Below are 244,625 nucleotides of genomic sequence, written 5' to 3'. Positions count from 1 at the left end.
ACGTAAATTTCTCTACAGAATTATTGAAGGTGACCAGACTCAGTTTCTCCATCTGTAAAATGGAAGGGAGGTTGGGATGAGGCCATCTTAAAAGGGCCCTACCTTTGAAAGGGAGCCACTTCATGGGCCTGCCAAGACAAGCAAGAACTTGGTTGGTAAAACATGTCTTGGTGGGGAAAGGGGGCACCTGGGTGACTCAGTCGGTTAAGGGTCAGACTCTTGATTTCGGCTCAGGTCCTAATCTCAGGGTTGGAGATTGAGCCTTATGGCTGAGTCTATGTTGAGCATGGGGCTGCTTAAAATTCTCTCTCTCCCTCTACTCCTCCCTGCTCCCTGCATATACATGCTCTCTCGCTCTCTCTAAAACAAACAAACACTTCTTAGAGGGAGGAGGAAGTAAGCCAAGACCAAGCAGCATCATGGTTCTCAAAGCCCTGCTTGTTCATCCCCCGAACCTGTAGAATGCAGGAAGCTAAGAATGCAAGAGAAGCGAAGAGGAGCCAGGGGAGACCAGAAGGTGAAGTTTCACTGTCCTCCACCCACAATCATGTGCATCCCTAGACATACAGGGAGGGGCTCTGAATATCGCACTCTCCAGGCTCTTGGAGCTCAAGCCAATTTTATGTAACTTCCCAAGAAAGACTGTTTTCCCCATCTCAGCAGATCCTGGGTTTTTTTTTTTTTTTTGTCTGCATTGAATTTATCATTTACATTATTTTGCCTTTGTCTTCTTTGGCATTTTTATTGGTTAATGTCAGTCTCCCGTACTAGAATATAAACTCCATGAAAGCAAGCCCTACATTTGTCTCATTCTCTGATATATCTCTGGTTTCTGGAAGATGTTGGGTGTTTAAGAAATATAAATGGAGGAAAAGGTGACCCCAGTGGGTTGGAGATGTGGGGGTCATGCAGGTTAACAACCTCATGTTACATGTATTCATTTCCTTTATAAAAATAGTCCGGAACCATATGTAATTGGTAGAGGTGGGATTTGAACCAGGCAGTCTGACTCCAGAGTCCATGTGCTTAACCATGATGCTTTGCAGCTTTGCAAAGGAAGACTGCAGTCATTAAATCCACGTGAATATTTATTGACATGGGAAAGAATATTTTCTGCGGGAAAATATTTACAACATGTCGGTGATGGAAAGAGACAGGCTTCAGTATACAGCACTTACCACTCAAGGTCCTCGGGAGGATTAAATGGGTTAACACATGTAAAGCACCTAGAACAGTATCTGGGACTTGAAGTGTTTGTAGGAGTTGTCAAAGTAGCTCGTGAGCCCTCTCTCGTCTTCAGGATGGATTAGGGAGAAGTTGGCTTCCCGGGCCACAGTGTGGAGAGGCACCCGGATCATTGGAGAACAGCCTCCCTAGGCTGGAAATAGTGTGTATAATGCCTCTCTCTCTCTCTCCCTTGCCGTTCTGTGGGCGGGGGCATAAGATGGTGGGAACAGGACAGACAAAGCTCTCTCCATCAAATTCTCCTCTTTCTACACTCTACCCACCTCTTAATATCACAGATCTGGCCCCGAGGTCCAAAAGTGGTTAAAATAGGTTCTACCCTTTGCTTTTATAACCTCTACCTAGGCAGTGACTTCACATTCGCTTTGGGCCATGGTATCTATATTCCAGCATCTATGAGGCAGAGACAGGCCCCATTTCCACATCCTACTACATGGCTTGTAATTATTGCCTTGGGTTTTCTAGGACCCCTGGGTTCTCATCGTGAATTCTTCCCTCTTACTGGTTCGGGTGGTTTTCTTCTATTAGCACAGGTCCTAATGATCTCAGCCGGGATGGGGGCTCCTTCTGAAATAGGCAGGAGTAAGAGGAATCAGAGCAGAGAGTTTGTGTCCAAATTACCCCCAAGTTCAAAGGGCTGAAATGGGGTGTAAAAATGAAGACAGATTTACGGGGCCGCCAGAGCCGAACTGCAACTGGAGAACAGGAGGCTGAATTCCAAGTGGGGCAGTATCCTGGGTGGTGACCCACTCCTGCTTTTCATGAGTTTACCTCTTAAATTCTGCACCTGCTAAGTGCAAGGTCTGGGAGGGCAGCTATCATTATCTCTCAGGCTTTCGGCCTTTGGCTTTTGCTGAATTATTTTCAGAGTGAAATTACAGAGTCACAGATTTGATTTGGTATCTGCTACCAATGGCTTTGCCCAGAGTGGGGCCAATGAGCCCTGCCATTAGCCATGTGTGGGCATATCTTGGGGTATAAAAAGGCAGAGTTACAGACAAAGATGTGCCCAGGATGCACACCCCCCCCCCGGCAATGTAATACCTTTTGGGGAAGGAACAGCTGTAGGAGAAGGAGATGGAGAACAAGCAAGCTGGGGAAGATGGGACACCTAGCCAGCAGGTGAGTGATCTGGATGTTTCTTTGGCTTCATTCTGCTGTGGATTCCTGACCCCTACTTCTTGATGATCCCCAGTTCCTGGCCTATGGGCTTTGTAGGTTCAACTTTTTCTAATCGTATCTCCCTCCCCCTTTACCAGCTGGTTAGTCCTGCATGAAGAAAAGGTCATTGGCTCCTGCCAGTCTTTGCCTTTCCAGCCTGGAGTCACTCCTTTGAGCTCTTGAGCTCACTCTGAAAGGACTCTACTTAAAGGTGCAATCTGATCTGGGCACTCCATGCCTTCATCTAGTCTCCTAACTCTTAGCGAGGCAGAGTGATGGAAGGGTTAAAAGCAAGAGCTGAAGCCAGACTGCCTAGGTTTAAACACTAGTGGCTCCCCCTGCCGCCCCCCACCCCATGTTATGAACCGGATAAGTAGGGCAAGCCATTTAATCTCCCTGGGTCTCTTCTTCCTCTTCTGTAAAATGGGGATGAAAATAATAACACCTAACTCATAGCACTGTAGGAAGGATTAAACCGAGTGAATGTCTGTAGAGCCAGGGACACTAAATGAACCACAGTGAGTTAGGTGGACAGTTCCCCACCCAAAATGCCATCAGAACTAGTTGAGAAACGCTGGCTGAGACCATGAAGCACAAATGCCTAGGCTGAGTCACTGACTTACCACTTAGTTTCATGATCTTAGACACTTACTGAACCTTTTTGTGCCTCAGTTTACTCATCTGTAAAATAGGGCAATGAAATGAGCTGTGAAATAAGAAAATGATAGCTTCCCTCATAGGGGGTTGCCTTGAACCTTACATGAGTTAAAATATACAAAGCTTTGGGGCACTTGGGTGGCTCAGTTGGTTAAGCCTCTGACTCTTGATTTCTGTTCAGGTCATGATCTCAGGGTCGTGAGATGGAGCCCTGTATCTGGACCTGCGTTCAGTAGGGAGTTTGCTCTCCCTCTCCCCCTCCTTCCCCCCCTGTGCATGTATGCCTTTGCTTGTGTATGTGTTCTCTCTCCAATAAATAAATAGAACTTTTTAAAAAAATGTATACAAAGCTTTTAGGACAAGGCCTGGCACGCAATAGCCAAACATTTTGGCAAGTGTTACTATTTTCTGTTCCCCTTATCTGATGTTGTAGGCATAACAGGAGGCAGGATACCATATATCATGAGAATTTTTTGCATATCAGGAAATAAATCTTCTTTGACTGTTTCCTTTGAAATTTCTCCAGAAGGCAAGTTTTCCTTGGAAGGCTGTTAGTTCTTATATGTGTGACTCATAAGAGAAAACACTTTCCTTAAGGCAGGGAAACTAAAGCTGGTTGTGTCCTAGCTAGTGGTGAATTAAACCAGCTTGAAGAGCCAAGGTGACTTAGGGATTGATACGCTGCAAAACAAAACAAAACAAAACAAAACAAAAAACACCCCAAAACATCGCGCACACGAGCCTAAGCAAGAAAAACACGTTGGAGAAGGGAAAGGGGGGGAAGTCTGGATGAGCTCACAGACAGGAAGTAGACAGGTCTCATGAGGAACTAGAACCAGGAACTAGAAACTTCAAAATGGGCCCAGACTCCACACACTCGCTCACCACTCCCTCTGCACTGCCCTCCTCTGAGCCATCACCATCTCTTGGCTGGATCGTTGCGACATTTTCTCAGATTTTCCCCTGGTTCCCCACCAATCTGTTCTTCACACAGTAGCCAGTGTGATTTTTTTTTGAAGACTTATTTTTTGGGGTGCCTGGGTGGGTCAGGGGGTTGGACATCCAACTCGTGATTTTGGCTGAGGTCATGATCTCAGGGTCGTAAGATCCACCCCCGCATGGGGCCATGTTCAGTGTGGAGTCAGCTTAAGAGTCTCTCTCCATCTTCCTCCCTGTCCCCCTTCCCATGCTGGCACACTCTTGTATGCATGCACGCTCTCTTTCTAAAATAAATAATCTTTTTAAAGAAGATTTATTTATTTATTTGAGAGAGAGCATGAGTGAGCATGGGGGAGGGGCAGGAGGAGAGGGAGAGAATTTTCAAGCAGACTCCCCACCTAGCTTGGAGCCAGATGTGGGGCCTGATCCCATGACCCATGAGATCGCGAGCTGAGCCGACACCAAAAGTTGGATGCCCAACTGACAGAGCCACGTAGGCACCCCAGTCTTTTAAAGATGTGGTGATATTGTGTTTCTCTGCCCAAAACTTTTCAGTGGTTCTCCATCATACCCAAGGGGAGGAACATGTCCCTCTTGTTCACTGCTGTATCCATGGGCATGGAACATAGTAGATGCTCAATAAATTTGTTAAATGACAGAATGGAAATGCACCAGGGTTCAAGGCAGAACCACTCTTTCCTCCCTCTGAGGCTAACGATTTCTTTTTTTTTTTTTTAAGATTTTATTTATTTATTTGACAGAGAGAGAGATCACAAGTAGGCAGAGAGAGGTGGGGGGGAAGCAGGCTCCCTGCTGAGCAGAGAGCCTGATGCGGGGCTTGATCCCAGGACTCTGAGATCATGACCTGAGCCAAAGGCAGCGGCTTAATCCACTGAGCCACCCAGGTGCCCCGAGGCTAACGATTTCTTATCATTCTTTGTGGCTCTATCCCGTGGCTCCTTCCTGTCTTCTTGGCACACCCATTCATGTGGCACAAAATGGCTGTCCTAGCCTGAAACTATGTCACCTCTCAGCTCCAGCACCACCTGCTAACACATACCAGGGTCCTAATTCCAAATGTCCAGGAAAAAGAAGATGTTTTGGTTCAGGTGAAGGACCTGCCCCTGTCCATTTGGTCTTGGGTGGGAAGCCCACATGTATGGAAAAGGCATTTTCAGAGAAGAGGAGCCTGGACTGGCTGACCAGCCCAAAAATTGTTGAGCAGGACTCAGGTGTGGGGAATCCTCAGTTCTCAGGGAGTCCAGTACTAGGTTTGGGTTGGCAGTTTAACCTCATAGAGAAGATCCCAAATAGAATCCAAGATATGAAATGGATATAATCAATGAACTACTATTTTTATTGAGCTATTGAACAATGTGCCAGGCACAGTTCCAAGAACTGGGTAGGTATCCATCCAATCTTCCCAACAATGTTATGAACTAGGTCCTCTTATACCCATTGAACAGATGGGGAAGCAGAGGCACAGAAAGACTGTGGTGACAGAGCCAGAATTCTAACCAAACACTCCAACACCATGCTGCACCTGCTCCTTAATTACCTAAACAAGATAAGGATATAAGTCCCTTCATACACTAAGGAAAATGAGGCTCAGAGAGATAAAGCAGAACAAAGTACCAGGGTTACCTGGCTACAAACTAGCAAAGGCTTGATGGCAGTCATTCAGCAACTTGCTCCATAACCTAGCCCACTACAGGTTTTTTAAAAAAATAGCTTTGTTGAGATCTAATTCACATACCATCCATTTCACCTGCTTCAAGTGTACAGTTCGTGGTTTCTAGTATAGTCACGGATACATACATCCAACACCACAGTCAACTTGCCAACTATAATTTTACAGATTCCCCCCCCATCCCAAAGAAGGAAGTGAATAACCAATAGGCATATAGAGAGTAGTTGCAGAATGCAGGCTACTGCCTCAACCACTGTGAGAATGTTTCTGGAAACCCCCATGGGAATAACTGTGTTTCAGAAAGATGATGGTTTGTCGTGGTGCAATGGCACGGGGCAGAGCTGGGAGGAGGCAGGAAGAGGAAGCCCCCACCTCATGGAGACAGTGATGGTCCAAAGCTGAAACTCTGGCCTTTGGGACCTCCCATGCCTATCCAGACAACCTCTTTTCTTGTCTCTCTCCTTTACTCTTTGGACAAACACCGGTAGTCCTTCAAGATTCAGTACAGTTATCTCCTCCTCCAGAAAGGTTTCCCTGATTCATGCTCCCTAGTTGGGCTAAGTGTTCTGCCATGGTGCCTGCCGGGCATCTTTTCTTCACAATAGTTTAGCTCCTCTCTGTCTTGACTCCTCTGCCTCTGAGCAGTCCCCTCAGTGCTAAGTGCCTGAACTTTGTTGTTGTTTCTGGTTTTTTTTTTTTTTTAAAGATTTTATTTATTTATTTGACAGAGAGACAGAAAGCACAAGCAGGGGGAGTGGCAGGTAGAGGGAGAGGGAGAAGCAAGCTCCCCACGGAGCAGGGAGCCTGACGCGGGGCTCAATCTCAGGACCCTGGGATCACCACCAAGCCAAAGGCAGATGCCCAATTGACCGAGTCACCCAGGTGTCCCATAAGTCCATGGACCTTTAGAACTAAAAAGACATAGATTTAAATCCAGGGTCTGTCATGTCCTAGCTCTGTGACTTTTTTAAAAAAGCAAACTCTCGCCCACAACGTGGGGCTTGAATATATGACCCAAGATCAACTGCCATGCTCCTGGGGCACCTGAGTGACTCAACCAGTTATGTGTCTGACTTCGGCTCAGGTCACAGTCTCAGGGTCCTGGGATCAAGCCTTGCATTGGGCTCCCGGCTCAGCAGAGAGTCTGCTTGTTGTACTCCTTCTGTCCCTCCCCCTGCTTATGTGCTCTCTCTTTCTCTCTGTCTCTCAAATAAATAAGTAAAACCTTAAAAAAAAAAACGAAACCCAAAGAGTGACATGCTCCACTGATTGAGCCACCTTCAGTTGGTCTCCAGCCGTCTCCCCCAAATTCCTGTGACATTGGCAAGGGATAGCGTGGCTGTGGGGTGACAACCTCTGGGTGGCCCAAGGAACGGTGTTTCTCACGGTTACTCTTGGTCCTCTGATGCTGTGTTTTTCTCGCAGCCCTTCTCAGACACTTCTGGACACATTCCTGAGTCTCCCGTGCATCTGAGTGTCAGTAGCACTCCGCGGATTCCACTGAGGTTTGGGCGAAACAGGACAAGTCCACCATCGTATGGGCACCAACTTGAAATGATCTAGAAGACATCTCTGTTCTAAAATTTCATGGGCCTTTACTGCCAACAGGGATTTCTTTTTGGCTGTATCCCTCTATGAGAATCAGCTCCCTCCTGTCTCCCCCAGCCTCTCCCTGGCACCATTCCAGTTCCCAGCAGTCTACTCCGAAACCTCTCACTCTCCATAACACAAAGGATTTTCTTCTCTGGACCAGACCCCAAGCTAAAGGTTAGACTGAAGCTGGCCCACTGAACACTCATTAAGATGCCCTTCATAACAAAGGACCAAGTACACTTGAAAATTACAGTGTTTCGGCGTGCCTGGGTGGCTTAGTCAGCTAAGCCACTGACTCTGCCTCAGGTCATGATCCCAAGGTCCTGGGATCGAGTCCCACATTGGGCTCCTTGCTCAGTGGAGAGCCTGCTTCCCCCCTCCCTCTGCTGTTCCCCCTGCTTGTGCACATACACACATACACTCTCTCTCTCCCCACCTCTCTCTGTCTAATAAATAAATAAAACCTTTTTAAAAATATTCGGGGGGTGGGGGGTTGGGGGAACCAGGTGGTGGGTATTAGAGAGGGCACGGATTGCATGGAGCACTGGGTGTGGTGCAAAAATAATGAATACTGTTATGCTGAAAATAAAAAAAATAAAAATAAATTAAAAAATAAAATATTACAGGGTTTTTCTCCCTAACAAAATTAAATTCTTACATTGGGGTCCCTTTCCCACCTGTTTTGGGGAAGCTCAAGAGAATATTGTAAGACGTAATTCTCCTGTCTCTAACAAACTTCCAGGAACTGTGGGAAATCCCCCCGGCCCCGCTGCCGCCAACTTCTAGCTACTGTAACTAGTTGCCCCTGTGTAAATACACATTGCTAATAACAATTTTATTTGAAAAATAATTCACATATCACAAAACTTACCATTTTAAAGCACACAACTCAGTGGTTTTTAGGATATTCACTCACAAGCTTGTGCAACCATTGCTGCTGTCTAATTTCGGAACATTTTCATCATCCCCAAAAGAAAGTCGGTACCCTTAGTAGTCACTTCCTATTTCTTCTCCCCCTGCTCCTAGCAGCCACTTTACAACTGATCTTAAGGGCAAACACTTAGTCGTTGACTATTAAGTATGATGTTAGCTGTGGGTTTTCTGTAGATGCCCCTTCTAGAGGATTCCCTTCTACTCTTACTTTGTTGAGGGCTTTTATTATGAAAGGGGGTTGGAGTCTGTCAAAAACTTTTTATGCACCTACAGGCATACCTTGGAGATACTGTGGCTTTGGTTCCAGACCATTGCAATAAAGCAAATATCACAATAAAGTGAGTCAAATGAATTTTGGGTTTTCCCGGGGCATGTTACAGTTATGTTCATGCTATACTGTAACCTATTATGTGTGCAATAGCGTTAGGTCTAAAAAAAGTACAGACCTCAATCAAAAAATATTTTGTTGTTAAAAGACACTAACCATCATCTGAGTTTTCAGTAAGCCATAATTTATTTATGTTACAAATATAATAAAAAAGGACAAAGTTTGAACTATTGAGAGAATTACCAGAATGTGACACAGAGACACGAATGAGCAAATGTTGTTGTAAAAAAATGGTGTCGACAGACTTGCTTGACATGGGATTGCCACAAACCTGCAATTTATTCAAGAAATGCAATAAAGCAAAGAGTAGTAAAACAGAATAAGCCTGATTTGAGACAATCATATTTTTGACCTTTATCCTATTAATATGGCATATTCTATTGAGTGCTCTGTAAATATTATTGTGATGTTTTTAACACATTTTAGGTTGCTCTGTGAAATCATCATCTTGGTTTAGGAGGTCAGGTGGGCCTCATTTTAAAGGAAATTTGATAGATGACAATCCAGACTATACAACTGTAGGCTTGGTTACTTAAGTTAACAGATTTTTTTTCCTTTTATGAAGTTTTCCTGAAGGAGAAAATTCATTATAAAAATATAAAATATGGTGCAAAAATGAGATGCTCAGGATTTTTAGGAACTATCTTTAGTGTCAGTCCCTCTGGGCCTGAGAAAAACTACAGCATACATGATGATTGCTAATTGCTCAAAATAGGCCTCACTGTAAAGTCTTAGGCCTCCTCAGGGATCCAAGAAGTCACCAAGGCAGGGGGAAATTGATCACTGGCCTCTCGGAGGCGGGAGTCTCCTCTTTTTATTTTATTTTATTTTATTTTATTTTTTAGGAGTCTCCTCTGTTGGCAGGAAAATAGAATGAGGTTTGAATAAAAATAATGGTCCACAGGAGTCCACCTTCTCCCTCCTATTATTATTATTATTATTATCATTATTATTATTTAATTCTCTCTTCTGGAACTTTCTGCCTCAAGAGGAGAAGTGGCTGCAGCAAATCTCACTCCAGATGGAGTTGTGCATTCAGCTTGGTCAATTACCACTTTGAGGACATCTGTTTTTGTGTGTCCACCATTCTTTCCTTTGGGGAACTTCCATCCACCCCACGTGATGCTCACAGGGCTGCCCAATCACAGGCCTCTACCTCCCTGACCACAGATGTGACTCAATTCTAAGTCAACTAGAGTTTCTCAGGGTTTTGGAAGCTTGAGTGGAGGGAGACATATGGGGATGAAAGGTAGTTGGAGGTGAGTCATTTGATGTGTTTGCTCTAAAGCGCTGGTTCTCATATGTGGTCCCTGGACCAACAGCATCAGCTTCTGGGAACTTGTCAGAAATACAAATTTCCAGGCTCTATACCACACCTACTGAATTAGAAATTCTCTGGTAGGCCCCGGCGATCATCTGTATTGTTTTGTTTTGGTTTGCTCTAAGTGTATTGATTTTTTTTTTTTTTTTGTAATCTCTATACCTAATGTGGGGCTCAGGCTTATGACCCCAAAATCCAGAGCAGCACACTCTTCCAACTGAGTCAACCAGATGCCCCAGTAATCTGTGTTTTAACAAGCCCTCCGGATGATTTTGTCCTAGAGAATCTGGAAGCTTCTGCTAGTGGGATTCCCAGAGCTTAGCTGGATTTTCTCCGGCAACATCTTGGGGTGAGGGTTACTTTGTTACTACAAGAAGGAAATCATGGATAATTGTAGACCACTAGCAATTTTTTTTTTCACATTTTCCAACCCGGAGTCTTATATTCCAGTGTTGAAAGCTCCAGTGCCTTCAGGGAAGAGCAGGTGATGAACTGAACAAAGCCATCTGGGTGGGAGACTAGGAGTAAGGTGACTAGGACTAGGACAAAGGTGGGCAAGACCATGTCTTATCTAAAGGGGGCTGTTACCTACCCAATATGCTTTCTCTCTCTTTTGCTAACAGACCTACCTCCAAGTTTGTTTGGGTGATTGTGTAACTTGGGGATCATGATTTTCTAAGCTAATCATGAAGTTGCTGTTTCTAGTGTCCCCAGCCTCCCAAGCTGGGAGTGTCCATGTGACTCAACCAATGAGAGGGTTACAGAAATCTAGTGGGGGACTTCTGGGAAAGCTCTTGGTTTCCTAGTAAAGAGTTAGCCACGACTGGAGCCTCCCCTTACTTGTTCTTCCTGCTTTGAATGTAGGTGTGCCGCCTGGAGCTGGGCAACCATCTTATGACTGCCAGGGCAGGGCAAGCATGAAGGGAAATGTCAGAACTATAGTGAGCCTGAGAGAAAAATGCCAGAGGCTGCCTGCTTCCAGACCTTCTGTTACATGGGAAAAACCAAAACCAAAAACACCTGTTTGTTGAAGCAGTTTATTTATTTGACAGAATGAGATCACAAGTAGGCAGAGAGGCAGGCAGAGAGAGAGGAGGAAGCAGACTCCCCACTGAGCAGAAAGCCTGATGCAGGGCTCAATCCCAGGACCCTGGAATCATGACCTGAGCTGAAGGCAGAGGCTTTAACCCACTGAGCCACCCAGGCACCGTAATGTTGAAGCAGTTTAAAACTGGTTTATCTTCATAAGTTCATGGTCATTTAAACTGAGTAAATCCTTCCAGACTTTTCTATGTGCATATTTACCTTGTAAAGGTGTAAAATACATATACTTCTTTGCAACAACCTGCTTTCCAGATGTACAATAAATGATGTGCAGTATTGTACAACATTAAAATAATGTGTAATTGTAAGCATCCTTCCCTGACATGTACTATTACTTAACACTTTTCATTTTAATGACTGAAGAATGTCCCTTGTATGACTGTAGCATAATGCCTTTACACAGTTTTTTTTTTAAATAATTGGACAGTCAGGTAGTTTATGGATTTTTGTTTTGCTTTTTTTTTTTGAGGGGGAGATTTGCTCTTATAAACAATTCCAGAGAACATCCTTGAAACTAACTTGTAAACTTCTGAACTTATCCTTGTAATTACATTCCTGATTATTTCCTTAACGTCTTAGAAATGAAATGACTAGATCAAAAGGTAATAAATAGCATGCTCTCTTAAGTAAAAGAGCCTTTGGTTCTATTTCTGCTACTGTGAATAACCAGCCACTCCTTTATTCATTATCCATTCATGTAAGAAGCCAAAGAGACGGTGTTAGGTGCCAAGTGGCACTAAATGGTGAGTCAAATAAGGTCCCTGTCTTCAAGGAGCTCATGATGGAATGGCAGAGACAGACAGGACAACAGGCATGACTAGATGGAGTGGAAGGAGTAACAATTGTGGTAGGCAGCTTCTCACAGGGTTCCAAATGTCCCCCACCTCCTGGTGTTTGTGTTCGTATAATTTCCTGCCTGTGGTTATGGGCTGGACCCAGTGAGTTTCTACTAGTGGATGAAATGTGACAAAAGTAATGAATGTCACTTTTGTGATTAGGTTAAGAAAGACTGTGATGTCCACAGAGAGTGCCAGCACGCTCTCTTAGCCTTCTCATGAGCTCGCTCTGATGAAGCCAGCTGCCGGACTTGCTTGATGGAGAGGCAAGGAACCAAGGGAGGCCACTGGCCAGCAGCTCTTGAGGAACTGAGGCCTCAGTCCAGCAGCCTGTGAGGAACCAAATCCTGCCAACAGTACTGTGGGCTAGGAAACAGATCTTTTCTAGTTGCACCTCAAGATGACCGAGGACTCAGCTAAACTGTGCCTGACTGCTTGATCCACAGAAACTGTGAGATGAGGAATGCATGTGGTTTTAAACCACATTTGGGGGAAATGTGTTATGCAGCAACGGATAACTCATACATGAGGGGAGTGGCACAAACAAGCACAGCGTGTGACAGGTGTACCATGAGTGTGGGGCACCAACGGCCTGTCACAGGAAGGGCTGTGTCTAGGAGGATGTTGAAAAGAGAGCAGGCTTGCGTTGCAATCAGCAAGCTAAGAAAGCATCAGTTTGGGGAAGAAGGGAGGGAGGGCATTTCCAGGCCAAGTCTGCAGAACAGTGGAGCTTTGTGTCCATTTCTCACACCTGTTACCAGCTCACTTGCCACAACCTTGAGGAGAGGCAGTTTTAAAAAATTTAATTCCAGTATAGTTCATACAGTGTTGTTACACATGTACAACGTAATGATTCAACAGCTCTATACATTACTCAGTGGACACTAAGTGTCCTCTTAGTCCCTGTCACCTATTTCATCCATCCCTCCACCCACCTCCCCTCTGGTAGCCATCTGTTTGCTTGATTAGTGGCGAATATACTGTGGAATCACCAGATCTTAAGTTTCAAGGGCACCTCACCTGCTCAGAACCCTTCCAAAGCTGGGGCACATGGTGGCTCAGTGGGTTAAAGCCTCTGCCTTTGGCTCAGGCCCTAATCCCAGGGTCCTGGGATAGAGCCCCGCCTTGGGCTCTCTGCTCAGCAGGGAGCCTGATTCCTCCTCTCCCTCTCTCTGTCTGCCTCTCTGCCTACAGGGATCTGCCTACAGATCTCTGTCTGTCAAATAAATAAATAAAATCTTAAAAAAAACCAAAACAAAAACAAAAAAACCTTCCAAAGTCCAGGAAGGGCCCAGGTAGTTTTATATTAATAGTTTTGTTTCTTTTTCTTAAAGAGGTCTCATGACTTCTCGCCTCTGTCTCAATGGATCTGCCAAGACTTTTTCACTGTCCCTCACTTGGCTCTCTATCTACAGCATAGACTCACTAGCATTTTTTTAAAAATTTTATTTGGCTCCGTTTCTTTGAAAATTGTTTCTTAGCAGCCTAACCTTCCCATCCTGCCTTCACTTCCTTAATCCAAGGGCCCTGTTCTTGAACTCTTTTAATCATCTTGACTACTGCTTTTGACATTTCTAAGAGTTTTCCTTTTCGGTAGTGGTGTCCAGAACGGATGTGTTTTTCTAAGTAGCAAATCTGGCCCCTGACCAAAAGGCATCTGAGCAGGGCCACTTCAGTGGAGCTGATTAAACTCCAGGGAGAGACTCTCTGCCTTGTTTGCTCCCTGCCCCTCCTAACTTCAGAATGGAAAAAGTTTGGAGAGCTAAAAGAGGGAATAACTAAAAAGAAGGTAGAAGGAAAACAGGACAGGGAGAGCTTTGCTCTTTCCCCAGGGGTAGAAACTCCCTGTTGGGAAGCTGAAGGCCATATTTCAAGATGGTGATGGTTTCCCAGAGGGAAGGAAACTGACACCACCCATGCCCACTCTGTGTCGGGAACCCAGGCTTTCCCGCCATTATCTCATGGAATTCCCACTACATTTCTTCAGGTTAAAAGCAAGACTCCCATTGTGTAGCTAAAGAAACTGAAGATCAGAGGTGAGAGGCACTGAGCATGCAGGTCCAGGCCCAGCTGACTTGAGAGCCCATGACCTTGTCCCATCTCAGGATGCCCCATCCTTTACTGGTTCTCTGAGGCGGCACATCACCTACCTAAAGTTCTAGATGAAAATTGGTGAGCATTGCAGCAAACTTCCACCTGGAAATAACTTTTATAAATGAAAACTTCAGGTAGGCTAAAGTCTGGTTTCTGGAAACATGTCTAAAGGAAGAAGACCCACCAGTGCACTGAGAGTCGTCCTAGATTGGGATTCGTTTCTAGAGAGAGGAAAAAAAAATGATGAGAGAAGGCAGGGGATCTAAGCCCCAATCTAGGAAATTGGGATTGAGAGGCATGATGAAAGTCGTGAAAATAACAAGCACTATTTAGCAAGTTCTTACAAAGGACCAGAACGCTTTCTATAGTTAGTGCAACTTAATCTCACAAGTCTACTAAAAAGGTAGGGTTAGCATTCCTACTTTAAGTTGGGAGCCTGAAGATGAAGAAATTTATACACAGGGAGTCAGTAGTGATGCAGGACTTGACTCTAGATGTGTCTGGCTCCAAAGCCATTGCTTTTAAACATTGGGCTTTACTACTTCCAGGAGAATTGGGGTGGTAGAAATCTAGTTCTTGTGAATGAAGTTAACATGGCAGAGTGGGGGTTAGCAAGTGCCATAACTTGAGAGGGTGTGGCATCGGGGTGGCTAGGGTGCCCCCAGATCTGGTGCTCTGGGGCAGCCGAGGGGACTCAGGAGACTCTTGGCAGCCAGCAACTAAGCACTGTGGAAGAAGCTCTTGGAACCAGAGTGAGTGGAGAGAAGCAAGAGTCTGTCAGTATCCGTTGACTTCTCTCCAGATTGGCTCAGGAATTTGATGGGTAGGGACTTGGGCCTCAAGGATGCTGCTATGAAGCTGGACCAGGAAGCTGGAGCTCGCTGGCCCTCCAGGTGCTTCTGCCCCAGAGCGCTGGAGCCTCACACCTGTGTTGGGACCCTGCCCCTCTTCGTTCAGGGACTTTAGCTTAGTGATTTAACAATCTTAAACATCAGTTTTCTGTGAAGTGGGGATAATCAGAGTATATATAGTCAAACAGTAAATGATAATTGGGTAACTGGGAGAATTCAGTGAGGTAATGGGTATTAAGGACTAACCCAGTGCCTGGGATCCTGGTAAATGGCAGCCATATTACTGTGAGATCCCATCCTCCATGGAGCAGGTGAGACTTTTTCTACTTTCCACTTATTTTCACTCTCAATCCTACTTTGGTAGGTGAGACTGCAGTTCGATGAGGGAATAAATTTAATGCCTTTTTCCTTTGTTCACACTCTAAAAGCTTTTCATTGGTTTTATGGTGCACAGCTCATTTCACAATTGTGATTTGTCTCTTGCCTGGAAATTTTTGTTTTGTTTTGTTTTGTTTTGAGACACACAGAGAGAGAGAACACAAGCAGGGAGGAGGGTCAGAGAGAGAGGGAGAAGCAGACTCTCTGCTGAGTAGGGAGCCCAATGTGGGGCTCAAACCCAGGACCCTGAGATCACGACCTGAGCTGAAGGCAGATGCCCAACCTACTGAGCCACCCAGGCACCCCTTGCCTGGAAGATTTTTTAACTGTCATATAAAAGCAAGAGATTTTTTATGTTAGGAATTTTCTCTATACCATTTTTCTTTTTTAAAAAAATTAATTTTAAGTGATCTTTACACCCAACATGAGTCTCAAACTCACAACCCTGAGATCAAGAATCACATGTTCTTCCAACTGAATGCTCTAGGCACCCCATATATCTCTCGTAGACAAAACATTGGATCAGCTGTTGTTCATTGGTTAAAAACATCAGTGACTAATTCTGGTCTTAATGACAACAACAACAACAATATGTTATTGGGAAGCTATGGAATAGCTCAATGAAGAGAAGGTTGACAATCAAGCCTTGGTGAAAAGACGCAAGGTAGCTCCAGGGATCTAGGTAGTAGGAAGTGATGAGCAGTTTCTCCAGGAACTATCTGATGTGCCTTATGTTGATCTACCCAAGGTTAAATTCTTTCATGAGACTGTTTGATTGACCAGAGTTGTGTTGTGTACCTAGCCCCCCTGTTCAGGGAAGGAAAGGGCACCTTAATTGAAATTCATAGTAAGGGAGCATTCCCTGGGGGAGAGTAATACTCAGAAGGTAGGTGGATGTGCTGTTACTGGGAAAGCAGTGTGTACACTGGAAGAACATGTGTGGTCTACCTATACTGTTCTCTCTGTCTTGAAATAACGAGTTTAGGAATTTTTCAAGCGTTCTCAAATACGCAGAGTTGTTGAAAGTATAAAACAATGTACACTCTCATGTCCATCTAAATTCGACAATCCTAACATCTGCTACATTTGCTTTAATTTTGCTCTGAATTTTTAAATTTGGGGAACTATTTGACAAGTGCAAACACTATGGCCCTTTACCCTTTAAATACTTCCTGTATCTCCTGAGGATAACACTGATTTCCTACGTAAACGTGATACCATTATCACAACTTAAAAAGTTAATAAATATTCTATAATATCTTACAGAAAGTTCATGTTCAAATTTCCTTAACTGAGAGAAGAAGGCATTTTATAGTTTTTTTTTCAAGTTAAAGATCAAATCAAAGTTCACCCATTGCACCTGGTTTTGGGTCTCTTTATTATTATTTTTTCTTTCTTTAAAGATTTATTTATTATTTGAGAGAGAAATAGAGAGAGCAGGGGCAGGGGGAACAGGCAGAGGGAGAGGGAGAGAGGGACGCCCAAGCAGACTTCCCTCTGAGCCCGAGCCCAATTTGGGTTTAATCTCAGGACCTTGAGGTCATGACCTGAGCTGAAACCAAGAATAGGATGCTTAACTGAGCCACCAAGGTGTCCCTCTTTATTCTCTCTCTCTCTCTTTCTTTTTCAATATCTTGTTTATTTATTTGTTAGAAAGAGAGAGAGAGAGCACCAAAGAGAGAGCAAGTGAGTACAGGCAGGGAGAGCAGTGGACAAAGGGAGAAGCAGGCTCCCTGCTGAGCAACGAGCCTGGTGCAGGACTCAATCCCAGAACCCTGGGATCATGACCTGAGCCAAAGGCAGACGCTTAACTGACTGAGCCACCCAGGTGGCCCTCCTCTTTTTTCTCTTTTAATCTAGAGCATTTCCTCTACAATTTCAGATTTTTCATGACATCAACATTTTGAAGAGTCCAGACTATTTGTCTTGTGAAAAATTTTACATTGTTTTGTTTCCTTCGCATTTCTTTTGGGGGAGACTTTTTTTATAGTGGTAAAATATACATAACATAAAATTTACAGTCTTAGCCTTTTTCCTTTTTAAATTTTACCTTTTTAATGTTCTTTAAGATTTTATTTTTATTTGAGAGGGAGGGAGAGAGAGAGAGAGCCCACAGTGGGAGAGGGAGAAGCAGACTCCCTGCTCAACGGGGAGCCCAAGGTGGGGCTCCATCCCACGACTCTGGGATCACAACCTGAGCTGAAGACAGATGCTTAACGGACTCAGCCAGCCAGCCAGATTCCCCTTTTAAAACTTTATTTTATTTATTTATTTTAATGCAAGCTCCACACTGGGTGTGAAGATCAAGACCTGAGCTGAATGAGACCTTGAGTTGGATGCCTAACTGACTGAGCCACCCAGGCCCCTCCGTTTTAGTCATTTTTAAGTGTACAAGTCAGTGGTGCTACATAGGCTGGTGGTGTCATACAACCATCAGACCTATCTATTTTCAGAAGTTTTTCATCATCCCAAACAGAAACTCTGTATTAATATACAGTAACTCCCTATTTCCCCTTCCCCCAACTTCTAATAACCTCTATTCTACTTTCTGTCTATGTGAATTTGCCTATTCTAGGTAATTCATCAAGTGGGATCATACAATATTTGTCCTTTCATGTTTGGGTTATTTCAGTTTTCCAGGTTCACCCTTGTTGTAGCATGTAACAGAGTTTTATTCTCTATGCTGCTTTTTATTTTGTATTTATGTTTAAAGATTTATTTATTTATTTTAGAGGGAGAGAGAGTCAGGGGGTGGAGGGAATGACAGAGGGAGAGGGAGAGTGAATCTGAAGCCGACTCTACTTCCCGGGGAAGGCCTCACTCTCATGACCCCAGGAACATGACCTGAGTGGAAACTAAGAGTTCGATGCCTAACTGACTGTCCCACCCAGGCATCCCTCTGCATTGCTTTTTAAAATTAATCTGTCACTATGTTTGCCTTGACAGCACATAAACTAATTTTAATCTATTAGAGTCTTATATTTATTTTCTTAGAACTTTTTTCACAAAAAGGCATGTAGTTGGATGTATTACTAAATTTAAGAGAAACTGCCCAGACATTTAAAAAAAGAATTTATTTATTTATTTATTTATTTTAGAAAGACAGAGAGCACATGTGGAAGCAGCAGCGGGGGTCGGGATGGCAGAGAGGGAACGAGAGAATCTCAAGCAGACTCCGTGCTGAATAAGTAGCCCAATGCAGGACTTGATCTCTTGATCCTGAGATCATGACCTGAGCTGAAACGAAGAATGGGATGCTTAACCAACTAAGTCACCCAGATACCTCTGCCCAGACTTCTCTACTGGTCAAGTTAATTAGATCTATCAGCAAGGTCATAATTAGTGGCTTAATTTATCACTAAACTAGGGGGAGCTTGGGTGGCTTAGTTGGGGGAACATCCGACTCTTGGTTTCAGCTCAGGTCATGGTGGCAAGGTTGTGGGATAGAGCTCTCTGCTCAGTCTGGAGTCTGCTTGGGATTCTTTTGCCCTTCCTCTCCCTCCCCCTCTAATCCTTCCTGCAAGCACTCTCTCTCTCAAATAAATAAATAAATAAAAATTTCTTAAAGATTTTTTTTTTATTCGTTTATTTGACAGAGAGGGAGATCACAAGTAGACAGAGAGGCAGGCAGAGAGAGGGGGAAGCAGGCTCCCTGATGAGAAGAAAGCCAGATGTGGGGCTCGATCTCAGAACCCTGAGATCATGACCTGAGCCAAAGGCAGAGGCTTAACCCACTGAGCCACCCAGGCACCCCAAATATTTTTTTTTTAAAAGAAAAATTTTCACTAAGCTGGAATAAAATTCACCTTCTATAACAAACATAGCTCACAGCTTTAAGTGAGTAACCACTGTTTTTTTCTTTTCTTTCTTTTTTTTTTTTTTTTTTAAGAGAGAGAGCAAGAGAGCGCGTGAGCAAGGCATGAGGGGCAAGGAAGAGAGAGACTCCCAAGCAGGCTCCATGCTCAGGAACAAGCCCAATGCTCGTCTTGATCCCACCATGGCTCGGAGATCAGGACTTGAGCACAAACCTGTGATACCCAGGTACCACCCCTTCTTATCTTTCTGAACAAAGGAGAATGGATAACCCAGGGCCTAGCATTCTCCAAAGCACTTGGATTAATGGCTTCTTACCTTCTCGAGTTTCCTTATAAAGATCAGTATTTTAGGGTATATTACAATTGTTTCTTGCATTTCTAAACTCATGAAAGCTTCATAGCATAGCTTCCATGTCTCCATTCTTTTCTGATTTTTAATCATTTATATAAGTATATATCTGAATAATTAAAAGCACTTTACATATTTTTAATTCTCATACAGCTCTGTGAGATAAGGACTTTTTCCCCTCCTCTTCCTCCTTCTTCTTCAATAAGTGTTTTTTAAAATCTCCATTTCATAGGTGAGAAATAAGAGGTACTGAGAGGTTATTTGACCTGTGTGGTGTCATCATATAACTATCAGTGGGAGAGCCAGAAAATTCTAGGAGAAGAGACACAATCTCTCTAAAGAGGCCTTGTTCTTAATCTCTACACATTCTCACTTTAGGAAGAAAGAAACAAACAGAAACAAAACAACCCCAGCAAACTTGCCTGACATGTATAACATAGAAATGAATAATCTCCTTCATCCTTATCAGCAAGAATTAACTGTTTATGTTTTACTTTTAAATCTAATGGAATACAAATGCACAGATAACAGCATTCTTTTTTTTTTTAAGATTTTATTTATTTGACAGAAATCACAAGTAGGCGGAGAGGCAGGCAGAGAGAGAGAGAGAGAGAGAGAGAGAGCAGGAAGCAGGCTCCCCGCTGAGCAGAGAGCCCGATGCGGGGCTCGATCCCAGAACTCTGGGATCACGACCTGAGCCGAAGGCAGAGGCTTTAACCCGCTGAGCCACCCAGGCGCCCCAGATAACAGCATTCTTAGGGGAGGACACAGTCATAATTAAAAGCAAATATTAATCTATTCTCTGGTTGGCAGGAAACTTCCAAGAGGCTTCAGTTAGACCGATCTTTAGCCTAGAATAAGGGAAGGGGAAGGCTGGAATTGGACAGAGATAAGGGTTGGGGATGACTCAGCTTGGTTATGGGCAACTGGCCAGGATTCCCATAGCAAGGGGTCACCTGAACAAGAGGGGAACCCAGAGTGGGAATAGGAGGTCAAAGTGGGTCACACTGATGTTAAATACAGTGAAAGCAGGGCAGAAACCAGGTACTCTAGATGAATCCAGCCAGAAAGTATGATCCAGTACCAGTAATGGAAGGAGCTGGTCTCTGGGTCTCTTGTTGCCCACTCACAATTATGTGGAGTTTCAAGGCTGTGCCAAGACAGCTGCTATTGGACATCTGTGCGAGAAGATACTATCTCAAGTGTGTTAATTAAAATAGAAAGGCATCCTGGTAAAAGAGTGTTGGACATGGCAGGGATAGGACCATGAGTGGGAGACAGGCACCCAGAAGTGGTTAAAGTGGGGGCTGTTGTAGATAGTACAAGAATGGGTATCACAATGGCCTAAGTCAGCAGTTCTTAAATGTTTTGATCTTAGGATCCCTTAACACTCTTAAAAATTATTGTGAACCCCAAAAGCTTTTGTTTAAATGGGTTATAACTATGAATATTTGCTCTTGTACAAATTAAAACAGAAATTTTTAAAGTAAAGCACATATTTGAATACATATTCCTTAGCCATCAGAGCAATAACATGGGAAACTGCACCATACTTTTGGGAGGACAAGAGCAGAAAAGTGAAATACTGAATTAGTATTATTTTAAGATAATTCTTATTTTACTCATTAGGGAATGAGTGAAATAAAAATTATCTTAAAATAATACTAATTCAGTATTTCACTTTTCTACTCTTGTCTAATGTCTTGGAGACTTCCATACTTGAAGAAACACTGGTCCAGATAATATGTAGCATCTTATATCTAGGTAGTCCTGTATAGTCTACAAAGCTCCTTGAATCAGGAAAAGTATTCTTATTCCCATTTTATTGTTATTTTTTTAAAGATTTTATTTATTTATTTTGACAGACAGAGATCACAAGCAGGCAGAGAGGCAGGCAGAGAGAGAGGAAGGGAAGCAGGCTCCCCGTCGAGTAGAGAGCCTGACGCAGGGCTTGATCCCAGGACCCTGGAATCCTGAAAGGCAGAGGCTTTAACCCATTGAGCCACCCAGGCACCCCTCTTATTCCCATTCTATAGCTGGAAAGCACACTGCTGTGTGAGAGCAGGGGAGGCAACCAGCAGAGGAGGGACCCTGCCTCTGAAGAGTTCCTGCTGAGATGGTGCCCTGGGACCCTTTGCTGCAGCAACTGAGTCTTCTAAGCTTCCAATGATTCCCAGGACTGGTCACGTTCACTCAGATCCTGGAAAGCTGTAGTAGAACTGTCTGGAACTCCAGGCTCTCTGGGATGTGGGATGTTAAAGGCAAGGACATCAGGTGCTCAGATATCCATGTGAGGGACTCTAATATAGTCATCAGGCAAATATGGAAGGATTTACCTAGAAGGCAAAGATAGTGGGTACTGAGAATTTTCAATTTTAATGTTATCCCTTCTCAGTGTTCCCCACAGGAAAGAAATCATTCTAGGTGTCTAAAGCAGAAAGAATCACTTTAGGAAAATAGATGTTTAGGAAACTATTGGAAAATCTGAAGAAGAGAGCCTGGAGGCCAACTGGGGGGTTACTGATCTCAAGAACATACCTCTGTAACTAAGGTTCAGGAGTTGGAAAGCTAAGAATGGGGAACTGCCTTCCTGGTCTCTGTTGTTAACAGCTACCTTTCTGACTCATGGAGCTGGAGATAGAAACTGAGATACTGCCACAGAAAACCCCCACATCTCTAGTGATGATCCTACTGACCAGTAGAAATAGCTAAGTGCAGGAAAATGGCCTCTTTCTCATTTCTCTTGTAAATCGGACCCAAGTGCCTCTAATCGGCAATACCTAGTTTTCATCCAGAGACCTCGTGATCAGGGAGCCTGAGAGGTGCCATCTTTAACCCTCCCACCTCCGCAGTATAGGAAGGCTCACTAGAGAGAAGTGGGAATGGATATTGAGCCCCAGCTGAACATGTGAAACACACAACATTTCTGACCACAGATTGGTTGGAATGTGAGTTCCACAAGGGCAGGAGTTCGGTCTGATTTGTTTTCCGCTGTGTTCTCAGAGCCTAGTATATTACAAAGTAGCTGCTAAATAAATAGGTAGCTGCACATCAAAATGAAGGTTTCCCCAGGAGCTCTTCTGGTGAATATCAGGTGGCCTACAGAAAAGGCAATAGGTCTAAGTTACTCTGACAATGTTCGGGTCTATCAGCATGTCCTCTATGTCCGCTTTGACCAATGGGCTATGATGGACATGTTCCTGTGTCAGCAGAATACTCTCTAGCTCCATCCGTGTTACTGTAAATGGCAAAATTTCATTCTTTATCATGGATGAATAATATTCATGCACACGCGCGTGCACGTGTGTGTGTGTAACATCTTACTTACACATCCATCAATTTATGGACACATGGTCTATTTCCATAATTTGGTTATCATAGCTACTGCTGCTGTAAACATTGGGGTGTTTGTATCCCCTTGCATTAGTATTTTTGTATTTTTTGGATAAATACCTAGTAGTGTGATTGCCGGATCATATGGTAGTTCTATATTATATTGCTCTTTAGAAAATATAGTATTGTGGCAAGAAACACATATCATAAAATTTACCATCTTAACCATTTTAAGTGTACAGTTTAGCGTATACTGAACAATTCCCCCATCTCCTCCCTCTAGTCCCTGGTTACCACTAGTCTACTTTCCATATTAATGAATTTAACAACTTTAGATACATCACGTAGATGGAATCATATAGCATTTGTCCTTTTGTGAATGGCTTATTTCACTTAGCGTAATGTCCTTAAGTTCCATCCCTATTGTTTTTTGTTTTGTTTTGTTTTTAAAATATTTTTATCTATTTTTGTGAGAGAAAGAGAGAGCGAACTTGCCCATGCATGTGGCACATGACATGAGGGGAGGGACAGAGAGAGAAGCTGGCTTCCCGCTGAGTAAGGATTCCGATGCAGACCCAATCCCAGGACCCTGGGATCATGATCTGAGCTGAAGGCACACATTTGACCTCCTGAGCCACGCACCCACCCAAGATTCATCCCTATTGTAACATATGACAGGATTTCCTTTTTAAGCCTCCGTAGTGTTGTTATACATATATATCACATCTTGTTTATCCATTCGTCTGCTGATGAACACTTGGGGTACTTCCACTTGTTTGCTATTGTGACTAATGCTGCTATGAAAATGGCCATGCAAATATCCCTTTGAGACTCTGTTTTCAATTCTTTTGGATATACACTCAGAAATGGGAATGCTGGGTCATACAGTAATCCTTTCTTATCCCACCAACTATAGATTGCTTTTAGAGGTTCAACTGTCATGTGTATAATAAGATATTGTCTTAAACACAACAGAGAAGCAAACAGAAACAAAACCCAGACCATTGTGCTTCAGATATATCAGTGAGGAGAGTTTTAATTGAAAACTGTTAACAAAACACTGATCATACATTCATTGTTTTTTAAAAATGGAGATGTAGAACTTACAGATCTTATTTTTAGACACTTTCAGTGTGATTAGGCTTGTGTTTTGATTTGCATCTGTATTTGTTTAGAAAGAACTGGCTATAGGGGCACCTGGCTGGCTTAGTTGGAAGAGCATGCAACTCCCATGTGTTTGAACCCCACACTGGGTGTAGAGATTACTTAAAAATAAATAAATAAGCTTTAAAAAAAAAAGACCTGGCTATAATATTTTTAGCTATTTCATAGTTTTTAAAAAAGATTTTATTTATTTACTTGAGAGAGAGTGAGTGAGCACGAGCAGGGGGAGGGGCACAGGGAGAAGCAGACTCCCTGCCTGGGGGACCCCAATGTGGGGCTCAATCCCAGAACTCTGGGATCATGACCGGAGCCAAAGGCAGACCCTTTACTGACTGAGCCACCTAGATGTCCCAATTTTAGGCTATTTTAATAGCCTTTCTTCTTTAATTAATTCTTTAATAGCATTTCTTAAATTTTGAATGAAGTATTTGAAATATTTCAAATCTACAGAAAACAATGTAACAAACATCTACTTACACCCAACTCAAATAAAACCATATTTTTTTGCATATTTCTTTAGCTCTGTCCCCAAGATTAGTGCAGTAGGTCAGGAAAACAAACAAACAAACAAACAAAAAACATTTCCACTTCTATTGACTGTGACAGCAAGTAAAGATTCATGAAATCAGAGAACAGAAACTAGTAATATTGACTGTGACAGCAAGTAAAGATTCATGAAATCAGAGAACAGAAACTAGTAAGTAAAATGAATTCATACATGGCTACATAAACTCTTCCTGTAGTTTGAGAGCAATCATGGTCTCTGAAGTCACACTGACCTGGGTTCAAGTCCTAAGTTTGCTTTTTGCCAGTTGTGTGGTCTTGAGCAAGTTCCTTAACCTATCTTTTTTTTTTTAAATTTTTGTTTATTTATTTAAAAGAGAGAGAGCATACAAGAGCGAGGGGGTGGGAGGGGCAGAAGGAGAGGGAGTAGCAGACTCCCCACTGAGCAGGGAGCCTGACCGAAGCCTGATCCCAGGACCCGGGGATCATGACCCAAGCCAAAGGCAGACTCCCCAAACAACTGAGCCAACCTAGGTGCCCCTCCTTAACCTATCTTTGCTTAGTTTTCTCATCTGTAAGATGGAGATAATCATAACACTTCCCAAGTTTGTTGGGATGATTGAAAGAGAAATATGAACACATACATTTACTATGTACAATAAGTGACAGAGCAAAGCTTCAATAAATATTAGTAATTATTTATTTTACTTATTGAGCATCTACTATATGCCATTCACTCTTCTAGTACTGAAAATTCAGCAGTGAACAAGGGAGTTAAAGACCCCTAAGGGTGCCTGTGTGGCTTAGTTGTTGGGGGGTCTGACTTAAGCTTGATTCATGATCCCAGAGTCGTGGGATCAAGTCCCACATAAGGCTGTCTGCTCTGTGGGAAACCTGTTTTCCTCCCCTCTGCCTGCCGCTCCCCCTGCTTGTGCGCACTCTCTGTCCAATGAATAAGTAAAATCTTTAAAAAAGAAAAGACCCTTGTGGCGCTTTCTTTCTAGTGATAGACATTAAACAAGGTAATTTCAGATACTAGTAGGGACTCTGAGGAAAAGGTATGGGAAGGGGATGCAGGAACTACTTTAGACAGCAGACAGGAGGTCAGGGAAGGCCTGTGGGAAGTCTTCAGGGGTGAATTTAATTGAGAGTAGCAGAAAGAATTAGTCATTGGAAGGTTTGGAGAAGAGCAGGAACAGTATGTGCTTAGGCTCTGAGGTAAGAAAGCTTGGTTTGTACAGGAAGAAAGGACAGGATGGCTGGAACTGTATGTAAGGGGAAGGGAGGCTAGGCATGACATCTGAGAGTTAGGGAGAACAGGTCAAGAAGTGCCTTGTTGGGGCGCCTGGGTGGCTCAGTGGGTTAAGCCTCTGACTTCGGCTCAGGTCATGATCTCAGGGTCCTGGGATCAAGGCCCACGTCGGGCTCTCTGCTCAGCGGGGAGCCTGCTTTCCCCCTTCTCTGCCTGCATCTCTGCCTACTTGTGATCCCTCTCTGTGAAATAAATTAAAAAAAAAAAAAAAAAAAAAAGAAGTGCCTTGTTGACCATAGACTAGAGCTTAGATTTTATTCTTAAGGGACTGTGAAGATATTGGAGGGTTTTTACTGTTAGTAGGTACAACATTCTTTGCTCTCGGGAGGAATTTGTATGCTTTTCTCTGGCCCTGTTCTAGAATTCTGTACGTGCATTCGGTTTAGGAAAAACTGTTCTGGGAAATAGCACATTGGTTACTCATGGGCTCCCCCCAGTGGAACTGGTGGCTCAGCTTGCATGGTTTCACACGAGCAAAAGCAAAGTAAATGGGCAATTTATGTTTTCAGTCAACAAACATTTATTGGGCACCTACAAAGTGCTTGGCTCTGTTTCGGTGCCGAAATACATCTGTGAACAAAACACAGACACCAGTGCCCTCCTGAAGCTTACATTTTGGGTGTGTATATGTGGGAGAAAGACATTTAACCAAAACTGACCAGCAAATTGTTGGATAAGATAATGTTATTTGAGAAAAAATAAATGAGGAATTGGGCTAGGAGGTGCAGGGAGGGTGGTGGTGCCTCAGTTTTAAACACAGTGGCAGGGAAGTTCTCATGAAGAGGGTAACATGTGAACAAAAATGTAAGGAGGTGACAGGGTGAATGATCAGCTATCTGGGGGAAGAGCATTCCAGGCAGAGAGATCAACAAGCACGAAAGGCCTGAGTTTATGTGCAGGTTTGAGGAGTAGCAGGGAGGCCAATATGCCTTGAGGTGGGGGAGGGGCAATGCGGAGTAGAAGATGAGGTTAGTAGTACTTTGGGGGAGTAGGAAGGTGTCACATGTTGAGGTGTTTCTAGACCAGTTTAAAGACTTTTTTTTTTCTTTCCCCACTTGAAAATAGTAGTCCAGGGGCGTCTGAGTGGTTCAGTCCATTAAGTATCTGCCTTCGGCTTGTGTCATGATCTCAGGGTCCTGGGATCAAGTCCTGCACTGGGCTCTTTGCTCCGTGGGGAGTCAGCTTCTTCTCCTTCTGCCCCCTGCTCGTTTTCTCTCCATTGCTCTTTCTATCTCAAAATAATAATAATAATAATTAAGATCTTAAAAAAAGAAAAGAAAAGAGGAGTCCACTGGAGAAGGGACATGGTCTGCTTAAAGTTTTGTGTTTTTTTTTAAAAAGATTTTTATTTATTTATTTGACAGAGATCACAACTGGACAGAGAGGCAGGCAGAGAGAGAGAGGAAGAGAAGCAGGCTCCCTGCTGAGCAAAGAGTCTGATGTGGAGCTCGATTCCAGGACCCTGGGATCGTGACCTGCGCCTAAGGCAGAGGCTTTAGCCCACTAAATCACCCAGGCACCCCTCTGCTTAAAGTTTTAACAGAAGCTTGCTGCAGGGTTAATAGATCATGGAAAAGTAGGGTATAAAAAAAGAGCAGTCACACACTGTGTCTTTTACCAAGAGAGGCAGTGCATGGTCAGATTCTGAACAAATTTTGATGGTAGATTCTGAAGATCTCTCTGATGAATTCGATGTGGGGGTGCAAGAGAGGAGTCAAGGATCCTAGTAAATGACATTACTTAATAAATTGTTGTCATAGGAGGAGGTGATCAAAGAATATACAGCCAAAAACTTAGAAAAAAAAGTAATTTAGAGGTGCCTGGCTGGCTCAGTCAGTTGAGCATCCAACTCCTGATCTTAGCTCAGGTCTTGATTTCAATGTGGAGAGTTCAAGCCGCACACTGGGCCCTACATCGGGCGTGGAGCCTAATTAAAAAGAAAAAAAGAAAAAGAAAAAAAGTATTTTAGAGGTGTATCAAGCAGTTTAAAAATAGTGGGTAATTTTTCTGAATTTTGTGGTATTTGTTAAGTTTTTAAAATTTATAATTTGTGATTTCTTTTCTCACCCCAAAGATTCATTTTTATACCTCATATTGTATTTGTAATTTTGGATTTTTTTTTTTTTTAAACAGGGCCCTCAAATTGAATAAATCTCAAGCCCCTGCAATACCTGAATTCATTCTGGCTCCTTGCCCATATTTGGGCAGTAAAGTTAGTGAAGCATTAGTACTGTTTCTGACATAAAATAATGGGCACGAAATAGAAGTCATTGTAAAAGTAATACAATTTTAGAAATAAGCTAATATTGGGGATTGAAACACCACCCTGGACTCGCCCCCTACCAGTGTCTTCCAGAATTTCTCATCCATTCTTCCTCCCACAGTTTTTCTAAATCTGTCACATACATCGGCATTTCTTCTCACGATCGCTTTGGGGAGGCAGGCATTACACGAGTCTAAAAAAAAAAAAAAAAAAAAAAGTCTAAAAATATGAATGCTAAAATATTCTTTATCCGGGCTGCTTGCGCTTCAGCTGCGCCACAACACCACTGCCCGCTGGCAACCAAGCACCACCTCTCCGCGCTACCCACTTCCAGGCTCCCCTCCAGCCGTAACCAGGGGCGGGGCTCTCGGGAGGGTGGAGTGGGAGGGGTCTAGATCCTTCCTCGCCCCGCCCCGTGAGGCCTGACACATGCGCCCAGAGGCTGTTGGTGGAACGAGGTGTAGATTGTGCGGTGACCCTGGCCCCTGACTTCCGGTTCCTAGGGATGCGCATCCGGGTCACGCTAACGCCGCGGTTTCCTCCATCCGCTTGGTTCTGCTGTGAGTCTGGACCAGTACCCATGTCCTGCTTTGGGGCCTCTGCAGCCTTAGAGTGAGTCTCCGCCGAGACAGGGTCTGAATGCGGCCGGTCGAATGCAGCCTGTAGGGACACGGGTCAAAAGTTCTGTCTTGGTCCCTGTGGGTGGGCGTTCGCTTTGCCTGTCCCTTGTCCCTGCAGGGCTTCCCTCACTTCAGCCCTTTCCCTCGCTGGCCTCGCCTCATTCACCTCGCCTTAGCCTTGCCGGTCCCCGCGCACCTCTCGCCTGGCTGCCTCCCCATCTTCATCCGCCGGTTACAAGCCCGGGTTTCTTGCCTTTTGCCTCAGCGCTTCCCTCACCACTGCCTCTCGCTTTCGCCTGGCTCTCCTGTTAGCACCTCCCTGGTATCTCGCCGTTCTTTCCCGAAGCAGGACGGCCCACCTGCTCATTGTGCTTCCCCTCCTCCACTGCGAAACTGAGCCTGTCTTTCTGGGGTCCTAGGTCCCGTCCCCCTACTTCCATCAATTTCGACCCCTATATCTTCCTGGGACTAGTAGGTGACATTTGTGCTTCGCCTGGGGTTCTCCCGCCTTTTCTTACCTAGAGGAGGGCTTAGCGAAAGTCCCAGTCTGGGCCGATTTATCCATCCTGGGGGAAGTTTTGCCTTGAGCCGTTGTGTTAGAGTCAACTCTGGTAGCTTCCGTAGTTAGGGAACAACAAAGGCTTTCCCAGTTCTTTGCTGGAGCACAGTTCGGGGGACTCTCCCTGGAGAGGACTAACAGGTGGCAGGCACACGAAACTGCTAGAGATGGGGCGTGTGTGGTCTTGTTAACTGACAGGCCATGAGGACGTCCTGTCATTTTTGTGTTCTCTCTCCCTTGAGAATGGATGTGCACGGCTGAGGTAAAAGTGCAGATATTCTTGGCACGATCACCTTTGTTTTCTGCATAGGCTTTACTTACAGGACAGTTGCTATGACAGAGGACAGAGTTTCTTGGGAGATTTTTAGCCCCAGATTTGTAAGCTTTTTGCCAAAAATTTTATTATTACTGAAATTTTGTTTCCTGCTAAAGAATGCACTGTTAGTAATTTCAAAAGTACATTTTCTTTGCTTGAACTCAGTGTGCATATGTATCTTTATCCTTAAGTCTCATCAATTGTTTCTTTGTTTTTCCTCTATTGACAAGTTTTCTATTTTTCTTCCCATTTCTTCATAAGCCAGACATTATACTACATTATGTCTTCGACTATTAGTCTTTTACTTTTCTTTATTGTTTTCACTTTACTCTTTTTTTTTTTTTTTAAGATTTATTTATTTGAGTGGTGGGGGGAGAAGAAGTAGGAAGGGCAGGGGGAAGGAGAGAATCTCAGGCAGACTCCCTGCTGAGATTGGAGTCTTGCTTAATGGATTTCATGACTGAGATCAGACCTGAGCCAAACCAGGAGACACTTAACTGACGAGTCTTAAAACCATCTTTTTCGGGGTGCCTGGGTGGCTCAGTGGGTTAAAACGCTGCCTTCGGCTCAGGTCATGATCTCAGGGTCCTGGGATCGAGTCCCACATAGGGCTTTCTGCTCAGCAGGGAGCCTGCTTCCCTCTCTCTCTCTCTCTGCCAGCCTCTCTGCTTACCTGTGATCTCTCTCTCTGTCAAATAAATAAATAAAATATTAAAAAAAAAAACATCTTTTTCTCATTTAAGACTTAGGTTTCTCTTAAATTTCTTAAATTTCTGTGATGGCTCTTAGTCACCTCTAAGATGAAGAGATTGGATTTCATAGTGATTTGTGTCCCATTTCTCAAATTTTGTGATCTGAGGTGTATTTTGAGACACAGGTTTGGATAATTTTTATTTTTTTTTCTGATGTTTTTAGTGGTGTCCAGCATTTGATTGCAAATGTTTTTCTGTAAGCAGCTTCTGGAATATAAATTGTGCTCTGAAATTTAGTACTTAAGTGAACAGAATAAATATAACTTTTAGTGTCTGCTTCACTTTTGACTGGTGAGTTATAGAAAAATTTCTCTCATTATATGATACATATACATATGCAAGCATAGCATAGACCTTGACTCATTCCAGAATTGAGCTGCTCCCTTCAGCTATTTTTAGCATAGGACTTTGGAGTGTGGCCATATTCGTCCTACAGGCCACAGAGAAGGACCCTTCTGTTTGGCTTTCAGGCCTTATCTAACTGCTGAGGGAAGATCTTTTGAAAGCTCCTTACCCATACCTCTTCCCCAGCACCTATACTGGAAACTCTAGCTTCTGTTCATCGTGGCCTCATCATTTGGCATCCTTAAAAACTAATCCCAGTGAGAGTGAGTATGGGCTGGCTCTCTATGTTTCCTCACCTCCAGGTTTGTAGACTTTTTTTTTTAGCCAGGGGAATTCCATAGATAGACTTATATTTGGATTGATGCAAGGCCCTTTTTCAACCTTTTTTCATTTCTGAACTTTTTATTTCTTGGGCATGTCTAAGTCTAAACTTAGATGGATTTCTCAGTTTACAGCTGGAGGGAACCATAGAGCTCAAACTTACTCCTTCATTTTACAAATAAGGAAATCAAGATTTTAGGAATTGGTGATTTTTCCAAGGTCAGGTTTTACAAATAAAGAAGTTTTGTGCATGCACTCAGAAGTCGGTTTTAGTTCCCTTAAAGTTGTAGGTCAGAGAGCACAATATAGTATTTAATGGTTCATTTCAATACATTTGTGTCACAGGAATGAGTTTTAGGATAAGAAGTTTATGACAGATTTTAAAATTGAAGGCTCAGGAGTACCTGGGTGGCTCAGTGGGTTAAGCCTCTGCCTTCGGCTCAGGTCATGATCTCAGGTTCCTGGGATCGAGCCCCACATCAAGCTCTCTGCACAGCAGCTTCCCCCTCTCTCTCTGCCTTCTTCTCTGCCTACTTGTGAGCTCTCTCTTTAAAAAAAAAAAAAAAAAAATTGAAGGCTGAAGTTATTTTGCCTTCAAAGATGGTCTTTTTTTTTTTTTTTTTAAAGATTTTATTTATTTATTTGACAGAGAGAAATCACAAATAGACGGAGAGGCAGGCAGAGAGAGAAGGAAGCAGGCTCCCCGCCGAGCAGAGAGCCCGATGCGGGACTCGATCCCAGGACCCTGAGATCATGACCTGAGCTGAAGGCAGCGGCTTAACCCATTGAGCCACCCAGGCACCCCCAAAGATGGTCTTGAAAAAAGTTGTGTTGAGCAGACGTAGAAGTTGAGAAGTCTTAGGGAGTCTCTCTCTTTCTTCCAAAATCACTTTAGCTTATTATGATATAAATGCTGCATAAAAGCCTTTACATGGAATGTACATCCTATGGTCTTATTGGAGCAATTGTGTTTGCGTTCCTGGTCTTCCTACCCAATACTAACAGACCTTCTAGTTACTGAAAAGCCTGCATGTCTTATCTAACATCCAAACAAACAAATAAACGAAAATATCACTAAAGAGAGCTTGGAGTATGTTTGTAATGCTCAGGAGAGGAATCGTTGTCAGTTTTCTATAAAAATTTCTCTTTTAGTTTAGCAGTCTTAGCTTGTACGCCTGAGAGCTCAATTTAAAATAACTTTCTGCATATTAGCTTATGCCTACAAGGTTGAGAGAGGGAAGCAGGCTCTTCGCTGAGCAGAGAGCCTGATGTGGGACTCGATCCCAGGACCCTGAGATCATGACCTGAGCTGAAGGCAGCGGCTTAACCCACTGAGCCACCCAGGCGCCCAGGTTTTCTGTTTTTATTTGGCTTACTTATTTTTGAATGTTCTTCTTCTTCTTCTTCTTTTTTTTTTTTCATTTTACTTGCTACTGTGCTTTTCTTACATGGTTAATTTTTATTCTTGAACCCTGGGATATATTTTAAGGAAATGTAGCTTTAAAAATTTGAGAAACAAAAATATATGTTTATAAAAAATAAAAAATTAAAAAAAAATTTGAGAAACAAAGTACCCCTCTTCCATGTTCTTACCAGTTGTACCTTGCAGCGTGATGGTTTCTGTGATCTGCCTGAGCCACTTCATAACTTCATTCTTTTTGTTTTGCTTTCAGATAAAAGGCTGGTAGAACTTTTTTGATAGTTTGTCTAAAAGACTTTGTGTTCTGCATATAGCGGCAGGGTATTTTAACTGAAAATTATTTTAAATGGAGGAAGAATAGTTCAAAATAGTTAACATAGACTAGTTTAATAATAGAAATAATTCAAAGTATATTTAAGAATATTAGGAATAATTTATTTTTCTTATACATTCATTTGCATCAAGGAGTTAATTTGGAATAAAGTTGAAAATAGGTGGAATTTCCTTCGCTAATTAACGTAGAAATGCAGGTGCATTTTCTTATACAGAATATATGGCTTAAGCTGTGAATATGTTTTATTGACAGAGAACATAGTGAATAATGGATTGGCAACCACATCATCATCTCAATATTTTTATTTGGTCCCATCAACCTAAATTTTAGGGTATCTAATTATTAAATGTAAAAATAATGAGAGTATTTTATTTGTTATTTCTAGTATATTCAAAAACAGTTATTAGAAATATGGGCTTCATAAAATTTATCTTTACTATTTTCTCCTTTTAAATAATGCAGTAGTGTTTTTCTTTTTCTTTTTCTTTTTTTTTAAAGTAATCTCTACACCCAACATGGGCCTGGAACTTACGACCCCGAGATCAAGAGTCATATACTCTACCAACTAAGCCAGCCTGGCATCCCTGTATTAGTATTTTAAATTAGAAAATGAAAAGTGTAAATAGTGCTAGCCTTTCAACATCCATTGAAATCATAAAATTAGATTAAAAACTCTTAACAGGGGGCGCCTGGGTGGTTCAGTGGGTTAAGCCTCTGCTTTCAGCACGGGTCGTGATCTCAGGGTCCTGGGATTGAGCCCCACGTCGGGCTCTCTGTTCGGCGGGGAGCTTGCTTCTCCCTCTCTTTCTGCCTACTTGTGATCTCTCTCTCTGTCAAGTAAATAAAATCTTAAAAAAAAAAAAAAACAAAAAAAACTCTTAACAGAGTAGGAATAGAGGGAACATACCTCAACATAATAAAGACCATATATGACAAACGCATCACATAATCAACAGTGAAATAGTGAAAGCCTTTTTTTCTAAAATCAGGAACAACGCAAGTATGCCCACTCTCGCTGTATTTATTCAACATAGTATTGGAAGTCCTAGCCACAGCAGTTAGGCAGAAAAAGAAAAAAGAAATGTATCCAAATTGCTAAGAATAAGTTAAACTGTTACTATTTGCAGGTGACCTAATTCTGCATGTAGAAAACTTCAGAGTTTCCATAGACAACTATTAGAATTAATGAATTAAGTAAATTTGCAAAATAAAATAACAGTATACAAAAATCTGCTGCATTTCTACACAATAATGACGAACTATTAGAAAGAGAAAACAGGGGCACCTGGGTGGCTCAGTTGTTAAGCGCCTGCCTTCAGCTCAGGTGGTGATCCCAGGGTCCTGGGATTGAGCTCCGCATCAGGATCCCTGCTTGGTGGGAAGCCTGCTTCTCTCTCTCCCACTACCCCCTGCTTGTGTTCCCTCTCTCGATGTATCTCTCCATCAAATAAATAAATCTTTTAAAAGAGAGAGAGAGAGGGAGAGGGAAAACAATCCCATTTACAGTGGCATCAAAAAGAGTAAAATGGGGGGGCGCCTGGGTGGCTCAGTGGGTTGAAGCCTCTATCTACCCTTGGCTCGGGTCATGATCCCGGGGTCCTGGGATCAAGTCCCACATCAGCCCTGCGTCTGACTCTCTGTTTGGTGGGGAGTCTACTTCCCCCACCCCTCTCTCCCTGCTTGTCTCTCTGCCTACTTGTGATCTCTGTCAAATAAATAAATAAATAAATAAAATCTTTTTTTTTTTTAAAAAGAGTAAAATGTCTAGGAATAAAATCAAGGAAGTGAAAGATCTGTGCACAGAAAACTCTTAAGAATTTAAAAATTGAAGATGATGCAAATAAATAGAAAGATAGTTCATGCTCATGTATTGGAAGAACTAATATTATTACAATGTCCATACCATCTGAAGCAATCTATAGGATCAGTGCACTTTCTTTCTAAATTCCAATGACATTTTTCATAGTACTGAAATAAGGAACTCTAACATTTGGGTGGAAAATTAAAAAAAAAAAGAAAAATTAAAAAAATAGCGTTGACTTACTCTAAGTTAACAGATCCCCACTAGGCAGGCAGTCAGTGCTTAATGTCTTAAAGATCTTACTACAGATTGTGTTGGATACACTTTAACTTATTAGCTTGGTTAATATTTGCACTAGTTAGATTTGCTTTTATTTGCCTTAGAAAATAGTTAGCAGTAATCTTTCTGACACATGTCTTTTAGCAAATTTATTTTGGGTGCCTACTATGTATCGTTTTAATAATATATATATAGGTTGTTCATGTGAACTAGGTAATATTAAGGTTGACATATATACTTAAATCCTAAATTTGATTTTCCTTGTACATATTTGAATTAAACTATAAGATTTAATATAATGTATATTATGGGGGGTAGCCAGAAAAAGCAGCAGCAGCAGCAGGGGGTAGAAAACATAATTAGAATTAAAATAAACCTTAGTCCTGAGAAAGTGTCACTTCTTACTTCTTACTGGTGACAATGTAGATGATTTTTTAAGCTAGATTTTATGTTTTTCTGTTTTGAAAATACTTTGGTTTTTCATCATTAATTGAGTTTAAGGTTCTTGTGTTAATTTGCATCACAGTTTAATATAAAATCCTATTCTTTATAGGTACAATTAAATAAATTTCATTTGGGAAACTTCACAACTGAGCTGTAAAAATGTAGTGGTAAAACAGTAAACATTAAAGTAGCTTTACATAGCTCTGACTATGTGTCAGGAACTATTCCAAGTGGTTTACATATATTAACTCTTTAATCTTTACAGCCCTGTTAAGTACTGTTCTTATCTCCACTTTACAATAGAGGAAGCCAGGGCAGAGAAGTTACATAACTTGCCCAAAGTAACAAAGCTAATTAGCCAGAGAGCTGGATTTGAGTTTAGTCTCTCTGGCTTCAGAGTTCATGACCTTTTTGTACAGAGTTCTACTAGTTTAGTGATTTCTTCCTTTGTAGGTTAAGGTTACCTTAGGGGTTTTACGTGGTCTTTTTATCAATGCTGGCTTAAGGCATATTGCAAACCCTGTATTTCCTATGTTTCTTAGGAGGCAAAAATCATGTATTAAGAAAGGAAAACAGGACCAGATCTTTCCCTCCTAAAAAAAATTATCTTGTTGGGGCACCTAGGTGGCTCAGTCAGTTAAGAGTCTACCTTTGGTTTGGGTCATGATCCCAGGGTCCTAGGATTGACCCCACATTGGGTTCCTGGCTCAGCAGGGAGTCTGCTTTTCCCTCTCCCTCTGCCATTCCCCCTGCTTGTGCTCTGTCAAATAAATAAAATCTTAAAGAAAAAAAAATTATCTTATGGAAGTTGGTTACTTTTGAGTTTTAAAGAGAAAAGGTAATACATTTAATACAATACATTCTATATTATTAACATGTCTTACCTCTAGATCTTAATATTTTTCCTTTCTTTGATCTGCAAAATATTAAGCAAATTTATGTAATAGTCTCAAGCTCTGAAATCTTAGTGTCCCCAGTATGAATTTAACAACTCTGAAATATGAAGCAAAACTAAAACTGAAATTTCTCACTTAGATATATCTCATTTTCAAATTTGGAAATTTGTGCAAAATTAAGTGTTTTTAGTTTTACTTAGAAAAGAGGAGAACTTTTGCAAATTAATTCCTTTGTAAATTGAAAAATGCAAATAGTAATTTAGAACATTATTAATCATATTAATATTATTCTTTTGTTCTTTTGTTTTTCCCAAATATAAAAATTCTTGTGTGTCCTTAGGGAAGGGGATGATTTTACATCAGTTCAGGTGGTAGTTTAATGTAAGAGTCTGGGACTGAGATATGCGAAGTGATTCTTCTGAGTATTTTAAAAACAATTGAGAATCATGAGATCTGGTTAACAGGAAAAAACTACAGTATTCTTTCTGGTAAGAAGAGACACTTGTTTAGGGATACTGCTTATTTTATTTCTTACATATTCCCATTTATTTATTCAGACATTAAATAAGTACACCATTTTTCATAGTCTTGATTTTTTTCATTTTGGTGGGGAAAATACTGTTATGGAGCTAAAAAGTCTAAGCTTTGTTGTGCTGATTTACTTATTTGTATTTAGAATGTTTTTTACTTTGGTTTAAATGTTTAATTTTTATTTCAAAAACAACTCTTTTTTTTGTATGTGGGTTTGATAATCAGTTTATCTAATAAAATTTCAATAGTTTTTTTCTTTCACCTGAAATTTAAAAATGTAGCAATTACTGGATTTAGGAAAATTGTTTATTGCTATCAGCACTGTTACTATGGGAATAAATTAGAATGATTAGCTCTAAAGTGGAATTGAACTTTATTCTTTAGTTTCCATAGTAGTTGAAAAAGATTTAGGTCAGATTCACCTGTTGTTCCTCCTTTTTTCAAAATAAGAGGGAATTTTAATTTAGCACAATGATGTTAATATTTTCCCACTAGATACGATAGTTTCTCTTTTTATTGATGGCATAATCCAAAATAATGTGTATATGATTTGGTTTTTAGAAAATTTCAGAATTTAGAGAACACTGTAGGATAAAAAATAGTATATACATGACTTAGGAAAAAAGTGCCCTGGAAATCAGTGTGTTATTAATTCACTGAATTTTTCAAATTCGCTTTTACTTTTTACCAAATCTTTGTTGTCGATTCAGAATCCATGATTAGATAACAAGACCATGAACTCTGAATAAGAGTTCTTGACAGTGAGAATGAGAGCTTTTGCAAAGAAAAGAAGCCGGCTCTAGTATTCACGTGGCATTTAATAGCTAGATGAACTGAAAATCTTTGTTTTGTCTCATTTCTGTGTATCTCCTGTTAGTATTTATTTATTTAGTTTCGATACCTCACATTCTGTGAAATTGTTGTCTATTTGGAATAACTCTGTTAAACTATTAATTCTTACGCAGACGGTTTCCTTTTCCTTTTTTGTTCTTTTTCAGAGGGTTGCTTTGAAAAAACTGTAATTTAGAGAACCACCAAGACTCAATGTTATTTCCTGTGTAGTTTGAAGTGGATATTTTCCTCCTTTTCTCTGGCCAGTATTTTATATTCTGTTAAAGTGGCTTTCAAATTTTTTAAATCATGATCCACTATAAGATGCAGTTTTTCATTGTTACTGAGTCTGTATACACATATGTACATTATCCAGTACTTGTACATATTAATGTTTAAAAGTGAAGTAGGAGTTTTGTGAAACAGTATTATCCTTACACTACTGGTAATGAATTGTAATTTTTTTTTCTATTTTGTTTTATTGTATTTCATTCAAAACTCGTGGTCTCCACTAAGTTAGTAAGATAATATATTAATGCGTTTGGGAAGTTTGGAAAATTCTAATGACTGCTAGATTTTTTCCAATATCGTCTTTTTTGTAATTGAAATGTTTGGGTTTGTTATTTTCTTTCTCTGAAATGTATCTTGATTCTTTCAAGCTTTTGATCTAAGTAACTATGCAGAACAGTTGGGAGAGGGAGACCCTATTGCCCTGATTGTCATTGCTGTCATCTGTGTTTTACTTTGTCTAGGCAGTTAGTTTTAGAACTACAGTAATACGGAATCAGGAGCTTGAAAACGCTTGGTCACATGCAGCGCTTCTATCATTGGAATCCTTTGCTAGATTCCAAATAATAGTCAAAGTTTAAGTTGATGAATTTGCTTTTCACCAACTGCTCCTGCTCTTGGCAACTAGTCAAAAGGTTACAAAGCTGCTTTATTCTGCTTTCTTCTGGCTCCAGTCCAGTCTTTGTAAGCCAAAAAAGAGAACTGAGGAGTGTAGAAGTTTGCATCTGTGTGTAGATGATCAGGTGAAAGTGATGTGGCTGAAGAGTGGACTGTGTGTATGTTTTATATATTGTCCGGACTCCTTTCCTGTAATCGCAAAGGGGAAAAGATAGTAGAGGTCCCAGCAGTTCCTAGCATTATCGTAGCCATTAGAGTGAGGCAGCGTCAGCAGCACACCCTACTGTTGATCACCACCACCTCCTCACGCTTTCTGTTCCAGGCACTGTTTAAAGCACTTTTTTTTTTTTTCACCTGGGGCGCCTGGGTAGCGCAGGCAGGTAAGCATCCAGCTTCTGGTTTCAGCTCAGGTTGTAATCATGAGATGGAGCCCTGTGTGGGGCTCCACACGCAGTAAGGGGTCTGCTGGAGATTCTCTCTCCCTTTCCCTCGGCCCCTTCTGCTCATGCACTTTCTCTCCCTCTCTCTCTCTCAACATAAATAAAGAAATCTTAAAAAAATAATAAAGCACTTCACTTTATTCACTCATTCACTTGAGAAGCCTGGGAGAATGAGAATGAGAGGATAAAGAAGAAAACTTGCCTCAGTATTTTTATCTGGCTTGTGAATTCTGGCTACTTGCGAGTGTGGCATGGCATCGCGTGCATTTTTAGCTTGGTCAGCTTTCTGAAGTCATCAGTGCTGCCTGTGATGTTCCGTATTGAATGGCACATAACTGTGGTTTGAGACCTATGGCTTTGAGGCTAGGCTGTCTGGGCTTGAATTCCAGGTTGGTGACTTACTAGGTCAATAACCCTGGGCAAGTCCCTCTCTGTACTTTAGTTTTCCCATCTGTAAAATGGTGATAATAATAACTAGTACCTATCAAAGACTTACTGAGTGGATTAAATGAGTTATACACGTAAAGTACTTAGGACATTGAGGCATAAAAAACATTCCATAAATGTTAGCTATTAATAACTCAAAATGCACAGTTGGATCTCCTGAAAGTATTTGTGACCATGATGAGTTCTGTGTATTTGCTAACAGGATGTGATTGACATTCAATGTTTTATTGTCCTGGAGCTTAAAAACAGCTTTCCTTGCAAAGGACTTACAGGGAAAGCTCTCTTGTAGGATATTTGTACTCAAAGCCAAATGAAAAGGGCAAAACTACAGGTCCAATTTATTTAATTTCTTATAGGAATCTCTTGTTACTTGGATCTTATCCTTAATAATTTTAATATTTTTCCCTTTGAAAAACTAAAGACAGCTAGTTGCTGAATTGACTTTCACTCAAGACCAGATTTCTTTCCTGAATTTATCTTGTGTCTAAAATATTTATTTTATTTTTCTTTAACAAATCGCTATATGATGCTTACTCTGGTGCTAGGCACTATCCTGAGAGCTTCACAAATATTAGCTCATTTAAATCTTTTGACAAAGACACTTGTTATTCCCATTTTATGGATGAAGTATGGATGGATGGATGAAGTAATTGAGGCACAGGAAAGTTAAATAACTAAACTCCCACACCTTTCATCAGTGTAGAGCTGGGATTTGGACCTGAGTAGTCTGGCTCCAGAGCTAATGCTTCAGGCTTGCCAAACCTGTCTCTTACAGAGGTAAATTATGTTGAAAAGAGTAAAATAAAAGAACAAGTGTTCAAACTTCACTATTATTGTGAAACTAATATGACACTGTATGTTAACTACATTGGAATTAAATTTTTAAAAATATGGGAAAAAATCACTGTTCCTCATTCTGCTAAAATGACAGCACTGAATTTTTGGGTGATGAATTCTCAAAGGAGTAAATAAGTTTGGAGAAATAAAACAATAATGAAAGAACTGAACCTAGATTTTATAGTTCTGACAGCTAAAGACATGCATTTCAAAAGACTTAGTTCTGTTAATATAGTGTAAGATAAATTTTCTGTGAATAATGGAGAGCTGATGTATAAATGTGTTATATGTAGCTTTATAAAGTGTGATGTAAAGTTTTGACTTTTGAATGAGGAAGAGGTAGGGTACAAGTTTTTCAGTATAACTGGAAACAGCGCATTTGTAGGATATTCATGTTGGAATAAACCATGTATCAGGCCATAGTACCTACAGAAAAAATTATGATTCTCTTAGAAATGTTAACTTCACAGATTAAAGGAGGATAAAGATAAAATTTTGGAGGTTTTGAGTTCCTTGGAGTCTGGATTGCTACACATTAAATTCTTGAGCTTGTGACTGACAAGTTACTAAAACCAAGGAGAACTGGAAAGAACATAGAACTATAGGATTATTGTTAAGCTCACTTTGACAGATACAATTCAGGTTAACTCATTTCTTCTCTATACTTTTTACTGTGCTTTGGAATTTTTCTTATAGAACAGATCTCCTTATTTTATCAGAAGCTTGTGGGGATAATTTTTCATAATTTTTATTAAAGATTGTCTTATAAACAACTTCAAAGGATGATTTTCCAAGAAATAATACTAGAAATTTTAAGAACAGTTTTTCTTAGAGAATCTATTCCTGATCAAGTATTTTTCCTATTAAGAATTTAGTACAGGGGTGCCTGGGTAGCTCAGTGGGTTGAAGCCTCTACCTTCAGCTCAGATCACGATCCCAGGGTCCTGGGATCAAGCCCCACATTGGGCTCTCTGCTCAGCAGGGAGCGTGTTTCCCTTCCTCTCTCTCTGCCTGCCTCTCTGCCTACTTGTGATCTCTGTCAAATAAATAAATAAAATCTTAAAAAAAAAAAAAGAATTTAGTACAGCCTAGGGGCCCCTACGTGGCTCATTTGGTTAAGCAACTATCTTCAGCTCAGTTCATGATCTGGAGTCCTGGAATCTAGTTCTGCCTGCATCAGGCTCTCTGCTCAGCAGAGAGTCTGCTTCTCCCTCTGACCATCGCCTTCTTGTGCTCGCTCTCTCATTCTCTGTCTCTCAAATAAATAAATAAAATCTCAAAAAAAAAAAAAGAATTTAGTACACTCTAAATGTATTTTTTTAAATAAAGATTTTGTTTATTTGACAGATAAAGATCACAAGTATGCAGAGAGGCAGGCAGAGAGAGAGGGGGAAGCAGGCTCCCTGCTGAGCAGAAAGCCCGACGTGGGGCTCGATCCCAGGACCCTGGGATCACGACCTGAGCTGAAGGCAGAGGCTTTAACCCACTGAGCCACCCAGGCGCCCCTCTAAATGTATTTTTTTTTTTAAGATTTTATTTATTCATTTGACAGAGAGAGATCACAAGTAAGCAGAGAGGCAGGCAGAGAGAGAGGAAGGGAAGCAGGCTCCCTGCTGTGCAGAGAGCCCGATTCGGGACTGGATCCCAGGACCCTGAGATCACGACGGGAGCCGAAGGCAGCGGCTCAACCCACTGAGCCACCCAGGCGCCCTCTAATTGTATTTTTTAAAAATTTTTCTCAGTAAGTTCTGAGTGTTCTGTTATTATAAAGTTACTATAAATATTCCTACAGCTGACAATACCATAATATGTTGGTCAGTCATATCTCCCAAATAAAGTAACCAGAAGAATTCACCAGCTTTACCACAGTCAGTTGGCTGGGCTGTTTATTTATGGAAGGAGTTCACCAGCATGGTGATGGCTTTTGTCTATCCACAGACAGTTCTGTGGATACACAATTACACAGAAGGTGTAGTTGGTTAAAATTCCCCCCCACTCCCCCCAGAAATGTGAGTTGTGCTGATGCCTGAATTGTGGAACTAAAAGGCTTTCTTAGGGTGCCTTGAAATACAGTCTGAAGGTAGATCAGCTGAGTATAGGTCTGCTGGATTTTTGTGTCTACTTCAGCAGGACACTTGAGCTCACAGGACTCTGATTAATATGTTAGGTTTGTTAGAAGTTTTTTGAAAGGTAATATATCGAGAAAAGTTACCATCAGTTGATGAGATTGGTGAATTTCTAAAAGATAAGAAACAATAAGATTGAATCAGTAGAGACTAGGAGAAGAAGTCACAACTGAAGGTATATGTAGAAGTTTCAGAATTGGGGACGCCGAGGTGGCTTAGTGGGTTAAAGCCCCTGCATTCAGCTCTGGTCATGATCCCAGGGTCCTGGGATGGAGCCCCACATCGGGCTCTCTGCTCAGCAGGGAGCCTTCTTCCCTCTCTCTCTGCCTACTTGTGATCTCTGTCGAAAAAATAAATAAAATCTTTGAAATAAAAAAAGAAGTTTTAGAAATGTATCAGACTCCACGTAGACAATTATGAAGAAATGAAGGGTGCCTGGAGTATAGTGATTTTGAGCATTCGGTGTTTGTCCCCTGGATAAAGGCTGGGAAAGTGCTTTCCAGACACATTGAACAGTCTGCTTGTGGAGGGCATGTATTTCCATGGTCTGTTCTCCCCATGGTGTTTAGTGTATATTAATTAGATTATGTCATTCCTTTGTTTGAAACACCCATTGCCTTCCCAAACTCCGTATCACGTGTTACAAGGCTGTGTGTGATCTTGCCCTTGCCTGCTTCTTGGTCTTTGTTTTCAGCTACTCATTCACTTGCTAACAGTGGCCTTTTTGCTATTTCTCAAACATGCCAAGATGTTATCATTTCAGTTTCTTTTTTCTTCTTTTTTTAAAAATTTTATATATTTGTCAGAGAACGCATGTGCGAGTGCACAAGCAGGGGGACCCCCGGCAGGCAGAGGGAGAAGCAGGCTCCCTACTGAGCTAGGAGCCTGATGTAGAACTCAATCCCAGGACCCTGGGAACATGACCAGAGCTGAAGGCAGATGCTTAACTGACTGAACCACCCAGGTGCCCCTCCTTTCAGTTTCTTTTTACTTGTTTCCTTCTGAAACCTTTTCCTTTGCATCTTCTTACAACTTTCTCCTTTTCATTATTCAGATCTCTGCTGAAATATTATCACCTCAGAGAAGTTACCACCCTATCTGAAATAGCTCCCTTGTAGTCAGTCTCTATTCTTTGTGTTGTTTCCTGTGGTACTTACTACTTTGTGAAATTACATATTTGTTCATCTTTCTGTTAGAATATAAGTTCCTTGAGGCTGGGGCCTTCATGTTTATCCCTGAATTTCCAATATCTAAACTAATGCCGGGCACATAATAGACATCCAATAAATATTTTATAAATGAATGAGTGAATCTTGAGATTAGAGAAAGAAGCATGAGGAGCCTGAAGTCGCAGAGGAAGCGAAAAGCAAAATGAGTAGTTAACTCCAGTGTTTCTCCCCAGGATAAAATTTTGCTAGTTGCTCTGAAAGTGAGTCTTGGCATAAGAGGCCAGATATATCCCTAATAATTTGTGATGTTCAGAAGAGACAGGGATTCATATCTAGAAAGCAGGTTACCAGCAGACCAGGCCTAACTGTGTGTTTCTCCCCTCTTCATAATCAGTGGAAGTGAATATGTATAACTAGAACCTACTTAAAGCAACAGATGAACAAAGATTCTCATCCACTCTGAGAAAAAAAAAGTTGAGTTAAAACTCCCAACTACAAAAATGAACTCTAGGGGCACCTGGGTGGCTCATTTGGTTAAGCGTCTGCCTTTGGCTCAGGGCCCTGTCAGGCTCCCTGCTTAGTGGGGAGTCTGCTTCCCCCTTACTCTTCCTCTGTGCTCTCTCTCAAATGAATAAATAAACTCTTTTAAAAACAGTGAACTCTAACAATCTAGATTTAATCACTTGAGGAAAATTAATGCTATGAAAGAGAGGGATCAAATGTAACTGACACTAAAGTCAATAGTGAATAGTATAAGCCGAAGGAGATTTTAAAGATAAGCATTTTTAGTAATTTGAAGAAATAATGAAATAAATGTAAATGTTGAAATTTTAAAGAGAAATAGCAAAATAATAAGTATAAAGGTTGAGTTAAGGGGCGCCCGGGGGCTTAGTCAGTTAAGTGTTAACTCTTGTTAACTCTTGATTTCGGCTCAGGTCACAGTCCCTCGGGTCATGAGATTGAGCTCTGTGCCGGGCTTCATGCTGGGTGTGGAGCCAGTTTAAGATTCTCTCCTCAGCCCTCACCCCCATCCCACTGAGGCACGTTCTCTCTCTCTCAAAAAAAGAAGAAAAAAAAAGAGTGAAAGGAATTTCTCAGTTAAAAAGCAGTCAGCAATAATGACAGTAAGAACCTCTGAAAGTTTTCTCCTTCCTAAAAGCAGTGAGAACACTGGCAGACATAGAACCAACTCTTCCAGAACTCTGAAAATTAACCATAGGTTTACAGCAAACTGGGAACATTTATTCAAGAAAAATGGCCACATTTCAGGAAAACAGTGAACTTTGTAGCAGTTTAACTTAACCAAATGCCATCCTCCTCTCCAGTTCCACAGTAGCTTTGAAAACTAGTAGCCTCCAATCATGGTGAAAACTAGCAGCCTAGAAACCAACTGGAAGCTATGGAACAAGATTGGTTCTTCAAAGCCCCATTCTCAGAGAATTGTCAGTTGTATTTGACCTGTCATTTCTTGTTATTATTGACCTGTCTGGTAGTTCCTTACAAGACCTCATCTGCACACTTGAAGAATTCTCCCCTCCCCCGCCCCCAGGGTGTTCACTGAGAAAAATTTAGAGGCAATTATTGAACATCTCAGCTGACTGTGGTAGTGAATAACAGTTGGGGCAAACAGGCTAACCAAAAAAGCTTAAAAGGAAAAGCTGGGGAATAGATGTCCATAGGAGATCTGTAAAGCTTTGATGCGTTCCTGGGAATCTAGAATGCTGTTGCACAGATGTTGAGCAGTATGGATGTTTAGGAAGGACCTGAGAACGCACTAAATTCTCAATTCTGGTTCATCTGGAGGCTCTGTGCCTGCAGATACTAAGGCTAAGCCAGAATTGTGAACTGACTGGCTGAGTGCTGAAGGTGTGCCCTAATATACATAGAAAGCCCATCAGTAAGGACTAGGAGATTTATTGGTTCCAGGGGACTAGGGAAATCTATCTAATCATTAGCTGACCATTAAACTAACAGCAGAGACCTCAGTGGCCACGTACAACAAAAAATCCAGGTTCTATAGAATCAGTTTCTCTGTTTCCTTGTCCTATTTTCTATTCCTTACTGCTGCTTGAATAATAATTTACTTTTTATCTGTCTCTTCCTTCCAATTAGAACGTAATTGTACTAAGATCAGGGACTCTTTGTGCACAGTGCTTTATTGCCAGTGCCTAGAACAATGCCTAGTACATAAAAATATTTCTTTCTTTCTTTCTTCCTTTTTTTTAAGTAAGCCCTGTGGCCTTCATGGGGCATGATCCCAGGATCAAGAGTCGCATGCCACGGGGCGCCTGGGTGGCTCAGAGGGTTGAGCCTCTGCCTTCAGCTCGGGTCATGGTCTCAGGGTCCTGGGATCGAGCCTCAAGTTGGGCTCTCTGCTCAGTGGGGAGCCTGCTTCCCCTTCTCTCTGCCTGCGGCTTTGCATGCTTGTGATCTCTCTCTGTCAAATGAATAAGTAGGATCTTAAAAAAAAAAAGAGTCGCATGCCCCACCCCCTACGCCAGCCAGGTGTCCCTTAAATATTTCTTGACATGGTGAGTAAATGAATGACTCCAGTATTAATCCCCTTGAAGTCACTGTTTTTATTTCATTTTAAATTTTAATTTCATTTATTTATTTAAGTAATGTCTGCTTAAGAAAAATTAAGTGGGTCTCAAACTCATGACCTTGAGTTTAAGAGTCGCAAATTCTTCCAGCTGAGCCAGTCAGGCGCCCCCCTGTTCTTATTTTATTGTTGTGTATTTTATCTGTTTCATTCCTTTGCTGTTATTTTAATTTATTTTATTTTATTTTACATTTATTTTGACAGAGATCACAAGTAAGCAGAGAGGCAGGCAGAGAGAGAGGGGGAAGCAGGCTCCCCGCCAAGCAGAGAGCCTGATGTGGGGCTCGATTCTGGGATCATGACCTGAGCCGAAGGCAGAGGCATTAACCCACTGAGCCACCCAGGCGCCCCCCACTTTGCTGTTATTTTAATGGGGTGGATATCAGGAGAGAGAGAGGATCTAAATGGGTATGCTTCATCAGCTCTCATGAACCCGAATGTTCTGATTACTGATTTTGATAATAGGAATTTCATTGAGAGGAAACTGATTTGGATGAGGTTTGGAAGGTTTTATGGTAGAAGTCATTCTAACGAAGAGAACTAAAGAACTACACACATGCGGGGCACCTGGGTGGCTCAATCATGAAGTGTCTGCCTTCGGCTCAGGTCATGGTCCCAGGGTCCTGGGATCGAGCCTCAAATCTGGCTCCCTGCTCAGAGGGAAGCCTGCTTCTCCCTCTCCCCCTCCCCCTGCTTGTGCTCCCTCTCTCGCCTCGTCTCTCTCTGTCAAATAAATAAAATCTTAAAAAAAAAAAAGAACTACACACATGTATTATGGTGTAAAACCTTGTGCAAATAACCTTGATAGTCTGCATGAAATAGATGTTTTAGAAAATGTTACCAAATTTGACCCTAGAAGAAAGAAATTCAGGAGACAAATTATAAAGGGAATCAAAGTTATCAAAGGACCGCTTCATAAAAACTGTTGGACCTAAATGTTTTCATAGGTATATGTTACCTCAAATAGCCAAGGAATAGATAACTCTGTTCCAGAGCATGGATAGAGAAGGAAAGTTTATAGTTCTTTTAAGGAAGCCAATGAAATGTTGATTCTAGAGCTTCATGAACACCACAAAATAGGAAGCTGTAGAAGAATCTTACAGGTATCAATGTAAAAATCTTAAATTCAGTGCTAGAAAATAGAATTCAGCAGTATGTTAAAATAATATTCTCTAATCAAACGATTTTCTTTTCTTTTCTTTTTTTTTTTTTAAGATTTTGTTTATTTATTTGAGAGAGAGATGGCGACAGACATTGTGAGAGAGACCATGAGCCGGGAGGAGAGGGAGAAGCAGGCTCCCCACTGAGCAGGGAGCCTGATGGGGGGCTCGATCCCAGGACCCTGGGATCATGACCTCAGCGGAAGGCAGATGCTTGATTGACTGAGCCATCCAAGCGTCCCCCTTCCAAGGGTTTGATTTCTGAAATAAACGCATATATGGCTCAATATTAGAACATCTATTAACATGTTTTAATAGATGAGAGAAAAGCCATATGAAAAACCATAGAAAAACCATCGTTTGGCATGCCAAAAAAGCATTTGACCAAATTCATATCCATTCCTGATAAATGTTCTTCATTTAATTAAAATCGATGAATTCCTATTTGACATGATTAAGGAAAAATGTATTTCAAACCAAAATCAGTATCATACTTAGTAGTGGTATGGTAGAAGTATTCTCACTGATGTTAGAAACAGGAAAAGGATACCCAGCATTTAGGACTTAATATTATAGTAGAGGTATAATGGAGCCTGGATGGCTCAGTTGGTTAAGCTTCTGCCTCTGGTTCAGGTCATGATCCACAGGGAGCCTGCTTCTCCCCCTGCTTGTGCTCTTTCTCTGTCAAATAAATAAATAATTTTTTGTAAGTGTATAAACCAGTATCATTAGGCAAGAAAATGATATAAAGAGGTTAATATTGGGAAGGAGGAAGGAAACTATTTTTATGCAGCAGGGGAAAATAGAGTCAACAATCAGCCGTCTTACCATCAACCAAATAGACTCAACAATGAACCATCTTACTGTTCTCATTATGAGAAAGAAGGAGACTTTAGTAAAATGGCAGTTTAACAATGAACCATCTTACTGTTCTCATTATGAGAAAGAAGGAGACTTTAGTAAAATGGCAGTTTACAAAAGTACCGGTACCAGTAGCTTTCCTATATATACAAAATAACCTTTTTGGAAAATATAATGAAAAATGTAAAAAGCAAACAGATAAAATAGGAACATAAATAGAGAGGGTCTACTAAGAGATATTTTAAAAAAGAATAACTGGAAATATATTTTGTGCCTTTAGGTAGGAGAGCTTAATATTGTAAACTTACATTTTCCTCTAAATTAAGTATTTAATGCAATTTAAATTAAAATATCAGTTTTTGAAAATTTGACAACATTGCTCTGGAGCTCATTTGTTTTTTAAACTTTTTTTTTTTTTTTTAATTTGATGGAGAGAGAGAGAATGCACAAGTAGCAGAGCTGCAGGCAAAAGGAGAGGGAGAAGCAGGCTCCCTGCCGAGCGGGGAACTCAATGTAGGGCTCAGTCCCAACACCCCAGGATCACGACCCAAGCAGAGCTGAAGGCAGACGCTTAACCGACTGAGCCACCCAGCGCCCCTGGAGCTCATTTGGAAAGCATAAAATCTGAGAAAAGAGAATGAAGACTAGCCTTTCCAAGTATTAAAATATATGAAATTACTGGGGGAAAAAAAAGCGCCTCTACAACATGTTATGAAATTATAGTAATGCAAGTTAAATCTGAGGAAGTACAAATAGATCAGCAAAACTTAACAGTTTATATACAGAAATTTAGTTTATTATAAAATTGGCATTTCAGATAATTGGAGAAAAAGGCAAGATTTACTAAGTGTTGGGGCAACTGGCTAAGCATTTAATAGGTGAAACAAATAACACCTAATGCTTAACAATTATTATGCATCAGTGTTATTATCATAAGCTCTTTACATTAATTAACACATTTAACCCTCCTAACATCCTTGTGAGACAGATAATATTATTGCTCCCCCCCCATTTTACAGTTTAGGAGATTGATGCATACAGTAACACAGCAATTAAGTGACAGAAGGTAGGATTTGAATCTAGGCAGACTGATTCCATGATCTGTTCTCTCTCTCTCTTTTTTTTTTTTAAGATTTTATTTATTTATTTGAGAGAAAAAGAGAGAGAACACACAAGCAGGTGGAGGAGCAGATCCCCAGGACCCTGGGATCATGCATGACCTAAGCCGAAGGCAGAAGCTTAACAGAATGAGCCACCCAGGTGCCTCCCATGATCTGTTCTCTTAATCACTATGCTATTATTAGCCTCTCTAAACATATATGTAAGTAAGGAGATCTCCTTACTTCACTTACAAAGATAAATGACAAGGGGAAAGAAAATGTATAAGTGAAAAGACTCATTTCCAAAATTTACAGTGTCCTCATACCAAATATTAAGAAAATGATCAACAATTATGTAAAAATTGGGCAAAAGATAGGAGTAGGCAGATTTACTAGAAAAATGTCAAACGTCTCAAAAAACTTATTTTCGGGGTGCCTGGGTGGCTCGGTGGGTTAAGACTCTGCTTTCAGCTCAGGTCATGATCTCAGGGTCCTTGGATCGAGCCCCACGTCCGGCTCTCTGCTCAGAGGGGAGCCTGCTTCCCTCTCTCTCTCTGCCTGCCTCTCTGCCTACTTGTGATTCTCTCTCAGTCAAATAAATAAATAAAATCTTTTTAAAAAACACTTGTTTTCACTTACAATTAGAGATATAAATCATGCAGTTTGAGATCATGTTTTACCTACTGAATTAGGCAGACATTTAATTTAAAAAGATTGATGGTACTTGGTACTGGTTAAGGCACAGGGAAGTAGATATTAATGGTTGTAATCTTTTTGGGAGATGTCAGGGTTTTTTCAGTCTGGCAGATGTTAGGGTTCATGAGAGAAGCAGAACTACTTAGGAGAAAAAAATAGATATACACACACACATATGTACATGTGTGTGTAAGGCCTAAAAGTACTTAATATTGTGGATAAAGAAGGCAATTTTCAGGTATCCTAAAAGGAATCTAGCACAGAGGGTGCAGTTAGCATCATCAGATCCTGCAGAAAATACAAGATATGGACTGACTACACCAAAATGAAAGGTACAGAGAAAGAAATCATCAACAAAACAAAAAGACAGCCTACTGAATGGGAGTGGATATTTGCAAATGATACTTTTAATAAGAGGTTAATATCTGGGGCACCTGGGTGGCTCAGTAGGTTCAAGCCTCGGCCTTTGGCTCAGGTCCTGAACCCAGGGTCCTGGGATCAGGCCCTGCATCAGGCTTTCTGCTCATCAGGGAGCCTGCTTCCCCCCGCCCCGCCTGCCTCTCTGCCTGCTTGTGATCTCTGTCAAATAAATAAATAAAAAATCTTTCGGGGCGCCTGGGTGGCTCAGTGGGTTAAGCCACTGCCTTCGGCTCAGGTCATGATCTCAGGGTCCTGGAATCGAGTCCCGCTCGGGCTCTCTGCTCAGCAGGGAGCCTGCTTCCTCCTCTCTCTCTCTGCCTGCCTCTCTGCCTACTTGTGATCTCTCTCTCTGTCAAATAAATTAAAAAAAAAAAAATCAGTGGGTTAAGCCACTGCCTTCGGCTCAGGTCATGATCCCGGGGTCCTGGGATCGAGTCCCGCATCGGGCTCTCTGCTCAGCAGGGAGCCTGCTTCCCTCTCTCTCTCTCTGCCTGCCTCTCTGTCTACTTGTAATCTCTGTCTGTCAAATAAACAAATAAAATCTTTAAAAAAAAAATCTAAAAAAAAAGGTTAATATCTAAAATATAAAAAGAACTTTAAACTCAACACTAAATAAACAATCACCTGATTTAAAAATGGGCAGAAGACCTGAATAGACGTTTTTCCAAAGAACACACTGAATAACAAATGTTGGCAAGGATGTGGAGAAAAAGAAACCCTCCCTCATGCAGACTTGATGGGAGTGAAGATTGGTGCAGCCACTCTAGAAAACAGTATGGAGGTTCCTCAAAAAATAAAAATAGAATTACCATGTGATTCAGTAATTCCACTACTGAGTAGTTATCCAAAAGAAAATGAAAACACTAATTATTCAGAAAGATATTTTTTCACCCCTATGTTTATTGCTATTTACAGTAGCCAACCCCCGGAAGCAACCCAAGTGTCTGTTCATAGATAAATAAGTAAAGAAGGTAGAAGGTGTGGTACCTGTACACACATGCAGGAGTACTACTCAGGCATAAAAAGAAAAGAAAAGATCTTGCCATTTGCACCAATATGGGCGGACCTAGAGGGTATAATACTAAGGGAAGTCAGTCAGAGAAATACAGATACCATAGGATTTCACTCATATGTGGAATTTAAAAAGCAAAACAAATGAACAAAGAAAAAAGACCAAAAAACCCAGACTCTTAAATGCAGAAAACAAGCAGGTGGTTGCCAGAGGGGAGATGGATGAGGAATGGTGAAATAAAGGGAAGTGAGACTTATCTTGATAAGCACTGGGTAATGTACAGAATCGTTGAATCACTGTATTGTACACCTGAAACTAATATAACACTGTATGTTCATTATACTTCAATTTAAAAAGGAAAGAAAAATACAAAGAGCTTACTCTATAGGACATATACAGACATGGACTGAGAAAAGACTATTAGTGAAAAATTAACTCTAATTTCCATAAAAAACGTTTTACAGTGGTATAGAAACCACTATACAAATTAAAAGATTGGAGTTTTAAATTTTGACTTTTTTTTTCTTTTGCGGATTTGCAGTGGTTTCATAACTAAGAAATCCAGTAGAATGTGAATAGCCTGTGGAAGTGGTCCTACTTATATATTCTTCCACTCTTGGTGCCTAGCAAGATACTAAAAAATGCAAAGGGGACTGACATTTTTGGGGTACCTTTATTTGTGTTGGGCACATGTATTGTACTAGATTCTTTGAATGTAAGTATTCACTGAATTTTGAAATTGACTTTTTAAAAAAGATTTTATTTATTTATTTGACAGAGATCACAAGTAGGTAGAGAGGCAGGCAGAGAGAGAGCAGGAAGCAGGCTCCCTGCTTAGCAAAGAGCCCCGTACAGGGTTCAATTCTAGGACCCCGAGATCATGACCTGAGCTGAAAGCAGAGGCTTAACCCATTGAGCCAGCCAGGTGCCCCTGAAACATGTGTCTTACAAAGCAAGCTTGCTTAACAAGTTTTTGCACCCTTTTTGGTATTATTCTTCTAAGTCCCTTAAATATTTTTTAAAAGAAAACAGTGCTGTACAGTGTTAACATCCATAATGACACTCCATAAATGATGATGTGGGCTTTTATGTGACTTTTCTCTTTTAAGACTTCCAACTAAAGAATTCTCTTTGAGGGGTGGTTAGGTGACTGCCTTTGGCTCGGGTCATGACATCAGGGTCCTGGGATCAAGCCCTGCATTGGGCTCTTTCCTTGGTCAGCGGCAAGTCTATTTCTCTCTCTCCCTCTGTTATCTCTCTCACTTTCTCTTTCTTGAATAAATAGATAAAATCTTTAAAAATTTTTTTTTTCTTTGGGATTTTTTTTTTCTCTTTGTTTTTGTCAGACACATGTTTTCATGGTATCATTGGGTTTGCAAAGTATTTTGCTGTGTAGTAATTCTTCTGGCTTGATAAATGTGTATATGTTTTGCAGAGATCTTTGGTTCATTGCCTATCTCTTAAGTACCCCCTACTTTGTGTTTTTGTCCTTAAGTAAATATCAGTTTCTATTTTTTTTTAAGATTTTATATATTTATTTGACACAAGCAGGGGGGAGGAGTAGAGGGAGAAGGAAGAAGCAGGCAGGTTCCTCATTGAGCAGGGAGCCTAAAGCAGAGCTCATTCCCAGGACCCTGGGATCATGATCTGAGCAGAAGGCAGATGTTTAACCGACTGAGACACCCAGGCATCCCAGGTATCAGTTGCTTATTTTAGGTGTAATTGCTTCTGATGATGGAATTGTTTAGATCTACCTATAGTGGCTCAGCATAGGTGAAGAATTCTTCCACCACTCCAGTTTAGGTAGGGAAGGAGTGTCTGTTTGAGGGTAGTCATATTTAAAATTAAAAATTTATACAATTTGACCTTATTTAAGTCATCTATGTAATGGAAAACTCTTCTGTTAAGATATCAAGTAGTACTGCCATTTCATGTACTCATGAACTGTTGATTCAACTCTTTATAATTTTCTTAACCAACATTTCAGTCCATGTACTCATAAATTGATCTAATTATAATTTTATTTGCATCTATTACAGTTACAGAATTTTAATCAACTTTGTATATAATTAATTTTTCTAAATATGTAAATAGATCCTTTTATAATGTTATGAGATATAATTCACATATAATAAATTCATCATATTAAGTGTACAGTTCTATGAGTTTTACAAATACATACCATCATGTAATGACCAATATAATCAAGATGGAGAATAGTTCCATCATCCCAATAAAGTTCCCTTGTAACCCTGTGGAAGCAGTCCAGTCTCCCATCCCTAGCACCTGGCAACCACTGATATCTTTTCTTTCCTTACAGTTATATAAAAAATGCCGTATGAATGGAAGTATACAATATGTAGATGCCTGACCTTGACTTCTTCCACTTAGCATAGTGGAGATTCATCTAAGTTGTTCCATGAATTGCTGCATAATATTCCATCCTATAAATATACAACAGTCGATTCATTTACCGGTTTAAAAGACATTTAAGTTGTTTACAGTTTTTACTGTATATGTGAACAAAGCCACTATATGCATTCATGTACGGGTTTTTGTGCGAACATAAGTTTTCATTTAGGTGGATACTTCAGTGGGATTGCTGGGTCATATGGTAAACATATGTTTAGTTTATAAGAAACTACCAAACTTTTCCGCAGTGGCAGTGTTGTACCTTTTTGCATTCATACTAATAATGTGTGAGAATTGTAGTTGCTTTACATCCTTGTCAACACTTGGTATGGCCAGTTTTCCTTTGTTTATTGCAGCCATGCTAGTGTGTAGTGATACCCCCTTTTTTAAAGATAAGTTTTTTATTTTGGAATAATTATTTTAGTATAATTTTAATTTTGGAATAATATAATCCAGGCTTGAAAACAACATTAATCTCATTGTGTATCTGCATCAGAGCTCTTAAATGATCAGGTGCATTGTCAATGAGCAGTAATATTTTGAAAGGAATCTTTTTTTCTATGCAGTAGGTCTCAGTAGTGGGACTAAAACATTCAGAATGCTGGGGCACCTGGGTGGCTCAAGTCGGCTGAGCATCCAACTGTTGGTTTATTTCGGCTGAGGTCGATCTCAGGGTCTGAGATCAAGCCCAGACTGCTCCACATTTAGCATGGAGTCTGCTTGTCCCTCTCTCTCTGGCGCCTCTCCGCCAACACACACTTATATTCACACTCTCTCCCTAAAATAAATAAATAGAATCTTAAAAAAAAATTTTTGTTTCAGATAACCACATTGTAAATTGATGTGCTGTCATCCAGGCTTTGTTGTTACATTTACAGAGTGCAGGCAGACTAGCTTTAGCATAATTCTTAAGGGCCCTGGCATTTTTGAAATGCAAGAGTCAGCCTCTCTTTTGAAGCTTTGAGGCCAGGTGTTGATTTCTTCTTTCCAGCTATGAAAGTTCTGGATGGCATCTTCTTCCAGCTTAAGGCTGTTTGATCTGCATTTAAAATCTGTTGTTTAGGGAAGCCACCTTCATCAGTATCTCACCTAGATCTTCTGGAGAACTTTCTACAGCTTCTACATCAGCACTTGCTACTTCACTATGCGTTTTTATGAAACGGAGGTGGCTTCTTTCTGTAATCTCAGGAACCAGCCTCAGCTGGCTTCACATTTTTCTTCTGCAGCTTCCTCCCCTCGCTCTGCCTTTACAGAATTAAAGAGAGTTTGGGCCTTGCTCTGAATTAGGCTTTGGCTTAAGGGAATGTTGTGGCTGGTTTGATTTCTATCTAGACCACTCAGACTCTTCCCATATTAGCAATGAGGCCGTTTTGCTTTCTTTTTCTTTCTTTCTTTCTTTTTTTTTTTTTTAAGATTTGATTTTATTTGAGAGAGCACAAGTGGGAAAAGGGGCAGAGGGAGAAGCAGACTCCCCGCCAAGGAGGGAGGCTCAATCCTAGAACTCTGGGATGATGACCTGAGCTGAAGGTTTAACCAACTGAGTCACCCAGGCACCCCTGCTTTTTTCTTTCTTACCATTTATGTGTTCACTCGAGCACACTTTTAATTTCCTTCAAGAACTTTTCCTTTGTGGGCGCCTGGGTGGCTCAGTGGGTTAAGCCGCTGCCTTCGGCTCAGGTCATGATCTCAGGGTCCTGGAATCGAGTCCCACATCGGGCTCTCTGCTCAGCAGGGGGCCTGCTTCCCTTCCTCTCTGTCTGCCTGCTTCTCTGCCTACTTGTGATTTCTGTCTGTCAAGTAAATGAATAAAATCTTTAAAAAAAAAAAAAAAAGAACTTTTCCTTTGCATTCACAACTTGGCTGTTTAGCACAAGAGGCCTAGCTTTCATTCTACCTTGGCTTTTGATATGCTTTCCTCACTAAGTTCAATCATTTCTAGCTTTTGATTTAAAGAGAGATATGAAAATAAGTAAAAAAAAAAAAAGTGAGATATACAAAAAAAAGGATGAGATTTTGCGACAATATGGATGGACCTAGAGGATATTATGCTAAGTGAAATAAGTCAAACTGAGAAGGGAAAATAGCATATGATTTCACTTACATGTGGAATCTAAAAAACAAAACAAACAAGAAGCAAAATCAGACATAAATACAGAGAACAAAGTTATGGTTGTCAGAGAGAAGGATAAAATAGGTAAAGGGGAGTGGGAGATACAGTCTTCCAGTTACAGAAAGAGTAAGTCATGGGTATGAAAGACACAGCATAGGGAATATAGTTAATGATAATATAATAGCCTTGTATAGTGATAGATGGTAGCTACATTTGTGGTGAGCATAGCATAACTTAAGAGATCTTGAATCACCATGTTGTATATCTGAAACTAATGTAACATTTGGTGCCAACTATACTCAAATAAAAAAGATTTAAAATAGGGCGCTTGGGTGGCTCAGTTGGTTAAGCAACTGCCTTCGGCTCCAGTCATGGTCCCGCAGTCCTGGGATTGAGTCCCACATCAGGATCCCAGCTCCATGGGGAGTCCGCTTCTCCCTCTCACCTTCTTAGCTCTCATGCTCTCTCTCTCTCTCTCTTAAATAAATAAATAAAATCTTTTTAAAAAATTAAAAAGAGAAAGGAGACCTAATGAGATGGCACCCTATTGAGTCCGGCTAATTCAATAAACGGGTTACACTGAAAAAATAAAGTGAAAGGTGTGTGACTCTTCCTTTCACTTGAACATTTAGAGACCATTGTAGGATTATTAATTGACCTAATTTCAATACTGTTGCATTTCAGGGACTCGGGAGGCCAAGGAAAGGGCAAGAGATGGGGGAATGGCTGGTCAGTGGAGCAGTCAGAACACACATAACATTTATGGATTAGGTTGGCCCATCTTGCATGGCACAGTTCATGGTGCCTTAGAACAGTTACAGTTAGTAACATCAGAAATTGCTGATTGCAGATCACTACAACAAATACAATAATAGTGAAAAAATTTAAAATATTGTCAGAATACCAAAATGTGGTACAGAGACGAAGTGAGCAAATGCTGTTGGGAAAATGGTGCCAATAGACTTGCTCAACGCAGGGCTGTCACAGACCTTCAATTTGTAAAAATCAAGAGTGTCTGTGAAGTGCAACAAAGCGAGGTATGCCTGTGCTTTATAGAGAAAAAGGAAGAAGTAGGGAGGGGCTCTCCATTGGAGGAGAGTGAGTTCTGGGCGGCGATGGTTTCTCACTGGCCAGGCTAGGAGGTTATCTTATATCTTACTGACCACTGCGGTAGTAGAGTAGGCTTCTTCTTTTTGGGGGTCTATAGTTGGCAAGTTGGTAGGGCTTGAAAACACCCCCTTTAAGGCCTTCCAACTCCATATATCAGGTTTCCTTTTTCATTTTCACACTTAGCAAAGATGGCATTTTTGACCTACCCAGATAATCCAACATCATTTCCTCATCTAAAAATCTGTAATTACAATTGCAGAGACTCTTTTTTCCAAATAAGGTTACATTCGTTGGTTCTGGGGATTAAGGTGTTGATCTATCTTTTATCAGAAATCTATTTTCTGTGTATATATGTATTGGGCAAGGGGATTCTCTCTCTCTTTCCGTACCCACCCCCACCCCCCGCTTTTCTTTTCTATTTCTAACTTTATTTATTTATTTTTAAAGATTTTATTTATTTATTTGACAGATAGATCACAAGTAGGTAGAGAGGCAGGTCGGAGGGAGGGGGCAGGCTCCCTGCCTATCAGAGAGCCCAATGCAGGGCCCAATCCCAGGACCCTGGGATCATGACCTGAGCCGAAGGCAGAGGCTTTAACCCACTGAGCCACCAAGGTGCCCCATCTTTTTCTAACTTTAAACATTCATCTGTTAAGGGAGAGGAACCTGAGGGCTCCTAATTTCTAAATAAGTAGTACCTGTGCTGTGATCCCTTGTTATGGATGTGATTAAAAAATTTGATTTACAGTATTTCATTCCTTGCTTTTACTTGAAGGGAACTTTTCAGTTAACACAGACTTCAAAATGATATTCTTCAGGTCAGTTAACAAAACCTTGTAAAGAATTAACGTTGTGACTTAGGTGTCTGTGGCTAGAAGTGGGAAAAGTAAAGATTTGAATTTTTTGTGCCTCTAAATATATCAAAGTTTCTTAGTGAGCTGGTTTTCAGTAAATATATAGAGGAATCAAGAGCCTAGAAATTGTGCTTGATTGAATACGTGTTTATTGAATACCCAGAATGTGCTGTCAGATACTAAAAAGAAGAAAGTGGTCTCTGCCACTGTGGAATTTAGGATGAATATTCCATAGGAATCATAGGACCAACCATAAGAAAATTAGTAGCTGTTTTCTTTGGGGGCATATTATGCTCAGAGACAGAGACTGTCTTTGCCAATAATTTATTTAACACAAATTATTTAACAGTAATTTATTTAACATTGTGGGAATTATAATTTATAATATTAATATTTTATAAGCGAGTAGCATAGGATAATGTCTTATAATAAGCCAATAAAGAAACAACATACTGCAAACTAATGATAAATTAATTACCCTACTGCTCCAGGCAAAGGGGAGATGCAAGAAACAAAGTCCACATTTAGTTGAAGTGTACCTTTCTACAAGCTGGTCTTGGTAAGAGTCAGTCATTCCAACTAAAAGCTGGTTATCAGCTGCTGCCTTAGGTCCTTTGCTGCCAGTGTATGTAGCTAGCAGACAGTAATACTGGTGTTGCAGGCAAGGTGGGTTGCTCTGAAGGGTGTTACTCCAGGAACCACTGCCTGTGAGGAGTAGCCTCACTAAGGCTACTGAACAGATGTGCCATCTACTCCTGAGACTGCTACATGATTTTATTGCCCCTGGTGATGACAGATAGTATGGCCATAGCATGAGCAAGCTTCTCAAGATCTTAAGAGGGATGGGGTGCCTGGGTGACTCAGTTGGTTAAAGCCTTTGCCTTTGGCTCAGATCATGATCCCATGGTCGTGGGATCGAGCCCTGCATCTGACTATCTGCTCAGCAGGAAGCCTGCTTCGTCCTCTCTCTCTGCCTGCCTCTCTGCCTGCTTGTGATCTCTGTCTGTCAAATAAATAAATAAAAATCTTAAAAAACAAAAAACGATCTTAAGAGGGCTATGTAGATCTGCAAAGAGTAGCCTTGCCCAGACTGAACACCATCGAGTTGGTCAAACCTCTTGGGTTTTTAAAGTTTAAAAGCCCATCACTTGCTGGACACCATTGCTCTTACCATGGTATCAGTGATGTAAAGGTCCTCTCCATTGCAGGTGCGAAAGAAAACCCTAATACCCAACTTCAAAACAGGCTATTCAAAATAAGTTCATACCACAGCTTTGTCCAAAACAAACTTTGAAAACATGGATTTGAAATTATAACAAGTCGTACATAACAATGGTATTACCAGAATTGTTAACTGCCAGACTTATAGACCATAGTCAAGATCAGAAGAGTTTTGAAGAATTCTTAAATATTAACAATAGAGAGAGAAATCTTTCATTAACAACATTGAGGTTTTTGTAAGTTAGGAAGTATTTTAATTTTCTAAAATCATAATGCTTATCTCTGAATAGAAATAGTAGAAGAATTTACTTTCATATACCTTGTAATTAAAATTACTTGTTTCATTAATAATAAATCAGCCTGTACATTGTAAATTAAAGACTTATGGCTGTAAAGAGAAGTTAAATTGTTATTTTTGCTAGACTGCCCAGGAAGTTAAAAAGCAGTGTAAAAAAAGAATCTTGTTTTAGGATTTTGGGGCAGTCCTTAAGATGCCAGTTAACATTATTGATAAAGTTTTGAATTTGTAAATTTAAAACATTTTAAAATTATGCTATTATACCATGAAGTCAGAGTAATGTAACAGAATAGAGATTTAATGTAGGAAAAGGAATAAATAGCCTATGTTAATATTAGAAATGTGGGGCGCCTGGGTGGCTCAGTGGGTTAAGCCGCTGCCTTCGGTTCAGGTCATGATCTCAGGGTCCTGGGATCGAGTCCCGCATCGAGCTCTCTGCTCAGCAGGGAGCCTGCTTCCCTCTATCTCTCTGCCTGCCTCTCCATCTACTTGTGATCTCTCTCTGTCAAATAAATAAATAAAATCTTTAAAAAATATATTAGAAATGTGGTTTTAAAAAAGGGACTCAGATACGCAATTCTACATGAAAGGAGAAAAACTTCAGACGGGGAAGTTCATAATCTTGGGTCCTGCTACTGGTTCTGCTGAAGAGTCTTCGTGAGGCAGTGCCTTCCTCTCTTTGATTTTAGTTTACTCAGCTCTGAAATTGATAAAATCTATGTGCCTTGTAACATTTTATGTTATGTATTTTCTTGCATTCATAGAATGAACAGTTTCTCTCCAGTAGGGCAAAATCAAATGTGAAACATCTTCTGGTATCAAATTCTTTAACTAGTAGAAGTTCAGTGCTTTTGTACAGAACAGTTAAATGAGCCAATTCTGTGCTTGCTGCAGCAACTAACTTCACTTCATCTTACGAAAGAGATAATGGAATAAAAATTTAATGAATCTTTCCGTCTGTAGTGCTGTCTTGAACTTCTTTAAGATTTGGGGTGAGGGAGGATCAATGCAATTTAAATTGCTTTTTCCCCAGAGTTTAAATTTTTTTCCTGAGGAAAAAGAGTGGGGCAAGAATGGAGTTGTGTCCAATTTTAACTTAATGTCTTGAGGAACACTTTTTAAGGAGCATTTATAAAATAATGTGCATAAACATTTTACTATCCAAACCTTAAGACGTTGTCCCTTGAGATCTGCTTTTGACTCTTAACAAATTACATTTAAGCTGTTAGCATTATTCCATAATTAATTTAAATTTTTTCTTCTTATATACTTTTTAATTTAATTTTTTCAGTGTTCCAAGATTCATTGTTTATGCACCCCATAAACATGCTCCATGCAGTCCATGCCGTCCTTAATACCCACCACCAGGCTCACCCATCCTCCCACCCCCACTCCCTTCCAAAACCATCAGCCTGTTTCTGAGAGTCCACAGTCTCTCATGGTCTTTCACCTTTTATTTCTTTCTTTCTTTTTTTTTTTTTTAAAAATATTTTATTTATCTATTTGTCAGAGCAGGAGAGCACACACAAGCAGGGGGAGCAGCAGGCAGAAGGAGAAGCAGGCTCCCTGCTGAGCAGGAGGCCCAATTTGGGACTCTATCACAGGACCCTGGGATTAGGACCTGAGCCGAAGGCAGATGCCTAGCTGGCTGAGCCACCCAGGTGTCCTGTCTTTCACCTTTTAAAGATTTTTTTTTTTTTAATTTTTATTTATTTGACAGAGATCACAAGCAGGCAGAGGCAGACAGAGAGACAGAGAGAGAAAGAGGGAAGAAGCAGGCTCCCCATTGAGCAGAGAGCCCGATGTGGGGCTCGATCCCAGGACCTGGCTCGATCCCAGGACCTGGGACCATGACCCGAGCCGAAGGTAGAGGCTTTAACCCACTGAGCCACCCAGGTGCCCCTACAGTTTCTGTTTTAATATAAGATATTCATTCATAGAATTACAGCATGGGTAAGCCATTCTCCATATGTTGTTTTCTGATTTTTCATTTCTCTGAACAAACTTACTCTTTTTTGGAATTAGAGTTAGCTTTTTACCCCTCTGTTTAATTTTTGGGAAAAAAATTAAGAAATTAATCAGGCCATGGATAATTTTATGATCTGTTTTATAATCTAACCAGAGAACAGTCTGAAGATAACATGATTTTACAGCTGTGCCTGAATATTTCTTATCTTATAGCTCAGATAACACTCAGTTTTCTTATTTGGATTTATTTTTGGTATTTTCTTAGGTATGAAGTAGTATCTTAAAAATATTAAAATATTTAATAATATTAAATTATTTAGTTAGTAGTGAGAGGCTTTTTTCCCAAGTGCTGATTTGATCTTGGTGGTTAAACTGTTTGTGTCCTTTGATGGATGTGTATTTAGTTACTGTTTGCTACATAACAGATGATTAGTAATGTTGAATTGGGTGGGTTTATATTGCAGACATTAAGGTTTATCATAATTATCGCAGGTGTTGCTTCTATTATATCTTCCTTTTAAAATTTTTAAAAAGATTTTCCTTATTTGACAGTGAGTAAGAGAAAGAGTGAGCACGAGAAGGGGAGAAGTAGAGGGAGAGGGAGAAGCAGACTTCCTGCTGTGCAGGGAGCCCAATATGGGCCTCGATCCCAGGACCTTGGGATCCTGACCTGAGCCGAAAGCAGACACTTAACCAACTGAGCTACCCAGATGCCCCATGTTAAATTCTTTAAATCTTAGATTTGTTATTCCTTCTTGCAGAAAGTATATTTTATATAATCACATCTGTTGATTTATTTATGCTTTCTTCTTTTGCACACAATTTTTATCTCTTTTCCACAGATGAGAAAAATATGCTTAATCTGCTTTCTCCAAATTTTCTTGAATGTTTTTTGTTTATTTAGAATTTAGAACATTGATACTGTTTTTCTGGCAATATACATACATATATATATTTATTTAAAGATTTTATTTATTTATTTGACAGAGATCACAAGTAGGCAGAGAGGCAGGCAGAGAGAGAGAGGAGGAAGCAGGCTCCCTGTGGAGCAGAGAGCCCGATGCGGGGCTCGATCCCAGGACCCTGGGATCATGACCTGAGCCCAAGGCAGAGGCTTTAACCCACTGAATCGCTCAGGTGCCCCTCATGGGTCTTTTTATTATGGTAAATCTATATAACAGAATTAACTATTTTAACCACTTTAAATATACCATTGAGTGTGGTATTAAGTACATTCACAGTGCTGTGCAACCATCACCATCATCCTCCAGCCTCTTTATTTGGTATATTTCTGCCTTAACCTCAAACATTATTGCTGTTACTCTCAGGCAAATTGTTTAAACCTCTGAGTCCTAGTTGCCTTGTCCATAATATGAAGATAACACTGTGTCTTAGGATCGTTGTGGAGATAAAACTTAGGTAAGACCAAAAAAAAAAAAAAAAAACCAAAACCCAAAAGAAAAAAAAACTAAGTAAGACAATAAATGTAAAAATATTTGCTGTATTATATATGCTTGGTAAATGATTGCTCTTATCCTTCCTACTGTAATTGGTTTTAAAGGCTGTTGTAGGGTAAATCTTCCTTAATTCCCTCAATAATTCTCCACTCCTCCAAGATACTCATTGTTATTTTTGCCTAATTTTCACAAGATATTTGTAGGTATTAGAATAAACCTTTGTTCTCTTCTCATTTGAAACTAATGTATATGTTCTATGGATTATGAAGGCCAAATTACTACATGCCCCCTGACACAACTAATAAGCAGTGTTCTGCAGGAGACCACGGAAGTGTTTTCTTATATTTTGAAATCATTTTTCCTAATTCCTTTTATGATTTTGCCTTATAAGGCCTCTTAGTTTATAAATTAGAGTTTAAGAGGTATCTTTAGGTTTTATGTTTGGTTCTTTAAGTGTTAGGGTATTAGTTTCTGAATTCATTTAAGGATCTCCTTTAGAATAGATCTGTTATTGTTGAATAACAATACTTGAAGCAGTTGTCTTAAAACCACTAAAAGATGGCATTTTGCTTATTGTTTTCATTCTTCAAGGCACACACATAATGGTATTTGAGGATACCATGGTGGACATTCACTAATTATGTACTTTTAAATCCTAAAGTAATCCACATTAATAATCTTTTTTTTTTTTTTAAGAGATTTTATTTATTTATTTGACAGACAGAGATCACAAGTAGACAGAGAGGCAGGAAGAGAGAGAGGGGGAAGCAGGCTCCCCACTGAGTGGAGAGCCCGATGTGAGGCTTGATCCCAGGACCCCGGGACCATGACTGGAGCTGAAGGCAGAGGCCCATTGAGCCACCCAGGCACCCCAATCCACGTTAATAATCTTAAGTGATAATATACCACTTTTTTTATACTTCTTTTTAGATTACTTTTGTTTATAACTTTTATTGCTGAGATATATTTAATTTTGGGAAGGGTGCTGTTCATTTTCCCCAGGGAAATTTCTTTAGCCTTTTATTTAGTGTGTTCTTAAAAAATATATATATATATATGGCCTTGGAAGAAATATTAAGTAGACTTCTAAAATACAGTGTGGTCAGTGATTAACTTTATGAGCTACCTGTTTTCTCTTTAGAATTATATGAAAGATATTCAGTTAATCTATGCATACTTAGCCACAGGAAAGTTCCCCTTCTAGGACCTACAGTCCAAATATTGTGCTCTATTTAGACACTTCTCTTGATGTTATAATTAGGAGTAGTATATACTTTATTTTCTTTGAAAGCAATTTGATCTTTATTCTGTTCTTTATGTGTGTGTATGTAGAATATATATATATATATTTTTCTCCCTTTCTGTACTTGAGGGCTATCATAACATTGCAGTAACCTAGGTTTTTCCTTGTAGCCATTTACAGTTAAAGGTTGAATAGTATGTTCAACTTGGTACAAAACAGAAATTATCAGGTAGTAATCTAATTAGAATTTTGAAGTAAAATATTTACTAATTATTTCCCTTCTAACATTTAATGATTAAAAAGAAAAATTATAGCTGCCATATTATAAAAGTATCCTGCTTTATTTATGAACATGTGAAATCACAGTATTTAAATTTGTGACCTTTTTGAATCCAAACAGAATTCCTTATTTTTTTCCTTGTCAGCATTTGCAGATAGGGAAAGTCTACAGAAATAATACCATTTCTGTTCTTGGTTGTAGATTTTTCCTAGATTTCTGTGTATAAAGGCATATAGATACTGACAAACTCTCATGATAAAAAAGGTGTATTTAGAAATCAACAGTAAGAATTGAAACTAGAAAATTGTGAGAAGACATTACTATCCAAATGCTTAAAAGCACTTAAAAATTAACTCACAGCATGTTTTGTAATTTCACTGGCTGTGTGACTAAGTTATAAGTAACTGTATTCATTTAAGTTGCACTTAACGAATCCACTTTATATAATGAGCTGTATTCATTAAGTGCACTTAAGTTGCACTTAAGAATCCACTTTTTGGGCGCCTGGGTGGCTCAGTGGGTTAAAGCCTCTGCCTTCGACTCTGGTCATGATCTCAGGGTCCTGGGATCGAGTCCCACATCGGACTCTCTGCTCCGCAGGGAGCCTGCTTCCTCCTCTCTCTCTCTCTCTGCCTGCCTCTCTGCCTACTTGCCATCTCTGTCTGTCAAATAAATAAAATCTTTTAAAAAAAAAGAAAAGAATCCACTTTTTACTTCTATGTCAAGTCATTGTATTTTTGGGTATTTTAGAAGATGAATTTCATTTGTACAATAGTGTCAGGTTACATTAATGGTTTACAAAACCCCACTTAGATTAATAAACTCTAGAACTAGTATATGAAAAAGAGAATACTAAGATTTGTATAGTAATTCTGTACTTTTTAAATTATCAAATACTGGAGCACTGTTTGTGTTATACAACACTTTCATCTGGTTGCTAGTAAATGTGACTTGATTAAAGCATGTGCACTTATAGAAAATGGTATGAGGTCTTAATATTAAAGTTTTAGCACATTGAGAAGTTCTAGGAATGTGACAAATACTTGAATTCTTGTATATAGTAAGTCCTTATATTTCAGATTAGTCAAATTATAAACTATTGGAAAATTTTAAATTTGTAAATTTAAATTATTTGCAAATAAATTACTTTTAAATTATTTGTAAATTTGTAAGTTTGAAATTTTAGGCATTTTATATGTTGCTGATGGAATCCCAGAAGATGCTGTAATAAATCATGTGTTTTCCTTGTAAGATTGCTTTTGTTTGTTTTATTTTTTTAAAAAGGTTTTGTTTATTTATTTATTTGTTTATTTATTTGACAGAAGGAGCACAAGTAGGCAAAGCCAGTAGACATGGAGAGGGAGAAGCAGGCTCAGGGAGCCTGATGTGGGACTTGATCCCAGGACTCTGGGATCATGACCCAAGCCAAAGGCAGATGCTTAAACAGCTGAGCCACCCAGGGACCCCTGCTTTCGTTTGTTTTAAATGATCAAAATTGTTAGTGATCATTGATCCAGTTACTTGATTTTAAAAAATTTTTTCCTAACTATAGAAATTATGCCCTTTTATTCCCCTAAATTGAAAAGCTGAGAAAATAAAGGTAATTTTTAAGATGGAAACAGTAGTGCTTATTTTCAAACAAGAAATAGGAGAGGAAGAAATAATGTCTTCCAATTTTTCCCTTAAAGTTTTCTTGCAACTTAACCATAGAATTTGTCTTAAGAAAAATGGAAAATTCCTTCTTTTCATTATAAAATCACTGTTATTTTGCCATATTTTTAGAAAACAAAATTCAAGATTTTAACATTTAATTTTGTATGACTTGAGAATTTATTTCCCCATAATTAAGAATAGTATTTTTTACCTTGTAAAACCTATGATCCCTTTTGATCAATAAAAAAGGTGCCCCTTTAATGTTTATATTTTTGAAATCAGTTCTTGTGTTTAAAATTAAAGCACATGTTATTGAGTATCCTTTTTTAAAACAAAATTTCTTACCTTATTCTTGCCCAGAGGTAGATTTTATAACCCTTCCCCCATGAGAAGGAATATCCCTTCCCTCTCCCGTGCTGAGAATCTACTAATTAGAGAGATTGCAATGATTACGTATGGCTTTCAATTAAGTAAAACATGGAATACTATAACTTTTTGTTTAGGTGAGAGATGGTCACACAAAAATCCAACAAATGAGTTATTAAAGGTATCACACTTCCCTCATGATTTGGCCCTATTTTGCTCCTTTGGGGATGAAATTATATATGTACATAAGTACATTTAGACATATTAAAAGCCCATAAAATAAAGACATTTTGATTTAAATCTAAGATAGGTAGAAGCTGATAAAACATAAAAATGTTTCATCTTTCACAGTTGTGAATCTGTTTCACGTCACATTGATTATGCTCTTCTGAGGAGAGCAAAACAAATTCAGGCAAGATAGCTCCTGTGGGCTTTAGTTACCGTGCCCTGTAATTCTGCAGCACCAGTTACCTGCGTCATGTAGTTGGAGAGCTTGGCTTTGGGGGCTCTGTATGAGCTACACGTGAGTATTGATCACCGAGCGCTTCTGACCTTTAAACCTTTTTTCTTTTGACATCTAGGTCAGGGAAGGGAATAAAGTCATGGTAGAGTTGGGCTGTTCTGCCTCTAATCACGTGTGTGTTCTCTCTTTTTCTCATTCTGGAACGTGGCTGTAAAATAAAGTGTGTTGTATTGCATCGCTATAGAGCAAAAGAGGGGAGGGGTGATATGGCACAACTGAGGGTTTTCCTTTTTTTTTTTAATTTTTAAATTTTTACTTATTTATTTGACAGAGAGATCACAAGTAGGCAGAGAGGGAGGCAGAGAGAGGGGGAAGCAGGCTTCCTGCTGAACAGAGAGCCCGATACTGGGCTTGATCCCAGGACCCTGGAATCATGACCTGAGCTGAAGGCAGAGGCTTAACCCACTAAGCCACCCAGTTGCCCCTTTTTAAAAAAAATTTTATTTATTTGACAGAGAGCATGTTTTTTTTTTCTTAAATCTCTGTTCGTTACTTCAGTGATAAGGTTCTATACTTGATTTTGCTTTTATATGTTTAGTTACAGTGGTTAGTAGAAGTAAAACAAGTGTGACCTTCATTAAAAGCATAAATGGTCACATCAGTTTGGGAGAAGTGTCATTTTCATTTGTGTTGAATAGATACGGAGTTTTTGTTTTTATAATGTGTTTAGTTTAATGATATGTACCTATTTCTTGCCAGCAGGCCACAGTAGTAAGTTCATACCAGTAAATGTGGGGTTTTGAGTCCTCTATTTTTCTCTTTTAGTTTGAAAAATCAGGACAGGAAGAGCGGGGTCTGAGAAGATAGAGTTTGCTTAAAAATTGACTAGATAGTGGGATAAAGTATCTGCCTTTGACTCTGGTCCTGATCTCAGGGTCCTGGGATCAAGCCCTGCATCAGTCTCAGCAGGGAGTCTGCTGCTCCTTCTCCCTCTGCTCCTCTCCGCTGTATGCACACACTCTCTTTTTTTTTTTTTTTCTTTTTCTCTCTTTTAAATGAAAAAAAATTGACTAGGTAATACATTTAGTGGAGCTTATTATTTCAGAATAAAATTGGGTGTTAGTTTTACATAATTTTTCCTTAGTTCTAAAATTCAAGGTTTTGCTTTACTTATTTATTTGAATTACTAAAATAAGTCCAGAAGAATTTTCTTTAAAATTAATTGCATATATACAGATAGTTGGTTGTGAAAGTATTTAATTGATATTCCGGTTTGTCCCATTTAAAGTGATTCAGTGTGTCTGTGTTAACAGTTATGTAAATGTTCCACATTCAAGCAGGTTAGATGTTATCATAACTTACTGACTTCCTAGGCTAGTTTTTATCATTTTTTAATGGAACAGTAATCCTAAAATCATGTTTTAGTTATCTGCACATGGCTGTCATTATAAGATGTTTAGTGCATTAGGCACTATAGTAACCGGGTTTTAAGTACAGCAGAAGGGGTTCCACGTGTTGGCTTTTGCTAGGCAGTATAAAGGTCATTGTGTGCACCTATCTCGACTTGGTGCAGCGTGTCAATTTTGAAAAGCCACGTGCAGGTTTGAGATTTTGAGATTGGGACTCACGTAGAAAGCTTGGAGTAACAAAAAGTTTAAAAAAATTATTCTCTGATGGCCTCAATGATAATGCTTTAAGAGTTCATAAAGCTTTGAACCCCCCCTTTTTTAAACAGACAGTGAAGACTGCTGACAGACACTCGCAATCCAGCCACATAAACGTTAGGAAGGAATACTGGTCCTCATGGAAGAAGAGCAAGACTTACCAGAACAACCAGTAAGTGTCTCCTTTAACAGTTTAAAGTTCTTTTTTTTTTTTTTTAATTTTTATTTATTTGACAGAGATCACAAGTAGGCAGAGAGGCAGGTGAGGGGGGTGGGGGAAGCAGGCTCCCTGGTAAGCAGAGAGCCTGATGCAGAACTTGATCCCAGGACCCTGGGATCATGACCTGAGCTAAAGGCAGAGGCTTTAACCCACTGAGCCACCCAGACGCCCCAATATAAAGTTCTTTATAGAAAAGCTAATTGTAAAAGATTTTAAATATTACTCAGTTATACTAGAGATTCCAAATTAGAATAAAAATAAGGAGAAGACTTTCTAATACTTCCCTTCTAAGAAAACAGCATTCTTAAATTCAGTTTTGTTAGTTTAATTCTAGAGAGTCTGCTTAGAAAATACAGTATTAAAAAATTACATATTGTATTTGGAAATGCCATTAAAATAGAAAAAACACCAATGGCTATTCTTAAAGTTTTTAGAAAATAAAAGAGGACATCTGTTTACCAGTAAAACAGTATATATATGTATCATTTCTGCCTGAAAACTAGTTTTATCGTTACCTAAATTTCTCTGATTGACTTAATTAATTAATTAATTTTTTAATTTTTTAAAAGATTTTATTTATTTATTTGACAGACAGAGATCACAAGTAGGCAGAGAAAGGCAGACAGAGAGAGAGAAGAGGAAGCAGGCTCCCTGCTGAGCAGAGAGCCTGATGCGGGGCTCCATCCCAGGACCCCGGGATCATGACCTGAGCTAAAGGCAGAGGCTTTAACCCACTGAGCCACCCAGGTGCCCCTGACGGACTTAATTTAAAAAAAAAAAGTTGAAGAAAAATATAATTTGACCACTACCTAATTGTTAAAAACATAAGATCCTAGAGTCTAGGTTAGAGTCTTAATTTCTTATAAATATTTAATATAAATAAATAAAAATTCTAGGGGCGCCTGGGTGGCTCAGTGGGTTAAGGCCTCTGCCTTCGGCTCAGGTCATGATTCCAGGGTCCTGGGATCGAGCCCCATATCGGGGTCTCTGCTTGGCAAGGAGCCTGCTTCCTCCCCCCCCCCCACTCTCTCTGCCTGCCTCTCTGCCTACTTGTGATAGGCCTACTTGTGATAAAATATAATAGGAAAACAATAGTAATCATTCTTTGAAGATACTTTTTTTTTCTTTTTAAGATTTTATTTATTTGACAGAGATATAGCAAGAAAGGGAACTCAAGCCCTTTCCAGGGGAGAGGGAAAGGGAGAAGCAGGCCTCCACTGAGCAGCGAGCCCAATGCGGGGCTTGATCACGGGACCCTGGGATCATGACCTGAGCTGAAGGCAGATGCTCAATGACTGAGACACCCAGGCGCCCCTCAAGATACTTTTATATTAAAGAATCTTTTCCTTTTGTGTTGTTTCTCTTTCTGAAGTTAGATAAATCCTAAGGCAATTTACTATCCTGAATGAGCATATGAATGCATTTCATAGTAAGAAAGAATGTAGAATAATAATATGTTTACATTTATGAAAATCCAACTTGGAAAAAAATTGAGTTTTGAAAGCAGATGATAGGGCATGTTTTTCATGTTCTAGATGTATTCTTTATATCACAGAAGGATGGGCACTAGCTTGCATCAAGTCCTTTAATACATTTTTAGTATTTGTTGTTACATTGAGAGTACATGCTAATGATTACTTTGCCATTATTCTTTTAGCCCCCTTTCTTTTTTTTTTTTTTTTTTAAGATTTTATTTATTTATTTGACAGAGATCACAAGTAGACAGAGAGGCAGGCAGAGAGAGAGGGAGAGGAGGAAACAGGCTCCCTGCAGAGCAGAGAGCCCGATGCGGGGCTCGATCCTAGGACCCTGGGATCATGACCTGAGCCGAAGGCAGAGGCTTTAACCCACTGAGCCACCCAGGCGCCCCTTAGCCCCCTTTCTTAAGGTAAGTATAAAACTAGAAAGAGCAGGACGCCTGGATGGCTCAGTTGGTTAAGCATCTGCTTTCGGCTCAGGCCACAATCCGAGAATCTTGGGATCGAGTCCAGCATCAGGCTCCCTGCTCAGCAGGAAGTCTACTTCTCGCTCTCTGACAAATAAATAAAGAAAATCTTTTTTAATAAATAAAACTAGAAAGACATAAGCAATTGGTAAAATGACCTTGAATCATATGAAGTGTCATCCCTTATCCCTGATGTGGCAACAAAAATTAGGGAAATGGTAGAACTAAAAATCATCCTTAGCAGTGTTCCTAGGATATGTACTATGAGAACACATAGCTGAATTAGAGGCATTAAGTATGCCAAAGAGAATTATGTCATTGAGTTTTTATGTAGCAAGACAGAAGTCTAGTCAGGAGGTCTAGTTTCAAGACTTATGTGCTGACACACTGTTGAAATGGGTATTAGTTACTTTGTATTTATTGAAGGTAATGAGAATTGTAAGGCTGACCTGCTGGTGAGTCATCTTTTCTGCTCTGCTTCATTTCCTTGCTGTTCTGTTCAATTTCTATAACACAATGTACAAAACCTGACTGTTAAGAAGGTGAGAAATTAAAGCATTTTTAAAAAAGCATTTTAAAGGGCGCCTGGGTGGCTCAGTGGTTTAAGCCGCTGCCTTCGGCTCGGGTCATGGTCTCAGGGTCCTGGGATCGAGTCCCACATTGGGCTCTCTGCTCGGCGGGGAGCCTGCTTCCTCCTCTCTCTCCCTGCCTGCCTCTGCCTACTTGTGATCTCTCTCTGTCAAATAAATAAATAAAATCTTAAAAAAAAAAAATAAATAAAATAAAAAAGCATTTTAAAAACAAATTTTCTACTGACTGTAAATGGTGATTGTCACAGGGTGTCATTTATTTTGATTTGTGCCCGAGTCTTAATTTAGAAAGGTAACTGAGTGATGACATGGGGAGGTCAGTGCCACTGAAAGAAGAGTTTAATGTTATTCATTGCCCTTAGATATGGAAAGCATGGCACACCACCCAGGGCCAGAGGGAGACGCACCAGTGTCAGTTAGGAGGCACGAAGGAGCAACGGGAATTTATAGGCCACGGGCTTTATTGGGGTTACCACAGGCAAGGCAAGGTAAACAAGGTTTAGTTTGTTTGAATAATTCCAAGGGCTTCTGAGGCATTGCGGCTGTCAGTAGGTGTCTGGTGTCTGCCTCTGGGTGGGATGATTAGAGCAAGGGACATACTGACTTGATGTGTATGTGGAAAGGAGATGGATCAGAGTATGGGCCCTGCATCACAAGGGAGATGTACACAGCTTTGGTCTATAGTTTGTCCCTATGATGAATGGATGCCAACTAGACAAATACGGAATCTAAGAAAACATGAAATTTTTTTAAAAACATGAATATTTATGAACTGTTAAAAATAATTAGAGTAGGAAGAGTAAATATTGTACTTTGAGGAGAAAAGTATTCACAGGCTGTAGTAGAGGTCTAAAATTTGAGTAGAAAAAGTGTTCTATCCCAAGTTGATATTAAATAAAACCAAGAACTTTAACCCTACCGTTACCTGTATACATAGAGAGATGTTACTGGTGGGCATTATTAGCTGGAGTTATGTTACTCTCATTAGCTCATCTTGTCTCTTTCCTACTGAATTATCCCTTTCTTGTTTCTTTTTCTTTCTTTCTTTTTTTTTTTTTTTAAAGATTGTATTTATTTATTTGACAGAGATCACAAGTAGGCAGAGCATCAGGCAGATGGAGAGGGGGGAAGCAGGCTCCCTGCTGAGCAGAGAGCCGGACTCAGGGCTTGATCCCAGGACTCTGGGATCGTGACCTGAGCCAAAGGCAGAGGCTTTAACCCACTGAGCCACCCAGGTGCCCCAGCATACCTCAATTTTTAAAAATATTTTTATTCCTGTGTGTATAAGCAAGGACTCAAGTTATTTCTAATGAGTTCTGCTCCTCCAGACTTGCAGCAGTTTTATCTTATAAACCTAAAACTTTGAGATGTCAGTGCAGAGCCAGCATTGATCATCTGAAAAATCACAGAGTCATCCACAGAACACGAAAATTCTGAATTCATGTACTGTGTTACTAGTATTCCCTTGCTCTGTTATGTTAAAAGCATAATTTTTTTTTTTTTTAAGCAGAGGCACAAATAGAACCCTGATTCACAAATTTGTCAGTGGTTCTTCTTTTTGTGTTATCTTTAGTCATAACATGTCCATAAGATTATGTCATTTTTTAAAATAACAGGTTTGAGATACAATTCACATCTTCTTTTTAAAATGCAATTCAGTGGTTTTTGGTATAGTCACAGTGTTTTTCAGTCATCACCAGAATCCGTTTTAAAACATTTTCATCATTCCCAAAAGAAACTCCATACCCATTAGCAGTCACCCCCCAATTTCCCCATCTCCTGCAGCCCTAGGCAACTACTAATCTAATTTCTGTCTAAAAATTTACTGATTTGTGGACATTTCATGTAAATGGAATCATACAGTTTGTGATTCTTTGTGACCGGCTTCCTCCACTTAGCCTAGTCTTTTCACATGGTTCATTTACTTTGCAACATGTCTCAGTACTTCACTCCCTTTATTGCTAAATAATATTGTATGGATTTTTAAAATTTATCAGTCATTTAATTTATCATTATTTTATCATTTTATTTATCCATTTATCCATTCATTCATGTTGTTTTTACTTTTTGGGTATTTTGAATAATGCTGTTATGAACACGGCGTCTGGGTGGCTCCATGGGCTAAAGCCTCTGCCTTCGGCTCAGGTCATGATCCTAGGGTCCTGGGATCGAACCCCACATCGGGCTCTCTGCTCAGCAGGGAGCCTGCTTCCCTTCGTCTCTCTCTGCCTGCCTCTCTGCCTATTTGTGATCTCTCTCTGTCAAATAAATAAATAAGTAAACAATCTTTTTTAAAAATGCTGTTATGAACATCTATGGACATATGTTTTCATTTCTCTTGGTTATATAGCTAGGAATCAAATGGCTGGGTTATGTGGTAATTCTATATTTAACCATTTGAGGAACTACTAAACTGTTTTCCAAGGTAGCTACACTATTTTACATTCTGTTGATTTCTGGATCGTATTGTTTCAACCCATACTTCTGTAATCCAGTGAAATCTGTCTGTATCCTTTTAAGTTAGTTTACCTTCCTGGAGTACCAAGGCAGTGCATGTTTTTTCTATGTTTGATTTATAGAAGAGCATAATTGCCCAAGTCAAGGCAAATAACGGTACATGAAAGGTAAAAAATTAGCTGTGATACTTCACTCGGCATCAGGGAAATACAAATCAAAACCATAATGAGATACCACCTCACACCAGTCAGAATGGCTAAAATTAACAAGCCAGGAAATGACAGATGCTGGCGAGGATGCGGAGAAAGGGGAACCCTCCTATACTGTTGGTGGGAATGCAAGCTGGTGTAACCCCTCTGGAAAACGCATGGAGGTTCCACAAAAAGTTGAAAACAGAGCTACCCTATGATCCAGCAATTGCACTACTGGGTATTTACCCTAAAGATACAAACATAGTGATCTGAAGGGGCACGTGCACCCAAATGTTCATAGCAGCGATGTCCACAATAGCCAAACTATGGAAAGAACCTAGATGTCCATCAACAGATGAATGGATAAAGAGGATGTCATATATATATATATATATATATATATATATATATATACACACATACATACATACAATGGAATACTATGCAGCCATCAAAAGAAATGAAATCTTGCTGTTTGCGACAGCGTGGATGGAACTAGAGGGTATTATGCTTAGCGAAATAAGTCAGTCGGAGAAAGACAACTATCATATGATTTCCCTGATATGAGGAAGTGGAGATGCAATGTGGGGCATTTGGGGGGTAGGGAAAGAATAAATGAAACAAGATGGGATCAGGAGGGAGACAAACCATAAGAGACTCTTAATCTCACAAAACAAACTGAAGGTTGCTGGGGGGAGGGGGGGTAGAGAGAGGGTGGTGGGGTTATGGACACTGGGGAGAGGGTATGTGCTATGGTGAGTGCTGTGAAGTGTGTAAACCTGGCAATTCACAGACCTGTAGCCCTGGGGCTAATAATACATTATATGTTTATAAAAAAATAAAAAATTAGCTGTGATAATAACATTTTCTTCGCCCCAAACTTTTTTTGTTTGGTAGATATGATTTTAGGTACATTTTCTCCATTTCTGGTATTACTTATTCTTTGTACTGGGTTGGCACTGTAATAAATAAAAAGTGAAATAAAATTTGAAAGACCCTATGGTGTGGATGCCTGGGTGGCTCTGTTGGTTAAGTGGCTGCCTTTAGCTCAGGTCATGATCCTGGGGTCCTGGGATGGAGCCCCACGTTGGGCTTCCCTGCTCAGCGGGAATCTGCTTCTCCCTCTGTTGGCCCTCCACTTATGCTCTCTCTTGGTCTTTCTCTCTCAAATAATTAAAAAAAAAATCTTTAAAAATAATTATTATTTTATTTTTTTTTAAAGATTTTATTTATTTATTTGACAGAGATCAAAAGTAGTCAGAGAGGCAGGCAGAGAGAAAGAGAAGAAAGCAGGCTCCCCTTGGAGTAGAGAGCCTAATGTGGGGCTCGATCCCAGGACCCTGGGATCATGACCTGAGCCAAAGGCAGAGGCTTTAGCCCACTGAGCCACCCAGGCGCCACAGAAAAATAATAATAATTTTTAAAGGCCCTCTGGTATAATTTGTTAATTATAAAATTTAATTATAAAAAATTTATACTTTTGTATAAAAATTTATTGTATATAAAATGTTATATAATTAAAATTTTTTAATTATAAAAATAAATTTTTGCTCCAGTTCCCCCCCTTTTTTTTAAATGATTTTGTTTGTTTATTTATTTATTTATTTATTTTTAAAGATTTTATTTATTTATTTGACAGAGAGAAATCACAAGTAGGCAGAGAGGCAGGCAGAGAGAGAGAGAGGGAAGCAGGCTCCCTGCTGAGCAGAGAGCCCGATGCGGGACTCAATCCCAGGACTCTGAGATCATGACCTGAACCGAAGGCAGCGGCTTAACCCACTGAGCCACCCAGGCACCCCTTGTTTATTTATTTGACAGAGATCACAAGTAGCCAGAGGGGCAGGCAGAGAGAGAGGAGGAAGCAGATTCCCTCCTGAGCAGAAAGCCCAGGGAATTTCTTCTCTTTTTTTGGAATTTTTTTTTTTAACTTAATTTGTTATTCTGTTGTTCTAATAAAATTAAGATTATGATAAGTTAGATTCCTCAGTGCTCCAGTTTTCTTTGTATGGATGATTTAAAACTGTATAGAATATTTTGGTTACCAGGTCACAAATACATTTCTTTGGTCATAAAGAGAGTCTTAGGGTGAGCTAAGCGTAAATTCATCCCCGCTGTTGGAAAATTACATTATCATCTGACGTAATGTAAATACTATCATCTTTAGGTGGGAAGGGCAGCACATTTTATAACAAAAGCATATATTTTGTCATTTGTGAAATTATGGCAGGCAAGTAAACTAGATAATTTTATTTTCCTTATGTCCGACCTTGCAATTTCCAGTCACAATGTCATCCATTATTATCTTAAGTAGCTCCTTTATGTCCCAACCCTTTCAGTGGGGTTACATCATACAGTTACAATAAATTAAATGCTTTTGTCAAAGTCCGTATATTATCCTAGGAGTATTCAATCTCCTGGTTGGTTTATGGTATCTTTTATCACATAGAAGTTTTGAATTTTTGTAATATCAAATCTGTTTTTTATTTTATGGATTTGGAATTTAATATGCCTAGTAAGAATTTATCTGCCTCAAAGGTTTTTGTTTTTCTTCAAATGCTTCTGTAATTTTTTTAAATTTAGAGGACTAAAAAAATTTTTTTAGTTGACACACCATGTTACATTAATTTCAGATGAACGTAGTGATTTATCTAGTCTATGTTGTGCTGGGCTCACCCCAAGTGTAGCTGCCATCTGTGACCATCCAATCTATTGCAGTGCAGTTGACTATATGCCCTATGCTGTGCCTGTTTTTCTTAGAGGCTTTTTCTTTTTTAAAGATTTCTTTATTTTAGACAGACAGATCGAGAGAGGGAGAGAGAGAGAGTGCATGAGTGGGAGAAGCCAGAGTGGAGGGGAGGTGAACATGGAGCCTGCTGTGGGACTTGATCCCATGACCCTGTGTTCACGACTTGAGCCAAAACCAGGAATTGGACAGCCAGCCAACCATGCCACCCAGACACTCCAAGGGTTTTTCTTAATGCCCCCCTTTCCTTGATTTTCTCTTTACTTATGAAAATTAAAGTAGCAGTAAAAAATAATGTGTGTTGGTATGCCATAAGCAGGAAGCCAAGAGTGGTTTTATTTATTTTGTCATGTTTTCTCATGAGGAATAGATGTCCATGAGAAATGTTATGGGCCTTGTATTTATCTTTTATTTATTATTTACCTTATCTAAGGAACTGCTAGACTGTTTACCAAAGTAGCTATACTATTTTACGTTCTCTCAGTTTCTGGATTATATTGTTTGAACCCATGCTTGTGAAGTTTGTCTGTATCCTTTGAGTTCATTTACCTGCCTCTAGTGCCAAGGTGGCACATGTGTCCTGATTTACAGGGGGACTTAATTACCTGAACCAAGGGAAATAATGTCTGAGATGTTAAATTTATTCATATTAAATATTCATATTAAATAGCTATATTCTCACCTGATATTTTTGTTTAAAATTATTTAACAGTGTTTCTGCCTTTTGTTGGCTTGAAATACTTTGAAGGACCTATAATTTTGTATGGCTAAGCATACTAAGCATGTTTCTACTATGACTAGTTATTCTAATCGAGAGCTCTAAAATCAGCTTCTTTTGTAATATGGAAGCAGGGAAATCCACTAGCGGTGTTAAATGTTGATCTTCTATTTGTGGATTCTTGAACTATTTCAGTGGAAATGCTTTCAGCTCAGAAGGAATTAGAAAAGACAAAAATCTGGAATAAACTAATAGCATGCAGAATATTTTTTAAATTGCTCATAACCTGGGGCTCTTGGGGTCTCAGTTGGTTAAGCATCTGACTCTTAGTTCTGGCTCAGGTTGTGATCTCATGGGTCATGGGATCAAGGTCAGCACTTTGCTTGAGTTTCTCTCTCCCTTCCCCCTCTGCCCACCCCCCCCATCTCCTCCTTCCCTCTCTCAAAATAAATAAATAAGTAAAATCTTTTTTTTTTTAATTAAAGACATTCCTGTTTAATAAGTTAATAAATGAGTAGATGATATTAAGATTGCCACACTTACTGTTGGATAATATAATTATGTGTCTGTTAAAATTTAAAACCAATTAGTTTGTATCCAAGTTTAGATATTTGATTCTGATAAAAATTTTTGTAAAGATTTTTATTTATTTGGCAGAGAGAGAGAGTGTATGTGCACACAAACGAGCACAACCAGGCTCCCTACTGAGCACGGAGCCTGATGCAGAACTCGATCCCAGGACCCTGGGATCATGACCCAAGCCAAACGCATATGCATAACTGACTGAGCCACCCAGGCACCCCTCTGATAAACATTTTATCTCTAGTAAAAATCTGGTAAATATTTTACCTTGAACCTGAAAAATACTTTTTTCATTAAAAAGAAAAGAGCTTATGTGAAAACCAAGTCCATCTCTAACTCTAAAATAGAACAAAGGTTAATTAAATAAATCTAAGCAAAACAAAATGAAACAAGTTACAAGTTACCTTGTAATTTATTAGTTAATATTAGCCTGCCATTTGAATAGCTTGATGATTTCAAGAGCAGATCACTATATTGATGCCTTTGTATAATTATTTTTGCAGGTAAAAAAAGCCAAGATGCAGGAATCAGGAGAACAAACTTTAAGGTATGTAAAGTTGAATTTCTTTTTAATGATCTACTTACTGTCTTTTTTAATATGCTGATTGGTATGGGGTGTGTTTTGGGTTGACTACTCTCTTTTTTAGTTTTAGCATCTCAGACTTTGTTGGTTGTTTTTTTTTTTAAGATTTTATTTATTTATTTGACAGAAATCACAAGTAGGCAGAGAAGCAGGCAGAGAGAGAGGAAGGGAAGCAGGCTCCCCGCTGAGCAGAGAGCCCAATATGATTCCAGGATCCTGGAATCGTGACCTGAGCTGAAGGCAGGGGCTTTAACCCACTGAGCCACCCAGGCGCCCCATCAGACTTTATGTTTTGAAATTACTTGGTTTAAGATGAAAATTTCCTTCCAGTAGTTTGTCCTTGAAACAAGTAAGCGCTGATATTTTCTTATTCATTCATTATTTATTCAGTAATATGTACTGAACTCATGTTATCTACCAGGTCCTGTGATATATGGAAGAGACAACAGTAAATATTTTCCAGTCAGATGTCCAGTAAACAGAATGGGAAGAATAAGCAGAAATAAGGGAAATTCAAGGGATTTAGTGTCAATTACCAAATGAATATGGGATGCCTTAGTCATTAGCTCCACTCCCTCTTGGATAAGAGGTAGCTTCTTTGCACCTCATGCTCTCACTTCCGCAATGTCATTGTTTTCTGCTTTCTCCAGTTCTTAATTCCTGTTGTTTGTGAACTAGTAACTACATCACCTCTAATATCTTAATTTCCAGAATCTTGACTATTTTAGTACCACACACTGCATTCTAGCTCATGTAGCTACTCCCATACTCCCATATGATATCTTCCTATGCACTTCCCATTACATGAGCTGTCATATTTTCACTCTTAAGCATTGACCCCTCCCATAAAAAAAAACTTTCGTATCTTTCTTATGCTGTTTAAATGAGAAGATCTATTAATTTAATCAGTCCCTGACAAACATTTTGTGAGGGGCTTCTCCTTTTAACTTCTCCTTTACCCCTGTGGCATGCTTCCTAGCAAAACCACAACCCTGGTCAAACCAACTATCCACCCATTCAGTGCTTATTTCCAATCACCTGAACTTTGTGATGGAAAAACACAATACTGTACTGATGTGTTTTCACTATAATTACATCTCAAACAGGCACTTAAAGATTCTTGGTGGTCCGTCCACCCTTCCCAGTGTATTTTATTCCCTAGCCTCTAAAATTAACTTTCTTGCCCTCCCTTCCTCCTTACCTCCTGGTTTCTCCCCTTCCTTTCATCTCACCTCCCCTCCACTCTGTTCCCATTCACTCAGCTGGGGATCTTGCTCTCCCTAATTCAAAGAGAAATTAGAAACAGTTCAATACTGCCTTGTTTGCCTGTCACCAAATCTACCAAATTTGATTAGACCAAATCTACCCCATTTATCTACTTCTATTTTGACCAAATCTACCCATTTATCTGCTTCTCTACAATATTCTCTTGAAATCAAGAGTCGGATGCTAAACAGACTGAGCCACCTAGGTGCCCCATTAGCACTCTTGCTTCTGTTGAATCTCTAAACACTTAGTTGAATATGTAGGGGATTTTGCTATAACATAAGATTCTAAGACCATAGGTCTTTATACCATTGTATACCAGATTATACAAATAGACCTTCTAAGTTACTGGGTCTAGAAATAGTCTTTCATCAGTGGGTATAACAGTGAACCCCAGATTTATCCAGGTATACATAGGAGACAAAATAGCCATTGTAGTTGGAATATGAAGTTCTTGTCTAGTTTTATACCCATCTCCTGGGAATCCTGTTTAAGTAGGCATGACTAGAAGTCTGTATTTTTACCAATTATTCAGGTAATTATAATAATAGACAAGTTTGGGAAACATGGATATAACTAGTCAGTTTGATTTCTTCCCCTTACTCTTCAATTCCCATAGTCACATCTTGGTTAGTACATTAAATGCTATTCCAAAAATACAGGCATTTGAGTAAATAAATAAACTTCATCTGGGGATTTAGCTTTAAAAATTAATTACAGAGGTGCCTAGCTGGCTCAGTTGGTAGAGCATGTGACTCTTGATCTCAGGTTCATGAGTTCACACCCCAGATTGGGCATGGAGCCTACTTAAGAAAAATAAGGGGCATCTGGGTGTCTCAGTCCTTAAGCGTCTGCCTTGGGCTCAGGTCATGATCTCAGGGTCCTGGAATGGAGCCCCACATCGGGCTCCTTGCTCAGCGGGGAGACTTCTCACTCTCCCCCTCCCCTAGCTTGTGTTCCCTCTCTCCTGTGTCACTGTCAGAAAAATAAATAAAATCTTAAAAAAAGAAAGAAAAATAAATAAAAGTTAATTACAGGGACACCTGGCTGGCTCAGTCAGATGAGCATGCAACTCTTGATCTCGGAGTTATGAGTTCAAATCCCTGCTGGGTGTAATGATTGCTAAAGTAAATAAGTAAACATTAAAAAAATAAAAGGTAGCTTGCATGGAGCACTGGGTGTGGTGAAAAAATAATGAATACTGTTTTTCTGAAAATAAATAAATTGGAAAAAAAATAAAAAGTAATTATATCTGAGGAAAAACTGTTTTAAAATTCAGAATATACCCGGGGGGGGGAAATCTTGATTTCTTACTGGAATGTTTGAGGTCCATTCAGAAAAAATATGAGAGCTTTAAGGATTTTGATGCTGTGTACTTTTTATATAAGTAACATTTCTTTTAAAAACTTTGCTGTGTAGAACCTACTCTTACCTTTTATTAGTCTCATCTTTGAAGATACATGGAGTCTCTGGTATGGTGTTGTCCATTTCTCCCTAGAGTATAAAATAGCAGAGCAGATTTCTTTCTAAGGGAAATGAATGTGGGAAGGATGCCTGGGCTGGGGTGAAGTTATAGTATAATAATAATGGCTATGGTTATATTACATTTACTCTCTTCTAGTCTCTAAGTACTTTTCATATATTAACTCACTAATCCATGTAACAACCCTATGTGTTAGGCTCTGTTATTGTCCCTCTTTGACAGTTGAAAGCGGGGTACAAAGAAGTTTAGCTCAAAGTCGTTAAGCTAATCTTGGCAGAGTGTAACATGAATGCAAGCAGTCTGGCCACTATGCTATGCTGGTAATTGAGAGAATAACTGGAGAGTAGAAAGTAAGGTAGAAAGGAAGAGGGAGGACACTGTGAAGGGTGAAAGTTAGTAAAATCTCCATTCCAGAATTTCAGTGAGAATTTTGCCATTAAAGTGTCTAACCTAATGATTTGTTCTCCCAGTTTAGATGATTTACCTTTTGTAATTTATCTGAATTCTCCTTATAACTTAAAAAAAGATACTGCTCAGGGGATATGATAGCAAATTTTTTTAAAAATTTTTATTTGGATGGGTAGCCTGGGTGGCTCAGTGGGTTAAAGCCTCTGACTTCGGCTCAGGTCATGATCCCAGGGTCCTAGGATCGAACCCCGAGTCGGGCTCTCTGCTCGGCAGGGAGCCTGCCTCCCTTCCTCTCTCTCTGCCTGCCTCTCTGCCTGCTTGTGATCTCTTTCTGTCAAGTAAATGAATAAAATCTTCAAAAAAAAATTTTTTTAATTGGAGAAAAAAGAGAAATATAATAGAATGAGCCATTTTAACGTTCAGAACCCCCTTCTTGGAAGCAAGCATGTATAATTTGAAAAAAATTCTCAAGTAACTATGAGAACCACTGTCTGAAATCAGGAATCTCCCTATTTTACTCTGGAACTTTGGAAACAAAGTGACAGAGAAGTTTGGTTTGTTTTCTAATTTTTTGGTTTGTTTTTTTTTTTTTTTTATCCCAAGTTCTTTAGAAAAACTCTGACTTGTCTCTGACTTAGCTGGAATTTCTGAGTGATAGGAAAACAGGAGTGATGTGAGAAAGAAGAGTGAAATGCTGAAGGTACCAGCCCCAGCCCTACTTCTTCAGGTAGCCGCTAAAACCAATAATGATACCATGAAGACTTACTTTGCCTCTTACTTGTGTAGCATAGGAAGAGAAATGAGTTTGATGAAATCACTTTTAGCAACACATCAAGTTCATGAGGGGCTAATGTTTTCATTTTGGTTCTCTCAGTCAAGTGAGCAGCCCCGAAGTCAGTGATCAGAAACCTGAAACTTCAAGCCTTGCTTCAAACCTTACCATGTCAGAGGAAAGTAAGTACTGTATTCTGTGCATGATGAAAGAGGTATTCTTATAAATGGATGATGCTGTTCTTTTATAATTGGTTTTCACTGATTGCCTTGTTTGTTCCTTATATCCAGAAGCCTTTCCTGTCCGTGTCCGTGTGTGTGTGTGTGTGTATGTTTTCATCCTTGTGTTCTCATATATTTGACATACCAGCTGAGGAAGAAAATCGCATGGAATCCATTTACCTGAGGAGTCACACTTGGTGATTTTATTTTTGTTTTGTTTTGAAGTTGATGTTCTGGAAGTAATACTGCCTTACTCGCAATCAGAAAAGTTTCTGGGCCAACCTCTGACTGCTCCTCCAAAGACATTGCTGTTTCTCTACCTTTCTAACAACCAAAAGACTCTACCTATCCATCTGTGCCAAAAAGAAAAGTAATCCCCTTAAGAGCCCCAAATTGAAGGATGCCTGGGTGGCTCAATTGGTTATTCATCTGCCTGTGGTTTGGGTCATGATCCCAGGGTCCTGGGATCGAGTCCTACATCTGGCTCCTTGCTCAGCAGGGAGCCCGCTTCTCCCTCAGCCTTCTGCACCCCCTGCTTGTGCTCTCTCTCTATCTCTCTCTCTGACAAATAAATAAATAAAATCTTCAAAAAAAAAAAAAGGAGCCCAGAATTGATACTGGATGCTGGGGGAGACCCACCCCAATAAGATACATCCTCCACTTACCAACCTGCTTTCTCCTATAGAAAAGATAAATTTATAATGGACAAAATTTTATAGAGTGTTCTGGGTTTGTTTGGTTGGGTTTTTTTGTTTGGTTGGTTTTTTTGTTTTGTTTTGTTTTTTTTTGCGAAGATGTAAGTTTTCTCTAGCATACCCACATATGCCCCCAGGTTGCCTCCATAGGACAAATAGTCATCCCTGAAATTAAGTATCAGTGCCCCTGTAAAATTACAAAAGGTAATTTTACCACGTACTTTAAAAGAATAAATTTGGATAAGACACTTTTTAAAAAGACACTTGTTTAGGGGATTTTTTTCTTCTCTTAAGGTGGTTATGCTTAACTTGACATACTTCCATGTATTAGAAAATGATGTCTTTTTTAAAAAAAAAAAAAAAGGAAGGCAATAGTATATCTTGAACTATGTATATTATTTCCTCAAAGGTACTAGTCTAGTGGTTCTCCAGCTCTTAGTGTACTTAAGAATCTGGAATGCTTGTTTATAATGTAGAATTTTGGCCTCATTTTCAGAGATTGTCATTCAATAGATCTGATGTGAATTGGAATGTATAAGAAGATAGGTGATTCTGATGCATATGAGAAACTGCCCATACTGTGGAAACTGCTAATCCGTGAAAAGTCTCTGATTTTTTTTTTTTAAGTCCCACTCATCCCCAAGAAAAAAAAACCTATTTTTTTATATATTCCAGGGCCAGGAAGTAAGTTGAGGCCTCTTGCTTCTTCCAGATATTTCTTTCTCTTTTTCCCTTCAAAAACTCCAGTTCCTTTGAAGTACATATTTATGCCTCCCTTGCCTTTCTTTTTACCCTAAACTGAACTACTAGTCATTTTGCTCTTTAAAGACTAGGTCTTCTTTGTTTTCTTCTCCATCCAAACTCTTACTATTCTTGGTGATTTTGAAATCCATGTAAATGACCTATCCAATACTTGTCATCATATCTGTCTGCCTTTATGTCCCTTTTCACTCTGTATGGATCTGTGGCTCTTTATTATAATTGTTCCCTTACAAATACCTTCAATACCTTTGCCTCTTGTACTCTCCTTGCTAAACCCCAGTCCTAATTTTAATACAACTCTCCATCTTCCCTTTAAGTGCATTCACATAGCTAAACATTATTGGATAAATTATCTACCTGGCTGACTCACAAGGCCTCAAATAGGCACCCAGCATGTTTGGAAATCCTAGTACATTTTGCTAATGAATTTTACCTTTTGATATTTCACAGAATACCATATCCTCACTCACCTTTCCTCATTCTTAACCGATGGCTCCATTGCAAATAGAAGTTATCAGACAAAAAAAAACGCCTTATCCTCTCACCACCACCAAATCTTCAAGCCTGCCTGTGTTTGTACCCGTGTTTTCTTGCTTCATTCTTATCAGGACTAAAATAGTCCTAGTCTGTAGAAATAGTGCTCCTGTCAACAGTAAGACCTTTTATTTGGGCTCCATATCTAACCCTTTCTCACCTTCCCCAAAGGCTTTGGTGTTGTTGTTAACTAAGACCATGCCTGTGTCATCAAATTCCTCTTCTCTTCTTAATCCTTCCTGTCAGTAAAGAGACATGACACAGTATTTGCCATCTTAAAACAGAAACAAAACCCTCCTTTGGCTCCACATTCTCCACCTCTGTTCCATGACCCATTGGAATTTCTGGAAAGAGTTGCGCTTTCTTGTTTTCTTGCCTCCCATTCATTATTCGGTCCTCTCAAGTTTAACTTTGGTCACCACTCTTCCGCTGAATTGTTCCTCTCAAGGTCATTAGTTACTTGCAGTTACTCTGCGAGGACTAGTTGTAGTGAACGTTTCTTCTCATAGTCTGCCTCTCACCACTTTTCCTCCCACCTTTCTCTTCTGTTGGCCCTTCTTCCTCTGCCTGAACTCTGAATGTTTGGCCTCGGGATTTATTTCTAGTCCAGCATTCTTTCCTCTTTCTGCATCCTCTCATCCACTGTGTTACTTTAAATATTGTATACATTGTTGATGTATTCCAAATTTAAATTTCCAGTTTGACTTCCACCCTGATTTCATTTGTGTATCCACCTGCCTGTTTGACACCACATCTTAGATTTCTGAAAGGAAAGTCATACTTAAAATATGGGAAAGCTTTTGGGACATCTGGGTGGCTCAGTGGATTAAACATCTGCCTTCAGCTTAGGTCATGATCCCAGGGTCCTAGGATCAAGTTCCTCTCCCTCTGCCTGCTGCTCTCTCTTCTTATGTGGACGTGAGGGCTGTCTTTCACTCTCTGACAAATAAATAAAATCCTTTTTTAAAAATGTGGGAAAGCTTTTTATTCCCTTAGCCCCATCAAATCTCTTCTTTTCCCAAACTGCCCCATCTTTAGGAAGAGGTTTCACTATCCCTTCCATTGCTCAAGCTGGAAATTATCCCATATTCCCCTGTTTTCCTCAGTCCTTACATACAGATCTGTCAGAATGTCCTGCTTTACCTTCAGAATGTATTTCAAGGTTGTGCCTCATCTCCATTGCTGCTATTCTAATATTACAGCAGATTATGCCTTGACTGTTTATAATCCTTTCACGGTTCCTAAGTACTACAAAGATAAAGCCTTATTCATTCTACAAAGCAATAAATATTGGTCTAAATCTCCTAGGATGTTTTTTCAATCTCTTCTCAAATTAAATCAGAGGAGGAAAAGGGTTTGGGTTTTTTTTTTTTAAATAGTTGTCAGCAGGGAAGGAACTGTCATGCAGAATCCAAATGAAGTTATGTTTTCTGTGATGGACATGAAGACCCTTTAGACCTAATTGAGATCTCTTTCATTTTTATCAAAATTATTATGGATGAATGTGATCTACAGATTTCCAGTAATTATTTTTAAAGACCTTGAACAATGGCAGTGGACAAGATGTCAATTTGTCTTACTATTGGCCATGAATTGCCAGCAGCTTATGTGCTCTTGACCAGAGTTCCCTTTTTAGTTCAGATACTCAGGAAACCCAGCTAGAAGTAAAGTTAGTTGGTTTACTCTAAAACCCGGCTAATAGTAGAACAACCACAATCTCCTTCTCAGATGCTGAAGGAAGTTCTTGGACAATTCAGGGATCTGGTACAAGTTCTTTATGATACAACTCTGTCTACAGCATGGACTGAAATAGTGCGTAATGAATAGGATTTCGCTACTCATCAGACTTGAGTTGAATATTTACAGATGTAATCATGAGGGTTAAGCCTTCTCAGCAGCTATTTCAGATGAAGTCATAGGGGTCAAGAGGACCCTAGCTGTGAAAGTCTCTTTACTTGATGGTTCATCAGAGCATCACATCAGTTCCTCAGATCTGTCTTTGCTTTGCCAGACTTGAAAGCCTTCACCACAAAGCTGAAAAAGTAGTGGTATGGAAGTGTACTTGCATCTTTTGCTGCACTGTATATAGCAGTAGCAAAAAATTTCTAATAAAACTGGGTACTCCCACCCCAAATCTGTCTTCCTGCAAATCGTCTTACAGCTTTTTACTCAGATGAGTGGAAACACCCAGAGAATGAATAAGCTAAAGAAATAAAATGCAATTTCTCAGATATGGATCTTGGTTTTTAAGTTTGCCTCTGAGCACAGTGAAAGCTTAGGGTGTTGCTTCATCTGTGACTTTAGGTCAGTGACAGATAAAGATAGAGATCAACTGGTACTAACCTTCAGCTCTTCCCCAAACCCCCCACATTCTGGCTTCTTCTACTGTCTCTAAAAGTCTCTAAACCTATTACTATAAGAGAGAGGGATTTTCTACTGCATAGTCTTTTTAAATTTCTCAGGTGCCATCTGTAATCTGTTATTTAGTTTGAAAGACTCTACAGTGAGATATGCAATTTTCTCATTTCATTTTTGAAATGTTCTAACTTTTTACCTGATGATATCTTTCTTTCAGTTATGACATGCACCGATTACATCCCTCGCTCATCCAATGATTATACCTCACAAATGTATTCTGCAAAGTAAGTTCAATAATTATTTCAAAAATCTATATGCCTTTTCTCTAGGTTCATTTCAAAATTTAGTTTGATATTTAACTTAGTAAGTCGACATTTTAACTTCATTTCATCTCTCATGTGTTCTGACCCTACTCCAATTTTTTTATTCCCTCTAAATGTAGAGTCTCTGTAACATGCTTTTAAAAAGTAGATGGTTGCCTGGAATAGATAATTTTTACACAGGAGCTTGCTGTAAATGAATGGCCACTGAAAATGAGAAATATTATTCATGATCAAAGCATATCACTGATTGACCTCTGATCATTCTCTCTTTCCTCTGCCTTGCTAGATCAGTAACACAGCTCAAGCCAGCCTCCTAGTGGGACTTCTCAGCCTAATCTGTGTTCAGTTTCTTGCTTTAGGAATGTCCTCAAAGTAGAATTTAGGCGTGAAGTTAGGCTTAGCAGGTTGAAGTCACTAAAAGGCAGCGTGCTTTGGGCCTTCAACAGGTAAGATCAGCATTTAAGATCCACAAGCTAATCATCTCCAAGATGAGCAGTACAGAACTGGGTGTATGCCAGACTACCAACCATCTGTTGATAAAGAGTGAACCTGTACATACATTGATAGATACATATGAGTGTATTTATTGAGGTTGGATGTATGCCCAGGTGCTTACATAGGCAGAACACATGAAGGAATTGGTAACAGAGGTGACTGATACCTATGGTACTGTTCATAAAAAGAAAACTGGCATTTTTTCCCCCTTTTTGTGCTCATTTATACCTTTTGAATTTTTCATCAGTTAACAAAGAACTAAAAAGTTCAATTCAATGAGTTATCCAAATTCTCATCTGATATTTAACAATAATAGCATCTTTGACCCATTTTCACATGATTTCCTTCTGTGAAATGACTGAACCTATTCTCTGAGATCATTATGAAGGAAATAAGAAAATAACTTTGAGTTATAAAAACTCTACAGGGGAAAAGGATATTATGATCTTTAACATATCTGGAGATCAATCCATTTGAAGTCACCAAGATTTTAAATTATTCCCATGTGAGTTGATTAACAGTTATGACCTGAGTTATTTCTTGGTTCAGATCTGGATAAGAAGAACAGATGTGAATATGAGGCATATTTCAAATTCATCTGACTATTCAAAAAATAATTTACATACCTGTTGCATTCAGGACACCTTATTAGCTATGCATTCAGTCTTAATTCAGACCTCTTTAGCACTTATGTGAATCATTGCATTATGGCTATTTTATAACTGGACCTCTACTTCAACTTTCTCCCCCTTCTAACCCATTTTATAAAGCAGTGTCAAATTAATCTTTATTCAAGAACAGCTCTGATCTTGTCACTCTTTGCTCAACAATTTTAGTGGCTCCCGATTGTTGCAGATTGGTCTGAACTCAGCCTGGAATTCAAGGTCTTTGCTGTCTTTCCTTCTTTTGCTACTCCCCTTCACTTCATGTATATCCTTTAATATAATCTTTGCTCCTTATAGGCTTAAGCCCTTGTTTGCCTTCTTCTGTACCTATACCAGAGTTTTTCTCTTTTCCTTGGACGCCCTTTCTTTCCCATTTCTGCATATCTTACCTGCTCAGCTCATATACTGCTTCTTTATAAGCTTCCTTCATTTTCCTTTACCCCAAAGCTGAAAAAAATGTTTTCTCCTTCCTTGCAGTATTTTATTGTTCAGATTTATGTGGTACACAAAACGCTTGCATTGTAAGTACAGCATAACTCACCAAATAAAATAACTGGTATCTAAAAATTCAGTGCACAAAATGTGGGACCATTTTATTGCATGGATGAAATGACCAGGTCCTCTAGCTAAAGTCCCAGAAGTTTCACTGCTGAATTCGAATTCCCTAGCTAAACCTGATGTGGTTGGCTGCAACTAGTGACAGTATATTCTGGCTTAAACATCAGTGGGAAGATTCTGAGTCCTGTCTGGGACTTCCCTGATTTTATTATCTGGCTCCTGATTTGTAGGCTTGATCTGGGGATATTGGGGCCCACCGCTACTCCCCGTTCTTTGATGTGTAGTGGTTCCTTGCCTTTTCTCTACCAGCCTAACCCCTCTCTCAAGTCCTACTCTCTCTCTGAGAACTTGTTTGTCCCAGAGGGCTAGGTGAAGAATAAGAGCCAATTGTGAGTCCCATTCTGTCCAGTTTTCTGTTACTTTAGGGGTTCATGTACATGTAGATAAATTTTATCTACAACTTTGCTTGTAGCATATTACAGATTGTTGTAGCATAGTAATTGGATGTTGGGAGGATACTTGGAACTATTTAATTTCCCATAAAGATGTTTCTTAAGTGATAGTACAACTTGGAAAGGAAAAATTAATTCTACTTTCTGACCATAGTAAGAGACATTTTATGTGGAAGGTTAGTCTCCTCATTGCTGATATTTTGCTTTGAGTGTTATTAGCTCTTCCCTCTATTTCTTATTAAAAATAAATCACATATGAAAGTTTTTATTTTCTTGAACTTTTATAGACCTTATGCACATATCCTCTCAGTTCCTGTGTCGGAAACTGCTTACCCTGGGCAGACTCCGTACCAGACACTACAGCAGTCTCAACCCTATGCTGTCTACCCTCAGGCAACCCAAACATATGGACTACCTCCTTTCGGTAAGGCATTCTATTATAAGCAGTTTCTAAGAGTGTTGATTTTATCCCCTAGAAACTTCGATCTTTCCCCAGATACCAAGTATGGCTAATCAGGAAGCTGAAAGATGATGGGTGGTTCTTTATAGAATATCTACTCAGTTACAAGTGTGATAGATGTTGGGTATGCAACTTTCCAACAGTATGTTTGATGCATATTCAATAAAAGCATAACTTTCAGTGCTCATTTGTGTATCTGCCAAAATTTAGCTGTTTCCAGAAAGGTACTAAATCTTGACTGTAAAGCTTGGAATCTTTAAGTGTTGGGAGAAACTCTTTGAGGAATTACTGTTACTTTCTTTATACAAAACACATTACCATGGTTAGATAAGCATAATAAATATATTTTGAGATGACTCATTTTCATACTAAAACTTGGTAATCTAAATATCCAGATAGAGTATGCCTTATAGTGTACTCTCCCTTTTTTTTTTGGTCAATTTTTCCCTCTCTTTTTCTCCCTCTGCCTTAAACCGATCAGTTGTTGCTCTGCTGAACTAACAAGTTATCTTAGAATGAGGAGAATCCCCAATTTTATATAGCCCTATCTTTGTGCATAGTTTGTTCTGTAGTTTTAGGTATGTTGGACGTGAACTGTGAATTAGATTGATTTACTGGAAGTCAGTTTGAGACTCTGGGAGCACTTAATATCTGTGCTGATTTTTCTTTGTGTAAATTGATAGATATTTACAGTATGCTTTGTTGTCTCTTCCCTGGTTTCCTAGAACCAATGTTAGAAAGTTGAGTGAGTACTGTATTATTTTCACATATGCAACATGTTAATAAAATTTTATCTCTGTAGCCTTTACTGAAACTAACTGGAAATTAGAAAGAAATTCTAAACAGATCACCACAGATTCTTGATGTATTGTGGTGTTGCCTGCTTTTGGTTTCTACAATCTTGCTTTACCTGGCCCATTTGACTAGTCCCTTGTGACAGTGACAGCTCTCTTAGTTTTAGGCTTGTTAATATGCCTTGGCTCCTGGTAACTACTAGAAATAAAATGGGAGGTTGTGTTTTAATGATAGTGATGGGTCCGTAATCAAAGGAACGAGACTGATACAAAGGGAAAGTCAAGCAAAGCTTTATTTTGCGCCGGGCATCAGGAATCAAACCAACCATTTAGGCCGCCTCTTACAGAGAGGGCAACCCCTCCCAGCCTCACAGACTAACTTTTATAGAGCAAAGGCCATGTGGTTGAGCCTAGCCACACACAGGTGGCCAATGAGATTATAACACACAGAGAAAACTGCACAGTCATGCTAGGTCACACATGGGTGGCCAATTGAATTACAGTTCACCCCATAGTAGCTATTTGAACTAGCCTGTCACCTTGGTCAGGATTGGCGTCCAAAAGGCGGGGCCCACACTCCTTAGTAGCTAGGGAGACAGTATCCTCGCTTTACTGATTGGATGTCTCCACCTGGCCCTACTCATCCCTGAATTCAGGCTCTGTTACCTCCACCTGACCTGACCCGCCCTTGTATTTGGGCTCTTTTATTAGGGACTGGTCGACCATATTCTACTGGTTTCCCGGACTTGCTTTTAAGTAAGTTCCTTGTGGGGGGTGGAGCGGGGGCAGGGGGTAGGGTCAGTTTAAGTTTTACTGCATAAACAAAATTACTGTTTAACCAGATGGAATCGCTCTGGCTAAATAGGCCCTTACAGTATTGGTAGTTGATAACTTCATGAAAGAAGACAAACAGAAATGCTCTTGTTCCCCCATTTGTATGTCCATACCTCCACGCCTGTCAGTATCCGCCCATTATTTAACCAGCCATGACTGAGTAATCCCTTTGGAAATGGAACTTTCTGTGAATATGTTTGTGCTTTTATCTTTTTGCATATGTTAAAGTTAATTTTTCAACAGCTGACTAGTAAAAGCTAGCAAGTATAAAGTAAGTATTTTTATATTAGTTTTTTACCTTCTGTTTTGGTTGAAATTCATTGTTAGCAAGCCCAGAGCTCTTTATGACATTGTCGAACAGTTGATCATTCCTGCTGTTCAGTATTGAGTAAAACTCTTATTACATCTCTGATCTCAGATTATGGAAGACCTAACACAGTGCCATGTGCATATTATGGTATCTTTTATGATCACTGCATTTGCCATGTATTAAAGGAAAAAAAATTCTGTATAATAGGTCCTTGGTAAAAACATGAAACTTTATATTGTAAAGAAGTATTGGTAATAGCAGGCTCTTTTATTAATCTGGTTTTGTTTAATATTTGGGAGTGAGGAACACTTGTTTCATAAATTCCTCTCTCAGTATTTCAGAGAAAGAGAATCAGCTAAATCTGACTCTTAAGTAATATATGAAGTTTACTGGAGGGAGATTTAGGTTGGGGTAATGTGAATGAAAAATGAGGCATATTTTCAGAATTTATTAAGGAAATTATAGATATGGCTGGTTTTTTAAAAAGTGTGTTCACTCATGTAGAAAATACTGTTTCTTCCTGTGAAGATTTGGCAATTTTATCTTAGTGCTGCTTACTAGCATTAAAACTAGATTAGCTGGTCTGTTATTTCATTTCAGATGTAAACAGGGCTTCAGGAAATCTCTAATATCTAATGTTTATGAAGTGCTTTATATACCAAGCAGTATGCTGGGAACAAGTACCTCATACTTTACATTATTGTCTTATTTAATCTTAGAACAGCCCTCAGGAGTAAGCAGTAGCATTATCCCTTTTTATAGATGAGGAAACAGGCTTAGAAGGATCAAATGATTAGCCTGAGGTCATACAATTAGGAAATGCCTGGGTTTAGAATCGAACCGGGATCTGTTTAATTCCAGAAGTGCTCCTAAATTTAGTCTGTGTCTCAGAGTTGAGTTTGAAATTAAAAAACATTCTTCCTCTTGATGAAAGGAGAAAAAACTAGAGGAAATCTAGGAGGCCTGTACTGGGAGCAGTCTGTAATGCTCGCATGTAATGTGAATAATGTAAAAGTAAAGAAATAGTGGTCATACTGTTTGAGCTCTGTAGAAATGTAGTGGAACGGCAGAAAGAGGAATTTCCAGTGATCTCAGTGAACATGTGGGAGGAAAGGGGCACCCATTTATTTTTAGGAGCTCATAAAAGATCACCTTAGCTGCCACTATTCCAGCTTCTTTTGAAAGAACTCTAATGTGAGTTGGAGATTTGGTAATACTAAAACCTCAAGGACGTTCATGCCATTTCCCCCAGCAAATTCACTTCTAGAGATTTATCCTATGGAACTGATTAGAGATACCCACGGATTTTCAAAATAAGATACTCATCACAACATTATTTATAACAGCAAAAGATTGGAAACAGCCTATATTTTGAATTAAAAACCATGTGTTAAATTGCAGTGTATCTATAGAATGGGAAAGTTAGAAATCATATTCTTATAAATTCCACATTCTTAAAGAATATGCAGCATCTTGAGAAAAGTTTATTATTAATTTAAAAGCAGTACGTAAAACTAAAAGCAATATAATGTGCCAAGTTAGTGTTTTTTTAAAAATATGTACATAAAGAATAATTTGGAAGAAAGATGCTCATATTGCTGTACAGGCATTATAGATTTGATCTCAGTTATCAGGGAACCATGCAAGGCAAGGACTTAGTTGCATTATGTGCCAGTTTCTGGTAATGCAGTCCTCTACAAAAGCAAGAACTGCCTGTATTTTTTTTCTGCGCAAGGAGACTATGCACTTTATTTTTTAAACTTTCTATGTTTTCTTCACTTTCTATAATATACATCTACTCACTTTATAATCAGGGAAATCTCAGATTAATTATTTAGTATTTGTAATAGCTCATCCCAGTGAGCTATCGAATCAACAAACAAAGATATTTTTCATGTGTTTTTTCCTGAGCATTGGCATGTGCTTCAGTTCCTAACCAAAATAATTTTTCTCTAAAGAGCCACTACTCTGATATATAGTACTATAAATGGAAGTGCTCAGATTAGTTTGGTTAGTGACTAACCAAAGATGAAGTATTTGTGCTGAGAAACTTCGAGTAGAGTTTGTGATAAGACCCAGGGTGGGGCAGTAAGAGGACGGAGCTCAAAGACTGGCTTCATTTGCCATTGTTAGGCCAGCTGTTGTCCACAACAGGCCCTTGGTGCTTAAAAGGCCTCGATAAGCTTGGTAGTTGTAGGGATAGAGCAGCAGACTGGGAGTCAGGAGACCAGGGTTTGGTTTCATCTTCGCTATGGGCAGGATTGCTATATAGTCAGACCATTTGGTCATGCTGCCTGTGACTTGGAATTCTGGGAAGGGCACTTTTAAAGGAAGATTCTTACATGCTTTCAGAGCAAGGCTACCGTGATGCCAGAGGCAGTGTTCCTGTGGTCTTTTATTCTTATCTTCATCGTAAAATAATTATAATTTTAAATACCAACTTCTTGTTTCTGGTCAAAAACATTCAAAACTACTATAGTCATTTTCCTACTTGCCTTGGACACTTTGCTCTGGTTTTTGGCCTTATAAGGAGGTCCAGTTCATAGACATTTTGCATTTTGAAACTGAAATACATAACTAATGAGACTGGCAAAACATTTTCAGGGAATACTATTCTCATGAATAAGATTGTATTTTAGTACAGTGTAATCTGAATGTGTTCACAGATCCAGCACCTCAGATTCAAAACCTATTTAGAAAAAAAAAAAATCACATCGATTACAATAAATCTGAAAGTTACTGTGACATTGAAGTGGCAATTTGCTAAAATGATACTCAACCACAAAGAATCATGGCACTGATACTCAAATTTCATGTAACTGTTAAAAAATAATATTTCCAAATATTTTTAGTGTTGAAATTTAGGTTTAGTTAGGACTTTAGCTGTGATAATGATAATAAACTAAGCACAGAACAGGGGCCAACCCTCCAAATGTATCCTGTAGATGATGGAATTTTTCATTTTCCTCAAATAAGTTATTTCGTATGTTTAATAGGTAAGAAAAGAATATGACTTTTTTTTTTATGTTTTAAGAGTTTGGGACAAGGCGATTGCCACATCCCATGTCGATTTGAGATTTTTGCAGCTCCCTTACATTTAGTAATCCACAAATTTTACAGATCTGAGTTGTACCTGGATATTTCAGTGCCCTGGTGAGGCAGAGGGCCCTATTGTCAGTACATTATATTTCTATAAATTCAGTATCAGATTAGAAGTAAATGAAATGAGTTAATACTGAATTTGGAGCTGTGGCTGACCTTGGTATTGATTTCTTACCTGGAATGTGATTGATGAACCTTCTTGGACCTGTTAGCTTCAACTACCCTGATCCACCAGCCATAGCTATTCAGAACACAGTGAACAACCAGACAGTAAGATTTTTTTTTTAAGATTATATTTATTTATTTATTTGAGAGAGAGGGAGGGAAAAGCAGATTCCCTGCTGAGCCAAGAGCATGATGTGGGCCTCGATCCCAGGACCCTGGGATCATGACCTGAGCCAAAGGCAGACGCTTAACTGACTGAGCCACACAGGCACCCCGTAAGATTTTTTATAGGTAGATTTTTGCATAGCCAAAATTATCACTAAAACTGTTCACCATAAAGGACATCCTTAGGCTGTCGTGTAGAAGCAAAGCTTTGTTTATGGTTTCCTAGTTTTACTGCAAATGAACAAGGAGGTAAAGTGAGAAGCAAGAGATTGTCAAGTGACAGGTCACAGAGAAAAAGTTAAAATGATGTAGATCTATAACTGAGTTGTATTTAGTACTAAGCAAATGTCTTCACATTCCCAGTACCTCTGGGGATGTCTCTGTAATATATATATAGCACAGCACACTATTAATCTTTGTGACAGTAATTCTGAGAAAATCTAAAGGTACATTCACTATTTCCTTCCTGCAGAGAAGGCAGGAAAGTATATAAATATATTTGAAAAAGATTGTCACTCAGGAGCATTGTGATAAAAATAAAATAAAAGCGAACAGCTATGATACCTATTAGTATGAGAAATTTATGTGTTCTGACATGGAAAGATGTCTTTCACAGGTATTATGTGGAAAAGCAAATTATGAACAGTATGGATAATATCCCATTTTTATTAAAAAGAAAAAGGATTAGTAAATATGTAGAAGAAATCTAAGTGACTTAGATAGTGCTTAAGTCTGGATGCTGGGATTATATATGACTTTATTTTTTCTAAGTTATATATTTCTGTAATATTTTTAATTTATAAAAATAAGCAAGTATGTCTTTCCTAATCAGAAGAAACAGGTAATAAAATAACCAGCTTAAGAAGGCAGAAAAGTACTCAATACATTTTAGAAAGTTTTGGTGCTTGTTTAATGGGTAAGTGAATTTTAAACTTATGTGGAATGTCTCCCACCTTGACAATGGGTAAATGATTTATCACTGTACATGATCATCAGGCACTCTGTACAATAAACATTCCAGTTGGGTGTCAGTAGCTTTTTTTTCCTGAACCCTGATCAATCATTTCAACCATTGAAATGAACTTATATACATATCATTATTGGGGATTTTGACAAGATTTTTGTTTCTGTGGCCCCACTCCCCAGTTTTTGAAACTGTATTTGCTTGTGGTATATTAGGAGTGGGACAATCAGTAATTTTCTCTTACAAGCAAATTTACTTTTATTCTAAGATTTAGATTTTAAACCTACTGGCTGATATTTAAAAGCATAACCATGCTCCTCAGTCCCAGTGTATTGTTTGTAATTGGTCCAATTTATCTGATTCAGGTGCATTGTGGCCAGGTATGAAACCTGAAAGTGGTTTAATTCAGACTCCATCTCCAAGTCAACACAGTGTTCTTACCTGCACTACAGGGTTAACCACAAGCCAGCCAAGCCCAGCACATTATTCTTATCCCATTCAAGGTAAATAGGCATGGTTGTGTGTGTTTTATTATTGTTGTTTTTGTTGTTTTCAGTCTATCTGTATCTCCAAACAAATTGGGTAATGCAGGAGCACTGTCTTGTAAAACAGCAGGGGGTGATATTTACACTTGTGCATGCTTTTTGTGTTAGGCACCCAGAGTTCGGGACTGTGGTTTCTAAGTAGTTTAGCCTTTAAATGTGAACTGTAATTCGTAGAACTTCAGCCTTTGCTTTTGCATGTTGGTGTCCAGAAAACCTGTCTGATTTTGTTTTAGTCTGTTCTCAGTGGCACTTTGTCCTATAAATGAGCAGAAGATTCCCCATGGGGCAGAACTTTGCTGATTTCTTTTATGTGAAGTCCAGGTAGGGCAGAAGTGAGATGTGTGAGGCATTTTTTTTTTTTTGATGCAGTGTTGTCATACCTCCACCCCCACTTGCTGCTTCTTGGTGAGAGCATTTTTCCTTCTCAAAAAGTTTAGTCTTGTTTCTATTTCATGATAAAAAGCATTGCCTTAAAGCTTGAACTCTGAACATCTTTGCCTTCCTGAGTTGTTCTTCTAAAAGGTTAGAATTATGACAGGACTATTAGGAATAAAGAGAGAGAAATTCAGAAGGCACTATGGGATTAATTCCCAGCCCTTCCAAATCTAACACCGGCAATTTGTCATTGCTCCAGATTGGAAAATAATGTCCATGTTCCTGGCTTCTCATCTGCCTCCCTTCTCCTGATTTCTCCCAGCTTTAAAATTTTATTCCTCATAAAATGGGTGCTAGAGGAGTGAGGATGGGACAGCAAAAACTGGTCTGAGGTACTCTTAAGATACGAACTTTGGTGATAAAAAAGTTTTTTGATATAGATTATAGTAAATAAAATATTTTGCTACTCAGTTTTAATTGTCTTCATTTTAAATGATTAAGAACTACTTCTGCTTGTTCCATTTACCAGTTAGTAAATAATTAAGTCAGGATGTAAGCTGGGCAGTCTGACCTCAGAGCATGAGTGCAATATTTATGATTTTCGGTATTGAAATCATGATGTCAATATCAGCTCTCCCATAAGAGAGAACCTTTACGGACAAACAAGTAAGTTTATTTTTCCTCCCTTTTCTGGTTAACCTCTTGGCACATTTTGTTCTTCGTTAGAACTTTGGCAGAGGATAGAATTTAAGGCCGAAGGTAACCATCAAGTTATTAATTTTTACCTTTATTCTAAAGAAACATTGATAGAATACAAATTGAAACAGTTGGCTAAAATGAAATTTGAGTATTGGCAGAGTCAAATTACCTAGGTTGTCTGCTATCAATATCACTCTTCTCTCTCCCACCTTTAGTTTTACTTAGCATGAATAGTGAATGGCTGTCCAGGGCTGCTCTGTTCCCCCTGTATAACTGTCCAGTCCCTCCATGGAAAAAAAGCAAGAAGAATTCTATCAGTTTTTGAAAAATGGTCAAAATAGCAGTGTCTCCTCATCGTACCCCAAAGCATTCTACAATTGACATATAGAGTTACCTAGAGTTGTCAAATCATTATGTTGTACACCTGAAGCTAATGTAATATGTGTCAACATACTGCAGTTTCTTTAAAATGTATAATTTCAACCTAAAAAAAATTATACTTCTGGCTTGATCAACTCTGATCAAAACCCTTTCTTCAGTTCATGCAATGCTCACGAAAGCCCTTTGGTTAAGTAGATCTGGCTGCTTTATATCAATCTTTTCCTACAGTATAAATATGTGGCCCAGTCTCTGGTTATTTTCTTCAGTTGAGATGGTTTAAGTGGTTAATATTAAAGTGGTAAAATTGGGACGCCTGGGTCGCTCAGTTGGTTGAGCGGCTGCCTTCGGCTCAGGTCATGATCCCAGTGTCCTGGGATCGAGTCCCGCATCGGGCTCCTTGCTCCGCAGGGAGCCTGCTTCTTCCTCTGCCTCTGCCTGCCTCTCTGTCTGCCTCTGCTTGCTCTTGCTTCTCTCTCTATGACAAATAAATAAATAAAATCTTAAATAAATAAATAAATAAAGTAGTAAAATTAATTTCAGAAATTTTAAAACTAATTTTAATGTAATCTTGACTTTTTTTTTTTTTTAAGATTTTATTTATTTATTTGACATAGAGAGACAGTGAGAGAGAGCATGAGCGAGGAGAAGGTCAGAGGGAGAAGCAGACTCCCCGTGGAGCTGGGAGCCTGATGCGGGACTCGATCCCAGGACTCCGGGATCATGACCTGAGCCGAAGGCAGTTGTCCAACCAACTGAGCCACCCAGGCGTCCCTGTAATCTTGACTTTTAATGAATGTGTTTGTGCTTAATTTTGTTGGTAGCACATGATAGTCTTTTTTTATAGTCTTTCATTAATCAGGAGTTTTGTTTTGTTCTTTTTTTAATATACATTAGTTTTTAGATTAGTTTTAGATTTATAGACAAATTGAGAAGACGGTACAGAGAGTTACAGATCCCCCCATCTTGTATATAATTTCCCCTATTATTGATGCCTTATTTAGCATGGAACATTTATTACAATTAATGAACCCATATTGGTATATTATTATTACCTAAGTCCATAGTTTATTATAGTTCCTTATTTTTTACCTGATGTCCTTTTTCTTGTTCCAGGATTCCATCCAGGATACCACATTTCATTTAATTGTCATATCTACTTAGCCTTCTCTTGACTATGCAGTTTTTCAGGGTTTTTTTGTTTTTGATGACCTTGACATGCTATACTTGAGTCCCACAAGTTACACAGGAGTATACCTGTCTACAGGATAGATGTGAATCCCACAAGTGTTTATTGAGCATCACCTGCTCTGTCACAGGTGTTTTGCTAGATGTTGGAGATAAGAGTAAAATAGTAAGATTCTGCCTTCTTGGAGCTTACAGATGAGTGGAAGAAACAGAAAACAAGCAAGTAAATAATTAAATCAATTTTGAAAAGTTCTCAAAAAGAAAAAAAACAGATTGTTGTGATTGGGAAAACAAGGAATTAGTTGTTTGGTTTTTTTTTTAATTTAGATTAATTTTTTTAATTAGCGTGCAAGCAGGGGTGGGGTGGGGGGAGGGGCAGAGGGAGAGAGAGAGATGGAGAGAGGATCTTAAGCAGGCTTCATGCTGAGTGTGGAGCCTGATGCAGGGCTTGATCTCACGCCCTGAGTTCATGACCTGAGCCAGAGTCAAGAGTCGGATGCTTGACTGACTGAGCCACTCAGGCACCCCAAGGAGTTAGTTTTAATAGAAGGGTTAAAGAGCATGTCTCTGAGGAAGTTAGACATGCTTAGCATGAGCCATCATGCTGGGAGGGCAAGAGGGACAGGCCAGGGAGAACAATCCAGGTGGAGCAAGCAACATTGCCAAGGTGCTCAATTAAGAAAGAGCTCATCTTACTTTGAATAACTTGAAAGCCAGGTAGGCAAGGGTGGTAGAGGGAGACATGTATAAAGTTAAGACATGGGTAGAAAGTAAATCTTGCGCTAACTTTTATATACCACTAACCTTTAGGTCAACCTTCTGGCTTTGGGGCAGTGTCATTTAATTTGGCTGTGCATCTCACAGTGCTATAACCACCATCTTCTGATTAAAGCTGTCTGTGTATATTGATTGTATTATTTGGACCTCTACTGGGGCATGGTTTTTTAAAACACACCTATGAGGAATCTACTGAGTCTCCTCTTTTCATATTGATTGGACCTCTAGTGGGGCATGGTTCTCAGAAGCTTTGTTTTTCTATTATTTCATGGCTCCGTTGTCAGAACAGGAGTGGAGATTATCCAAAAACAGTTGGGCATGTCATTCGCATTTGGAGAGCAGATAGTCTTCAGATATGTACCAGTAGGATTGACCACTTGAGTTTTCTTTGATCCTCTAAGTTTGTATGTTTTGTTGCAATTTTATTGCTGCTGTTTTTGTTTCTTAAATCTGCAATCAAATATTATTTGTTGAGACATATATATGTGTGTGTATATATATATATATATATATGGGCAGAATGATAAGTACTATTTAGTACTTTTAGTCATAGTTATGTGTAGGGTAGGGTATACAGTGGTGATGTGTGTGCCCTTTTAGGTGAGTTTGGCTTGGGTGCAATGATGGATACAAGAGCCTAAAAAAATTATTTAATTGTTATCTCACTCCATCAATGCAGTCTGATCTCCATGAGAGCAGGGGACTTTGCCTTGTTCATTGCTCTATTCCTCAGTGATTGGAACAGTTTCTGGGTACATAGTAGACCATGGTTTGCTGAATGAATGAATATGGCACATATGAGAAAGAATTTGAATTAGAGAAAGAAGTGTTCCTAAACCCTATAAACTTTCTAGGTCAGTAGGCCAACATTTTCTGTAATAGAAGTCACTATTGCTGAAAGTAGTTTGTGATCTTTAGGAAGGTATGTATTAAAAATTCAGTATCAGCAACTAGCTAATCAAGTCATTAAACTTCCTAGTAGAGATAATAAAAGTGTATGACCAGTTGTTTATAAGGCCTACCTTGTTACCTTTAGCCCAGTTCAGTAAGTAGTCTGAAAATTGTTATATTTATAAAACCACTTCTGTTAGTCAGAGTACCTTTTCCCCATGTATGCGAAGATATGAATGGGTTGTACTGCTAACCATTTATAAGTTAGTAAGAAGGTAGAAGAGAATTAAAGGTAAATAGGAGGAAAAGAGGATTATATGCTAGAATAAAGACCGATGAAAAATTGAGCTAGAAATGGACTTTGCTAGGAAAAATAAACTTAAGAGATTAAGTAAATTATTCATTTTCTTTCCCACCTTAAATCACCTTATGTCCTGTGTGTTTTATTGCTTGGCTACCTAACATAATGTACTGGTAATAAAACCTGAAAGCCACTCAAAATCTCTACCCACAAGAATGATTAAAAACTACTTACAGAATCATCTAAGCCTGTGTATTGTACAGTAATTCCTGTACTTCCCCATGGGGGGAAATGGGTTAAGCCATGGTAAAGAAGAAAATGAATATTGGTAGGAAGAAAATACCATCTATGAGGTTATAAAATCTGTTTCATTCAGTTGTTATGTTTAAGAAAGTAAACTCTTTTAAGAGTCCTGTAGTTCCCCTGGGAGAAGAAGTATTGTAGAAAAAATCTCCCTGAATTGTCAGGAAATCTGATCCCTGGCTCATCCAGTTGGGAGACACTAGACGCCATCGGGACTAACACTGGTTCCATGACAGTAGACAAATTACCTTAACTCTTCTTTGTCCCAAGTTCTTCATCTGAAAGCTGGGGTTTCTCTTCTAATCTTTTCTAGACTTTCTTCTAAGCAGAGTACCCTTAGGGGAAGGAATAAAAATTTCCCTGATTTTGATGAGTACTCTCATGTTTCTGCTTCTTTTGTCCATCTGTTCTCTTCTTAATGGAGGTTTTCCTATTAACTTTACCTGTAAAGTACTTTGTTGCTAATGGGATAGGTAGTCAGATAGTCAGGTCTACCTGACGATGGATTCTTAATGGCATGTGTGACTGTAGTGGGAACCAGGTCTAAGTGTGCTTGTGATAAATGAGGGAAAGAACCAGTTCAAGACCAGTACCTTGTAGTCTCAGTTACTACACTGGTTCACCTGAAAAAAGTCACTTTAACAAATAGTAGTCACTGAAGATTTGACTAAAACCCTGGTGGAGTCTGTGGTAGAAGGATATAAAAAAAGTTAGCCCAAATTCCTGGTCCCAAAGTAGGCAGCCTAAATAACTTACAGAGTATATTGTTACCTGGCCAGAATAATATTTAATATTTTCCAGGCTCATTGGTACAGTCATTAAATGCCAGATCATGTTTATTGATCCACATTAATAATTCATGATTTGAGTAGAGCCGAAAAAGCAACCCCAAGCAGGTTTAGGGGATCAGCTCTATTCCTCAAAGTTAATTATGTTGCATTATGAGAGGCATCATTTGGGGCAAGTGGTAACAAATATCCCAGTCTAGGATTTACATGCAGATTTTACCAGAGCTCTTGTGGTTTCTGCTGGTTGTCAGTCGGTCACATTGCAGGTGAGTCATCTTTCAAGGGCTGAGATGATAGACTGGAGATTTGTTTAGCTTCTGATTCCATTGATTTCATTAGTATGAGTCAGTGCATTGTACATGTGTCCTTTCTAGGACTTTAATAGGAAGAGTGGAAGACTCAAGTTGAAACAGAAAAATGTTTGAACTGTTTTATTTCTAATCACGATTAAAGTATGGCATGCAAAAGAGCAAAATCAGTATTTGTTTCCTTTGTGCAATGTTATCTCCTTGTAGATCTGTTTACATAAGACACAATATGTTTTCCATTTCTTCTAGGCTTTTACATGATATCTTTAACATTTTTTCACACTCTCCATCCTATAGCTTCAAGCACAAATGCCAGCCTGATATCCACTTCATCTACAATTGCCAATATTCCAGCAGCAGCAGTTTCCAGCATCTCAAACCAGGTACAGTCTACTGCGTTCATCCTATTTTATATAGTTCATCAAGTTTGATCTTCTTCTCTTCACTCTCTGGTCAATTTGCTAATCTAAGAAACAACCAGAACTGGGACCCTGGATGGTTTCTTAGGCTGCCCTCCAGTTTCTTTCATTACTATGCTGTCTGAGTGATATGGCTCTATCTGCTCCCTTACCTACTTTGTGTGTCTGCCTCCTACCTTGTCCCTACTAGAATGTAAGCTCCGTGAGGATAGGGACTTACTTTTCTGTTTTGTTCACTTATGTATTCCCAGAGTTCAGAAAAAGCCTGGTTCTTTCTACATTTTTATTTAGGCACTCATTTCTTCTTTGTGGTCTGGTCTCGATCACTGTTCTATTAATTCTTTATGTTTAAATCACTGGTAATAGCTTCAGTGTTTTAGGGGTTTTGTTTTTGGTGTTAGGTTTTTATTTGTTTTCTCTGCAGCAATGAAACTTTTCTCCATGAATCTCTTTTTTGGCTATAATTAACATTACTGTTCTCGTTCATCTTTTATGTTTGACTTTTTTTTTGCATTTCTTCATTCTTACAGTTCACAAATTACTGAGTTTCTACTATATACCTGGCACTCTTCCATGTTATTTATCTTTCCCTTTCCTAAGTTTTCTTTTTGATCCTGTTTTCTCTCATGGACAGTGTATGTAGTTTTCCACATGTTTATTATTTCATCCCCAGAAATGTTTAACCACATTCACAGTGTCCATTTACTACCTCCGAAATGAACATTCTAGCCCTGGCCGCATGGTTTCTACAGGCTTCCTGCTGATTGATGGCCATATTTTTCTTTAATGTCTCGCTAATTCCCTAAGTTTATCATATCAAAAGCCAGGCTTTCATTCCACCTTTTTTTTGTCTCGTTGTCCTTCAAAAGTAAAAACCACTTTTCCCTATGACTTTTCAATTGACAATGAGACCATTTTTTTTTTTTTAGATTTTAATATCTTTTTTTTTTTTTTTAAAGATTTTATTTATTTATTTGTCAGAGAGAGAGAGAGAGAGAGCGCGAGCACAGGCAGACAGAGAGGCAGTAGAGGCAGAGGGAGAAGCAGGCTCCCTGCGGAGCAAGGAGCCCAATGTGGGACTTGATCCCAGGACGCTGGGATCATGACCTGAGCCGAAGGCAGCTGCTTAACCAACTGAGCCACCCAGGCGTCCCTGACAATGAGACCATTTTTAAATAAAGCTAGGCCTCAACCAAACTAGTTGTTTTCAGTTTTTTTCCCTCACCTATTCCTAATGTAGCCATTTCTAGAATTCTTTCTCTTCTATTTTTGCTATTATTTCCTATGTTTTGGTTCTTCCCCTTTAATCCTGAATTACTTCAGTTAACTGTTCATCTCTTCTCCAGTTTTCCTCTGTACCTAACCATTTCCTAAAACACTATCTGAGGGCACATGGCTGATTCAGTCAGTGGAGCATACAACTCTTGATCTTGGGGTCCTGAGTTCAAGCCCCATGTTAGGGTTAGAGATTACTAAAAAAATTAAAAAAAAAAAAAAAGATTTTAAAACACTGTCTGAATAATTTTCTCAAAAGTCCACTTTTATCCTGTCAATCATCTGCCCAGAGTCTTTCTGTATTTTTGTTGTTTTGATTTTGATAGTCACTGTTACCTGCCCCCCCCACACACAAACTATATACACCATGGCCTTAAAGAATCCAAGTCACATTCATAGGCTTGCATGACTCATTCAAGCCTGCAAGATCCTTTGTTCCAACCAGACTCAATATCTCTGGTCCCTTAATAAAACCTTTTTAGGCCCTATTCATGCTCTTATTTCCTCTGTCTGTTTAGCTCAGAAAGCTCTGACTATCACGGTTTGCAGGGATAGTTGTCTTCCTCTGTATTTCACTCATTGGTCATATAATTTACTGCCAATTTGTTGGAAATGTTGTCTTCTCCTGCTAGACTTTTAACTCCCTTGAGTTCAGCCAGTACAGCTTACTCTTTTCTTTAATGTTCCAGCTCATACCTAGACACATACCCTGACTGAGTTGTATTTGGTTTATGGTAGATGCTCAGTACTCTTTATAATTGGTCTGGTTAATTAGCTTCTTCCTGCTTCTTACCAACATCAGTATCAGTTGAAATTTTTTAAGGTATGTATTTGAGCTATATATCATATACATTTTTTATAGCTTTATTAAGGTATAACTGATATACAATAATCTGCATACATTTAAATTGTAGTTTGATAAGATTTGACATATATGTGCCCATGAAACCATTAAAAAGTTCCCTTGTTTTCTTTTTTTTTTTTTAAGTAGGCTCCATGCCCAGCATGGAGCCCAAAGTGGGGCTTGAGCCCATGATCCTGAGATCAAGACCTGAGCCAAGATCAAGAGTCAGAGATGCTTAATGGGCTGAGCCACCCAGGCGCCCCAATACTAAGTTTTTAAACTGGGAAACCTTAATGTAGGATGTGTGCTTTTTTGTTTAAGCTCATCTGTACTTAGAAAGCACTAGCATCTAGTGAAGTTGCTTATAAACTTCTTAAAGAATAGAATCATCAGAAATTCTGTGCAGAAATTTACACAGAAATTCAGTACCTAAAATGGAAAAAGAAAGAAAGTAAGCCGTTAGAATAGAAAAGGGACATTGTGTGTAGAGTACATGGGACCCTTCTCTCAGCCTCCTGCTCCTGGTAAAGATAGCCTCTGAGGTCTCTCCTCTTGACTCTTAGGTTGCCACAGAATGCATTTTGAAAATCATTGGTTTAGGTGGAAGCTATAGATAGGTAAATGAGAAGTCAAATAAATGTTTTAGGAAACTAACAATGAATAAGAGGGACATGAAAGTGGCGCACCTAGGTGGCTTGGTCATTAAGCATCTTCCTTTTGCTAAGTTCATGATCCCAGGGTCCTGGGATTGAGCCCCATATCGGGCTTCCTGCTCGGCGGGAAGCCTTTTTCTTCTTCTCACACTCCCCCTGCTTGTGTTCACTCTCTTGCTCTCGCTGTGTCTCTCTCTGTCAAATAAAGAAATAAAATCTTTAAAAAAAAAAAAAAAAGGGACAGAAAGTCTCTTGTGTTGAAATCAGCGCTTTGCTCTTTCTAAAAGTCTTGTTTTCCTCCCTTATTCCCCTTGGTCTACAGGACTATCCCACCTATACTATCCTTGGTCAGAGTCAGTACCAGACCTGCTACCCCAGCTCCAGCTTTGGAGTCGCAGGCCAGACTAACAGTGATACTGAGAGTACCACATTAGCCGCAGCCACATACCAGACGGAGAAGCCTAGTGTCATGGTACCTGCGCCGACAGCACAGAGACTTTCCTCTGGTAAGCACCATACCTCTCAAGCCTGTGGCTTAGGGGCAGTTCATTCAACATGACGGAATAGTAAAGATCATTTTGTTCTGGTGTGAGTCACTGTTACTGCGCTATTGGCTTTCCTTCTCAGGTGAGGAATATTTAAATATTAGAACCAGACTATGTGCTGAGTCATTGGCAGGCTGAATGTAATACCTGATACTGTGAACTTAAAAGCACCAAGAATGAGAAGACTGTGACAGCCACCCCGCCCTTCAGCTTTACTGTGTTTGTCATAGGGAACTTCGGAATCTTGGCACATTTTGTCAAAGCTGAAGGACTCTAGTTTTAGTCAGTATGTAGTGTGGACGCCTGCTGTGGCCTCAGAGCAGTAGTCCTTAACTTTTTCTGTGTCATGGATCTCCAAGATCATGAGGAAAGCGATGGTCCTTCTCCTCTCAAGGAAATACATAATTAACCTACAAGTTTAAACCTGTACATTTAGGTTTGAAATGTGTCGATGAATTATGAAGTCCAGGTTAAAAAAAAACCCTGACATAAAGGCTTTATACGCACATTCAGTAAGTAAACATATGTATATCCTTTTTATTTGTCTCTGTCATTCAGGAAAATTTAGTGCTTGGCTGTCACATCATATAATTGGACGAAGGACTTTATTGTTAGCACTGATGCATTTTTTAAAAGTAGTGCTCTGTCTCAACTAAAGCAGTTTTTTGTGCACCTTCACTAGTCTTCTAAGGAAAGGATACTGCTTCAAATTTACATAACTTTGAAATAGTTACACTTGATGATGCCTTAGTTTTGAATTCATAGCTCTAAATATCTATTCTTCATAACAATTTTAACTCATTAATAATAAGGAATTTCAAACCAAAAGTTGTCAGAATAGTATAATGAATGTCTTATGTATCCATCATCCATCTTCAACAATTAACTCGTATTTCAACTGTACTTAATCCAGTTTTCTCACCGAATTCCAGGCATTCTATGTCTATACAATAAATATTTGCTAGTGTAACCACAATGCCATCCCCTCTGAAATAATTCAGCAGTAATTCCTTACACTATCATAAAATACTAAAAGGTATTATTTCTAGTTTTTTCATAAATATGAAGAGTTTTATTTTCCTTTTTTATTAGAGTTTTTAATTTATTAAAAATTAACCTATTTTATTTAGAGTTTATTTAAATTAGGATCAAAGTAAGGTTCATACATTGGGATTAATGGATATATACTTTCTCTTTTAACTTATAAATTCCCCTTTTTTTAATTCTCTGATGTACTGTATTTGTGAAGAAACTGGAGTGTTTATCTCATGCCATTTCCCAGTCTGAATTTTGCTGATTATCTCTGTATTGGATAGATCAACATGTCCTGCTGGCTTCTGTATTTTATTTTAAATTGGTAAATAGAACTAGAATCATGGTTTTCAGCTAAAGGTGATTTTTGTGCTTTGCCCTCTCCCGCATTCGCCTAAGACATTGTAAGACCCGCGGATCCCCTTACCCAAGAATTCAACACTGCCACAGGATGCAAGCAGCAAGAGGTTCTTTATTGTAGCGCAGGCTCCTGCGGGTGGTCAGCAGCTCCTGCTAGCTGAGCACACCAGGCTGGGGTGGTGCAGGATTTTTATAGACAGGTACAAACAAGTTTTGGATGGGGCAGGGCTGATTGGCTGACAATTTGAACATTTTGAAAAAGGCATACTTGGTGTTTGCGGATTGGCTTTGGAGGACCCGCGCGGGCGAAGAAAAAGGCGGGAAGGGGGAGTGAGGAGGGGGAGTTGGACCTTATTACTCAGCAGAGATGCATCCTGCCTACGTGACTATGTGGCCCCCTGCCCCCTGCCTCGGCTATTAGTAGAAGGTATCTTGTTCAAACAGGAGACCAGTGTCACACCCTAAAAGCCAAGCGGTTACAAGAAGGCAAAAGAGCAGTTAATTAGTTAACTGGGGGAAGGGTCTTTCATTCCCCCCTTTTTCTTTATCATGGATTAATCCTATATCCATTCGCTCTGGTCCTGTCCGAGAGAGGACAAAGGGGGTGATGTTAGTCTCTAAGGAATTTTTGGAAGCAAGGTCTGCAGGACCTTGAGGGGCCAGCTATTGTTGGGAGAAAAGTTATTTATTACTAGTAATAAAAATCTTCTTGTGAGACCTTTTAGATGTGTATCAATGGGCCATATGCTTGGGAATGATTCTCGACACTATCTTGGAGGTCTAGAGACAAAGCTTCACATTTCTCCTATCAAGTGTCCTTGTTAGTGAGATTTGGGTTTAGAAGAAATTTAACTTTATTTACTTTTCTTTTTACCTCCGCCTCCTTTGGTTTCTTATGGAGGTTAGGGCTTGAGGAACTGAGTTATGTGTCTTTGGAAATGGGGCTACTGATAAGGTAACTTCTTTGTTTGTAAATCTCAAGGACATTTGCAAACAAAGGGAGACTCCTGCCTTACAGGATTGTGATCTCTGCAATATAACCATTTGTTCTTCTTTTAGGGCAGTCAGGGGTGCCTGAGGAATGTCATACACATTACTAAGGGGAGTGGGTGGAGAGGGGGTGCAAGGTGCCAGCCCCTGCTCCCTCCTCAGCCAGCCTCCTTCTCCCTCATCAACATTTGGCAGTGTGTGGAAACATTTTTGGTTGTTACGGTGGGTGGGGAGTGCTACTGGCATCTAATGGATAAAGGGCAAGGCTACTGCTTAGCCAGTCATCCTGTAATACATAGGACATCGGCTCAACAAAAAATTATCTGGCCCAAAATGTCAATCGTGCCAAGTCGGGAAACTCTGATACAGAAACTTGGCCAGGTTCAGGTTTTGGGGGGTTGTGTGTGTGTGTGTGTGTGAAACAACTTTATGGCTGTGTTCTTGCATTGAGAGGCAGGTATATGAATTCTATTATAACTCTCTGTTATATTAGGAGCTGTTGATGCTCGATGTTGGTGCCTAGGTCTGCATTCCTAAACTGATCAGGCAAAGTTGGATTTTCCAGACTTTATCGCTGTACTATGGTTCTTATGGACAGAAAGCATGCTGACCCTCTTCCAGCTCTGGTTCTTATAGCCTGTGACTACTGGCAATTATATCTCACTTTTCTTTCCAGGAGACCCTTCTTCAAGCCCATCTTTGTCCCAAACTACACCAAATAAAGATGCGGATGACCAGTCCAGAAAAAACATGACTGGCAAGAACCGGGGCAAAAGGAAAGCTGATGCCAGCTCTTCCCAGGACAGTGAATTGGAAGTATGGGAAGAAACTCATTTTGAGTTACCTACTTTTTTTCCTCATTTTTTAAGTTCATCGAACATACTTATCTGAAACTCATGGAGATACTGTAGTTCTGTTTAATGCCCCCCAACCCCCCGCCTAGCTACCACCTGCAATTCTTGGTCAAGAGAAATGAAACTGGCCTAGTGAAGAGAGAAATGTAAAAACACATTTCTCCGAGCCTATAACTTGCCATATTACTTTCGGATGCTTTTCACCAAAGCATTGCAGAAGCTTTTTTGAATTTAGGTAGTCAGGTAACTTTTTATTTAGTTTGTTAGTTTGTTTAGTTTGTCAGAACAGTTTGTTCTCTGTGTTCAGAGCAGAACAGAAAGAACAATTCCCTCATATTCAGAAAGCACAGGGTGTCACAGATAATGTAGTGTTCTCCATTTAAAAATCTAAAAGTAAAATGAGAAGATGAGAGTGCTTTAGGCCAAGCTTCTGTGAAACCGCATAACTTATTAATGAGATGAGTACTCACTTATTTTGTGGTTAAGCACTATAAGCATTTATTAGGGACATTGCATTTGGCTTCGTTATTAAAAAGATTAGAAAATCATACAAAATGCTAATAATAGTGGAGTTTTTATATGCTTTTGTTTTGTATTTGATTTTTCTATAATATGAGCATTTAATGGGCAGGGGGATGCTGTATTTAAAAATGAGTTCAGCGATAGGTATTAAGACAAGAGTAAATTAAGGCTGTGTTTGGGGACTCTCTTTCCTTTTATTCCTGACCAAAAAAAGAAAGGTAAAAAAAAAAAGAAGAAAATCTAAGTCCTTTTACATTTTTTGGGAAAAACTGAGAACCAATTTTTTTTAATAGTGGTAAAATATATGTAACATAAAATTTACCATTTAACCATTTTTAAGTGTGCAGTTCAGTGACATTAAGTACATTTACAATGCTGTTTGTTGCCACTATCTATTTCCAGAACTTTTCATGATCCCAAACAAAAACTCTGCCTATTAAGCGATAACTCCCCATTCTCCCCTCCCACTAGCCCCTGGCAATCTCTATTCTACTTTCAGTTTCTCGGAATTTACCTATTCTGAGTATCTCTTATAAGAGGAATGATAGAATATCTACCCTTTTGTGTGAGACTTCTTTCTGAAAACAGCATCTTTTCAAGGCTCATCTGTGTGTTACAGCATGTATAAGATCTTCATTTCCCTTTGTAGCTGAATAATATTCCATTGTATGTATATACCATGTTCTGTTTACTCATTCATTTGTTGATGGACACTAATGGTTTTTTCCACCTTTGAGTTATTGTGAATAATGCTGCTGTGAACATTGTTATCCAGATATATATTTCTTTGAGTGTCTCTTTTCAGTTATTTTGGATATGAACTAAAGAGCAGAATTGCTAGATTATATGGTGATTCTGTGGTCAACTTTTTGAGGAAACAATAAAATGTTTTCCATAGTGGCTACATCATTTTACATTCCCACCAGCAATGCATGAGAGTTCTAATGCATGAGAGTTCCACATCCTCACCAACACTTATTATTCCCCACCCCCTTTTTTAAAAATAATAGCCATCCTAGGGGCGCCTGGGTGGCTCAGTGGTTAAAGCTTCTGCCTTCGGCTCGGGTCATGATCTCAGGGTCCTGGGATCGAGCCGCCTGTGGGGCTCTCTGCTCAGCAGAGAGCCTGCTTCCCCTTCTCTCGCTCTGCCTGCCTCTCTGCCTATTTGTGATCTCTGTCTGTCAAATAAATAAATAAAAATCTTTTAAAAAAAATAATAGCCATCCTAATAGATGTGAAATGGTTTTGATTTTCATTTCCTTAATGGCCAGTAATAGTGTTGAACATCTATTCATGTATTTATTGGCCATCTGTATATTTTCTTTGTAGAAAAGCTGGTCAAATCCTATGACCTGTTTTTAATTGGGTGGTTTGGTATTTTGTTGTTGAGTTTTAGGAATTCTTTATATACTCTAGATACTGATCACTTATCAGATATCTGATGTGCAAATATTTTTTCTCCCATTCTGTGGATTCTTTTTACTCTTTTGATAGTATTCTTTGATGCTCAGAAGTTTCACATTTTATTGAAGTCCTGTTTTTCTTTTATTTGTTGTGCTTTAGTGTTAAAAAATACAGGGTTTTAAAGGCATTTACCTGTGTTTTCTTCTAAGAATTTTATTGTAGCTCATAAATTTAGGTCTTTGATTCATTTTGAATTAATTTTTTTCATATTGAGTTAATTTTTGTATATGGTATAAAGTTAGGGTCTAATTTCATTCTTTTGCACATGGATATCCAATTTTCACAGCACCTTTTGTTGGAAATATTTTCCTTTCTCCATTGAATGGTCTTAGCATCCTTGTCAAAAATTGACCATATATGGGGGTACTTGGGTGGCTCAGTCAGTTAAGTGTCTGCCTTTGGCTTGGGTCATGATCCCATGGTCCTAGGATTGGGGCCTCTAATCCCATTAGGCTCCCTGCTCAGTGGGGAGTCTGCATCTCCCTCTCCCTCTGTCCCCCCCACCACCAGCCCTGCACTTGTGCTCTGTCTCTTGCTCTGCTCTCTCTCAAATAAATAAAAAAATTTTTTTTAAATTGACCATACCTGGGATCAAGCCCCGCATTGGTTTCCCTGCTCAGCAGGGAACCTGCTTTTCCCCTCTCTCTCTCTCTCTGCCTCTCTGCCTACTTGTGATCACTGTCTATCAAATAAATAAATAAAATCTTTTAAAAAAAGATTGACCATATATGTCAGGGTTTATTTCTTAGGAGTTACCTTGTCAATTTCATTGGTTTATGTGTGTTTCCTTTTGCAGGTACCACATTGTATTGATTACTGTAGCCTTGTAGTAAGTTTTGAAATCAGTAAGTGTGAGTTTTCTAACTTCATTCTTTTTCAAGATTATTTTGGCCTTTCAGGCTATGGAATATGAGATTCTATATGAATTTTAGGATGAGTTTTTCTTTAAAAAGCAAGATTGAGATTTTGATAAGGATGCACTGAATTTGTAAATCATTTGGGTAGTATTGTCACTTTAACACTGTTAAGTCATTCATCCATGAGCATGGGATGTCTTTCTGTTTATTTAGATCTTGGAGCTTGAGCTCATGACCCTGAGATCATGACCTTAGCCAGAATCAAGAGTCGGTTGCTAAATCAACTGACCACCCAGGCACCCCTTGGTTAAATATATGCTTAAGTATTTTATTAGTTTTGATGCTATTGTATATGGAATTTTTTAAAAATTTCTTTGAGGATTAGTTGTTACAAGTATATAGAAATACAGCTAATTGCTGAATTCATTTATTAGTTCTAACAAGTTTTCATGGATTCTTTAGGAATTCTTTAGAAAAATGATTTTTCTCTATATAAGATCATGTCATTTGTGAACAGAGATAATTTTATTTTTTTCCGTTACAACTTGGGTACCTTTTTCTCCCCCCCAATTCTTGCCAAATTATTCTGGCTAGAATTTCTGGTACTTATGTTGAATAGAAGTGATAAAAACAGGCATACTTGTCCTATTCCTGATCTCAGGGATAAAGCTTCCAGTCTTGCACCATTGAGTAAGATATTAATTCTGGGTTTTTCATATACAATCTTTATCATGTGAGGAAATTCACTTCTACTCCTAGTTTATTGAGTGTTTTTATTATGAAAGTGTATTGAATTTTGTCAGATGCTCCTCCTGCATCAATCGAAATGACAATTGGGTTTTTACCCCTCTGTTTTCTTAAGGTAGATATTACACTGATTAATTTTTGTATGTTGATCCATCCTCGCATTCTAAACAAATCCCGCAGGGCCATGACATACAGTCCTTTTAATATGCTGCTAGAATTTTGTTTGCTAGTATTTTTGTGGAGAACGTTTTGCTTTGTCATTAGAGATATTGGTCTGCATTTTCTTGTAGTGTCTCTATTATCTGACCTTAGTATCAGGATAATGCTGGCTTCATAGAACGACTTAGGAAGTATTCCTTCATCTTCAACTTTTTGGAAGAGTTAAAGAAGGATTCATGTTATTTCTTTAAATGTTTGGTAGAATTTAACAGTGAAACCATCTGGTCCTGGGCTTTTCTTTCTTGGTATCTTTTTGATTACTGAGTTCAATCTCTGTTAAAGGTCTATTCAGATTTTCGTTTCTTCCGGAGTCCGTTTTGGCATTTGGTAAATTTCTAAGAGGTTGTCCATGTCCATCTAGATTATTTATTAGGATACAACTGTCCTTAGTATTCTCTTGTAATTCTTTTTATTTCTGTAAAATTGATAATAACATCCCCACTTCTGTTTCTGATTTTACTAATTTGAGGCTTCTTTTTTTTCTTAACCTAGCTAAAAGTTATCAATTCTGTAGATCTTTTCAAAGAACCAACTTTTGGTTTCATTGATTTTTTTTCCTCTGTTATTTTTCTACTCTCTGATTTATTTATCTCCATTCTAACCTTTAGTCTTCCCTTCTGCTGGTTCGTTCCAATTCCTTAAATTGGACAGTCATGTTATTGATTGAAATCTTACTTCTTTTTGAAGGCATGTATTTTATAGCTATAAATTCTCCTCTTAGTACTGCTTTCACTGCAGCCTATAAACTTTGGTGTGTTGTGTTTAGTTTTCATTCATCTCAAGGTATTCCTAATTTCACTTGGGATTTTTTTCTTTGATCTATTAGTTGTTTAAAATTGTGTTAATTTTCACATATTTGTGAATTTTAAAATTTTCTTTCTATTAACGTATTTCTTGTTCCATTCCATTGTATTAAGAAAAGATGCTCACTCACTATTTTTTGTTTTCCTTCCTCAGCGGGTATTTCTATGGGACTTGGATGAAACCATCATCATCTTTCACTCTCTTCTTACTGGATCCTATGCCCAGAAGTATGGAAAGGTAATTTGAGTCTTTCTTCCTTTGTTGTAGTGTCCTCCTCCTGACTATATGGACAGGTAACCAAAATCACTTTTTCTGCTACCTGTATCTTACCCTGTTGGCCTTTCTTTCACTTCCCATGTAAAACTTTATGGCTTATACCAGGCAGGCTACATGGTCAGGCAGTATTAATAAAGCTGGAGACTAGACCTAGGACCAGTGCTATGTAAGCTTAAGTTGTTCAAGACTACTATTTTATAAAGACTAAATATGGGAATGAAGCTCAAAACAGAATGGAATCTTAGGATTATATATTCCAAAGACATATCTGTTAACCTTAAGTCACTTTTAACAGCCCAAACTGAGCGTTTTATTTAGCTGAGTATATGCCAGGTATGTAAATTTAAAATATATATAAAGTACAAAATATTTTTCTTACATAGATTACATACCTCCTTAAACTAAATATACCAAGCAGAATTTAATTTATTTAGTCATCAATATAAACAGAGTTTTGGGAGGGGGACGTTGTTTGTTTGTTTTAGATTGATTTATTTATTTGAGAGAGAGAGTGAGAAAGAGCACACACACACGGGGTTGTGGAGGGAAGAAAGAAAGAGGAAAATCCAAGCAAACTTCACACCAAGAGTTGGGCGTTTAACCAACTGCACCATCCAGGTACCCCTAAACATCAGCTTTAATAGAGGGATAAGCTATGTATTTCTACACTAAATTATCTCCAGGCTTCTATTTTTTTGTTTCTATGAATAAATTTTATAAAAATATCTGCTTCCTTTGCTTTCTTACTATTCCCATTTATTTCTTATTATCATTAATGTTTCTGTTAGAAGTACTTTCCACAGGTTTTTAGTATCCAGGCTGGTAAGCTGACTTTAGCTCATACGCTGTATAAGCTGATTATAAAAGTATATAAAATAAGAGCGTACAAAAGCCTAAATAGTTATTGAACAAACAAAATGTTCGTGAACATTTTGTGAAGTGAAGACCTCATGGTTCACTTTAAAGCTAAATGCATTGGTTTTCCTACAAATATTTTGACTTTTCAGCCTTCTTCATTTATTTGCTGACTGTTGAGATTGCCAGATAACTGACTTCCAGTATTTATACTCTGTGTGGGGGGGGGGCGGGGAGGCTGAAGGGAGATAATAGGTATTACAATAGTAATATTTTAGCAATAGTTAGCATTTCTTACAAAACAGGGAATTTCTGCTCAAAATGGGTTTTTTTAAGTGAGTTTAGTTTTCTAAAAACTGACTTCAGAAATTAACTTTGCATAATCCCAGATTCCTCTCACTGTGAATGAAATTGCGTGAGTAATAGTTAGAAGCACTTTTGCAGGCCTGTGTTGTTGTGGCCTCGACCCAGAATAACTCCGAAATACCTGAAGATTAGATACCAGTGCTGTTGGTACCAAATTAAACAAATTTTTCTCTTACTGTCTTCTAGGATCCAACAGTAGTGATTGGCTCAGGTTTAACAATGGAAGAGATGATTTTTGAAGTGGCTGATACACATCTGTTTTTCAATGACTTAGAGGTAAGCATTTTAAAGTGTTCTGTGCTTCAGTGAAACATTTTGTTTGTTCAGTAACTATCTAGCCTCTGCTTATGTATTGAGAGGGAATGTGGTGAGAAGGGGTGGTTGTGGAGAAGCCACCTGGCCACTTAGGCTTTTATAGGCTTAGAAGAACAGTACCTTAGCTTGGTCATCAGTCTTGGTACTGGCCCTCAATTTTATTGGTTCAAAAATTCGATTTTTGTTAGCCTCTTTGGAAGTGATCTAGCTCTAGAGGTAATGCCAGCCCTTCACACAAAACAGTGAAATATAAACCAACATTCCTATTTATTCATCTATCTAAAGTAACAAATAATAAAGTGGGTTTTACTCTGTACTCTTAATTATATTATGACTATCTTTCAACTTTACCTTCTTAAAATATAATCTCTTGATTTGTCAGATCTATAAATGGCTATTCTGACTCATTATACTTTATATATGCTTATTATCCATGTATAGGTTAACCTTGATGTCCAGAATCATTTTATAGTTAGATGCAAGGAAAACCAGGGACACGAAGAATTTCTTGGTGAAGTTTTTTGGCTTTGACATTTGAGTTCACCTTTGAGGTGACCATGGTCTAGTGGCAAGAGCACAAGACTGGGAAATCAAAAGACCAGAGTGTGAGTTCCAGGTTAGGAAAGTTCTAGGCCTCATTTAAGGCCTCATTCTAGGCCTCAGTTAAGCAGTTATCCTACACGAGAAACTAGTAACAGTTGTTCTGTCTGGAGAAGGGGATATGTTGCTGGGACACAGAGGTGGGAAGGAGCAGACTTTCAACTTCATGTCCTTCTGAGTTTCAGACTGTGTACTACTTACATAACCTAGTTTTTTTAAAAAATGGTGAAAATTGTAAGTTAAAAAACAAAATAGTGGGGTGCCTGGCTGGCTCAGTCAGAAGAACACGCGACTCTTGACCTCACGGTTGTGAGTTCCAGTCCCACATGGGGTATAAAGATTACTTAAAATAAATATAATTAATTAATTTAAAATAAGATAACATTTTATAAACACAAAATAATCCTATTTCTTTTCAAATATAGTCTAGTTTTACTCAGTGAACAGTTCTCCAACAAATTGAATTACCAGGGCTCTAAACTCTAGTACCTTTGTCTAACCTCCACAATGCTTTACTCTTCCTCAACTTCACATGTTGACATGTTAGGACATCATAGTTTTACTCAGCAAACATTTATTGAAAAGCTATTTTGTGCCAATAATTATTGCCAAATTGTATTTGTAATGATTTTCTAGACATAGACCTCACTCAGGACTGAAAGTTCTATGAAGAATTTGACCTGAATGTGTTCCTGCCCCCCAGGTCAGTGGTTCTCAACTTTAGGGGGCATAAGAATCACCTGGGGAGCTTGTTAAAAATGAAGATTCTAGGACTTCACACCCAGAAATTCTGATTGAAGTAGGTCTGGGGTGGACCCAAGAATATGCATTTTTAAAAAACTTCCCCAGGGGATTCTGATACAGGTGGACATCACAATATTGCCTTAGGTGGTATCAGAGGAGTGAATCTCTCAGTGTTAAGCAGTGGGTGGCATTTTATGTCCATAGCAGCTCAGGCTTGGTGGAGAGAACCTTGGATTCAAATTAGAAGGCCCAAGCTTTTTCTAGTTCCTTTTTATCATTCACTAGTTTATGAATGCGGGTCATTCGTTTCACCTCACTTTTGGAACATGAGGAAATTAACTTAGGTGACCACTTCTAATTCCTAAGTTTGGATTTACAGATTTCTGTTACAGTCATTCTCCGTTTTGATACCATACTCTACCAGCATCTGTTTCATCTGCAAAAACGTATTGGATACATGCTACATTAAGAGCGAGCACATGCTACACAAGGACTAGACTGGAGGGGTACAGAGAAGCTGTAGGATACAGATTGTGCCACAGGAAGGCCACAGTATATATAACAGAACTTCACAGTCTGGCGTAGGACATTGACATCCCTGACAGTGGAAAGAGCTTGTGTTTATACCCATGAGCGGTTGTGTTATACCCGTGACTACTGAGAGAAGAGCGTACTTGAGAGTTGGGCTGGGTAAGGAAGATTTCATGAAGACCATGGGACCTGACTTAGGCCTTAAAAGAAGTTGGACAGCAGGGGGGTGAGAATGGTCCTCCACACACAAGAGAGACTGTAAGGTATTTCATCATCTGCCATTGTTTGTGGTCTTTTTACAATATGTCATGGTGGTGGTGGCACTTACGCTCCCTGGACTGAAATAGCTTTTGGTTTTGTCTTTCAACAGGAGTGTGACCAGGTACACGTGGAAGATGTGGCTTCTGATGACAATGGCCAGGACTTGAGGTGATAGAAGCAGTGATGTCTTAAACTTAAGTATATATCTGTTAGGCACTAGGCACTGTCTAGGTTCAGAGGAAAACAAAGACGAGTAAGACATGGCCCTAAAAGATCTCGCAGTCTTAGCAAAGACTGAGAGGTAACGATGGACTGCCATGTGCCATGTGCGGAGGTGCCTGTAGAGAATGTGACGACGGAGCACAGAAAAGAAAGTAATTCTGGTGGCTATGGTTGCAATGATGGAATGAGGGAAAAAAGGCTTCAAAGTAAAGGATACACTAGTTTCTCTTTGCCCAGATTTTCAGTCAGGAGGAGTGTGCTTCCAGACTGGTTAGTTTTAGATACAAATAAGCATGGGGCATTTTACCAGGGAAACTAACTGTGGGGTCTGTTGGTATCAGGAGTAACCCTATCGGAGACAACCTTAAACATTGTGTCAGTGAACTCTATACCAAGGGGATCTCGATGGCAAAATGCTTGTGATCTCGATGGCAAAATGCTTGTTTTATGTCCTCATTTCTCTCTTGACTACTGTCTTTTTACCCAGTAGTCTTACTGAATAATCCAAAAATGTATCTAGCTTCTATTTAAAGGCTTACAGAAAAAAAGACTGTCACATTTTTTTCATGTTGATTTGTTTTCATATTTGTCCCTTTCATAGATTCTTCCCTGTGTCTACCCTAAAATTGTTTCCTCCATGAATTCTCAAACATAGAGCAGAACTGGAAGGATCTAATCCTGTAGGGCTGAGAAGGATTACAAGGTCCCATATGAGAAGCAGCGTCCAGTCATGCACGTGGTTCCCATGGCCACGAAGTGCACTGTACTAATGAGATTTTACTGAACCTTTTAGGAAAGTGCCTGGTCTGAAGTAGTTTATGATCCACTCCGAAGTCCAGAGTTTTTTTTTCCTCTTCTACATGAGGCTAACCAGTAATTATCTAAATGTCTTGACAGCTTTATTTTCTTAAAAGTAGAAACTCCTACTTACTGAACTCAGTTTTCACTTTTTTTTTTCCAATTTATTTATTTTCAGAAAAACAGTATTCATTATTTTTTCACCACACCCAGTGCTCCATGCAAGCTGTGCCCTCTGTAATACCCACCACCTGGTACCCCAACCTCCCACCCCCCCGCCACTTCAAACCCCTCAGACTGTTTTTCAGAGTCCATAGTCTCTCATGGTTCATCTCCCCTTCCAATTTACCCAAAAGCACATACCCTCCCCAATGTCCATAACCTTCCCCCCTTCTCCCAACCCCCCTCCCCCCAGCAACCCACAGTTTGTTTTGTGAGATTAAGAGTCACTTATGGTTTGTCTCCCTCCCTATCCCATCTTGTTTCATGGATTCTTCTCAGTTTTGACTTTTGATTGAACCAAGTTGTCTCTAATTCTATCGGTCATTTTTTTTTAAATCTTTACTTAAGAAGCGTTCACCTCTCCCAGCCTCTTTAACTGTATTACTTATTTCTATGGCTGTGTAACAGATTACTCCAAAACTTAGTAGCTTAAGGCAATAAACATTGATCAGATCGTAACTTCTATAGGATAGGAACTTGAAAGTGACTTAGCAAGGTAGTTTTGAATTAGGGTCTCTGAGATGAAAAATCAAGATACTGGCTGGAGCTTTAATCATCTGAAGGCTTGATGGGAGCTGGAGGACCTGCTCGCAGCCTCTCCCACGTGGCTGATAACGGGACACCTCAGTTCTTCACTCTGCATGCCTCTCCGGAGGGGGGGGGGGCAGCTCAAGTGTTCTCATGACCGCTGACTTCTCTCCGAGCAAGTGCTCCGAGAGAGCAAGAGAAGCCTGTCTGTGCGGTCTGACACCATCTCTTCTACCACATCCTGTTTACATTGAAATGCAGCCCATATCCATAGGGAGAGGAATTAGAAGAGAGGAGTTATTAAAGAATTTGTGGACATTTTAAAGCCATCACTTTGACCCATGAAATTAATAAACCAGCTAACGTATGTCTGAAGAACATCTCCATTACACCTTGCAATTATTAATATTTGCGGTTTTTCCTTCCATTATGTCTTCACACGTTTCTCCACATTACATAGTTGCCGTGTGTGTGTGTGTGTGTGTGTGTGTGCGTGCGTGCGTGCGCACACGCGCCTGTGTGTCTGTGTCTGTGTACATAAAAATGTTATATTCTGGGTTTTGGGGTTTTTGTTTTTTGGGTTTTTTTAAAGATATTCTGTCATTGGGGCTCCTAGGTGGCTCAGTGGGTTAAGCCTCTGCCTTCAGCTCAGATCATGATCTCAGGGTCCTCAGATCAAGCCCTGTATCGGGCTCTCTGCTCAGCAAGGAGTCTACTTTCCTCTCTCTTTCTGCCTGCTTCTCTGCCTACTTGTGATGTCTCTCTCTGTGTCAAAAAAAAAAAAAAAAAAAGACACATTTTTTTTAAAAAAAACAAAAAAGATATTCTATCATTAATGAAAAGATGCTCTATTCCCTAACTGCTCTTTCCCTCTCTCTCCCTCCTTTCTTTGGTGGCAGTAATGGGGGTGAGGTAGACAACTAATGGAAGATAGATTCTGACACACAGAGATTAAGAGAGAAGGTTCTCAAAGCCTTTAGACTTTGGGGCGCCTGGGTGGCTCAGTTGATTGGGCGACTGCCTTCGACTCAGGTCATGATCCTGGAGTCCCAGGATCAAGTCCTGCATCGGTCTCCCTGCTCAGCGGGGAGTCTGCTTCTCCCTGGGACCCTCTACTTCTCCTGCTCTCTCTCTCTTCCTCAAATAAGTAAAATTTAAAAAAAAAAAAAAAAAAAAGCCTTCAGACTTGATGTCAGATGCCAGGAATAGGACAGAGAATCCCAGATGGGATCCAGCCCAAAACCCTGTACAGTTAAGATATTAATTTTCATCATCCTCTCTCTCTCTGCAGCAACTACAGTTTCTCAACAGATGGTTTCAGTGGATCAGGAGGCGGTAGCAGCCATGGTTCCTCTGTAGGTGTCCAGGGAGGTGTGGACTGGATGAGAAAACTGGCTTTCCGCTACCGAAAAGTGAGAGAAATCTACGATAAGCATAAAAGCAACGTGGGTGGTAAGTGTGTCATACAACGAGTCTGATATTCTGTTTCCCTCTTATTTCCTGTGTTCTTTTCCAGGGATTCCTCAGAACTCCCTAACAACTGCTTAGGAATTGGGGCCACAATCACATTTTAACTTTGTATTTAAAAAAATGAGCTTTGACTGAAACTCTGCATTTCTCATGGACTTCTCTTAGCAAAGCTTTGCAGAGTTCTCCTGTTCTTTTTAGATAAATACCTTTTTAAAGAAGTGTGTTTCAAAGGTTATATCTGATTACGTATGTTTTATTCTGGAGTCACAGCTATTGTCAATACTAGTTACTAGGTTGCCATGTTTTTTGACTGATTTATGTAACTATCAAAACAAGTCAGGCAGAACAAGTGGCTAGATTTATAAAGGATGGAAAACTCAGTCCAGAATTAAAGGTTGGCAGTAGCCATGTGTTGGACCTTGGAAATCCTTCCCAGAAATAACTCAAATATCAGGTGTTACTTTGCCTAAAATTGTGTTATTTAAGATTAATAAATTAGCCATAGACTGTTCAAATTAGAAGAGACATTAGAAATCTAATCTGAGGGGCGCCTGGGTGGCTCAGTGGGTTGAGCCTCTGCCTTCGGCTCAGGTCACGATCTCGGGGTCCTGGGATCGAGCCCCGCATCGGGCTCTCTGCTCGGCGGGGAGTCTGCTTCCCCCTCTCTCTCCACCTGCCTCTCTGTCTACTTGTGATCTCTCTTTCTATGTGTCAAATAAATAAATAAAATCTTTAAAAAAAAAAAAAAGGGAAATCTAATCTGAGGGGAGCCTGAGTGGCTCAGTCAGTTAAGCGTCTGCCTTCAGCTCAGGTCATGATCCCAGGGTCCTGGGATCGAGCCCCACATGGGGCTCCCTGCTTAGCAGGAAGCCTGCTTCTCCCTCTCCTACTCCTTCCTCCTGCTTGTATTACCTCTCTTGCTAACTCTCTCTGCGTCAAATAAATAAAATCTTTTAAAAAGAAAGAAAAAAGCAAATTCATTATTAAAAAATATAGATATAATCAGAATCCCTCATTTTGAATTCAAGAAAGCACATTTATCATGAGTCTGCTGAGATAGCTAACCCACGGTCACAGCTGGAACCCAATCCCCTAACTCTTGGTCCAGTGCACTTTACGTTCATGCAGCACCCTCGCTTTTTCTAAGTATGAAAGATGTTTGGTTTTTTGTTTGTTTGTTTGTTTTTAAAAGTAAGTTCTGTGCCCAATAGGAGTCTTGAACTCATGGCCGGAGGTCAAGAGTTGAGTGCTTACTGACAGGCACCCAAGCGCCCTGATGCAGTTCCTTTTTTAGTGATGTACCTTAATGAGAAAAAAATTTTAAGCTGTGAACCATCACCCTCAAAACATGAAGTTTCAGGGATTCGATAAACTGTCTAGAGGTATATTACCCCACATCCTGCTACCGCACTATGCTGCCTCACATTGTGCTACAGAAAGTGAAAATAGGGCTTCAAAGGTAATTTGGTTAATTGCTGTTAGACCCCCCAGTACCAGATAAAAAGCACAGGCATCGGGACTTTGGGAATTTAATTTGCTTTTTTTAGAGTGCCCTTTTTATGGCCTATTTTTTTCTCATGATTCAGAGCCAGCACTTTATTTTGGCAACTCCATCTTTTTACTCTACTCTCTCCACACATTAGCCTTTCTTTTGTTTTCGTGTACAGCCCAGTGTCTGATCCTTTTTCTGTTCACTGGGTGCCAGGACCTGGTTTCCTGAGGAAGGTGATATATAACCCTCTGTGAGAATCCTCTGAGCCTGCTCTGGGGAACATATTGAAAGTAATGTCCACCTGTATTTTGTAAAATAGAAATTAACAGGGGCACCTGGGTGGCTCAGTGGGTTAAAGCCTCTGCCTTTGGCTCAGGTCATGATTCCAGGGTTTTGGGATCGAGCCTCACATCGGGCTCTCTGCTCAGCAGGGAGCCTGCTTCCCTTCCTCTCTCTCTGCCTGCCTCTCTGCCTACTTGTGATCTCTGTCTGTCAAATAAATAAATAAAATCTTTTTAAAAAAATTAAAGAGGAATTAACAGAAGTGCCACTTCATATTGTTAGTTAAGTGTGTGACATGTGTACTTACGTGTAGGCCACACATGACCTAAAGGTGCTGGGTTTGTTGTTTTATCAGAGACCTTGAGAGTCATGTAATTCTAGGCTTGCATTGTGAAACCATCAATCTGTAAACAAATTATATACTGTTCTCCTCACAGAAATGCCTCCTGTCTTTGTGAAATATTTGTAATAGAATACATGGTTTCTCTTTTACCTTCACTACAGAAAATACAGGGTCAGATTTATGGTTTCAATATTATAATTCAAATGGCTGATAACATGCTGCCATCAGATGAATTCTGTTTTGTTCTATGCTTAATTGTCTGATCTTAAGCAGTGTTTTAGTCTCTTCTTAGCTGGAGTTGTTTCAGAAGTAAATACAGTACAAATAAATGACGTTCATGAAGTTGGTCATTCAGCCTGGAATCTCAGGCTGATGTGCTGTGAAGGGGTGAGAACCGCCCAGTCACCGTGGGAGCAGAGTATGGCAGAACAAAGACTTCAGAGGCCAAAAACCACTAACTTGCTATGTGACCTTAGACAGCCCCCCTTTCCTCCCTGCACTTCGGTTTCTTTTTTTTTTTTTTTTAAAGATTTTATTTATTTATTTGACAGAGCGAGATCACAAGCAGGCAGAGAGGCAGGCAGAGAGAGAGGAGGAAGCAGGCTCCCTGCTGAGCAGAGAGCCCGATGTGGGCCTCGATCCCAGGACCCTGAGATCATGACCCGAGCCGAAGGCAGCGGCTTAACCCACTGAACCACCCAGGCGCCCTGCACTTCGGTTTCTTTAGAGAGATTAGAAATGGTGCAGACTCTTCCAACTGTAACCCTCATTTCTCCCTCCTTGATTCTTGCTTGAGGTCACATCTAAAACAGTGCAGCTCGAAGTATGGTCCACCCATCTGCCAGTCATGTGACTGGCTCTTGATGAAAGAGTGAGCTTTGGCAGAATGTCATCACAGTGTTTGTTTCAGCTGATTTTGTGGTGGTGGTTGTGGTCCTTCCCACCCCCCCGCCCAGCAGAACATTCTGAGGAGGAAAGTCAAAAAGGTATCTTAATTAAGGAGGCTACTCCAGGGTTTTACCAAGAAGAGAAACCTGTTAGCTCATTGGAATATTTCAGTGACTCACAGTATTTCTAAGTTGAATTTAGAAGTTGCTTCCTCAGTGTCAGCAAAGCTATACCGTCAGATGATAAATGTGTCTGCTTTTATTCCCAAAGGCCTGCTCAGTCCCCAGAGAAAGGAAGCACTGCAGAGACTAAGAGCGGAAATTGAAGTTTTAACAGATTCCTGGTTAGGAACTGCATTAAAGTCCTTACTTCTCATCCAGTCCAGGTATGGAAATGGTTCGCTTAGTTCTCATCCTCTCCTAGATGCATCTTTCCTACCCCAGTCCAGGATAGGCCACTCCCTAACATTGGTTTCAGGTAGGGGTGAGAGGAGTCGAAAAGATGCAGGCAAACACTTGGGTTAGGTGGGAGGCAAGGTCATTCCATGCTGACAGCACATGTTCAGATCTTCAGAGAATATTTATATTTGAAAACCTTTTTTCTTTCCCCTTACTTTTTGCTCACAGAGCCTAAGTTCGGTAACCCATAATCTCCAGCCCAGGAATGGGCCTGGTCAAATCAAAGAATCCCTCATATCCTAAGTACAGGAAGCTCCAAAGAAATGTATCAGAGCCCCTTTAGGAAGGCAGGATTCAGAAGAAAAGGAAAATTTAAGCAGTTTAAGATTTCTGCTTGAAGCTTAGAATGGGAAATAAATATAGTCAACTACAGTCTACTATAGTACCCTTTATGCTCCCTCCCTCGAAGCAGGAATTCCAGATACAGCCTAGTAGAGCAAACGGTAAAACTGACACCAAGGGGTGGATACCCGTGAAGGTAAAGGTCATGTGAAATTAACGTATATTCTGGAATCTATGTTGCCATTGTGTGAAAGGCAAAGAGGATTTAAATCATACCTTATTAAAGGGCTGAGTTGCATTCCGATGAAATAGTGCTGTGACTGAGTCTTCGTTACTGGTTTTCTAGAGTGTGCTATCAGTGACATGGGTTGGTGGTTTATTTGTAACAAGTGCAGTGAGCTAGAATGGTCAGAAGGGAAATGGGACAAGAATCAAGTTGTTGGCTCAGTGCCCATTAAATATATAGAATCTCTGTCCTTTAATATGGGAAATTTAAAAACCTGAGGTAATTAGAGCAATAACCGAACATGGCACTGAACAAGTATCAGGCCCTTTGCAGTTAGTTTTTATTAATTAGATTCTAAAGAGGTTAGTTTTTAATAATTAGATTCTAAAGAATTCTTGCTCTCATATGAGTTTAGTTTCACTTTTTCCTTTTCTTTTCTTTTTGTTTTTTCTCCCTTCTAGAAAGAATTGTGTGAATGTTCTGATCACTACGACGCAGCTGGTTCCAGCTCTGGCCAAGGTTCTCCTGTATGGGCTAGGAGAAATATTTCCTATTGAAAACATCTATAGTGCTACCAAAATTGGTATGGTTTCAGTTCTTTTTCTTGTCACGTGCCTTACGTAATACTTCATAATTATGATGTACTTAATTACCTATCAATCCCTTAATTAGGCACTTTATGTATATCTCTCTAATATTCACAGCAGTCTTTTCCTGATATTAGTGGTGGGCCAGTTTAGGCTTAACAGTTGTGTAGCTTCCTCAAGGCTCCACAGCTAGTAAGTTACGTAAACCGGATTCAAATCCAGGTTTGTAGGACTTAAAATTTATCATATTCTTTCCATTTATAATAATTGAAAGGACATAATATGTAGCTTGGAAATCTACTTTTGCCTCATCCCAGATTTATTTTTATCTTCCAGAGAGAGTGGTACAGTATAGTCTAATAGAAAAAGCACTAGATTAAAAATCAAAGACTAAGCTGTATACTTAAAACTGTTTAAATTCCTCACACCCATTCAGATGGCTGCCGTCAAAAAAAGAAAAATCAGGGTACCTGGGTGGCTCAGTCAGTTAAGCATCTGCCTTCAGCTCATGTGATGATCCCAGGGTTTTGGGATCGAGCCCTGAGTTGGGCTTCCTGCTCAGTGGGCAGCCTGCTTCTCCCTCTCCCTCTGCCACTCCCCCTTGCTTATGCTCTCTCATTCTCTCTCTGCCAAATAAATAAATAAAATGGAAAAAAAAGGGGGGGGGTTACCTGCCTGACTCAGTCAGTGGAGCATGCAACTCTTGATCTCGGGTTCATGAGTTCAAGCCCCACATTGGGTGTAGAGTTTACTTTAAAATAAAGTTTAAAAAAAATAAGAAAAAGAATAACAAGTGTTGACAAGGATGTGGATAAATTGGAGCCCTTCTGCCTTGTTGGTGGGAATATAAAGTGGTAGGACTACTGTGGAAAACAGTGTGATGATCCCTCAAAAAATTTAAGAAAGAAATATGATCAGCAATCCCACTTTTGGGTATATATCCAAAAGGATTGAAAGCAGGATCTCAAAAAAATATTTGCACTCCCATGTTCATAGTAGCGGTATTCACAATAGCCAAGAGATGGAAGCAACTCAGATGTCCATCAAATGAATGGATAAACAAGATATGATATATACATACAGTGGGATATCATTGTGCCATAAGAGGGAAGAAAATACTGTCATATACAACCACGCGTCAGCCTTGAAGACATGATGCTAATGAAGTAAGACAGTCACAAAAAGGCAAATACTGTGAGTTTCTTAGTCAGACTCATAGAAACAATGTAGAATGGTGATTAACAGAGGCTTAGAGGAAAGGGAGATGGGAATTGTCGTTTAATGGGTATAGAATTTTAGCTTTGTACCATGGAACGTTTTAGAATAATGTGAGTATACTTAACACTGCTGAAATATACATTTAAAAATGGTTAAGACGGCAGAATTTACGGTTTTTAGTACAGCTTTTTGAAAAGAAAAACAGTAATAAAGACTAGAATTCAGGGCGCCTGGGTGGCTGAGTCAGTTAAGCATCTGCCTTCAGCTCGGGTCCTGATGCCAGGATCCTGTGATCGAGGCCCACATGGAGCCCCACATCGGGCCTGCTTCTTCCTCTCACTTTGCCCCTCCCCCTGCTTATGCTGTGTCTCACCCTCTCTCTCTCATGAATAAATAACATCTTTTTTTTTTTTTTTAAAGATTTTATTTATTTATTTGACAGACAGAGATCACAAGTAGGCAGAGAGGCAGGCAGAGAGAGAGGGGGAAGCAGGCTCCCTGCTGAGCAGAGAGCCCGATGCAGGGCTCGATCCCAGGACCCTGAGATCATGACCCGAGTTGAAGGCAGAGGCTTTAACCCACTGAGCCACCCAGGCGCCCCAATAAATAACATCTTTAAATAAATAACATCTTTAAAAAAGAAAAAAAGAACTATAATTCAAGTCCTGTCTCCCCCACTTACTGGTTCTTACCTTGGGCAAATTACTTTATCTCCTGACCCTCAGGTTTCTTATATAAAATGAGAAACTTCCAGAGAGGTTGTGAAACTCAAATGGGACTGTGTATATGAAGGTACTATAAACCCCTAAAAATGTATTCAGTACCAAGTATGGGAAAGAGTAGGTACTCAATAAATATTTGCTGAAATAATTAATTAATTGATTGGCACCAGGTTTATACAAAACCAACTTGTTCCACTAAGAAGGCAGCAGAGTGTGTCACTCTGCTTCTTGTGTGCCACACATGGTCAGAAAAAGAGGACTCTGGCAGCCTTCTCATCATCTCTCCAAACTCCTACAGTTCCTGCTTCCCTGTTGTTACCAAAGGAGAGGGTCCTGGAGTTTGAAGATGAGCTGTGGTTATTCATTATTTTTTTAAATCTACTACATACCTGTTGGTCAGCTTTCTCCATAAAAAGTAGGTCTAATTTTATATGTTTATACACACACACACACACATATACACACGTGTGTGCGCTCATACCCCAGGACCTATGGAGGCAATAAGCCCATCAGGTCCTGTTGACATTTTTTTTTTCATTCATTCACCAAGTATTTATTTGTCACCTTTATCTGCAAGACATTTTTCTAGGTACTGGGGATATAGCAGTGATGAAAAAAGACAAAAATCCTTGCTCCTAGTGGGAAGAAGTAGTCAGTAAACAAGTAAGTTAAGGAAAACAAACCACATACATCAGTTGGTGGTAAGTGCTATAGCTAAAGATCAGTTAGGAAAAGAAGGCCATGTTTCAGAGAGGGTAGTTAGGTGTGTCTCAAGGAAAAGCTTTCTCTCTATCCCTTTCTTTCCCTCCTTCCTCCCTCCCTCCCTCCTTTGCTTCCTTCCTTCCTTCCTTCCTTCCTTTTTTTGAAAAGTTAAGCAGAGACCTAACAGAAGTGAAGGAGTTAGCCATTAGCCTTTACCTGGAGAAAGAGCATGCCGAGGAGAACAGCCAGTGGAAGAGGTTTGAGACGTGTTCAGGGAAGAGCAGGGAAGGAAGAATGTTGGGAAATAAAGTCACGAGAGAGCAAAGGAGAGGGTGGGGAGAGCCTGCAGGGCCCTGTAGATTATTTTAAAGACTTCAACTTTTATTTCAGTGAAATGCTATTTTTAGGTTTTGAGCAGAAGACTGATAAGAAACGACTTTCCCATTAAATAGGATTTAGGAGCTTGAGGAGGATAGCCAAGAGGCAAATTGGGAGGTTTTTGTAACAATACAGCATGAGATCCTGGATGGCTTGAAATAAGGTAGTAGTAATGGAGGTGGGGTAGTCATAGATGATGATAGATATGTCTGTGATATATATAGGATATATTATGAAGGCATTATTTTGACAGGCATTGCTAGTAATTTGGATATGGGGTGTGAAAGAAAAAGAAGTTAAGGAAGAGTCCAAGGATTTTGGCCTAAAGCAGCTGAAAGGACGAAGATGCCATTTACTGAGATGGAGAAGGCCGTGGTATGAAAGATTAAGGGTCTAGTTTTAGATGCTACGCTTGAAACAATTATTAGATAACCACGTGGAGATGTCAGGTAGGCAGTTGGATATCTGAATCTGGAAGTCAAGGGAGAGGTACTGGCTGGAGACAAATAATGGGAAGTCTTCACGTGTGTGCAGTTATTAAAAATGACTGGATAAGTCATAAGAATGAATGCACACAGAAGAATAGAGGTCTGTGAACTTAGCCCCGAGTCCCTCTAATATTTAAATATTTGGATCTTAAGGTGGAACCAGCAGCAGTGTTAGAAGGAGAGGTATGTGAGGTAGGAAGAAAAATGAGAATGGTGTCTTAGAAGAGGACGAAGGGAGAGAGTTGGACTCAGATTGTGCTAATGGGTCAGATACGAATGCTACACGGAGGCCATCAATAAACTTGACATGCAGTTTGAGCGAAGTGATGGGAGTGACACCTAATTGGAATGGGCTTAAGAGAGACTGGAAAGAGAAGAGCTGGAGATGGTAACCATATGACACTTCAGATCAATGATAAAGAAGGACAAAGAAATGAAGTAGTAAGTGGGGGTCATATGGGCTCAAGAGAATTTTTGAATGTAAGAGAAACTTTTACAAAGTTTATATGCAAGTGATAATGATTCACTAGATGAGAAAGGACGATAGCTGTTGCCTCCTGTGCGTCTCACATTGCGAAGGTGCCAGGAATATAGCAGTGACAAAAATCCTCAGTCCTCATGGAACTGACCTTCACTTCCTGGTATGAGGGCAACTGGGTTATCCATATGAGGAGAAAAGCAGAATTGTATTCCTTTGTGCTATTTGCAGAAATAAGTTCCAGATGGGTAAAAAAAACTTAACATGAGAAACAAAACTTTGATTTTTAGAAAAAAATACAGAAGAGTATCTATGGCCTTAAGGTAGAAGAGGATCTTATTTAAAAGTCCCAAAAAACAGTTTTAAAAACAGCAACAACAAAATGATCATTTTAATTGGATGATGCCCTATTTTATATTGAGTGAAAATATAAAGTTGACAAAACAAACCAGACTGGTAGAAGATAACTTGCAACTCTTTTACTTGTTAATTTGTGTACAGAGTTTGTAAAGAACTGTAAATTATGAAGCAGCAAACAGCATTTTAGAAAAGTAGGCAGAAACTTTGGAACAGTTTGCAGAAGAGGAAAATCAGAACACCAGTAAACATATGGCAAGTTCCTTAACCTCACCAATTAAGGACATACAGATGTCCTTAAAGTGTGATGCATTTCCTATTTATCAGATTAACAGGAATTTAAGTCTGGCAGTGCCAAAGTTATCAAGGAAATGGGAACATTTAACTTTGCCTATGGGATTAAAAATGGAGATAGCCTTCTTTTTTTAAGATTTTATTTTTTAAATAATCTCTATACCCAACATGTGGCTTGAACCCACAACCCCAAGATCAGGAGTTGCATGCTCTACCATCTGAGCCAGCGATGCGCCCCTGGATATAGTCCTTTTTGGAGAATAGTTTGACAGTGTGTAGTGGTTTGAGATGTGCATAACCCTATGCTCAAGTAACTCCACTTTTCGATAAATGTCCTTTAGTACAAGGCTCTGCAGACTATAACCCATGTGCCAGATTCTGTCCACTGCCTGTTTTTGTAAAGTTTTATTGAAACATAGCCATGTCAGATCATTTCCATAGCTACTTTCACACTGTAGGAGCGGAGTCCAGTAGTTGCAGCAGAGCAAAGCCTGGAATATTTACTGCCTGACTCTTGACACAGAAAGTTGGCCCACCCCTGCCCTTGAGTAATTTTCATGTGCACAAGGAGACGTGTGAGGATTTTTTTGATGCCACATTGTTCGTAATAGAATACAATTGGAAACAGCCACTCTGTGAACCTGTCCATGAAAAGAAAATAATCGCTGTATCCAAACAATGGGATGCTTTATAACAGTAAAAAGTGAATGAACTAAAAGTACGTACATCCTTAAGGATTAATATGGGAGACGATGTTCAACACAGAAACAGTACAGGTAGATATGTAAGGTGTGTATCATTTATCTAAAGGTCAGAAGTGTTCACAACCATATACCATATATTGTTTATGGATATATACTCACAGAGAGTATATATCATAACACTCACAGAGTGTTTATGGATATATACTCACAGAGAAAGAAAGGGTCAACGGGTCCACAGGAAATCAAATCTGTAGTTTCTCATATTCTTTTTTTATCTAAAGCAACTGAAAGTGTTATAACATTTGACAAAAATTGGAGCGGCAGTAGATATACGGGAGTTTATTTTTATTCTCCTTTTTCTGTATGTTGAATTATTTCATTTACAAGGGATTGGGGGAAACCCACCCCCCTTCATGTTTTGCTCTCACAGCCACTGCCTCACTTTGTGTTTCATAAAAACCCAGGGCACGCAATAAGCCTTTCACTCCTGAAAGGTAGAGATTCTGTAGTGCTTGTTATATAGTGAGTTCTGACACCCGAAGGCTCATCAGACTAATGGGAATGATTTTATTCCCTCTGACAATACATGTGTTTATTTGGTAACTATTCTCAATCTCGTTTCATCCAGAGCTCATTTGCAAAGCGTGGGTGGGAACCTTGCACCTTGGTAACTACAATGAGAGACTTGAGGCTTTGCTTGTGAGATGGGAGCAAGGAGAAGAAATATTTGATTTCAGAGTTACGATTCTTTTATGGCCACTCTGTTACCTTGGACATTGAAAAAGAATTCTCCAAATTGTTTCTGAAAGTCTCAGAAGTGTTTTTGATCGGGGAAGCCCAGAAACCCAATATTCTCCAAAGGCTTAGTTGGTCTTGCAGTTAGATTTAGCTGTTTGATGTTTGGTAAAGCTGAGTGATCATTGGCCATATCCTCCTGAATGGAAAGCTCATCTTCAGGATTGTTTGCAGAGTGTAAAATGGAGGACGTTTATTTACCAATGGTACGGGAGTCATTTTTTTAATGTAGCTACTTCTTCACTGTGAGCTTTTAATAACTCTCTCTGTCTCGTAATCCTTTTAGAGGAGACATTCCTAAATGTGTTTCGTCCTTGACCATTACATGCTGTGACAATGAAAAACTTTTTATGTCCTTGTCCTCTAAATATGAGACATTCCTGGGGCACTTGGGTGGCTCAGTCGGTTAGGCGTCTACCTTCTGCTCAGGTCATGATCTAGGGATCGAGGCCTGCATCAGGTTCCCCTGCTCAGTGGGCAGCCTGCTTCTCCCTCTCCCTGTGTTGCCCCCCCCCCCGCTTGTGCTCTCTCACGCCTTCTCTGTGTCAAATGATATAAGAAGATGTTTTTTAAGTAAATAAATATGAAACATTCCCTTTGTTAGGCCTTAGGGGAAAAGTCTAAAATCTGACTGATTTAAGGTTATTTTCCATAGACAGATCATGAAGTAGATTGGGTCTGGCAGAGGTCGTCTTAGTTTATAGGGATGTAATATTTGCCATGGAATTAGACATACAACTCTTCAACAATTTGAACATAGTAAAAATTTATTAGTTGAACTATTTAATATTTGAATTAGGGCTCAAGACATGGACTAGGCATCTGTTGAATCATTTATGAGATTAATATGTATTTATTCTACAGACATTGACTGCACTGCCTGATTTGATTGTTGGGCATAACAATGCTATTGTAGGGGCACCTGGGTGGCTCAGTGGGTTAAACCTCTGCCTTCGGCTTAGGTCATGATCTCAGGGTCCTGGGATCGAGCCCCGCATCCGGCTCTCTGCTCTGCGGAAAGCCTGCTTTCCCCCCGTCTCTCTGTCTGCCTCTCTGCCTACTTGTGATCTCTCTGTCTCTCTCTGTTAAATAAATAAATAAAATATTTTTTAAAAAAAATAACAATGCTATTGTAAAATGTTAGCACTGAAAGGGACCCAAATGCACCTGAGCCAAGCTTTTTATGACAAGGGGGAGACTGAAGCCCGAGCTGTCCAGGTGACTTGTTCAGTGGGGTTGAGGTGCCAGTTGGGCTAGGGATTTCAGAAACTTGCGGTTGCTCAGATGTGCCAAGCAGGACTTTTGGGTGTGGGTGGATAGGTTCTTGTGGATTATCGTGTTGTCGCAGATTCGTGTTTATATATTTATTACAACAATCTTCCAGCAGATGGCAGTCACGTGCCTTGAAGAAGAGGCACCTTTTTCTTACTCACACAGGAACCCCCGTGCTAAGTCACTGGATCTGGCAAGAAGAAAGGATTAGAAGGTTAATGGAGCAGGATGAAGAAGGAAACAAAGTTAGGACCTTGCTTAACTGAAGAAGGTGGCAGAAACAGGGAAATAAAATATAAGATGGTGAAGAAAGAGCAAGGGAAATAATTTCCCTTTTATTTATGTAAATAAAGTATCTTTTCCTACAGCGGTATCATCTGTGCAAGTTACTGGTGCATTCCAGATGGGATTTGAATTTTGATACACTGCCATGTTTCTCAGCTGTCTGCAGTGGATTGGAATCACCCTTTCCCAAAGTCAACTTCAGAGATCCACTCTCTCAGTTGCAGTTACAGCATTAGATGTGACATTCTAGATATTCTGGTCTGATTTACTGCCATATTCACTGGTACTCTGGCGGCTGTTACCCTTCTGAAAGACCTAAGACCCAAGCCAGAACGGTTTCTGGAAAGTGCAGAATTGGAAGAAAATGGCTGTTCGCCTGTTTCTTATTACTAATACGAAATCAGGACCTTATGCTTCCACTTTTTTTCCCTACACTAAATCAGTTTCCCTCCGAAATTATCCTTTCATCATGGCAGGATAGCCACAGCCTAGACTGGATCCTGGAGCCCAGAGTGTAGCTACTAGCTTGTTTGTGATCTGAGACAAGTAACTAATCCTTTTGATCCCATTTTCATCTTTACAGTAGGGAGCTATACTCCTCTCACTGGATTATTTTGAGAGTTCATTAAAGGAATTACCTTTGTAAGCTCTAAAGTAGGGAGGTGGTATCCTAGCTTTCACACTGCCTAGACACCATTGCTTTCCATTTGTAAAAATTCACCACACTAAGGGGCACCTGGGTGAGTGGCAGTTAAGCTTTCAACTCTTGATCTCAGCTCAGATCTTTTTTTTTTTTTTTTTTAAGATTTTATTTATTTATTTGACAGAGATCACAAGTGGGCAGAGAGGCAGGCAGAGAGAGACGGGGAGGCAGGCTCCACGCTGAGCAGAGAGTCGGATGCGGGGCTTGATCCCAGGACCCTGGGATCATGACCTAAGCCAAAGGCAGAGGCTTTAACCCACTGAGCCACCCAGGTGCCTCTCAGCTCAGATCTTGATCTCATGATTAGGAGTTCAAGCCCCCATTGGGTGTGGGCCTACTTAGGGGAAAAAAAAAAACCACCCATACTTATTAAAATAAGAACCTAAAAAGCACAATGCTTAGAAAGTCTTGTCTTAACAGCACAATTCTACATTCTTTGGGCAGCAGGCCTGCTGGATCTCCAGCTGCCACCCCCACTCCCTGCCATACAAATTACTTGGGCTGTCACTTGTTTTGTCTAAGCCTAGGCAGGTCAACCAGCAGCAGCTCTTTTCTTTAGTGTTGAAAAAAGTTAGGGGGAATGTCCTAATGGGAAATTTCTTTTTCTCATCAGGTAAGGAGAGCTGCTTCGAGAGAATTGTATCTAGGTTTGGAAAGAAAGTCACATATGTAGTGATTGGAGATGGACGAGATGAAGAAATTGCAGCCAAACAGGTAACCATGGTAAAGATAATAGTCCCTATGGGAACGCCTCAAGTAATTAGAAAAACGGTAAAAGTCAGAAATCATAGCAATCTTGAGCATTTACAATGTTTTCCCCTCTCTGTCCTATCTTTCTTTAAAAAAAGACGTTCATTTTTCCCCCAAATAGGGTTTTCCCTTAAGTTATTATATCTTTCCTTTCCCCTCTCCCTGCCACTCAAAAATTTTGAAATCTTTGGGCCCTCCATCATTAAACCGGAGATGGGCCCCATCTTCTATCTTCATCCCAAGAACTTGAGACTTCACTACAAAAAGGTGAATCAGTCTGACTTTTCCAGGCTTTAGATTCTCAAAAAGCCAATGAAATTCGTTCAGATGAAGTCCTTCCTATCTTTGAGCCCAGAAAATACTGTTCTGCTATTAATCTCCTCACTGCGCAGGTCCCAACTCCAGGCCACCTCATCTCACTACAGGAAACCATAGATGAAAGAGTCTTGACTATGGAATCTAAAATTAATTTGGGTCAGCTCTGCTCCTTTGATTAGCTGTGTGACTTTGGACAGTTTACTTTTCCTCTTGGAGTTTCCTCATCTACGTTTATTAAATGGATCTACAGAAGTTCTTTTTCTGTGCCCTCGTTTCCTTCCAGCAACTCCGTTTCTTACGTTTGGAGGCGGAGGGTTGCCAGCTAGGACCAGCTGTCCTGGTTTTCTTCATCCAGTTAATGTAAAAACTTCAACTATGAATAAACTGTGAGATTGCTAATCCCGGTGGCATTATTACCTCATTACGTTTTCATTCACTATTTTATGTAGCAGTTCAAGGATGTTTATCTTTTTTTTCAATGTGTTATCTTTGAGGCTTTGGTTCTGAAGTGCTTGTTGCCCTCTGGGCGGGGAGAAGACAGTAGTGGTTGGAAGCTGTTGGGCTTGAGGAAGGGCGTCTGGGAGATAAAGAAGGATGACGTCATTAGCAGAGTAGGTGCCTCTCAGCTGCTGCCTGTGATCACCTACCTTAGCATGTACCGGTTGGAAGATGCCTTAGAGCTCCATCCATTTCAGCCTCTATGCTATGAGGGACCTTTTCTGCAGCCCCTTTCCCAGAGGACTTTCTAGTCCTTGTTTGAATAAACCCAAGGATGGGGAGACTGCTGCCTGTGTGTCATGTTCTATTGTGGGGTCATCCAAACTGTTAGGATGTTCCTCCTCCCACTGAACTAAAACGTGTAACTCTTAACTTTCACATCCTGGTCCGAGTCCTGAGTACGACGTAACAAGTCTGTTTCCTGTTTAAATACGGGTGAGCAGCATGCTTGAAAAACCCTGAGCTCACTGCCAAAAGAACTGCTGTCAGACTTCGGTATTTTGGGTAACTTGCAACCAGTTAACTTGCTCAGTTAACTGAGCAAAATGATCAGTCAGGCTAACCCGCTTCAGCTTCACAGAACATGGTCTCCCACACTTGGATTTTTTTCAGATCCCTTCTTTAAAATGTGGTTTCCACAACAGCACACGGTATTCTGGACATGATTTTGACAACATGGTAAATGGGATTATTACTTCTTAGATCTCTGTATTCCGCATCTCAGTCGTGAACAAGATTTGCACTTTGTTGAAACGTAGAGAAACTTAGTCTGAAATTTACACAAAACTAACCATCTGTAAGAAAATGTGATAGATTAATAGTAATTTCTCACAAGGGTCATTTTATTTGATCCTGAGGACCCTATATAATGGCTAGAACAAGGATGTATCATAAAAGCACAGTTACCACGGAAGACCTGGCAAAAATCTCTTATATTTGTAAAGGGTCATGTAGTATACAAAGTCCTTACACATATGGCTTACTTTTAACAGTCCAGTAAGGTGGGCAGGAGAAGAGAGTGTTACCAAGTGTCTTGGGGAAAGGAAGAGGTATAGAGGTAAGTATAAGCTCCCAAAAGAAGTTGGGTTAATCTGCTATGAACTGTCCCCCTCTCTTCCAGCACAACATGCCTTTCTGGAGAATCACCAACCATGGAGATCTAGTGTCCCTCCACCAGGCTTTGGAGCTTGATTTTCTCTGAGAACTGGAATGAAGACCCTTCCCCATGAGCTCCTTTTCCCTCCTGAAAGGAGCTAGAGACCAGAACCATCTGGGAACTCTCTCTCTCTCTCTCTCTCTCTGTGTCTCTGTCTCCCTTTCTGTCTCTGTCTGTGTGTGTGTGTCTATTTCTCCATGGAATGCTGGCGAGAACACAATCAGAACCAACAGCTGCAAGGGACGAAGCTTATTTTTGCTAAGAGTGAGCTGCGGCCCCGTGTTCACCCTCGTGCAGAGGCAGGAGACGGTGGGATGGAGAGGACAGTAGACTCACCGCAGCGACAGTGCTTTTAATTCTTCTGGGTTTTGTTTCGTTTTATTTTCCAAAAAATGAAGAAAAGGCAATTCTTGGGGCAGAGTTGCACTCTTAGTTCGTGCCCAGTTTGAGAACTGCTCTGAACTTGCGGGAACAGGATACACGTGGCAGACTTTTGTGATACCATCTCTTGCGGTCTTTGTAATCTCCTTAGCTCTAGAACATATTCCCAGGGAATGTATATGTTATTTTTATAGTTAAGGGTCTGGTCTCTGAAGCAGGTTTTCCCTCCTTTCTTTTTCTAACAAGAAAGGGGTGTGTAAAGTTTCCTTGGAAAATAGCAATTGAAATGTCTAAAATACCTCTCTGTGACAGTAGCACCTCCTTTAGCTGCTCCGGTGGTCTGCTCTCTAGGGCGGTTTCCTTCCCATTCTTCCATCTCCTAGTTTGCTGAACTGTGGGGCACTGGGCACTGATAACCTTGAGACTTTGGAATTTCCCATCCTAGAAGCCTTAGTCGCCTCTCCAGTCCCTGTTCCCCTTCAACCAAATGGCACAACCCTAGAAACTCCCTCTCTTAAGACATAAATTCCAAGCCTTCAGCTTGACTTTTATTCAAAGACTGTGTCCCAGAGGGCTTACCTCCCAACTGGAGGGAAAGGACTAAGGCATTGTAGGAATTTCTGCTTCTTTGGCTCTTGAAACAAGAAGATTCCACCTTCTCTGGCAGAGAAGCACCCTTTCCCAGCAGAGGCTCACCCCTCCACCCTTCTCTTCCTTCTTAGTCACCAGTGCTAGGCTCTTGCCCCTGCCCTGCCCCTCTGTACCTCCTATCCGCCTCCATGCAGCTCTGGCCAGTCGCTCAGCTTTGGACCCAAGAAGTTAAATCAAGCCTAAGAACAGACTCGTAACTACATTTGACTTCCTTTGAAGCCCTTAAGCCAAGAAAGGTATTTTGGGCATGTATTTACCCAAATCTCTTGCCTGAAACCGAAGAACAGATTGCTGTGATCAAAACCTACTTTTCCCATGGAACACCCTTTCTGCTTCTCAAATCCCATTCTAAAATGGGAAACCAGAAGGCCAGAAAGACTTTCCTGATCTAAATGAGGGTGCTGGAACCCTACTCCATGCCTGAAAATTTAACCCGGGGCTATATGCAGAAACATCTGTCACCCTGCCTCTAGGAAGATTGGTGGGTGCCCAGCAGCTAATCCCAGCCTTAGAGCCCAGGTGTGTTTGCAGATGCTCCATCCTTCCAAGACGAATGTGGGCCCCTGCTCGGGCAGGATACACTTCCTAGCACTCAGGAAGTTGAGCCTCTCCCCGGCTGCCTGGAGAGGTGATCATGTCAGCCCCTCAGGCGTGCAGTCTGGGTCCTCAGGAGGAGGCGCCCCTTGACCACCCCCAGCTGTAATCGCTCACCCCCAGAGATCCTGTGTATCCATTTCTGGAGTTGTTGCGGCACCGAGGGGCCAGGCTCCTCCTGATGCCAGGCCACCAAATGGCAGCAGAGAAAGACTGATAGACACATTCCTTCAGAACGGATTGAGAAAGTGCTCCATTCCTCACAGGTTTGGGGAAGGAGCTGGAGTCAGTGCTCATTACTTAGCTGTCTCTCTCCGACCTTGTCTCTTGACAGGTGGGGAAGAGATGAGGCATGGAGTTGGAGGCCAACCTTCCACTGTCTGTGTAGAGCACAGTTGTCCACATGCTGCTCTGCCTGGCTTGGTAATCAATCTTAGAAAGCTCTGTAATGGGCCTTTCTTCCAGGCCCCAAGCTCTCCCCCTACGAGCAGTATAACTGTGGGTTCCCTGAGTTGGACAGAGGCCACCTGGTTGGTGCTGCATGTCAGGCTTGTGAGGCTGTGCAGTGGTTCCCCCCCCCCCCCCGTCATGCACACAGGGCCACACACAAACACTTCCCTCTCCCTGCCCTTTGGGAGAAGCGCTCTATCCCTAGGAGTTAGACTCCTCTTTCGATGGTGTTTCCCCCACTGCCCCCCTGGCTGCCTAGCCTGGGTCTTTGCAAAAGGAACTTGGAATTGGCTAAGAGAAGTGAGGAAGCTCTATCGAGCCGAGCACCTCTGCTTTCTTTTGGTTGTTGCTGCCGCCATTACAGAAAATGAGAGCTTCTCGATTCCTCTTTGCCAAAATGAGTTGTGCAGGGAACACAGCATTCTTTTACCCTGTGTTTTTTTCCTCCCCAGCACAAAGCTCTGGAAAGGAAAGTAAGTGGGTAGCACTCTTGGAAGTTGAGGGCAAAAGGATACCATGGGTCATTTCTTCAAGGGGAAGCCCTCTTTACTAGAAAGTGTCCCCATGAAGTTACCTACATGCTGAGTCTTTCCCCCAGCCAGGCGCTGTGGGTTCTGCCAGATGGGTCTGCACGTCTCATGGTGAGGACTGTCTCTGGTGCAGGGTCTGGAGTTGTCACATGTGTCCTGGGTTTAAGAGGTGGCTTGACTTTCGAATGTAAAACTGACTGTGCCTTAGCATCACCCTGTCCAATGCCCCTGGGGCGGCTGGTGGTGTCCGGGAGAATAGATGCCTGTTCCAGACTTCGATGCCTGTTTGGGCTTTTATTTAGTTTGGGATGTTCCTGTCTTCTGCTCTGCAAGTTGAGGGGCAAAGCTAGCGTCCCAGGAGACTTGTGCCGCGGCTTGTCCACAGTTTATACAAACTCACTTTTCAAGCTCCAGGTAGAATCTGATTGGCAAACTCTGGCTGCAGCACGTGGAACCATCTAGACATTCGCTACACTGAATGGGTGTCGGTGCCACTGAACCACGGGGCAGAGGCGGTGGGGGCGGAGCCACGTTTTTTCTCTTCCTGGGAGAATGACGGTCTAAGCCAAGGGTGGAGAGCCGGTGGCCTTCCTCTCCTCACTCCTGTAGAAGGGGGACAGTTAGGGGCCTTCTTAAGCAGGCTTCTACTTCTTACCACCTTTTTCATTAGCTTCCTTTTTCATCCAAAACTTGGAACTCCCCAGATAGTCTCACTTATAAAGAAGCCAAATCTGAATTCTGGGATTCTAAAATATCTTAAACTATGAGAGAAAAATCTAGTTCTGACCCATCCCCAACTTGCAGGCCCTCTGTCCCTTCCTCTCCTCCGATTTAGACCGCTCCAGCAAGCAAGGCTCAATGGCTAGTCCCTAATGCACTGACGGGAGCCATCTTATTAAGGACAGCTTGTACTCAAAACATAACCCTCTGGACTTCAGATGCCTCATTTAGCAGGAAAAGGCATTGAGTGGATCGGATATATTTATGTGACTGCGGGCATTCGTGGCTGTGTAGAGTCCTTGACCATAATGTTATATGTAATGGGAACTATCTTATAAACTTGAAAAAATAAAGTTTTTATTTTCTATACAGTGTGCTCCTGTGTCTTTTCTGAGTAGGATCAGCCCAGTTGCCCAGCTAAGTAGGCTTTTGAGTAGGGCTTCTTAAAAAAAAATCCGAAGAGCTCATTAGAAAGCTGGCACCCTTCAATAACCCAGTCATTAATTTCATCAAAAATAAAGACTAACCATTTGGTATAAACAAATGTACATGGGGAAATAAAATAATATTTTAAAATAACTTGCAAGGGAAAGTTTATTTCTTAATTGTTTCTAAAATCTGCTTTTTAAAGTTTAGGACTGGAATGATAAGAGGTTTCATTTGCTGTCAAATTGTGCTGAAATTTAATTATTAAAGAGAAATCAATACATTGCTGTGATGAGCTTAACATGCAAAAGCAATAAAACTGATGATCTGATATTAAACCTCGCTTGATTTGGCCTCATTTCCTATCACATCAACTACTTTTGCTCATTTCGTTTCTTCAGATTTGGGTCTGACTGTCCCTCACTGGTCTGGAAAACAGTTAAGAATCCCTTTGCCTTTTATTGCAATGAAGGAGGCCAGAATTTGGGCTAGCTTCCAAGTGCCACATGTGTCAGACTGTAAGATGTTTTTGTTTTTTTTTTTTCCAAATTAATTCCCTCTTAGAAAAGGGGGTTGCCTTGTATTCTAGGCATTTTATTTTTTAATCAGAAGGTACATATTTCGAACCACATCATAGCTGAAGCAGACTTGTTACATCTTTAACTTGGTCTTAAGGACAAATACGGGAGTATTACTTGCTTTTCAAGCCTTGGAGTAAACTTCCCTTCTCCCCTGTAGTAAGTGTAACATCTGCGCATTTCTCAAAAACCTTTGTTTGGCAGGTAAAAATTAGTAATTCAGGGTGGTTTTATTCTTCAAAAACAAGTTTCTTGACCTTTAAAAGAAATTCTTGATGGGATCTTGAAGGAAATTTCTAATTACAAGTCATGTCACTGCCATCTTTTTAAAACTCTTAATTCTATGAACTGTATATACAAATGAAGTGACTGCTTCGTTCCACAGATCTTAAGTGGTAGACCTTGTATGTTAATTTAATTATGTATTACCATCATTTGACAATTTCATTTAGCAATTACAGATGAGAGTTTAGCCAAAACATTAAGAATACACATCTTGAGGCTTTTTCTCAGGAAAGTAGCGAATTGCCTAAAATACTGTGTCTTCTGCTTGGGCATATATAGCATCTCCCCTGAACCTAATCTCTTCATATGACAGGAAGCTTGGAAACCCTTAGGGCCTATGTCCAAAGCAAGATTGAGCACTAAGCCTACCCTCTGGGTTCTCAGCCCTTGATATTCTCAATGACTTGAGATAAACTATAATGATTTCACTTATGGGTGTGTTTATGGGTGTTTAAATGTATTCAATTAAAAGAACCGTCCTTTTATAATTCTGTATGTCAATTATACCTCAATTTTTAAAAAACCCAGTTGGAGAAAAAAAAATGACCCTTTTTCTAAGGCCATTATATCTTCTTAAGAGATGATGAAGATAATAATAAGTGGTAGTTTTTACTGCCTCTTTTTTTGTTAAAATTAAGTCAGCAGCCATGTTGGGCGTTTTCCTGGTCCATGAAATTCAAGTCTGGAAATCACTGGACAGGATGATCCTGGAGATCCTTCCGGCCTTACCCTTCTACATCAAAAATCACCAGCATCACCTCCCCAGGGCTTCCACCCCCTCACCAGCCCACCTCTATCGTCCTTGGCCCCAGGCCAGCACAGCTGCCAAAGCCTCCTGCCGGGCCCTGCTGATCTCACCCTCCCTTCTTTAGGGCTGAGTCAGGTTCTCAGGGAGGCTGTCCCAAGCCATGCTACACAGAACCGGAACTGCCACCCACAACATGCATTCACCCTCTCCCTGGGCCCTTCCCTACTTTATCTTTTACAATAGCTTGGACAGTTTTACTTACTTTGTTTGGTCTCCCCTAAAATGAATAACAGAACAGAACTATCCTGGTTCCTCTCACACGGATGACTGCACCTTTTTCTTCTGTCTCCAGTGCCATGTTCCTGTTCCCTGGTTTCCCCAAACCACGTATCTTCCAGGGCAACGGAAGTTCCTCTGGTCCCGCGCCCCACATCCACACCCCTACACCGCACTCCCAGCACCCGTACCATTCTTCCCCCGGACTCTAGGGTTCACTTCCTGGTTCCAGAGGTGTTTGCGGCTCCTCCTGCCAGGCCCAGCACCAAAGCTGGTTAACAGCACACACCAGAGTGGCTCCAGATCCGGGTTCTGATGCCCACCTGGCGGTAATCAACCCCACAACGGCTCACCAGATCCCAAAAGTTGGAAAACAAGGCTGAGAACCTTCCCTCTTCTCTGGTCCTAGGACCCTTAGCAATTTCAAGGGTGGACTTCATGTCCCTGACCCTTCTTTCCAGGTGTCTTTGAACTCTGTAGATTTATTTTTTTTTTTAAAGATTTTATTTATTTATTTGACAGACAGAGATCACAAGTAGGCAGAGAGGCAGGCAGAGAGAGAGAGAGGAGGAAGCAGGCTCCCTGCTGAGCAGAGAGCCCGATGCGGGACTCGATCCCAGGACCCCGAGATCATGACCTGAGCCGAAGGCAGCGGCTTAACCCACTGAGCCACCCAGGCGCCCCTGAACTCTGTAGATTTAAAGACACAACTAGTTTGGAGGGTTTCATGAGGTTTTAATAATAATCTAATAATACTGTTAAAGAAAAACAACACATACATGTCCTTCACTTGTACAGACACGTAAGGATGCACGTTCTCTTCTTCTCACATAGACTCTGAGGTAGAAAGTGTACTGCCTAAAGTAGAAAAATACTCAACGGGCTGTGCCACGGCCCAGACCACAGGGTCACAAGCACTTGGCTGAAAGATGGCCACTTGAGAGCAGGGCCAGAGGCTGAGCTGGCTGCACTGAGGCCTTGGGGAGGCGGACAGGGCCACTAGCCGGACATCCCTGGCTTCCAGCATGACTACCCACTCAGGAGTAGCTAGAGAGGGAAGTCTTGTTCCAGACTCCAAGGACAGAATATTCTGCCACAGACAAGGCTCTCAGTAAACATCTGTTGGACGACCAGAATGACAGGTAAGGCAGAGAGGAAGAATTCTGAACACAACCTGGAGAGCCTGGGCCTTCTAGCCCAGGATCAGGGAACCAAGCCGTGGGACAGCACCTCCACCAATGATGTTGGAGATGGCCGGGGAGGCGAAAATACCATCTCTAGGAGCTCTGTGGTACCAACTCTTTCAGTTGGTGGGGATGGGATGGGGAAGGGGCGGGGTCTCTTCTTTCCTTCCAACGTGTCCTGTATGTAACTGGAGCCCCTGACTCTCCAGCGCCCAGCCGTTCGCATCTTGTTCTCATCCTCAAAGGCAGGCCTGAGTCTTTACTCAACTTGGGTCTCCAGGGCCTGTCACATCGGGCATCAGGTGCTTCTGGAGGGAATCAAGACCAATAGCAGCATCATTAGCTTATCCTCTGGATTCTACCAGTTGAGTCCATCCACTCTGGGCCTGCTGGGTCTGGCCTCGCCTCAAAGGACCCCATTCACCTCTTCTTTCCGTGGCAAAGCAGCCTCCTCCTCCCTAACCCTAGGGAAGAAGTTCTGCGCCAACCGGGTCATGCGGCTGTTGTGAGGCAGCTGAAGGCCCTCGAGGGAGCGGAAGCCCCGGGTCCCATCCACCCGGTCAGGCTCCCAGCGGCAGCTCGGGTGCAGCCAGCGGTAGTAGGCGAGCCGCAGAGCCAGGCCCAGAAGGAAGCAGAGGCCGCTCGCGGGCAGCAACACGTGCAATGGGATCCCGCTGGGCAGCCAGTTGGTGTGAGTCGACCAGGTGACTGCCACGAGGATGCTGTCGCTCAGGAGGAACACCAGGTGGATGGTGGCGCGGCCCCGGGTATGGCCCTCGGCCACGTTGAACCAGGAGAAATAGAGAATGGTGGCCACGGTGGCCCGGTACAGCCACTCAGAGCGGGCATCTGGCATGAAGTCCGTGCCCTGCAGCCAGACCCACAGGAGCAGCACCAGCCACAGGCCCAGGAAGTGCAGGGCCACAGAGTAGGGGAAGAGAGCGGAGAAGAGGGCCACGGCCAGGACCCGGGGCCACAGCAGCAGCAGGTTCCACAGGAAGTAGACCACAGAGGAGCCCAGCCCCAGGGGCGATTTGGAGGGGAGGCAGGTGCGCAAGGCCCGGTGGTAGTCAAGCAGCGCCCACGAGATGCCCATAAAGGACGTGCAAATGCTGACCCCTGTGGAGAGGAAGCAGGAACACGTGAGCCTGCATGGCACCCCCTAGAGGCCACGCATTCCACCAGGCCCCACGGCCACCCAGGCGGGTGTGAGAGCTCCTGATGGCTGAAGGGAAGCTACAGCTAGAACGTCCCTTCAAACAACCAAAAATGGACCAAGGGTCCGAGCGTGGAGTCTGCCCTTCGCCACAAGGCTTAACTTTTCAGGTGCTGCCAGGGCAAGACTCTTCCAGGATTCGTTGGGGGTAGGGCTGTGTGATTTACGCACCCTCATCTGCACCCGTGTCACCCAGCATCTGAGGCCCCGGGGCCCTGGCCACACCCTGAGCATCTGCTCAGGCCCTGTAACCCTTCCTTTCCCAGAAGAGCCCAAGCTTTTCTGGGCACTGAAAATCAGTAATGCCGGTTCCCTGTCTGTATTCTTGAAAACGGAAGCAGGAACTTCCACGGGTGGCAACTAGGCTATGGCGGAAGCTGCCCTCCAGGCCGGGAGAGCCAGCCCTGCCACACACATAGAATGTCCCGGCTCACACTGGGCCTTCACCTTGATTCTTCAACACTAGAAGTTTAGGGTGGGGATCCTCTCCCACGTCTTGGTGGCCCACCCTGGACTAGGAGCACCAGGACCTCCAGGGCGGGGCGCAAGCAGCACTGAAAGGCCTCTAGAATGCTCACTCCCTGGCCCTTTCACAGTCCATCAACAGATGTTTACCGGGCATCTGTTGTGGACCAGGAGGCCACCCCGACCCTGCAAGCAGATCTGGGGCAATGGCCTTTCTACCGCATAGGAGGTCTCGGCAGGGCTGCTATCCTCCCAGTTTGCCCAGCATGCTGCATTCGCTGACCTGGACAAGCTCAGCCCACAATACTGGGTAGGCCAAAAGCACGAGCCCTGGGAGCTAGAGTCACCCATCCTGACCCCACCCCACCCTGCAGGTGACCCGGTATACCTCACCCACTTCCCTCTGGAGTCTTAGCACACAGTCATTCTCTAGTGCCTTGTCTCTGAGCTCCTTCAGGGTACAAGACACTCTGCTCCCTTGGGGTCCCCAGCAGCCCTGTACCTGGCACATAAGAGCCACTGATGGAAATGTTCACTAAGTAGAAAGTCAAGAAAATCTGTCTCTTCCCTCGCTCCCTGCCTCCCCTGCAGACAGTGGAGACTGTCCCCATAGTGGCCCCGATCCTAGACACCCACGGCCCTCAAACAAACAGAAGTGTGTGCCCCGGAGTGCCGTGTGCCCCAGACCAGATGCCTTCACCTCTGCACCTCGTTCCTCTCGTGTCCAGTGGACGGAACCAATGCCAGCCCCTAGGGCCGCTGTGCGTGGGAGCAGTGTGGTCGGCAAAGTGCTCTGCACAGCACCAGCCCTACGGCAGCCCCTTAACCCCCGCGGCCGCCACACTAGTCACTGGTCCTCACTCGGAAGGCTAAGGAGTAGCTTCCAGATTGAACACACATCTACCTAAGGGACATCCTCCTATTTTCCAAGCAGCCTTTAGAAAAGAATGAAAACCCTCCTGACACTCATCGGCAGCTCCCCGACACCGTAAAGGGGGAACCGGCCCCCGGCCCATCACTCACACTGGTAGGGCTCGGCCCGGCCGCTCTGCAACACGATGGCCAGCACCAGCGTGAGCTGTGGCGTCGTCTCCAAGAAGGTCTCGAAGAGCCGCAGCATGCTGATGTCCATGGTCAGGAAGTCGGCATAAGCCAGGTCAAATTCAGAGGACGCCTCCTGCTGCCACACCAGGAGCCCCTGCTGCAGCCCCTGCACGCACCTAGGCAGGGCAGGTCCGGAGGCCCCCAGGGGCCAGGTTAGTGTGCGCTGCGTTGGGCTTCCCCTCTCCCACTGTGTAGATGGAGGCGGGCTCTAATCCTAGCTCGTCACTCACATGCTGCAGGGCCTTGGGCACGAGTGACTTAACCTCACCCAACTCTTTCATCGTAGAATGGGGATGGGTACCAACTGCCACCGCTTGGACTGGCCAGGATGTCCCCGGGTCATCCCAAACCCTGTCCCATTTCCCCCTTACAACATCCCCACTTGACAGATGGGGACACAAAACTGAAGAGCTAAGGAATGGTAGAAACAGGATTTGGACCCAAAACTGTGTGAATTTCAAAGGCATGCTATGAAATTGCCCCAAGTGACAGGTCTCAATTTTTTTTTAGAAAGCCTAAGATTTTCTTAGGACCCTGTGGGGGAAGGGGAGCCACTGAGAGCTCCAGAGTACAGGCAACATAGGTCAGATTGTGCTGTAGAAAGATCTCTCTTGGGGGCACCTGGGTGGCTCAGTGGGTTAAGCCGCTGCCTTCGGCTCAGGTCATGATCTCAGGGTCCTGGGATCGAGTCCCGCATCGGGCTCTCTGCTCAGCAGGGAGCCTGCTTCCCTCTCTCTCTCTCTGCCTGCCTCTCCATCTACTTGTGATTTCTCTCTGTCAAATAAATAAATAAGGGCGCCTGGGTGGCTCAGTGGGTTAAGCCGCTGCCTTCGGCTCAGGTCATGATCTCAGAGTCCTGGGATCGAGTCCCGCATCGGGCTCTCTGCTCAGCAGGGAGCTTGCTTCCCTCTCTCTCTCTCTGCCTGCCTCTCTGCCTACTTGTGATTTCTCTCTGTCAAATAAATAAATAAAATCTTTTAAAAAAAAAAATAAATAAATAAATAAATAAATAAATAAATAAGATCTTTAAAAAAAAAAAAAAGAAAGAAAGAAAGAAAGATCTCTCTGGCTATGAAGGAGTGGAAGGGGAGGAGGGGTTAGACGGGACGGATAGGGTCATTTAAGAGGACTGTCCAGAGTGATGGACATGGAGACAGACACAGAGTTGAGGGAGTCCAGAGGTTAGACAGTCAGGCCTGGGTGACCCATCAGCATGTAGGGAGTAGTGGAACATGTACCACGATCTCCCCCACCCAGAACTGATCTCAGTTGGCCACTGGCAGGTGAGCCCATTCCCTCAGAGCCAGGTCATTCACCAGACATTTACTGTCACTTCCCCTGGATGAACTTGACAGCACATTAAGGAGCAGGGGTGGCAGGCCCAGGTTGGGACTCTCCCTCAGCAGGAGCCTCTGCCCAGGTCCCCTAAGGCCCCTGCCTCAGTCCAGTCAAAGGCAGGAACAGACACGCCATTTTCAAAACCAAAGTTCAGTAAAGGCTGTCTGCCTCCTGCTCAGCAGAAATGGGACGAGAGGGGCGCCTGGGTGGCTTAGTGGGTTAAGCCTCTGCCTTCGGCTCTGGTTGTGATCCCAGGGTCCTGGCTGGGATCGAGCCCCGCAATCGGACTCTCTGCTCAGTGGGGAGCCTGCTTCCCCCTCTCTCTCTGCCTACTTGTGATCTCTGTCAAATAAATAAATAAAATCTTTAAAAAAAAAAAAAAAAGAAAGAAAGAAATGGGACGAGAGAGGAGGCATGACACAGTTACAGATTCAGGGCTCCTCGAGGCCACCAGGACTGTAACAATTGCTCTCCTTCTGCCCACCCGGCATTTTAAGGAGGCCCTTGCAGTCCCTCAGGCAAAACCGCTATACTCAAAGCTCCTCTTGTCCCCTCCTGGAGACTCAATGAAGCTTTGTCAAAGCAAGATCTGGAGAGAATCTGCAGAATGGATTCAAGAGCAGATCCTGGCTCCAGCCGCCCCATCCCAACCCAGAGCACAGAGTGTCCTGACTCCACCACAAGACTCTCATCCCTTAGTTTCAGCTTCTTCATCTCTAGCGGGCCCTGCGGTTCTGAGGAGTACCACCCACACAGACTTTCTGGAACCCAGCCTATGCCCAGTCCTGGCTGGCTCAGGGGACACGGCTGAGTCAGACCCCATCGCTGAGCTCTTGCTTGCTCGGGGGACCAGAGGGTGGGGCAGGGAGAAGGAAACTGGGAAAGAGGGCTTGAGAGGACAAGCTCTGTTCTGAGGGTCAAGGCTGCGACGCCCCCCCCCCACCTCCGTGACCCGGGTAATCAAGCCGGCTGACATTTGTTGAAGGCTTACTCTGTGCCGAAGCAATTCAATCCCTTATTTCTTTTAATCCCTACCAAACAGAAGCAGGTGCTACAACCAAATCCACTGGAACAATGAGTAAACTGAGACCCAGAGGGCTCAAGGGACTTGCCCGAGGAAGGCCCACCCACAACAAAAAGGAACATTTTTTGGATGGAACAGGTCAGGGGTCGGCTGTTACACTAGAGTCCACCAAGAGCCCAGAGCACCAAGGGCTCTTGCCTTCGCTCCCCACAACAGGCCAGCCGGCCAGTCCTGTGTCTACACTCCTGTCGCCATTTCACAGAGGAGGAAACTGAGGCAGGGATGAGGCCGCAGAGGGTAAATTAGCTAGGACTGGAGCCCAGACAGCTCTGACTCCAAATCATGTGCCTCGTTTTCTTCTCTGGGCTTCAGTCTCTTCCCTAGTGTCACGGGGGTAGAGTAGCTGGGTTCTGAGGGCCGTCAGCCGGCCCCTCTTTCTTAGAGGCGGGGAGCTCACCTGTAAGCAGAAGGTCCCACAAGGGCTTAGCTTCCTCTCCTGGGTCCCGAGCTTCTCCTTCCCACCCCTCCCCAGTGTCAGGGTTCCCCCCCGCAGCTAGTGGCGCGGCTCCCGGGGGCGCGGGCTCCGCCCCCCACCCCCTTCCGAGGGCGTGGTGCTCACCTGTACAGGTAGCCCAGCTGCACGAGGTGCAGCAGCGCCAGGCAGCGGCCCGGGGGCTGCGGCTCGTGCAAGCCGGCGGGGTCGGCGCGCAGCCAAACCCAGCTGAAGAGCTGCAGTGCGACCGAGGCGAGGCCCAGCAGCGCCAGCACCAGCGCGGCCCACAGGTAGCGGCCGCTGAGCACATACTGGCCCGCGGCCCACAGGTCGGCGCCCAGGTCGATCAGGAAGGCGGCGGTGCCCAAAAAGCCCAGGACCACGTCCCAGAGGAGCGCGGCGCGGGGTAACCAAGGCATGACCCGCCAGCCTCTCGCGTACCTTCTCCTCTAGGTTCGGACCCGCCTTCCCCGCCCGGGGTCGCCACGGCAGGAAGGAGGCGGGCGCAGGCCTAGGGGCCGCCCGGGGCCCAGGCCTCCTGGGCGGGACTTCCCCGTCCCGCCCCGTCCGGGGAGGAGCAAGGTCCGCGGACCCCGCGGCTGACGGCGCCCGCGGTCCCCACACGCCCCTGTCAGCCTGCGTCCCGGAAGGCCCCCCCACCGGCTGCGGCCCAGCAGCCTACGCAGGGCACTCGCGTGCAGCCCCGCTGAGCCCCGAGGACCGCTAGGCCCGCAGACGGCCGGGCGCGGCCACACCGCCCTTCCGTAGCGCGGCCGCCGTCTACTTGCAATTGAGGCAAGAGAAGGCCCGAGAAGACGGCAGTGGCTCAGGGCGTAGCGCCCGGGGTTGGACCGCGATCCCTCGCGTCCGCGTTGTTGCATAACCGGATTGCGGGACTTCGCAAACCTGCGTGCGGGCGAGGGCGGGGGGTGGGGGGACGGACGAGGACACGGGATCCCTCAGGCGTATCTTCTCTGTGGCTCATCTTACTCTGTTCAGTAACTGTTCAATCACTCTACAGGAGTCGCAGTAAACATGAAACATATGAAAAGGGAAAACGCACAGAAGGAGATGCTCGAGGAGCACTGTGTTTTGGAGGAAACTTGGGGGAAAAAAATGTGCTGGGGACGGGGAAGGTCTTCGGCGCTTCATTTACTGCCCAGGCTGCTGCTCCACTCGGACTCCCGCTGCAGACGCCGGGCCGGGGTGGCTGCAAGTCTCTGCGGGGAAGCGGCCGGCGGGCGCCCGAGGTCAGGGCGCGAGCAGCGCGCGCAGGCCCAGCAGCGCCGCCAGCAGGAGCGCGAGCCCGGGCGCGGGCGCGGGCGCGGCGCCGGGGGCGCGCAGGCAGGCGGCGTATGCGTCGAAGGCTACTTCGCGCAGCGCGCACACGTGCTCGGCGCGGCAGGCCTGGTCGCAGGCCTCGCGGTCGTAGCCAACCGAGTTGTAGACGTAGTAGCGCTGCAGCGCCCCGGGATCGCTGGCGATGCGGCCCAGCGCCGCGTGCATGGAGCGGGCGCCTGCGTCGGGCACCCCGTAGGCCTTGGTCAGCCGGTACTCGAGCTCCCAGAGTGGAGTCCCCTGCGCGTTCGCCTGGCTCAGGTTCACGAAGTAGGTCACAACGTCCTGGAGAGAGGGCGTGAGGAGGGCTGGCCCTGAGCAGCTGGCAGTTTCCACCCAACCTCCAGTCCCTACACCTTGCATTCCTCCCCACCCCTGATTCTTTACAGCTCTAACAATGACTGCTGTTAGCGAGCTTTTCGAGCTTTTCGAGCTTTTCCTACTTATGGGGTATGCCTGGTATGCTAATGGAGTAACTGCCCGTATTACCCTGATTTCACAGATGAGGACACTGAGTCCTAAAGAGGTTAATTCATTTGTCCAGGGTCCTCCAGGGCTCAGTAAATATTTACAGAATTAATGGATAAAAAGCAACTTAAAGAAATGGCATGGAGTGCCTGGCTGAAAGAGGTTGTGGAATTGTGGTTGCCGAGGGTTTCGGATACACCCGGGACTCCTAGGATCAGATGCATCTTTGGAACTAGAATCTTGAAAGGCTTATCTGTCTGATGCTTTCCACTTAAATTTGTCACTAGAAGTGGGGTAAGAGGAACTGCCATGTATGGAGGGCAGCCTCCCCAGAGGTACATTATGTTATTCCATTTGGTCCTCTCCAAACCCTGTGAGGGACTGGTACTCCCATTTTACAGATGAGCGGAGGTGGGAAGAGGTCAAAAATCTCACGAGTAGTGGAGCCAGGATTCAAACCCAGTTCTGTGTGACTCCCTCCCTCAGAAGGCGTGTTGGGGGTGGGAGAGAGTGGGAACCAGCCGGTGACTCCTCTGCTAAGACCCTCTGGGTGCCCATATGGACAACAGGCCACACTCTTCAAAGACCTCAGACGTTTCCTCCGTGCACACTTACTCTGGAGTCAAGGACCTCGGTTATCTGGTCCAGTCCCTAGCTTTAAATGTCCTCTCTCAAGTCCCAGTTAAAAATCTCTATATCCACCTCTTCCTGGGCCTCCAACTTGAATACCCGGCTGCCTCGTCGCTGGGCATTTTCACTGGAGCACCACTTAGACCTCCCCAAGTGAACAGGTCCCAAACCAGACTTCTGCTCTAGCTCTGAAACATGCTCCTCCCACGGTGATCCCAGTTCAGTAAAGGGCAGTTTCACCCCTCCAGGTGCTGAGGCCAAAGCCCTGGCTCCTCTCTTTCTCTCTCGCCCTCATCCAGTCCCCCAAAATCCTGCCTCCTCTGCCTTCAGCAGACATCCAGGATCTGGGGCTTCTCGCTGTCCCACCGTCACCCCCTGGCCTGTGCCAGTGTCACCTCTCAGCAGTAATTGTGGTCACTTCCTACCTCACCCTTCCCCTAACCCCCACCCTCATTTCTGCCCTTGCCCCCTACAGCAGAGGGGCTACCCCCACCTCTGCAGAGCCGGCTAGCCGGCGGTGGGGGGATTTTGTAAAATTGTGTAAGTCAGAATATCTCATCCTGCCCCAAACGCTCCACATCCAGAGTCCTAATCACAGCTGACAGGATCTGACCTCGTCCCTCCCACCCTCCGCCTGTGCCTCCCTCTGCAGCCTCGACCTCCACGCTCCTCCCTGACACTCACCAAAAGCACAGTCCTACCCAGGGCCTCCGACTTGCTCTGTCCTCTGCCTTCCCCGTATCCCTGCATGGCTCCCTCCCTCCATCTACTCAGAACTCACATGTCACCCTATGGGTGAACTTCCATCCCACCTGCCTCACAGCATGCATGTGCGTGTGCACACACACTCAATAACGGTGACACCTGCCCCCTCACTCTTTGTCCTTAGTGCTTCTCTCCACGTCACACTAAACGTTCCTTTTCACAGTGTCTACTATAGGATAGGATACTACTGCGTGTGTCTCCTGTGAGAATGCCAACTCCAGGACAACAGTGACTTTGTCACCCTTCACTTACGTATCTCCTGAGCTCAGCACAGGGCCCCGCTCATGGTAGATGCTTACTTAGTACCTTTTGTTAAATAAATTAGGGAATACTGTTTCTTTGCCATGTCAACAGTAACAAGCCCAGCCCAGGAGATGAGAGGTGGCTCGGTGAGTCAGAGGTCTGCTTTGGCTGAGGTCTTGTCGGTGTAGGCATAGGCGGGCAATGAGCATAAAGTCACGCTGCGGGAGGCCTTGAACACCAGGCCAAAGAGATCCAGCTTATCTTGTGGGCACTGGGGAGCCATGGAAGGTCTTAGCGCCTTCTGTAATGTGTAGTAGATGAGCTACAGCAGGGCACAGAGCTAGAGGTAGGGAGGCCGGGTAGGCTATGATCTAGGCTGAACGGAGAATTGGGGACAAAGAATTTTCTGAGTTTGTTGCAGGATGCAGAGTGGCTCGAGGGAACCAGAGCTCTAGAAGAGGGAGGATTGAGCTGGAAGGATCAGGCAAGGCGGTGATACATTCAGGTCCCTCCCCATCCTCCCCCTCCAGCCCCAGCAGACCCAGGGCTCCTGACCTGCAGGCTCAGTGTGGCTCGGTCATATTCAAATACCCGGATGCCGGGATTGTTGGCCCCATTGACCACTCCAGGTAAGGTGGTTTTCCACGGGGTGACTCCAGGGGTAAGGAACAGGACACTGATGGGGGCACCTTTCAGGAGAGAGAACCGCGGGACTGAGAGAGAGGCCAGCAAGAGGAGGAGGCGGGTATGGGCTGGCCGCTGTCCTCCGCAGCGAGTACCTGCATCATCGTAGAACATCCGGAAGCTGTCGGTGTGGTGATGGCCGAAGAACTGCCCTGCGATGACTCGATGGTGCTTCCGGATCACCTTCAGGTACTCCTCGTTAAAGCCCTCCCGGAACCACGCTTTGTTCCGTGTCTTCTCGAAGAAGCCCGGGGGCACGTGGCCAATTATGTACACCTGCACGGAGGGGGTGCCCAGGAGGGGCTCAGGATCCGGACCAACCCTTCACATCCACCTCTCAACACCGGCCCCTCTCGCCAGAGGCAAGCAGACAGGCTCCAAGATCCCCCCTCAAGCCCGCCCCCTGGCTGATGCCAGTGCTCTGAAGACCCAGCCATGATTTTTTTTTTAAAGATTTTATTTATTTATTTGACAGACAGAGATCACAAGCAGGCAGAGAGGCAGACAGAGGAGGTGCAGGAAGAAGGTCCCCGCTGAGCAGACAGCCCAATGTGGGGCTCAATCCCACGACCCTGAGATCATGACCTGAGCCGAAGGCAGAGCCAGCCATGATTTTACCAGGTGTTTCCCACCTCAGTGCCTTGGCGCGTGCTAAGCACCCCTCCCCCAAGGACCCCTCTCTTTTTCCCAGGCTGTCGTGAGGCTGGAAAAAGAAGCCCCCTCCTGGTGCCAGGCTGCTGAAGGACCTTCAGGGATAGAGGCCCCTCAAGGGAGTGGCTGAGCATGTGCAGAGGTGGGACACTGGCTCAGGAGGTGACCCCAGAGAGGGTAGCAGGTGGACGTGGGAGCCCTTACCATCTCCTTAGCTCGGGATGCACGGGTCAGCACGTCTTCCAGCCACTGGAACTGCTGCGCGGGGTCTGCCATGCCAGCCGTCTGCTCATTGTTGCTGTAGTACAGGTTCGTGTTGAGGACCACGATCCGCCCGGCCCCACTCAGGCCCGGCAACTTCTCAGAATAGAAGGCACCTATGGCGTCACAGCCAGGGAGAATCTGAAGGGTCCCCTGCCTCTGATGAGACACGTCTCTGTGCCCCCCCAGCTTCGCTCCCAACAGCTCCTGCCCCGGTGTCCTCCCTTCCTGTCTTGCCCGTAGGAGGACCACGGTGAGAAGACCAGAGGCTCTGGGGGCCCGCTGCCCCGGCTCCAGTCCTGGTTCCCGCACCTAGCTGTGCAGCTTGGGAGCATTTTTACTTCACCCCTCTGTGCTGGGTTTCTCCCTTTCTATAATGTGAAGAACAGTAAGATGTGTTTGTCCCTCCAGATCCACTGTCAACCCTGTTCGCTCAACTCTCTGTTCTAGAAACTGATCTCTGGGGGTGGCTCAGTCATTAAGCATCTGCCTCAGGCTTGGGTCATGATCTCAGGGTCCTGGGATCGAGCCCGGCATTGGGCTCCTTCCTCCGTGGGAATCCTGTTCTCCCTCTCCCATTCCCCATCTTGTGTTCCCTCTCTCGCTATGTCTCTGTCAAAGAAATAAATAAAATCTTTAAAAAAATAAAAAGAAAGAAAGAAACTGATCTCCATGGACTACATCAACCAGTTTCTGGTTGGGTTTGACCCGCTGGGACTGAGGACAGGCAAGAGAGCAGCCAGGGTCCCCTCGGACTGCTGTGTCTCTGGATCAGTGGCTCTCAGCCACTGATTTTGTTCCCCGGGGGAACATTTGGCAGCGTCTGGAGACATTTTGGGTTACGGCGATGGTGTCCCTCGTATCCTGCATCCTTGACGGCCCCCACGATGAATTATCCAACCCAAGATGTCAGTAGCACAAAGGGTGGGAAATGCTGCCTGAAGCAGAGGTTGCTTCCCCTTCCTTGTTTCCGTGAGGAGTCTTGGAATGTGCCGAGAGTGGTGCCTGGCACCCAGCAAATGCTCAGGAAATTGTCCATTATGATCCTCCCTAGAGCCACTGAGCGCATGGAGTCAGCCCCAAAGTCTGCTTCCCAAGCCGGCCACCTCCAGGTTGGCTGATCTTCACCAAGGGACTCGACATCTTCAAGCCTCTATCTCCTTATCTGTGTAATGGGGATAAAATCGGTACCCGTTTCCTGGGGTCTTGGTGAGGACAAAATTCGGTGAGACCTGGGCAGACAAGGAAGTGCTTATAGTTGCAAAAAGTACCTTCTTTGAAGAGAGCGATGGATTCGTTACTGAGCCAGGGTCTCCACAGCTCTGCGACCTGATTGTAGATGTTGTTACTCCCTGCTGGGAACTGATTTTTGGGATGAAAGTCATGATTTCCCAGAGCAGCGTAGACTTTGGTATCTGGGAGGAAAAAGAGACATGTAAACATGTTTATGGGAAAGTGCTCAGCAGAGCTGGTACGTTTCAGTCCACCACTGACCGTGGGAGCCCATGGGAAGAGCCGTAGCACAGATGAGGGAAATTTAGAGATAAGCAGAAAAGAGCATTCAGTAGAATCTGGCCGAACATGGCTCAGACCTGGGAAGGAAGAGCAGTGAGTTCCCTGATTCCAGTTCCTAACTCCATTCCCAGCAAAGGGTTTCCCAGTCAGAAGAAAGCATGAGAAGACAAGAAGACGTAAGCTAGAAGATCGAAATAATCTTCCCATCCCTTAGGACCCCTGTGGTAATGTAGAGCTTCTTGTTCTATTCCGTTCCAGGTCCACTTACTGTTAGAAAAGGGATCTGGTTCCCTCTGGGAGCCTTAGGAGTTTGACAAATTCCGTGATTCAGCAGGTGTTTACTGAACACCTCGTCTGGGCCAATGCACAGATCCCGGAACCAGGCACCCAGTCCCAGTCCCAGAGGCCTCGAAGTGCAGTAGGGTTGACAGGTATTCAGTAATCAGAGGTGGGAGAACTGTCACAGAAAAGGGAAGAGCCACTGGCTGTGGAAGTGTATGGGGTGGAGGTGGGGGTCAGAGGAGGGAGCGGCTTGTGAATGATGCTGCGGGGGGGGGGGGGGGGGGCTTCCAGATGCATTTCCTCCTCTTATCTCTGTGTCTGTACTGTGCCAGTAGTAATTGTTCAATAAGTGTTTGGCCAGAAACAACAACTCCTCTGAGCTCAGGGCAGGGTTTTGCCCTTACAGGAACTTGGCAGTCCCCAGGGCATGAGAGACCTTGAACCAATGAGGGAGGAAGGAGCCTCTAACTCCCACGTGGAGTTAGATGTTTTCACCAACTTAGATCTGGGAGGGCTGAAAGCCCCACAGAAGGAGATGGTCATAAGGTTCCCATCAGGAATTGCTTGCCAACCCAGAAACCAGCTCTGTAACTGCCTGGAAAAAAAACCTCACCTCTTCAACATAACTGCCGGCAGCCTAAGAATCCTTTTAGAGGGGCGCCTGGGTGGCTCAGTGGGTTAAGCCTCTGCCTTCTGCTCAGGTCATGATCTCAGGGTCCTGGGATTGAGCCCCGCATCAGGCTCTCTGCTCAGCGGGGAGCCTGCTTGCCCCTCTCTCTCTCTCTGCCTGCCTCTCTGCCTACTTGTGATTTCGCTCTCTATCAATTAAATAAAATACAATCTTAAAAAAAAAAAAAATCCTTTCAGTGTGGTGCCTGGGTGGCTCAGTCCTTGTCTGCCTTTGTCTTGGGTCATGATCCTGGGGTCCTGGGATCAAGTCCTGCATCAGGCTCCCTGCTCAGAGGGAAGCCTGCTTCTCCCTCTGCCTACTGCTTCCCCTGCTGCGCTCTCTCTCTCTGTGTGTCAAACAAATAAATAAAATTTTAAAGAAAAGAGAGAGAGAGAGAGTCTGACTCTTGATTCCGCTCATCACGATCTTGGGGCCACGCTCAGGGGAGTCTGCTTGAGATTTTGTCCCTCTCCCACTGCTCCTCCCCTCTAAAATAAATAAATCTGAAAAAAATAAATAAAAGGATCCATTTAGAAAAAACCCTGGAATTCCAAGGACAGATGAGAAGGGAGGGACTCTCCCCTTTTCTTTGTGCCGGGCACTGTGAGAAACCCCTTATGAGCATAAGCTCCAATGAGGGCACGACCTGGCCTCTGGTCCACGGCCAAGTTCCCTCCTCCTAGAATGGCATCTTGCTCTTAGTGGATACCAGAAAATACTTGTTCACTAGATGAGCGAGTGGATTACTCTACTGAATCCTCACAACATCCTTCTGGGCAGGTACCATGATTGTCCTCGCTCTGCACAGACGCGAAACGGAGTCTCCAGGGCACCGCCCAGCCGTCCTGGAGAAGATGGGCTGGCGTTCACAGTGACTGCCAGGGAACGCAGCTGGCACATGGCAGGAAGAACACGTGACAGAAATCTCGAGCTTCTGTCCCTTCCTCCTTGCCAGCGAGTTGCCTGACTGCTCTGTGCTTCCGCTTATTTATTTACAAAGTGGAAAGTGTTCTGCTTCACCTGTATTGCTGTAATTCTCAAATAAGATAATGTCTCTTTTTAATTCTTCTAGTATGTTCTTAGTTTAACATCTCTGCAGGTGGGCTGTGACTTCTCATGGAGGCCAAGCGCTGTCATACTCTTAACAACATTTTTTTTAAGATTTTATTTATTTGATAGAGAGAGATCACAAGTAGGCAGGGCAGCAGGCAGAGAGAGAGGGGGAAGCAGGCTCCCGGCTGAGCAGAGAGCCCCATGACCCTGAGTTTATGACCAGAGCTGAAGGCAGAGGCTTAACCCACTGAGCCAACCAGGCGTCCCAACACTTTTTTTCTTAACAGGACATAAAATAATGATGCATCTCACAGTTGATGGCATGTTGGATGTTAGGAAATTCAATAAATGTGCAAGTGAGTTTATAAGCGAGAGAATCTTCTAATTTACCTTTGTACGTGAACTCATAGTTGTAAAGCATTTTCTTTTCTTTTTTTTTTTTAAAGATTTTATTTATTTATTTGACAGAGAGAAATCACAAGTAGATGGAGAGGCAGGCAGAGAGAGAGAGAGAGGGAAGCAGGCTCCCCGCTGAGCAGAGAGCCCGATGTGGGCACTCGATCCCAGGACCCCGAGATCATGACCCGAGCCGAAGGCAGTGGCTTAACCCACTGAGCCACCCAGGCGCCCCGCATTTTCTTTTTTTTTTTAATATATTTTTATATTTATTTGACAGAGAGCACAAGTAGGAGGAGCGTTAAGCAGAGGGAGAAGCAGGCTCCCCAATGGGAAAGGAGACTGAGGAGGAGCTCAATCCCAGGACTCCAGGGTCATGACCTAAACCAAAGGCAGATGCTTAACCGGCTGAGCCACCCAGGTACCCCTGTAAAGCATTTTCTTGTCCATTATTTCACTTGTATTCCAGAAGCCCCTCTGGAGCAGAGAAAAGGGTGCTCAACTTCGGATTTCAGTTTGACTCCCTCCCCAGGAACTGACTAGCTTTGAGCCATTGGAGCCTTCCCTACACATCCAGACAACTGTGCATACAATGACTCGGGTTGAGGGAAGGAGGTGGGAAAGGAGGTTGCCTCGAGGACCGAGGACCGTGTGAGCTGGTAACTGCAGCTGCGAGCCCCTCGTGGAGTGGTGGGTCAGATAGGTGCTCAAACAAGGATTTGTGTTCCCGCCCTTGCCACATGACCTTGACCTGTTTACTTGACTCCAGGGCTCACATTTCTCAGCAGTAAAATGGGAGTAACAGTAGCACATCTCTGCAGGAGCCCCACAAGCATCAGTGAGCTACAGCATATTCTTAGAGCAGTGCCTGACACATAGCCCGCAGTACATAGAGATCCATGCAGTTACTGCTGCTGCTAATACTTATTTTTATTATCATCAATCCTATCTGGGGCCTGGGGATCTGCGTCTAAGACCTTAGAGGATGCAGCTGTTCCAGAACCCCAAGGGGGTGGGGGTGGGGTGGGGGTTAGTGGGCTGCTCTGACATGTCCCCAGCGGGCAGCCTGAGAGCCTGATTCAGTCCCTGGCACCTTGGGTTCAGCACAGGTTGCTTAAAGACATCTTTCGGGGCTGTTAGATGGGGCATTAGGTCCCACTCGCCTGTCAGGTCCCACTGGTCTGCTGCCTAACCACTCATGGGCTCTGCTTGCTCTCCTAGGCTCTGAAGTCCTTGCAAGCACCAAGAACAACACCTGGGCTGGAAATCAGCATCTCCCAGAGGCCCCGGCAGCCAGGATGGTTGGAGGGCAGTGGATGGCAGCTCTGGGGCTGCAGCAGGATGTAGGGCTACATGTGAGTCCCTGAGAGACCTCCAGGAATGATGCATTTCTATAGCTACCGGTGCCGAGAAGGGGCTGTAAGTCGCTGTAAAGCAGGCTCGGGCAGAAGGCAGAACGGAAAGTCAGGCAGGCATTTCCGTTCATAGGATTCTGCGTGGAAACACAGGGCAGGGGTGGCTCACGTTCCTCCATCGATCGCTGTGAGACCTGGCCAGCGGCCAGGGTTGGGGCTGTTGCTGTCCCAACAGACACCGCCAGAGGTTTAGGCAATGCTTTGGGGGACAGATGGCAGGGGCTTACCTGGAAAGACCTCTCTGATGAGCCTGGTCAGGCGCTCCACGATTCCCAGCACAGCGGCTTCTCCCAGCCTCTCATTGGGCACATGAGGTGTGTCATCACTGCAAAACACCACGGAGCTCATTTAGTGCAGGCAGCTCAGGAAGGGGCTCGAGAAAAAGGAGGAACAGCTCAGCCATGAGAAAACAGGCCTTGGAGCGGGCCCTCTGTGAGGGGAGGGCGGGGCTGGAGCCGGGAGTCTAGGAGTACAGAGTTCAAACCTAGTCTCTGCCAGTGACCTGCTCTGGGTCCCTGGGCTGGCTGCTTAACCTCTCTGAGCCTCCCTTATCTCATCTGTAAAATAGGGGTAATAATGGTACTTACATCTAGAGTATTTCTGAGACTCTAATAAATCTGGGATAATGATATACGTAAAATAGAGACAAGCGGGACCACTCTTCCTTATAAAGAGCATATTTCCCAGGTGGCTGTCCTCACTTGGGCTCCAATGAAACTCTTCTCCTTTCTTTTTAAAATAGGTAAAAACAAAGGAAAATAAAAAGCAGAATAGTAGCTGCCAAGTTGCAATTAATATTATTATGTTAAGAGGGAAGCTTGGGGGTTTCAGTCCCACCTGCAAGTCCCCAGGGAGCTTGGGGTGGAAAAGCCATCTCTGAGTCCTGCTCCATTCCCCAAAGCTTCTAGGGAGCTGTGAGCTGGCATCAGAGTTTAGAGTTCATCCTATGGCAGATCCAGGACCTGCCCTAGGACACTGTTCTGCTGACCTAAATTCCTGGATCCAACTTAGAAATGGGGCACGTGGATGGCTGAGTCGGTTAAGCATCTGACTCTTGATTTCAGCTCAGGTCTTGATCTCAGGGTCATGAGTTCAAGTCCCACATTGGGCTCCACACTGGGCATGAAGCCTACTTAAAAAAGAAATATACAGCAAGGTCAGAGAGCAGGGGAGGAGAAAGGGAAAAGGTAAGAGCCCCAACAATATAAAGCTTGAGGACCCAGCTGGACCCGACGGGGTGAGGCAACTGCTGCCTCCATCCTCCCCCAGGAAGTTAATCAGCTTAGTAGTAGTGATACTGTTACCAGCAGCAAACCTGGCTTGCTTTGTGCCTTGGACTTTCTGTGTGTTGTACTCACATCCCCTAATTTGTTCTCCATGATAACCCTCCAATGTGGGTTCTGTTAGTCCTGTTTGACAGAGAAACAAGGCACAGAGAGGTGGCGGATTCTCAAAGGGGTGGAGCCAGGGTTTGAACCCAGTCGGCGGGGCTCCAGAGTCTACACTTATTATACCCATTACTCCCTGCTGCGTCTCTGACCCTCCTTAGGGCCCCAGGAGGAGCCTAGCCCCCTGCCCACCCCAGGGACAGGCCAGGGGGTCCAAGGACATCAGAACAAAACTCCTCTGCCCTTTATATTTCTAGTTTGGAGGATCTAATTCTTTCTTTTAGAAAACACTTCCAGGGGCACCTGGGTGGCTCAGTGGGTTAAGCCGCTGCCTTCGGCTCAGGTCATGATCCCAGGGTCCTGGGATCGAGCCCCACATCGGGCTGTCTGCTCTGAGGGGAGCCTGCTTCCTCTTCTCTCTCTCTCTGCCTGCCTCTCTGCCTACTTGTGATCTCTGTCAAATAAATAAATTAAATCTTTAAAAAAAAAAATAGAAAACACTTCCAGTTCCTACAGGTTACCCTAAGGGATGACAACTTGCCCCAAGAAATCAAACGTTTTAGAGACTGAATTATAAAAGGTCCCAGAGGTCATCTTATTCAACATCATATATATCTGCAAGGCCCCAGAGATTTCCCAGAAACATCATGTTTCTGTTAAAGGATCATGAATTTCCCAAGGCAGTCACCTTTCCCAGAGGGATCACATCACATCTTTCAGAATATTCCTCCCGGGTCCCTCCTCGGAGAATCCAGAGGCTCCTGGAGCACAATCTGTCTTGGCAGCAAGAGTACAGGGTCAAAGCCTAAAGCTCACTTTCTTCTTAGACTGATTCCTGCGCTGCCCAGACCTCTCCTGAGACACTGTCCCTTCCCTTCCTTCCTTCCTTCCTTCTTTCAAAATTTTATTAATTTATTTGTCAGAGAGAGAGAGAGAGGCACAAGCAGGGGGAGTGGCAGGCAGAGGGAGAAGCAGGCTCCCCACCCACCAGGGAGCCCAAAGTGGAACTTGATCCCAGGACCCCAGGATCATGACCTGAACCAAAGGCAGACGCTTAACCAACTGAGCCACCCAGGAGCGCCGACACTATCACATTTCTGAAGTGTCCAGCCTTGCAGCCTCCTGCTGCCAACCACACGGTCCATCTCAGGATCATTCCCAGTCACTACCACACCACACTGAGGGGCAGCTGGGGGCATCGTGAGCTTAATCCCACCCTGTACAAGTGTCCAAGGAGGCTGGAAGAGGGAGCAGGAAGTCAGAGCACTGGCCAACCTTCCTCACCAGCCCCCTGCTTACCACTTCCTGTGAGATGGAGTCAGGTGCCCTGCAAAGCTCGCACATCTGTCAGTGAGCCTCTCTCCCGGCTGGGATACGATGGTCCTCGGGCTTGTCACCCACAAGCCTGGGAACTCCTTGAAGGCCAGTCTGGGTTTGTATCATCTTGGTTCCCCAGTGTCGACCCAGGCTGCTCCACCGAGGGAGAGAGAAAGGAGCCGGGAGTGAAGGGTGGACCATGAGGGACAAGGACAGCCAGTTCTGAGGGAAGTGGGAGGACTCATGGCATGTCCTTGGATGAGAAGCAGAAATGGAATCCGGCTGAGGAGAAATCACCCACCCTACAAGCTGTCCTTCAGCAGAGCAGTGCTGTGACCAGTGAGAAGCCCCCAGGCCAGAGCAGCCAGGACACTGGGTCCCAAAGCCAGGACCACTCTCAGCCCCCCTACCTTCTTCCCTCCTTGCACGTGGATCCCTAAACCCCGGTTGGAGTGGCCCCAGTGTTCATCGCCCTGACTTAGAATCTGGGAGTTCTCGGGGCACCTGAGTGGCACCGTCTGTTAAACCTCTGACTCTTGACTTTGACTCAGGTCATGATCTCAAGGCCATGGGATGGAGCCCCTTGCTGGGCTCTGCACTCAGCAGGGAGTCTACTGGGGTCTCTCCCTCTCTCTCTCCCTCTAACCCTCCCTCTGCTCTCCTCTCCCTCTCTCTCTCTAATAAATACATAAATCTTAAAAAAATAAAATAAAATAAAATCCGGGAGTTCTCCACATACCCAGATGTGCCCTGACTGTGTCCCCAGCCTCTGAGAGAGCTGTGTTCTGCTAAGGTTAGGAGACAGAGTCAAGGGCATAGACTGCGGGATCTGCCAGACCCACAGTTCCCTCAAGCTTCAGGTCCTTCCTCTCTGAATCCGGGCCGGTGTGAGGACTAAGGGAGCTGGCCTGGGGAGGAAGCCAGGCCCGCAGGTGGCACTCAGCAGCTGCCTGGTGAAGGCTGACTTTTGTGACTGTTCTCACCCGGTCCAGAGGATGAAGTCTGGCTTTCGCTCGATCTCCTTCATGGCGTAGATGGAGGAGTTGATGAGGGCCCAGGGAGAGTCGCAGAGGTAGTTGCCCCAGGGGCCTGCGTTGGGCACTGGCTGGGAGCCAGCTGATGGGCACACCTGGAGGGGGTCTTCAGATACCTTGTAGTCAGGGTCAAGGTGCAGGTCAGAGATGTGCCAGAATTTCCCTGCAGGGGAAAGGAGACAGTCTTTGATGCCGGTACCTCCCTGAGCCTGGATGGGGAGGAAGCCCAGCCGGGGTCCTGGCTTGGGGAGAACAGGCTCCAAATGTGAGACACTTTCCTCAGAAGCCAGGGTTCACAGAGAAAGAGCCACAGGTCTGACTTGGCCCCAAGAAGCCCTGAGAGGACCTGTGACCTTTGACCTTCTCCATTTCCCCACCTCAGGGGACCCAGCAGCAGCAAGGGCATTGGGCTTCTATGACCCTCAAAGAATCCTTTGGCAATTCTAAGCAGCGTGCTTGTTTGAAAGCTAAGTTTGGGGAGAGTCATGGTGAAGGAAGGCTCTGGAGCCACCTATAAGCTGTGTGACCTTGGGTGTGTCGCTTCACCTCTCTGAGCCCAGAACTACAGCCACAGCTTCCAACCTAGGCTGGCCAGAATATCAAAAATCTCTTGGCATGAGGAGCACCAGGCTGGCTTAGTCTGAGCAGCATGCAACTTTTGATCTCAGGGTTGTGAGTTCAAGCCCCATGTTGGGTACAGAGATTATTTAAAAAGAAAATCTTAAAAAAAAAAAAAAATGTCTGGGGCGCCTGGGTGGCTCAGTGGGTTAAAGCCTCTGCCTTCGGCTCAGGTCATGATCCCAGGGTCCTGGGATCGAGCCCCACATTGTCGGGCTCTCTGCTCGGCGAGGAGCCTGCTTCCCCCCCACCCCCCGCACCCTCTGCCTGCCTCTCTTCCGCCTTGTGATCTCTGTCTGTTAAATAAATAAATAAAATCTTTTAAAAAATTTTTTAAAAAAATTCTTGGTGTGATCCCAACAAAGAAACAGGCCACATGGTGGATTTGTCATCGGTACCCGGCAGGGGGCTGTGGATAAGTAGTTTCAACCATTTTTACTGACCACATTTGGCCTCTGCCTTAAATCCTGTGTTTTTGGCTACGACCAGGGTGAGGACTGGGATTTCCTCATCCTCCATCACTGCTGTCACTTCCTCCTGCATTTCCTGTGTCACTCAGGGGCAACAGTCATACACCCCAGCCCCGCCCCCAGACCAGGAAACCGGCTTCCGCCAGGGAACCCCGGGCTTCCCAGGGCTGCTTTCAGGGATGGATAGCCATGGCACCACCACACAAGCCACAGGACCCCCCGTGGGGCTCTAGGAGAGATCCAAAGGTCAAGTCCAGCCCCTGATCCTCTCTCCAAAACTTCTCCTCACCTAAACCTTGTCCCAGGAGAGGATCAGAACCTTGTTTACACTAAGGTGCAAATGACTGATTAAGTAAGTCAGGATCCCTCCCAAGGTCATTACATGGACACTGCAGCCCTAGAGGGGCAGTTGACCCTCAGACAATGCAGGTTAGGGGCACTGATGCCCACACAGTCATAAATCTGTGCATTAATTTATGACTCCCCCAAAACTTAACTACTAATAGCCTACTGTTGACCAGAAGCCTTTACTGATAACATCAATAGTCAATAAACACGTACGTTGTATGTTGTATGTGTTATATGCTGTATTTGCACAGTAAAGTAAGCTAGAGAAAAAAAACGTTATTAAGAAAAGCCATAAGGGGGCGCCTGGGTGGCTCAAACGGTTAAGCGTTTGCCTTGCAACAGGTCATGATCTCAGGGTCCTAGAATCAAGTCCTGGGTCGGGTTCCCTGCTGAGCAGGGAGTCCGCTTCTCCCTCTACTCCTCCCCCTGCTACTGATCTCTCTCAAATAAATAAATAAAATCTTTAAAAAGAGAAAAAAGAAAAATCATAAGGAAGAGAAAATACATTGCAGTACTGTATTTATAAAAAAATCTGTATATAAGTGGACCTGTATAGTTCAAACTTGTGTCCTTCAGGGGTCAGCTGTATTGATCATTATCCCCATTTTGCAGATAAGGACACTAAGGCTAAGGTCATGTTAACTAAGATCAATATGCCTGAGATCAGACAGCAAAATGGTGGAGGTCCCATGGCTCTTGATTTTCTCCCAGGAAGATATGATTGCTAAGGGTGTAAAACCAGTGCCTTTTTTTTTTTTTCTAAGTAGGCTTCACGCCCAATACAGGGTTTGAACTCACTACCCTATGATCCAGAGTTAGATGTTCTACCCACTGAGCCAACCAAGTGCCCCAAAAGGGTGCCTTTTTATTTTTGATATTTTTTTGTAGACAGTCTATGCCTGCATGTTTCTTTTTTACCCAAACTGAGAGTCTTTGTTTATAATTGGGGGAATTCAAACTTGTCACACAAATTGTGATCACTCTATGTGAAATTACTCCTACAGAGAAAATCCCAAGCCAAAGAAACTAACTGCCTCATTTCAACCAGTAAATGGGCAGAGTTGGTAGGCTCTCCTGAGCCTGTGCATGGAGACTGGAAGGGAGTCACACCTGCTTCCAAGCCTGAGACCGGGCTGCCCAGGTCAGATAGAGTGAGAGGTCCTTTGCCCTTCTCTCTGGAATGCGGTCCCCTGGCTTCCTCTGAAGACCAAGCAAAGACCAGTCCCCCCCACCGGAGCAGGCTCTTCTTCAACTAACCATAAGCAAGAAGGAGTTCTGCCCCTTTGATGTCAGCCCTCCGAGAAGCCAGGGAATATTGCTTCACTCCAGAAACTCCTTGTCTGCTGACAGACTCACATGTCGGCTGTCAGCTTCTCTTCCCACAAGCTCCGGGCTAGTCAGAGTGTAGAACTGAAACTCCTTCCAGCCTCCCCGGGATTCCCGGTGATACTTGTGCGCGCGCTTGTGCGTGTGCGTGTGTTAGTGAGGTGCCCTTTATCCGCTCGTCTCATTTCATCTTTACAACCATTCTGTGAGGTGGAATTCTTGTGCCCATTTCACAGATGAGGAAACTGAGGTTCAAACCCAGCCCTCTCTGGCTCCAGAGCGGAGGCACAAAGTTGACTCACAGCCTCCAGAAGATGGCTTTTATAAAACACATATGTTATGCATAAAACAGTGGGAGCCACAGGCTTCTGCGGAATTAGTCACAGACTGTGAGGAATTAAGCTCTAAAACATCATGGAGAAGGGGATGAGTCTAAGGACCCTGAGGAAGGTGGGTTGTCTGGTTTCTTTTTATTTTTTTTTAGAACTTTTTTTAAAAATTTATTTATTAGACAGACAGAGATCACAAGTAGGCAGAGAGGCAGACAAAGGGAGGAAGGGAAGCAGGCTCCTTGCTGAGCAGAGAGACCGATGCAGGGCTCGATCCCAGGACCCTGGGATCATGACCTGAGCCGAAGGCAGAGGCTTTAACCCACTGAGCCACCCAGGCACCCCCAGTTGTCTGGTTTCTAATCCAGGCTCTACCTTGTGTTGGCTGAGGATTCTGGCAAGCCCGTTAGCCTTGCTGAGCCTTCGGGGTGTTTGACATCTGGCCCGCTTGTCTGAGAGCAGCAAATAAGATGGTGGAGAGAACGGGTGGGTAGAGAAGAATCCCAGTACACCACGGCCCCCGGCAGCTACCCCTGGGGCAGGAGAGACTGGGATGGTGTGGCGCATTGGGCAGTGCAGCACTTTGCTCTGAGACCAGATGTCCTCAGACTTTCCTGTGCGTAAGCCTCACCTGGGGGTCTCATTAAAATTAAGAGCCTTTATAGGGGCGCCCAGGTGGCTCAGTGCGTTAAAGCCTCTGTCTTCGGCTCAGGTCATGGTTCCAGGGTCCTGGGATCGAGCCCCACATTGGACTCTGCTCAGTGGGGAGCCTGCTTCTTCCTCTCTCCCTGTCTGCCTCTCTGACTACTTGTAACCTCTGTCTGTTAAATAAATAAATAAAATCTTTTAAAAAAAAAAAAGAGAGAGCCTTTATAGATTCATGCTGCTTGAATCTTTTACAGTAAGAAAGTATTCGTGTGTTCCTTCAGTTTTAAGAGTAGGTATACCAATCTTAGCTGTCATTATTATTCATTAATTATTGAGAATATGAATAAATTGGGGCACCTGGGTGGCTCAGTCAGCTGAAGCATCTGCCTTCAGCTCAGGTCATGATCCCAGGGTCCTGGGATCGAGCCCCTGCTCAGCGGGGAGTCTGCTTCTCCCTCTGCCTGCTGCTCCCCTGCTTGTGCTCTCTGACCAAAAAAAAAAAAAAATCTTTTTTTTTAAAAAAGAGAGAGAATATGAATAAATTCAGTATTAATTCCAGTGAGTAGTTGAGAGCACAAACCTGGGTTCGAATTCCAGCTCCGCTGCCCACTAGCTGTGTGGGACCATGAGCAATTCTGTGCCTCAGTTTACTCAGCTGTAAAAGGGGGACAACAGTGCCCCCTATCTCTTCCGGTTGATGTGAGGGTTAATTGAGATAACAGGAGATAATACCAAGGCACTCAGCATTGCACAGCAGCAGGTATGCTGAATCTGATCCCTGGGGGGCGTCCTGTAAGTCCCCCCTTTACCATGGGAGGAGACAGGATGTGGGGGGAGTGGCTACCACTTTCCGCAGTCACCCCTGCGTCCCCTCAGCTGCTGTCCTCTGCAGATAAAGTGCAGAGGGCTAGGACTTGAGAACAACGTGAAGACAGATCCTGTCTCCTCCTGGACGGCCCTCCCTGAGCAGAGGGCTGGTGGGCACAGTTCATCCTCCAATTTAAATTCTGAGAGCTCAGTTGTTCTTCATCCCCGGGTAGGCAAAACAGTTTCCTAGTCTTCCTTCTCCATCACACGTATCATCAGGCCCCTTTGTCCACTAAGGGACAACAAATATAGGACCCAGGGCCTTGTAGCTATGTAAGGCCCATGGAAATGTTTGAGAGCTGGAAAAAAAGTGCATTGGTTCCCAAGCTCAGCTATCAAAATCTATAATTCATTTGAAAAGCAATGATGTATTTTAAATTTATTAAAATCGTATAATGTGAGATCCTTTAACCCACTGAGCCACTCAGGCGCCCCTAATGTGAGATCCTTTAACTGTGATTCTTTTTTTTTTTTTAAAGATTTTATTTATTTATTTGACAGGCAGAGATCACAAGTAGGCAGAGAGGCAGGCAGAGAGAGAGAGAGAGAAGCAGGCCCCCTGCTGAGCAGAGAGCCCGATGCAGGGCTCGATCCCAGAACCCTGAGATCATGACCTGAGCCGAAGGCAGAGGCTTAACGCACCTAGCCACCCAGGTGCCCCTAACTGTGATTCTTGATGGGGGTGGGAGACTTGCAAAAGTAATTCCTAGAGCCCAAGAATGTCTTCAGCTGAATCTACTTTTATGATTGGAGACAAGAAGAGGAAGGCAGGAGGACACCTGCTATTAATTTAGCACCTACTGAATGCCAGAAGCTGTGCCAAGCACTCTATTGACAGAATCAGTGACATACATTCTAGTATTGTACCATTTTACTGATGAAGAAAGTGAACCAGTTAGTGGCAAACTTATGATTCAAATCGCGTCAGAACAGAAAAGATCATGATGCACTTTACTTTGTCGCTAGCTAGCAGTGTGACCTTCGGTGTTTATTTATTTTTAAACTTTTTAAAAAATATTTTATTTATTTGTTTGTTTATTTGGGAGAGAAAAATGAGAGTGACAGAGAACAGGAGCAAGGAGGAGAGGGAGAAGCGGGCTCCCCGCTAAGCCCGACATGGGGCCTCTATTCCAGGACCCTGGGATCATGACCCCAGCAGATGCTTAACCTACTGAGCCACCGAGGGCTCCCTGACCTTGGATTTTTTTTTTTTAATGGTCCTTTATGGGCGCCTGGGTGGCTCAGTGGGTTAAGCCGCTGCCTTCGGCTCAGGTCATGATCTCAGGGTCCTGGGATCGAGTCCCGCATCGGGCTCTCTGCTCAGCAGGGAGCCTGCTTCCCTCTCTCTCTGCCTGCCTCTCCATCTACTTGTGATTTCTCTCTGTCAAATAAATAAAATCTTTAAAAAAAATAAACTTTTACAGCATATTACAATGTATGTATGTGATCTCACTTAGCTATCACGTTTAAATTCTCCTCTACCTTATCCCTATCCTATTTTATAGTGACATAAGAGAGTCAAGGTCACATAGATACTAAAAGGTAGGACCCAGATTTTTTGGCTTAAGGCAGTGGGGTTGTTCTGGAAAGGGCAAGTGTGGAATGTGGAATAAGGGAAATCTGGTTTTGAATCTAGGCTCTTCCACACTGGCAATGGCCACCTGAATGAGAGATTGTCCCAACTGAATCTCAGTTTCCTCATCTGTACAATGGGGATCACGTGCCAGTGGGAAAGGGGTGGATGTGTGGATGAAAGGAGCGATTTCACGTGCAGCAGTCCCCCGGGCCATGTGGCAGACAAGCCAGCCCGAGTAATGCTTATTCCCTGGGCCAGTGCCCCGCGGGCCTCGGTTCCTCTTCTCTTCCAAAGCCTCTGTCTGTTTCCTCGAGGGTAAGAGGACGGGACTGTGCAAAGTTATCTGAAGGCTCTGCCAGTTCTAAGGCTCTGCGACTCCATGACTTTTTTCTATAATTGTGTGTAACCCACACCAGAAGATGATCTGGTCGCTCTTTTAGTCCTTTGCATTTGACCTTGGGCAATCACCTCACCTGTAAACTGAGGCCTTCAGAAACACAGGCCTCCCTGGTTCAAGCTGACATTTACTTTTTTTTTTTTTTTTTAAGATTTTATTTATTTGTCAGAGAGAGAGGGAGAGAGAGCGAGCACAGGCAGACAGAATGGCAGGCAGAGGCAGAGGGAGAAGCAGGCTCCCTGCTGAGCAAGGAGCCTGATGTGGGACTCGATCCCAGGACGCTGGGATCATGACCTGAGCCGAAGGCAGCGGCTTAACCAACTGAGCCACCCAGGTATCCCCAAGCCGACATTTACTCACCCCCTGTGTTAGGCCTGCAGATGGCTCTCTCCCCACGACAGCCCCCCACGTTCATTGTTAAGGGAAATGTTAGCCTACTGTGCTAACCCCCTATGCTAACCCCCTGGGCAGGGTTTGGCTCTTTTTCTCTGGTTTGGAGGTTCACCCGGATGGCAAGAGCCGCATGTGGGAGGAGAGGGAGCCCACTGGCTCTTATGTACCCGCACCCAAGGTCTTGGCTGAGGAAGTGAAAGTCCAAAGGCCACAGGCATGACTGCCCTCTGCTGAGGGTCTCAACCTTCTGCACTTCGGGAAGACTTGGAGTCTGAAAAAACTTACGGGTGCTGTGGAATTCTTCTAAATTTTAATTTTGTTTTTATCAAGATGAAATCAGAGAGAAAGACAAACCATAAGAGACTCTTAACCATAGGGAACCAACTGAGAGTGGCTGGAGGGGAGGGGAATGGGGGCGCGGGGGGGGGGGGGATGGGCGTGGAGGGCACGAGATGTCAGGAGTAGGGCGTGTTACATGCACCCGATGAATCACTGACCTCTACCTCTGAAAATAATACTACACTGTATGTTGATTAATTGAATTTAAATTTAAAAGAAAAAGGGGAGCCTGGGTGGCTCAGTGGGTTAAGCCACTGCCTTCGGCTCAGGTCATGATCTCGGGGTCCTGGGATCGAGTCCCGCGTCGGGTTCTCAGCTCAGCGGGGAGCCTGCTTCCTTCTCTCTCTGCCTGCCTCTCTGCCTACTTGTGATCTCTGCCTGTCAAATAAATAAATAAAATCTTTTAAAAAAAAAAATTTAAAAGAAATAAATAAATAAAATTTAAGTTCCTTTTAACGTATAGATGTATGCATTCCAGAAAGTTTGGAATAAAGAGAAAAAAATAGTACCTATAAAAATCCACCATCCCAAGGACACCTGGGTGGCTCAGTGGTTTAAGCCGCTGCCTTCGGCTCAGGTCATGATCCCAGGGCCCTGGATCGAGCCCCGCATCGGGCTCTCTGCTCAGCCGGGAGCCTGCTTCCTCCTCTCTCTCTGCCTGCCTCTCTGCCTGCTTGTGATCTCTCTCTGTCAAATAAATAAATAAAATCTTAAAAAAAAAAAAAAAAAAGGCAGCTGAGAACAGACTTGGTCCTACCACTTCCTAGCTGTGAGGCCCTGGGCAAGTGTTCTGCTTCCTCTGGCTCTCACTTGCCTCATCTGCAAAATGGGTATCATGGGAATAGCACCTGCTTTACAGGGACTACAAAAACCAAATGAGAAAAAAAAAAACCTCGGGGCGCCTGGGTGGCTCAGTGGGTTAAGCCGCTGCCTTCGGCTCAGGTCATGGTCTCAGGGTCCTGGGATCGAGTCCCGCATCGGGCTCTCTGCTCAGCAGAGAGCCTGCTTCCCTCTCTCTCTCTCTGCCTGCCTCTCCGACTACTTGTGATTTCTCTCTGTCAAATAAATAAATAAATAAAATCTTTAAAAAAAAAAAAAAAACAAATGAGGTTTTTCTTCTTTCATTTTTTAAGTGGGCCTGGCCCATCCTAAGTCTCAAAAAATAAATGTTCACCCTTCTTGGCTCTTTCCTTTGTCTGTTTCAGCGTTCCTTTGTTTTGACAGTATTATTTTATAAACAGGGTGAAGTTGTACAATCTGGGTTCATGTCCCGACTCGGACACTTACTACATGTGTAACTTTGCGTAAGGTGTTTCACTTCTCAGCGACCTCGATAATCCCCACTTGACAAGGCTGTTGTGAGGGTATAATGCAAAAAACTTCGGCAGTGCCTGGCACAAAAGAAGTACTTAATAATTGTCAGCATTGGTCTTGGTTTTGCTGTATCGCCTTGAACCTTTCCACAATCCATTGAGCTCTTCCCTTACTGCTGTCAGCATTTTTCATGACCATAAATGATGCTCAATGAGCATCCCGTGCATTTGTGGGGGAGGGATCCTTTTTAACCACCAGGCCTCTGAGCTGGGGGCGCCCTGTAGCATTTGGATTTCCAAGAAAGCATAATTGAAAGTGAAAGAGTAAGAGAGTGGGAGGTCCTTTCAACCATTCCCACCCTTCTGCTGGACCGCAGGGCCCTGGAGTCCCTCAGTGGGGACTAGGGTCTGCCTCCTGGGTGGAAGGAGGACAGCCTTCTCCCAGGCAGGTCACCCTCACAGGGAATGACACACTCTCAGGGCTCATCCCAGTGGTATATGGATCACAGCATTTGGAGCCCAGTCCCTCTTTGGCATTTTGCTCTGTCTCCTACCCCCAGACACTGGTGCTCCTCCTCGCTGGCTTCTGAGATGCCCGGCTGCACGAGCAGAGCACTTGGCCGAAGCTCCCAGCCTCTCCGGGGGTAGGGTCCGAGGGCGTGCACTCACTACGGAAGCACCTAGAGACCACCAACTTTTGGGGCCCAGCCTGGAAAAACTAAGCCCCACAGAACAAGCAATGATCAGAGCCCAGAGGCTGTCCCTCCCTCTTTCAATCTCATTCCTAGAGCTACAGAAAGGGTGTTGGGTTCTCTGTTAGGTCCCTTCCCAGGACTCCAGGAAAGGACAACCTAGGACAACCTAGGATCATTAAGGAGAACCATTAAGGGGTCCAGCCTGGCCACTGACTCCTTTTCTACCTCATGGAACTCTAACAGGAATCTCCAACTGGACACATCCGTAATCAAACCGCCATCCCCTCCTCCTACACCTCAGCCAATGACAACTCTGTCCTCTCAGCTGGAGGCAAAGACCCAGGAGTCACCCTGGAGTCCTCCTGTTGCCCCACATCTGCCAGCAAGTCTTGTCCAGAATCAGACCGTCTCCAACCCACCGTGCTCCTACCCTGACGAGCCTCCGTTTCCTCTCACTGGAGGATGACAACAGCCTCCCCATGGGTTTGGCTACTTCTCCTTTACCACAGTGGCTCAGGTCGTGACCAACCACCACAGTGCGCCCAGGGCTGAGGGAGTACCCAGGTCACAGAACTTCAAGTGCTAAGATTAGGTAAATCTTGGGCGCACTGAGACATGTTGGTCACCCTGACTTTTACCTCACTATGGTCTCTTCTCAGTGCATAGCCCAGGGGGCCTTTTTAAGCTTATTCAAGTCAGATCACCCCACAGCTCTGCCTAAAAACTCTCTAATGATGTCGCACTCAACCCCAAGGCCTTACACTGTCTACATGTTTATATGCGAGCTCACGCCAGCACCCCACCCCCAATGACCCTCAACTTCATCTCTCCCATTCACCTTGCCTACTTTGCTCCAGCCACTCTGGCCCCAGGCTCGTCTTCACATGCATCCCCTGAAAGTCAGGTGTAGGGCCTGTGTGCTTTCTATGTTCTCTTACTGGAAAGTCCCCTGGATGTCCCCAGAGGGAGGGATGCTCCCTCCCTCACTGCCTCAGGTCTCTACTCAAATGCCATTCACTCATCTTAAGCCCCCCCAACCCCCCACTCCCACCCCTTTCTTCTGCTTTATTAGTCTCCATAACACTTATTACTCCTGGAATATCATGCATTTATTTGTCCAAGTGTCGTCTTTTTTCTTTAAGATTTTATTTATTTATTTATTTATTTGACAGACAAAAATCACAGGTAGTCAGAGGAGGCAGGGAGAGAGAGGAGGAAGCAGGCTCCCCGCTGAGCAGAGAGCCCGATGTGGGGCTCGATCCCAGGACCCTGGAATCATGACCTGAGCAGAGGCCTTAACCCACCGAGCCACCCAGGTGCCCCTGTTCAAGTGTCTTTTGATCTGCTTCTCCCTAGTTGAAGGAATGCTTCCCTAGGACTGGAGCTTTGTTTCCTTTCTTTTTTGATACATTCTGGGTTCCTAGAAATAGGGTGTGGTATGCAGACAGCCCGTAACCCATGTTTGTTAAATGAATCTGCCTGCCACCTTCCACCTCTACCAGATAGCTGGTTCTTATGTACCTGCACGTCTTCGCAAAGTCGGCGTCCCTCCCCTGGCCGGCTGTGGCCTCCACTTAAGATCTTCAGGCTCAAAGAGCACCCCCACCACTCACCCACTCTCTCTCCCTGGGGCCTCCCTGCCCCAGCTGCCCACCTTGCTGTTTTTAGCAGCATTTCATCTCCCTGTGAACCACTTCCAGGAGCCACCGACCCCAGGTTCACAGTACAAAACCAAAGCATTTTGGAGGCCTACCTGGTTCAGCTCTGGCGACTCCCCAGGGGACCAGGAAAAGGAGCAGTTTGAGCAGCCTCATCTTTGGAGCTCACTTCTTGGGAGCACTGGACTTCTCCAGGAGCTGGGTGGGGCCAACACTGAAGGTTTCCTATCTGGATGCTCTTGGCCATGGGCTTGAACGGAAGTTCCGGCCCGTTGCCCTGTGTGCCCAGTGATCCGAGGCACTGCCTCCTCTGGCTTTTCTTCCTTTGCCTAGCAGGGCGTGAGCTGGGCTGGCCCAAGGAGGGGCATCAGCCAGGCCTTTGAACTCTGAGGTGGAAAGCAGCACTTGTCCTGCCTGTTCCGCAAAGCACGTCCGTCCAGCCAGCAGCTGGATTCTCCAGGAACCTCGCCCAGCCCCTGTGACTGAGTGGCAAGTATAATCTACCTCCCTCGAGTTTTTACATAGCCCCACCCACCCCCACAGAACCTATCGGCCTGGATGAAACGGAAGCACTCACTGCTAGCTGGCGCTCTAGACGCTCTCCACAAGCCAAGAGTAGGTCACACATGCATTTATGCCAGGAGCCAGGTGCCCAGGAGATGAAGGGACCCGGGGCAGCCCCTGCCTTCAAGAGGGACAGGGAAACCAAGGACTGCCCTTTGGCACATTAGAAAGTTTGACAAATCCAGAGGAGGAATCTAACCCTCGAGGAAAAGGTGATGGGCCTAATCTCTTCTTTTATTATTGAAATTACCAAACAGAAACAGAAGTAGACAGAAGAAGATCATGAACCCTCAGCGCCCACATCTTCCAGTTCCAGCGACTGGGAATTTAGAGCCAAGCTACTAATTTGGACCCCACCCCAAATGGACTGGGTTATTCTAAGGCAAATTCCAGAGATCATATTGTTTTGCCCACAAATACTCTAGAAGATAAGGACTCTTTTTTTTTTTTCCTAACAAGATGATAAAATAGTAATTTCTTACTATCACTGGGTAGATACTTACTTGGTCAATGTTTAAATGCTTAGTTTTTTTTAATATTTAAAGTCCCAATTGTCTCATGATATTTTGTTTTTGTTTTTTAGATTATTTATTTATTTATTTATTTGACAGACAGAGATCACGAGTAGGCAGAGCAGCAGGCAGAGCAGCAGGCAGAGAGAGGTAGAGGGAAGCAGGCTCCCTGCTGAGCAAAGAACCCGATGCGGGACTCGATCCCAGGACCCTGAGATCATGACCTGAGCCGAAGGCAGCGGCTTAACCCACTGAGCCACCCAGGCGCCCCAACCATGGGAGAGTCTTAACTAGGGGAGAGACCCAGCCCAATTAACATCTTAGGAAGACTGCACTGGCTCTGTGGAAGGTGCTTTGGGGGGAGACTAGCAAGGAGGCCGAAGCAGAGAAGTCCTGGTGAAAAGCAGTGAGGGTCTACACTGGGGAATTAGTAAGTAGCAGTAGGGAAGAATGAAACAGACAATGGGTGGGGGGGCCTCAGTTGGGGTGTGAATTTGTATTCTCCCCGAATTTTTTAAAGTCCTGTTCCCAGCAGATAGCAAAGATCCCTTCCCTTGGGGGAGCATGTGGCCGGAGGGGGGGGTAGGCCACAGTTTCTTGAAGACAGCCCCCTCCGGGCTTTTGTCCTCTGCCCTCCTAAAAGGGAGAGTGGAATGGGGAGGAGAAGCACTTCTCAGAGAGGGGACAGCGGCCCAACCAGGACAGCAGACACAGGCTGCTGGGTGCCAGATGTGTCCAGGCTGCTTCTAGCGGGGGAGCAGATCTTCAATAGGAGGTCCTTGGACATGTACTTGGGTTTAGTCAATATTGGATGTCTATTGGCTTCCGGGCACTGGGGACACAGTAGTGAACAAAACAAAGCCTGTGCTCCCACAGAACTCACATTCAGCAGCAGGAAGGACGGTACATAAATGAGTCAATGGGGCTCCTGACTTGGCAAAGCCCCAGGGGCCACAGTTGCAGCAGAACCTCAGGCTCCTTGAAACCGTACAAGCTCAGCCAGTGGACTTTCAAAATGAAAGCCATGGGAGTGCCTGGGTGGCTCAGTTGGTTGGGCATCTGACTCTCGACTTCGGCTCAGGTCATGATCTCAGGGTGGTGTGATCGAGCCCTGTGTCCGGCTCAGCTCAGGGTCTGCTGGAGAGTTCTCTCTCTCCCCCTCCCCCTCCCCTTCACCCCTGCTCACACTTTCTCTCTCTAAATAAATAAATTAAATCTTTTAAAGAAAGAATTAAGAAACCCACAGGCCCAAAATGGAGCCAACTCATTACACTGGGACTCAATCCCCAAAATAACTGCAATTTTAACTCCCCTCAAGTAGTCTTAAGTGGTCAGTCAGGAATTTTCTGGTTAGCACCAATGAGGTCATCTGTCACATGGCCCTCTCTATCCCTCCCCACAAAGGAAGATGAGGTCATCTGCCTGATCAGACCTCCTTCTATTCCCGCTAAGGGAAAATGACCTTGCCTGAAATAATCCTTTCTTTTCCTCGGCTAATAACTTCCTTGCCCTACCCTCTTTCCTATAAAAACCTTCCATTTTGCACACCTGCTCTGAACTCCTTGGTTGGTGGGATGCTGCCAGATTCATGAGTCACTTAATGAAGCCAATCAGTCCTTCAAATTTACTGGGCTGGATCTTTTTAAAGGGGCCACAAACAACTGAAGAGTAAAGTCCAGCCCGTGTTCAGGGCCCAGGGTCACCCCAGGGAGGAGGAGGGGATCATAATCACCGCCAAGAGTGAACTTCCCGCCAGGACAGAAGGAAGAGGGCTCAGAGACCAAGTGCATTGACTTAGCAAAAATAAGGCGATGTGGCTTCTTGCTCCTGAGCCTACAGCCTGATTCAAAACCGCTGGGCAGTGTCCAGGCCACACGGAGGCATGCTTGGAAGGTAACCTACGGGACTGGTGGGGAAGGAGGGCAGGCAAGGGGTTAGGGTAGGTGGCTCCCCTGGGCTGAGCAGGGAGCTGGTAATGACTAGGCTTGAAACTGGAACAAGGAGGAAAGGTCTGAGGGGCCCCTGGAAGCTCCTTATAAACCCATCTCAGGGTCTGCTGGAGTCCCACTCAGCTGTTTGCTGGAGGCAGAGGCTTCTTTTATTTTTATTTATTTGTTTGTTTATTTTAAAGATGCCTATAATTTTATTTGAGAGAGAAAGAGAGCTTGTGTGCACAAGCATACGTAGGGGGAGGGGCAAAGAGAGAGGGAGAAGCAGGCTCCCCACCGAGCAGGGAGCCCCATGCAGGACTCCCTGCCTCCCTCCCGTGGGAGGACCTCGAGATCGTGACCTGAGCCCAAGTCAGATGCATAACCAACTGAGCCACCTAGGTGCCCCAACAGAGGTTTCGTTTTGGTCAGTGTCCACAGAAGGCCCTCATCACTGTCACCCCCTTACACCTGTAAGGTGTCTATAAGTAGAAAGGGGCTCCCCTCCAGGCCTTCATGTGAATTAGAAAAAGATGCCTCCCTCCAAGACAGACACAGCCAGGGCTCAGGGTAGAGCCGGTGGAAGCTCAGATTTCAGTCCCCCTCAGCACCTGCTGGACTGGGTTTGCTGGAAGAGGTAAGTGAGGCAGAGAAATCTAAAGGGTTAGGATTTTGCCTTCTTAAGTACAAAGCAGCTCCTCTTCTTCATATTGGCCAAGGATTTTTTTTCTTATTCTTGGCAACTGTGATCTCCAGAAAATCCCCATCTCTCTTAGAGAAAAGCTACTGTGTAAAAGCTCACCTCAGTAGTGCCTCTAAGGCAAACAGCCTGGGAGCAAATCCCTTGGGGGTGTAGGGGCAGCCCTCAGGTGACTGATGCCCTTTGTCCAGGCCTCAGAGTTTCTGGGAAGCCAGAAACTGTACCTGTGTATTGTACATCTGGGAAGCTGTACCTGTGGTTGTCTTGGGGTTCAAGTCCACAGAGTCCAAGAAGGTCAAGAGTGAGGCCATGATAACAGATACATGAAAAAGTGCTCAGCATCACTTGACATCAGGAAAATACAAATCAAAACCACAATGAGATACCACCTCACACCAGTCAGAATGGCTAAAATTAACAACTCAGGAAATGACAGGTGTTGGCAAGGATGTGAAGAAAGGGAAACCCTCTTACACTGTCGGGGGGAATGCAAGCGGGTGCAGCCACTCTGGGAAACAGTATGGAGGTTCCTCAAAAAAGTTGAAAATAGAGTTACCCTACGACCCAGCAGTTGCATTATTAGGGTTTTACCCCAAAGATACAAACCTAGTGATCTGAAGGGGCACCTGCACCCCATGTTTCTAGAGCAATGTCCACACAGCCTATGTATGGAAAGAGCCCAGATGTCCACTGACAGATGAATGTATGAAGAAGATATGGTATATATGTACAATGGAATATTACTCAGCCATCAAAAAGAATGAAATCTTGCCATTTACAACAATGTGGATGGAATTAGAGAGTATTATGCTAGGCGAAGTAAGTCAATCAAACAAAGACAATTATCATTTGGTCTCACTCATATATGGAATTTAAGAAACAAAGCAGAGGATCTTAGGGGAAAAGAGGGAAAAAAAAAGACAAAATCAGAGAGGGAGACGAACCATAAGAAACTCTTAATCATAGGAAACAAACTGAGGGTTGCTGGAGGGAAGGGGGGGAAGGAGGATAGTGTCACTGGGTGATCGACATTGAGGAGGGGACATGATGTAATGAGCACTGGGTGTTATATGCCACCGATGAATCACTGACCTCTACCTCTAAAACTAACAATACATTATATGTTGGGGAGCCTGGTGGCTCAGTTTGTTGGGCGACTGCCTTCGGCTCAGGTCATGATCCTGGAGTCCCAGGATCAAGTCCAGCATCGGGCTCCCTGCTTGGCAGGAAGTCTGCTTCTCCCTCTGACACTCCCCCTTCTCATGCTCTCTCTCTCCCTCTCTCTCTCAAATAAAGAAATAAAAAATCTTTTAAAAAATAATACATTGGGACGCCTGGGTGGCTCAGTTGGTTAAGCAGCTGCCTTCGGCTCAGGTCATGATCCCAGCGTCCTGGGATTGAGTCCCGCATCGGGCTCCTTCTTCGGCAGGGAGCCTGCTTCTCCCTCTGCCTCTGCCTGCCATTCTGTCTGCCTGTGCTTGCTCTCTCGCCCTCTCTCTCTGATAAATAAATAAAATCTTAAAAAAAAATAAAAAATAATACATTATAGGTTAACTGAATTTAAATTTAAATTATATATTATTAAAAACAAAAATGAACTTCTTTATTCATTAAATCAAGGATGCATTGTTAGAATTAAGAATTACTACTACTGTATTTCTGTAAGGTAATAAAATGATATTTCTTTTAAATTTAAAAAAAAAAAAAGAGAAGTGAGGCAATGATAGAACCCATGAATGTTCACAGTCCAGTTACTCTAGTGCAAACATATTCCTTCGTCTACTCAGTGAGTGCCAAGTGCTGGTGATACAATAATGGACAAAAATAGTTTACAGTTTGGGGCACCTGGGTGGCTCAGTCAGTTAAGCATCTGCCTTCAGCTCAGGTCATGAACCCAGGGTTCTGGGATCAAACCCTGCATCGGGCTCCCTGCTCAGCGGGGAGTCTGCTTGTCTCTCTCCCTCTGCCCTTTCCCTCCCCCTGCCTTGTGCTCTCTCTCAAATAAATAAATAAAAATCTTTTTAAAAAATAGTTTACAGGGGCGCCTGGGTGGCTCAGTAGGTTAAGCCGCTGCCTTCGGCTCAGGTCATGGTCTCAGGGTCCTGGGATCGAGTCCCGCATCGGGCTCTCTGCTCAGCAGAGAGCCTGCTTCCCTCTCTCTCTCTCTGCCTGCCTCTCCGACTACTTGTGATTTCTCTCTGTCAAATAAATAAATAAAATCTTTAAAAAAAAAATAGTTTACAGTTGGGGTGCCTGGGTGGCTCAGTGGGTTAAAGCCTCTGCCTTCAGCTTAGGTCATGATCCCAAAGTCCCAGGATCGAGCCCCGCATCGGGCTCTCTGCTCAGCAGGGAGCCTGCTTCCTCCTCTCTCTCTGCCTGCCTCTCTGCCTACTTGTGATCTCTGTCAAATAAATAAATAAATAAAATCTTTTTTTAAAAAACAGTTTACAGTTTACTGAGAGAAATGGGCTTTAGTAAAATTCATACAGATTTCTGAGGAATTATAACTCTGGTGGTGCCCAGGTTGGGTGCCATTCTCAAGGACCTCAAACTGTTTCTGTGGGTCATGGTGGGGGTCACTGAAGGTTTTGGAGCAAGGACATGAAAAGATCATAGTGTAACTCCTTCCATTTTCCCTTTGCAGCAGCAGTGCCTGATCCAAAAGAATGAATATCTCCCAACAAACCCTGAGATGCTTCCAAGTATGCCATGAAATTAGTGTCTGCTCTAAGCTGAGCTTTTTGTGATGGTCGATTCTTAAAGATCCCAGAGAGAAATTCTGAAGTTGGCCAGACCTGACAAACTCAGCATGACCAAATCTTCACTGAAGAGGCTTACTTCTGCTCCTGAATTCCTGCCTGTTTCTCCTTGTCACCCAGATTCAAAACTAGCATCAGTGCAAGGTTAGCAGAGATCTTGGCACTCGGTAGGCACTAAAAAAATACGTGTTGAGTAAATGAATGGTGGAGTAATTAAGAAAGAATGAAGAACAAACTAATAAATGGCAGGCCTCTTACCCCCTTTCCTTCCCTACGGCTTCTGCCTTGACTCTGCCTGTCTTTTTCACTCCTTGCCCTGGTGCAGGCCCACAGCACTGCTATCTTGGCAGCTTTCCCAGCCTCCTAGATCACCCTGCCTCCAGTCTGCCAGTGAGATCATCTCAAAAGCTAGAAGTGATCATGTAAGTTCTCTGCTCCAAAACCTTCAGTGGCTCCCCAAGGCCAAGGGGGAAAAGTCAGGTTCTTACCAGGACATCCAGATGGGGCACTGTGGACCCCTTTGTTGGTACTTCTCTTACCATCTGTCTTCTTGGGCACATTTCCTCTTCCTGAGGCACTCTTCAGAGTTGCAAATATTTTTGAGAAAAGTGAATAGAAGCCCCTTTTACTTCTGTTGGTTTCAAAGTGTTGAGTATTTGAGGATGAAGCAGTAAGGACTGACGAGGCAAGGGGGGATGGGCACAAAGGAGACACAGAAGGACAAGTGTTGTGGTTGAGTTGGCCTTGGGAGTCATGTGCGGCTGGATTCATTCCTGGCTCCTCTCTTTTCTAACTCTGTGACCTCAGGCTGATGGCTCCATCTCACCTGAAACAGGCAGGCACAGCAATGAACCACTAGAAGTTTACAAGAGCAAGGAGGAATTCATCCACAGGCCAGCCAGAGACCCCCGGCCAGACTCCTCTGCAAGACTGACTAACCGTCTTGGTTTGCCTGGGACTAGAAGGCGTCCCAGGACACGGTACTTTTGGTTTTAGAACTGGGGAAGTCCTGGGCAAACTGGGGCTAGGGTCACCCTGTACCTTTGGCCCTTGACAGCCTTGTATATTCAAGCCAGGGTGCCATCCAAGCATAATTTTGTACATGCGCCTGTGGTATGGGAAAGGCTGGAGGCTCGGTTTCCTCGTTTCTAAAGTGAACATGCCCAGAGTGGTTACCTCATTTGGCTGTTGTGAAGATTAGGTGAATAAAGCAGGACCTTTTCATCTTGCCTTTTTGATCCAGAGGCACACCCAGATTCTATGTCTTCACCAATCTGATGCCCCTCACCCCAAGGTTACAACAAACAAACAAAACCATCCACAAATTATCTGCCAGTGTAACAAATATAAGGTACAGTAACACTCTCTGTTAAATTGGAAAAATAAATGCAAACTCCTAACCTTAAAAAATTACCATTGTGGGCACCTGGGTGGCTCAGTGGGTTAAAGCCTCTGTCCTTGGCTCAGGTCATGATCTCAGGGTCCTGGGATCGAGCCCCGCATCAGGCTCTCTGCTCAGCAGGGAGCCTGCTTCCTCCTCTCTCTCTCTCTCTGCCTGCCTCTCTGCGTACTTGTGATCTCTCTCTGTGTCAAATAAATAAATAAAATCTTTTTTAAAAAATAACTATTGTCAGGGCACCTGAGTGGCTCAATTGGTTAAGCATCTGCCTTCAGCTCAGGTCATGATCCTGGGGTCCTGGGATAGAGCCCTGTATCAGGCTCCTTGCTTAGCAGGGAGCCTGCTTCTCCCTCTCCCTTTCCCCACCACTCATGCTCTCTATTTCTCTCTCTCAGATGTTTAAATAAAAATATTTTTAAAAGATAACTATTGTCATTACTGAGTGATTACTAAGAGGGCTCCACGAACAGCAGCCCCGTGCCCTGCCCCCACCCACAGACAACACTCAGAAGGCTCAGGGGTGCTATTCTCCACCCAGAGGAGGGGTACTAGGTCCACAGCTTGGAGAAAGAAAAAGAATCAGGCTGCATAGCATTAGAACATGCTCTCCTGTTGCCAGAAAGCCAGAAGGCTATAAATAACATTAGCAGCACAGAGGGACCAGCCTTTCACTGGCCAAGACGTGACAACTGTGGCATCCATAGCAACATGATGATTATTTTATTACTGTTGCTGTCAAAGTTACTGGACAAGCTGAATCTGAAAAGCCATGAGTTCATAATGACAACCCAAATAGGAAAATTCCCTATAGAAAAAGAGCACAAGGGGCGCCTGAGTGGCTCAGTGGGTTAAAGCCTCTGCCTTCGGCTCGGGTCATGATCCTAGCGTCCTGGGATCAAGCCCCACATCGGGCTCTCTGCTTAGCGGGAGCCTGCTTCCTCCTCTCTTTCTCTGCCTGCCTCTCCACCTACTTGTGATCTCTGTCTGTCAAATAAATAAATAAAATCTTTAAAAAAAAAGAGCACAAAAACTGGTTGAAATGCACAAGAATGGTGACTCTTATAGGATATGTTTAACTTTTTACTTTTTTCCCCCCTTTTTTTAAGTAAGCTCGACACCAAACCTGGGGCCTGAACTCAAAACCCTGAGATCAAGGGCCACGTGCTCTACCAGCTGAGCCAGCCAGGCGCCCCATAACTTTTTAATCTTAGTAAGTAATGTTAACCCATATGGATACTTTACTTCTTTTTTTTTTTTTAAGATTTTTATTTATTTATTTATTTGACAGAGAGAAGTCACAAGTAGATGGAGAGGCAGGCAGAGAGAGAGAGAGAGAGAGGGAAGCAGGCTCCCTGCTGAGCAGAGAGCCCGATGCGGGACTGGATCCCAGGACCCTGAGATCATGACCTGAGCCGAAGGCAGTGGCTTAACCCACTGAGCCACCCAGGTGCCCCTGGATACTTTACTTCTTTATTAACTAGACGCCTATTTATAAAGTATACATGGGTACTTGTTCCCACGTGGATAAGGAAACAATTCACAGGACAGTGAGGAGTCAAATCGTTCAGACAAAGGGAACCTTGGGCAAAATGACTAAGTTGGTGAGGACTGAAAGAACCAATTAGTCAACCATCCTCACGTCCTGCTAACCCCACAGAACTCAATTCATTCCTCTTCTAGGAAGTGAAGCCTTTAAGTGGACCTATGAATAGAACAGAATAACGTATTGGTGGGAATATATGAACTTTCAAAAACCCGGGGCGCCTGGGTGGCTCAGTGGGTTAAGGCCTCTGCTTTCAGCTCAGGTCATGATCCCAGGATTCTGAGATTGAGCCCCGCATCGGGCTCTCTGCTCAGCAAGGAGCCTGCTTCCCTTCCTCTCTCTCTGCCTGCCTCTCTACCTCCCTGTGATCTCTGTCAAATAAATAAATAAATAAATAAACCAAAAGTCCTCACCAGTGTTATCAAACAGGACAATGAGTTGTATAATGGTGCCCAAGTGAGGCTGAAAGCCAATGATTTTGAGGAAAAACATCAAGTTGCAAATCACTCAAACCTCTCTTAAAGTATGACTTCCATCCAAAGTCTTAAAGACACAACAAAAAGAAGCTTGGATGTGGCCTGCTGACAGTCCCCTTGGACCGCACAAGCAAGTCTTGAGCCCTGACCAGAATGGACTGATGAAGGACCCAGATTCAATAACTTCCACTTCCACTGGACTAAGATGACATTTTTTTTTCAGTCTGATGACATTTTTGAAAGCCCAGAGAGGAATAAAAACAGTCTTACAAGGATGCCTGGGTGGCTCAGTGGATTAATGTCTCTGCCTTTGGCTCAGGTCATGGTCCCGGGGTCCTAGGATCTTGGATGGAGCCCTGCATCAGGCTCTCTGTTCAGTGGGGAGCCTGCTTCCTCACCTCTGCCTGCCTCTCCACCTACTTTTGAACTCTATCTAATACAGAAATAAAATCTTTTAAAAAAAAGAAAGAAAACTTAAAATGGCTACTCTACCCAGTAAAATGATCTTAGACCAAAAAGCCAAACAAACGAAAAGCAAAAGAAAGAGAATCACATGTTGTATATAACATTGAAAACTTCAAAAAGTGCCCTGAATCAAACTGTACTTGATAGAAATTATGAGCACCCATAAACTAAAGTAGCAGATCTGAAAAATTAGTAACATTTGGTATGGATCAAATTTGAATGATGAATTAAACACTCCTTATAAAATTTGTCCAGGAAAGAATTGACTCACACAAAAACAATTTTAGTAAAATTAGAAATGGAAAAAATTAGAAATGGGTAAATCTCGCCGTAGAGAAAACTGAACAGGAAATTAAGTCTAAATGAAAATTCATCATTGTTGGGACAGTTCTGATTAAAATATGTACACTTATAAAGTGGAGGCAAAATGATGTTAGAGGTTGAAATAGAAAGTCAAAATCATCAAGAGAGGGACACCTGGTTGGCTCAGCTGGAAGAGCATGTGACTCTTGATCTGAAGGTCATGAGTTTGAACCCACATGGACTGCAGAGATTACCTAAATAAGTAAAACTTCATTAAAAAAATAAGAAGATAATGCATATTAACCATTTAGCAGAGGTAATACCTGTACGTGGCATATGGTACATGCTCAGTAAACACTAGACTGGTTGGCTTCAAGGAGATACAAATCAAAACCACAATGAGATACCACCTTAGACCAGTCAGAATGGCTAAAATTAACAACTCAGGAAATGACAGATGTTGGTAATGATGCAGAGAAAGGAAAACCCTCTTACACTGTTGGTGGGAATGCAAGCTGGTGCAGCCACTCTGGAAAACAGTATGGAGGTTCCTCATAAAGTTGAAAATAGAGCTACCCTATGACCCAGAAATTGCACTATTAGGTATTTATCCAAAGGACACAATCACAGGGATTTGAAGGGACACCTGTACCCCAATGTTTATAGCAGCAATGTCCACAGTAGCCAAACTATGGAAAGAGCCCACATGTTCATCGACAGATGAATGGATAAAGAAGAAGTAGTATTATAGGGCGTCTGGGTGACTCAGTTGGTTAAGTGACTGCCTTTGGCTTAGGTCATGATCCTGGAGTCCCAGGATCAAGTCCTGCAACGGACTCCCAGCTCCAAAGGGAGTCTACTTGTCCCTCTGACCTTCTCCCCTCTCGTGCTCTCTCTCTCTCAAATAAATAAGTAAAATCTTTTTTTAAAAAAAGGAAGTGGTAGTATATACAATGGAATATTACTCAGCCATCAAAAAGAACAAAATCTTGCCATTTGCAATGACATGGATGGAACTAGAAGATATTAAGATATTATTCTGCATGAAATAAATCAGTCAGAGAAAGACAAGTATCTATGATTTCAGTCATATGTGGAATTTGAGAACAATATGAACACAGAGGAAGGGAAGGAAAAGTAAAATAAAACAAAAACCACAAAAGACTCTTAACTATGGGAAACAGACAGAGGGTTGCTGGAGGTGAGGTGCATGGGAGAGAGAGGGTCACTGGGTGATGAGCATTAAGGAGGGCACTTAATAGAATGAGCACTGGGTGTTGTATGCAACTGATGAATCACTAGATTCTACCTCTAAAACAATAAAACACCATATGTTAATTAAATTTCATTTAAATTTTAAGAATTTTAAATAAATAAAAGCTGATTAGCCACCCCCCAAATAAATAAACACCAGGATGGGGCTTTTTTTTTTAAACTTGTGGTCAAAAACACATAACAATATTTACCATTTTACCCATTTTAAAATGTACAGTTCAGTGGCATTAACAACATTCACCTTGTGGTACAACCCTCACCACTACTCATCTGCAGAACTTTAAAAAATAGAGAGTATAAGCACTGGGCTACGGAAAAACAAACACACACACACACACAAAAGGCAAATACCTGTTATTTTAGTGCTGATTGAGAACTCTGCTCAATATATTGGATCATCAAGCTCTTGAAAAGACATGGAAAAAATCTCATTTTGATGTTTTGCATTGTGTAATATTTTAGTTAAGACACTTTCATTTCATTTACATTCTTTTGTATTTCTTTTCTCTTTTATTCTTTGAAAATACTTTATTATTATTGAAACCTCAAACAAACAGATACATAGGGCTACCAGCACTCCCATCCTGGATACGAGGTAGCTTCAGCCTTGGCATGCCTGTATAAGAAAATACTTGTTACACATCCTTGTCAACTCCCAGGGAGATCTTTAGCAGGAAGCAGAGGAAGCTTTGACTCTGAAGCTGTGATCATAAGTAAAAGATCACCCTAGGAGCTGATGCAGGCATAGTGATACAAATCCCTATGGAAAAGAGAGGTCAGTGTGGACTACAGGTTCCTGTATACCTGCCATGCCATAGTTTCCTTTATTTAATTTACTTATTAAAGCTTTTTTTAATTTATTTACTGAGAGAGAAAGCATAAGCAGGCGAATCAGCAGGCAGAGGGAGAGAGAAAGGTAGGCTCCCCGCTGAGCAGAGATTCCTCAGGAGGACCTCAATCCCAGGACCCTGAGATCATGACCTGGGCCAAATACGCTTAACCTACTGAGCCACTCAGGCACCCCATTTCTTTTATTTGTAAAAGTATGCTTTTCTCAGCTGAATTTATATCTAACTGAACTCCAAATGAACCCAATTACCCCAAGTGAATTCACATCTTAAATTTCCCAGAATACTCTTTTTTTTTTTTAAAGATTTTATTTATTTGATAGAGAGAAATCACAAGTAGATGGAGAGGCAGGCAGAGAGAGAGAGAGAGGGAAGCAGGCTCCCTGCTGAGCAGAGAGCCCGATGTGGGACTCGATCCCAGGACCCTGAGATCATGACCTGAGCGGAAGGCAGTGGCTTAACCCACTGAGCCACCCAGGCGCCCCTCCCAGAATACTCTTAATGTCAAATATTTTATCCTATATATCATAAATATGCTCTTATTTGTTAGACTCTGTAAATTTCAGTCACCTTACACTTAATATAACAATGTACTCATGACATGCCTCAGGTTTCCGTCCTTGTTTATATCTTGTTTATTTCTCAGTGATGACTTGGAGGCTTACAGAATTTACACAGGTAAGAGGTGGCAGACATGCAGCATCTGCCCCACAGATACCTTTTCTCTGCCCAATATGGTGTTTTTAAAATTTTAAATTTACTTAAAAACACTTAAAACTCAGAAATTTTTACACAATAATCAAAATATCTGGGTTCTGCTAAAAATATGTTGGTGACAGCACTGGACCCATATTTGTTGTCAGTTGCTATTTACCATTATGTTTGTGTAGTTGTTTTTCTCACGGTGGAGGAAAAAAAAAAGTTAAAAAAATTTTCCCTTTATTATCCAGCCCACTACATTTGCAAATTTTCCTACCTGACCCCAGTTGTCAACTTGAGTTTGTGTCCCAGTTCTGGGATGTTCAAGAAGGTATAGTATCTACGCTAGTGGATAAAATCAGACTTCCTGGGCTTGAATGCAGACCTCCACCACTTAGCCTCTCTTTGCTTTGGCTGCCTCCCTTGTAAAACTGGGGCAGGGACAGTATTCACCGACCTCACAGGACTGAGTTACTAAACGTAAAGAACTTAAGACAATGCCTGCTGTTTTAGAAAAATAAAACGACCCAGGAGCCTAGGGACCATGTCTGTCTGTCTTCCCGTTGAATCCCAGTGGCCAGCACAGAACTTGGAACAAAAGAGGCAGCAAAACTTTTTTAATCAAAATAAGTGGGGTGTGAGGGGGCCTAACAATCTGGCGATATTTAAGAGGAAGGAGCTGACAGATGTGTTCTCCTTTCTACGGCAGGGACAAAACAATGTTACACGAAGAAGAGTTTAAACAATCAGGGATGCGGAACCCTATTAAATCACGCAGAGGAGGGGGCAGGGGTGGGATGCGATCCTCAGATCTTCTAAAAGGCCGTTCTGGGGAGGAGGATGTATTTTAATACCCCACAGCCTTACGGAGGGAAATCAGGACGAGGGAATGCCGATACAAAAACAGAACCTGGCTTTTTTTGGAAAGGAACTAGCAAACCCACGACCTGCCCTGAAGACAGCACGGTGAGACGCAGGTGCGAAACCCCGCACCGGACGGCGTATCCAAGTCACCGAAGCAAGAATTCTGCTGAATTGGTGTAGATTAAGGCGTCGTCTGATTGGCAAGAGTTTGGCGGGAACCGGGGTACACCAAACAAAGGAAGTGATGTAAGATGTCGCTCACTGACGGAGGTGGGATTATGCTGCCAGAGATTCGGAATTATCATTTTGATTGGTTGTTTTCTTGAGACACGGCCCTATCAGCCTCTCGCCGTTCCTTGCTTCCGCTTGCGCCGCTTGTTTTGCCCTTAGGAAAAATGGCCGCGGAGGCTTCCAGCCCCATCGGAAGCGGAGTGCGCGTTTTCTCAAGCAGGGCCCGAGAAGACGGGAAAAAGCGTAAAGTTCGTGAGCATTGATTGGCTGAAGTAAGAAGCGTTCTGGGCGCTGATTGGCTCCATGGTTCGCGGGAAGGAGTTTGTCGCACCAGCGGGAAGTGAATTTAACACTGCGGCCGCAGCAGGGTTCTGAGGAGCTGGACAAACCCGCCAGATAGGCGTCTTCTGGACTTCTTTCCTGAGAGAGTCGGGACCAGGATGTGGTTTAGTAAGGATGAGAGTCGCAAAGAGGATTTAGCAAGAGGGCAGGGGTCGGAGAGGCGTGCGGCGGTGCGAGTGGGGGAGGGACGGGGTGGCGAAGGGGCGGGGGGCCGGGGGCCGGGGTTAAGGTGGTGAGGAAGATTAGGGCGATGCTGGGAGTGGTTGGCTGTGGGGTGAAGTCTGAGGGGGCCGGTGGGGTGTTCTGAGGCTTGGAAAGCAGCACAGGCATTGATACTGTTGTTTAAAACCAGATGCATCTGAAAGCTACAGCAGCTCCTCCTTCGGCGGAGCGGGCGGCTACACGCAGTCCCCCGGGGGCTTCGGATCGCCGACACCTTCGCAGGCTGAAAGGAAATCAGTAGGTTGAAAGAGTATTCCGTTTTATTTCATTCTGTTCTGAAGTTCCTAACTCGTCCCTGAGAGAAAATTTATGCGGCGAAAAGTGTCAAACATGAACTGATTGGATAATTACCAGTTACTGCCTTACCGAATCTTAGAATTAAGTGCTGTTAAGTTTTTAAAAAGGACATTTCTCCTACTTTCACTTCCAACGTTGAATTGGCTTTATTCTGAAATTTACCAATATAGCTAATGAATCAGTCTTGTGGGAAAACTGGGCTTTTGCTACTTGCCTATTTTGCATTCTTCATGTATTCGAAATTCTTTTTTTTTTTTTTTAATTACATGTAATGAGGTGATAAAAAGCGGTGGGAAGAGCATGGTCTTGGAAGTCAGGTATATCTGTGTTCTACCATTACTCTGACACACAGGGTTTCATTGGACAAATTTCTTAACATCAGGAATCAAATGAGATTGATAATACATACCTTATAAAGTTGTTATGAGACTGAATATTCTAATATATAGTGTATATAAAGTGCCTGCCCTGTAGTCACTTTCAATAAATGGTCCCAGGTTTTGTTTTTTAAGTTTGTATTTATTTAAGTAATCTCTGCACCTGACATGGGTCTTGAACTCAGAATCACCACCCCCCATCAGGTCACATGCTCTTCTGACTGAGCCAGCAAGACACCCCTGGTCCCAAATATTTTTGTTAAAAAGAATGTGAGTGTTGGAATCAGGATAGATAGTGTCTGGAATCAGCTTTTAAGTGGCAGTATCTTTAGTGCGACGACTTGAACCTTGTGACCCTTAGTTTTTCTCATCAGATAATGGTACTAATACTACTTATATCACACGGTGGTGCTGAGAATTGATAAATAAGGTAATGTAATATATAGGAAAGTGATCTGTAAAAAGCTGTCTAAATGCTTGTTATTCACTTTCAGAGGTGAGTTTGTATTTAACTGCTACTGATTTCATCTTTTAAATACAGGTTGATTTGGCTACTTGTTAGGTGTCGTTCAGATGTGGTGTTAAGGTTCAATATTAGCAGGTTCTGTATTTTTTGTACAAGTTGATAAGCTTTTACCTAAAATTTTAATTCAGGGGTGTATGTCAGTGGGAAAGAATTGATTGATAATTCCCATACATTTGGACATTGCTTTATATTTTTCATACCAATTATTTCATATAATTCCATAATGTATTTATTGATTATTCCATTGTACAACAGAGGGTCTGGAAGGTGAAGGGACTGAGTCTGTTATGTTCCATCTTACATGAAGAATAGCTGTTTGGTTGTTGATTTCTGACAAAAATTCTAATCTTTAATCCACCGTGCCTTTTCTTCCTTGTGCTTATTTCTCTAAATGAGTTTATGAGAGTGCATATTTACCTGTAGCCTGTAATGCCCGTGCCTTATTGTTTTTTTAGTGTTGATGTTTTCACACTTCAGGGTAGAGCCTGAATGCTACCTTTGAAAGTGCCAATACGTTTTGGGATCCCATGTAGTGCGTCTCACTCTGTAGTGTATCAAGACCAGGTTTGTTATTTACATTTGTGCCTCCGTTAGGTAGGAGTGTGTTGAGGGCAAATCCTATTCTGTTTTTCTCATCTTTATGCCATGAGACCTGCCCTGGCCAGTTGTAGGTGACAGTAAGTTGTTAGGCTGCTTTTGAATGGGATTTCAGTGTCCTTGGGTAGACATCACCTACCCAACGCATAGTGTCCTTTCCCTTTAGGACGTCCAGCATGGTCAAGCCTTTATCCCATTTTCCCCAGGACTTCCATTCTATTGTCAGAGCATCTGTCCTTAAGAAAACTCTACCTCGAACTTTTGTTAATATTTTATCATGAGACGTAGGGCAACTCCAAAGTTCTGTCTCTGCTGGCCATTTCTCAAACCTTTTCCAAATACCATCTCCTGTCATTGGTGAACTAAACAGCCAGCTCCAGCTTGCCTTTGTCCTAAAACTGGAGTATAAGTTTTGTCCCGGAAGCAGGTCATCCTTCCTTATGTTGTCCACACTCTGGCGTGCTCATTTTAGTGAATCCATGTGCCACACAAACTTAACTCATTGATCAGGAGCTTTGGAGTCAGACACCTAGTTTGAATTCTGAAGTGTGGTATTTGTTAGCTATATGATCTTGGTTTCCATCTCTGTGAAGCAAGAGTGAGGATTCAATGTTAATGATGTATGTCAAGTGCTTGGCACATGAAAGGTGTTAGTGGGTGGTAGTTATTGTTTTCTTTACTTTTTTTTTTTTTAAAGATTTTATTTGTTTATTTGACAGACAGAGATCACAAGCAGACAGAGAGACAGAGAGGCAGGCAGAGAGAGAGAGAGAGGGAAGCAGGCTCCCTGCCGAGCAGAGAGCCTGATGCGGGACTCGATCCCAGGACCCTGAGATCATGACCTGAGCCGAAGGCAGCGGCTTAACCCACTGAGCCACCCAGGTGCCCCAGTTATTATTTTCTTAACTGGATTTTTTTTTTAAGATTTTATTTATTCATTTGACAGACAGAGATCACACGTAGGCAGAGAGAGAGGAAGGGAAGCAGGCTCCCCACCAAGCAGAGAGCCCGACTCGGGGCTCGATCCCAGGACACTGGGATCATGACCTGAGCCGAAGGCAGAGGCTTTAACCCACTGAGCCACCCAGGCGCCCCTCTTAACTGAATTTATGCATCTATCTTTTCAGAGAGCCCGAGCCCAGCACATTGTACCCTGTACCATATCTCAGCTGCTTTCTGCCACTCTGGTTGATGAAATGTTCAAAATTGGGAATGTTGAGATTTCACAGGTAAGTAAAACAGTTTGTGGAAGAGTCCCTTCATCATGTGAAGAATGAAATAAAAGTTACTCATTTAAAAAGTACATGAATGTTGTTTTAGTTTCCAGGAAAACCCAACTTTTCTTTCCTTCTGATCTAGGTCACTATTGTGGGTATAATCAGACATGCAGAGAAGGCCCCAACCAACATTGTGTACAAAATAGATGACATGACAGCTGCGCCCATGGATGTTCGCCAGTGGGTTGACACAGACGTAAGTAGTTATTTTTGAATTTAGGGTGGGGCTACTTTGGGACTCGAGATGTTGGACTTTTTTACTCTTTATAATTTCTTAGTATAAGAATGATTTATAAGCAAGACGTCAAAGGCAGAAATCCTAAAATGAAAGGTTAACACACTTGAATTCATAAGAATTTAAAATGTTCCAAACTTCACTATATATAAGCAAAGTTAAAAGGCAAGTGACAGGACACACTAGAATATAAACTCTGTGAAAACAGGGTTTGGTTTTGTTTTTGTTTGTTTAGAGAAGGAATGGGTGGTGGGACAGAGGCAGAAGGAGGACGAGAGTCTTAAGCAGGCTCCACGCAGGGCTCACTCTCACGACCCTGCGATCATGACCCGAGCCTAAATCAAGAGTGAGACACTTAACCGATTGAGCCACCCAGGCACCCTGCCATTTTTAATTTATTAAATTAGCATAGGAAAAAAAAATAAGAATGGCAGTGTCCACTTCTGATAAGAGTAGTAGCTATCAGGGGTGCCTGGGTAGCTTGGTAGGTTGAGTGTCTGCCTTCGGCTCAGGTCGTGATCCCAGGGTTCTGGGATCGAGCCCCACATTGGGCTCCCTGCTCAGCCGAGAGCCTGCTTCTCCCTTTCCCTCTGCCTGCCTCTCTGCCTACTTGAACTCTCTATCTCTCTGTCAAGTGAATAAATAGAATCTAAAAATGTATATATATATTCTTTTTTTTTTTTTAAAGATTTTATTTATTTATTTATTTGACAGAGATCACAAGTAGGCAGAGAGGCAGGCAGAGAGAGAGGAGGAAGCAGGCTCCCTGCTGAGCAGAGAGCCCGATGCGGGGCTCAATCCCAATCATGACCTGAGCCGAAGGCAGAGGCTTTAACCCACTGAGCCACCCAGGCGCCCCCTAAAAATGTATATATATGTTCTTTAAAAAAAAGAAAGTAGTAGCTACCGCAGTGCCTCTAGCACTTAGCAGGGACTTAACTAAATATTTGTTGAATGATTTGTCATGTTTGTCAAGGGAATTGGATGCCATCCTACCTTGATGGTTTGAGTATAAGTTGATTTGATATAAGTTACCTCAAAAATCAGCTAATGATCAAAATCATCCATCATAAGAATGTTGATCTAGCTCTCCCCTGCCAGAGGTTACGTTAAGGAAATAAGATAATAAGATGTGTGCAAAGGGACACCTAAGTGGCTCAGTTGGTTAAGCATCTGCCTTCAGCTCAGGTCATGATCTTAGGGTCCTGGGATCGAGTCCCACATCAGGCTGCTTGCTCAGCGGGAAGCCTGTGCTGCTGCCCCTGCTTGTGCTCTCTGGCAAATAAATACAATCTTTAAAAAATAATAATAATAAGGGCGCCTGGGTGGTTCAGTGGGTTAAGTCGCTGCCTTCGGCTCAGGTCATGATCTCAGGGTCCTGGGATCGAGTCCCGCATCGGGCTCTCTGCTCAGCGGGGAGCCTGCTTCCTCCTCTCTCTCTCTGCCTGACTCTCTGCCTACTTGTAATCTCTCTCTGTCAAATAAATAAATAAATAAAGTCTTTAAAAAAAAAAAATAATAATAAAAGATGTGTGCAAAGATTCAGTTGTAAGAGTGTTGATCATAGCATTGTTTATAATAATGAAAAATTAAAAACAGTTTCAGGGGTACCTGGGTGGCTCGGTTGGTTAAGTGTTAGACTCTTGATTTAGTCTTAGGTCTTGATCTCAGGGTTGTGAGTTTGAGCAATGAGTTGTGCTCTGCACTCAGCAGGGAGTCTGCCTCCCTCACCCTCTCCATTTGCCCTTCTCCCGGTTGAGTGCACTTTCTCTTTCTCTCGCAAATGAATCCTTAAAAAAAAAAAAAAGTGTGCCTGGGTGGCTCAGTGGGTTAAAGCCTCTGCCTTGGGCTCAGGTCATGACCCCAGGGTCCTGGGATCAAGGCCTGCATCTGACTCTCTGCTCAGCAGGGAGCCTGCTTCCTCCTCTATCTCTGCCTGCCTCTCTGCCTACTTGTGATGTCCGTCTGTCAAATAAATAACTAAAATCTTAAAAAGAAACCTAAGAAAACAATTTCAGGGGCGCCCAGGTGGCTCAGTTGGTTAATTGTCTGCTTTTGGCTTAGGTCATGGTCCTGCAGTGCCGAGATCAAGCCCCATATCAGACTCCCTTCTCAGTGGGGAGTGTGCTTCTCCTTGTGCCCCTCACCCGGTTTGTGTTCTTTCTCTCTCTCTCAAACTCTCAAATCTTTTAAAAACAATAATTATTTTTATTTATTTATTTATTAAAGATTTTCTTTATTTGTTTGACAGAGATCACAAGTAGGCAGAGAAGCAGGGAGAGAGGAGGAAGCAGGGGTGCCGCTGAGCAGGGAGCCCGATGCAGGGCTCAATCCCAGGACCCTGAGATCATGACCTGAGCTGAAGGCAGAGGCTTTAACCCACTGAGCCACCCAGGCGCCCCAACAATAATCGTTTTTAAAAAACAGTTTCAAAATGCAAGCAATAGGGCCCTACTAAACTGTAGTATATTTATGATATATAATAGATGATACAGAAATGTGTAACTGTCATGAAGTGTTTACCATAAACTTGAGAGGAAAAGAGCATATTACAAGATGGTATACGTGGTATGACCCCATTTTTGTAAAGCCACATGTATGTGAGCATCTGTGTAAACATGGAGATAAACTAAAAGGAAATCTATACTTTTTATCCTTTTTATTTTTAATTGGGTAAAAGATCTCTTGGTTTTTTATATGTATTTTTTAATATTTGACAGAGATCACAAGTAGGCAGAGAGGCAGGCAGAGAGAGAGAGAGAGGGAAGCAGGCTCCCCACTGAGCAGAGAGCCGGTTGTGGGGTTCGATCCCAGGACTCTGAGATAATGACCTGAGCCAAAGGCAGGCTTAACCCACTGTGCCACTCAGGCACCCTGGTTTTTTGTATTTTAAAAGTTCATTCATTATAGAAAATTTAGATCATAAATACTTTGTATACTATTTTTTCTTAAAAAAGCACAAGTTGTCTATAGAGAAATAACTAGGTAGTTCTGCATTCTTTAATTTTTGCTTCTTGGAAAAATACAGAATAATTCATTCAATAATTATTATTGGAGTACCAATTTTGAACCAGACTGTGCTTGATCCCTTGTACACAAAGAATGAGAAAGACCCAATCCTTGACATCCAAGTGGGGAGGTAGATACTATAATGCCTAATACTACATGAGCAAACAACATGTACCATGCCTACTTATAAAACATTTAAAAGTCACCTGAAATCCCACATTCCAGAGGGGACAATTAATTGCTCTAACAGGTTTTGGTAAATATCTTTTCATACATTTCTGTCTGTATATCTGTACGTAGAAATGAATGCAGTCTTACATAAAGGATAAGATGATATATAATTTTATATATATATGAACATATATTTTTTTCTTTAAGATTTTATTTTTAAGTAATCTCTACATCCAACATGGGTCTTGAACTTACAACCCCGAGATCAAGAGCAGCATGCTCCCGACTGAGCCAGCCAGGCACCCTTATACTTAAACTTTTTTTTTTTTTAAGATTTTATTTATTGGGGCACCTGGGTGGCTCAGTGGGTTAAAGCCGCTGCCTTCAGCTCAGGTCATGATCCCAGGGTCCTGGGATCGAGCCCCGCATCGGGCTTCTCTGCTCTGCAGGGAGCCTGCTTCCCTTCCTTTCTCTCTGCCTGCCTTTCTGCCTACTTGTGATATGTCTGTCAAATAAAATAAATAAAATCTTTAAAAAAAAAAAAAAAAGATTTTATTTATTTATTTGAGAGAAAGAGAGCGTGGCAGGGGAGGGGCAAAGGGAGAGGCAGACTGCCCCGCTAAGCAGGGAGCCCAACACAGGGCTCAATCCCAGGACCACAAGATCATGACCTGAGCTGAAGGCAGATGCTTAACAACTGAGCCACCCAGGCACCCCTATACTTAAGCATTTTATGATCAGAAAAGAACTTTAAGACTTAGTTAATACATATTTGTTATAAATCATATGTATATATTTTAGAAAACTCAAAAAGACATGTTAAAATTAACGATAATTATCCTAGTTAACCATTGGTAGCGTTCTGGTGTGTCTTTTCCTCCACAAGGGAAATCAGCTTTTTTTCCCACGTGCCACCACAACTGGTCTTCTCTGACAATAAATAGAAATCTACATTATGAATTGCAATGGTGTGAAGTATTCCATTGTATGAATGCATGACTTGTTGGTTATTTAGGTTGTTTTCAGTTTTTTAGTATTTTAGACTATGCCATATGAATATACATAAGGCTAAATTTTAATTTATTTAAGTAATCTCTACACCCACTGTGGGGCTCAAACTCAAGACCCTCAGATCATGAGCTGCATTTAAAGGTAAATCTTGGGGCACCTGGGTGGCTCAGTCAGTTAAGCATCTGCCCGGAGGTAGGTCATGATCTCAGGGTCCTAGGATTGAGCCCTGCATTGGGATCCCTGTGCAGCGGGGAGCCTGCTTTGCCCTCTGCCCCTCCCCTTGCTTCGGTGTGTGCACTCCCTCTCTCTAACAAATAAAATCTTTAAAAATAAATAAATAAATACATCTAAATCTTAATGCAGGTTCTTAATTATTTCCTTAAAATCCTAAATGTTGGGGTACCTGGGTGGCTCAGTGGGTTAAAGCCTCTCTCTGCCTTTGGCTCAGGTCATGATCCCAGGATTCTGGGATTGAGCCCCACATCGGGCTCTCTGCTCAGCAGGGGGCCTGCTTACTCCTCTCTCTCTGCCTGCCTCTCTGCCTCCTTGTGATCTCTGTCAAATAAATAAATAAAATCTTTTAATAAATAAATAAAATAAAATCCTAAAGGTAGAATTGCTGTGCTGATAAGTAGATCCACTGGAAAATTTTGTGCCCAACAGCAGTGAATAAGAGTGCATACTTGTTTGCTTTGGGGGGGGGGTGTTATTAATTTGTCAGAGGAAGAGAACGCACAAGCAAGGGGGAGCAGCAGGCAGAGGGACAGGGAGAACCAGACTCCCGCCAAGCAGGGAGCCAGATATGGGACTCGATCCCAGAACCCTGGCCACCCATGTGCCCACTTGTTTGCTTTTTTGATGATGTATGTGACATAGAGCTTTGGAACTGGCAATTATTATTAGAGGTCTTTTTATTCTAATGCCTGATTTTCTAAAAAGGTAAATTCTAAAAGGCAGGCAAACTAGTTAGTGCCACATGAGGATCTGTTAGCACTCTTACTTTTTAATGCTCTTTTTTTTTAAAGATTTTATTTATTTATTTATTTGTCAGAGAGAGCAAGAGTGAGCACAGGCAGACAGAGTGGAAGGCAGTCAGAGGGAGAAGCAGGCTCCCTGCCGAGCAAGGAGCCTGATATGGGACTCGATCCCAGGACGCTGGGATCATGACCCAAGCCGAAGGCAGCTGCTTAACCAACTGAGCCACCCAGGCGTCCCTAATGCTCTCTTTCTGTACATAATTTAGCAGGTTATTTTGTGTTTTTTAGCAGTTTTAAAGTTTTACCAACATCCCTAAGACCCTCATGTGATATGTTTTTTTCTTTCAGGATGCCAGCAGTGAAAACACAGTGGTTCCTCCAGAGACATATGTGAAAGTGGCTGGCCATCTGAGATCTTTTCAGGTGAAGCAAGAAAAAATGATCGTTAAGTTATATTTGCATGAAGCAGTTTCTGGACTCATGCCTGAGTTTAGGATACTTAAGATTGAACCAAGTCTTTCTGTTAAATGGGAATTAGATTGAAATTACTTCATTATTCTCTTCAAAGAGAAATAACAGGTTTTTTAGCTTAATATAAAACTCACAGAGGGGTACCTGGCTGACTCAGAAGAGCACAACTCTTGATTTCCATGGTAGAGAAAGAACAGGATCCCCGCCTATAATTGCCATCCACGGCATCCACTAAGGGGTAAAAAAGGAAGACACCGGATATAGAGTCAGGAGACTACTCTGCTTGGTGTGTAAACCTTGGGCAAGTTTTTGAACAACTCTGAGCTGGTTTTGTTTTTTCTTCCCATGAATGACTATATTAGGATTGACCTTGAGTTAAAAATCTTAAGTATATAACACATTTTTTCCATATTGGCAGAATATCATAACCAAGACAAGTGCCATAGTGTTTTGCCCTAAGGTTGCTTTGAATGTGCTTGTCCTTTATTCACATTTTTCCCTTTATTTTATTAGAACAAAAAAAGCCTTGTAGCCTTTAAGATCATGCCTCTGGAGGATATGAATGAGTTCACCACCCATATTCTGGAAGTTGTCAATGCACACATGATCCTAAGCAAATATAACAGTCAGGTGAGCAACTTTACTCTTGGAATTTTTTCTCTTCTCTGGAAAAACATAGACAGCTTCTGTGCTCTGGCTTCGATTTTCTTGATGTTTTGAAGGTTGAGCCAAAAGAAAAGCCTCACTCAGTCCTCAGAGCATTTTCTTCATGAGCTTTGCCATGTTATTTTATTCCAAAGGAAGCACTCCTTTTTCTCTCAGAATTCCAAGTTCCTCTAACCCCACCGACTTGGAAGGCCGAAGCCTAAAACAGCCTTCACGTGTAGACACGTAACTAACTATAGGCTGAATGCTTGGCTCCAGGATTGTATTCAGAGAAAGATCCCAACATGGGCAGCATTTTACTGCTTTTCTTCTAACCTGTTGGCTAAATAGGAAAAACTATACACCATTATTTTGTCCCTGAAGTTATCTTCCCTGCTTCATATTGAAAATTTTCAACATTATTTTCTACTGTGTAAATTCCTTTTGACCAGTCCATCTAGGGCCACACAGAGGGTTTATTCTTCTATTAGAATGTCCTTAGATTGGGGTGCCTGGCTGGCTCAGTTGATATGGTAGAGCATGTCACTCTTGATCTCCAGACTGTGAGTTCAAGCCCCATGTTGGATGTGGAGCCCGCTTTAAAAAAAAAAAAAAAAGGCAAAAAAAAGTCCTTAGATGATTTCTGGTGCCCAGGTGAAGGATTATTGGTTACAGAGTAGGAAAGTATAGAAAACCCCCGAGCCACTAAGGATGCTATTACATCCTGTTCTGTGCCAATTTGGTAAGCACTGGGGATACAAAGAAATCCATTCATTTATTCGTTTCATTGAGAAATATTTATTGAGCCTGATGTGTACCAATCATTATTCTAGGCCCTTAGAAGGTTTCAATGAGGGAGTGACATGGTCTGATATGTCTTTTAAAAAATTCACTTGGGCTTCACTTAGTTGCTCAAGCCCCAAAGTCATTTTTTAATCCTTCCTCTTTATATCCAACCACTCCTTGGAGCATAGATGATGAGGCACCAGGAATAGCCTAGATTAATTAATAGAATTAATCTAGGAATGGTAGCAGCAGCTGGGGTAAGGAGTGGTTGGCTGATGTAATTTGAAGGTAGAGCTGACAGGACTCGTCCGGTGGGTTACATATAGGATATAAAGAGGAAGGATTCAAAAATGAATTTGGGGCTTGAGCAACTAAGTGAAGCTAACACATTTGGAGGGTAAAATCCAGAGTTCTGTTGGGACTTGCCAAGTGGTGAGGTGCCAGGTAGATACCCACGTGGAGAACAGAATGGATGGTTGAATATGTAGAGGGGGATCCAAGGGAGAGGTCGAGGCTAAAGGTGGAAATTCGGGAGTCATCGTGTAGGTGATATTTAAAGCCTCAGATGAGATGAGATAACTGGGGAGTTAAGAGGTCAGAGACCTGAGCTCTGGGACACACTAACCTTTAGAAGTCTGAGTAGAACAGAAGCCAGTGGAAGTAGAAAAAAAATTACCAGTTAGGCAGGAGGAAACCAGGAAATGTCATTCTGTAGAATATTCTGAAAAGACTATTTTAGGAAGGAGGGGGTGGTGATCAACTGTAGAATGCGGCCTTGAAGTCAAGGCAGGTGATGAGAGACATCTGCCACTGGATTTGGAAACCTGGATCTTCACAAGGGAGGCTTCGGTAGAGGATGTGGGAAGTGGGTTAAAAAGAACAGAATTTGGGGCGCCTGGGTGGTTCAGTTGTTAAGCGTCCGCCTTTGGCTCAGGTCATGATCCTGGGGTCCTGGGATAGAGCCCCACGTTGGGCTCTCTGCTTAGTGGGAATCCTGCTTCTCCCTCTCCTGCTCCTCCTGCTTGCATTCCCTCTCTCACTGTGACACTCTCTCTCTGTCAAATAAGTAAATAAATAATCTTTAAAAAAGAAAAGAAGAACAGAACTAGGTAGAAAGTTTGAGTGTTTATTTTATTGCCATAGTTAATGACATATATGTGTATGGATCACATATTTCATAAAAGTGATTTATAAAGTCAGAATGGATGATGAGGGAATGGAAACCGGGCACAAAGACAGTTACATTGAGGAGTAAATAAAACACTCTTTCCTGCAAAGAGTTCGTATTTGAGCAGTGGAGATTCAGATCGCCTCGGCAGTGAAGGCAGGATAAGTGGCAAGCACAGGGTACCGTGGAACCACAGCAAAGTGTTTCCCATCCTGACCTGGACATCAAGGAAGACCCCTTGGAGGAGGTGATGCCTAAACCCAAGTCCTGAAAGATTCGTGAGGTGTGGGGTTACCTGAAGCAGGACCCGAGGCCCTTTCAGCAGAGTATTTGGGTAAGAACTAGCCTTCAGTTCAGTATTACTGGATCATAAGATGTAAGACTTCTGTTTTACCAGCAGGCAGCGTGAAGGTATCTAGCTTGAAAACAAGAGACCATGACTGGTTTTTATTTATTACCTCAAAGCAGTAGGCATTTAATGAGCATTTATTGAATGAATGCATCTCCTCACTCGATGGGATTTCTCCTAACAAGTTTCCGTAGTGCTTTTTTATCTGTTTTGGGTAGTGAACACATTTGACGTTCTATCATCCTTATTTATTCAGTTCAGTGGATAAAACATGGAGCACAGGTTGCACCAGGCACTGTGAAAATGGAGGGGCTTGTGGCAGAAAGTGCCAGGCGAACAGTGTGCTGGCTGCTGTGAGAGGGAATGGGCCAAATGTTTGAGAGCTGAGGAGGAAGAACTTGGCTGACTTGGCTTGGGCCATGTTGGACAGCTTTCAAAGGCAGTAGCGATTAAGTTAGGCTTTGCCAGATGGGAAGTCAGTGTTTACCAGGCAGATGAGGGGAGGAGCATTCCAGACAGGGAACAACATGTTCAGGGCAGAGGCATGTTTGTAGCCGGCAAGAAGTCCAGGTGCAGGGGCACCTGGGTGGCTCAGTGGTTTAAAGCCTCTGCCTTTGGCTCAGGTCATGATCCCAGGGTCCTGGGATCGAGCCCCACATGGGGCTCTCTGCTGAGCAGGGAGCCTGCTTCCTCCTCCCTCTCCCTCTGCCTGCCTCTCTGCCTGCTTATGATCTCTATCTGTCAAATAAAATAAATAGGGGCGCCTGGGTGGCTCAGTGGGTTAAAGCCTGTGCCTTCCCCTCAGGTCATGATCCCAGGGTCCTGGGATCGAGCCCCACATCGAGCTCTCTGCTCAGGAGGGAGCCTGCTTCCCCCCTCTCTCTGCCTGCCTCTCTGCCTACTTGTGATCTCCGTCTGTCAAATGAATAAATAAAATCTTTAAAAAAATAAAATAAAATAAAATAAATAAAATCTTTAAAAAAAAAAAAAAGAAGAAGAAGTAGTCCAGGTGCAGCTGGGGAGTAAAGTGTGTCGGGAAGGAGCAGTCAAGAATAAACTGGAGATCTTGACATCTGTGGTGGGTCTTGACTGTGTAGGTGTATATTATTTTCACAGGCAGGGGGAGCCACCTGAAAGCTTTCCGACACAGGAGGGACAGGATCTGCAGCTGTTACTGTTACCTGAAGTTGTTACCTGACACAAAGACAGAAGTTGACTGGAGTAGGAGAGACTAGTGGCTGAGATGCCATCGGGAGGCCAGGGTGACGAGGATGGACTTGCGCTACACTGAGCTTGTGTGATATGCTGTGGTGACAGACTGGGAAGTGAGTGAATGGACTCCGGACTGAAGTCTACAGGACTGGGTTAGCTTTACTCACAGAGATGGGATAGAGCAGGGCAAGCAGGTTTAGGGAGGGTCATAATCTTAACTTCAGAGTGTGTGAGAGCACGAGGTGGGTGTATCCAGTCCATAGCTGGGAACAAGAATTTGTGGCCCAGGAGGAGGTCTGGGGTGGAATCCTGGGGGATCTGTCAGCCTTTTGGGGGATAGGGAGAGAGAAAGGCTGGTGAGGGATGCTGAGAAGGTAGAGTTTGAGAAGTAAGTGGAGAACCAGAAGAACTTTCCATCAAGAAACCTAGGGACAGGTGGGTAGATTTCAAGAGGAGTGTGGTCAGCGTGTCTTTCTGAGAGGTAGTGTTAGGACCGAAAGGGACTGTTGGGTATATTGGTTGAAAAGTCACTGGTGGGGCGCCTGAGTGGCTCAGTGGGTTAAGCCGCTGCCTTCGGCTCAGGTCGTGATCTCAGGGTCCTGGGATCGAGTCCCGCATCGGGCTCTCTGCTCAGCAGGGAGCCTGCTTCCTCCTCTCTCTCTCTCTCTGCCTGCCTCTCTGCCTACTTGTGATCTCTGTCAAATAAATAAATAAAATCTTCAGTAAAAAAGAAAAGAAAAGTCACTGGTGACTTCGGTGAGAACAGTTTCCGAGGTATATTCAGTAAGAGTACAAATATAGTGGGCTGGGGAGTGACTGAGAAGAAAGAAAATGGAAACAGGGATTATAATCTGTTGTTATTAAAAAGAACAGAGAGTGATGGGAACTGGGTTTTTTTTTTTTTCCTCTCACAATGCTTCATGCCTAGGTGACAGTAATTGCTTGAATTGGGGGGGGCAGGGTGAGTGAAATGGGTGAACCATTACCATGGTGAGCATCTGGTAATTTTATAGAATTGTCAAATCACTATGTTGTATACCTGAAACTAACATGTATAATGCTGTGTGTCAATTATACTTCAATAATAAAATTATTTTACTAATAATAAAATCAGGAGCATGGTAGGAATTCCCCAAAATAAATGAGTGAGCCAAGTGTATGTTTGAATAATAAAGCACCAAGGATATATACCATTATAGTAGATCTCCAGGTAATTTTCTTCTTGGTGCTATTTTTCCTCTGGTTCCCCTCAACAGCACAAAAACAAGAAGGAGCTAGGAGGTACCTTTCTGGATGATATTACGTGCTTCAGAGAATCACTTTATCTTCCTTGGAAAGACTCTCTAATGATGATAGTTGTTTCTTCCATTGTAAGCAATTGTTATTGGGAAAACCGCTTAAATTATTTTTGTGAGCTGCTTACTAACATGCTATAACACAATACGAGGACTGTATTTAAATTGGTAAATTTTCTAATGCTGTGAACTTCTTTCTTAATGCAGCCCCCAGCAGGAAGAGCACCTATGAGCAATCCAGGAATGGGTGAAACAGGGATCTTTGGTGGGAATAGCTCCATGCCAGCAAATGGCCTCACTGTGGCCCAAAACCAGGTAAACACTGAGTGTCTCCAGAAATCCAAGACACAGACTGTCTTAAATTTGTTACTTCCTTGATGAGTCTAAGGCTGTCTGAGGACCTGACTCATTTCGTTCTTATCAAAGGTCTCGGGTTTACATAAGGGAGTTGATTTAGAGTAGTTGCTAAAATCTTTCTCCTTTGAATCTTCAGGTGCTGAATTTGATTAAGGCTTGTCCAAGACCTGAAGGACTGAACTTTCAGGATCTCAAGAACCAGCTCCAACACATGACTGTAGCCTCAATAAAGTGAGTATTTGGTTCCCATCAGCTGGGGCTCCAGAATTATACCCATTTTACCTCACCAGGGTTTCCTCGTAATGAGAAGTTATTACACATAAAAATAAAACTGTCAGCTGCCATCTTTTTGACAGAAGGGGAGTTGTTCCGTCATGGAAAGATAGAAAAAGGACTCACAAAGGTGACGCTACCCATCACATCACTGATTCACTTGTAATTTAACAAATAGTGATTCCCATTATGTGCAGGGGATATAATTTTGAGCAAAACTGACCAGATAAAATTTGACCTCTTGTGGAATTCCATTTGGAGGAGTAAGAGCCTTAGCTCCTGGTCCTCAGACATATGGGCCCATTGGTGTTACTATTTCCACTGTGGAGATGTGCATTTGGCCCTCTGGACCTGAAACTATCAGTCCTTCCAGCATCCTTCTGGTTCCATGTTAGACAAGCTGCTTCCGGATTCCGATGAACCAATCAAACAAGCTGAGTACTTTGGTGCCTTTGATAGTTACTTGTTACTGTAAATCTGTTGATATTCTAGTTTTACATAGAAAAGAAAGGCTTAGGTATAATTTCATTTCCTGTTTTATAAAATGAAGAAGTTAATTCCTATCTCAGAGTTCCAGTGATGAATAGGTACAGAAACACTGTCACAAAGGGGCGCCTGGGTGGCTCAGTGGGTTAAAGCCTTTCCCTTCAGCTCAGGTCATGATCCCAAGGTCCTGGGATTGAGCCCTGAGTTGGGCTCTCTGCTCAGCGGGGAGCCTGCTTCCTCCTCTCTCTCTGCCTGTCTCTCTGCCTACTTGTGACCTCTCTCCATCTGTGTCAAATAAATAAATAAAATCTTAAAAAAACAACAAAAAAAACCACTGTCACACGGTAGTTGCTCTATTACTGTTAGTAAACATTTTAGTAGTAGTAAGAAAACAGTTACTGTTAGCAAACAAATATGTTACACTCGGGGCACCTGGGTGGCTCAGTGGGTTAAGCCTCTGCCTTCAGCTCAGGTCATGATCCCAGGGTCCTGGGATGGAGCCCCGCATCGGGCTTCCTGCTCGGCAGGGAGCCTGCTTTCTCCTCTCCCTCTCTGCCTGCCTCTGTGCCTACTTGTGATCTCTGTCTGTCAAATAAATAAATAAAATCTTTAAAAAAAAAAAAAATGTTACACTGATCTTGAGGGTCTCGAAGGGTTTGAAGGCGTCCTCCCATTTCTGGAAAAGACCTTTCTTAATGTCCTGCAGCTTTGCTTCCCAGAGGGTTGGTGGGTGGGTAGGGAGAAGGAACTTTGAAAAATAGCTGTTTATGCTAGGAGTTTCATGTGCATTTTTTTTTTTTAAGATTTTATTTATTTGTTTGACAGAGATCAGAAGTAGGCAGAGAGAGAGAGCGAGGAGGAGGAAGCAGGCTCCTAGCCAAGCAGAGAGCCCGATGTGGGACTCGATCCCAGGACCCTGAGATCATGACCTGAGCCGAACGAAGGCAGAGGCTTACCCACTGAGCCACCCAGGCTCCCAGGACTGCATTTTTAGATTATCATTTTCATTTGCTTAGCCTGGCATTTGAGTTTGGCTCTATTTTCTTGCCTTTACAACAGTCTGGGAGAAGGGTCCAAGGCAGCTTTAATAATCAATGTCTCCGTGCATGATCTCACTTTTGCAGTTTTACTGCCTCTTCCTGGAAGAGCCCTCTGAGCAAAATGGCTGTGACTTCTTAGCTAAGGTAGAAAGTGGGAAGTGAGCAAAATCTGTGGCTGCCCATACCCAGAAGTCCGTTTCCTTTCTTCTTTGTCAATTTGAAAATGAGCCTTTTTCCCCCTTTGTTTCTTTCTAGGCAAGCTGTGGATTTTCTCAGCAACGAGGGACACATCTATTCCACTGTGGACGATGATCATTTTAAATCCACAGATGCAGACTAACGGATCTAATTGAGTTCCCGAGGCATTTTCCAGCTGGACCTGTTCTCATAGTATGTTTTCTCCCACTGTGCATCTGTTTGGCCAGTTGGCTTCTAGGGAGTAGGTTTCATCTAGAAAGGGTCTCACTTAGCATCCTTTTGAAACTTGCTACTCTTCTGGCTTTTTGTTTGTGGTTATTTTTGTTTCTTGAAGCTCAATTTTGGACAGTTGATAAGAATGTAAACCTGGGTGGACTTTCTTAAAGAAGTTACAGATCGGGGCGCCTGGGTGGCTCAGTCTGTTAAGCGTCTGCCTTCAGCTCAGGTCATGATCCCAGGGTCCTGGGATCAAGCCCCAAGTCAGGCAGGGGTCTGCTTCTCCCTCTGCCCTTACCTCTGCTTATGCTCTCTCTCCCTTTGAGATAAATAGATAAAATCTTTTAAAAACGAAAGAAGTTATAGATCAGCTGTTTATAACATCAGCACAGATGGAAATGGCAGAAACATGCTACCAAGGGAGTTGGGTGGTACTTCTTACAGGATACGCAGGCGTTTCTGCTCCTGTAATGTTCTCTGTGGAGAGAAGATGAGCAGGACTGGGACCTTCAGCAGGGAGCCAGCCAAGAAACCCACTAACCTCTGCCTGGTTTTGTTCCCACCCTTTGGTTGGTTATATGGTGTTATTTTCAGAATTGCACTTTCCTTTACCTGTCGTGACTGCTTCCAAAAGTGTGTTTTTATGAACACGAAGTTCTGTGGTGGCCTCATGAGGGTAGAGGGGAGAAGGACGTTTGCTCGATTTTGTACCAAATAAGTACATCAGTATGTTTAATAATAAAAGCTGTGTTGTAGAATTTGTGAAGATGTTATTTTTCTTCCTAGGGTGGTATAATTACTACTTTATCTAACGTGTGTAGCATAGCTTGATTTGGGTTTGAAATCCTGGCTTTCCCCTTTTAGTTAGGATCTCACGCAGGCTGCGTCAGTTCTGAGGGCCTCCCATTTCCTTATTTATGAAGACGACTGTATCATTTCCTCATAGGTGTGTTGGGAAAATTGAGTAAAATAATGTTTGCAAAGCATCTAGCATTGCCATTGGTAGAGGTTATAAAGTGGACCTTAACCTTGACTCTAGAAATATGTGGCCCTGTAACTGAATTGGTAATATACCATTTGACCTCAAAATGAGACTAAGGGCGCCTGTGTGGCTCAGGTGGTTAAGCACCTGGCTTCTATTCAGGTTATGATCCCAGGGTCCTGGGACCGAGCCCCAAGTTGGTCTTGGGGAGCCAGCCTCTCCCTCTCCTTTGTCCCTCCGCCCCTCCCTGTGCTCATGTGTGCGTTCTCTCTCTCAAATAAATAAAATCTTTATTTAAAAAATCAAAGATGACACTGTTTAAAGGCCTACAGGCTTTGGCCAGCTTAATCAGTTCTGTTTCTTATGGGAGAGCAAACTACCTCGAAGATGTTTTTGACAACTCCAGAACGTAAGCTACGTTTTGAATAAAAGAACTGGTTATGAGTTAAGTTGATGAGGTGTAACATGCAAATAAAAATTCTATAACCACTTTAACTGTGCTTCAGAATGAAACCTACCAGCAGCCATGTGGAAAATGCCCCACCCGCTGGTTTCTAAAAGTGAACAAGTCTGGGTTTTGTTTCTGTACATACAGAATAGTTCCGATCTAGGGAGCTAGACGGTTGCTTAAAAGTCAGTCAGCCAGGATGTTTATCTGCAAGTCTGTCCACTCTTGATTATTTTCTGAAAGAAAGGGCACCGACTAAAAACAGGTTAAAAAATCATATATTTGAGGGGCGCCTCGGCACAGTTGGTTAAGTGTCTAATGTGGTTTTGGCTCAGGTCATGATCTCAGGGTTGTGGGATTGAGCCCCGCATTGGGCTCTGCTCTGCAGAGTTGGCTTGGGCTTCTGTCCTCCCTCCCCCTCCCCGCCTCGCGTGCTTGCTTGTGCTCTCTCTCAAAATAAATAAATCTCTTTACAAAAACCACACATTAGGGGCGCCCTAGGTGGCTCAGTTGTTAGGTATCTGCCTTTGGCTCGGGTTATAATCCCAGGGTGCTGGGATCGAGCCCCACATTGGGCTCCCTGCTCAGTGGGAAGCCTTCTTCACCCTGTCCCACTCTTCCTGCTTGTGTTCTCGCTCTCTCACTGTGTATCTGTCAAATAAAATTTTTTAAAAACAGCATGATTTGAATTTGGAATGCATGTTAGGATACGTTCACGCATAGTTGACATCTCTGGTTATCCGACTAGCACTTGCAGACAGGGAAGGCAGTAGCAGTGATTATGGGTAGAAACCTTTTTTCCTTTTGATCTTGAAGCCAATGATTCAGCAATTACAAACTACTTAATAATTCAACAAATATGTGTTGAATACCTATTGTGGCGGCCCACTGGTCATGCACTAGGAATACAGAGCAAAACAGGAGGTAACATCACTGGCGGTGCTGGTCCCACGTTGCCCGTAGCACAGAGTAGTGCTCAGCCGTGCGGAATGCCCCGCCGTCCTGGCCTTTATGGCCCCACAGCCATGTGGCTTCTGAGCACAGGCAGGCCTCCTCGTTAGAACGAAACACCAGCCTTCTGGGTGACCGTGCCCACCGGGATGTCAAGTACACAGTATTTTCTTTGCACCTTTATTAAGCCCACAGGAACAGCCCGTGTTCTCAGAAGCCCCCCAGGAGCACAGCCAAGTGATGAATCCAGCTTATTCTGGGGAGAATCTATAGGTATCCTGCCGCTTTCCTAATGGGGCAGGGAGAGGACTGAGGCAGAAACACGCCAGCTGTAAGGGAGAGGGAGCAGGGGACCACAGCTGGAAGGACTATTGCCTCCTCAGTCCCGTGTTGATTAGATACAAAATAGCAACAAAGGAGAAGAAAAGAAGGTTATACAGTAGCCATCGTTCTAGCAGGTCAGCAAGAAGGAATGGGAATCCTGTTGGTGACAAGTCTTAGAGGTCAACGAGGTAAACGAGAAGAGTAAGGTGTGTGGTCCAGCAGCACAGATTTGTAGTTGAGCAAGCATGCTGGAAGGGATTAGCTTTACAGCAGGCTTTCTGGGGAGACAATGAAAAAGGGAAGCAGGCGGCCTTCCCAGCTGCTCAGCTTCAAGGACCTGTTTCATCCTCTCCCCCAGAGGCCTGTGGCTAGTATGTGTCTTTTCTCTCTCTCTTTTTTTTAAATATTTTATTTATTTATTTGACAGAGATCACAAGTACACAGAGAGGCAGGCAGAGGGAGAGAGAGGAGGAAGCAGGCTCCCTGCTGAGCAGAGAGCCCCATGTGGGGCTCGATCCCAGGACCCTGGGATCATGACCTGACCGAAGGTAGAGGCTTTAACCCACTGAGCCACCCAGGCACCCCAGTACATGCCTTTTCTCAAGGTCATCTTTAAGCATGCTTGCGTGACCAGCACAACTCATTAGTTAAAGTTATTTTGAACAGTATGTTATTCTGAGGGATGGTTACAGTATCCTGGTGGGAAGTTAGGCTCCTTGGTTACTAGTAGTACTTAATCAGCTTTAACTAGAGAAGAGCCAGTAAGAATTAGCATCCGATGTGGAAGAATAAATGGGGGGTTTTGTCTTGTGTCTAAGATTTATTTAGTGGCACCTGGGTGGCTCAGTGCGTTAAAGCCTCTGCCTTTGGCTCAGGTCATAATCCCAGGGTCCTGGGATTGAGCCCCGAATTGGGCTCCCTGCTTGGCGGGAAGCCTGCTTCTCCCTCTCCCACTCCCTGCTTATGTTCCCTCTCTCGCTGGTCTGTCAAATAAATAAAACCCTTAAAAAAGAAAGATGGATGTATTTATTTGGGGGAGTGTGCATGCATGTGTATGAGCAGGGGGAGAGACAGAGGGAGAGAAATCCTCAAGCAGATTCCCCACTGAGCGCAGAGCCCCATACAGGACTTGATCCCAGGACCTCCAGATCAGCACATGAGCCAACATCAGGAGTCAGACACTTAACCAACTGAACCCCCCAGGCGCCCCTGAATAGATGTTTTTAAAAAAAAAAAAAACGCTGTTGAGGAAGGGGTGTCTGGTGGGCTAAGTCTGTAGACCATGAGACTCTTAATCTTGGGGTCATGAGCCCCACGTTGGGTGTAGAGATTACTTTAAAAAAAAACTTGAAAATTCATTTGAGGGAGATTGAGAACTCGGTCCAGTTTTGAGTCAGCGCCTCCAGTTCACGCTCATTTATTCAGCAGTCATTGACACCTGGTACAATGTCAGCATGTTCGCTACATCACAAAACATTCAAAAATAGAAATGAGAAAAGATAGGAAAAATAAATATGAAGGGATGGACTAATCTTTTCTGTTTCCCAGTGTACATCTCGTGTGTTCCCAGGAGTGTGTGCTCGCCTTGGAGACCACCGCCCAGGGGGAACGGCTAGCCCCACTCTAACACCCTCCCCACTGCCCAGTGGCTTAGTCCAGAGTTAAGACAAAAGCGCCCCATGGGCACTGTCTGCGTGTGGTCCGTGCTGCCCCCCGCCCCGACCCCCAAGTCGCTATGATAAGCCACTCACAGTTGTGGTTTTCAAGTATGTTTTCCTTTTCAGCCCAGCTTTCCTAACTATGAAATTGCTTGCTTCTCTTGCAGCATCGGGACGCTCAAACTGTAGGAGTTGGTCGCCCTCTCTGGCCCCCTTTTGTGATCTTGCTCAATTTGGTGCCACAATTAAATGCAGATGTGGAAGTGAGAACTATTGGCATTCTGCACATGAGCTTGGCGCTTGGGGTCCTGTGCCCAGGAGGAACTTTTATCCATACTTATTCCTTGTCCCAGAGCACGCTCTTCCTCAGGGTGCCCCCGTGCAGCTGAGCTGGTCTCCGGAGGCAGGCCTGGGAACTGGCCCGCAGCTTGTACTAGCTGCTTGGGCCTCACCTGGAGCACTGCTTGCTGGGGTGTGGGAGCCAGGAGGCCTGGAAGGACGCACTCAGGTGCACTCCCTCAAATCCGGGAGCTCCAGACTGACAGTCTTTCCACTCCCATGTCAGCCAGAAACTCTGGTTCCGTTTAAATCTATCTCTTGTCCTCTGCTGACTGCGGTGTGCTTGGTTCTGTGACTGCCTCCATCTAGGAACCAAAACCCTGCCACTTCCAGGAAGTGAGGCCTGTGGTCTCACCGCAAGGAACAGGCCTGGACTGACCTTGGAAGCTGGTTAGTGTCTGCATAGACCCAGGTTACGCTGGGTGGGGAGGCCCTCCAACCAGTCCACACATGTCTCCACAGTCTAGGAGCTCAGTATATTCCAGACACAGAAGGATTCCGTGATTGGGAGACGGTGTGGGGGTGGGGAAAGAACATAGGCCTCAGACACAGAGCTGCGCTATCTGGGTCAGTGGGAACGATGCTAACATTTTTATTGAGTGTTTATTATGTGCCAGGCACTGCGCTAGATATTACACCAAGATTATCGCATTTGATCCTTAGAACGATTCTGTGAGGTAGATAACTGTTAGTTGTATTTTACAAATGAAGGAACTGAAGCTTAGGTTAAAAGAACTTGATCACAGCCACAGTCCAGATGGCAGTGAGCCCAGATGCTAACCCAGGCCCACGACTAGTCAGCCCTCCTGAAGTACCCGACCACTCAGGCTAGTTTTCTGACCTTTAAAATCAGCGCATTGTCTATCCAGAGAGTTGAGGATTTAGATAATGTTTAAAAAGGGCCTGGCACACAGACCTTACTACGTGGTATCTGTTCCCATTTTTCCAGACACCCACGTGTCATTTTTATTCTATGGTTTTCGAGCAAAAAAATCTTGGATCGTCACATGCAACTATCATGTTCCTTCACAGGCGACCTAGTCCTGCTCTCTCAGGGTCTTAGGGTTCAGTGGCAGAGGAAGAGGGCGAAGGGGTGGCAAACAGAAGAAAAGGCTCTCAGTGCGGGGTGTTCCGGGTTGAGTCCCCTTTACCGAGAGGCAGGAGACATGGTGCCACCACCATCAAGGTTGGTGATCTCAGATTCCTTTCCTCGTGTCTCATGAGACACGAGCGTTGGGGACTCAGAACTGAACTGAACCCAGCTGCCTCCTCTAGACACCAAAGCTCTGAGCTGAAAGAGGCAAGGACGAGGTACTGGCCCCAAAAAAGCCAGCCCTCAGCGGCAGGAACCTGGAACATGAGGAAAACACTGGAACAATGTTCACCCCTTTTCACGTTGATCTCCATGAAGCCATTTCCTGTCCAGTCTGAGTTCAGTGAGTTCTTGTCTGAGGTCTTGCAAAGGCTTGTAATGGTTGACTGGCCTCTGATTCCCTGAGAAACAGCAGGTAAGAAGCAGGGCTGCTCCAGTATCTAAAGGGTATTCTGAAATTTCTCATGTATCTCTTCATAATCATGTTCATCGTCATCTACAAAAGAGTTCAAGTCAATGATGATCTTGGGCCTTAAGCAGGTTCCTGAGGTCCTTGCTAGACCATAACTACAAATTATTCTGTCTGAACACTAAATACTCCCCTTGCCTGCCTCGGGGTGGGGGGGGGTAGTATGTTGGAGATGAACTCATGTTCCTTGCCAGGACTCCAGAGCCCCTGGGGAAGAAACAATGGGGACCCCTTCTCTCTCTCTTTTTTTAAAGATTTATTTATCTGAGAGAGGGAGAGGGAGGAGGGGAGCACAAATGGGTGGAGGGGTGGAGGGAGAGGGAGAAGCAAACTCCCTGCTGAGCAGGGAGCCTGACGCGGGGTTCCATCCCAGCACCCTGGAACCATAACCTGAGCTGAAGGCAGACGCTTAACCGACTGAGCCACCCAGGCGCCCCTAAACCCATCCTTTAACTTATAAGCCTCTCTGTCCAATTAGGACTGCAGAAGGGTCTGCTCAAGGGCAGGGCCTTGCCAAGGGCTGGCCAGCACCGCCAGAGGCACGAGCAAGAACAGAGCAAGGAGAGGAAAAGCAAGGACAAGGGTGAGCAGGGTTAGTTAAAAGGGTCCCACCTGGATCCGTGATGGGCTTAGTGTGCCTGAGGCCCTTCCTGTGGGCAGCAACCTTGCTGTACATGCTTGCGCTGTCCGTGGCGCTCTGCGGCAGTGTCTTCATCTTGGCTTTGGGGAGCAGAGGAGCTTGCTGCCATTCTGAGACTTGACAAGACTGAATGGGAGAAAAAGCAGAAGTCAGCAGGGTCCCAAGAAATGGGGCAGCAGAGTCCATGAAATATAATTTCCTTCCAAGGTCACTTCCTCTACTCCCCTCTTGACTTCCTGTCCAGGGTAGGGCTTCCTGGGACCCCAAGTGTTTTTGTTTCTAGCGCATGAAATGATCTTCGGCCGGGGAGACAGGCCAGGATGAGCAATGGAAGGGCTGGGGGCTAGAGATGGGGGTGCCCTGAGTTTCTCCCCGGGGGTAGGGGGTTCAGTCAGCGTCCTTCACCTCTGCTGCTGAAGGGGCGACAAGCAGTCACAAAATCTCAAGACAGAGTGCCCGAGCTGAGAGGGGTCCCAGAAGGGGGAGGACTTTTGTTGAACTCCCACCTCAGGCCACAGGCACACCTGTTCGTTTCTCCTCAGGGGACCCTCCGAGGAGCTGTTTGAACTCCCAATGTACCCAAGAGGAAACCAGCTCAGAGAGAACGAGCCATGTCATACCTCACACAGGACCGCGAGCTGGGCCGAGGTTCAGATGTAGAACCACGTCTGTGACCTCAAAAGTTCACGCTTTTTCTAGCACACTATGCTTCGGAGAGCGCCCCTGCTCAGCGGGGAGAATACAGATGCCCAGAGAAGAAAAGTTGCAGGATCAAGGGCAGTGAGGAGGGACTGGGCCCCAAGTCACTTCCAACAGGAGCAAAGGCGGGGCCTGAGGTCTCAATTTTCTGTGCTGTGTTCGTTCTCTTCCATACTGTCAGGCCTGTGTTCTGTCGGCAACCAACTGCCCTCCCGCCTCCACGGATGCAAGCCCCTCCTGCCTCCCCTCGCAGTACAAAATGCAAGTTTCCCCAAAGCCCCCCACAGCAATTTCCTTGCTACATTTTACAACGTGCTTTGGATGTGGTGAGGTGCCCGGGCTGGGCAGTCGGACCCAGCGTCAAACCCCAGGTCGCCCGTTTGCTAGCTGTGTGACCTCAGGGCGGCTCCTCTCCCTCTCTGTGCCTCTTGTTTGCTCCACTGTAGAAAGAGCCATCTCTCGGTGCCCACCTTGCAGGGACATCAGGAGAGCCATGCAGGGTGAGGCGCGGGCAGTGTCCGCCACAGAGAAGACACCCAGCAGGCCGCGGCTAAGAAGCCAGCGCTGACCTTATCCCCGGGGTCACTGCGAGAAAATGGGAGAGCAGAGGCCACAGAGCGAGTGAACTGGGCCATAAGCAGTTCTTTCTGCTTCTGTCCCTTCTTCTTTCTCCATCCCTGGGACTCAGTTTGGGTCAGTTCAGCCCGCACCGACGCTGTCTGCCCACTGCAAGCAGGTGGGGTCCCTGTCCTCAGACCCCTCACGGCACACTCGAAACTAGGTGTTGCCCCACCCGCACCACCCCTACCCGCACCAGGCCACATACCACAGGGCAGGGTGAACACAGAAGGGGGAGGGCTGTCACCTCCAGAGGAAGCCTGAGCAGAGCCTTCCCCACTGAAAGGAGGAAGCACATTCTGGCAAAAGGCCCAGCACGTGTTAAAGTGCTGAGGCAGGGATCCCCGCACACTGAGTAGCTGTGGGAGCTTCTCAGCGGCTGAGTGCGGACCAGAGTGGGCGGTGGAAGAGGGGTCTGGCGGGGGGAGATTGAAGTCAGCTTATAAATGACCCTCCCTGGGTGGCATGCTAAGGGGTCAACATTACGCCCTGGCTGTGAGGAGTCCCTGGAGGTTCAGAAGGCTCAGAGGACAGGGCCGAGGCCCATCGGTGACCAGGGAAGGGCTTGGGAGGCCATTCTGACAGCGGTTGCGGGGTGGGGGGGGTTGGAGGCTGCTGACACAGTTTAGGTGACAGCTGATGAACCGGAATGAGGGGATGACAGCGGGGAGAGCACGGTGAAGCCTCCCGCTCCCGCTCGGGCCCCCCACATCTGAGCTGGGACTCTGGGCAAGTCTCAGGGTCACCTCATGGTGTCGCCCATAAAATATGAATCCTCGTACCAGCACCAGATGGTCAGCACTGAGTGAGAATGATGGGCGCACAGCGTGTGAGCGTAGAAACTGTAAGCTCTGTACGACTGAGCTGTGACGCGGGACAAGGAACCGGCAGGACCCGCAGTGACCCCGGCGGGTTCCCCTCCCCACCCGCTTTGGTATGTTGGTACCTGGCCACTTTTGTTCTTGCCGCTTTGTTTCTTCTGCCCACTGAGGCCTTGACCTTTGGGGGGCCGCGGTGGGGGGCGCTGGTTCTCGAAGGCCGGTAACTGCCGGAGCGTATAGTAGAAGGCTTCCGTCAGCTCCTCCACGGTGGCGACCAGGGGAGGCCCAGTCGGCTGGCCGGGCTGCTGCTCGGTCTCCACGACAGTCAGGTCCAGCCACCGGGGAGGGAGCTCGAAGCATATGTCAGGGTTAGAGTCGAAGCTGACCACCAAGAAGGGTTCCATGATCTTCTCCTCCAGCCGCAGGCCTGGGAAGGAGGGCAGAGGGTCAGCAGGCTGGCTGCCGTCCTTGGCCACCACCTTGACTTCACAGGGCAGCGAAAACTGGGCAGTCAGGTCTCCCAGGCTGTAGCGCCGATTATCACTCATCTCCTCCACGAAACTACTGGAGATGTAGAGGGGCAGCAGGATCTGGTCTTCATTTTCTATCTCTTCATAATCTTCCTCCTCCTCCTCGTCCTCCTCGGCCTGGTCACTCAGCCGCTGACACACCAAGACATCTATGTCCTGGCCTCCAGCCCCGTGGGCCTGGCCGGGCCTCAGAACCTCCAGCCTGTCACCCACAGCCAGGGACGTGGGACTAAGGGTCTCTAACCCTTCCACCTCACAGTCCTTTGTGGCCACGACCCGGAGCGGCTGGCCTGGCTTGAGGGCACCCAGGAGGTCACAGGCCGTGAGGAACTCTCTCGGCCGCCGCCGCAGCTTGCCCTGATAAGCCCCGGAGACCATGAAGTGTCTGGGCACCTTCCGGCCCTTGGTCGAGACCAGGATCCGCCAGGGCGGTGAGGCCAGACCATGGACGCGGAGCCGCTGGCCTTTCTGCAAGGAGCCTGCCCACGGGTTGAGGAAGATGGGGGGCCCCTCCGGAACCTCCAGGATCTCCGCAGACAGAGGGAAGGGGCCTCCCCGGGCCAGGGCCTCACTCAGCAGCAGAGGCTGGATAAAGTGGATGTGCTGAGAAGAGGCAGTGACATCTTCCACGTCGACCTCCAGGGTGGAGGGGATCTTGACGACGGTCCTGCGCACTGTGGGGAGGGGAGGTCAGCTCAGGGGGTGCCCCGCACACCAGCCCAGGGGTGTCCCTGCACTCCCAGCAAAGAGGTCTGAGCTGGCTGACCTCCTCCCTGTCTGTTCTGCCAACCTTTTCCTATGGCATCAGATTCCTTGCTCACTCCTTTCCTTAACTTCTTTTCGAAAGCTATTATAGGAATTTTTTTTTAATTTTATTTATTTATTTGACAGAGAGAGAGATCACAAGCAGGCAGACCGACAAGCAGAGAGAGAGAAGGAAGCAGACTCCCCGTTGAGCAGAGAGCCCGATGCGGGGCTCAATCCCAGGACCCTGAGATCATGACCTGAGCCGAAGGCAGAGGCTTTAACCCACTGAGCCACCCAGGCGCCCCTTGAATGTAATTTTATAAGCTACTTTGCCAAATCCTTTCTGCATTTGTGTGTGTGTGTGTGTGTGTGTGTGTTTTAAGGTTTTTATTTATTTATTTGTCAGAGAGAGCACGCGCAACAGCACACAAAAGCAGGGGGAGTGGCAGGCAGAAGGAGGCTCCCTATGCAGCACTCGATCCCAGGACACTGGGATCACGACCTGAGCTGAAGAAGGACATTTAACCGACTGAGCCACCCAGGAGTTCCTCCTTTCTGCATTTTAAATAAAGAGATAAAACCACATCAAGAGGGGCGCCTGGGTGGCTCAGTCAGTTAAAAGTCCAACTCTTGATTTCGGCTCATGTCATGATCTCAGGGTTATGAGGTTGTGCCCCGAGTCCAGCTCCGGGCGGCGTGTGGAGCCTGCTTAAGATTCTCTCCCCACCTCCAACGCCCCATCCCACTCATGCATGTTCTCTTTCTCCCTAAAAAAAAAAAAAAAAAAATTAAAATTAAAACTAAGAAAAACACTGGTTGGGGCTCCTGAGTGGCTCATTTGTTTGAGCTTCCGATTCTTGGTTTCCACGCAGGTGGTGATCTCAGGGTCATGTGATCAAGCCCCAAGTCTGGCTCCTCACTCAGAGGTGAGTCTGCTTGGGATTCTCTCTCTCCCTCTCCCTCTGCCCCTCCCACTTGTGCACTCTCTCTCTCTAAAATAAGTGAATGAATCTTTATTTTATTTTTAAAAAATACTTTATTTATTTATTTGACAGAGAGAGATCACAAGTAGGCAGAGAGGCAGGCAGAGGGAGAGGGGGAAGCAGGCTCCCTTCAGAGCAGAGAGCTTGACGTGGGGATCGATCCCAGGACCCTGAGATCATGACCTGAGCCAAAGGCAGAGGCTCAATACACTGAGCCACCCAGGTGCCCCTGAATCTTGAATAAAAATAAAAATAAAAAACACTGGCTAATGACCTTGGCGACTTGTTTCCTCTCTGGACATCAGCGAGTACCAGGTTTATAAATGCAAGAGGCGGCTCTGTAAGCGAATGTCCCTTATGTGTGAGCCATATGGGAGACAAGCGAGGAACAACCTCCCCCCTCACCGAGGGAGAAACTGAGGCTTGGGTGGAAACACGCCTCAGGCCACAGTGCTGGGATTTTTGCTCTGTGCGGGGCGAGCCAAAGTCTGGTTGAAGCTGGGAGGTAGCCACAGGTAACTGTCATTCTACAGTTCTGGTTTTCTTCTTCAAAGGACTTTATGAATTCCCAGAACTGCCTCATCACCCAGGGCAGACCTCGGACCCACCATTCAAAGCCTTGGTCCGCCAGGCCGTGCTCTCTGAGTGCTACTTCCCACAAGACGCCAGGGCTCCCTGGGAACGAGATAACTTCCTGGAGCAGAAACGTGCCACAGTCTGTAACCACTTAAACCAGAAATCAATAAAAATGTATTCGAGACCATTGCAGGTATTGTCAAAAGGCTCCCCTGGGCCAAGGCTGAGATAAGGTGAGCACCAATAATGATGCCAGTGGATTGGAACACTGAAAATATTGAGTTCACTGAATACTGAAAACACTGAAAATCTGTGAGTTCATAATGATGATTAAAAAAAAAAAAAAAAAAAAAGGGACGCCTGGGTGGCTCAGTGGGTTAAGCAGCTGCCTTCGGCTCAGGTCATGATCCCAGCGTCCTGGGATGGAGTCCCACATCGGGCTCCTTGCTCGGCAGGGAGCCTGCTTCTCCCTCTGCCTCTGCCTGCCTCTCTGTCTGCCTGTGCTCACTCTCTCTCCAAAAAAAAAAAAAAAACAAAAAACCACCCTAAATAATCATCCTTGAAGAATGACTCATTTTGAAAACTAGGAAATGGTGGGGGGAGGGGTGCTCCTGGGTGGCTCAGTGGCTTAAAGCCTCTGCCTTTGGCTCAGGTCATGATCCCAGGGTCCTGGGATGGAGCCCCGAGTGGGGCTCTCTGCTCAGTGGGGACCCTGCTTCCCTCCCCCCCACCTACTTGTGATCTCTGTCTGTCAAATAAATAAATAAAATCTTAAAAAACAACAACAACAACAACTAGGAAAAGGGCCCCTGGGTGGCTCCCTCAGTTAAGTGTCCAATTTGCGGTTTCAGCTCAGGCCATGATCCCAGGGATGTGAGATTGAGCCCCGAGGCTCTGCACTCAGCAAGGAGCCTGCTTGAGAGTCTCTCCCTCCCCTTCCACCCCTCCCCAACAAGCACTCACTCTCTCTCAAATAAATCTTTAAAAAACAAAACAAGGGGCGCCTGGGTGGCTCAGTGGGTTAAGCCGCTGCCTTCGGCTCAGGTCATGATCTCAGGGTCCTGGGATCGAGTCCCGCATCGGGCTCTCCGCTCAGCAGGGAGCCTGCTTCCTCCTCTCTCTCTCTGCCTACTTGTAATCTCTCTCTGTCAAATAAATAAATAAAATCTTTAAAAAAAAAAAAAAAACCAAAGCGAACTAGTAAAGCATAGGGTCATCTCTTAGGACGTTCCTCCCTATAGGCTGGAGGCAGCGTGTGGAGCAGGGCTCGAGAGCCAGGCAGAACCTGGCCAGGTCTGCCAGAGCAGAGGGAGAATGGTACCCCGGGACCCTGACTTACATAAACACAATGTCCCGCATTTCTCATGCAAGTGAACCAAAGCTGGGGTGGTGGGGGCAGGGAGTTGCTTTTTAGTTTTTTTTAGTTTCCTGACTACCAGATGAAGAAGGAGCCCTAGGACTCAAATCACTATTGCAACAGTCACTCACATCACAGATGCCGGCCCATACTTGGCATCTGATCGACACCAAGGCTGGTGCTGCAAGTTAGGCTGGGGACAGACACAGACCCCGGCGGGGGGCGGGGGGTGCATTCCTTGCCCCACACCTCCTGCAGCCGTGAGAACCGCCTCCTGGGTCTGGTCAAACCTCTACAGATGTGTGGCAAAGAGCCAACAGCTGGCCTGAGGCTTTTATCCCTAGAAAAGCCTGCCTACAAGGCTGGTCCTCGGCTGAGAGGCGCCCCTCTCTCGTCCCGTCAACCCTCCCCCCCACAATCCGCCCCAGCGACTCACTGTGCATGATGGCTTGGATCTCATACTGGGGCCTCAGGAGCAGGGACTGCCAAGGGAGTGTGGGGCAGGTGAAGAGGCGGTCGCTCAGGGCTGGATCCTGCAGGGCCTGGAGGAGGGGCCGAGGGGCGCCAGGCTCCCATTCCCAGAAGGGGCCCCCCTGGGACAGGGGCAGGTACAGAGTGAAGTGCTGGGTTCCGGTGTCCAGCACACAGCGGGCACGGTAGGTCCTATGATACTCCTCCACATCCTTGAGCAGGAGGGGCTGGTCCCTGGGCACCACCCTGGTCTCTGTGGTGATTTTGTGCGTCGACATGAAGCTGATGGGCAGCTTCCTGGAGCGCTGGGTTGCAGCAGAGAGCAGCTCCTCCAGGGTTTCGTAGCTCTGAGGGCCGGTGAGGGGGCTGAAGTGGCCTGTGGGGCACAGCAGAAGGTGTCAAGGTGGGACAGGCCCTTGTGGGTCCAGGGACACACATACCAGGGCCGCAGAGAACAGTCAGAATCCCCCGAAGACAAGTCCCAAGCATCTGGACATCCAGGCCACAGGGTTGAGGGACAAGCAGCAGCCAGTGACCATGTGTGAAGGGACAGTGACAAGTAGAAATGGGGACAGTTCCTCACGCAGAGAAGCAAGAACTTAGGGACTGTCATCAGAGACAGAACAGGGATGTGTTTTCCCAGAGACACTGACAATGGCCACCTGTGCCTACCTCCTGAACCGTACCTGCCTCCAACTCTGCCAACTTTGCTTCCATGTTCCTCACCACCACTCCAATCCCATATACCCAACACCAATCACCCCATGCTGGGGCAGCGCCACTGTCCCTCTCTCTCACAAACTAGACACCCAGGAGCTCCTAGTCAAATGAACTCTGACCACCACCCTTCACCCCACATCCTGTCTGCCAATTCTGGTGGCCCGACTGTTCTTCCCCCATCCAACTTCTTCCCCTGTCCCCATTCATGCTTCTCCCGCCACTGTACTGGCCTCAAATAGCCCACATCCACACATCGCTTCTGGTCCCCTCTGCAAGTTACCCCAAGTTTTTTTTTTTTTTTTTTTAAAGATTTTATTTATTTATTTGACAGAGAGAGATCACAAGTAGGCAGAGAGGCAGGTAGAGAGAGGGGGAAGCAGGCTCCCTGCTGAGCAGAAAACCTGATGCAGGGCTCGATCCCAGGATCCTGAGATCACGACCCGAGCTAAGGCAGAGGCTTAACCCACTGAGCCACCCAGGCACCCCAAGTTACCCCAAGTTACCTCAAGGCCCCCTCCTATCTGTGTGACAAGGACTTTCTGCAAAGGTACCAGTCTAGACTCTTCAAGAAGCTGATGTCAAGATAAAAGCTAAGGATTTATTTCAGCCTGAAGGAGATTAAGAAATCGATATGTGATCTGGGGGCATCTGGGGGACTCGGTTAAGCATCTGACTCTTGATTTCAGCTCAAGATCGTGAGTTCAAGACCTAGGTTGGGCCCCATGTTCAGTGTGGAGCCTACTTAAAAAAAAAAAAGTTGCTCAGTTGGTTTAAGCCTCCGACTCTTGATTTTGACTCAGGTCCTGAACTCAGGATTATGAGATCAAGCCCCGCATCAGGCTCTGCAGTGGGTGTGGTGGCTGCTTGAGATTCTCTCTCCACCTTTCCCCACTCCCACCTCAGATGCTTGTGCGCGCTCTCTCTCTCTCTCTCTCTCTCTCTCTCTCTCGCCAAAAAAAAAAAAATAAAAGAAGAAGAAGAATGATAATAAATAAAAAGGAGAAAGAAATTCCTATTCAAAAAAGAAAAAGAGGGGCGCCTGGGTGGCTCAGTGGGTTAAGCCGCTGCCTTCGGCTCAGGTCATGATCTCAAGGTCCTGGGATCGAGTCCCGCATCGGGCTCTCTGCTCAGCAGGGAGCCTGCTTCCTTCTCTCTCTCTCTGCCTGCCTCTCTGCCTGCTTGTGATCTCTCTCTGTCAAATAAATAAATAAAATCTTTAAAAAAAAAAAAAGAAAGAAAGAAAAAGAAAAAGAAATTGATGTGATTAGGGATTGGCTTCTGGATCAAGGGGAAACCTTGATTTATTAGGTCAGTTTTTTGGAATTTATTAGGTCAGTTATTGGAATCTGAATAAACCAGGTTAGACAGCAGTATTATATCAATATTAAATCTTCTGAATTTGGGGCGGCACCTGGGTGGCTCAGTGGGTTAAGCCTCTGCCTTCAGCTCAGGTCATGATCCCAGGATCCTGGGATTGAGTCCCGCATCGGGCTCTCTGCTCAATGGGGAGCCTGCTTCCCCCTCTCTCTCTGCCTGCCTCTCTGCCTACTTGTGATCTCTGTCAAATAAATAAATAAAATCTTTAAAAAAAAAATAAAAAATTTTAAAAAAATTTAAAAAAAAAATCTTCTGAATTTGATTACTGAACTACAGTTTACGAACAAATGTCCTTGTACTTAGGAGTAATATTAGTAAATATAAGGAGTAATATTTAGGTACAAAGGGTTATCATGTCTGCAATTCATTCTCAAATAGTGCAGGAAAAATATATATAAATACATACACATATGGTAATATTTGTTCATGAATGTGTGTGTGTGTGTGTTTGTGTGTGTGTGTGGAAAGAGGGAGAGAAAGAAATATAACAAAATATTGGTAAACTGGAAAACAACTGGTCAGTCTGGATAAAGAGTATACCGTGGTTTTAGCAAGTCTTCTGTGAACTTGAACACAATTCAGAATAAAAAGGAAAAAAAAACCCAAAATACCAAATAAAGCATACTACTTCCGTATTTAAAACACTAATTAGCTCTTCAGTGCTCTCAAAGACCACACTGTGCCTGTGGCCACCCAGAGCCCTCTGGGAATCCGCCTCCCACCTCTCCCACCGCCTGCCTTTACCAGGAACCCAAACTCTTGCCTGTCCCACTCAGGCGATCACAGCTATGAAGAAGGAGCGCTTAGACTACACCTGCTCTGGGCTGCACCCCGTTCTAAGCCCTTCCTGCCAGGCAACTCATTTACTCCTGTCCTCACGCCTGACTCCCCTGTTCTAGAGGAGTACACTGAGGCACAGAGAGGAGCCAGGAACTGGCCAAGGCCATGGCGCACAGCCTGCAGAGCGGGGCTTCCCAACCAGGCTTCAGCGTCCCAGACACCCCTCACCCCATCCCCCACCCCTCTAACGACACATGTCCTGCAGAAACTGAGCTCTGTCATTTCTGGAGCACCAGATATGCCCATACTATTCCCTGTGTTACTCCCTCTGGAAGTCCTCCTTCCTGCTCAGGTGCCACCCCCTCCAGGAAGCCTGCCCAGACCCCCGAGGTGGTCTCCTCCTGCCAGAACCCTCTCTAAACTCTGTGTCGGCTCTTGCCCTCCTCTCACTGTCACCCTCCCAGGTCATCCTGAGCTCCACAGCCCCAGCGCCGAGCACACAACAGGTGTCAGTAAATGTGTGGCGGGGGAAATGTGTAAGCAAACACAGAGACAGGCATGTGGACAAAGATCCAGAACAAAGAGAGTCCCAGCCAAGAGGCAGATGTGACCAGAGAGATGGATATGGAGAGGGTGCAGCCACTCCAGGTTAAGGGCATCATCAGACCCCTCAGAGGACATCCAGAGCCTTGGGGCAGAGCAGTGGGGGATGTGAGAGCACAGGGGCCAAACTGGAGGGTTGGGAGTGCATGCTGGGGCTGGAGGGGGCCAGTGCACTTGGGGTTGGCGGGGTGGGGGTGGGGGGGTTGGTGGTGGACAGGACACAGAGCTGTCTGCCTTACCACAGAAGTTGGGGGGGATTTCTATGGTCTGGCCTGTTCCTGGGTTCTCGCAGACCACCTTCTGGAGGCGAACCTGGGTGACCTTGATCAGGTCCCCTGTGGAGAGGCAGCACTCATTCCCAGAGATCTCGTAGATGGAGCCTGCCAAGAGACAGATTCGGTTTCTGTGTGTCACAGGAGCCAAGTGCTAGCTGGCCTGCGCTCTGCCTCCGCTCTGCACTGGTTCCTACAGCCTGGAGCGGCTTCCCCTGTCCTTCCCCGCCCAATGGCCCTGGGCTCAGCCACACTCAGGCCGCAGGAACCCTGCCTGTGTCTTCCTTCAGCGCTGGATGGACCCTCTGTGAGACACTTCTCTGGCCTTCTCCACACCCCCATGCCTCCTGAACAAAGCTCACAGGCAGGCAGGGCTGGTCCATCCCAGCATCACCCGCCCTGGCCCAGGCCTCGCCGCCAAGCCTGGGCTGAAGTCCTGGGCGAGTAAGCAACGCCCAAAGTCCCAGTTCCCTCCGTACAGCTAGCGCATCGGCCCAGAGAAGGGCAGAGACTGCCTGGAGGTCACACACACAGCCTGACACCAGCATTAGTGCTTTCTTCTTCACGTGAGCTGTGTTTAAAGGAAGCACGAGAGGAAGCGGAGGGCCGCCGACAGGGTGGGTACAGGAGGCAGGTGTCTGGGCTGCCACCATCAAGCACAGTAGTCCCACTTAATGATTTTAAAGTGTCTAAAGCAGTATCCGGAACATAGAAGGTGCTCGATAAAGATCTCCACCCCCCACCCCCGCCCACGGTCTGGACATACTCCGTCTGTGGACTTGGGACCCAACAGCGCACAGAGGTCAGCCTTGAGGCCACCTGACCCCAGCCCTTCCAAGGCATCCCTAGCAGGCCTTTCAGAAGCTGATGATAATCCCACCCCCATACTGGGAAAATGCACACAGGCTCATAGTCTGCAGTTTCAGGGGGCGGCCCCGCAGGGCTGGTGTGAACAGCAGCTGGGGCACTGGGCACTGGGCACTGGACTGCCGATGTGCTTTGCAGTGAAGACCCATGACTGTCCTCTGAGGCAGGACCTGTTCCCCACCCCACCCTGGGGTGAGGCTGGGTGGGGTCCAAGGGAGCAGAATGGGGACTCCAGCTCAGGGCGCTTGTCTCTACAGCTGGAAGCCCTCATGACACGGCTAACTGCTTCCGAGGGTGGGGCCTCTTAACCTGCCCCAGGACTCCCACCACCTGGCCTCCTCCCAGGCTCTTCTCTCACCAAACGTCCACCACTTCCCATGCCCTGGGTCAGGCAGAATGAGGAAGCAGCCATTGTGACACTTGGTGGTCAGGGGATGATGTCAGCAGGAGCTCAAACACGAGAAGCGCCTGCAGGGAGCCCCCAGAGGAAAGTCAGCCTTTGAACCCACATCTGCCAGATTCCCAAGAGTTCCTGGCCAAACCCAGTGTGTGGTGGCAGGCCCTGTCCCCTGTGTGGCCCTCCATATGTCGCCCCGTTGGTCTGGGCTCCTCCCCTTGGAGCCCCAGAACACTTCCCCTGGAGCAGCTGTGGCAAAGCAAGGAAGAGAAAGAGGGAACAGATGCGCAAGGGTACCCCCTGCCTTAGTTTGCTGTCTCAGGAAGGAGCCTCTCCCCCTCCACCCAGTCTCCCAAGTTCCCTCTACCTCCGACGTCCCCATTCTCTCGCCTCACCCTCTGAGCGGCTTCCCCCACCCCTCGGCCGCCTGTCCGTCTCGCCCTTCTTGCTCCTTCAGGCAGCAGAAGCCGTTGAGCCCCTGCTCTGCACCCATTCCTGGGAACCAGGTAGGCAGATGTGCAGGTGCGCAAGGAGCAGAGAGCGGGGAAGGCTGCTGCGGGGAACAGTCGCGCACGCTGAGAACCGAGCTGAGAGATCAGGTCGCAAAATTGAGGGCGAAGGTGGGGTGGAAGGACTGAATGAAGGCGCGTAGACAGGCGTCAAGGGGGCGGAGTGGGACGGCAGGCGGAGGAGGGGGCTGACCTGGCACGAGCCCCCATGTTCCGCTTTCCCACGGTCAGACTCCCGGGGTGCGTACCGCGGTTTCACCCCCGCTTGGCTCGGTTCCACACACCTGAGTGTCTAAGCTCATTGACTTCTCATCACCACCCTGCGGGCAATCAGCGCTCTCCCATTCCACGAAAGCAAAAGCCGAGGCCCAGAGAGGTTGAGTGTGGCCCCAAGTCACACCTGGGCTTGGGCAATGGCAGCGTAGCTGGATTTCCCGGGTTTCCGTCGCCTGGGCAGCGCCCCTGCCCCACCACCCCGCGAGAGCCAGGCGCGGCGGGAGAGAGGGGTCGCGGCCCCTCACTCACCCTGGAAGTAGACCCCCGAGCAGACCCGCAGCACACGCGGGAGGGAGGCGAGGTCCAAGGCGCAAACGAAGTCGTGCAGCGACACAGGCTCCATCGTCCTCGCTGTTCGTTGGACTTAGACGAGTGGCAGCTGCAGGCGCTCGGAGCCTGCAGCCCCGCCCCGCCCCGCCGATGTGGGCGGGAATGCTCCGCCCAGGTGGGCGGGGCCTCTTCATCTCCCGGCGAGGGGCTCTTGCGGGTGCCATCTGACCGCCTCGATTTCCTCAACCCTAAAATGGGAAGCAGTGCCTACCTCTCACCTTGGCTGCGCGACGTCAAAGGTCTAGATCAGGGCCTGACGCCCAGAGGCTCTGACTAAATGTCCACTCGTCCCCAGTGGTCTGGGATGTATCCCGTGGTGGAGGAGGGGGCGCTGAGGGAGATGAAGGAGAAGTCCCAGCTGCTCCCCACCTGCCCCTGTCGTCTTCCCAGTTAGAAGGAGGAAACGCGGCCGCCTGCTGTAGTTCTGGGTCTCACAGAAGACCTGTGCCCTGCACTCTGCATCCGCGGAGAAAGATGCAGTGTCAGGTCTCCTGATTCCCTCTCCGGGACACTCGCAGTCCTCTACAGACGGGGAGCTCACCACCTTTCCAGAACGCTCATACCTGCTGGACATTTGTAGTCCAAATTTCTTCCTTGGGCTAGAGAGAAATCTGTTTAGGCGAGAGCCCTCTTGCTTGGTATCTAACTTTAAACAAATCACTGACTTTTCAGTTTCAGTTTCCTCATCTGTAAAATAGGGCAAAGAATATTTTCCTAGCTGCTTGTGAAGATTAAATGAGATCATTTAGGTATTGCGCAAAATTATTTCACTTTCTGTTACCAGAAAAGTAATAGACTTTTAATCATAAATAATAAAAGGTTTGGGGCACCCCAGTGGCCCAGTCGATTGAGCCTCCAGCTCTTGGTTTGGGCTGAAGTCATGATCTCCCGGTGGAGAGAGACCTGAGCCCAGCCAGAAGAGAGGGGGAGGGGCTTACCTGAGATGCTCTCCCTCCCTCAGCTTCTCCCCCCTGCTCTCTCTCTATCTCTAAAATAAATCTTTTTTTTTTAAGTAATAATAAATGTTTAAAATAAAAGGAATAAACCCTAATTAACCCTAATTAAAGACACTTACAAAAAAGGAATAAACCCTAATTAGCCCTAATTAAAGACACTGACCCAAAAAATGACAAAAATTAAAAAAAATAAAGACACTGACAAAAAGAGGACATTCTTTACCACTATCCAAATATACTTACTACAAACACTTGGCTGTGTTTCTTTGAACTCTTTATTGTTTGTGTGCAGATTTTAAACTTTTTAAAATTTACACTAGAGGTGCAAAAAATAGATTTCCCATACATCCGTCAGCTAGTTTTAAATTCCCCTAATGCTATCATCTCACATTACCTGGGCACATTTGTCAAAACTAAGAAACCAACATTGCTACATTAATGTTAACTAAATTGTAGACTTTATTTGGATTTTATCTGCTTTTTCTCTGATGTACTTTTTCTGTTCCAGAATCTCACCCAGGAGTCCGTATTGCATTTAATCTTCATGTCTCCTATGTGTGACCCGTTCTCAACCTTTCCCAGTTCTTCTTCTAAGCTTGACAGTCTTGAGGAGAACAGGTCAGGCATTTTGCAGAATGCCCCTCAAATGGGATTTCTTCTGATGCTGTCCTCATGATTAGACTGGGGCTTTGGTTTTTCCGGGAGGATACTACCAAGGTGATATGCCCTTCTCATCACTGCCTCTCCTAGGAAGCACATGACATGGGCACAGGACTTTTCACTGTGACATTAACCATGATGGCTTAGTTAAGGCGGTGTTTCTGGGTTTCTCCACTGGAAACTTGCTATTTCCACCATTTATACTCCAGTCTTTGGAAACAAGTCGCTAAGTGCAGCCCACTGTTAGGAAAAGCTAAGCCCCACTTCCCAGAGTGAGGAACATCCAAATAAATTATTGGGAGTCCTCTGTAAGAAAGATGTGTCTCTTCTCCCCCATTTATCTATTTATTCTGTTATTTATTTACATCAGTATGGAGTCATGGGTATTTACTTTACACCCTGATTTATAATCTAATACTACATTATTTCTGTTGTTGTTCAAATCTTCCAGCCTGGGGAGTTCCTTCGGGTTGGCCCCTGGGTCACCTGGCCATGCCCTCCTCATTCTGCATTCTCAGCACTTCCTTACTGTCTGATGCTACAAGATGCTTCAAGCTCATCTGGTCTTTTTTCTGCCCCAGCCCTGCATGCAGCCATTTCCCCCAGAAGCCTGGTTCCTTTTATTGGAGAATGGCATTTGGAACCCGCAATCTGTCGCAGAGTACACCATGCCACGGGGTTGCCTCTTATTTTTGTCTTTTTCTTCCTTTGCATAAACATTACAGACGCGCTGCCCACCCCATGACCCAGCTGACATCAGGTCCAGCCTTGACCTTCAAGGAAAAGTTCCTGAGTGATAACACTCAACAGAAAACTTTAAAATCCTCCCTTTCCTGGGGTGCCTGGTTGGCTCAGTGGGTTAAACCTCTGCCTTCAATTCGGGTCATGGTCTTGGGATCCTGTGTTCGAGAGAGCCTGCTTCTCTCTCTCTCTGCCTGCCTCTCTGCTTCCTTGTGGTCTCTTTCTCTGTCAAATAAATGAATAAAATATTAAAAAAAAATTTTTTTAAACAGATTTTATTTATTTAATTGACAGACACAGATCACAAGTAGGCAGAGAGGCAGGCAGAGGGGGGGGGAGCAGGCTCCCTGCTGAGCAGAAAGCCCCATGTGGGGCTTGATCCCAGGACCCTGGGATCATGACCCAAGCCAAAGGCAGAGGCTTTAACCCACTGAGCCCACCCAGGTGCCCCTAAATGAATAGTCTTAAAAAAAAAATCCTCCCTTTCCTTTGCCTTTATCTTTTCCCAGATTCCTGGGCACAGAAGGACCTACAAGATTATCAGGCAAAAGCCTGCTACAACACAACACATTGAAACATTTCCTCGCCATTACAATTTTGCAGTTTTATATTTGTATGTGTAATTGTTTATTTAATGTCTCCTCAGCAATTAGTCAGCTAGCTTCTGGGGGTGCCTGGATGGCTCAGTGGGTACAGCATGCAACTGTTCATCAGAGTCACGAGTTCGAGCCCCACATTGGGTGTGGGGCCTACTTACAATAAAATAGAAAAAAAAATTTTTTTTTTAATCCAGAACTTAAAAAAAAGGATCGTTGTCTTCTGGTGGTCAGAGGTTGGAGGAGCAGTCTGCTTTGTTCCCCAGTATAGTCCCAGCATATCACAGGGCCTGGCAAAGAGTAGATGCTCAATAAATTACTGTCGTTAATGACTCACTGAATGAATGCGTGGAAAATGTTTCCTTGAGATAGATCCCCAAAGTGGAATTTCTGGGTCAAATGGTATGCTGGCGTTTGTAGCTTCTGTGGGCATATTTGTCATGTTGAAAGGTTGTTGAGCCTCCAATGGACCCAATAAGAAAAGGAAGGACTCTTGCAAGAGCTGAGAGGAGAGGTACACAGGTATGCCAGGGACCATGGGGCCACAGGCCAGGGAGGAGGATATGTGAAGCAGAGGGGGCCATTTCTATGTTTCCAGAAACACTGGCAGGTGTGATTCTGTGGGCACCTACCCTGCGCAGGCTCCATACAAACATATGTTCACTTATGCCTCCCCACAAGCAAGACAGACATTATCAGTCTCATTTCACAGGTGAGAAAACTGAGGCTCAGAAGAGGCTCAGAAAAGTATTGTCTGAGATCATGCGACAAGAAAGTGGAGGAAGGTAGGAATTTTCTTTTTAAGTTTTTATTTATTCATTTAAGTAATCTCTATACCCAGTGTGGTGCTCAGACTCACAACCCCAAGACCAAGAGCTGTGTGCTCTACCACCGAGCCGGCCAGGCGCCCCGAGGAACCGAGGGCTTCTGAGGCAGGCTGGAGGAAACAGTAACAATTTCTCATCTCTTCCCCAGAGGTTTCAGTGGACCAAGCAAGTCTGACAGATTTCTGCTCGGTTCGGGTTGGCCTAGAATTGCAGCAGAGGATGAAGAATAAATAGATGAGCTTTGAAAATAGAGCTGGGCTCAAAGCCTGGCTCCACCACTTCTTAGCTGTGTGATCTTGGGCAAGTTCCTTAACCTCTCTGAGCCTCGGTCCCCTCTTTCCAGTGGGCTGGTGGGAGCAGGGTCTTGGTGGAAATGGTAGAGTGATGGGCTTAGGGCACGTGCCCAGCGCTCAATATCTGTTCTTATGATTGTTTTCGGAGGGCCTCTTGTGCCTCTGAATTTTCTCAGGAACCTCATCACATTTACTTCTCTTAATTTCCTGCCTTCTAGTTTAGGAAAATGAGATTCCGAGTGGAAAACTCTCCTCCTTACTGTTACACAGCATGCAAATGGAGGAAATGGGATTGGAAGCCACGCCTGGCCTGCCGTTGCCTTGGCCCCAGCCCTTGGCACTTTTCCCATCCTGGGAGCTCCCCAGAGGTTTAGTGGGGGTGTGGAGAGGTCCGGGTGGGCGGGGCCTGGGGGAGAGATGAGGGGAGGAGGGGCGGGCAGGCAGGGGGAAGTGGGGAAGGCAGCCTGAGGAGAGGCCTGCCACAACCCAGAACTGGAGTTCCTCATTTCTGTAAGTCTCACAGTTTTCAGCATCAGAGGATGAGTGGCTCCAGGCTTCCTGTGGTCACAGTAGTAAGGTGATTCAGGGTGACGGGGGGTGAGGGGGTAGGGGTTGGGTCCCTGCCTGATTTGTTGACACCAAACACTTTTGCACTTGATACCTAGCCCTTCCAGGGGCAGGGCCCTCTCCAGGAGGGCAATGCAGCATCTGTCGGGGGTTTGTTAACAGCAACCTGTTGTCCCCTTATGTCCACCAGTGTGGCCCGCTAGCCAGGGGGGCCGGCGGAAAACACTGTAGCAGTCAGGAGGCTTCTGGTGCTGTGGGCTTCTGCCTCTTGGCACAGGCCCCACTGGCTGCCCAGAGGTGGCCCCTTCCCAAGTCCCGAGGCTCTTGTGGGGTTTGGGGGTGCCTGCCTGCACAGTTACACACATGCTCATAGGTTCAGCCCGGGGTCCCGTCACCGTCCAGGTCAGCAGAGACAAGTTCCCAGAACTCACGGATGAAACCAGGATTGCTCACCACACCAGGAGCCCCGGGGACCTGAAGAGCCATCTGTTGTCTTTTCCCTGTTTTCTAGATTTTCTAGAACATGGTTTGTAAGGATAATATAAGCAGCCCCCTGCCAAGGATTCCCTGAGACCATGGCACAGGCCATCCTGGAGGGAGCTCCCCTCACCCACCGCCATTGCAGATTTCCACAAGGATGGGGGTACGGACTTCTGGAAAGAAATGCTCACTCTCCTATGTCCTCAATGAAGACTTCACGTGACTGCTTGTGAAGCTTTGAAGGGCTGTCCTTCAAACCTTATCTTCTAGACCTTGTGAAGCAGGGGTAGGCGAAGGGGTTTTGCAGCCCCCAGTGATGGGGGGGAAGAGGAGGAGGGGCAGGGCATGAGGGAGGGGAGAAGGATGAGGGGCAGAGAAAAAAGGAGGGGGAAGGAGAGGAGAGCAAGAAGAGGACAGAGAAGGTGAGGGGAAGAGAGAAAGGAGAGGGGAGGGGAGGGGAGGAAATCTGAGAGGGGAAGGGAGAAGGGAGGAGAGGTCGAGAGGGGGCCTTGGGGAGGGAAGGAGCCTGGAGGAGAGAGGAAGAGGGGAGGAAGGGAAGGAAAGGGGCTGCTGGGGAGGGCTGGGCAGGAGCTCCTCGGGCCAGGGAACTGACTAGGTCTCAAACTGGGGGAGAGCCCAGGAAGGAACAGACCATAAAGTGAAACCATCAGCCTCCAGCCTGGGGAAGCGGGTTTGAGCCCAGAGAGCTTTCTGGCCCTGTACTTCCTCACTGGGATCCGATGGAGGCCAGACCACCTGCTCCTCTCTGCGAAGGAACCACAGCACCTGCTTGGCTGGTGAGCAGAGGGAAGGACCAGGGCTCCCTTCTGGGGCAGGGATCAGGCTTTCTGGGCTAGAGGAGAGCAGCTCGGGTCTGCTGTCTCCCTTCAGCAGAAGTTAAATGAAAAGTGGTCTCTTTATCAAGATATTAAAAATAGAGTTACTGTATGATCCAGCAACCCCACTTCTGGTGTGGATACGCCCCAAAGAATTGAAAGCAGGGACTCAAATAGCTATTCGCACAACGATGCTCATGGTGGCGTTATTCATAATAACCAGGAAGTGGAAGAGATCCAAGTGTCCATCCGCAGATGAATGGACACACGTACAGTGGAATATTCTTCAGCCATAAAAAAGGATGAAATCCTGACTCGTGCTTCAACAAGCATGAACCTTGAGGATATTATGCTCGGTGAAATAAGTCAGTCTAGGAGATACCTAGAGCAGCCAACTTCATAAAGAAGGTAAAATGTGGCTGCCGAGAGCTACAGGAAGGGAAAATAAGGAGTTGTTGTTTAACAAGATTGAGTTTCAGTTTTGCAAGATGAAAAAGTTCTGGGGATTGGCTGTATCACAGTGTGAATGTACTTAACATCACTAAGTCCATAGTTAGAAATGGCTGGTGGGGGCGGGGGTGGGGTGTGGAGTGCCTGGGCGGCTCAGTCGGTTCAGCGTCAGACTCTTGATTTTTTTTTTTTTAAGATTTTATTTATTTATTTGACAGAGAGAGATCACAAGTAGGCAGAGAGGCAGGCAGAGAGAGAGAGAGAGAGAGGGACGCAGGCTCCCCGCTGAGCAGAGAGCCCGATGCGGGACTCGATCCCAGGACCCTGAGATCATGACCTGAGCCGAAGGCAGCGGCTTAACCCACTGAGCCACCCAGGTGCCCCAGACTCTTGATTTTTGGCTCAGGTCCTAATCTCTGGGTCCTGAGACGGAGCCCGACATGGGGCTCCACGCTCAGTGCAGAGGTAGCTGTCCCTCTCCCTCAGCTCCTCTCCCGCTCTCTCTCAAGTAAACAAATAAATAAAATCTTCAGGAAGAAAAATGGTTGAGATGGGCAGTACGTGGCTGGCTCAGTTGGAAAAGCGTATGTCGCTTGATCTTGGGGTTGTGAGTTCAAGCCCCATGTTGGGTGCAGAGATTACTTAAAAAAATTTTTTTAGGCATGCTTGGGTGGCCCAGTAGATTAAGCATCTGACTCTTGATTTCGGCTCAGGTCATGATCTCAGGGTCATGATATGGGGCCTGGCATCGGGCTCCACAGTGGAGCCTGCTTAAGATTCCCCCTTCTCGGGGCGCCTGGGTGGCTCAGTGGGTTAAAGCCTCTGCCTTCGGCTCAGGTCATGATCCCAGGGTCCTGGGATCAAGCCCCACATCGGGCTCTCTGCTCAGCGGGGAGCCTGCTTCCTCCTCTCTCTCTCTGCCTGCCTCTCTGCCTACTTGTGATCTCTGTCTGTCAAATAAATAAACAAAATCTTTAAAAAAAAAAAAAGATTCCCCCTTCTCCCTCTCCCTCTGTCCCTTCCCACCACACGCACATGCTCTAAATGAATATAGATAGATAAATAAAATTTTTTAGATGGTTAAGATGGCGAATTTTATGTTATGTGTATTTTATCACAATCTTAAAAAAAATCATCTCTGTTTCTAAACCTAAATCCAATGGATAGCATCGTTTATTCTTAGAAGACTTTTTTTTAAAAAATAAGTCCTTTTTTAAAAAAGATTGTATTTATTTATTTGAAAGACAGAGATCCTAAGTAGGCAGAGAGGCAGGCAGAGAGAAAGAGAAGCAGGCTTCCTGCTGAGCTCCATCCCAAGAGCCTGGGATCATGACCTGAGCCAAAAGCAGAAGCTTTAACCCACTGAGCCACCCAGGTGCCCCTAGCATCATTTATTCTTCAACAGTGATCTGGCTGGTATTGAGGTACAGGTTGTAAGCAATGTTCCCCCCAAATGTGGAAGCATGGCTCCATGGTCTTATAGTAACTTGTTTGCTGTTGGGAAGGCCAAGGTCATTCTTATCCTAGACCCCTTGAGTATGAAGGCTGGGAGTCTTCTCAGTCCCTGAGGCTTATTTCACACGTTCAGCCGTCTGTGGGTCTTCCATTCTTGCTTCTGGTCACCTATGGATATTTTTAATCTGGTAACTCACACCCCTCAGTTCTAGAAATTTCCTTGCTTTTCTGTTTGTTTATTTTCTGGTTTTTTGTTTTGTTTTGTTTTGTTTTCTTTCAGGAGCTCCTTTAAATATATGTTGTACCTTCTGGGCCACTTCTTTATCTCCTGCCCTCTCGTTCTATATTCTAGGAAATTTTTAGGAAATTTCAGACTTCATCTTCTAACCATTCTTCTACTTCTAATAGTTTCTGCTTTTATATTTTTAATCTACAAGAACTTCTTTAAAATTGTATTTTTCAGGGGTGCCTGGCTGACTAGATCAGTGGAGGGTGTAAGTCTGGAACTCAGGGTTGTGAGCCCCACATTGGGTGTATAGAGATTACCTAAAAATAAAAATCTAAAAAAAAAAAAATATGGCACTTTTGATTCATTCTGTTCTTCATGGGTATTACATATCATGTGAGAAAGAGGGAGTTGCCAAGGATTGTCTTCTGCTTTGACCCACCCCTCCACAGGAAAAGGCTTAGAAGTAACTAAGAGATGACATTTGTAACATAATTATCACAGACCAAGTTATCAATGAAGATAGCCAGTACCATCACAGGCTTATTTTTGTTTTCTTTTTTGTTTTAATTTTTTTTAAGGTTTTATTTATTGGACACAGAGAGAGAGAGAGAGAGAGATCACAAGTAGGCAGAGCAGCAGGCAGAGGGAGAGGGGGAAGCAGGCTCCCTGCTGAGGAGAGAGCCCGGTGTGGGGCCTAGATTCCAGGACCCTGAGATCATGACCTGAGCAAAAGGCAGCCGCTTAACTGACTGAGCCACCCAGGCGCCCTTATTTTTGTTTTCAATTAGCAATAATCGCGCCTCTAATAAACCTCATTGCCCATGATCCTGCCACTGTGCAAAGCTTCAGGCTTATTTTTGAATTTAAAGTTACTTCCACAGAGTGTCGTACAATGTGAAATGATCATCTTTCAAGATTCTCCTGTGCTTCGGCACCTGGGTGACTCAGTCAGGTAAGCAGCCGGCACTTTTTTTTTTTTTTTTTAAGATTTTATTATTTATTTCAGAGAGAGAGAGAGAGACTGTGCATGCATGAGTGAGGGGAGGGGCAGAGAGAGAGGCAGACGGCCTACTGAGCAGGAAGTCCCCTGCGGGGCCACTACCCTAGCCAAAGGCAGACGGCCAACTGACTGAGCCACCCAGGTGCCCCAAACAGCTGACTCTTGATTTCAGCTCAGGTCATGGTCTCCAAGGCCTGGGATCGAGTTCCTACCCACCCCCACCTGGGTGCTGTGCTTTCTCTTTGCCTCTCCCCACTGCTTGTGCTCTCTCTTCTCTCTCTCTTCATAAATAAATAAGTAAATTAAAAAAAAAAAAGAAGACTCTCTTGTGCAAGGACAGATTTATATTAATAAAGCTAACATGTTTTTAATGAACAAAATCAAATTCCTATATTGGACAGGAAAACAAGATGGATACTTTTTTTTTTTTTTTAAGATGGATACTTTTATGAAAGTTCTTGTTTTGACCCCTATGGTGTCTGATTCTTGAACTCATTTTTATGATGGAGTATAATAAGTATTTCTGTTTCTACAGCTTCAGGACACAGAGGACAGGTACCTTCTCATCTTTCTGAGGCTTGTTTTCACATTTCTTGTTCATTAGGAAGATTTTTATTCTTACAGCCAGATATTGGAATTTCATTGACCTAAGGAGGTCAAGTCTTAGAACTAGAAAAAAGACACAATTATTTAATAATTCCATTATTCAACAATACTGGAATACAGAGCATTTGATGCTTTTCTACAGTATTATAGTTTGAGGTAACTTCCTAGAAGTATCTTCCTAGAAGGTAGTTTCTGTTTCTTGTTCTTCTCATCCTGTATGTGTGTGTATATGGGTAAGGAGTGATTCTGGAGAAGAAAAGGAAAATAAGATGTCTCTACTTTGCATTCTTGAATAGGTAAAGCTGGAGCATTTTTCTGGATTGTATTGTACTTCTTCTCACCACAGGACCTTTGCATATGACATTCCCTCTGCCTAGAATACACATCATCTTCTTGCCTGGGTAACTGTGTAGGGAAAAAAAAAACATCTTCCCAGGAAATTTCCTCCATCCCAACTAATTCTCTGTGACACCAGATGGGTGTCCTACCATTCAACTCAGCTCTGACACTATCTACCCAGAGAAAGCTTCAGAGTAAGGGCTCAGTCCCACGGGACTGACCCCCTCCTTCACTTCATTGTCAGTTGCAAGCCCAGGTCATCATTTGTGCTTCTGACCAACTGGCATGGATTGGAAAACGACCCTCTCCTTAGGTTTGATTAATCTGTTAGAGTGGATTACAGAACTCAGGGAAACGCTTGCTTACACTTACCAGTTTATTAAAGGATGTGATAACGGATCCAGATGAGCACTCAGTTGAAGAGATATAAAGGACAAGGTGTGGGAAGGTCCCAAGTGCAGGAACTTCTATCCCTAAAGAGTTGCGGTATAACTTCTATCCCTAAAGAGTTGTGGATGTGTTCACACCTTCCTGTACTATTGGGATTTTATGGAGGCTTCCCATAGGCCTGATAGGGTAGTAAGTCTGTTTCCAGCCCCTCTCCTTTCCCTGGAAAAGTGGGGGCCACAGGGGCTGAAAATTCTAAGGTTCTAGTCATGGTTTGGTCCCTCTGGTGACCAGCCGCCCTCCAGGAGTCATCCAGGAGCCCACCCAGAGTCCCCTCCATAGAACAAAGGTACTCCTAGTGCTCTTCTCACTTAGGAATTTTTTAAAGTAATCTCTAGGCCCAGCCTGGGGCTTGAACACACAACCCTGAGATCAAGAGTCTCACGCTCCACTGACTGAGCCTCCACTTAGGAATTTATAAGGGCTTAGGAGCCCTCTGTCAGGAACAAGATGTAGAGACCAAGATACAGATTTCCTAGTAATCTTTCCATCCTGAGTCTCAGCCTAAGCATCACGTCCTCAAGAAGGCTTCCTGACCCTCCCACAGACAGGGTATGGTCCCTTAGATCACCCAGTACAGTACCAGGAACCCCTTCTCCACAGCCCTCCTCATGGTTACAATGTGACCTTTACTTGTGATTTCTTTTCTTAGCATCTCTTCCCTGGCAGGCTGTGCTGGGAAGGAAAAAATTCTTCTCTACCGTTCAAGATTTTCTGGATAGTCTAAGAATTAAATTGACAGGAGACAGATCAACAGAAAATCAAATGTAATTATGTTATCTATGGCAACGCCATAAGAATATGAGACCCAGTCAGGCAGTTAAGGTTTATAGGCCATTGGGAGTTAAAAAGAAAGGTTTAGTAGTCTGGAACTTCAAAAAGAAGGAAGACAATCACAGGAAGGTGAGAAAGAGTAAATGTTTGGTAAACAAAGGTTTGGGGTGGGGGTGCCTACAGAAACAATGGGGCCTAGAGAGGAATTTTCACAAGCAGACTTTCCTAGGCTCCTCCCTGTCTACCACACCAGGTTTATATTATACTGTAGTTATCTTTGGTGATAGCTCCCTTCCTGGAACAGGTCTTCCATCAAAAAGAGTTGGGGGAGAGGCAAGAAGAATAACTTCTTGAGTTTTCTGTTTCATAAAAATAATTAGCCTAAGGGGGCGCCTGGGTGGCTCAGTGGGTTAAGCCGCTGCCTTCGGCTCAGGTCATGATCTCAGGGTCCTGGGATTGAGTCCCGCATCGGGCTCTCTGCTCAGCAGGGAGCCTGCTTCCTCCTCTCTCTCTGCCTGCCTCTCTGCCTACTTGTGATCTCTCTCTGTCCAATAAATAAATAAAATCTTTTAAAAAAAAATAATTAGCCTAGGGACACCTGGGTGGCTCAGTGGGTTAAGCTTCTGCCTTTGGCTCAGGTCATGATCTCAGGGTCCTGGGATCGCACCAGGCTCTCTGCTCAGCAGGGAGCCTGCTTCCCCCTCTCTCTCTGCCTGCTTGTGAGCTCTCTCTCTCTCTCTCTCTCTCTCTGAGTCAAAAAAATAAATAAAATCTAGGGGGAAAAATCAGCCTAAATTAATCCTCTTGCCACAGAGACACATTCTGTTCTGGCAGATTTTCTCCATGAGAGCTGGGCATGTCTCTTTGCCTATTTTCTAGCATTCCTTGAACAGATCATGGGAAGATTCTGGGATGGGATCAACCCTCATTCCCCCCAGCCCCCATGCCTTCCTCCAGATCCTGGGAGGATGACACTTTTTGGGGCAGAAGAAAGGGTTCCAGGGAGTCTGGAGCCCTGGGTTCTTGGCTTGTCACACAACAGCCTCTTCCTTGTGACCTTGAGCCAAAGAATTGTCTGAGTCTAAAGCGCATGGCCTCACCATCGTGATTCTCTTGGCCTGGCTTCCAGAGAGTGGCAAAACTTGCATTCATTGCAGTAAGTTCAGGAAAGCTGCAGTACCTAACCTGGCTCTGAGTGATAACCTGGCTCTGAGTGATACTCGGGCAACAACAACAGCTGCTGCCCACTCTTAGCCACAGTTTCCCCAGCTGTAAGGAAAGGGGACTGAAGTAGGTCAGAGATCCCTCTCCCTCTCATTAGGAATTCTCCGTCTTCCTCAGCCCCAGGAACCTGTCCCACAGCACAGAGACGGCCCCCAGCACTCTGCCTTGTGGTCCTCTTCCAGCTCCCCTGGGTCTGCCCCATCCATCCCCTGCCAGGCAATGCACAAACTTGAATTTGCATATGCATGAGGCCTTGAGAAGGCCCAGGAAGGGGAACTTGGCTCACCAAGGGCAGGCACTGTGCCAGCGGCTTTCTGTGCATTGTTTCATGAAACCTGCAAATAGCCCGAGGGGTAAATGATCTTCTTTCCATTTTACAGGTGGGAAGATTGCCACCTAGAAAGGTAAAGCAGTATGTGCCAAGTCCTGCAGTCAGGAAGGGACTGAGCCAGGATCTCGGGTTCGAACCACCCCTCTGTGCGGCTCAGAGAAGGGAAAGATCCCTTCCTCATCCTCTCTTGTGCATCTCCACAGGAGCCTGTGCCCTGCCTCCTCATTCCCTTACTTCCTCAAGGGTTTGGGAGTCTTGCAGAAATGTGACTTCAGATTGGTGATGTCTCTCTCCTCCCAGCACCAGTGGGAGGGCCACTGGGCTCAGGGCTCTGGGGTCACAAGCGAAAGGACACAGCATCCCGACTCAGCCTGTTTCTTCTAGCTGGGAAGAACCTGCTTTCCCAGTGGGGCAGGATCCAAGGATCCAGGGAGGAAAGGGTGTTGGAAGAGCTCCATAACCATCTCTATTTCTGGCCGCCTGTGGGTTTGCTGGGAAATCGTGGTGAACCGGGCTACCAGTCTCTGTCCTCTGGGCTCCCAGGTGGGGGGAAACCCGGCCGGTATGGGTTACACAAGCAGACCCTTCCGCACCCCAGGACCACAGAAGGCTGCCCAGAGGAAGTGATGGGAGGCGGAGACTGAGTGAGAGATCAAGGGGGAGGGCAGCAGGAAGGATACACACTGAGGAACTGAAAAGAAGTTTTCTGGTAGGAACAGGCCCTGCAAAGCTCCAGAAAGGAGTCTGGCCTTTAACCCAAAGGTTTTGAGAATGAGTCTCTGATTCACTGAATGAGGTGAATTGCACTTTAGCAAGATTCTGGTGGAGGTGAGCAAGAGGGCGTGGAAAGCAGGGACAGCTCTGAGGAGGCTGTTGCTGGGCTCAGAGGGCGGTGGGGAGGCCCCACCAGGCCTGGCAGGCAAGGGGGCAGGAGGCAGACCAGAAAGGCATTTAGGAGGCAGCATGGTAGCGGGAGATGGAGTCCATGGGCTCTGGGTTAGAGCACCCGCCCTTTCCCACCTGGGCAGGGCTGCCTCCGGCTCAGGTGGGGGTTGCGGGGGAGCTGGGGGCTGAGGCCATTGGGACGAGGAGGGACCGTGCCAGCCTGTGCCAGGCTCGCCCCCAGCCCTGCTGCCTGTGGACTGCTGATGGTGGCCGGACTTCCTCTGGTGACTGCCCACTTCAGCCCCGGTAATGCGCTTCCCCAGAACAACAGGGCCTGAGTCCCAGGGCCAGAGCACCCTCTCTGCCTCCAGGTGGGGCTTTGGTTCCAGAGTGGCCACTGCTGCCTCTGTCTGGGCTGGTGCATCGCAGAACTTCCCACCCCTACTATCCCCCTCCCATCCCCCCCATTCCACCCCCACTTTCGAAAGAAGCGGAAAGAAGCTTGAAGCAGCGAATTACTCATTAGCAAAGACAGGAGCCCTCTGTCCCAGCAAGTGACCCTGAGCCCCAGACAGAAAGGAGGAGAGAAGTAAGCCTCCCTCCGCCCTTCCCAGAAGCCCTTCCGGCTATGGCTTCTCTGGTAGAAGTCTTCGGAATCTCCCTCTGCGCCTTCAGTCTCATCTGCCAAGCCTGGTCTCCAGTCCAACCTTGAACTCCAGACGTGTGTTCCCCTCCGTGGTGAATGGCACCTCCGCACCCCCAGATGCCCAGACCAGACACTCAGGATTCACCCTGGGCTTTCTCACTTCTCCCCAGACCCTGCCCCTTCTCTCCGGCTGCCAATGACCCAGCTAAGGGCATTTCACCCTCCAGCGGGCACGCCCTTGGCCTTCCCAAGCTCACCTGCTCCCCAGCACCGTCTGCCGCCCCATGACCTGGCCTCTCACGTCCCAGCCCCTGACAGCTCTCAGCCTCGTCTCTTGGCTTGATTTTTCCAGAACCTCCTCTTCAGCCACCTTGAAGTGCTCGTTCTCCTCCAATCTTGAAGTAACCCCTCGCCTCCCCAGGCTTCTCACACATGCCAGAACATTCTCATAAAGCCCACTCTTTGTGCCTGGATCATGTCTGTTTACTGATCCAGTCCCAGCCCCCACCCCAGGCCCTTCCAGGGAAGCTTTCTGGATGGCCAGACTGGTTAGCAGCTCCCTGGGCTTGCTCCCGACCCGCTCCCATTCCCTCACTCAACAAGTCTTACCCCGAGAGCCCAGGGAGGGCTGGGTTCTCACCATTTTGAATAGGTCCAAAAACACAACGGACAAATAATCCTTGCCCCGTGGTGGAGTTCACATTCAGATGGGGGGTGGGGGGAGACAGACCACAAACAACACAGAGAAAGTCACTAAGGTGACCTAGTGTGGGACAAGATGAGGAGAGGCAGGGGAAAACGGAGAAGGGGAGGGGGTAAGAGAGAGGGAGGTGGGCGGGCATTTGGGTGAAGACTTTGTCAGTGCCCTCCAGCCACAGAGGGCTGGGAACACAGGACAGTTAGCAAATTGGATTTATGTCTTGGGAGCAAGGGACTGCAGGTTCCACAGGGATTACAGGTGACTTGGTGAGGGAGGGTTAGGAAGGCATTGCTATAGGATTTGAGATCTTTCCTCTTTCACGACTTGAAGGCAGTGAGGGAGGAGGCCATGCTGACATCTGGGGAAGAGTCCCAGCCACAGGGGTAGGGTTGGGAGACCAGCCAGCCCCCCGAGGGTGGCTGCAGCAGTGTCAGCAAGGCGGGGAGACGTAAGAAAACTGAGAGATATTGGGGGTGGGTGCGGAGTAGGGCCAGACTTGCAGTGGAAAGATCGGGTCTTCCTCTGGAGGTTTAAGGGGCAACTTCTGGAATATTCTAGGAGGAGCAGTGATTGTGATGTGACTGACCAGGGTATATAAGCAGTTGAGGTTTTGATGGAGTGTTGGGGCTAAAGGCTGCCAGGAGTGGATGCAGGAGGGAGTGGAAGAGAGGAAGCTGATGCAGCAAGACAAGACCATTCTTTCCAGGAGGTGGACAGCAAAGCCCAGCAGAGAAATGGAAGGAAGCTGAGGTAGCTGGTGGGGAAAGGGAATCAAGAGAAGGTCTAGAGTGGTCTGAGCTTGAGTGCTCAGTAATGGGTCCAGGAGAGGGAGGGCTTGACCGTCAGTAGGAGGGCATAGCTGCAGGGAGGGCAGACAGGCTCTGGTGCCCGGGTGACGGCGTGGCTGGTGCAGGAAGGCGGAGGCAATGGCGGGCGGGGAGACCTGGGCAGCAGAGGCTCTCTCCTGAGAGCTCCTTGCACGGCTGCTCTGCTCATCTGCTTGTGGGTGATGAGTAAGTAACCTTGTTCCCTGGCTAAGGCGCGATAGTGTGTGTGGTTCGGGGTAGAGAGAGCCCAGCTGGAAGAAGACACCAGAGATGGAGACAGAAGGAGTAAAGAGGCCTCGCGCTACCTCCATTTTGACCCCAAACTTTCTAAGTTCCTTCCAGCTTACCTCTTAACTCAGGCAAAAGACTGAGCAGGCAAAGCCTAGCCTGAGGTAACCGGAACTCCCACCTCAAGCAATAAGGATAGCCCTGAGCCAGCAAGACCCCGTGACCCCAAGACAATGATGGACCTGACTGACCTTCACTGTCCCCCTGCTTGGACCCACTGGGCCCTGTCCCACATTCTCCTAATATAAGCCTGGCACTTTGGCATTTGGGAGAAAGTCTTTGGGACACTAGTCCCCTCTCTTTCCGGCGTTGGCCTCACTGAATAAATACCCCCCCTTCTTTTCTAAAGATTTTATTTGAGAGAGAGAGAGAGAGAGACAGCACAGAGGGAGCATGAGAGAGAGAAGCAGGCTCCTGCTGAGCAGAGAACCTGATGTGGGGCTTGATCCCAGGACCCTGAGATCATGACTAGAGTGGAAGGCAGCAGCTCAAACCACTGAGCCACCCACGAGCCCCCAATAAATGCCTTTCCTGTCCCGCCACCACTCGTCCCTCTGTCTTTGGATTTTGTCAGTGGTGAGTGGCCAAACCTGGTCTGTTTGGGGGCCCCAGAGCTGGATGCTCTTGAACCCCCATGTCCTGGCCACAGTAAGACCACTGAGAGCGAGAAAAATTAGAAAGGGCCCAGGCCCAAGCTCCAGTCTCTCACACACACCCCCTGCCGGGAAAGGGCAGCAACCCAGGTCAGGAGCTTCCTTGTGCCCTTCAGAGTCCAAAACACCAGGCCCAGGCTTGAATCCCTGCTCTACCACTTGCCAGCGTGTGACTCTCTCAGAGCCTCGAGTTCCCCGGCTATGAAATGGGGCTCTCCTGGCTTCCTCTCAGAGCTGTTGGGAGAATGAAGGGGAATAACATACACGAAGTGCGGTAAGGGTGCGCGCGACCAGGAGTCAGACGGGTCTCCTTCCTCTTGGCTTCCGCTCCCACGCCACAGCCCTGGGAGGTCACGCTGGAACCACGGCGGCTCCAAGAATGGGAGCGGGGCCCCGCCTGCTGGCCGAGTTCGGAACTGCACCTCCTCCCGGCTTCAGAGAGGGTTGCCTCGGAATCCAGGGCGACAGGCAGTGGTTTCCTAACTCAGTGGGTGAGCACTCCTGCCTTCCTGCCACGCTCATCATATGCTGGGGACTTTAATCCACTTGCCGCCTCTCCTCCTGCGTACCCTCCCTCTGCCACTTGAAAACATTAAAAAAAAAAAAAAAAGAAGAAGAAGAAGAAAAGGAAAGGAAAGGAAAAAGGAAAAGGTAAGATCGAAGGTCGCCCCTCTGAAGCATTCCAGGACCCTCTCGCCTGAGGCCCACCTCCCTTCCGAAGACAGAATTACTGGAAATTTTCTCTCCCTTATTCTCTCGACAGGTAGACTTACTTCTAGGTTTGCTAAACTACGAGAGAGGGAGTGCTAGAACTGGCTTCAGGGAGACTCACCTGTGGTCAGGACAGCCATTTCTAGCATTTGATTCTTGAACCGCCCCCCCCCCCCAGGAAGCCTCTGTGACTCTAGGTGGCAGGGGGCGAGATGCCTGAGCTCTGGATTTTCTAAAAGTATTTCTATATGAGCATGTCTCTACTAACCCTTCCCTTTCTTCTTTTCTTTTTTAAAAGAAGGAGGAAAAACACCTCTTGGTGTCTCCTGGTAACTCAAAACTTTCCACCAATTCCCCGGGCAAAGCTTACAGGGTGGGATCTGGCCTCTGCCTTTCCGATTCCCTTCTCCCAGTATGGGTCATACCCACGTCCTTCTGGTTCCTCTGCCTGGAGAAGCTTGAATACACACTCCTCCTTATGGCAATTCCCTACTTTTCTTCAGTGCTCTGCTCCAATGTCATCTCCCTAGAGGCCTCCCTGAC

General features: G+C 43.9%; 5 protein-coding genes across 8 annotated transcripts; 2 read left to right on the top strand and 3 right to left on the bottom strand.

Annotated features, from left to right (window-relative positions):
* The first annotated feature begins 28,442 nt into the window (after window positions 1-28,442).
* EYA3 (EYA transcriptional coactivator and phosphatase 3) lies at window positions 28,443-140,764 on the top strand. Of its 4 annotated transcripts, none has more exons than XM_044237563.1 (18): window positions 28,443-28,542; window positions 68,326-68,426; window positions 78,204-78,247; window positions 82,315-82,394; window positions 87,000-87,066; window positions 89,563-89,699; window positions 96,435-96,572; window positions 102,920-103,005; window positions 106,136-106,319; window positions 109,417-109,556; window positions 114,361-114,444; window positions 115,891-115,980; window positions 118,265-118,323; window positions 121,217-121,377; window positions 124,671-124,785; window positions 125,828-125,949; window positions 134,963-135,063; window positions 135,492-137,029. In XM_044237563.1, the coding sequence occupies exons 2-18, from the start codon at window positions 68,394-68,396 to the stop codon at window positions 135,594-135,596; spliced, it is 1,746 nt and encodes a 581-aa protein (XP_044093498.1). In that variant the 5' UTR covers window positions 28,443-28,542; window positions 68,326-68,393; the 3' UTR covers window positions 135,597-137,029. The 4 variants fall into 4 exon arrangements, with proteins under 4 accessions (XP_044093498.1, XP_044093500.1, XP_044093499.1 ...); XM_044237564.1 differs by lacking the exon at window positions 135,492-137,029 and adding an exon at window positions 137,036-140,764 and having other exon boundaries at window positions 28,445-28,542; XM_044237565.1 differs by lacking the exon at window positions 96,435-96,572 and having other exon boundaries at window positions 28,444-28,542.
* Window positions 140,765-143,428: 2,664 nt separating this feature from the next.
* Window positions 143,429-150,044, bottom strand: XKR8 (XK related 8). Its single transcript, XM_044237562.1, has 3 exons — window positions 149,661-150,044; window positions 146,599-146,795; window positions 143,429-145,013 (listed from the first exon to the last, which is right to left on the bottom strand). The coding sequence occupies exons 1-3, from the start codon at window positions 149,951-149,953 to the stop codon at window positions 144,301-144,303; spliced, it is 1,203 nt and encodes a 400-aa protein (XP_044093497.1). The 5' UTR covers window positions 149,954-150,044; the 3' UTR covers window positions 143,429-144,300.
* Window positions 150,045-150,785: 741 nt separating this feature from the next.
* On the bottom strand, window positions 150,786-175,070 carry SMPDL3B (sphingomyelin phosphodiesterase acid like 3B). Its single transcript, XM_044237560.1, has 8 exons — window positions 174,717-175,070; window positions 163,594-163,807; window positions 160,133-160,230; window positions 155,846-155,989; window positions 154,518-154,690; window positions 153,758-153,938; window positions 153,534-153,667; window positions 150,786-151,157 (listed from the first exon to the last, which is right to left on the bottom strand). The coding sequence occupies exons 1-8, from the start codon at window positions 174,775-174,777 to the stop codon at window positions 150,786-150,788; spliced, it is 1,377 nt and encodes a 458-aa protein (XP_044093495.1). The 5' UTR covers window positions 174,778-175,070.
* Window positions 175,071-189,407: 14,337 nt separating this feature from the next.
* RPA2 (replication protein A2) lies at window positions 189,408-206,974 on the top strand. The gene is made up of 9 exons (XM_044237559.1): window positions 189,408-189,637; window positions 189,882-189,988; window positions 192,676-192,777; window positions 192,908-193,021; window positions 198,577-198,651; window positions 199,213-199,329; window positions 204,362-204,469; window positions 204,648-204,742; window positions 206,566-206,974. The coding sequence occupies exons 1-9, from the start codon at window positions 189,628-189,630 to the stop codon at window positions 206,648-206,650; spliced, it is 813 nt and encodes a 270-aa protein (XP_044093494.1). The 5' UTR covers window positions 189,408-189,627; the 3' UTR covers window positions 206,651-206,974.
* A 3,856-nt stretch (window positions 206,975-210,830) lies between these two features.
* THEMIS2 (thymocyte selection associated family member 2) lies at window positions 210,831-226,603 on the bottom strand. Its single transcript, XM_044237558.1, has 6 exons — window positions 226,481-226,603; window positions 224,150-224,290; window positions 220,396-220,806; window positions 215,892-216,970; window positions 213,601-213,754; window positions 210,831-213,015 (listed from the first exon to the last, which is right to left on the bottom strand). Exons 1-6 carry the CDS (start codon window positions 226,572-226,574, stop codon window positions 212,960-212,962), a joined length of 1,935 nt encoding a protein of 644 aa, XP_044093493.1. The 5' UTR covers window positions 226,575-226,603; the 3' UTR covers window positions 210,831-212,959.
* Window positions 226,604-244,625: the final 18,022 nt, after the last annotated feature.

Source organism: Neovison vison, chromosome 2 (assembly GCF_020171115.1).
Source record: "Neovison vison isolate M4711 chromosome 2, ASM_NN_V1, whole genome shotgun sequence".
Classification (NCBI taxonomy): Eukaryota; Metazoa; Chordata; class Mammalia; order Carnivora; family Mustelidae; genus Neogale; species Neogale vison.
Note: the sequence above shows the minus strand (reverse complement) of the source record. Positions and strands in the feature narration are given on the sequence as shown.

Bases quoted from the DNA above. Each gene is read 5' to 3' on its own strand.
- EYA3 (XM_044237563.1), top strand. From the start codon at position 68,394: ATGGAAGAAGAGCAAGACTTACCAGAACAACCA. The intron at 87,067-89,562 runs GTAAGTTCAATA...GAACTTTTATAG, and splicing joins TCACAAATGTATTCTGCAAA to ACCTTATGCACATATCCTCT. The intron at 89,700-96,434 runs GTAAGGCATTCT...TATCTGATTCAG, and splicing joins ATATGGACTACCTCCTTTCG to GTGCATTGTGGCCAGGTATG.
- XKR8 (XM_044237562.1), bottom strand. From the start codon at position 149,953: ATGCCTTGGTTACCCCGCGCCGCGCTCCTCTGGGACGTGGTCCTGGGC. The intron at 146,796-149,660 runs GTGAGCACCACG...TGCCCTGCCTAG, and splicing joins CAGCTGGGCTACCTGTACAG to GTGCGTGCAGGGGCTGCAGC. The intron at 145,014-146,598 runs GTGAGTGATGGG...TCCTCTCCACAG, and splicing joins CCGGGCCGAGCCCTACCAGT to GGGTCAGCATTTGCACGTCC.
- SMPDL3B (XM_044237560.1), bottom strand. From the start codon at position 174,777: ATGAGGCTGCTCAAACTGCTCCTTTTCCTGGTCCCCTGGGGAGTCGCC. The intron at 154,691-155,845 runs GTACTTTTTGCA...GTGACGCCATAG, and splicing joins CATCGCTCTCTTCAAAGAAG to GTGCCTTCTATTCTGAGAAG. The intron at 153,668-153,757 runs GTACTCGCTGCG...CTCTCCTGAAAG, and splicing joins GATGTTCTACGATGATGCAG to GTGCCCCCATCAGTGTCCTG.
- RPA2 (XM_044237559.1), top strand. The intron at 192,778-192,907 runs GTAAGTAAAACA...CTTCTGATCTAG, and splicing joins GGAATGTTGAGATTTCACAG to GTCACTATTGTGGGTATAAT. The intron at 204,743-206,565 runs GTGAGTATTTGG...GTTTCTTTCTAG, and splicing joins ATGACTGTAGCCTCAATAAA to GCAAGCTGTGGATTTTCTCA.
- THEMIS2 (XM_044237558.1), bottom strand. From the start codon at position 226,574: ATGGAGCCTGTGTCGCTGCACGACTTCGTTTGCGCCTTGGACCTCGCC. The intron at 216,971-220,395 runs GTGAGTCGCTGG...CCCTCCCCACAG, and splicing joins GATCCAAGCCATCATGCACA to TGCGCAGGACCGTCGTCAAG. The intron at 213,755-215,891 runs GTACCAACATAC...TCTCCCATTCAG, and splicing joins GCAAGAACAAAAGTGGCCAG to TCTTGTCAAGTCTCAGAATG.